This window comes from Leptidea sinapis, chromosome 31 (genome assembly GCF_905404315.1).
Source record: "Leptidea sinapis chromosome 31, ilLepSina1.1, whole genome shotgun sequence".
NCBI classification, from domain to species: domain Eukaryota; kingdom Metazoa; phylum Arthropoda; class Insecta; order Lepidoptera; family Pieridae; genus Leptidea; species Leptidea sinapis.
Genome location: NC_066295.1, coordinates 5,260,163 through 5,517,488, shown reverse-complemented (window position 1 = coordinate 5,517,488; position 257,326 = coordinate 5,260,163). Strand labels below are relative to the sequence as shown.

Below are 257,326 nucleotides of genomic sequence, written 5' to 3'. Positions count from 1 at the left end.
TGTCCGTAGTATCCTTGAATATTGCAGCACGGTATGGAATCTAGGGTATCAAGTTCATTCCGATAGAATAGAACGAATTCAAAAACGGTTTCTATACCATCTATCTTACAAAGACTTCAAATGTAATAAATTGTTTTCGTACGACTCTCGTCTCTCTTACTATAGTAATTCTATAGAATGAAATCACTTAAAGACCGCAGAAAGATTGCAGATGTTATTTTCTTGGCAAAGATAATGAAGGGACACATTGACTCGCCTGAATTACTTGAACGCTTAAAGTTCAAGTAATTCAGGCGAATTACTTCAAGTTCTTTGTTGTGCCTCGTGATTGTAGCCGCTTATTTATTTATTTATTTATTAGGAAGACCAACAGCTATTAGCTACCTTATATGTTAATTTACATAACTGTGAGCCAATTATAGGTCTCCGCCAGTAGCTACAGAATAATTAATTTCAACGATACTAATAAACACTAAAGTAAACTAATAAAATACAATGCACAATTTAAATCAATTAAATAATTAAAATAGTTAATACACAAGTAAAGATTCAGTGACATAACAGTACTACTTTTAACTACTATCTTAATACTTATTTAAGAAACACCGGCTTAACATGCTCCTCGCTGACATAAAGTTAGTCTGGAAAAGATCGATTGTATTATCCCTAGATAATTTATTAAAACTATTACTTGCTCGCCAAAGGAATGTATTTTGTCTATAGTTGGTACTAGTATGAGGAAGATATAAAAGTGGGTTGAACCTAAGCGGCCTAGACGGGATTCTGAGTCTAATTAAGGATAAAAGTTCGGGACAGTCAATAAAACCAGAGGCTATCTTCATGATAAATATTAAATCGGCGATTTCGCGTCTTTTTTCAAGAGGCAGTAGATGGTGCCTTTTGCAAATATTAATATATTCAGATGAGTCATAGGATTGACCAGTGCGGAAGCATAAATGCCGCACAAACCTTCTCTGAATCTTTTCTAAACGGCTAACATAAGTAGAGTACACTGGATTCCAAACCTCAGAGCCATATTCAACATGGCTGCGCACAAATGTGCAGTATAAGATTTTAAGTGTCTTAGAGCGTTTAAAATCTTTAGAATTACGCAATATAAATTCTAGTGCCTTTAGCGCCTTGGCTGTGATGATATCAATATGACTGTCGAATATTAATTTACTATCATGGTGCACTCCAAGATCTCGTATGACATTCTCTCTTTTTAGTAAATGACCTTTTAGCTTATAATTGAAGAGAATGGGGTTGCGCTTACGGCTAAAAGTTACCAAATTACATTTGGTAGGGTTAAGATCCAAACAATTTATATCACAATAGTTCTCCAAACAAGACAGATCATATTGTAGTGCTTGAGCATCTGATTCAAAAGATATAGTGGGAAAAATTTTCATGTCGTCAAATTTATATAATCGCAAGACTTTCTGTTTACCACAAAGCAGAACCAAACTTGGTGATCATAGTCCGCTATATAGAATGCAATTTTTTGCAAATTATTATAGAGATGTTATAGATATCTTCTGTGACAATATATTTATTAAGTTACTAGCTGACCCGGCAAACGTTGTTTTTTCATATAAAGTATAATTCACGCGATAGTTTTATAAGTAATAAAATATTGCCTATATTATAGCCTGTACATCATTTTGTTCTATTGTCAATAGTTTTTGCAGCGCACGCAAAAATAGGTTTTCGATTTTACACCTTGTGTTACAAAATAGCAATTTTATTACGGATCCCTAATTTTGAAAAAAAATGAATTCTTCTTCGATAAATGGACTACCCAACACTGAAAGAATCATTCAAATCGGACCAGTAGCACCTTAGATTAGCGCGTTCAAACAAACAAACACTGCAGCTTTATAATATTAGTATAGATAAGTGCAAAGATTTTCTCGTTCTTTAAGGGCAGTATAATTTTCTTTTTCTCCATTTTTATCCATTACGCTTAATTCAATTGTAGTTAAAATAGTAACACGTACGGAAAAACGTGGTAAAGAACTCAAACTGTTATTTTCATAGTTAAACTAGACTTAAACAAGGGCCGCTATGAGAATAACGTCAGAATGATCATTGTATGGGCAGATATATCAACGATATACAGGGTATAAATTAATCTTCTTCATAAGTAGACATTTTGCTTATGTCTAGTTAGCTTGGAGGTACAACGTTTCCCGCGTTTATTTGCAAGGCTGCCTGACATTAAGATAAGATAAGATAAGATAAACTTTATTTGCATTGAATAGGTTTCATTACAAGATGGTATAGTACAAATGTTTACAGTTTGCTATTCAGCTCTATACAAAGCGTGCAAATGTCAGTGATTTACAATTATTTATATAAATAAGAAATTTAAATATCCATGTGACAATTCAAGAATTCACTTACATTATAATATACTGATTTCAATAGAAATTTTTTAAGAGTTAATCTAAATTTATATTCGGGTAAATTTTGTACACATTCGGGTATTTTTTATTAAATAATTTAACACACATTCCGTATGATTTACGTTGAAGCAATGAAGTACGTTGTGGTCTATCCAAAACCAGTGTATGACCATTTCTGGTGCAGCGTGTATGAACCTGTCTAACAGTTTTAAACAAATTTTTATGTTTTTTAACGAACATGCATGCTTCTAATATATACATGCCAATTAGTGTTAATATATTCAGCTTACGAAATAGTGGCCTACAAGATTCGTACGGGGGGATACTTAATATAGCCCTAACACATTGTTTTTGTGCTACGAAAGCTCTTTGAAAATGAGTTGATGAGCCCCATAATAATAAACCATATTTAAGATTCGAGGCTACGTAACCATGATATGCTAAAAGAGCTACCTCCACAGATGCAGCTTGGTGTAATCTTGAAAGAACGTAACGGAATTTTATGAGTTTATTGCAAATCTTGTTTGTATGGTGAACCCAAGTTAAGTAGGTATCAATGGTTATACCTAAGAATGTGCTGCTTTGTACTTCTTTAATTGATTGTCCTCTGAAATTAATTCTTAAATCTACATCAGATTTGTTTTTTGTTTTAAATCTAATAAAGTTAGTTTTTGCTAAATTAATATTTAGGTTGTTACATGTCATCCAATTTATTACTAAATCAATTGTTTTATTTACGTCATATTCAAAATTAACAATGTCAGAACTATTTTTAGAATTAACAATAATAGAAATGTCATCAGCAAACATTATGCAACGATGTAATGTCACATTTGGGAGGTCATTAATATATAAGAGAAATAGCAAAGGTCCAAGCACACTTCCTTGTGGTACGCCATTATTTGTATTCTCGTAGGGTGATTTATATTTAACAATTTTATTTTTCTTATTTACTTTAGTAATTTCAACACACTGCAATCGATTTCTAAGATAGGACGACATCCATTGTAGTGCTAGTCCTCTTATTCCAGATTTCTCAAGTTTGTCTAATAAAATATTATGAGAAACAAAGTCAAAGGCTTTTGACATATCAAAAAATAGTACAATTACGTCATTATTAAATTCAATATTTGTTATAATTTCGTCAATTAGATTAAATCCAGCCAATGTCGTGGATTTATTTTTCTGAAATCCGTTTTGATCATTTTTAATTACATTATTCATGGACCAATATTTATTTATTCTTGTGTACATATATTTCTCAATTATTTTTGAAAGTATTGGTATCGGGGTGATTGGTCTGTAATTATCTATATTTGTTTTGTTGCCTTTTTTAAATAGTGGTTTGACTACCGACTTTTTTAATAACTCGGGAAAAGTACCTTGTTCAAAAGATAAGTTGACTAAGTGTAAAATCATTGGGCTAATGTCATCAACGCATTCTTTTAAAAATTTTGTAGAAATTTCATCATATCCAACAGCATTAGAATTGTTCAATAATTTAATTGTAGACTTAATTTCATTTTCTGTGCATGGCGTAAGAAATAATGAACGTTGGAAAGCACAATCGAGAATGTAAGTAAAATTATTTCGGCTTACCTCTTGGTTATTTTTACCTTTCGTAAGGTTAGTAAAGTGATAATTGAAAGTAGCGGCTATATCATCAGGGTTCCTTATAATTTTATCATCAAATTTAATAGCATCAATCTGACCTGTCGTTATAGTACCTGATTCACTTTTTATTATGTTCCATGGCTATGGCATGGCCATCCCAATGTGGCTTTTGCCACATTTTTGTGATTAGAAATATATTTTTTATTACAATTTATTTTTGCACACTGAATACATTTTTTCAGGACTCTTGTGTAGTTTTTGTATTTTATTTTGGGCTTTATACATTTTTTTTGTAGTAATTTATTCTTAACTTACTTTTAATATTACAGCTAAATTAAGACATAATAATTCGTGAAATATTTTAAATGCTTCATTAAAATTATCTTCTTTGTACATATCAGAGAATGAAAGGCATTTGAGATGTTTTTTAAACAAAGTTATATTTTCTTTACTCATATCTCTTTTAAAGATGAATAAAGTTTTGGGGGGGATTCTACTGATGTGTGTTGAATATTGAATCATTTGTCCCGTTTCGTGATCCGAAAGACCAAGAGGTAATACATAGGTAGAGCTTGCCCTTATATTACTTATGATGTGATCAATACACGAATTTTGTCGCGTCGGTGTGTTTATGTGCATAGTGAGGTTATAGCTAGTCAATAAATCTAGATAATGTGTTGTTTGCCTATTTGATTTTAATGTGTTTATATTGGTATCACCCATAATTAAAACCTTTTTATCGATATTTTTTTGTAAGCTTATGTAAAAGAATATCAAGTTTGTTTAAGAAGGATATCGGGTTAGAGCTAAGTGTTCTATAGATACATACAAGTAATAGGTAACATTCTAGTACTTCCACACCACAACATTCAAAATTGAAGGGTTCAGCTAATTGAGTAATAAATTTTATATTATTGAAATTAAATCTGTTTCTAAGTAATATGCATACTCCACCTCGCTTTGTAGTTCTAGAAACCATATTACAGTTATTTAGTTTTATTCTGTTTTCAAGCCCCTCTTTTATAAAAGTTTCTGTCAGACAAATAGCATCCGGTTGTTTTCCTTCGTCATTTAATTGTGAAATAGTAATATCCAAAAGGTCACGTTTAGATGATAAGCTAGCAATATTTTGGTGTAAAACTTTGAAATGCTTTTGCTTAATTTTATGATCGAAAAAACTGTTCGTCCAATTGTCTTGTAGGTGTACTCTGGTGTTGTTTATCATCGAGGTTTTTTATGTTTTCTTAAATAAAATGGGATTGTTCCTTTTTTCTCCGATGTGATGTTTTTTATCTCAAGTGATTTAGGTTTTCTTGTTTGCATTTTATGGAAACAGTATTCTATTGTTCCTTTTTTATAAATAACGGGCTGCTGCTTTGATAAACCACAAGCATTCTTTGCTTCAAGTTGATTCCTTAGATTTTGTCTATTTTTGATAAACATATCATTGTAATCACAACAATTAATATAATAATTCAACTTATTACACAAAAAGTTTTTGATATTGCGAAAATATTGTAAATAATTATTAAATTCAACAAATTTACAGTTTTGGAATTGTGAACAAATGAGTTTTAAATTATAATTTAGTTTAAAAGTATTCATATGAGGATTGTTCAGAACTTGAATTACAAATACGTTGTTACTCTTACTCAGTTTAAGCACGTTATACAATTCCGAGGTAACTTTTATTGGATTATTATCATTCTCACCAATAGAAAATACAATCTTGTCTTTAACACCTATCGTTATATTCCTATAGGTCCTTAAAATTTGTTCAGTAGTTCCATATGGTTTTATCTGAGAAAAAATAGTGTAGTTAGTTATTGCATTGCGTTGCCTTGACTGTAATAATTTTGATGCTAGGTCCATGCATTTTTCATCACCAAAAATCCAGATTTTTTCGGGTTCTTCCATGGTTCGCGGAATTCCGTCTGCTCCAGTCGGCTGCTGCCAGTATTGAGTGTTGTCAGCGATATCCCTTGATGAAAAACAATACAGACACACAGCTTCTCAAGAGAAATTTACATACATGCGTAGCCTAGCTACTAATTAATAAGGAATTACCTCGTAATGCGACAATAATCACTGCAGCAAAAGTTCGTAATTAAAACGTGATTAGATATCAAAACTTAACTTAAATTTCTTAACCAGCACGGTCACTAACCGTTGAAGAGTTCCGTGTTTTAAGAGATAATCCTGGCTGCAATGTCAGATTATGTATATCATAATTATTATTGCATTTTGTGAATGTGTGTACAACTATACCGCAGCCAGTGTCTTACCACATTCGCCTGTACTCGCCTCGCAGTTCGTGCCCAGTATATCACGACAAGTACCGAAGTACAAGTCTTATCGAAGCAATTTCTTCTTCCTTTTGTGAATGTGTGGACAGCAAGTGTCTCACCACATTCCCTGTACTCGCCCCGCAGTTCGAAGCAATTACTTCTTCGGGGTACCCCTCTCATGTATAGTAACACCGGCCATTCATCACACGAGGTTAGTCGCCGATGCTCATCTTCGTAACTGTAACATAAGTAAAACAAATTACTCAAATTCAAAGAAAGATGCACACGTCTCCGGGCACCATTCTCCCTTCCTGGGAACCATATATTGGGTACCGATACGGTCAACTGTTCACCAGGTTGAGGTGTCAGACGAAATATAAATTACTTACACCTTACGGTCGATTGCAACCACAACACAACTCCTTCCTAATTTCGGCTACTTCCTAATTTCATAAGAGCACTATGCTCCTCAATCGTAAAATTAAAATTTCTCACCATACACGTTGCTGTGACAAACCATCAGAACATGAAGGCATAAAGGCATAAAAGGCATTTATTTTCTCAAAATTGATTCCTTTAGAATTCTTTTTGATGTCATTTCTTATACTACTAGATACTACTACCGCTTCGGAAACAAATGGCGCTCTGAGAGAGAAGAAGCGGCGCAAGAAACTCTCCCAGCATTCTTTTTTTTGCGCTCTTTTCAATAAAAATATACAATATTGTACAGTCGCTATAAAATAATCATAATCTAGTCCCAGGCTGTCCGATCATTTAGATATTCAGCAGTGGAGTAATAGGATTTACGACAGAGCCATTTTTTTTATAAAACATTTAAATTTATTTATAGATAATGCCTGAACAGTGGCTGGGACTTTATTGTAGAAGTGTATACATTTACCCTTAAAGCTATTATGTATCTTATGAAGCCTACTAGAATTAGTTACAAGCAATCCCTTATTTCTAGTGTTATAATAATGAAAATTACTATTAAGGGCAAAAAGGTGACGATTTTTGTGAACATATATTAAATTTTCATAAATGTACTGACAATAAACAGCCACAGTGTAAAAATGGTATTGTAAGTACTAGGGATTCGCCGGTTCTGGCTCACAGTAGTGGGGATTCGCCGGTTCTGCCTCCCCGGTTCTGGCTCACTTGTTCGTGATGCCTACTAAAAAGAAAAAAAAAAAGTTTGGTGTCAAACTGGGGGTTTTGATGTATTTCCAAGCGATTGCGCTGATCCGTTTTTCGATATCTCTTATAGTTACAAAGTTAGCTTTTTAAGTTAAACAGATCCATACTCATTACTAATCAGTGGTAATTAACCTAATGATTGGTGAGCGACTCAATGTCGATTCTTTGAAAGTGATAGATGTAATTAGTAAATTACCTCTCACATTCGTTACTACGATTAAAACGACAGTTTTGTGCTGTGGTTATTATTAAGTTAACAGATGATATAAATAAAGTATATAAATAAACATCGTTGCAGATTGTACCATTTTTAAAATATTTGATGAAATCATTCAAACTCTTCTTATTAAACTTAAAGTATAGATACATTAAACAGTACTCGCAACACATGCTGCGTTAATAAATATATTATTTACTCTTGTAGTATTGTGGATATACATTCTGCAATTGCTTTGTAAAAACCTCAGCTGGAATCCCAGAGCTGGACGATCATATGAATTGAAGTATTGTCCAATACCCTGCTCACCAATGTGTATTGCAACCCAGTGAGAGCCTGGCTTATTTTCACTATCTACATTGCTGACAATATAACAGGGCGTTACAACGTATATCGACAATCGGTTTGCTGCGTAAACATTATTTTGAATACAGAGATCAATTTTCTTCAAATAATTCTGTATCTCGATTGTATTCATATCACCTTAGAATAATGTATTTAAAAGTTATTGGATTACAACTTACAATAAAACAAAACATCATTTTAAGTACATATTTAATTTCAATATTAAAAGGCAATATAGTAGTAAGTTTAACTAAAACTATTACACACCCTTACAAACGATCAAACATAAACATAACTGCGGTAATCTACTGAAATATTATGATTTTTATAAATTTTATTGTATAAGAGCTTATTCAAAACGAACTTTGATTTATGAAATATTTAACTTGAGTTAAGTGATAAAGCTCTTTGTCATTTTCTTAATGTAACAAATTTTGAGATAAATAAAATACACTTTAGTTTCTCTGGTTATTTCCTTTCGCGAATATATCAACAATTCGACCATCAGATTTCCTCATCGGGTCATTAATTATTTTTGTATTACTTTAAGATTTTTCTTCCGCCAAACATATTATAGAGTTCAGGTAGTTATATCTTGAAACTAATTGACATGGTTGAGATTGTATAAAGGTTGCATTTCATCAAAGCATCAGGTGATTTAGATACAATTTGTGTCACTGACATCATTCAAAAATATTATAAAATTATTTACGAAAACTGATTTTCCACACCCACACACTATGCACCCTCTACTACAAAAAGGTTTCATGTAATATAATGAGACGATTTATTGTTAAACTACCATTTATTGATTATATTTAAATAGAACACTTTATAAGTAAAACAATATACAGTACCTACATCATAACTTACTCCGCAAGTTATATATCTGAATAAAAGATGTATCTACTCTCATTCTTTTCAAAAAAAATAATTCAAACTTAAAACTTATATAACATTTATTTTATTTTATGATGAGTCCAAGCTAAGGTATCAATATTATTTGCTTAAATATACCGTTTGCTATGACAAACTAGATTTATTTATTCGAAGAGTGAAAATATTATGCTTTATTGACTTAAGTCTATGCATTGAACAATATTCGTTCTTATTTTTAAATAGGCACTATTCATTTTCATATACTTACTTAGTAACACTTATAAAATTTGGAGTTGCATTTTCCCGCAACATCTTACGAATATATTTTGATCGAAGTCCTAGGAATTCATTAAATATGTTAACTTTTAGATAGCAAAATATTTTTTTCTGCATTGTCAGATGTTTCAAAACGCAAATGAAAATCAGGTTTTATATCTCTTTAAAAATTTATATATTAAAGTATAAGTATCAGTGTACAATAATTTTAATATATTTCGAAACTTATTTAACATATAGTTATAGTAAAATTTATTGTATTAGAGTTTTAGAAATATCCAATATACCTGCAATATACCAAATAAATATGTTTATTGAGAAACAATTTAGTCTTTTGTAATTGAACTGCAACCAATTTTCATTTTAAAATAGATAAACTATGGAATTCTATCTTGGCAATTAAATCATACAGTGCAATTTTCCTTTTACTCTTTTTTCAATATTTTCCATTGTTATTTAAATATTTGAAGTATTAATTAATTTATAAAAATCTTTTAGAAATCAGATGTAGGTAGCTTGTTTATGCATGTTTGTATTTAAATCTATGAAATTTTGTAACCATGCGCTTTGTTTGAATTTTAAAATTCTATGATTTTTTTATAATGAGACGATTTATTGTTAAACTACAATTTATTGATTATATTTAAATATAAAAATTTATAAATAAAACAATATACAGTACCTACATCATAACTTACTCCACAAGTTATATATCTAATCTATTCTTTTCAAAAAAAATAATTCAACCTTAAAACATATAATATTTATTTTATTTTATGATGACTCCAAGATAAGGTATCAATATAATTTGCTTAGATATACCGTTTGGTATGACAAACTAGATTTATTTATTCGTTGAGTGAAAATTTTATGCTTTATTGACTTAAATCTATGCATTGAACAATATTCATTCCTTTTTTCAAATAGGCATATCTTATAATTTTCCATTTTCATATACTTACTTAGTAACACTTTTATTAAATTTTTATGTGTATTTTCCCACAACATCTAATACATTCATTAAATATGTTAACTTTGCTTTCATCTTTACAATTATCGTACCGTACCTCTTTTTATTGACTTTTGGGTAGCAAATAATTTTTTTCTGCAGTCAGAGGTTTTGAAACGCAAATGTAAATCAGGTTTTATATCCGTGTAAAATTTTTATATATCAAACTATCAGTATCAGTGTACAATAATTTTAATTTATTTCGAAACATATTTAACTAGTGAAAGTCATCGCATTACAGTTTTAGAAATTTTCAATATATAAAATCCCAACTAAATAGGTTTATTGAAGAACAATTTAGTGTTTCGTAATTGAACTGCAACCAAATTTTCATTTTAAAATAGATAAACTATGGAATTCTATCTTGGCAATTAAATCTTGTACAATTTTACATTTACTCTTTTTTCAATATTGTTCATTGTTCTTTATACATTGAGTAATTCATTAATTTATAAAAATCTTTTCGAAATCAGATGTAGGTAGCTTGTTTATGCATGTTTGTATTTAAATCTATGTAATATTTTAACCATGAGCTTTGTTTGAATTTTAAAATTCTATGAATATTTTGTTTTTTCTGTCTGTGTGTGTGTGAGACATTGCTTTAAAATTCTGAAATAAATGACATTTGTATTTTTATTACGAAGGTTTGGAATAAATTTTATGCTTTTTGTATCACCAATACTTACATTTTATATTCTCGGGGCATAAGGATAGGTCAGAATGTAAATAATGCAGTTCAATTGAATATTCTTGGTTTACTTCCAAAATAAAACCAAATTCAAAATCATCCGGAACATCAAAATTTGTAGGAACATCTACGCATTCAAAACCTTCTGTATCATCAAAATAAGTTATAAACGACTTTCGTTTTTCTTTGTCCTGTTCTCGCATAGTCAAAGTCAAAGTTCTTTATTTGCAAGAAATATTCACAAGTAAAGTTGTTACAAATTTAAGAGTAGGCACATGTTTCGTCTTGAGAGACTTGCAAATATTTCAGTGGTTTCGTTTTATAATATTGTAACCTATACTTATTTGTTTAAATTCGCTTTTTCATAACGATTCCTACATTGAGATACACAGTCTCAAATACCCGATCCAATAAAAGCTATTTGTTCAAAGCCCTAAAGTAATTCTAATTTAATTTTTGTGCATTTTAACATAGCACCCCAACTTAACCCAGGCGCTGTATAATAATGTGCTGGATCTAGACCATATTATGTCTGTAAACATAGAGCTCGGAAATTTTTAAATACATATTTTGTTTAAAGTGAAACATTGATTTTAAGATATAAATCTGAATTATCTAACTTATAATCTTCATCGAAAATATGTGTGCCGGTAAATGTATTGTAAAATCTATTATGATCATGGAGTGTTGAAAGTTTTAAGGAATCGTGTGATGTTATAAATTCATATGGATAAATTCTTTTTTTCTAAGACGTAAAAAATTATTATTATTTGGAAAATTTAGTCTTAAATTTTGAAATTGTGCTTCCTTCTTTCTGTCAGTTGAATTTTACGATTATTTAATTTTATAGTTTTTGTGATTGCCTTGTATTTTTCTTACGTTTGTGGAATAATATCAATAACTTTTTCAATAGAATTTAATGCATGAACAACGGTAAAGATATTATTCACATCATCTTACAAATAACCTCTATTAAAATAACGTAATGCAATTATATATTACTTTAAAAAACGTCACTAATTGCATTACTCAATTTTACTCAATATTTAAAATTCAAACAAAGCTCATGGTTAAAATATTACATAGATTTAAATACAAACATGCATAAACAAGCTACCTACATCTGATTTCGAAAAGATTTTTATAAATTAATGAATTACTCAATGTATAAAGAACAATGAACAATATTGAAAAAAGAGTAAATGTAAAATTGTACAAGATTTAATTGCCAAGATAGAATTCCATAGTTTATCTATTTTAAAATGAAAATTTGGTTGCAGTTCAATTACGAAACACTAAATTGTTCTTCAATAAACCTATTTAGTTGGGATTTTATATATTGAAAATTTCTAAAACTGTAATGCGATGACTTTCACTAGTTAAATGTTTCGAAATAAATTAAAATTATTGTACACTGATACTGATAGTTTGATATATAAAAATTTTACACGGATATAAAACCTGATTTACATTTGCGTTTCAAAACCTCTGACTGCAGAAAAAAATTATTTGCTACCCAAAAGTCAATAAAAAGAAGTACGGTACGATAATTGTAAAGATGAAAGCAAAGTTAACATATTTAATGAATGTATTAGATGTTGTGGGAAAATACACATAAAAATTTAATAAAAGTGTTCCTAAGTAAGTATATGAAAATGGAAAATTATAAGATATGCCTATTTGAAAAAAGGAATGAATATTGTTCAATGCATAGATTTAAGTCAATAAAGCATAATATTTTCACTCAACGAATAAATAAATCTAGTTTGTCATACCAAACGGTATATCTAAGCAAATTATATTGATACCTTAGCTTGGAGTCATCATAAAATAAAATAAATATTATATGTTTTAAGGTTGCATTATATTTTTTGAAAAGAATAGATTAGATATATAACTTGTGGAGTAAGTTATGATGTAGGTACTATATATTGTTTTATTTATAAATTTTTATATTTAAATATAATCAATAAATTGTAGTTTAACAATAAATCGTCTCATTATAAAAAAATCATAGAATTTTAAAATTCAAACAAAGCGCATGGTTACAAAATTTCATAGATTTAAATACAAACATGCATAAACAAGCTACCTACATCTGATTTCTAAAAGATTTATATAAATTAATGAATACCTCAAATATTTAAATAACAATGGAAAATATTGAAAAAAGAGTAAATGGAAAATTGCACTGTATGATTTAATTGCCAAGATAGAATTCCATAGTTTATCTATTTTAAAATGAAAATTGGTTGCAGTTCAATTACAAAAGACTAAATTGTTTCTCAATAAACATATTTATTTGGTATATTGCAGGTATATTGGATATTTCTAAAACTCTAATACAATAAATTTTACTATAACTATATGTTAAATAAGTTTCGAAATGTATTAAAATTATTGTACACTGATACTTATACTTTAATATATAAATTTTTAAAGAGATATAAAACCTGATTTTCATTTGCGTTTTGAAACATCTGACAATGCAGAAAAAAATATTTTGCTATCTAAAAGTTAACATATTTAATGAATTCCTAGGACTTCGATCAAAATATATTCGTAAGATGTTGCGGGAAAATGCAACTCCAAATTTTATAAGTGTTACTAAGTAAGTATATGAAAATGAATAGTGCCTATTTAAAAATAAGAACGAATATTGTTCAATGCATAGACTTAAGTCAATAAAGCATAATATTTTCACTCTACGAATAAATAAATCTAGTTTGTCATAGCAAACGGTATATTTAAGCAAATAATATTGATACCTTAGCTTGGACTCATCATAAAATAAAATAAATGTTACATAAGTTTTAAGTTTGAATTATTTTTTTTGAAAAGAATGAGAGTAGATACATCTTTTATTCAGATATATAACTTGCGGAGTAAGTTATGATGTAGGTACTGTATATTGTTTTACTTATAAAGTGTTCTATTTAAATATAATCAATAAATGGTAGTTTAACAATAAATCGTCTCATTATATTACATGAAACCTTTTTGTAGTAGAGGGTGCATAGTGTGTAGGTGTGGAAAATCAGTTTTCGTAAATAATTTTATAATATTTTTGAATGATGTCAGTGACACAAATTGTATCTAAATCACCTGATGCTTTGATGAAATGCAACCTTTATACAATCTCAACCATGTCAATTAGTTTCAAGATATAACTACCTGAACTCTTTAATATGTTTGGCGGAAGAAAAATCTTAAAGTAATACTAAAAATAATTAATGACCCGATGAGGAAATCTGATGGTCGAATTGTTGATATATTCGCGAAAGGAAATAATCAGAGAAACTAAAGTGTATTTTATTTATCTCAAAATTTGTTACATTAAGAAAATGACAAAGAGCTTTATCACTTAACTCAAGTTAAATATTTCATAAATCAAAGTTCGTTTTGAATAAGCTCTTATACAATAAAATTTATAAAAATCATAATATTTCAGTAGATTACCGCAGTTATGTTTATGTTTGATCGTTTGTAAGGGTGTGTAATAGTTTTAGTTAAACTTACTACTATATTGCCTTTTAATATTGAAATTAAATATGTACTTAAAATGATGTTTTGTTTTATTGTAAGTTGTAATCCAATAACTTTTAAATACATTATTCTAAGGTGATATGAATACAATCGAGATACAGAATTATTTGAAGAAAATTGATCTCTGTATTCAAAATAATGTTTACGCAGCAAACCGATTGTCGATATACGTTGTAACGCCCTGTTATATTGTCAGCAATGTAGATAGTGAAAATAAGCCAGGCTCTCACTGGGTTGCAATGCACATTGGTGAGCAGGGTATTGGACAATACTTCAATTCATATGATCGTCCAGCTCAGGGATTCCAGCTGAGGTTTTTACAAAGCAATTGCAGAATGTATATCCACAATACTATAAGAGTAAAGAATATATTTACTAACGCAGCATGTGTTGCGAGTACTGTTTAATGTATCTATACTTTAAGTTTAATAAGAAGAGTTTGAATGATTTCATCAAATATTTTAAAAATGATACAATCTGCAACGATGTTTTATTATATACTTTATTTATATCATCTGTTAACTTAATAATAACCACAGCACAAAACTGTCGTTTTAATCGTAGTAACGAATGTGAGAGGTAATTTACTAATTACATCTATCACTTTCAAAGAATCGACATTGAGTCGCTCACCAATCATTAGGTTAATTACCACTGATTAGTAATGAGTATGGATCTGTTTAACTTAAAAAGCTAACTTTGTAACTATAAGAGATATCGAAAAACGGATCAGCGCAATCAAAAACCCCCAGTTTGACACCAAACTTTTTTTTTTTAGTAGGCATCACGAACAAGTGAGCCAGAACCGGGGAGGCAGAACCGGTGAATCCCCACTACTGTGAGCCAGAACCGGCGAATCCCTACTACTATTGTATTTACCAAATTATTTCTAAACCTCTCAAGACGGCTACCCGTAACTGGTATAATCGTTACCTTTTTTGGTCTGACATTGGTCGAACTGAAGATTATTAATTATGAGTTTACTAGTAATAGTAACATCTGAAAAAATATTATCTAAACAGGTTGCTGTTGTAGAAGTGATTCTAGTAGGTTCCCAAAATACATTGAACAAATTAAAACTTTGAAATAAATTTTTAAGGCTAGTACAATTGGCCGAAGGTTCAAGCAAGTTTATATTAAAATCTCCACACACTATAATTGACTTGCTAGTTTTGCTAAATTTTGATAGTACCTCCTCCATTCTATGTTGGAATTGTTCATATGATGCAGTGGGGGGGCGGTATGCACTTACAATAAATTGCTCTAGTTCTATACAAGCTATCTCAATTAGTTGTTCTATAGAGAGATTAACAATATCTCTTCTATTTTTACATTTTAATCTATTATTAATAATAATTAGGGAACCTCCATGTATTGCCCTACTTCTACAAAACGAACTGACTACTTTATGTTCTCTAAAACTAAACTGGAGCTGATGACTCTTACGCCAATGTTCTGTAATACATAATATATCTATATTACAGCAGCTCAAAAACTGTTCAATTTCTAATTCCTTACTTGAGATACCTTGTATATACTGGTGAACAATATTTATGAGCTGTATATTATGATTATCTATAGCAGTAACATTTATATTTGGTGAATGTTGCCTATTTTGTATGATATTGCAAGAGTTGTCCTCCAAAAATTTTCATTGTTAAGAAAAATCTTCATTGTTATCATCTTATCATCATTATCATCTATCATGAACAGAGTATGCTCGTCTATCAGCATACAAGGTATGTAAGTATGTAATAATAATAATGACAAACTTGATGTAGTAGAAACGACAACATTCCTAGGCATTACATTAGACTTTAAGCTACAATGGGGTTGTAGCTGTACCTACAACCAATAATATCAATTAATACAAATGTCTAATATCTAACATATAACGTAGCATTATAGATCGTTGAAATAGTAATCGTGCGTAATAACTGTAATAAGCGTATGCCGAAAGATTCGTTCTGAAAAGAACATTTTATTTTATATAACGTAATATTAGCTCTGATAAGAACCATTTCATAATGCTGTACATCAACTCATAGAATCATACAGATCACCAGTAATAATCTCATCAATATACGAGCATCGTCACGTTCTCTCGACGATCGCAGATATACTCTCGTGATCAGTCATATGCTCCGCGTTACACAACCGCACAGCAAGGCCGAGCGGACTCGACTGACGAGTGAAGCGTCGGGACTCGGGCGTCGATCGCTATTCATGCAATTTTAATCAATGAGCAACAGCGTAGGTGCTGCATGCTCATTGAAATCGTATGATCGAGGTTCGACGCGAGTTTACACAAACTGCGATAACATTAGTTTTAGAGCGAGTTAGAACACATAATATTATTCTCAATTCTTATTGAATGAAACGTTTTACTATTGGTTAAAATGTACGCTTTAGTTTTGGTGTGTATTTTCTGAACTGAAACTTTCTGAAATGTGTTATATTTTATAATAAACTCCCAAATGAAATTAACGGCTCCTAACGGGCTCCGAACGACGCGGCGGCGGTCCAAACCTAGAATCGATCTCTTAACTGCGATACCCCATGCCTACTAGAGGAGACCAATCTCCACATATAGACCGACAGTGGCGAATATGTTTTTGATATGAGTATACGAGTCACGATCGCGTGACTCGTAAAACATCCAACCGCCCCGGCCCAGGCGAAGCCCTTGAAAAATCTTCTTTTGCTTTAAGACGAGAAAACATCAACCGCATTTCGAGCCGCAAAAACAAACCCTCGTCAGGCCACTGCTTACGACGTCCGCCTCGACCACCACAACCAGGACCAAAACCACAACAACTATTCACACTATGATCACGCTGACGACATCGACAAAAGCAACAATGATCCAACAAAACGCAAACTAGTCAAAAATTTGTCTCCCTACGTAAAAAAAAGAGAACACCACTTAACAACGACAGAATAATTACTTACCACCGAATTACTGCAAAACACACAATAAAAGTGAGCGAAAGAAGTATCCCACTTCTAATTTTAGGAAATAAGATCAAAAGGGTTTTTTTATAACAATTGACAAATTTTAAACCACCTACTAAGAATTCACGAACAAGCCAACATCTAATTAATTAACTTTTAAATGAAATACATCAAGTTGTTAAGCTTCTAAGAATAATTTTCAAATATCACAGTGACTTATATTGAAACAGAAATTGGGCAGAGTAACGACTTTACTAGTCAACGGTTGCAGCGGAAATGTTATTTTTATTTTATTTATTTATCACACACATAGCATTCACACACTCTCATTACAGGTATTACCTAAGGCGACAGTTACAAACAAATACAGCAAACAACAAACAAATCAAACTAAAACTAATCATACAATCAAACATAACATTACTAATAATATTTCACACCAGAAAATAGAAAAAACTTGAACATACTACTACACTGGCCTTCAAAAGTAAGTATCACACTTTTAAAATTGGGATAACGTTTTAAGTTCACAAGATATACTTTCGAAATAAAAAGGACTCCAAAAAGAATTTAATTTTGTACATAAAAACTTTATAGTCGGTAACCTTCTTTTAAGAATTGGCTGAAAAAAAAACTTCAAAAACAAAACCATTCCTTTTTCAAAGTGGACGTTTCCGAATTACAATTTTACCATTCACATTTTTCTTTCTGTTTTAATTTTTTTTTCAAGATCGATGGGTCTTGTTTTAAAAATGTATGCTAAAAAGCACATAACATTTATTTATCATGCCTCTTTCAGTTGAAGAATGTGCTAGGATCATGGCTTTGCTGGAACGAGGCATCAGTATGCGTCACACTGCAAGAATCGTGGGTGTGACGGTACGAACGGTCCAGAAGGTAATAAGGTACGAAGAGACTGGACACCATCTGAGGAGACCTTGTAATGTCAGACCCAGGTGTACCAGTGCCCGAGAAGATCGTTATATTATTTCCACTGTGTTAAGAAATCGCCACCAAAATGCAGTCTAAGTCCAGCAACAGCTACTTCAGACCCGGAGGGACTACATTAGTGACAGTGCAGTGAGAAGAAGACTTGCTGAAGCAAATTTGAAACCCCGAAGACCAGCAAGTGGCCCAAAACTCGAGAGACAGCATCGAGTAGCGAGACTGCGATACGCCCGTGAACACATGCAGTGGGATGAAGAAGAATGGTCAAGAATTTTGTTTGCAGATGAGTCTCGATTCTCCCTTTACACTTCTGATGGAAGGCGAAGTGTTTACATGCGACCTAGTGAGCGATACCTTCAAGCTTGCATCTCAGAAAGTGTCCAATACGGTGGAGGCAGTGTACATGTATGGGCTGGCATATCTTCAGAAGGTCGCACAGAGCTAGTAGCCATAGAAAATGGCACCCTCACTGGGCAAAGATATGCTCAAGAGATTCTCAATGAGTATGCAGGGCCGTATTTAGCAAATATGGGTGATGGATCGATGCTGATGCATGATAATGCCCGGCCACACACGGCTCATATCGTACAAGAGTATATTCAAGAAGTCGGTATCAGCGTGATGGCTTGGCCATCAAGAACTCCTGATCTCAACCCGATTGAACACGCCTGGGATGAGCTTGGGAGGCTAGTCAGAAATCGCAGACCACCACCTACTACCCTCAGGGCACTAAAGCAGGCCCTGGTAGAAGAATGGGAGAATATTCCCCAACATCGGCTCCGAAACCTAGTGTTCAGTATGCCAAACTGGCTGGAAGCTGTAATTAGAGCTCGAGGAGGCAATACCAGTTATTAAAAATTAAATAACATGCAATACATTTTAGTTGAATTTTTTTACACTAAACTAAAAATGTCTATTTTCATTGTTTTATCTTTTTTAAGTTAAAAATGTTACTAATGTATAATTTTAGTTTCTAAGAATAAAAGCCTTTAAAATTTGCAACAAAACGTTTTTAATCTTAAATCTCTATCTTCTATAGTTAAGAAAAAAATTTAATTTGAAAAGTGTGATACTTACTACATATAACAATACCCTTGCGAGTTCACTCCACGTACACTCAAAAATATCCACTGTGATGTGGAGTTCATTTATATGGCGAAGGGCTCTAGTTAAAGGCGACTTTGCCGACACATTTGTTCTCGCCATCGGAATGGATAGTAGTGGCGGATGGAGGCGCCTGCACACGTACCGGTCCGGCACACGGAGAATCAAGCAGCACAGAACTCCTGGGTTATGCTCATTCCCGCGCAACAACTTCACCACATACGCTGCTAAAAAAAAAACCCTAAAGACTCTCAACTCAGTATACCCAACCATACCCAGCACGAACAGTGTCGGATACGTAAGTGGGTTAAATGGGTATACTCCATATCTGGGTACCTGTCAAACGAATTTGTTTTGGAGACGCTCTAACATCAACCTTTGTTGTACTCCAGACGACTCCTTACCAGTGCATTATAAAGTACCTTGATGGTTGTGATATTAGTGAACTCTTTAGAGTGTCTCAAAACAAACCCTAAATTCCTATAGGCCTTTTTGCAGGTTTTAATTATTTGCTCTCTAAAAATCAAGTTCGATGTAAACAAAACACCCAGATCCTGTATCTGCTTCACGCGCTGCACTGTATCAGTGCCTATCTTGTAGTTATACGATATAGGCTTACTGGCTCGGGTAAAACTTAAGACACAACACTTAGCAGGATTGAAGTAAAATTTAATCTCCCTGCTCCAGTCTATCAATTTTGAGATGTCGTCTTGTAGGTGGTCGCAATCAGATTTTTCTCGTATTTGGAGCAACGTTACGTTAACTTTACGTCATCTGCAAAAAGGAGACATTTGCTGTGCCTTAGGACCTCCTGCAGATCGTTTACCGTTATGATAAATTCGAGAGGTCCAAGGTTACTGCCTTGACTTACTCCAGATCTCGTATAGTAGGGCTCCGATTCATATCCATTAAAGTCTACATACTGCTGTCTGTCTCTCATGTAAGAAGCCCAGAACTGTAATGTTTTTGGCGAGCAACCTACATCCGCTAATTTCCTCAGCAATACGTCATTGTCGACAGTGTTGAATGCTTTTCGGAAATCAAGGTAAACCACATCTACCTGTGTTCTAGAGTCCATTGCTGGGACCAAATATGTCATCAGATTTAGTAGATTAGTGGCAGTGCTTCGGGCTGGACGAAACCCGTGTTGGGAGTCGCAAAATTGCGCTGACACTTGGGCGTACAGCTTGCGATGTTGTTGACTAATACTCTGCCAGCATTGATAGGACTGCCACTGGTCTATACCCACTGACTTCGGGACTGGAATAACTCTCGTGGTTTTCCATAATTCAGGGAAGGTACTATATTTCACGCATGTGTTAAAAATGTATTGAAGAGGATCAGCTAGTAACCTACAACAATCCTTAAACAAGAATGCTGGTATGCCATCCGGGCCTGCGGGACGCTTTGGTTTGAGGCGCACCAGAGCTTCACTCACTTCCGCCACAGTAAGCTCTTCTAAGTGGACGCGCGCGCTGCTACCCCCGTAGCATGCCGCCGATCCTGCGTCCAAAAGTGGCTTTTCGTAACTGTAAACACTTTCAAAGAACTGAGCAAATGGCAAAGCACTTTCTTCATTCGTGTGAAGTTTGCCATATTTCAAAATTAATTGCTTATTCGATGACCCCTTCTTGCTTTTACACATCCTAAAAGGATTTCGGATCTGACTGAAATTTTTCCTTGTGTTGTTCATATGCCGCTTCAACTTCTTGTTTTACGGACTTTCTGTATAAAGCGAATTTATTGTAATCACTGAGTAATTTCGTCTTCTCATACCGCTTGTGTAGCATCGCCTTAGTTTTAATATTTTTTATTAGGTCACTCGTGTACCATTCCGGATATCGATAATTTTCACTACTTTTCCTTTTTTTATTTATTTTAGGTACACATTCATCCAAAATATTACAACTTAGCATTTCATCTAAATTACTAATTTTATATAATTCAGACCAATCAAACATAGTTAATCTGGAATACAGCAATTGATAATCGACCTTATAAAAGTTCCATTTGCATCGCAAATCGCGTGTACCTGAGTGTAAATGTTGAGCACTGGGGCGCGGGGCGGCCCGCGGTCTCTATTGCGGCAGGGTCAAGCGGCGCACGAGCCGCAGTGCGCAAGCACACCTCGAGCGGCGGCCGTCGGGTGATGCTCATCGACCGGTACTAGCGCCTCGTCCGCCGCGGACACTATAGACCATTCGTGTTAAGAAAATAGTGAGTCATCAGTGCAACTACAGGGTAAGGGTGTATTCACAGTGAAGTAAAATTCAAACATATTTTTTTCAAATAAAATTAAGTTTAATGGAAAATTAATAAAAGAAATAATAATAAAATATCATTCATTTTGGACATTACAGATTATCCAAATTATGTTAGTGAGTGTTAGTAACAATGTAAACTTAAAAGCTATTTAGTAGAGTTAGACAGATTTTGAGTTAATTTAATTAATTTAATAGAAAAATGTCTTAAAATTACTTAAATCACTAATCAGTATCGCTAGATTTTCTCGTTACATTTATTATAAAAGCATTTTGTTCTGCGAATTCCATGACGAATTATATATATATATATATATTATATATCCAAATTCCACATGACATTTTCTTCGCGTACCACGTGGTCGCAGCACTTCTTCCAGCGATTTGCGTCTATTAACGCTATTGCGTCATGAAATAATTTTTTAACGTCACTCATTTTGAATGTCGAGTTATTGGCAGCAACATAATTTTTTATTTGGGCCCACACCAATTCAATGGGATTTAGTTTGCAATGATAAGGCGGTAGGCGAAGAATTGTAATGCCGTTAATTTTGGCAGTCTCATCCACTAAATATTTATTATATTGTGGGGCGATTTCGGTAACTTTCACTAACAATTCCTTTTTTAAATAACCCAAGTCCATGGAATATGACTTTGCTTTGAAGCCAATCTATTATTTGTTGCTTGTTCCAGCTGGTTGTTGGTATCTTTTCGGCTTTTACCGAATGATAGGGAGCGTTATCCATGACAACCACACTTCCTGGTTCTAGCTAGCCTGATCACCAACCAGCGGCCTCGGTCTCCTATAAAAATAGGGGGCGGGCACTTGGTCGGAGGCGGTACGCGGGCTTTAGCGGGCGCGGGTGCGGGAGTGGAGATATTCATGGCCGCGGCTTTCTTGGCGGGCGTGCCATCGACAGAAGGTGATTCGCGACCGCGCTTCTTTTTACGGCTCACGGTGGTGAAGCCGTCCGTGTCCGACGCGACACTCTCCGCTCTCGACGGTAGAGCGGTTTCCGGCTGGGCCGGTGAAGCACTGGAAGCCTGAGAGGCTTCCGTGCGGTCAGGAGTGACCGCGGGGACCTTAGGGGTCGCCTGCGCGTCAAAGTAAGCCTGAAGGACAGGCGGGCGGGCTGATCGGGTGATCACTTTTTTCGGTTTGACCGAGGCCACGGAACTAACATCGGAGATGTTGCCTAATTCCATTTCGGATTCCCCGTCGGAACCCGAAACGTCAGACGACGAGTTATAGTTTTTGGATTTCGCTTTAATAGCGGCATCCACTGTCTCGTTGATTGTTTCTTTCATTATCGGAGCGATCTTCTCCGTGAATAACCTATCTAGTAGGGCGCTTAGAAGGCCCTCGTCGGCAACCATTGGTGAAGCCATGGCTGTCATATTTATTAACTAGGTTGAGCGGGCAACAACCCCCGCTGCCCGAGTAAGGCAGAGGGGGAATATAATAATTAAGTGGACAACTATAGTTAAGTTAAGTTATAGTTAAGTACATTAATAAATAATATTAATAATAATAAAATATGCAAAAACTAAAAGAAATTAATTATAATAATTCAGCCTAAGACTTAGCTTTGCTGGATGTAGACTGGCTGGCCCGGAACCCCGATGCACGCTGTGCAGGCCCCCGCGGAGAAGACACACACGGCACGAACTGCAACTCACAAACACACGCGATTAGCGTGCAGAATCGCGAAACACAGCACAGGTGCTAACTAACACGATCGTAAAACCAGGTAATTAACACTGATAATAACTAAGCTACGTTCCGCGAAGGAACGTAACAGGTGCGAGACTCAAAGAGTCCCGAACAATAGCGCGCGATAACAATAGCTAGCCCAGGTGGCCTGAGCAGATAGTGCGATAACGCAGGTAATAAAAATATTCGAAGGAGGACAGATAGCGCGGCACGTGTGCTCGCGTTGCCTGCCTGAATCCAATATTATTGCTAATTCAGGTGCAATAATGTCAAGTATGTATTTAATAATATTAGTCGAATGGCCCCATAGGTCTTTTGTATTTTTTAGGTTAATTAATTTAAAGATTTTTATTATATCGCTACCTTTAACATACTTAAATTTCAAATCAGTGGAAGATACTGGTACGTGTAATTTAAGCATATCATGTGCTGCTTTTGGGGAAGAGTTAAGGTTTTTTGGTCGTGACAATCGGGATTTCGGAGACGTATTTATTAAATTCATTTGCACTTTCTATTTCCGAATTTATAACGCGATTATTAATATTTAAACAGATAGAGGTGTTACGGTAATTCGTTCTACCAGTTTCATTGTTAATTACACTCCAAGTCGTTTTTACTTTATTATTACTGTTTTTAATTTTATCTGCAATGAAACGTGTTTTCGCTTCTTGACAAACTACTTTAAAGAGCTTGGAGTATTTTTTTACATATATTTTAAATTCTTCACTATTATTGTAATGTTTCTCATAATAAAGGTCAAATAAGCGTTTATGACTTTTGTGGATACCCATTGTTGCCCAATCATTAAAACAATGTATGTTGTTTACTGTCACCGTTACTGGAGTAAAAATCCTGTCAAATTCCTCACAGAAGGAATTGAAGACTAAGTTATAGTGAAAATTAGCAGTTTCACCGCAGGGTAATAATGGTATCGTATTTATCAAATTATTTCTAAACCTTTCAAGACCCGTAACTGGTATAATCGTCACCTTTTTTGGTCTGACATTGTCCAATCTTGTATTTACTGTTAATAGTTCATGTTTTAATGGAGCCGAGTTCAAACAGCCGTATACCACGCAATACGCTGGCATTTTTAAAAAGATCTCGGAAACAAATAACAACATGTCACTCGTCTTGACGCGACACTCGCTGCTGCAAGACCGCGAAAACCGCTTAGGGTCCTCGTCGTTTGTATGTGGTTTCCATACTGTTACACTTAGAATAATAACGCTTAGAATGTGAGTCAAATGAAGCCCAAACGAAATGAAGCAGTTTCAATGTGATCTTTTATGACCACTGTGTGATGTGATTTTTTATGATTATTATATACAAATGCATTCTTGTAAATTAATGAACAAAAATCAATTTGGTTTCACTAGAGGCTTATCAACAATTAATGCGGGTACTAGACTCATTGAGCACATCTTTGACGCCTGGGAAGAGTCACAGGATGCATTGGGCATTTTTTGTGATTTGTCCAAAGCATTTGACTGCGTTCACCATGAAGTTTACTCCTAAAACTAAAGCATTATGGAGCCCTAAATCTGTTAAAATCATATTTAAGCGAAAGAGTTCAGATAGTCAATGTAAATGGCAAACGGTCTTCGGATAAACCTGTGGGAATAGGTGTTCCACAGGGTTCTATTCTCGGTCCTTTCTTGTTTCTTATATATAACGGCGGAAGAGGGTCACCGTCCTTAGCAGGGTCCATAGTCCTAGACTCCTAGCAGTGGGCGTCGATGGGTAAAGTCAGTGCACGGAACAAACTTATTCACACAATCAAATTATAATGTAGAATCACCTTAAATAAATACACTATGGGATATATGGAACGCGTGATGGTTCAAGTTCGACCGCTCTGGCCGACCGCTGCACAAGAAGTGAAGTGCGCTCCTCTCGGCCGGGGGAACGTTGACTCCATCGAACGCCAACAGATGGCGCTGGCGTTCCGTGTAACGACACGACAGATGGCGCTGGCGTTTCGTGTTACGACACGGCCATCCTTCTAGCACACGTCCCAATGTGTTGGTTAACCTGCAACCAAATGAAACACCCACGAGAATACCTGTTCACTCGGTCATTCCTGACTACAATTTACAGTTTACGGGCAAAGTAAAAAAAGTCAACTATTTTAACATGTTGACCAAACCCCACAGAAGATACAAAATTCACTATACAACAGACAGAGCCACATACCACAGTCGTTTGTCAAACCTCATATTTACTCAGTTTAACCATGCACGGCTTACTGAAATTACGATTAGATCATATAAGACTCCCGAGGAAGACATCTAACGCCACGGCTCTCCAGCCGAACAGCAATCATATTGCTCATACACAACCAGCGCGTGGTTCCAAATCAGTTCGCATATCCATCAAGTGGATCGCCCGTGTGTCACCCAGTGACCACACGATACGGTCTCTGCAGACCACGACCTCCGCCAGAACCAAACGCGCACCGCGCACCCACGGACTACCTGAGTTGCCTCAAGAGATACCGATTTCTACCGGGCTACGACTGCGAAATGGCTTCTGGTACGGTCGAACACAATACGGCGTTAGACGTTACTTACTCGAGTTTCCGCCACAGCTTAAGCTTGATCTTCATTTTCATCAACATGATCAACATTATTAACATCAACCTCGACTGGTATGTGACCTGCTGGCATTTTTCTTAGTCTGTCGTGTGCGTATTTGTAAGTACGCTTTGAATTTAAGGATTTCAACGTATAAACGGTCACCATTCAATACTTCAACTACTTTAAACGGCCCTTTAAACTTCGGATCTAATTTCGTTTGATTACGCTCTTCATTCGCTAACAACACAAAGTCACCAACCGAAAAATTTATAATTTTAGCCTTTGTTTTGTCAAAACTAGACTTATCATAAGCCGGACACGCTTTGACATTTTCAGACGCGCTTTCGCGAATCTCTTCAATGTCATCGATGTTAGTTTCTACGTCACTGCACATGATCGACAAAGGCCTTGCCACTTTACCTATCAAAAGCTCTAGAGGAGAAGCTTTTATTACTCGGTCCATAGTACAATTTATCGCTAATTGAACGTCGTCTAAAGAGTCTTGCCACGATTTACTATCACTAGTCTCAACTGCAGTTAACATCGATTTTAAGACGGACATAACGCGCTCTACCTGCCCGTATGTTCTTACTCACACAAAAATCTTGAAATTCTTTACTGGCAAAACAACGACATTGATCAGCTATTATCCGAGTAGGGGTTCCAAAAAGAGCTACGCTTTTAGTCACCGCGTGAATACTACTTTTGGAGTCAATGTTCATCGTATGAAACAGAAGAACGTATTTTGTAAACGCGTCAATCAAAACAAAAACGTATTTTTTTTCTTGCCCGTCGCGTCTATGTGAACCGTTAGGTATTGGATGCAACTCGGCCTGAACATTTCTGGAGTGAGATTTCGCTACTTTACATGTAACGCAAGTATCTACGAACTTTCTTACGTATTATGATATTCCCGGGAACCAGTAAAAATAGCTTTTCAGTTGTCTTGTCAGCTCCGAGGTGAACGATAGAATCGTGAAAATTATTCACTACTGACCATCTGATAGCGCGTGGTAAATAAGGTAAACATTTAGACCTCCCATTACGTTGAATTTTACTATACAGAATACTCGATCGTAGTACATAGGTTTTAGCAACGTTGTCGTCTAATTTATCATTCTCTAAGTCATTGATAATTTTAGAGATTTCTACATCTCGTTGTTGTTCTGCTTGAAGCCAGTTGGGGGAAAGCTCAGTAACGTCAATTCGTTTGGACTCTACACGCGGCTCTATTGATTTTGAAACTGACGGTATCGGGTTTCGTGAAAAGAAATCTACGTGCGACATACGCTTTCCCTCTCTGTAAACGATGTCGAAGTCAAACGACTGTAAAAAAAACCCACCATCTATGCGCTCGGGGAGTCAGCTCTTTTTTTTGTTTATGATGATTTCAAAGAATTACAATCTGTTACCACAGTAAAATTCCGACCATAGAGATATTTTCGAAAATGTTTAATAGAGTTCACCACCGCAAGGGTTTCCAGCTCGTAAGAGTGGTATTTGCTCTCTGCCGGCGATGTCCTCTTACTGAAGTAAACTACCACACTTAGCTTGCCCTCAGCTGTCACTTGAAATAAAATTGCCCCGTAACCTACACTACTTGCATCCGTGTGGAGCTCTACCGCGAGCTCTAGGTCATAGATTTTCAACACAGGGTCGTTTGTCAAAATCCAGATGATTCTCCGACTAATGTCTTCATGCTCAAGCTTCCAGTTTAGATCGCCTTTCAAAGAGGTCAGTCGATACAAAGGTGCCATTATTTTAGAAAAATCGCACACGAATTGTCGAAAATACGAAGCCAGTCCGATGAATTGCCTTAACTGCGTCACAGTTTCAGGAGGTGGTAGAGACGTGAGAGCTACTATTTTTCTTTGGTTAGGTCTGATCTGACCGGACTCTACCTCGAACCCTAAGAACTCTACCTTCGTCTTAAGGAAGGAGCATTTCTTTAGGTTCAAAGAGAAACCAGCTTTCGTCAGAGCTTCCAACACAGCTTTAAGTCGCTCTAGGCCTGATTCTACATCGGGAGAGACTATTAAAATGTCATCAACGTACCCTATAACGTAATCATGGGCAAGATCACCTAGTGCTTTCATGATAGCCCGTTGAAAAACTGATATCGCATTCCTAAGGCCAAAAGGCATGGTCAGAAACTCATATTGACCTTCGTTAGTTATGAAAGCAGTACACTCTATGGACTCCTCATTGACCGGAATTAAATGAAAGCCACTTGCGCAGTCTAATTTGGAGAAGTATTTAGCACCGTGAAGCCGTGAAATTTGATCGGAGATCAAAGGAAGTGGATAACGATCAGGAACAGTGTTACTGTTAAGCTCGCGGTAATCAATACACATACGGTCTGAACCATCGTGCTTTTTGACAAGTAAAGCTGGGCTTGCAAAAGGGGAGCAGCCAGGTCTGATAATATTCGCATCTAAAAGTTCTTTTACGCGGTCACGAATAACACTACGTTCGTCAGCCGACATCCTATAAGGTCGACGCTGTACCGTGCGAGTGCTATCTATCAACCTAATTTTAAGCTTGCCTGTATTTACACGAGTCGTAGGCAGACCTGTGATAAAAAAATCAGAGAACCGATCTAACGTTTGCAAAAGTCTCGACTTGTCACTACCTACTACATCCGTCTCAATAGCGGTCAAATCTGGTTTACGCGCGTGAAGTGGATATTTATCATCTATTGTAATATCATTGAGCCTTCGGTAATCAATTACCATCCTCCATTTACGTTCTCCTAAAGAATCCATCTTTTTTGGTACGAGGTGTACTGGGGCACTCCAAGGTGAGTATGACTCTTGTATAATATTATCTTTTAACATTTTTGCAACTTGATTATTTATTTCTTTAGTTTGAACGGGAGGCAACCTATGAGCTTTTATATTGATAGGATCTTCATTAATTGTTCTAATTTTATGTTTCACTTGATTAGTGAAAGATAATGGAATATCTTCACAATAAAATATATCCTTATATTCCCTACAAATCTTTTCTATGCTGATTCTTTCTTCCTTATTCATATGCTCTAAACGATTTTTATTTAAATTATTATTTAAAAGTTTTTCATATTTTTCATTATTTCCAGTGAAATTTACTGTATCTATTCTATACTTTTTCTCGTTATATGGTTCTACATAAAACGGTGATGTTACTAGTAAGGTTTGTTCTAGATCAGTACAATTTTGAATTACTGTAGAAGCAAAACCATTACTGCAACTCACTAATGCCGTTGGCATCCTAAAACCTTCCGTAAATTCCTTAAATTCTAAAACGGCATCACCTTCAAGTAAATTGACGGGGAGTTTGACCCGCAACTCACAGCGAGGTGGTAATATAAACTTTTCCCTAGCTGGAGGTGAATAAATTATGGGTATACTAGCATAATTCGTAAAAAGTGTTTGTGACTTCATATTTATTGTCGCACCTAATTGTTTTAATAAATCACTACCTATCAGACCATCGAATCGATCATCGACACTATATATATAAAACTTATGACTTTCGTCGCAATTAAAAATACCCGGTAATCTAATATGAACCACTTCATTATGCTTGCTTGAAGAATGTGTTATTCAACGATTTGACAGAAACAACTTTGGACAAACGAAGATTCGTAGCCGTCATGTTCATAGCAAACCCCTGATTTAAAATCTCGCGCCCTATCATGACGTCACTCTGTACGTAATTATCGGGCAAAACGTGCTACAAAACTTCGAGATGGTGATCGTTAATTTCTACACAAGACAAAATCTGTTCTGTACTGAACACTCGCGCTTGACCAATACCAGTCATAGCAACAATATTAGTAAAACGCTTGCCACTAAATTTGGCTGCAAAACTTTCTTTGACTAACGAGCATTCAGCACCCGAATCATAAGTAAAGCAAATCAGTGCACCTTTATGTTGTAACGTGCCCGACAGTGGTTGCACGACGCAGACATCTACGCGTCGCTCGCCTCGTGACGCGTCGGCGCCGCCGTCGCTCGGCCCGCCCGCGCCGCCGCCGCCGGTACACCGAAGGGCGATGTGGTCCGTTTTGCCACATTTGAAGCACACCAAAGGCCTTGGTGTAGGCTGCTGCATCACTGGGCTTGACGTTTTCGATGTTATAATAGTTTGTCCTTTTATGTCGATCGTCTTGCTTCTACATTCTGCTCGCTTATGGCCGGTTTTTCCACAATTGAAGCACTTCAGAGTGGTCAGCTTCGCTCGTTTAAAATCGAGTGCATTTGATGAGTCGCCGCTGGTATTTATCTTGCGTTTCAATTGCGAGAATGCGTTTAGTTCTTGTTGTAATTTTTCTCGCGAAACAATGTTAGCAGTAAACGACAAACGTTGTAGTCTCGGGTCAAATTGCGATATATGAGCCAGTACAGTAGCTACCGCGATTTCTTCTTTGTTAACATCCTTCCAACGATTCGTCAAAGAGGCAATTAATCGACTTGCATACGCTGGTAGCGATTCTTTTTCACTTGGTTTTTGTTCATTTAATTTAATGAGGGTACCTGCAAATGTTTCCGTCGAAATAAATCTGGCGGTGAAAAGTACCTTGAATTCGGTCCACGTCATTCTTTCGTATGCAATTTGAGACAGCCACGTGGATGCTTCACCTTTGAGCGCCCTGCTGACGGCTAGCACGAGTTGACCGCCACTTGGTGGATTTTCCGAGAAACACAATTCAGCTGTTGCGCACCACGATCTTGCATCCGTATCTTGCTTGTCAGGGTCGAATGTGGGTAGATTGTCACGGAAGACAGGTTTCGGCGCTATCAGGGCTTCGATCAGCGCTCGCATGTTTTGGTTTTGTAGTTCGAACATGGCACGCCGAATATAGCTTCGTTATTTTTCTCATTTTGCACCAACATTGATCCCACCTCTGATAACGGCGGAAGAGGGTCACCGTCCTTAGCAGGGTCCATAGTCCTAGACTCCTAGCAGTGGGCATCGATGGGTAAAGTCAGTGCACGGAACAAACTTATTCACACAATCAAATTATAATGTAGAATCACTTTAAATAAATACACTATGGGATATATGGAACGCGTGATGGTTCAAGTTCGACTGCTCTGGCCGACCGCTGCACAAGAAGTGAAGTGCGCACCTCTCGGCCGGGGGAACGTTGACTCCATCGAACGCCAACAGATGGCGCTGGCGTTCCGTGTAACGACACGACAGATGGCGCTGGCGTTCCGTGTTACGACATATATATTAACGATCTACCGTTTGTGGTAGATGATAGCCATGAGATTGTTTGCTGATGATACTTCACTTATTTTTAAAGTGAAGCGACGTGCAGATATTGATGACGAGGTAAACAATGCACTCTCAAAGATAGTGCATTGGTTTGAGACGAATAATCTGCACTTAAACAGTAAAAAACAAAGTGTTTACGGTTCGTTACACCAAACATAGCGGAGGTACAAACCAACGTACTTATAAATAATCAGAGATTGGAACTTGTGGCCACTACGGTTTTCTTGGGTATCACGTTAGATAAAAAGCTTCAGTGGGGTCCACATATTGACCATCTAGCAGGTAGACTCAACTCTGCTGCATATGCAGTTAGAAAGATTAGAGAGTACACGAATGTTGCGACCGCTAGATTAGTGTACTTCAGTTATTTTCACAGCATCATGACGTACGGTATTTTACTATGGGGTCATGCTGCTGACATTGATATAGTGTTTGCTCTGCAAAAGAGAGCTGTTCGTGCTATATATCAGCTTGGTTATAGACAGTCTCTCAAAAAAAATTTAAAGAAATAAATATTATGACTGTTCATTCTCAGTACATTTATGAAAATTTAATATACATTCACAAAAATCGTCACCTTTTTGCTCTTAATAATGATTATCATTATTGTAACACTAGAAATAATGGATTGCTTGTAACTAATTCTAGTAGGCTTCATAAGATACATAATAGCTTTAAGGGTAAATGTATACACTTCTATAATAAAGTCCCAGCCACTGTTCAGGCATTATCTGTAAATAAATTTAAATGTTTTATAAAAAAAATGGCTCTGTCGTAAATCCTATTACTCCATTGCTGAATATCTAAATGATCGGACAGCCTGGGACTAGATTGTGATTATTTTATAGCGATAGAAATGATTGTACAATATTGTATATTTTTATTGGAAAGAGCGCAAAAAAAGAATGGTGAATGGGAGAGTTTCTTGCGCCGCTTCTTCTCTCTCAGAGCGCCGTTTGTTTCTGAAGCGTTAGTAGTATGTAGTAGTTATTAGAAATGACATAAAAAAGAATTCTAAAGGAATCAATTTTGAGAAAATAAATGCCTTTCATGCCTTTTTATGCCTTTATCGTTTTTTAAACTATAAATTAGTATAGTATATTAAGAATGACTTATTGTTATAAATATTATTATTATAATTAGTGGGTATTCGAATTATAAGTCCGTGAAATCGATTATAATAAATTCGTGAACATAATTTACAATGTTAAACTAAGTTTGCGGCTGCAATATTTATTATCAAGTTTTATATGAGTGTGGTTTAATGGGTTTCCATGATGTTTTTTTAAATTTATATGCCTTTATCTTATATATCATAGTTTTCGTGGGTGCTGAAACCAATACCAGCTAGTGTTATCAAAATGAAAATTCACGATGGTGGCTGCATGAAATTGACAATTTTTGCGTCATGGGTGTAGTTTCTAAATAGATGTCATTTTTGTAATTGGCACTTCCGAAAACCTAGAAACTGATACCCATTTTGTTGTTATTGAAAAAGTCATATCCTCCATCTTGTATCTCTATATGTAAATAGATGTTAATTGTTCTTAATTGAATCTCAAGAAAACGATAACTGCCCTGTCTTGCCCCGACTGTGGTAGAAGTGTACAAAGTTTAAATCAAATATTTCAAAGTTTCCCGTGAATATTTCAACCAAAAAATTTAAACGATATATTTGGAAGCAAAACATGAAATAAAATGTTGTTTAAAAACATAACTATATATTTAATGCTTTTTACTTTTTCACGCCCATAAGGAACTTCGTTCCAAAAATACAGTTGAATACTTCAAAAACCTTTTTTAAAGTCTTTTAGAAAAATAACATGACAACCCTATTGCTTCAATGGAGTGTAGGCACGTATAGGTAAGTATTTTATCAACAAGGCATAGTTTCCATACTGGTAGATATGTTTACTGTACACCTATACCTGTACCACAAATGACTCTTATTAAGTTTCATTTCAAAAAAGTTCTAGGATTGATACAGGTAAAAAAATTCAGTGATTATGTTGTACCTTTTGTATTTATATTATTCTACATGACAATGAGCATAAAATATCATTCTTGCGGCTATTGTAATAAATTGAATCGTGGATTTGGAACTCATTGCACTGTTTTTGTCTAGGGCCGGTTTTGGCGAGTCAGGCGGCGGTGCTCTGCGAGCGACAATAGCGGGTCCCGGAGGGGTGAGAGCCGCGCGCGGGGAGGGCGGCGCCGCGGGGCTGCCCGCCGGTGCCTCCTCGGCCGCGTACTCGGCCGCGTTGTCGCCATACTCGCCAGCCTGCCGAGCACATACGACCACGTGGCTTATAACGACCTATGTACAACTTGAACCTAGGTCTAGGAAGGCTTATATTATACGCTCTAAGGATCATAATCCGACAACTGCGTGCGCCACCGACCCACGGGGTGACAGACGGTGGCGGGGACGACGTACTCAGTACTGAGACGTCAGCGGGTAACGGGCGGTGTTGCGGGGGGGGGGGGGGGGGGGGGGGGGGGGGGGGGCAACGCGTCATACTTGTCGTTGTCGGACTATATATAGTAGCCAACATTGGAACATTTTACTGCAAACTAGAGAAGCTATTATAAACAAAATATTGAATGCAAGTTGATGATAAAGTATATGACAGAGATAGAGAGAGCACAGCTAAAAGAATACATTCAAGGTGTTATTTCCGATAGGACATACAGGCTGATACCACACTATAAGCAATAATAATAAGCCCATGCCCCAAGTGAGCAACAAGCAAGCAAGCTCTTTTGTTGACAGCTGCTGCCACGGGGACTTCCGTCGCTGCAAATGTAGTGATAAATAGTCAGCTATTGATGGATCTACTGCTGCAGTCAGGGGCGTAGCTACCACCGTATCTGCCGTATCAATTAAACGGTGCCCCGGGGGTCCCAGGGCACATTAATAAAAACTAGCTGCTTCCCCAAGAAAAAGGCAAGGAGAGTGTCAATTTCAATTGATATTATTTGTATTTTTTTTTTGAAAAATTGACAGATAATTATGATTAGTAAAATATTTCTTTTAATTTATGTAAAAATTTTTTCTTTTGTGAGAAATCTTTACCCTTTATAAGCAAATTTTTATACGGGGCCCCGCCAAGGCACGCTACGCCACTGGCTCGAGCACTAATTACTCTTTTTGAACAGTGCTTATGAGAAAATACTACGTCATCATATTTATATTCACTTTCTAAAAGAAGTCGATTTACAGACTCATATTAATAGATAAATCCATTGTCGATGTTTGTTTCCAGTGAACTCCTAAATTAATGAACGGATTTTAATAGATATTTCATGTAGTGCAGTTAAACAACATGAGAGATATAAGATAGTTTTTTATTTCGATTTGGGACCCATAATTATTTTTATTTCCAACTAGCTGACCCGGCAGACTTCGCACTGCCTCAATCGATAAATAAAAGACCTTAACTTTTGTATAAAATAAACTTAAAACAAACAAAAGGAATCATTTTTTTAAGTGTTACCCGTGTTTTAAGGAAGTTTAATTTTTACCTCCTCAGAAAGTTAGAAAGATTTAAAAATTCTTATTAGTTATTTATGAAATATTATTGACAAATTCATAATAAAACAGAATTTTATTTATTACAGAACGTCTGTCGGTCGTCTGTTGACTCATCACTATATCTCTGGAACCATAAGGCATAGACTTGATCATAGTCCTAGGTTAAAATAAAAATGTATAAAGTCGCCAAATCCTTGTCAAAGTTAAACAAAGAACTCTCCGAATATTAAAGCAGTGATGTAGATACAATTAATGGTAATCTACGAAGTCAACTTACATACTGTAGGTAACAAAGTTAGTAAAGTAAATAAGCAAAAATATTACTTAAGACTGCTGCTTATTGAAGAAAAGAAAATTATTATTTCAAATTTTTTTTTACAAAAAAAACATTAAATTAATAACAGCACTTGGTAAGAAAATCAAAGAAAGTATCAAATATGATATTAAAATTAAAGAAACTTCAAACCTTAGATAAACACATCATAAAAGCAAGTAAAAGGAAAAACCACAGTAGAAAACAAATCTTAATTAGAGATGAAACGGATATCCGGTAACTATCCGGTATCCGGCCTATCCGGCGGCCTTAATACTATCCGGCCGAATACCGGATAACTACCTACTGTTCGGCCGGATGGACATCAGGCCGAATTAAAAAAAAAACTGTATAAAAAATATATTTTTAAGTAATTATTTGCTTTATTTAGTTAGTTTTAGTATCACTAAAGAAACATAATTAGTTTGAGTTGTAAATTTTTAGTCAGACCATAGTAAATGAAAGTAATAGAAAAAAAATAATTAATAATTTTTCTGCATTGAGAGGTAGCAAGCGGTTTCGCTTCTCTCAACCGAATCTAACCGAGTTTATTCGATCGTTCGCGCGCCGCCTAGGCAAGTCTGTGTTTGTGTGTGCGATACACCAAACGGCTAAGTTCCGCCAGACATCCGGCGGCCATATATTCGGCTATTCGGCCACATGGTTGGCCGAATATCCGGTATCCGGTATCCGGCCAAACTGCTATCCGTTTCATCTCTAGTCTTAATAGTAACTCTAAGATAAATCAATATTATGTTCTTTAAAGATGTTACCTTTAAGCATCATAATTAGTCGAATAAGTTCACTAAACTACAGGTATTGACAATTTTGAAATTACTTTAAAATCGGCCCGATAAGGTTCGAAATGTCTCAAGACGTAGGTGTGTGCCGCGGTGGTAGCGGTGGCAGCGGTGGTAGCGGCCGCAGTGCGGGTCAAGTTTGTTTGTAGCGCGCTGCGGGAGCGCCAGTGATCGTGCGGCGCGGTCGTGCGCGACGGTAATGCTCGGGAGCCGCTCTCGGAGCTGGCGTCGCGGGGGCCCGATCGCGCCACATCCACCTGAAGATCTTCGCACAACGAACAGAAAACTATAGTGTCAATAGCGTCAACTCGTTTACAGGTGCTGCTCGTGGAGCCAGCTCGAACTGTTATAGTTAATAAATCATTGTATTTGTTGGATGCGATGACCAACTATGACAGTAATGACGACTATCGTGTTCATGAAGCATCCTAACACAAACAATGAATTCAAGGTCTAAAGTTGACGCATCCAATGTAATATGATAATTTTTATTTATACAATGTTTTCTTAATTACGTTTATTGAAATATTTGATGTTTAAAACGCTTTTAACTTAGAACAAGATACATATTATATTGTATGCAGCACCTTACACACTAAATTGTTATGTATATTACAGCCAGTGTAAAATACTCTGTTGATTGAAAAGAGTGGCCGTTGAGATTCTTGCATGTTCTTCTCACGAGCTCTTCTTTTTCCGAACATTATATGATGGATTCAGTAATTTGAAAGAAATATTTATAGGGACGATTTAAAAGCGCTTAGTTTAAGTCTAAGTGAATAAAGTGTGTTTGACAATATTATATTGACAAACAGTATCGACTCGCATGGCTCTGCACAAAGTTCTCACGTACGATTTGCAGTAGGTACTTATCGGATGGCCGCCCTCATCTACCGATGCAGTTGTGAGGATGGAAAAATGAAAATGGCCCACCCCGTATCCAGAGCTGATCTTTACTTATTTCCTCTTTATGCACGTCGTCTCTTCCCTCCTTTTATTAAATATCTTTTATTTATTCCTTTGTATCGGAATCCAAAAACTCCACATGTCAATTAATCGGCAGTAAAAAAACAAAGCTACAACTTCTTCGACTTCCCTAAACTTATTTTACTTTATACCTCACACACATCTACCGCGTTCTAACGGTTTCGTGACAATGACTTTACATTTCAGAGCTAAATGATGTCCAGTTTTTATTAACCGACTTCCAAAAGAAGGAGGGTATCAATTCGATCGGTATTTTTTTATGTAGGTACACCGATTACTCTGAGATTTATGATCCGATTTACGTAATTTTGTGACTTTGAGCGGGATAGCTTCGTCTAGAACAATACAACTCAAGCGGACAGACACGCATGGCCAGACAACCTTAATAATTACAATAAGTAAGCTGTTTATAATACTAAGTTTTATTTTGTTTAGGGTTTGCCACCGACTTAAAACCTATCAATAGGTAGCACATATAAATAATAGCATTTTATTAATATAATATAAAGGTAAAGGTGTATTAATTTAAATTTTTAGTATTTGATACTTTTCAGTTTTTGAAGTCGGTTTTTTTAAACGAAGTTTTTTTGATAAATAATATCCTGACGGTGTCTCATTATCCCAAGTCAGAGTCAGCGACTTGGATATTTGTGAGCATTTGGGAAATAGCAAGTGATTTAATAAGATCCGGCACATTATATTATGACAAACGAGGACAGATTTTATTATTGGTTACAATATTATAATTATTTAACTATTATGCAACTACTTAACAATTTAACCAAAATATTTCATCAAATTTCAAATTGAGCAAGGAAGGTCATTAACTAAGCTGTTTTAATATGTATGAACTACCACGGATCAGAAAAAACTAGTGGAAGTGGCATGTGGGCGTTACCCTGTCGCGAGGCTCAAGAGACCAGTCATTTGATGTGAATTGAAGCATAATAATTATGTTTTAAAAAGATACAAATATGCGTTGTTGTGCCATTTTTGACTGTAGAAATCATAGCCGCGATAAAAATATGTCCGACGAAGGGATTTCCTATCATCGGTAAACATAATATTCCGATTTAAATACAATTAATATTTTTTATGTGTTGTGCAAACTATACAATTAAAAATGAACCATAGTATCGTACCTTGAGAAGAACAAAAGCATAAGTGTAAAAAGTATGTTTTACAGGAGAGCGAAAAAACTATTTAAATTGGTATATCTTTTTATTTAGTAATCTGTCGAATCTAATTTTTTTAATGAAAAATTGTGTCAAATAAAATCTTCTATTCACTTTACAAGCTGTCAGTAAAAGTTAATACTTAATTAGAAATTTTCTATTTTATAAATTACGCGACTCTTCATTAGACAGTTTTATAAAGATAAGTGCATGAATAGATTCCTACGTCAATGTTCTTTGAAAAAATTATCGTGAATACATCGCCATGCAATGGCATCAGACTAAATCGGATGTTATATTACGCTTTCTTTTTTTTTTTTTTTTTTTTATAGAATAGGAGGACAAACGAGCGTACGGGTCACCTGGTGTTAAGTGATCACCGCCGCCCACACTCTCCTGCAACACAAGAGCGTTGCCGGCCTTTACGGAAGGTGTACGCGCTTTTCTTGAAGGTACCCATGTCGTATCGTCCCGGAAACACCGCACAAGGAAGCTCATTCCACAGCTTCGTGGTACGAGGAAGAAAGCTCCTTGAAAACCGCACTGTGGAGGACCGCCACACATCCAGATGGTGGGGATGATATCGTAACTTTTGACTATTTTTTGTATAATTTGAGATTTTTTTTATTGAATTATAAAAGTTTGTGCGATTAATCGATTGAAGTAAAACTTAATGATCATTAACTTTAGGAATAATTAACAGACGCATTAAGACGCTATAGTTCTAAAAAGTAACATTTATGAAAATCTGTTCGTTTAAATTACCAACCCCATTCTACAATTTATTATAATAATAATAATAATAATAATAATAATAATAATAATAATAATAATAATAATAATAATAATAATAATAATAATAATAATAATAATAATAATAATAATAATAATAATAATAATAATAATAATAATAATAATAATAATAATAATAATAATAATAATAATAATAATAATAATAATAATAATAATAATAATAATAATAATAATAATAATAATAATAATAATAATAATAATAATAATAATAATAATAATAATAATAATAATAATAATAATAATAATAATAATAATAATAATAATAATAATAATAATAATAATAATAATAATAATAATAATAATAATAATAATAATAATAATAATAATAATAATAATAATAATAATAATAATAATAATAATAATAATAATAATAATAATAATAATAATAATAATAATAATAATAATAATAATAATAATAATAATAATAATAATAATAATAATAATAATAATAATAATAATAATAATAATAATAATAATAATAATAATAATAATAATAATAATAATAATAATAATAATAATAATAATAATAATAATAATAATAATAATAATAATAATAATAATAATAATAATAATAATAATAATAATAATAATAATAATAATAATAATAATAATAATAATAATAATAATAATAATAATAATAATAATAATAATAATAATAATAATAATAATAATAATAATAATAATAATAATAATAATAATAATAATAATAATAATAATAATAATAATAATAATAATAATAATAATAATAATAATAATAATAATAATAATAATAATAATAATAATAATAATAATAATAATAATAATAATAATAATAATAATAATAATAATAATAATAATAATAATAATAATAATAATAATAATAATAATAATAATAATAATAATAATAATAATAATAATAATAATAATAATAATAATAATAATAATAATAATAATAATAATAATAATAATAATAATAATAATAATAATAATAATAATAATAATAATAATAATAATAATAATAATAATAATAATAATAATAATAATAATAATAATAATAATAATAATAATAATAATAATAATAATAATAATAATAATAATAATAATAATAATAATAATAATAATAATAATAATAATAATAATAATAATAATAATAATAATAATAATAATAATAATAATAATAATAATAATAATAATAATAATAATAATAATAATAATAATAATAATAATAATAATAATAATAATAATAATAATAATAATAATAATAATAATAATAATAATAATAATAATAATAATAATAATAATAATAATAATAATAATAACCTTGTTTTTCAGATAAAAAATGACTACCTATCTACGTATTACGCATTATAATATAAGACAATTGGTAATTAGATATAATATAATATACCTAAAGTAAAAGATTGTTTTATTTGTTCAAATAAGAATAATATATACTAAGTAGCTCATACATGAACTGTAAAACAGACTGCTAGAGACAACTTTCCTTGGAATTCAATTGGATAGGTAGTTAACAAGCCGGTAACTCAACGAATACTACAAAAAACGAAGTGAGAATGACGAAGAAATAAAATGATCTGTCAGACTGTCATTGTCAAAGTGTAGTTAGCGTTATATATATATTAACGAAATTATATTATAGAATATATTTTATTCATAACAATATGGTCATGCAAACATAAAGTATGCACCTAACCAATATTATTTAAATAAAATAACTGGATCTTAATGTTACGTTAATTTACACAACGCGCTCCTCGCAAAACTTCCATCATTTGGGCTTCCCGAGAGCTTATATACAAGTGGACCTCCAGCTTCCTCACTGGGCGCAGCATACAGGTCGTTGTCGACGGTTATTGCTCGAATCCCAAGCCCGTGAACGCTGGAGTGCCCCAAGGCTGTGTGCTATCTCCCACGCTGTTTCTTCTGCATATCAATGATATGTTGGACCTGTCCATTGCTATGCAGACGACAGCACTGGTGATGCCGTATACACGGGCCATGCAGGTCTCTCTCGGGAAAACGTCGACCAGTGCCGGGAGAAACTTGTGTCTTCTATCGAGTCCTCTCTCGAGAAGGTCGCGGAATGGGGTAAGTTGAACCTTGTCCAATTTAACCCCCAGAAGACTCAAGCTCACTCACTCAAAAAACCCCATTTGCCGTATCACTGCTCTTCGAGAACACTTCCCTTAAAGCCTCGCCTAGTATCGGAATACTGGGTCTCGAAATCTCGAGCGACTGTCAATTCCGTGGCCATCTGGAGGGCGAAGCCAAATTGGCTTCGAAGAAACTGGGCGTCATAAATAGAGCACGGTGATACTTCAAGCCGGCCCACGTTATAGCGCTCTACAAAGCGCAGTCCGGCCTCACATGGAGTATTGCTGTCATCTCTGGTCTGGCGCACCCCAGTATCAGCTCGTTCCATTTGACCGCGTGCAACGCAGAGCAGCTCGAATTGTCGGGGACCTAGCGCTCTGTGAACGGCTGGATCACTTGGCGTTGCGTAGAGACGTCATTGTGTGTCTTCCACCGCATTTATCACGGGGAGTGTTCCGAAGAGCTGTTCAACCTGATTCCTGCCGCCGAATTTCACTTTCGCACGACACGCCACAAGTTACGATATCATCCCTACCATCTGGATGTGGTGCGGTCCTCCACAGTGCGGTTTTCAAGGAGCTTTCTTCCTCGTACTAAGAAGCTGTGGAATGAGCTTCCTTGTGCGGTGTTTCCGGGACGATACGACATGGGTACCTTCAAGAAAAGCGCGTACACCTTCCTTAAAGGCAGGCAACGCTCTCGTTGCCGGTGAAGGTGAAAGGTCTCCTGTAACACCAGAGGAATCAACTCTTGTGATTCCTCTGGTGTTGCAGGAGTGTGGAGTGGAGTGGAGTGTGGGCGGCGGTGATCACTTAACACCAGGTGACCCGTACGCTCGTTTGTCCTCCTATACCATAAAAAAAAATCGATTAAATATTAATTCGATTACATTTAAATCGATTTTCTTTATATGTTTTTTCAGTTTGTAGATTGCAAAATGAGCTAGTTTTTTGTATTTTACATCAGAAAAATATACCCTTTTCATAAATATATTTCAACTTGATAACATAACCCTAAAGTCCCATTCTCCTTTCAGTGTATAAGTAAAAAGTTTTAATTTTTTTAGTTATAATAATATTATGGTCACGATTATGATTAACTTGGGCTCGAATCACTGATGTAGCCATATCTGATGACACCTGGCGGACGACGGCGCTCGGTGAGGTTGACAATACTGATATTTACTTTGTACAGTTTTAAGTGCTTTTACCTGCTGTACTCATGGAGTTGAGTGCGCGAGGTGGAGTGGAGATTGTTGGAGACTCGGAGCTTGGTGGCGAAGGAAGGAGAAGCAGATCGTACTCCGTGCACTGCGATGTACACTCGCCTCTGTAAAGCGGATGGCAACTTTATTATTAAATCCTCGACTGCAATTACTGGTGATATATTTTTTGTAATTATTATCACATGATCAATTTATTATTTTTAGAGTGATATCCCTAATTTCTGGGATTAATTATACAAATAAAACCCTCGGGTTCCGTCCGAGCGCTCTTACCAACTGAGCATTCATAAATTATGGTTACAAATTTAATTTGGAGTATCACATGATATCAAATTATTAAAAATATATAACATTGAAGCAGTATCCATTAGTGATCACAGATAGCAGACACATAGATATATTATAGATAGTAGACACATAGATACATCACAGATAGTAGACACATAGATCTATCACAGATAGTAAATACCTACATAGATATTTTATTCCACACTTTGCTGTTTTGATCGATATTTCTTCAATTTGGACGGAGTGCGTTAATATGAGTAATGGAGAGTTTAAAATGTAATATTGTAATGTTATGTTATCATGTATAAATTATAATGAATAGAGATTAAGTCATTAACGGATGAGCATACTCATGTTCACTTGATGGTAGGTGATCAACGCTAGTGTAATTATTGCGTTACGTGTTTGACACCGTCCCATCCCCGTCTGCCACCCCGTGGGACGGTCGCACACGCAGTTGTCAGACTTTATTGGCCGCTAACCTCCCGCAGTGTCCCGACGTGTGCGCGCAGTGCAGGAACCGCCTCCACCGCGAGAGCACGTGTGCCGCGTGCGCCTCCCCGCAGCCTTCATCCGCACGGGCCTCCGCCGGCACAGTGGCGCTGAGCACGCCATACAGCATACCCTGGCACACCACGCCCACACCCTGGTCACGCTGCCAAAAATTACCGCAGTCTCGTTGAATCAATTGTCACTGTTGTTAAAGGCCACTGTGACCACGTTAGTAAATATTAGGAAGGACCATGAAGGAGGCCGGAGGGGGTGAAGGGAAATGGAATTTTGGTTCTACACAAATAATAAACCAACACAGGTTCGCTTCGCAGTTTCGAAATGTGAGATTAGCAGTGAATTGTACTCCTAGATCTTTTAATATGAATGGACGCTCTATCAAATCGAATTTATAGTAACAAAATTATATATTTCCCAAATATTGGGTAAAACTTCGAAAAAAAAAACATTTTTCTGCGTACTTCACTATCACGTCGGCGGCCGATAAAGACTGAAGTCCACGCATCCCTTTTCCGTTTTATGTAAACATCCCATTGTCTTTGTTTTAATTTTTTACAGAATTTGAATTGAATTTCCATGAACTGGTTGGAGCAAATGTCAAACATTACTGGATGAAAACATTAATCTCTCTTCTAGATCATTTTCTTCAATAGAAGAAATTGACTATGCTATTGATCATCTGCACAAAACCATTCTTCATGCTAGAGACACAGCTGTCCCCATGGGCACTTTAACAAATGATAGCGTTACCAAATTGCCTCGATATGTACAGCAAATAATTCAAATACAAAAACTAATTGCGGTTGTGACAATAATCTATCTAAAGGGGCTTTGAAAAGATCTGTTTGCAGTCTAATAAATCGCCTCTGTGGCTTGATTAGTTTCGCTGCGCAAAAATCTGCAGACAACAAATGGAAGAAAACGCTTGTAAAAATTGACAATCCTAGGAGTAGTAGGGATTCGCCGGTTCTGGCTCACAGTAGTAGGGATTCGCCGGTTCTGGCTCCTCGATTCTGGCTCACTTGCTCGTGATGCCTACTAAAAAAAAAAAAAAAGAAGTTTGGTGTCAAACTGGGGGTTTTGATGTATTTCCGAGCGATTGCGCTGATCCGTTTTTCGATATCTCTTATAGTTTCAAAGTTAGCTTTTTAAATTAAACAGATCCATAATCATTAATAATCACTGGTCATTTAGCTAATGATTGGTGAGCGACTCAATGTCTAAATTTCCATGAACGTGATACAGGTAATTTACTAATTACCTCTATCACATTCGTTACTACGATTAAAAAGACAGTTTCTGTATTTATTATTTATTTTTAAAACATGATTTAAATAAAGTATATAATAAAACATCATTGCAGATTGTATCATTTTCAAAATATTTGATGAAATCATTCAAACTCTTCTTATTAAACTTAAAGTATAGATACATTATGCAGTACTCGCCACACACTGCGGTATATTCATTCTGTACTCTTGCAGTATTGTAGTTATACATTCTGCAATTCCTTTGTAAAAACATCAGCTGGAATCCCTGAGGTGGACGACCATATGAATCGAAGTATTGTCCAATACCCTGCTCATCAATGTGTATTGCAACCCAGTGAGTGCCTGGCTTATTATCACTATCTAAATTGCTGACAATATAACAGGGCGTTACAACATATATCGGCAATCGGTTTGCCGCGTAAACATTATTTTTAATACTGGGATCGATTTTGTTCAAATAATTCTGTATCTCGATTGTATTCATATTAGTTGAGAACAGGGTCTTGTCAGTTGCGATGATTGAATAGTTATGTGGATCATAATAACATAAGCACTCAATAAATAAGGCTTTAATGTATCTTATTCATGTATTTAAAACTTATATGGTTACAATAAAACAAAATATCATTACAAGCGATTCAAATATAAATCTATGAACATTTGATGAAATTATATTTTCATCAATTTTATTATAATATAAAAGCTGATTGAAAACGAACTTTGTACCTACATACTTACGTAGTCATTAGTACAATCTGGAAATGTTGACTCCATTAAACTATCAATAATTGAACTTATCATTTAAGTGCCATTATGTTTCATCACAATATTTAAAAACCAGTACTAATCATAAACAAATTTACTTTTACGATATTTTAGTATAAAATGCTAGAACTGTTCAGAAAAATAATCATTGAAGTGGCGTATTCAGTCAAATTATTATATATTTTGTGTCTTGTGTAATTGCTGAGTGATTTGCTGCAATGGAGGTAAGTTTTATCTATTATTCACTTTGAAATTAAAAAGTTATATCATTTGTTATATTAAGATATGTATGTATAATACTATTCTAAAGCAGTCTTATTGTTGTTGTAGAATGCATTCAACCCAACAATGGAAGAAAATACATATAAAACATTTTACTATCCCTTGTCTGAAGATAGTCAGGATTCATTAAAAGTTCCTCAACTTAAATCCTTGAAGAGGGCCAGCTCAAATGAAAATATAGATGCATTATTCGAAGTGAAAAAAACAAAACAAAAGAAAATATCATCATCAATATCCAGAGCACAGGAGAATGGAAGTATTTACATTACAACTAATGCAGATGACGGAAGAAATGCATCACATTTGGTTAAAATAGAAATCTATGATCTCAATAAAATAAAAAACACGCCTGCACAAGAACAATGGAAATACGCTGATTATAGATTAAAATATTATACAATCGACAATAATGAAAGTTATAAGGACATTAAAAAGATTTTATACAATGTTACGAAGAAAATTTTAGAAACAGAAAATTATAAGAAATATAATTTTAACAATAAGTAGGTAGCTATGAAGAAATACATAAATATTAGTTCAGTTTAGTTATTAGTTTATTTATTCTCTTATACAAATAATATTATTATATTCTCATCATTTGGAAAATTAAACATAACGATATGGAACTCTGCTTTGTATGTAATGAGGTTGAAAAAATGATCAAGTGAGTTATTTTCTTTGTAAATTATTTAGTATTATATTATTGATGAAATGTGGCTAATATCATTCACTTATGTTGTAGTCAACCTGTTCTACAAAGTGGAGGAGGTTTTAAGAGAAGAAGTGCAGTATTACAAGACAGTGAAGACAATGATACAAGTACAAAGAGAGGAAGACAAGGGGAACCATCCACATCATCGGGGCTCACCAGTGTGAACGATGAAATGGTGAACTGTTCTTTATGTCAAATCTTAATACGGAAAAGATATTATGCAAATCATCTTAGAAGTAACCTCCATAAGAATAACGTAATGCAATTACATAGTACTTTAAAAAATGTCACAGTACACGAATCGGCTTTTGGTAATAGAATAATCTCATATAAAATAAAGAGTAAATCCAACCAATTACAAACATTCGAAACACCAGAAATGTTTTTGAATTCTATTAAAAATGAAATTATTTCACTATTTGAGGAATCTGTTCGATTGCTTACAATTTTTAAAGTTAATTTTATTCTGCACGCTAATTTTGTTCAAGAAACAAAAAATATTTCTAATGAATTTGAATTTCAAACATGTAGTTATACTATAATGCAGGGTGAGGATTTAAATTTTTTCTTTTCGTCCTTATGTGATATGTTGATGACTAAAATTAGCACATTTGAGAAAAAAGATAGTGGTTGGAGTCTTAAGAAAATAAATGCATTAGACATGAATATAAACAAATTCAATCCATTACGTGGAAAATCATACATTGAATTACCTAAAGAAATCAAATTAAAAAAAAGTGTTATAAATGTACAAAACTCGGATGATTTATGCTTTAAATGGGCTTTGCTTTCTGCATTATATCCAGTTACTAAGAACTCTCAGAGAGTTTCATCTTACAGTAAATATTCAAATAAATTAAATTTTGACGGAGTTACGTTTCCTGTTAAAATGACAGATATACAAAAAGTAGAAAGGTTAAATAATTTAAGTGTAAATGTTTTTGGTCTTGAATACAATTGTAAAAAGAAAGTACATGAATTAGTTGGTCCATTGTATTTAACAAAATCACGGAAAATTGTTCATATCAATTTATTATTTATTTCGCACGGAACAATTAATCATTTTTGTTACATTAAAAACCTATCGCGTTTAGTAAGTGGTCAAATTTCAAACCATGAACATGCAATCTACATCTGTGACGGTTGTCTTTTACACTTCTCAACAAATGATAAGTTATCAGCCCATCAATTGAATGATTGTTGTCATATTAAAGTGGAATTGCCTAGTACAGAAAAAACTTTAAAAGATTGGTTTGGACAACCAATTTCAAACAATGTCTTAAAATTTGATAAATTTAATAAGATGTTACAAATACCATTTGTTATATACGCGGATTTTGAAGCTTTCCTTAATCCAATTCAGACATGCTTTAACGATCCATCAAAACCTTATACAACTAATGTTCACAAACACGAAGTTTATAGTTTTGGGTACTATATCAAATGTTCATATGATGATAGTTTATCAAAATATGAAACATATAGTGGTCCTCATTGTACTCATGTCTTTATGAATCAGTTGTATAAAGATTTAGAAGTGATTTGCACAAAGAATTCTTTTGTCATAAGTCCAAAGCCTTTGACTTCCAATGATAATGAAATTATTTCGCAATGTAAAGACTGCTTTATATGTCAATTTAATTTAAATGGTGAATGTGCATTATACTTTGACTCGCATACAGGACATTTTAGAGGAGTTGCACACGAAGTATGTAAGACAAAGTTTAGAATCCCCTATCACATCCCAGTTTTTTTACACAATCTTAGTCAATATGACTCTCATTTTATTGTTCATGCATTAAATTCTATTGAAGGGGAAATTGATATTATTCCACAAACGAAAGAAAAGTACATTTCTTTCACAAAAACGATAAAATTTAATAATCATAAAATTCAATTGAGATTCGTTGATTCGTTTAAATTTTTGCCTTGTAGTTTAGACAAACTTGTTCAAAATTTGATGGAGGAACAATTTCAAACATTAAAATATAATTTTCCAAATAATAATGATTTTTTACGTCTTAGAAAAAAAGGAATTTATCCATATGAATTTATGTCATCACATGATTCCTTAAAACTTTCAGCACTCCCTAGTCGCGATAAATTTTACAATACATTAACCGACACACATATTTCCGATGAAGATTATGAACATGCCAAGGATGTTTGGCAACACTTTCATTGTCAAAATATGTCAGATTATTCTGATTTATATCTTAAAACCGATGTTTTACTTTTAACAGATGTGTTTGAAAATTTCCGAGCCTTATGTTTGCAAACATATGGTCTAGATCCAGCTCATTATTATACAGCACCTGGGTTAAGTTGGGATGCTATGTTAAAATGCACAAAAATTAAATTAGAATTACTTCAAGACTTTGAACAAATAGCTTTTATTAGATCGGGCATTCGAGGAGGTGTATCTCAATGTAGCAATCGTTATGCCAAAGCAAATAACAAATATATGCGAGAATATGATAAAGACACACCAAACTCATTTTTAACTTATCTTGATGCTAATAACCTTTACGGATGGGCCATGTCTCAATTCCTTCCTACAGGAGGTTTTGAGTGGGTAGATGTCACAACTAATTTTGATGTCCCTGATGATTATGAATATGGTTTTATTTTGGAAGTAGATCTAGAATATCCTATTGAACTGCATGATTTACATTCTGACCTACCCTTATGTCCCGAGAATATATGTATTGGTAATACAAAAGACATAAAATTAGTTCCAAACCTTCGTAATAAAATTAAATATGTGATTCACTACAGAAATTTAAAGCAATGTCTGACAATGGGTTTAAAATTACAAAAAATTCATAGAATTTTAAAATTCAAACAATGCGCATGGTTACAATATTATATAGATTTAAATACAAACATGCGTAAACTAGCCACATCTGATTTCGAAAAAGATTTTTATAAATTAATGAATAACTCAGTGTTTGGAAAAACAATGGAAAATATCGAAAAAAGAGTAAATGTAAAATTATTGAGTCATTGGGAAAATCAGGGTAAAATTCTAGGCGCACAAGATTTAATTGCTAAGCCAGAATTCCATAGTTCATCTATTTTTAATGAAAATTTGGTTGCAGTTCAATTACGAAAGACGAAATTGTTCCATAATAAACCTATTTATTTGGGATTTTGTATATTGGATATTTCTAAAACTCTAATGTACGACTTTCACTATAACTATATGTTTAAAAAGTTTCAAAACAAATTAAAATTATTGTACACAGATACTGATAGTTTAATATATCAAATTTTTACAGATGATTTTTACAGAGATATAAAACCTGATTTACATTTGCGTTTCGATACCTCTGACTATACAGAAAAAAATATATTTGGCTATCCAAAACTCAATAAAAAGAAGTTAGGCTACTTTAAAGATGAAAACAATGGTAATATATTTAATGAATTTGTAGGACTTAGATCTAAAATGTATGCATTAGATGTTGAGGGAAAATTCACAGCTAAAGCTAAGGGGGTTAATAAAAGTGTTACTAAGAATATGAAAATGGAAAATTATAAGACTTGCTTATTTGAAAATAAGAACGAATATTGTTCAATGCTTAGATTTAAGTCAATAAAGCATAATATTTTTACTCAAAGAATAAATAAATCTAGTCTGTCATTTAATGATACCAAACGGTACATTTTACCGAATAATATTGATACATTAGCTTGGGGTCATCATAAAATAGAATAAATATTATATTAAATTTTAAGAATAAATTATTATAGTTTTAAAAAACCAAATGAGAGATTATTGTATTTAGATGTATAAGTTGCGGAGTAAAACATGATGTACTGTATATTGTTTCAATTATCGATTTTTCTGTTTAAATAAATGGTGGTTTAATAACAGATTGTTTCATTACTATACTAAACCTTAACACACATAGACGTAGTAGATAATGCATCATTTCAATCATCCATTCACTGCAATAGTTGCTGGTCCAAGTGGATGTGGAAAATCAGTTTTCGTAAATAATTTTATAAAATTTTTGAATGATATCTGTGATACAAATTTTACCCAAATCACCTGGTGCTTTGATGAAATGCAGCCTTTATATAATCTCAACCACATTAATTATCTTCAAGGTTTACCTGATTTATCTATGTTTGACGGAAAAAATCCTCAACTTGTAATAATTGATGACCTGATGAGGGAATCAGATGGTCGTATTGTTGATATATTCACGAAAGGAAGTCATCATAGAAACTTAAGTGTGTTTTATTTATCTCAAAATTTGTTTCATCAAGGTAAAGGACAAAGAGATATATCACTCAACTCAAGTTATATAATATATTTCAAAAATCCTCGAGATAAAACCCAAATTCGATACTTATCTCGTCAAGTATTCCCTGAAAATCCGAAATATTTGGAAGATTCTTACAGAGATGCTACCAATGAAGCTCATGGTTATTTAATGATTGATTTGAAACAAGAAACAAATGAATTGTGTCGCGTTAAGACAAAGATATTTCCATCCGATGGATATTGCACTGTTTATGTACCCACAAAAGGGTTTAAATATGGTAAGAATCAAGAAATTTCGATCATTTATAAATGATGCATAGACGTTTAAAGACGCATAAAGATTTGTTAATTGCTCTACATAAACTGAAGCCAAAATATCAAAAAGCTTTATTAAAATCATGTAACAAAACAGAAATAAATAACATTTGTGAATGTATTCATAACGTACTGCGGGGTAACGTTGAATTGGCCGAGAAAGAAAAATCTAAATTAAAGAAATATAAAAATATTCTTCGAAAATTGGTAAGAAAAGGTACGAATAAAATTAGAAAAAATATAATTGTACAAAAAGGAGGTTCATTTCTACCGATAATATTGGGTTCTATTCTAAGTGGGTTGATTAATTCATTTATTTAAGAAAATGGATAATGCTAAAAAAATGTTACTTATTGAACCATCATTATTGGAGAAGTTAAAACAACCCAAAGAAAATGATACGCCAAGATCTCGATTAGATACTGATATGCAAAATATCTTAAGCAGTGACATAGAAGATCGAAAGAAATGTATTTTATATTTGCAAACCCTTCAAAGATATCTAAACTTCGTCAAAGAGGATCGACAACCATACCACATACCACTTATAAATGATAATGATTCATATATTGGTTTTAATCAAAGTCATAATGAAATCGATACTGATTATATAAATCATGATGTGAATAAAATAAATGTAGTTCCTTCTCAAACATCAGTGGAGGTTAACAAAAATATTGGAGAAATATACACGAGCTCTGAAATACTGAAACTAATACCGAAAACATATGCTAAAAAAGGTGAACTTTTACTAAATTTGATTTCCTTGAATAAAAATAAAATAAGCTGGGATGAATCTGGTACCGTGATTATAGATAATGAAAAAATACCTGGGAGTAATATTGTGGACTTGGTGAGTGATTCCTTGAGAGCTCTTCAGAAAAGTGAACCTATAGGTTGGGAAAAATTCGCAACAACTTTAAAGGAAATAAAAGTACCACTCACTTATATCGGGAACCCAAAGCGATTGGATTTTATAAACCATTTGCAATTAAAAGAGGTTGAAGCTAAATCAGTACCTGACGAAGAATTTTCTACACCAACAAGTAATAAGTACACAGGGAAACTAAAAAAAAGATCGGACTGGGAAAAATGGACCCCCATATTAGAAATAAATAAAATTTATTATGATGCATCACATCCTGCTGGCTACAGCACTATTGATAAATTGTCAAAAGCAATGAAGGGTAAAATGGACAGAAATAGTGTCTTAAAGTGGTTACAATCACAAGAAACATATACATTACATAAACCTGTTCAAAGAAAATTTCCTCGTAACAGATATATTTTGTCTAATATTAATGAGTTATGGCAGGCCGATTTAAGTGATATGAGATCTTATTCTGAATATAATGATGGTTTCAAATACATACTTTGTGTTATTGATGTCTTTAGTAAATATGCGTATGTTCGAGCAATGAAAAAGAAAAACTCTGAAACAGTTAAGGAATGCTTTGAAAGTATTTTTGCTGAAGCTAATACTACACCTACACATATACAGTCTGACAAAGGAACTGAATTTGTTTCCAAATATGTACAAAAATATTTTAAATTAAAAAACATAAATTATTATACAACCAATAATCCAGATATTAAAGCAAGTATTGTCGAAAGATTTCAGAGAACTCTTAAAATGAAAATGTGGCGCTATTTTACACACAAAAATACTCATAAATACATTGATGTTTTACAAGATCTAGTGCATTCATATAATCATAGTTTTCATTCTAGTATAAAAATGTGTCCATGTGATGTTAATAATACAAATATAATGAGTGTATGGCGAAATTTATATGATAGAGAAAGTAAGATAAAAACATCAATTAGTATGGTGAATCCAAGAATTCACGTTGGAGATTATGTTAGAATAACAAAACATAAACATATTTTCCAAAAAGGATATGAATCAAATTGGAGTGACGAAATATTCATCGTATCTACTATAATACACCGATCTCCGTTTGTAGTATTTACTTTAAAGGATTTAGAAGGTGAAGAGATAGTTGGTACTTTTTATGAAAAAGAGTTACAAAAAATCATATTCAACCCCACTACTAAATACAAAATAGATAAAATAATACGCTCTCGATATACCGGTAACAGAAAAGAATTGTTGGTGAAGTGGAGAGGTTATCCAAATAAATTTAATAGCTGGATATTAGCTTCTACTTTGAAAAAAATATGAATAAAGATAGTTTTTATTTAACTTTACTAAGCAATAGTTCTATGGATTATTTTCCTGATAATACAACAACATTATTTTCTACGAAACTGCCAAAACCAACAATACTAGAAGGTGAATGGAGGGTTGGAGTAGTAGAATTTCAGTACCCATGCACTATGTTCACCGTTCAAGAACATGAAAACATTATTTATATAACAAAGTTGATGCAAGTACCCAATGAAAGTAAACCGTCATATGTTTATTACAAGACACATATTCCAGCCACAAATTACGATAACATAAATCATATTTTGATGGCACTGAATAACACTCGAGAAAAAATTAAATTTAAGTGCGATGAGGTTTCAAGGATTGTAGTTGCTACAATAACGGATGAATCCATAAAATCTGTAACTCTATCACCTAAATTATGTCTTCAACTAGGGTTCGAACCAAACAGGAACCTCGTTGAAAAAAATTTTGGAAAGTGTCCAGCTAATTTGCATTTGGGTTTACCGTCTCAATTATTTGTTTATTGTGACATAGTGGAGCCTCAAATCGTTGGAGATGTTATGACACCCCTTTTACGAATAATACCATTGGATCCCTCAAAATACATATATGGAGCGTACAAAATGCACGTTTTCTCTCCTCCCCATTACCTACCTGTGATGCGTAGAGAATTTGATACAATCGAAATAGATATAAGAACAAGCACCGGTCAAAAGATACCATTCCAATTTGGAACAGTGTGCATTAAACTCCACTTTCAAAAATTATAATGTACGGCAAACGTGATAATATTTCATGTCCATATGAACACTATTATACTCACCAGGCCGGATCGGGTATCGGAGTTATTTATAAAGGAGCACCGTATCAAAGAGGTCATGGAATCGGAAGTTTTCTTGGGGGGCTGTTTAGATCTACTTTACCACTACTGTCTAGTGGTGTTCGAACTATTGGTAAAGAAGCATTAAGTACAGGTGTAGGTATATTATCAGATATGGTTAATGCACGCCCCATGGAAGATTCAATAAAAACTCGTCTAAAAGAAGTCAGCTCAAATTTGAAACGAAAAGCCGATGCTAAAATAGATAATATCAACATGTTTGGATCTGGGTATATAACAAAACGAAAACGTCGTTCTGCGATCATTCCATCATTGACTGCGAAAGCGAAAGCTATTAAGAAATTAAAATTGAATCAAAAACAAATCAAAGATATATTTACTGATTAAATATGTCATTTTTACATAGTCAGTCTTGTGAATGCATTAAGTCCGAATTGGATTTATTTGCATTACCATCAACTCAAACTAGCATTGAAAGTGGACTATGGATTCATTATAAGCCCATTTCATCACTTGCTGATGATGGACCAATAGAATTTCAAGTACCTGGGGCAGGTGATGACTATGTGGATTTATCCCATACTTTACTCCATATAAAAGCTAAAGTTTTGAATCAAGATTATACAAAACTGACAGTACCGACAGTTGTGGCCCCAGTTAATAATTGGTTACATACACTTTTCAGTCAACTTGATGTATATTTAAATCAAAAACTTGTATCGCCACCGAATAATACATATGCATATCGAGCTTATATTGAAACTCTATTGAATTATGCACCTGCTGCAAAAGAATCTCATCTCACTTGTGGTCTATGGTATGAAGATACAGCTGGAAAAATGGATGCAACTGATGAACAAAATAAAGGATTTATTAAAAGACAAGAATTGGCTAGTGAAAGCAAAGAAATAGAAATGATAGGACATTTACATGGAGATTTATTCAACCAAGAAAAATTTTTGATTAATGGCGTTGACATGTGCGTAAAGTTAGTTCGTTCTAGAGAAAATTTCAATCTCATGGCTTCATCAACTGACCATAAATTTAAAGTGTCTATTACAGATGCAACTCTTATTATTCGAAGAGCACGAATCAACCCAACTGTGCTACTTGCACATCAAAAAGTTTTATCATCTACCACAGCAAAATATCCAATCACGCGAGCAGAAGTCAAAGTTTTAACTATACCATCAGGCATTCAGGGGAAAACCCTTGATAACATATTCCTTGGCCAAATACCCAAAAGGTGTATAGTCGGTTTTGTGAATAATGCATCCTTTAATGGTAGTCTCACAAAAAACCCATTCAATTTCGAAAATTATGATATTAATACATTTTGTTTATACATAGATGGACAACAGATACCTTCAAAAGCCTTACAGCCATCGTTTGACAATAATATTTTTACTACGGTCTATCATACGTTATTCTCAGGAACAGGTATACATTTCCTAAATGAAGGCAATGGAGTATCAAGAGAGCAATATGCCAAAGGGTTTTGCTTGCTAGCCTTCGACTTAACACCCGATTTATCAGCAAATTCTTCAAGTCATTGGAATCTTATAAAACATGGTAGTGTAAGATTAGAAGTTCGTTTTGAATCAGCTCTTACACAAACAATTAACTGTATTGTTTATGCGGAATTCGATAATGTTATTGAAATTGATAAAAATCGTAATATTTCTGTAGATTACAGCAGTTAGAATATAATAATTAATGTTTGAATCGTTTGTATCCTTGTGTATTTTTTATGTTGATTAAATACTAGATTACCTTATAAATTTATATAATAATAATATGTATATAAAATGATATTTTGTTTTATTATGGTGAAACATAATGGCACTTAAATGATAAGTTCAATTATTGATAGTTTAATTGAGTCAACATTTCCAGATTGTACTAATGACTACGTAAGTATGTAGGTACAAAGTTCGTTTTCAATCAGCTTTTATATTATAATAAAATTGATGAAAATATAATTTCATCAAATGTTCATAGATTTATATTTGAATCGCTTGTAATGATATTTTGTTTTATTGTAACCATATAAGTTTTAAATACATGAATAAGATACATTAAAGCCTTATTTATTGAGTGCTTATGTTATTATGATCCACATAACTATTCAATCCTCGCAACTGACAAGACCCTGTTCTCAACTAATATGAATACAATCGAGATACAGAATTATTTGAACAAAATCGATCCCAGTATTAAAAATAATGTTTATGCGGCAAACCGATTGCCGATATATGTTGTAACGCCCTGTTATATTGTCAGCAATTTAGATAGTGATAATAAGCCAGGCACTCACTGGGTTGCAATACACATTGATGAGCAGGGTATTGGACAATACTTCGATTCATATGGTCGTCCACCTCAGGGATTCCAGCTGATGTTTTTACAAAGGAATTGCAGAATGTATAACTACAATACTGCAAGAGTACAGAATGAATATACCGCAGTGTGTGGCGAGTACTGCATAATGTATCTATACTTTAAGTTTAATAAGAAGAGTTTGAATGATTTCATCAAATATTTTGAAAATGATACAATCTGCAATGATGTTTTATTATATACTTTATTTAAATCACGTTTTAAAAATAAATAATAAATACAGAAACTGTCTTTTTAATCGTAGTAACGAATGTGATAGAGGTAATTAGTAAATTACCTGTATCACGTTCATGGAAATTTAGACATTGAGTCGCTCACCAATCATTAGCTAAATGACCAGTGATTATTAATGATTATGGATCTGTTTAATTTAAAATGCTAACTTTGAAACTATAAGAGATATCGAAAAACGGATCAGCGCAATCGCTCGGAAATACATCAAAACCCCCAGTTTGACACCAAACTTCTTTTTTTTTTTTTTTAGTAGGCATCACGAGCAAGTGAGCCAGAATCGAGGAGCCAGAACCGGCGAATCCCTACTACTGTGAGCCAGAACCGGCGAATCCCTACTACTCCTAGGGCTGATGTTTGGCGTGTAGCTTGATCCTTAAAACCAAAATGTATATTGATACCTCCACTAAAACTTACTGATAGAACTATGTCAACTAGTGTAGTTGAACAGTGCGATGTTCTTGCTACTGCCTATCGTACAGACTTAGATCTAGCAATTCAAAACTGTACGGACACTTCGACATTATACATAATTAAAGAATTACCAATTCAACTGAAGCTGTTTAGAAATTCGTAAGGTATTAACTAACTTAAAAAATCACAAAGCTCCTGGCAATGATGATGTGGTTAATGCATTACTCAAAAACTTTTCTCAAAAGGCTATTGTTTTAGTGACAAAAATCTTTAATGGTTGCTTGTAAATGGAATATTTGCCTTCTGCTTGGAAAACTGTCAAAGTAATTGCACTAAAAAAGCAGGTAACGATTAGGTAAGTTTACTTCCCTCATTAGGGAAGTTGTTTGAAAAGGGTATCTTTTCTCGTTAACGAGCAGCTTCTGAGTATTTGCTTATTAATGAGCAATTTGTATTTCATCAGCTACATTCAACAGCTAATCAACTGGCTAGAGTTTGCGAACATGTCACCTACAATCTCAATTTTCACCAATCTACTGGAATGTTCCGTTTAGATGTAGAAAAAACATTCGACAGTGTCTGGCATCAGGGCCTACTTCATAAACTGGTAATAATGGGTATCCCCCCGGCAATAATTAAACTCATCAAGGCATATCTTGAGAATCAGAAGTTCACAGTTCAAATTGTTAAAGCTAAGTCTGCCTGCCAGACAGTGCCAGCTGGCGTACCAGTGCGAGTATTTTGGGCCCATACCTGTTTTTATGTACCTAAACGACACACCAATACAGCCTAGAACAGTTTAGCCCGCTTTGTAGACCATATCACGTCTTTCACATCATCTGACGACATTGATTTGATATACAATTATCTATTGATTTACCTCACAATTTCTTCACTAAGTGGAAGCTGAAGCTGAATGAGGGTAAGACTGAAGCCATCTTATTCACGGCATCGCCGAAATCTTGAGATCGCAGGATACAGTGTGGAATGTAAGCGCTCCGTGCGCTATCTTGGTGTCACTATGGACACTAAATTAAATTGGTCTAAGCACGTTGCTTATCTTCGTGTTAAGGGCGCTCAAGCTGGTGCTCTTAGCCCAATCTTAAATCGTAAGAGTAAAGTTAGCCCTAAAACCAAACTGAACTTTTATAGTGCAGTCGTTAGACCGACCTTATCATATGCATCGCGGAAGGTAGAGACAGCTGCCAACGTCGAAGCCCTCGCCGTGGACATCACGGGGAGTATCCAGCGGCCGCTGGCCACCGAAACAAAAGAGATCGGGTCCAGGAAGATAGCGGTAACTCAACCTCGAGATAACGAGTTTTACGCCGCAGATGGCAGTGGACCAGATGCCCAACACTCAAGACTCGTCTCAACAGGCAGGGCAGCCTAGTCAAGAAGAAGCTAGAAGAGGATGCCGCCGATAGCTGGAAGGAAACGATTGGCGAGGCCGCGGACGTTGTTTCAGTTCTACATCGTCTGTGCCGCTAAATCACAAACTCGTCGCCGTCAGCTCGCCCGTGCGTCACCCCGACGGAGCCTTCGGAGACTTTGACCGCTAGTTCCAGCCGATTCCAACTGACGACGTATCGCACGTGACAGCAGGCGAGAGGTAGGTGGCGTCCATTAGTGACCGATTCCGACACCATTTTAAAATCTATCAATAGGTGGCACATATCAATAATAGTATTTTTATTAATATTTAAAGGTATCAAGTTTGCAGAAGAGGTTTATTAAATTCAATATTTATTAAGTAATTCGATACTTTCTAGTTGTTGAAGTCGGTCTTTTTAAACATAGTTTTGGTTATCAAGATAGCCGTATTAATTAGAATGTAGATAGATAGTGGAACATTTATTGAACTGGCCGGATACATAGAACTCACAACATCTGGATCTAGATCGTTCATAATACTCAATACAATCCGAACCTCACACAGTACGGCTCCCTCCAGACACACCAGGTCGTCGCGCGCGGCCGGCCAGTACGGCAGGCGCGCGCACGCGGCCCCCCTCGCCCGCGTCAGGCGCACCACGCGCAGGCGCGGCCGCCCGGCCGACGGCAGCAGGCGCGCCGCGTGGCAGGCGGCCCCCGCGGCCACCGCGGCCCCCGCGGCCCCCGCGGCCCCCGCGCGCCCCGCCGTCGCCATGAGGATGGGGCGGGCGGCGGCGCGCTCCCCGAACGGCTGCTCCAGCTCCAGCGCGGCCAGGCCGGGCGCGGGGCCGGCCGCCCCCGCCGCCCCCGCCAGCGCCGCACGCGCCACGCGCCGCGCGCCCCCCGCCCCCGCGCCCGCCCCCGCCAGCGCCCACAGGTCCGCGCCCCGCGGCCGGCCGCAGCGCGCGCTCGTCAGCACCACTCGCAGCGACACCAGGGAGCCGGAGCACCGCCAGCCGTCACCGTGCTCTATCACCACCTGCCGACAGTTTTCTTTGTACTCTTCGTTCATGTGCTACGTATACATATATGTCGTAGTCGAGAGCGTCGAGCCGAGAAGCGAGTCCGAAGATGGTTTGGTACTCGTCTTGGCTTGGGTGTGATCGGTGTGCGGTGCGGGTGCGGGCGAGAACGGGCAGTGTGGGAAAAACTATCGAGCGAGGCGGTCGTGTCGCCCGCGCATACCGGCAACACCGCGTTCATATTACATAATCAAAAGGCTTTGTGAAATGTTCCTACCATTAAAATTATAACGATTGTTGCTCATAATGATACCATGTATTAGACGGACTGTGTTTTGCTTGCTGCTGTGATCGTACCAATCGAAATAGGAAAACGATCGTTTTACGTTGTTCCTTTCTTTTAAAATACTATGCTACTTAAGAAGAGTTATTAGTTTTTAGCCATTCTTTCGATTAAAGTAGTAGTAGTTTTTTTTTACATTTCAGTCGGTTCGATTCCCAGACCAGGCAGGTTCGATTCCCAGGTAATTTTTAGAAAATCTTTGAATGCAGAACTACTAACTTTTAAAAATAACATAAAGTCTTCTTTCAGTAAAATATCCTATATTCGATATTTAAGGTACTTTCCCTTCATGTCCCATAACTTTGGGACACCCTGTATACTTTTACAGTTCCACCTTCGCACGACTCGCCACAAGTTAAAATATCATCCCCACCATCTGGATGTGTGGCGGTCCTCCACTGTGCGGTTTTCAAGGAGCTTTCTTCCGCGTACTACAATGCTGTGAAATGAACTTCCTTGTGCGGTGTTTCCGGGACGATACGACATGGGTACCTTCAAAAAAAGCGCGTACACCTTCCTTAAAGGCCGGCAACGCTCTTGTGATTCCTCTGGTGTTGCAAGAGAATGTGGGCGGCGGTGATCGCTTAACACCAGGTGACCCGTACGCTCGTTTGTCCTCCTATTCCATAAAAAAAAACTTTTAGAGCGTGTTAATTTAAGACATAAATATAAAAAGTCGGTGTCAGCCAAGGTTTGTAACTACATACATAGCTGTTATAGGTGAGATGTAATGAGTCGAGAGGTGAGAGCGAGGCCGGGGCGGGAGGACACCGATTTCAAAAATAACAATAATCGTAACTAGAATTATATATATGTTCTATTGCAAAGTCTATGCATATCAGACAGATAATTAAAAATGCACCAAATAAAATAAAGATGACTTGGAATGTGATTAACTGGGAATCTGTAAGAGTGAAAGACCGCAAAATCGCATACAATTTATCAATAAACAATACTATAATTCAATCTCAGCAGGAAGTTGCTTCTGTTTTTGAAAATTGCAATAGTCTTTAAATAATTGTATTAATCGTAGCGTGTTTCCTGACCTTCTGAAACATTGTAAAATTACACCAATATTTAAGTCGGGATGCTCTTCTGGCCCAAATAACTATGGTCATGTGTCGGTTTTGCCGACCCTTAGTAAATTTTTTGAAAAATTAATTTTAAGCCAAATGCTTACTTACTTTAACTTTCATAAGTTACTTCATTTGAAACAATTTGGCTTTACTAGAAGACGTTCAACAACGGATGCAGGTGTCTGATCAAGAATTTTTTTGATGCCTGGGAGGAATCGCAGAATGCACTTGGCATCTTCTGTGATTTATCTAAGACTTTTGATTGTGTTCAACATTCAACGCTGGTCAGGAAGCTATACCACTTCTGATTGATGATCTTCTGACTTCATATCTAAACAATATAATTCAGAGGGTCGACGTGAATGGCAGGAGATCTCCTGGGACTCCTCTCAGTATGGGGGTCTATTTGTGGTCTTCTTGGACCGTTCCTCTTACTTATCTATATAAATGATCTTATAGAGAAAAAACATAAGGTAGTATCGTTTGCGGAGGACACTTCACTGATTTTCAAAGTGAAAAGAAACCAAGTTATGTACGACGAAGTTAACGATATTTTATCTGGCATCGTGTACTGGTTTAGCGCTAATAACCTATAAACTAATAACTAAAAACATTAAATTTACCGTACCAAATGTTAAAAATGTAAATACAAATGTTTTGTTAAACGGAGAGGTGATAGAACCGGTGGAATCTGCTATATTTCTTGGCATAACTCTAGATTCCAAATTACAATGGGGCCCCCATATTGAAGGATTGCCGAACAGACTTAGTTCTGCAGCATACGCGGTTAAAAAGATTAAACAATTAACTGACATAGATACTGCGCGACTAGTATACTTTAGTTATTTCCATAGTATTATGTCCTATGGGGCAACGCTGCGGATATTAATACAATATTTGTGCTGCAGAAGAGGGCTATTCGCGCTATTTATAACCTAGGTCCTAAAGAATCATTGAGAGCAAAATTCGAAGAAATTAACATCTTGACTGTTGCTTCTCAATTATATTCTTGATATTGTAATGTATGTTCATAGGCACATAAGTGAATTTGCCAGAAACTGTCATAACCATAGTGTTAACACCAGGAACAGACATAAACTTATGATGCCTACTACTCGGCTAAGTCGAGTTAGTAAGTCTTTTGTGGGGCGCTGGTGCTTTTACAACAAGATCCCAGAAAATGTTCAAAACAAAAGTATTACGTTATTCAAAAGAATTGTTAAAAAACGTTTGTGCGGTAAAGGTTACTATAACATAAATGACTTTCTTAATGATACCACAGATTGGGAATGGAGTGACCGCCCTCTGGCTATTAAATAATAAGTTTAATTGTAAAATATTACTTTGTAAACATATTTATTCGATGAAGGAAAAAAAAGCCCACTGAGTTTGTTGCGCCCATTCTTCTCAGGTCTGAGGCATTCATTTTGGAATGGGTGGTAGTTTTTGCCTTTAAATAAGTGATACCACATCCTATTTTGAATAAAAATATTTGAATTTGAATTATTAATTAATTTGATTGTATAAAAATACGCAATTATTTTTATGCTTTTTAGTGCATATTATATCTATTGTTTTGAAATGGTGTTTTTGAAGTCGGTTGTGTTTTGTTAAATTCTTTGATTTTTAGTGAATTTGAAGTACACTAACTAAAAATTTGTCTAAATATGTGTATAAAGGCCTTCATCAGGACTGGCCACGGCGAATCACTTGGGCGTGTAGGTAGGTAGGCGTGTAGTGTCAACAAGATGAAAGTCCGATATCAGTTATAAAATCACTTTACTTTACGATCAATAGTCCACATTACACTTTAGTCCAAAAATCAATCCCGTATAATTTAAATAGTCACTTTCACTTCCGAAATCAATAACAATTATTATTTCAAGATTACGTGGAACAAGAGGAACCCGCCGAAACCGTGATGCACTCACCATGGCGGTTAGACAATGAATGCCGCACACTTGGCTGCGCAGACCATCAACACGCCGTTCCGCGAGAAATGACAGATGTCAAATATAGTTCCGGCGTTTTCTGACAGTGACATTTTGAATGCGCAGTTATATAGATATATTAAATTTTTCATTGCAGCACTGAACGTAAGCGCTTTACAATTTGATTACTGTCTGTAAGTTATAAATTCTGTCACAGATCGCATCCTTACAGTTTCATTGATCATCATATTCGACTACGACGATTACTTGACCATAACTACGTTACGGTAGATCACTTAAATATCCTAATAGCATAAAAACGATTCTTCACCTTTGTCGTACGAACACTACGTGGACGGTCATATATTTTTCTGTCACAAACAGAGGAGGCCTCATTGTACCTATTAATACCCCGGTAGGTACCTACACAAATATTTTAGTAATAGCAAGCGTATGGAGAGTTTTAAAAATGCATTTAGCTCCATTCGGTTCGGATTCGATTGTCTTTATCATCCCACTCCATTTTTAATATCGCAAAATATTGTAGAATGTATTGGCGCCAAAATGACAAAACTCAATCATATAAAATGACAGATTCCGAATTCAAATGTAATATTTTGTTCATTTTCAATTATAAAAGTATTTATGGCCAGACTAAGAATCACACATGTAAATTACATTACATCTTATGTAAAGGCGACCAGTAGGGAACAGACTAGTTTGAGTTGAGATGTCAAAACATCAATTGGCAATTTGAAGCGGCCATTGGACAGATTACTTGCTATTTGATTTAAGGAGGTAATAGTTTTACTGTGCCCGCTACAGTGACCGTGATATACGTAATGGCAGGGCCCCCCACTTGCACAATTTTTATTACACAAGTTTGGAATGAGACTGAGGTTCGAAAAGTTCGTTTACCTAGAAGTTTATAACTAATTATTGTAATACGGACCCATAATATATATAAAACTTCGACATACCGTGTGTTTCATTATAAGATAGTAGCGTGACATATATTTAAATCTTCTACCTATAAAGGCACCATAACGGCTCTCTCTGGGGTCGGTGCCTCATGTCTGAGGATCGTGGTGAGATGATCTGCATCCACCGGATTCTGTCACGCGTCTCTTACAACTGTGGAGAATTTGGATGAAGAGTGTTTAATTTGGTCAGTCCATCTTGTTGCAGAACGACCTTTTGCCTTCGGTATTTCCGACCTCACTATTTTTTTCCGAACTTCGTCGCCTCTGCGCATCATAAAGGCTAATGGACATTATAAGTACATCTTTGAATCACTCACCATGTAGTCCACGGAGTCACTGACCTCCTCCAAGTCGCTATCCTGGTCCGTAGTATCGTTCTCATTGATACCTGCATTCACAGTCAAATGATAAAACGCAATATTATTATTGCGTGTGATGGTCAAATCAATATTTTAAGGAAATTTGAATTACTTATTACAAACTGCAATAATAATAGTTATAATTTGCAAAAGCATAAAAATAATATCTATAGTTTTGTAAAATTACGTTGCTCCAAGCATAAGAAAAGAAGAACAATTTATGACATTGCAAGCCTGAATCTATATAATGCCTTCCGGAATGCTGGCTGTTTGATCTAAATTACTATAAGTAAGTAATGAAGTAGGTATTTGGTAGCAACTGTCCGAGACAAGTTTCCACGCACACTACACACTAATTTGCTTAAGTTATGAGGACATAACACGGCTCTTTACTTAAATAATTAAGTGAAGAGCCGTGGCCTTTAAAGTGAGTTCCCAATAACCATTTATCAAAGTATCAAATTTACGGTACGGGTTAATACTATGGCGAAACTCCACTAATATTTCAAATGTTTTTCTGGCACAAAAAAGTTTATAAGAGCTTTATACAATGTCAGTCCTCTAGCATTATTCAGAAAACACCGTCTGTTAACACTTACTGGTCTATATATATTAGTTGTATGTATATTCGCTTACGCTCTACCGCGAGCAGACGTAACTTTCGAGGCTCCGTACATTAAATTAGTTTTGTTTAGTATTTTGTTTAGTTATTAGTTAACGTTAAATAAGTATAGTTCACTAAGTGATAGTATATGACACCCAATTAGTGCGATCACAAATTATGAACAAAGAGCTATATTGTTAAATAAAGCCATTTTTACATAAAACAAGTGAAGTAACTCGTAAACAGTGCTGTGCTGAATCACCCATCATGAAGGTGCTGGGATTGGTGGAATCATACAGTTTACAACATTACCATAAAAGGCAATTACGCAAGCATTATAACTGATACTTAGCCCAGTCCTTTAATAGTTGTGCAATTTCAAAAACTTGTGTTACGTCACTTTGGCGTAACGGATAGAATCTGTTAAGTAGAATAGAAGACGATAATTTTTTTGTTCTTATTTGATATTTATTATTTGTAAAATTAAATTTCGAACGTTTCTATAAATATTTTACTCAAAGTAAAATTAATAACAAAATATGGAAATAGTTCTTAAGAAATGAAACGCCTGTTTGAAAGGATAAGCAAACATCCTTCAATAGATTGCTTTCGTTGTAAAGCCCAATACCATCACTCGTGCGTGAACTATTCTCTGCTGGAATATAATACCTTGTCTGTTGAGTCTAAGTCTAAATGGATCTGCGTGCAAATCTTAGTCGAGTCTTAGTCGAGAACGCAAACGGGGCGACAATTCTAATACACCGGTTCGTGGAAATAATGGCAACGGACAAGAATCAACTCAGTTGGAATTTGTGACACAGCGCACAAAGGTACGTACTGGTAGCAATTATTCCTACATATCGGCTACTAGCAAGCGGGATATCATCAGAGAAGAACTGCAAACATTATTTACGCATAAAATTCATCCATGTTCAAGAGTGGCGACGCAAATGAGGTAAATCAATTTAAACACATGGTCGCACCTGAACAGCACGGTTTCGTTAAATCATGCTCCACTTCAACCAACTCGATTTCCTTTGTCGGGGACATTTCTGACGGAGTTGATCGTGGGCAATCATTCGATGCAATATATACCGACTTTAGTAAGGCTTTCGATAGGGTAAATCTTGGAATGTTGATATATAAACTGTCCTGTATTTGAATAGCCAGCGTGTGTTTGAATTGGTGCAGGTCTTACCTGTCGGACCGAGAATCATTTGCTGTGGTTGGAGGATATAAATCCAAAGCATTCACTGCTACATCTGGAGTTCCTAAAGGATCACATTAGGGACCATTATTCTTTAATATTTTTATTAATGACATCGGGAAATGTTTTCAGGAGTCAAATTCTTTAATGTTCGCTGATGACTTAAAATTTTGTAAAACTGTTAACTCAAGCAAAGATGCGCAGTCTCTGCAAAGTGACCTTGACAATCTGATTATGTGGTGCAATGAGTTTAAATCCAGAAAAATGTCACATAATTCGATTTAGTAGGAAAAACACACACCAAAGAGACTTTATCAGATTAATCAGGTAACCCTGAATGAAGTCAACCACACCAGACACTTGGGAGTCATTCTAGACAGCAAATTGCATTTTAACCTGCATATCGACGATATTACCAACAAGGGATTTAGAATGTTGGGCTTCGTTCTTCGCAAACTGTAAAGAATTTAAGAGGCCCAGGACTAAAGTAGTAGTAAATTAGTAGTATACCTGTCTCGTACGTAGTACTAGAATATTCCAGTTCTGTGTGGAATACGCACTACGAGATATATGTAAAGCGGTTAGAAACTGTACAAAAGCGGTTTTTATGGCACTTGTCTTACAGTTGCAACTTGTCTAGGCACCTTTCAAGTTATAAAGATCGTCTGCTACATTTTCGTCTCAAATCACTTCGACATCGTAGAGAAATGCTTGACACCATGTTTCTGTACAAACTTATTAATGGAATTATAGATAGCTCCGATCTTTTATCTAAAATAAATACTAATATTCCTAGGACAGTACAAAGTTTAAAGAAATCTCCTTTCAATATAAACGGAACTAAATCGAATTTGGGTCAAAACGCTCCACTATACCGATGCATGAAAAGTTATAATTCGATTCATAACATAGTCCCTGTTGGTATAGCGACCAAGAAAGGCAGAACTAAGGAAAGCTTAGAGATAGACATTTTCTCAAATTCTATAACACAATTTCACAGTTCGATTCAGGCAGGCAACGCGAGCGCACGTGCCGCGTTATCTGTCCTCCTTCGAATATTTTTATTACCTGCGTTATCGCACTATCTGCTCAGGCCACCTGGGCTAGCTATTGTTATCGCGCGCTATTGTTCGGGACTCTTTGAGTCTCGCACCTGTTACGTTCCTTCGCGGAACGTAGCTTAGTTATTATCTGTGTTAATTACCCGGTTTTACGATCGTGTTAGTTAGCACCTGTGCTGTGTGTCGCGATTCTGCACGCTAATCGTGTGTATTGTGAGTGTTGCAGATCGTGCCGTGTGTGTGTTCTCCGTGGGAGCCTGCACAGCGTGCATCGGGGTTCCGGCCCAGCCAGTCTACATCCAGCAAAGCTAAGTCTTAGGCTTAATTAGTAATATTATTAATTTTGCATACTTTATTATTATTAATAGTATTTTATTAATGTGCAAGTGTACAACTAAACTATAGTTGTGCACATTATTATTATATTCCCCCTCTGCCTGACTCGGGCAGCGGGGGTTGCCACCCGCTTAACCTAATTAATAAGAACCATGGCTTCACCAATTGTTGCCGACAAGGGCCTTCCACGCGCCCTGCTAGATGGATTAAGGAATCTATAGATGAGACAGTGGATGCCGCTATTAAAGCGAAATCCAAAAAATATAAATCGTCATCTGACGTTTCGAGTTCCGACGGGGAATCCGAAATGGAGATAGGTAATGCGTCCGACGCAAGTTCCGTGGCCTCGGTCAAACCGAGAAAAGTGATCACCCGATCAGCCCGTCCGCCTGTCCTTCAGGCGTACTTTGACCCGCAGGCGACCCCTAAGGTCCCCGCGGTCAGTCCTGACCGCACGGAAGCCCCTCAGGCTTCCAGTGCTTCACCGGCCCAGCCGGAAACTGCTCTACCGTCGAGAGCGGAGAGTGTCGCGTCGGATGTTGACGGTTTCATCACCGTCAGTCGCAAGAAGAAGCGCGGTCGTGAATCGCCTTCTCTTGATGGCACACCCGCGAAGAAAGCCGCGGCCACGACTGGCTCCGCTCCCGCGTCCGCGCCCGCGCCCGCTAAAGCCCGCGTACCGCCTCCGACCAAGCGCCCGCCTCCTATTTTTATAGGGGACCGAGGCCGATGGTTAGTCATCAAAAATAGGATCCCGAAGACGCTCTCCTTCCAGGCGAGGGCGTACCAATCTCTCATCAAATTAGAGACCAGAGAGGTAGCGGACCACCGCGCCCTGACATCTCTTCTTAGAGAGCTGAGTGTGGGTTTCCACACGTACGCCCTGCCTGAGGAGAAGCGTCTGAGGGTCGTTATTAGGAACGTCCCCAAAGAGTTAGACGAGGCCGACATTCTGTCGGACCTCAAAGAGCAGGGTTACCCTGCACACGAGGTGCACCGTATGCGCGGAACCACCAACAAACAACCATTTAACATGGTTCTCGTCGTCCTCGACCTCACGCAAGAGGGAAAGGAAATTTTCAATATTAAATCGGTTTGTTCCCTTCATGGCATCCGTACCGAAGCTCCTCGCAACCGCGGGGGGCCCGGTCAGTGTCACAGATGCCAATTATACGGGCACTCGGCACGCAATTGCGAACACACCCCGAGGTGTGTGAAGTGCCTCGGGAAACACGGCACGCCAGAGTGCCCTCGACCAGCGCAATGCGCGGAGCCCCCGGCCTGCGTCTTGTGCGGGGAGAAGGGGCACCCCGCGAGCTATCGCGGGTGTCCCAAGGCACCCAAACACAAGCGTCACCCAGGGCGCCGCAAGGCAGAGCAGAGAAGGTGGAGTTCACTCCAACCTTCAAACCTGCGCCGCCTCCGAAGGTAAACGCCTGGGCGAGGTCTCCTCCGGCTGCCAACGCTGCCACAGAGGCCACTCTCGCGGCCCCCGCGCCCCTCCGGCCTCCGCTAGCGTCCCGCCCGGCGGCGTCGGTCCCGCGACCGAGGCCACCGGCGCCCGCGTCCGCGGCAACAGGTAACAAAGGCGGCAGCACCTTTGCCTTCATGTTCGAACTGTCAGAGATGTTCGACATTGATGAAATCACAGCCCTGGCCAGCAGGCTCGATGCTGTCCGGGAAGACCCGCCGTCGCTCCTGCAAGTTATGGCAGACAACTGCAAAATATTCCGTGCCCTCACCGATATAGGGCTAAAGTATAAAAATAACATTCGCGATGCCTAATTACGTAAGCGGACGGGTTAAACCACATACGCTCCGTATAGCGTATTTTAACGCCCAAGGCCTTAAGCCTCAACTAGACTTGGTGAAGGAGTTCGCTCACGAACATCAATTAGACCTATTCTTAGTGCAAGAGACATTTCTAAAACCACGTATACGCGATCCGCGTATTGCTTATTATAACTTAGTCAGGAATGATCGCACCCTCATTTACTTTAAAAGGTCTCTACACTGTATACCTATAGATCCTCCGGTCCTCACTAACATCGAGGCCTCTGCCATCCGGGTCAGTATGGCGAATCACCAGCCGATCACTGTTATTTCAGCTTATCTTCCGCCCAACAAAAAAGTATTATACACAGATATAGAAGCATTAATCGGCCACGGGGCTGCAGTCATAGTGGGTGGCGATCTTAATGCCAAACACTCCAGCTGGAACAGTAGAGCCACAAATAGAAACGGAATCTTATTAGATTCGCTGACAGACACGCTGAACTTTTCAGTAATAGCACCCGATGAACCAACACATTATCCGGATAACGTCGCGCACCGACCCGACATTCTAGACGTTGCGTTACTTAAGAACGTAACGCTCAATGTAAATTCAATCGAGGTTTTTCACGAATTAGAGTCAGACCACCGGCCCGTCGTCCTAAATCTAGGCCCACCGGTTAACTTTCAACCACCGACGAAAACAGTGATCGACTGGCAACGGCTGGAAAAGGATCTCGAGTCTATCAAGTCCGACGACCTTGACCTTATACCGGACGTCATCGACTCGGTCGACACGGCTCACAGTGCTATCTCTCATGTGACGTCACATATACAGAATAGGATCAAGGCCTGCTCCAGGCAGGTTCCGACGATGCAACCGCATCGCCTAAATCTACCTCCAGAGGTCAGGAACTTACTCACACAGAAGCACAGAGCCACTAGACTTTACGACAGGTATCCGTCGGTCGAGAATAGGCGCCACCTCCGCTACCTACAGCGGGTGGTACGGGAACGTATCGCGGCACTCCGCGGCGAACGTTGGGACCGCTTGCTCGGCAACCTTAAGCCATCACATGTGGCTTTCTGGAAGCTGCCTCGCGCGTTCAAACAGGAGCCGCCCACTGTCATGCCTCCTTTGGACAGACCGGGACTGCAGCCGGCGCTAGATGACGATGAGAAGGCTGAATGCCTCGCCGATAGTCTCGAGAGTCAGTGCTCTCCAAATGCAGCAGCCGACCCGACACACGTTGACGAAGTTGATCGTGAAGTTGAACGTCGCTCCGCTCTGAGCCCTTCAGGCGATGTAATAAAACCCACCTCTTACGAAGAGGTGAAGCTGATCATTAAGGAGCTTCACTCCAAGAAGGCCTCGGGGCCCGACACTATAAACAATAGGGTTCTTAAAATCCTACCCTCGACTCTTATTACTTTATTGGTTACCATTTTTAATATTCTATTGTCTAATAGCGCGTTCCCCGAACAATGGAAAGATTCCATTGTTATCGGTATCCCAAAACCCAATAAACCTAAAGCTAATCCGAGTAGCTATAGGCCTATTAGCTTAATTAACTCGATCGGGAAACTTTACGAAAGATTAATTCTCGCGCGTCTTAATCATTACATCGCGGAGCTCAACCTGATACCCGACATACAGTTCGGATTCAGAACCGCTCACTCGTGTCCCCAGCAGGCTCACCGACTCACCGAGTACATTCTCGTATGGCGTCAACTTCACGCTACCACGGCAGCCGTGTTTTTCGATGTCGCGAAGGCATTCGACAAGGTATGGCACAACGGCTTAGTATTCAAGCTGTATCAACTGGGAGTGCCAGACAGGCTCGTGCGCATCATACGAGCCTACCTTACTGATCGCTCCTTCCGATATCGAGTAGAGGGCACCCTATCCTCACCCAGACCCATCAGGTCTGGCGTGCCACAGGGTTCAGTCCTCTCTCCCACTCATTTCTCGCTCTTCACGAGCGACATTCCCAAGTTTCCGAATGTCCAGCTCGCTCAGTACGCTGACGATACGGCACTCTACTTTGGCTCCGCTCTATTGAACCGCTCAACCTTGAGCAGGAACATTAAAGTGCTTCAAGCCGCCGTCGATGAACTAGGCAACTGGTTCAGAAAATGGTGGATTGAAGTGAACCCCACCAAGAGTGCAGCGGTACTCTTCGGTAACGCGAATAGCATCCGCGCTAAAAAACGACCGACCGACGTCATTAAATTGTATGAAACACCCATACCGTGGGTGAAGGATTACAAATACTTAGGAGTCACGTTCAACAGCAATATGAACTTCAAGAAACATATTGGTACGGTATGCAATAGAGCCCGATTTGTCCTCAGTCGCCTTTATCCACTTGTGTGTGGGCGAAGCAAACTTCCGCTCAAACACAAAGTGACGCTGTACAAAACCATCGTACGGCCCATACTGTCATACGCAAGCGTCGTTTTCGCGCACACCCGACCGAGCTACTTACGTCGTTTGCAAGTAGTTCAAAATAAATTCACGCGCATGGCAACCGGAGCCCCGTGGTTCATCCGAAACGTTGACCTTCACCGCGACCTAGAGCTTCCGACGATAGCTCAACACTTTAAAGAGATCTCGCGACGCTTCTTTGACAAGGCGCCTAACCATCCCAACATCTTGGTTAGGAAGGCATGCGGCTACACCCCCCTTCACCATAGTCTCAACTCAATAAGACGTCCCAGACACGTAACGGTAGACCCGGATGACGACATCACCATCGCGAACGCGACACCCACACAAACACCGACACAGACACGCACACACCGCCTTCGCAGGCGTAGGCGCGGTCAACCACCGCAAACCACTGGCACTCGTCACTCTGACGATGGCCAGCGGCCCGCACCCTAGATACACCACACATTGTTTTGATACCCGACGAGACGTTAGTCCTCGTCCTGTAATCGTTTCACTACACTCACTAACACACGGACTGACTGACGGACTGACATACACCACTTACACAACCACAAACACACTCCACAAACAGACACAAACACAAACATACATGCACACTAACATTTACACTACTTACACACATACAAACATACATACATACAATCATAAACACATACATACACACTTACATACATTACACTAAACATCACCACACTCGCCGGCGAGTGTGTTCTTCTCATCTTTTCATCTTCATTTTCATTTTCCATTCTCTCTCCTTCCCACAAGCACACAGCCGGTCTGAGGTTCGAGTCTCCTTAGGAGACGCCCCGCGACTGTTGTTGCGTAGTCTTTGCGGCCTCCACGGCCCACATCCTACTTCGCTGTGAAAGCCAGGGCTGCTAACAGCACAGAGGAGGTTTTAGTCGGTATGGGGTGTCCGCTTACGCGGACACTCGAGTCCGACATATTACGCCCCGTTCCGGGGCTTAAATACGTAACAGTATTTCCTCCTCTCAAAAAAAAAAAAAAAACACAATTTAAGAAACTGGCGGATGAGGCTATAAAAAATCATCTTAGTTAGTAGGTAGTTAATTGAAGTAATGTAAAATATGAATTTAATAGAATTATTTAATTATTAATAATTATTTATTATTGTTTGTTGTATTAATTTGCTGTAATTAATGTAATGAGCTTAATTTTATTTATTCCATTGTTAGTAAATTGTTATAAGTTTTTTAACCTGTTATAAGTAAAAACTGTAGATTCATTTAATTATTATATTATTACTATAAAATTAATAATTTAATTATGTTTGTATGGTAATTTAATTTAATTGTGATTTAATTTTTAATCTATGACATAATCGTGATTATTTTTTAAAAAATAGACATTTTTACTTTTTAATTTATTGCTTTTTATATAAGACTGTTATTTGCGCCTATAATTGAGGTAGCACTCAACTTGTATTTTTGTCTATATTTAATAAATATTTTTTTTTACATGAATTAGTGTATACTTCGTTGGTGCAATTTATAAATAAACACTTCTTCCCGGAAAAAGCCATGTTGCTCTTGTGATATTTGTTGGGAGATCAACGCCGACAACTCGTTTGTTACAATTTTTTCCAATATTTTATCTAATATACATAATTTGGAGATGGGCCTATACTATCGTATATCGCGCTTATAACCTCCTTTATTGATGGGAGTAATAAGAGCCTTTTTCCAAATTGAAGGAAAACATCCTTCTGATAATGGTTATTTTTTAAATAATAAATATAGGTGTTGATAATTCTTTCAAAAGTTTAGATATAGAGAGGATGTATTCCTGTTTTAGGTGTTTTTGGATGGATTCCAACGTAATGTAGATATCAGACACATTTACGGGAGAGTCTACGTGATAACCAACATTCGATGGGATAGTTGCACTAAAGGAGTTATTCACTGGTAGAAAACGGAGTGAAAATATTCATTAAAATAATTGCAAATGGTTTCACCGTCAGTGGATACATTACCATCGTATAACATGTAGTTCGGCACGTCATTCGAAGAAAATTTTTATTATATAAAGCTCCAAAAGAATTTTGGGGCTACTTTCATATTATCTTCAGAATATTTTATATATTTATTATAACATTCAGTTTGTAATCTACTGACTCGCTTACGCAATAGTTTAAGCTCCTGGAAATCGCGAGGGTTGTTATTTTTTTCCATCTTGAATGGGCCCTTAATTTTTCTCTAATAACTTTCATTAATATTCGAGAGTACCAGAGTGGAAAATTATTGTCCTTATAAACCTTTTTTTGAGGTACGTAGTCTTTAAATAGACGTTGCAAGATATTATACAAATAACCAGCTGCCTCATCCGTATTCACTCCGTGCATTATATTCTAGTCTACCTCTACCTACCCTACCTTAACTCTTTACTTATGGTGTCGAAATTCGCTCCATGAAAAATGAACTTCGATTGAATATTTGCCTTCAAATATATTGTGCGACGAAGAGGGAATACTATTTCGATTGCCTTGTGGTGTGGATCTTCCGGGGTAAGAGGAATCGCACAGCATGATATTTGACATTCAGTTCAGTTCCGAGTGCGCTCGGTAACGTACATGCTCACTGAACTTACGAATATTATTTATATTCACGATCTGCGCGGCAACCGCCGCTGCACGCTATTGTAACTATGAGTTCCGAAAAACTCATAGCCAATGAATTGCTGCCATTCCTTCAGCACGAAATTGCTACTATGGACGAGATGAGTATCATTCAGATATGTGCATCAAATTTCAAGAGGGAGGAGATCACCAACGCCAAGATGCTCCTGTACGAGGTTCTGATGAAAATAGACCAGATGCCGTCCCGCAGCAGGGATGAAAGGGGAGAGAGAAGTCTTCAAGATATGGTAAATCTTTTGAAAGTGACTGATCCAGACGACGCGACGTGCCGTCTTTCGTGGCAAGGAACTTGAACAAGTTACCACCCCTCATCTTCGACCATGTCGACGTCACCAGGTTGCTGAAGGACATCACAAACCTCAAGGCAGGCCTGGCAGAAGTAGTGTTGAAATTAGAGGCATCTCAAAACACCATTAGGGACCTGCAAGCTGAAGTAGCGACGTTGCGCAACAATACTGTTGTAAGTAGGTCAATAGAGGCCAATAACATCAACACACGACGTGGGGCATGCATTGCTTCGCCAGCGAGTTTTGAATCAGCGAAATCCGACTCGTCACCGGCCGCTGTCCCCACATGTGTAAGCGGTAATGTACTTGTCACCCGTCCCTCCCCTCCTCCCCTCTCGGAGGTGTCGCCTGCTGTCGTCACGTCAACACCTCAACGTGACTCCAGCTTCAAGAAACTTAACAAGGAATCGATGAATAACTATAGACCCATAGCACTTGTCCCCATTCTTTCTAAAGTATTTGAAAAGGTTATCTATAAGTCTTTGAATAGTTATTTTGAAAAAAAAAATTGTTTGCAGAGGAACAATTTGGCTTTCGAAAGAATAAAAATATAAACAAGAATAAAAATATAAACATAATTCTGTCATGCGTAAAATGATAGAGTTCCAGTCTTTGCTTTTTTTATGGATTTAACCAAGGCCTTTGATTTTGTTGACCATGAAATATGATAAAGAAACTTTATGCCTACGGTGTATGAGGTAACGTATTAGACCTTCTTAATTCATACTTAACACATAGAAAACAAATAACACAGATTACTAAGGTCAACCTAAAATATAAAAAGCTTGTTAATAACCATTCACAGTCGAAAGTAATTCAACGCGGCGTTCCTCAAGGAAGTATCTTAGGGCCACTATTATTTAATATATATATCAATGATCTACCAAAATATGTAACTCACCATGACATGGTCTTATTTGCTGATGATAGTACAGTTATATTTGCAAACAAAACCTTAAATGACCTTATTATTAATGTTAAGAATACACTAGATATAATAATAAACTGGCTTAATCGTAATAAACTCATAATAAACTTAGATAAAACGAACTTAATGATTTTTAAGCTCAGAGAAAAAACATCGTATGCTTTGAATGTAAATTATGAAGGTAAAACTATCAACGAAGAAAATGTAACAAAATTCTTAGGTCTGAATATTAATTCTACTTTAAATTGGAAGGAACATTTAGATCATATTTGTACTAAGTTAAGGCAATTCTCCTTTGCACTTTATATGTTTGGTAAAACTGTAAACGTGTCGGTGCTACTGACGGTTTACCATGGATATGTGGCATCGCTATTAAGATATTGTATTATATTCTGGGGTAATTCTAGTGAAAAAGAAGCTGTGTTTAAGGCACAAAAGAGATGTTTAAGGGCCATTTTTAAATTAAAAATGACAGATAGCTGCAAGCCGTATTTTAAAGAATATAAAATTCTCACAATGCCATGTCTGTATATTTATGAAATTATTGTATTTGTAAAAAGTAATTTAAATTTATTTCATAACCGCAAGAGCAAAAGACATGCCATTGAGCTCCAACAGCCACCCAGTAATTGTGCCCATTTTACAAAAAGCCTCTTCTGCGCTGGGCCTCGTTTATATAATCACTTACCCAGGGTTATTATAGAAACGGAGGAGATCCCGAATTTAAAAAAAAAGTTAAAAATGTTCCTAATAGATAAGACATATTATACAATCAGTGATTACCTTACGGACAATTTTTAACTATTATAAATATTGTTTTTGACATCTATTTAGTTTTTTGACATTTAGATTTTCGACATTTAGATGATAATATGAAGAACATTATATAATAGTATAGTAATATGTCTTTTTAAAAGTTGCATGCTGTAACTAAGCAGAGTTTGGCTGCTCGTGTATTTTTGTTTATATTCAACACCTATATATCACCCAAATTCGCAAATAAAGAAAATTGAATTGACTATGCTGCTGCCATCCACCAGCAACCCAGAAAGCGGACAGTCGAAGGGTCATATCGACAAGGATGGCGTCATTAAGGTGGAGCGGAAGAAGAGGAGGCCTCCTAGTCATAATCAATGTGGCACAGCACCGATAGGACAGAACCAGCTCCTGCGTCCCGTAGTCCCAGCGACATATGTCTTCGTCTCTCGCTTTCACCACACCACCAAGGCCTCCGACATTGTTCAGTACTTGGTGGAGAAGACAAGGTTTCGGCTGGGGGTCGAAAAGTTGGTAACGCGTCACGCAGTCTACTGAGAGATTTTAACTCTTTTGTTGTTCGCGTCCCGACAGAACATATATCGACCTTCCTGGACGAGAAGCTGTGGCGAAGGGGGTCGTGTTCCGCAAGTATCGCGGATGTCGCCGACCGCCGGAAGTTACCGAACCCGCGCCTCACATCGCCGCGAAAATGTGACGTAGATTTAAGTTATATAAATATGTATGTTAGATTATAAGGTATTTATTTTATGGGCCTTATAGCCTGAAATAAAATAATTTGTTTATTTATCTATTATTGTTACTCAAGGCTAGATCTAGTATTCGGCCATTTGTGTTAAAGCATCTATTATATTGTTCCATATTTGATAAGCTTAAGAAATCTAATAAATAAGCAGCATTTGAATCATTATTTGTATTTAATGATAAATGTTGCAAAAGTCTTAAAATTTAATTAATACCTTTTGTTAACTCGGTGGTGAAACAAAATTTATCGCTTGCTGATGACTGCTGGAATATACCAAGTGAAGTGGACGCAATATTAGGTGCTCAATTTTTTTCAAGGTTATTATCTCGGGGACGTTCATTATCGTTATTTAAGTAATTCAAATTCAACTGCACCAATATACTTATAATTATACAACGGAATCTCTTCACCCCAATGAATAGTTTTATTTTTGGCCTCAGATTGTTTCTAGTGATTGTGTAGAGTTGGATCACTTGTCTCATACCGCTAATTTAGATAATATCACGACGATTTAATATGGCAATGCATAATAATACCGCGACATCTTTACATAATGCAATGCATGTTAATAAAGCAACTCTTGATACCGTTAATACCTTTGATACTACTGATAATTTTAATACCGCTCATAATTTGAATACCGCTGATAACTTTGATACTGCTAATAGTTTTAATACCGCTGATAATTTTATTTCTGCTGATACTTTTGATACCGGAAATATTTAGAATACCGCATAGGGTTTAAGTAAACAGTGTGTTCCGCTTAAATTAATGGGACACCACTCTGCCCGTACCGCATGTTCTTACAGCGCTAATTTTTCTTTTCCGGTTTTTGAAACTTCGCCTGGATACGTCGTCAAGCGGTAGATACCAGTAAGCCCCACTCCGGCAGACATCGCCTTATGTAATGAAGAATTAAACAACAATTTAAGTAATTTTAGGAATTACCAGTGGGAGGCTCCTTTGCACAGGATGCCGGCTAGATGTGAAGCAGTTATGTGTAAACATTATTGTGTTTCGGTCTCTAGTAGCTAGTGAAATTACTGGGCCAATGAGACTTAACATATTGTCTCATGGTGACAAGCGCATTTTTGTGCTGTTCAGAATATTTCGGTTTTTCAAGAATCCTGAGTAGCACTGCATTGTAATGGGCAAGGCGTATCAGTTACTATCAACTGAACGTCCTGCTCGTCTCGTCCATTATTTTCAAAAAATTAAAAAATATCGGAAGAATTATTATTTTAAAAAATACTCACCATTTTAATATTAAATGCTCTAAAGGATTATATTTTTTAAAGTTAATTATTATAATTTAAGTAAAGTGTGATCTGTGATTATCGCTATCTATTGAAAACCGATATCTCCTAGTAATATAATCAATAGAATGAGTGCTTGATTTGGAAATACTAAATAGTTTATGAGAGTGACTTCTATTGTGCACTCGATGACGTATAATTCAGATTCAAAATTCAAATTCAAATATTTTAATTCAAAATAAGATGTGACATCACTTATTGAAAGTCAAAAACTACCACCCATTCCAAAATGAATGCCTCAGACCTGAGAAGAACGAGCGCAACAAACTCAGCGGGCTTTTTTTTCATCGAAAAAATATGTTTCCAAAGTAATATTGTACAATTAAACTTATTATTTAATAGCCTGAGGGCTACCACTCCATTCCCAACCTGTGGTATCATTAAGAAAGTCATTAATTTTATAGTTACCTTTACTACACAAACGTTTTCTAACAATTCTTTTTAATAACGTAATACTTTTGTTTTGAACATTTTCTGGGATCTTGTAAAAGCATAATATACATCGCCCCACAAAAGACTTACTGTCTCGTCTAAACCGAGTAGTAGGCATTATAAGTTTATGTCTGTTCCTGGTGTTAACATTATGGTTGTGACAGTTTCTAGCAAATTCACTTATGTGCCTATGAACATACATTACATTATCAAAAATGTTAATTTCTTTGAAACAGTCAAAATGTTAATTTCTTTGAATTTTGCTCTCAATGATTCTAGACGCAGCACAAATATTGTATTAATATCGGCAGCGTTTCCCCATAGCAATATACCATAGGACAGGCCCGGATGGCATACCAGCGTTCTTGTTTAAGGATTGTAGTAGGGTGCTGAGCCTCTTTAATACATTTTTAACACATGCGTGATAGTGTATTTTCCTTGAATTATGGAAAAACACGAGAGTTATTCCAGTCCCGAAGGGTAAAGCGGGACCAGATGTCAGTGGGTATAGACCGGTGGCAGTCCTATCAATGCCGGCAAAAGTGTTCGAGTTACACTTGCGCGTACAGCTTGCGATGTATAGCTGATACATCGCAAGCTGTACGCGCAAGTGTTAGCGCAATTTTGCGACTCTCAACACGGGTTTCGTCCAGCCCGAAGCACTGCCATTAATCTACTAAATCTGATGACATATTTGGTTCCAGCAATGGACTCTGGAATACAGGTAGATGTGGTTTACCTTGATTTCCGAAAAACATTCGACAGTGTCGACAATGACGTATTGCTGAGGAAATTAGCGGGTGTAGGTTGCACACCAAAAATATTACAGTTCTGGGCTTCTTACATGAGAGACAGACAGCAGTATGTAGACTATAATGGATACGAATCGGAGCCCTACTTTATGAGATCGGGAGTAAGTTAAGGCGTATGTAAGTAACCTTGGACCTCTCGAATTTATCATAACGATAAACGATCTGCCGGAGTTCCTAAGGCACAGCAAATGTCTCCTTTTTGCAGATGACGTAAAGTTAATGCTCCAAATAAAAGAAAAATCGGATTGCGACCTATGAAGACATCTCAAAACTTATAGACTGGAGCAGGGAGAACAAATTGGACTTCAATCCTGCTGTGTTGTGTCTTAAGTTTTACCCGAGCCAGTAACCTGTATAATTACAACATAGGCACGGATACAGTGCAGCGCTTGAAGCAGATACGGAGAGCATATTCTTAAAACCTTCAAAAAGGCTTATAGGAATTTAGGGCTTGTTTTGAGACACTCTAAAGAGTTCACTTATATTACAACCGTCAAGGTACTTTATAATGCACTAGTAAGGAGTCGTTTGGAGTACAACTCGGTGATATGGGCCCCTTATGAGGATAAGTACAGGTTGATGTTAGAGCGTGTCCAAAACGAATTCGTCAGCCACTTATACTTCAAGTTATATGGAGTATACCCATATTACCCACTTATGTACCCGACAATGTTCGTGCTGGGTATGGTAGGGTATACTGAGTTGAGCATCCGTAGGAATTTTTTTCTAGCAGCGTATGTTATGCTCGGGAAGGAGCACAATCCGGGAGTTCTGTGCTGCTTGAGTCGCCACTAATATACATTGTGATGGCGAGAACAAATGTGACGGCAAAGTCGCCTTTAACAAGAGCCCTTCGCCGTATAAATGAACTCCACCATAAAGTGGACCGTTTTGGGTGTACGTGGGGTGAACTCGCAAGGGTATTGTTATATGTAGTATGTTATGAAAAATAGTTGTATGTTCAAGATTTTTGTATTTTCTGGTGTGATGTATTTTTGCTAATGTATGATTAGTTTTAGATTGATTTGCTTGTTGTTTGTATATATGTTATTCTTGTTGTTTGTAACTGTCGCATTAGGTAATATAATCTGTAATGATAGTTGCTGTGTATGGTAAATAAATAAATAAATATATATAATACTATGGATATAACTAAAGCATACTAGTCGCACCGTATCTATGTCAGTTACTTGTCTAATCTTTTTAACCGCGTATGCTGTAGAAATAAGTCTGTTCGCCAATCCTTCAATATGGGGGCCCCATTGTAATTTGAAATCTAGAGTTATGCCAAGAAATATAGATGATTCCACTGGTTCTATCACCCCTCCGTTTAACAAAACACTTGCATCTACATTTTTGACATTTGGTACGATAAATTTAATATATTTCGTTTTCTTGCTATTTAACAATAGGTTATTAGCGCTAAATCAGTACACGATGTCAGATAGAATATCATTCACTTCGTCATACATAGCCTGGTTTTTTTTCACTTTGAAACTCAGTGAAGTGTCGTCCGCAAACAATACTACCTTATGTTTTTTCTCTATAAGATAAGAAGATCATTTATATTTATTTATTTAAAACATCACAAAATCCACAGAACTTAAATTAGGTTATAATAATACTATTTTGTAGGACTTTCATCTAATAACGGATTTACAATATTTATAATAAGACATGATATTTGTGCGTGTGTGGTTTGGTGAGTGTGTGTGTTTCTGAATTACTCTAAATTTAACCTTCCGTTAGATTTTTATTAACACTCCTTTTAAAGCAGCCTTTACTGTTATTGAAAAGTTCAGTACTGTTGAATTGCTTATTATAGTTGCATAGATTGCGACAGATTACCGAATAATAATAGATATATAGACAAGGAAGAGGAACGGTCCAAGAATAGACCCTTGTGGTACCTATACTGAGAGGAGTCCCAGGAGATCTCCTACCATTCACGTCGACCTTCCGAATTCTATAATAATAATAATAATAATAATATCTATTTATTTTCTCCTCACAAAGATCTTAAAGGTAAAACAGTACAGTAGTGTTACATTTTTTTTAACAGATAGTATTTTGTGAGGAGCTGGTGTCTGAAGTAGGTTGACCCTGTATTACAGATCACCAGGACCTCACCCCCAGATATAAGGATCACAATGATTAAAATAGTACACATCCGTACTAGTAGCTAGAAGAGCAACAATAGATCATAACAATAAATGACTTTAAATTTGTAAATTACTAGTAATAAAATGTGTGTGTGTGTGTGTATGTGTGTGTGTGTGTGTGTGTGTGTGTGTGTGTGTGTGTGTGTGGGCGTACTCTACTCTCAGTTACTATTAGTGTAGAAGGTTTTCAGTTGAGGTATAGTCCAATTTCTGTAACCACTCTGTCAAGATACGCTTGCATTTAGTTCTGTTGAGGTGGTAAATTGACAGCTCTTTGTTTACCTTATTGTAAAGGTTATTACCTTGAACACAGAAGAATCTTTGGGAGAATCTAGTATTAAACAATAATTTTTCACAGATTCTATCTTTTCGCCGTTGCGCTTTATTTTTTTCCGGATCGTAACTGGTAAGGCTATGTTTTTTTAAAACTGTATGCAGGATATAAAGCTGACGCACAGTTAGAACCTTTGATAGTTTATAGAGTTCTGTAGTGGGGTGGTAGATTGGTAATGAGTTACTTACTTTCAATATAGCTCTTTGGGCCCTTTCTATTTTGAGGAAGTGTGATTTTGTAGCGCCGCCCCAAGAAGTGATGCAATATGTTAATATCGACTGACACAAAGCTTGATATATGTTTTTCATCAAGTCCTTTTCAGCTACATTTCTCAAATTTTTAAAAATGACTATTAATTTTCGCACTCGTTTTGCTAGTTGTCCTATGTGGCATTGAAAATTTAACTTGTTATCTACCATAATACCAAGATACTTGATGGTCTCTGATTTCTGTACTTTGGCACAGGGACAATATAAGTCTTCAGAATTACCACATGAGTGGCACATTATATTATGATTGGTTGTAAATTCTGTATTTCTTAGAGAAAAGGTAATATAACTGGTTTTAACTATATTTAATGTCAGGATATTAAAGCCCTTTTGTGCACTCAAATACACTTCTTCCCAAGTATCTCCTCTAAACAATAAAGCTGTGTCATCAGCAAAGGTAACTATTTTAGCATTTGGGAGCTGTAGTTCACATAGGTCGTTTATATATACTAAAAATAATGTAGGGCCAAGAATACTTCCCTGAGGGACGCCAAAATACACTGCGGCTTCATTTCTTATCAGATTACCTATTTGGACGCATTGTGTTCTATCACTGAGGTAGCTTTCAAACAGTTTTAGTTGTATACCCCTAATCCCGAGACGATCAAGCTTTTCTAAAAGGATAGAGACAGAGACTGTGTCGAAAGCTTTGGCCAAATCCAGAAAAATGGCGATGGTTTTTTTTTGTTATCTATATTTTTAACCAAAAAGTTTGTAAGTTCATGTACGGCGTCTGTTGACCTTCCAGATCTAAAACCGAATTGAGCTGTTGATAGTAGACTGTTTTTCTCCAAATAGCTGATGAGTCTTTTATTAATTATACGTTCTAGGATTTTTGACAATGTGGGGAGTATCGAAATAGGTCTATAGTTATTGACACAATCTCTGTCCCCACTCTTATGAATCGGGTGAATCCTTGATTTCTTGAAAGCAGTAGGAAATTCACCAGTGGACATTGCTAAATTGCAAATAAATGCTATTGGCTCAGATAAGGTATCCACATTGGTTTTTAGTATTTCTGGTGGAATGCCATCAAGGCCAGCGGCGGTATTAAGTTTGAGGTTATTAATAATTGTTGACACTTCATGAACATTGGTTGGGAATAAAACAAATGAGTGGGGATGAGACTTTAAGGCAATTTTGTTGAGTGTCAATGTTTGAGTGTTAATATTTTTGGTTATTTTCTCAGCTAATGTTTTACCAACGCACGCGAAGAATTGGTTTATATTATTTATTTTTTGTTGTGGATTGGGTGTAGATATAAGTTCTAAGTTAGATTGATGAGGTTTGTTAGAATACGTAGTCTCTTTGATAGTCTTCCATGATTTTTTATTACTGTTTTTGGCACCTTGTAACTGCAATTTTTCATAATCAATTTTTGATTTTTTAAGTAAACTTGAACAGTAGTTTCTATATCTTTTGTATGTTGTATTAAGAATTGTATTATTGGGGTGTTTTTTTAGTTTTTTATACAGGTTGTCGCGATTTCTAATACATTTCAAAACACCTGGTGTTACCCATGGCTTAAGAATTTTTTTACGCCTTGAAATTATTACACTTCTTGAATTGGACGCAATTAATGTTTGAAGCGTATGTATGAAAAAATCAATAGCATTATTAACATTTTGAGACAGATAAAGGGGGTTAAAATTTGAATTTTTTAAATCGCAAGATAGGGATACACTGTCGATACATTTTTTTGTCCTGGGCGTACTTGTTTGTTGCCAAGAGGCTAAATATAGCACGACGCTGTCATGGTCAGTAAGGGAAGTTTGCAGGACTAGACAGTGAGCATTTTTTTTCGTCTTTAACAATACATGGTCGAGACACGTTTTGCTATGAGTGGGGAAAGTGTGAGCAGGTAGAATGCCATGGAAAGCAAGCATATCCAAAAAAGTAAAGTTACTAACGTCCTTACAATTTTCACCAATATCTATGTTCATATCTCCTAATACTATGATATTTTGTATAGAAGAGTATTTTAGTAATACGTTATGCAATGATTGAATAAAATTATCAATATTTTTATACCCGGGAGGACGATATATAGTTAGAATTATTGTGTTGTTGCTCGGTTTTACTAGTAGGCAATTTGCATCTAGAATTTCGGGCTCTTCAATTGTAGCAATTAGATCTTGTCTATAATATACGACAACACCTTCATTTTGAGTTAAATTTTTTATTGTTGCTGAGAAATTATAGCCTGCTATGGTAGGGATATAGGGAGTGGAGGGAAGCCAGCACTCTGTCAATACTATATAATCCCAGTCAACATTACTTTTGATGAGTATTGGTAACAACCCATCAATGTTGCGCTTTATGCTTCTTATATTTTGTTGAAATATTTTTAAGCTTTTGGTTTTAGGTAGGAAGGTTTGACACTCCTCTATACTACAGATTGAAGATTCGGATACTTTAAACAAGTCAATTTCGTTTTGAATTTTATCAATATCGTTGAATTTTTTAAACAATTTGCAACGTCTGTATTGGTTTATAATATTGGGATTTGATTTGGATTGCTTAAAATGAGATAAGCATTCTTCATTCTCAATATCTTTTACTAAGTCTGATAGATGAAAATTATCCAGTATCGTTAAAAAATTATTAACATTCGCGAATTCTTATTAAATATAAAACAATGGAAATAATCGAAGGAATATGACTTTTTATAATAATACTATCGATACAAATTATCATAATTGGATGCAGTAATAACCTACACAACTTCCCAAAAAAGAACACTACGGTCTCTAGAGACTTAATTGTTAAACAGCTGTATGTAATACATTTAGATTTTACGCTTTCATAATGGCACAAAAAATGTATTTGTATCGAGTGACCGCTACTTAACAGGATGCACTTCAAGCGACAATTCAGTGTTAATTTGGATGTCTTGCATAGATGTTCTTTGTAATGGCTAGTGAATAAAGTTGTGGAATGAGTCGTGTACTGACCAATATGTGTCATAAAAAAGTGATTTATGTTCCTCTTGATTCTATTACAATCAATATTATAGACAAACAGAGACAACTTTGTTTTTTCGTAAACCAGTTCACAAATATTTACTAGAAACCTGACTAATACTATCGGTAATGTGTCGAGTCGTTGTTCAGTGCTACGATTGATGCAATGGGTAACCAATTCATAGTCAATGTATACATAATATCGTAACATAAACACATAATGTAAGTATTCAAAAGAGTTAATTAATATGAGTACATTTAGGTATAAATTAAAGTGGTGGTTTATTCGTATTTCATAACAATTTTCTGTGAAGTACGCTTTACCAAGTAGAATATGTAAATAATAAATATATAGGTGCTTTGTGTTTGCTATTGTTTAGATATGAAGTCAGAAGATCGAGCGCAGTTCCTTTTATGCCATAGTGGTATAGCTTCCTGACAGACTGAGCATTGAACATAATCAAAAATAAATAAATGGATAATAAATAAATAATTATAATAAATTTGCCTAAGATAAATCACAAAAGATGCCAAGTGCATTCTGCTATACCTCCCAGGCATCAAAAATATTCTTGATTAGCTCAATACCTGTATCCGTTGTTGAACGTCCCCTAGTAAAGCCAAATTGTTTCAAATGAAGTAACTTATGAGAGTTAAAGTTAGTAAGCATTTGGCCTAAAATTATTTTTTCAAAAATTTTACTAAGAGTCATAGTTATTCGGGTCAGAAGAGCATCCCGACTTAAATATTGGTGTAATTTTACTATCTTTCAGAATTTAAATAATTCAATTATTAAAGACTATTGCAAGATATGCTGCTATGACATAAATTATTGAACTTATTATTTTAAAAGAAATGTCCCATATATCAGCAGGTTTTTTCATGCCTAGACTTAAAAGTAGTAATTATTTCTCCAGGGCTAACAAAACTAAAATTTAAAATTTGTTGACATCCTCTAATATTTTCCAGAAGAAGTTACTCAGCAACACTGGTGGAGGAGACAAGAGTGCTTGTGATAGAAACTCTATTACTATTTATTTTAAACTAGTTGACCCGGCAAACGTTGTTTTGCCATATAAATCGTATTGATCTTTTCCTTCCTAGTTGATAAGAGATGGCGCTAGTTGTATTCATTAGTAACAATCACACTTCTTTTATAATTCACAATCTAGTTATATAAATTATAGCCTATTTGTTATTCTGGTGTGTAAGCTTTATTATTGTAAAGTTTCGTCAAAATCTATACAGTAGATTTTTGTGTTAAAGAAGTTCAAACATACATCCAGACATACAAACTTTCACATTTATAATATTAGTAGGATGGAGCTTTCAAATTCAAATATTTTTATTCAAAATAGGATTTAAAATCACTTATTGAACGTCAGAAACTACCACCCATTCAAAAGAGACTGCCTCAGACCTGAGAAGAATGGGCGCAAGAAACTCAGCGGGCTTTTTTTTTAAATAAAAAATGGATTACAATGTGATATCGTACAATAAACATTTATAATTAAAGAGCCTGAGGGTGTTCGCTTTATTCCCAGTCCGTGGTGTTATTAAGAAAATCGTTTATGCTATAATAACCTTTCCCACACAAACGTTTTTTAACAATTCTTTTAAATTTCTTAATCTTTATTTTGTACATTTTCTTGGATCATATTGTAGAAGCATATACATCGCCCAACAAAAGACTTACTAACTCGACCCAACCGAGTAGTAGGCATAACAAGTTTATGTTTGTTCCTCGTGTTAACATTATGAATGTCACAGTTTCTAGAGAATTCCTCAATGTGCTTATGAACATACAGAACATTATCAAAAATGTATTGAGAAGCAACCGTCAAAATGTTTATTTCTTTAAATTTTTCTCTTAATCATTCTCTAGGACCTAGGTGATAAATCGCGCGAATAGCTCTCTTCTGCAGCACAAAGATGGTATTAATATCGGCCGCACTGCCCCATAACAATATACCATAGGACATAATACTATGAGAATAACTAAAGTATACTAATCTCGCCGTATCTATGTCAGTTAACCGTCTAATTTTCTTAACCGCATATGCTGCAGAACTAAGCCTATTCGCCTTTCCTTCAATATGGGGGCCCCACTGCAATTTGGAATCAAGAGTAATGCCAAGAAATACAGCAGATTCCACTGGTTTTACCACCTCTCCATTTAATAAAATATTTGCATCTACATTTTTGACATTTGGCGCGGTGAATTTAATATATTTGGTTTTATGACTATTTAACAATAAATTATTGGCGTTAAACCAGTACACGCTGTCAGACAGAGCATTATTTACTTCGTCATATAAAATTTGGCTTCGTTTCACTTTGAATATAAGTGAAGTGTCATCCGCAAACAATACCACCTTGTGTTTTTTTTTCTACAAGGTTAGGTAGATAATTTATATAAATTAGGAAGAGGAAGGGTCCAAGAATAGACCCTTGTGGTACCCCCACACCGAGAGGAGTCCCAAGAGATCTCCTGCCATTCACCTCGACCCTCTGAATCCTAATATTTTAATATGAGATCAGAAGATCGAGTGCAGATCCTCTTATACCATAGTGACATAGCTTCCTGACCAGCGTTGAATGTTGAACACAATCAAAAGCCTAAGATAAATCACAGAAGATACTAAGTGCATTCTGTGATTTCTCCCAGGCCTCAAAAATATTTCTGATGAGTTCAACACCTGCATCCGTAGTCGAGCGTCCCCTAGTAAAGCTAAATTGTTTTATATGAAGTAACTTATAAGTGTTAAAGTGAGTAAGCATTGGGCTTAAAATAATTTTTCCAAAATTTTTACTAATAACTTAATATTTAAACCGATAGTTATTCGGGTCAGAAGTGAGTCCCAATTTAAATATTGGTGTAATTTTACTATACTTCAGATGGTCAGGAAACACGCCATGTTCAATACAGCTATTAAAAACTAGTGCTAGATATGGTGCTATGACTTCAATAACAGAACTTATTATTTTTACAGATATGCCCCATATATCAGCAGTTTTTTTCATTTCTAAGGATCTGAAGGTTTTAATTATTTCTGCTGGGCTTACAACACTGAATTTGAAATTTTGTTTACATTCCTTAACATTTTCCAAAAGAAGTGACTCGGCAACACTGGTGGAGGAGACAAGGGTGCTTGAGATGGAAACTGGAATGTCAGAAAAAAAAATCTCAAAAGCAGAAGCTACTTCCTGCTCAGAGTGGATTTTTGTATTGTTTATTATTAGATTATATTCAAACTTGCAGTCTTTCGCTCTTCCAGATTCCCAGTTAATAACTTTCCAAGTCATTTTTATTTTATTTGAAGCATTTTTAATTATTTCTCTAATATGCATTGACTAAGCAATAGTACATACTTTCTTAAATAATTTTGACTATTTTTTCACATATAGAAGAAAAGATACATCATGATTACATGATGATCTCTCACTATATAGTTCATATAACCGTTGTCTGCTCCTATGAATACCAGCTGTTGCCCAGTTGTTAAATGACAAGAGACCACCCGAGTTGACTGTCTTTGAAGTAAATATAGAGGCAAACTTTGTTTTAATTATGTTAAATAACTTACCATACATCTCATTTGGAGTACTATTATAATTCAAGTACAAGTTTGAGAGTTTTTCCGAAACATTGCCTCTATATTTCTCCATTCGCCTATTGTTTACCGGAACAAACAAACTTTTTAGTTGAAGTACATTTGTTTACTTCAATATTAAAAGAGGCTAATTGAACAAAGTGGTCTGAGCTCAGTTTACTAATTATTGACTTAGAAATAGGTTTATAATTAGTAAAAATATTATCAATACAGCTTTTAGAGGTGCTGGTTACTCTAGTAGGTTCTAAGAAAATAATTGATAAATTATATGATTTAAACAAAGATTTTAATCAAATACTTGTGGAGGATTTTTCTAATAAGTTAATATTAAAGTCACCACAAATCATAATATATTTCTTAGAATCTGATAATTTTGATAGAACCTCCTCTAATACACTTTCAAATAACTCATATAATGCATCGGGGGGTCTGTATATACTTACAACAATGGCACACTCAAGCTCTGCACAGGCTATTTCAATGGTAGATACGTTCAACAGAGAGGCCCACAATATCTTTACGGTTTTTGAATTTAAATGATTTACTTATAAGTATAAGAGAGCCGCCACGTGTTGCCTTTTCTCTGCTAAACACACTTGCCACCAGATGACCACTGGAGTTAAAAATGAGCTCATATTTTCTAAGCCAGTGTTTAGTAAGACATAAGATATCAATATTTTCATGGTTCATTAGTAACTCCAGTTCCAGTTCTTTACCTAACAATCCTTGCATATTTTGGTGCATCAGGTTTATGACTTTACAATTATTATGTTTACTATTACTTGTACATTGTGTATTTATATTGGTAGAGGAGTCCCCTATTGTCTTATTGACTAATTTAAATAATTTTGAACATATTCCAAGCCAGAAACTAAACTATAAGACTGCTCAATAGAAGCAGTGTTAATCAAATAATTACATTGCTCAATAGGAGCCGAGTCCAACAAGCTATTACACTGCTCGATACAAGCAGTGCTAATCGACTTACTATCCTGCTCAATAGAAGCAGGGGACCGGGTTGCCAACTAATTGGATGTGTTATAAAATAAATAAAAAGATAGTTGATTTTTAATACCAGGAGTAGTGAGAGCCCAGACAGATGATTTTTGGCGGGATGATTTATGGTTTAACGCCGTCTGCTAATTTAGTACACTAACGTTCTCACTAAGTACTAATTACCCACAACATTTATTATTGCTAAATAAAATAACTAGCGAAAGTAACGCTAGGTGGCTGACAGGAACATACAGTACAATATCTTGTCTTATTTGTTAGTTGATAAAGTCTGCTTATTTAAATAAAATGAAATTGGTTATTAAACCAGAGAAAAATAGATGTTTGGACATATGGAGTAAATCTATCCGGATATTTGAGTCACCTACCGTAACGTCGTTATGGTCAAGTAATTGTGATAGTTAAATATGATGCTCAATGGAACTCCTTAACGACTTACGGTAAGGGCGCGTTCTGTGGTAGAATTTCTAACTGTCTGTAGTAAAATCACAATGCGCTTACGTTCATTGCTGCATTGCAAAATTTAGTAGATCCTACATATATTTAGACAAATTATTAGTTAGTGTAATTAAGATTCACTAAAAATCTAAAAATAAAAAATATTTTAACAAAAAAACAACCAACTTCAAAAACACTATTCCAAAACAGTAGATATAATATTAACACACTTTTTACACAAATTATCTTGCCCCAAATTAGGCATATATAACCTGTGTTATGGGTTGCAAGACAACGATATATTTAATATAATATACTTACTTAAACATATATAAATACATATAAACATACATAAATGCATATAAACATCCATGACTCGGAAACAAACATCCATATTCATCATATAAATGCTTGCACCTACCGGAATTCGAACCCGGGACCTCTAGCTTAATAGGTAGGTTCGCTAACCACTCGGCTATACAGGTCGTATATATACTCGTAAATATCCGGACGACCGAGCCTTGCTCGGATTTTTAAGAATGTACAAAACTTGAACAAAAAAACAACTGATAGGACATCTGGATTCGAACCGGGGTCTTCTGCTTTCCGGATCACCCAATGTCCCATCTGAGCTATAATAGTCTTGTATATAGTGGCGAAATTTACCTTTGTATTCTAATGTTATTGTAGCTGTTTTTCATTCAAACATGGATAAAACCTTTTTTTTAAATTGAAACCTAGCTAGATCGATTTATCACCCCCGAAATCCCCTGCATACTTAATTTTATAAAAATCGTTAGAGCCGTTTCCGAGATTCAGATTATATATATATATATATATATACAAGAATTGCTCGTTTAAAGATATAAGATATGCATAATATGCACTAAAATCTTTAGAAGGTAGTTTCAAAAAAAGGGTTTCATAGTACTATTTACTTCGTTCTCTGCCCTCGAGAACCTCGGATACGATATCCATATCGTTGAAATCATAATTTTGCACGGTGGCTATCTTAAAAAACCAAAATGGCGCGTAACCGAATATCGTGACGATTTGCTATAAAATTTCTCTCATACGTCGATAAAGAAGTTTCACTTCAAAAACATACCGACGTATTGAGAACCTTCTCCTTTTTTATAGTCGGTTAAAAAGAGTGGCCGTTAATGCTCTCACGAGCTCAAATTTTCCGAACACATGGTAAATTCAGTTATTTAAAAGAAATATTTATAGTGACTGTTCAAAGCGCTGAGTTTAAGCCTAATTGAATTGACTATTTGACTTTGAATACTTATAACATCATGTGTGTCGTAGCGAACGGTCGATTTTTCAGTCTCTAAATAATTTGTGATTAATAAAAATGTCGTGTTCAATTTGTGGTGATGTGCTAATCGACTTTGTAAAATGTAATGGATGTAGTCGTATGCTCCAGGGTGGGACTCACTCCTATGGGTGTGCTGGAGTGACAGAAGCTAGCTACAAGAAGATGAACATCGATAGGATGGAGGGTGAACTGGCGCTGCGTCCAATGCCGTTCTGGCATCGCCACAGGCGGTGGAGGATCTTCCAGCTCTAATATGCAAAACGTTCTATCAGAGATAAGAGCTTTACGGGATGATTTTAGTACCGTAAAGTACGAGTTGAAGGATGCCATCACGGGAATTCAGGCTCTCAATATTAGACTAAGCGAAATGGATGCCAAATTCACGAGCATTGAGGACCGTCTTCTGTTAGTTGAGGATAGGATGGCGGCGGTTTCCCAATTTCAAACTGAGTTTATATCGGCAAAAGACACAATAAATAGCTTACAGGAATCGATTAGTGCCAAAGTAGGTCATAAACTCAACCTTAAGGACATCGATCACAAACACCGTGTGCGTCGTTTTGATACGAAATCAGATAAAAACGGTCAGGCTCCCGTCCCCGCGATAGTGGTGAAGTTCACGAGGCGCATTTGCAAAGACCAGTTCCTGTCGGCGGTACGTGCGCGGCGTGGCCTCACCACCGTGGACCTGGGAGTAGCCGGTCCTGCCACTAGCATCAACGTCGGGGATCACCTTACACCCGAGAATAAACTATTATTGTGAACTTAAATTGCAATTTAAGTATGATTACCTGTGGGTGAGGGACTGTAAGATTCTGATGCGTAAGTGTGAAAAGTCTAAAGTCTGAAATATCTGTAAGCCATCCGATTTAAATAAACTCAAATGACTACGTACATGAAATCATTTAAATGGCTATGTTATTCATATAATGAAACAGGTTATTACTATTTTTCTACATATAATATACGAGAGAACATTGCTCATAACTGCATATTATTTGCAAATAGGTTCATTGTTACGATTCTTAAGTATTATTAATTTAAACTTTGTGACGTTTTCTCATCATGTGTTGTTAAAATTGTTGTGTATTTCTTGTTTATTGTTACATTATTGCGGGTAGATTCATATTTTGATTTATACAGCAATAGTAATTATAGTTCCACAGATAACTTGCTGTTTGTCGATTTGTCACTAGTAGTATTAATAGTTATCATAAAGTATAAGTATAATACACTTACGTAATTTTTTAAAAATGGATAAAATAAATTGCATTGATATTATCAAAACACGAGAGGCCTTCGTGGTTGATCACATGAATTTTTGGCGCGACTGTCCTTATCTAATTATGATTTTGTTTGTTTGACCGAGAATTGGCTTACTCCAGACTTTTACGATAGAGAATATTTTAATAATAACTACGTAGTGTTGCGTGCGGACCGATCATTTGAGGCAAATGGCGCGGCGCGGGGGGGCGGGGTTGCGGCAGCGTTGCGGGGGGACTATCACCCTGTGCGCCGACTTGGCCTGTTCCGTCTCCAGCGCATTGTGAAGCTGTTTGGGTGGCTGTACCTCTTCGAGATAGTAAGTACAATAATGTTGTGCCTACATACCTCATGGGCAAGGCCATCGAGACACCCTGCTATCAATTTTTGACTTAGTTGCGCAACTTATTATTGATAATCCGGCGGATTTAATTTTACTGTATAGTGACACAATTCTATTCTAAACCCTAATAATCGTTTGCTCGATTTAATTTTTAGTAATTTAAACTGTAATATAGTAAGATGTGATTGTCCACTTACCACCTGCGAGGATGGACACCACCCCACTTTGATCATTGATTGTAGCATAAACAGTAAGTTAGCTTTAAAACCGGCTAATAAGAGTGTTTTAAATTTTTATGGTGCAAACTATGCACAGATTAACTTAGAGCTCTCGCAGATTAAGTGGAGTGACCTTTTCAGAAATTTGGATATGGAAAAGTGTATCAACATATTTTATTATAATATTAATCAATTAATTTACAAATATACTCCTTTGCGTACTGTTCGATCATCTTGTTCTTTTCCGATTTGGTATACCCGCCCGTTGATAAAAGTTTTAAAAGAAAAACGGAAATATGGCAATAGGGATTATGATAGTTTTACTTTATTAAGAAAAAGAGTAATTAAACTAGAGAAAGAATGTTACAACAATATTATATTAAATTTGCTGAATCGAAGATCAATTCCTGTCCTTATTGAATCTATAACTGCAAACAGTGATATCCCCCAAAATATGACGTATAAGAATAGAAGTATTTCTGATGGTAAAGACATCTGTGATGCATTTAATGATCATTTTCCATTCTGTTTTTGAACTTCCAAAATCTGATCATAATAGTAGTAACTTTTTAGATAATTTTGAATTACCTGCCTGTGCCTTGTCAGATATAAATTCGGTAGAAATTACACAATATGATTTAGTATTTAAATATTTAAAATCTATTGAGGTGAATAAGGGTGCAGGGCCGGATGGTATTCATCCTATTTTCATTCGTTCATGTGCTTCAAGTCTTGCTTTGCTAATAACGTTACTTTATCAGAGTTCTATCCAAGCAGGTGTATTCCCTTCGTTGTGGAAACGTACCTGGATCACACCTATACCAAAAGGAACAGTTAGTGATGACATTTGTAAGTACAGACCTATCTCCAAGCTGTGCCATTTTGGTAAGTTGTTGGAGAAGATTGTTACTGCGCAACTCTCCGCTTCTGTACACAGAATAATATCTCCATGTCAACATGGTTTTTACACAGGACTAAGGTTCTAACTTGCTTACATTCACCGAAATTATACTTAATGCAATGAATGAAGGTTGTCAGGTGGACGCAGTGTACAGCAATTTTGCCAAAGCTTTTGACAAAATTTGCCATAAAACTTTAATTTTAAAGCTCTGGCGTCTTGGAGTACATGGTGATCTTCTGCGCTGGATAAAATCATACATAGATAATAGGAGTCAGGCTGTTGCTCTCGCTGGTTATACTTCTAACTACAGAAATATTAGCTCGGGTATACCGCAGGGTTCTCATTTAGGCCCGTTACTTTTTGTATTTTATGTTAATGACATTTCTAGTATTGTGAATGAATCTAATATGCTAATATACGCAGATGACACAAAGATCTTTAAAATTATGCGGAGTGTACACGATTGCTACTCATTACAAGCAGATCTCACTTCTTTCGAGGGATATTGCAAGGGTAATAGCCAATTCTTGAACCCTGATAAGTGTCATGTGATCACTTATACACGCAAGATAAACCCGATCATATCCGCTTATACTATTTCTGGTAAGCCATTAAAAAGAGTTACTGAAGTGCGAGATCTGGGTATTATCCTTGATTCAAAGCTTACTTTTGTACCACACATTGATAACATTCTTAAAAAAGCGTACAAATAATTAGGATTTATATTGAGAATAGGAAAGCCATTTAAAAACACACAAACTCATAAAATTTTGTTTAATAGTTTTGTAAGAAGTAAGTTAGAATTTGCATCCTTTGTTTGGAACCCGTTTTTCAAAATTCATGTTGATCGAATTGAAAGAATCCAAAAGAAATTTACGAAGACCTTACATTATAAAACCGGTAATATATACACTGATTATGACATACCGGCAAACAGACATAGAATTGAAGATCTTGAAAAACGACGTCATTTTATTGATACTGTTATTTTGTACAAAATAATTAATAATATTATGGATTATCCCTCGTTGTTGAAATGTATAAACATAAAAATACCTCGCCCTCAAAAACGCACATGTCATTCAAACGAAATACTTCATGTAAATTCTTGTTCTAGCAGTTATGTAGAAAATAATTTTGTTCGTCGTGCGAGTAAATTTTACAATAATAATTTACATCATGATTATAGTGTAGACATAGCTTCCTGTTCCAGTTTATCAAAATTTAAAAAACAAATAAAAATAATTTTATTTAAATTCTCATAGGATTTATATGATCTTTTAAAGTATGTTTGTATAATTATAATAGACTGTTCGCTATTAAACCAGTTAATTAAGGAAACTCTAGGTCTAGTATCTGTTATTTAATTTAGTAAATCATTTGTAAGACCGTCTGTTTCTGAATAAATAAATAAATAAATAAATAAATAAATAAATAAATAAAAAATAAATCATGTGGCGTCGTACATTATAGCCTCCTATCAATATCTACCAATAAACACAAAAACTATCCCAGCGGAGGAACTCGGGGTAGGTATATAGTACATTCATAGCTGGCAACATATTTGTTTAGTGGCGTCTGTTTTGTTTACAAAATATTTTGCTGTTTTGACGAATGTATTACCTTAAATTAAAAGTTATGAAATAGTATTTAGGTGTGAAATGTGATTTTCTTATCATTATTTTTATTATAAGACGCTTTGAGACACCCTTTCACTACACAGTAAGTCATTTTTCAATTAAATTTCGCGCACTCATTGTCCTGGAAGTTGACAGAATGACACTGACGCGGCGGGAAACGTATGTGGTCATAAAAGATCACATTCAAACTGCTTCATTTCGCTTGGGCCTACTCACGTTCTAAGCATTATTATTCTAAGCTTGGAATAATATGAAATTTGAACAAGAAAGTTGTTGACAATTAAACCAAATATTGTCTTATCTCTTCTGTTAAGTCAAAATTCGGTGAAATGCATGTCAAAATGCAAGGATCAGCAACAGCGCAACCAAAGAGAAGACACAAAAAATCTATCATTGCTGCTCTGTGTATATGTAAGTTTGACGTATTGATACTTCACTTTTCGAATTCGTTCTATAAGACAGGCCGCACACCAAAGTAATTTGCTACACGCAAGCAATGTTTTTATATATATTTACATACAGAATGTCCCAAAGTTATGGGACATGAATGGAAAGTACCTTAAATGTCGTAGATAGGGTATTTTACTGAAAGAAGACTTTGTTATTTTTAAGAGTTAGTAATTCTGCATTCAAAGATTTTCTAAAAATAACTTGCGTCGTATGGGAATCGAACCGACTCAAATGTAAAAAAAACACCCCTACTTTTATGATATGTAGATAAGAGAAAGTAGTCAATTAAGTGGGTATTTTTTGGTAAATTAATTAATTAAATGCCCAAAATGTGATCCCTCCTGTCTTACGCAAATCGCCAATCTTTTAATGAGTCTGACTCGCCCACGTTCTCGTATCGCTTTTAAACTAAAAAAAGCTATGCTATAAAATATTTTAATTATGAAGTAGGTACTTATTTACGAATAAACAAGGCTATCTATGGAATGATAATAACTTTTCGGACGTCGTCGTCGGCAATAAATAACTTTCTTCAAATTTGACTCAAACATTTTACGTTGCTCCTTTCTTTTAAAATACTATGTTACTTAAGAACAGTTATTGGTTTTTGGCCATTCTTTGGATTGACATCATAAAAGTAGGGGTGTTTTTTTACATTTAAGTCGGTCCGGGTCCCAGACGAGGCAAGTAATTTTTAGCAAATCTGTAAATGCAGAATTACTAACTTTTTAAAATAATATAAAGTCTTCTTTCAGTAAAATACCCTATCTACAATATTTAAGGTACTTTCCCTTCATGTCCCATAACTTTGGGACGACCTGTATAGATAGCTTTCATGTAAAACAGTGGTATTGTGTAATCCACTTATTCGAAATCATCGTCAGACGATATAGATACGATTTCAAAATTTAAAAAAAAAATTTAAGTTTTTGCGTGAAATTCAATATGATCTTTAATTATGTAACCCATGGGCGTAAAAATAGTGATATTGTCGCCCTACCACAAACTGCTCTCCGATACATCTGTGTATCTGTTATGCCTGTTTGCATTTAAATACTATATACATTAGCAGGGAAAAAAGCAGCATTTAGGTAGTACTCGACGGTTCTTGTTCAATCCTTAAGCTCGTCAAAGTCAGCTTAACTCGAAAAGTATTTCTTCTACATATTAATGTTGGATCCATACAATATGCATTATAATGACGATAGTAACATGTTCTTATAATTATTAATCAGTGATTTATAAAAATATTTGAATTTGAAAAACACGTAGCTACTACGTAAGACCAACAGATATGTTTGAAGCGTTTAAGCAAAAAGCAATCATATATCGTGAACTATAATGTCAAATAATGTCGAGGACTGCTAAATGTGGCTCGCCTTAAATTTGGTGCCATAATATTTAGCTTAACACAAGTTTATGTCTGGTGTGCGGCCCTGCTTATACATTTTGTAAGAATCAATTGTATACCTACACAATTTATTACTATAATTTGTATAATTTATCTAGATCGGTTACATAATATTTGTCTATTCTTTGTTGTTAAGAAGTTTTTATTTTTTATCAAACATTAAAAGAATGACAGGTGACGTTTGTTTTCTACAAACGTCACCTGTAAGCCTTGAAATGTTTAAAAACTGGTTGTCTACTGATTGTCGAACCGTGCACACGAGCACCAATAAATCTGTTATTATCGAAGACATCCTCGTTTTATTTGTGGAAATTCGAAGTGATATTACATTTCAGAAGTGGGATCAATAAAATCTACTTGTAATTTCCGCGCCAAAGCCATTCTGTGGTGATAAAATATTAAATTGAAGATCTTTTAGTGGCGAAAATATGAATAGTGATTCCGATCGTATGACACCTACTCGTGAACAACGCCGTAGAAGAAAATCTAAGGTTACGAAGTCTAGAAGTCGGAGCAGTAGTCATTCAACGAGACTGAGGCGTGATCGCAGATGTCGAAGTACGACGCGTGGCAACGGACACGTACAGTCCGTTCACCGCATGACGAACATGGTGGCAGTTCACGCGATGAATATTCTGGACGACGTGCGAGGTCATCGAGGGGCCATGGTACACCGAGTATCGGCGCGAGCAGACGGCGATCCAGAAGCATTTCACCGAGACGTACACACGTGAGTCGTTCCGATTTTAATGATAGTACTACGGAGTTATTATTGACAAAATTGATTGAATCTATTTCTAATAACCGTCCGGAAGGAAATAAATTCCCCATGTTAGGAAATGTTATTCCAGAGTTTGGTCCCATGATCAAAGGCCAAACTATTAATTCTTGGCTTAGCAAAGTGGAGGAATGTGCACGATTATATAAGTGGGGTGAAGATCAGATAATTCACTATGCACTTCCTAAACTGAGTAGCGTAGCAAAATCATGGTATCAAACACTGCCGTCAATGTCGTTTTCATGGCCTGAGTGGAAAGTTAAACTGTTAAAATCCTTTCCGCATAGTGATGATTACGCTGAATTGTTGACTGAGATGTTATCCCGAAAAGCTAAATATAATGATTCTTTGGAACTATATTATTATGATAAAATAAACCTTTTGAACCGTTGCGAGATAAAAGGAAAACGTGCAGTGGACTGCTTACTATACGGCATAGAAGATCGATCATTGAGGTTAGGAGCTAAAGCTGCGAAATGTACAGAGCCAGAACAAGTATTGGAAAATTTTCAATCGATCAAACAACAACCACGAGATTCGGAAATCAGGTTAAAGACCTCTAATGACAAGAAACCTACCGTTACAAATGTTAATTTGAATCAAACGACACATTCGAAAGTTAGCCGTCTGCGCGAAAATACAGGACCCGTAGTTTGTTACAACTGTAATGAAACTGGCCATTATAGTTTCAGATGTACTAAGAAAATACTCAAATGTAATATTTGTAATAAATTAGACATTTATCAACTAATTGTTCGAAATTACCAGCTAATGATAATAATAAGTCAGATTCCTCCAAAGAACAATGAACAAGGTTTTATCAAAACTCGACTACACTCTTATTTACATGGATGATGTTCTCATACCAGCGCGAACATTCGAGGAGGGTTTGACTAGGTTGGGAGAGGTCTTAAACGCGATTCGTGACGTAGGGCTTACTCTTAAACTAAGTAAATGTTTCTTCTTTTACGAACAAATTGATTTCTTGGGTTTTGAAGTCAGTGGATCAGGTATACGACCAGGGTCGCGAAAATCGAATGCCGTTGCAAATTTTCCGACACCAAAAAAACGTCCATGAGGTCAGCCGATTTTTAGGTCTCGCCAGTTTTTTTCCGAAGGTTTGTGAAAATCTTTTCCTTAATCGCACGACCTTTAACCGACTTATTAAAAAAACATTTCGACTGGAAGTGGACTGAAGAACATACGAACGCGTTGTAACCCTTAAGAAAATGTTAATGGACAGACCGATTCTTGCGTTGTACGACTCGAAACTGGAGACAGAGTTGCACACCGACGCCTCAAAATATGGCATTGCAGGCATTTTAATGCAGCGTGGTAGTGACGGGCTTTTAAGGCCCGTGGCGTATTATAGTCGGAAAACTACTAGCGATGAACAAAAAAATGTACTCCTATGATTTAGAAACGTTAGCAGTGGTATCATCATTGAATAGATTTCGCGTGTATCTGTTGGGTTTAAAATTTAAAATTATAACTGACTGTAATGCGCTACGGACAGCTATGACTAAACGAGACTTAGTACCGAGAATAGGGCGTTGGTGGATTCAACTCCAGGAATTTGATTGTGAAATCGAGTATAGATCCGGTTTAAAAATGACGCACTTGGACGCCCTCAGTCGCGCTCCGGTAACTGAGCCTGAAGTTACTGCTAGACCTCATGTCATTGATGTGCTTGCTATCGAAGAAAAAGATTGGATCGCGACAGTGCAAAGTACTGATGAATACGTTATGAGAATTAAAGAAATTTTATCAAATAAAGAAACACAGTCTATTGCGGACGTCCACAAAAATTACCAATTAAAAGGCGATCACGTATACAAAATAGTGGACAATGGTGTTAAGTGGCTAGTTCCAAAGTCCGTTTGGTGGCAACTGCTACGAATGAACCACGATGACGTAGGTCACTTCGGCTATGAGAAAACATTAAAAAGACTAAAAAGTTCATTTTGGTTTCCTAAAATGCGTCGATTTACTAAGAAATATGTTGCCGCATGTCTAGAATGCGCTTACCATAAGACACCCGGTGGAGCTAAAGAGAGAATGCTGCATCCCATTCCCAAACCTGATATCCCCTTCCATACCCTGCATGTCGATCACTTCACCTCTCCGCGAACGGGTCGTTCGTTCGCGGAGAGGAAATACATACCTGTTAGTAGTAATCGACTCTTTTACAAAGTTTATAACTATTAAACCGGTCAGAGACACAACGACAACCACGGCTATACGTATATTTAAAGAACATTTCAGTTATTTTGGGGTACCTTCGCGACTAATTACCGACCGCGGAACGTGCTTTACGAGCGCAAAGTTCAAAAGTTTTACATCTCACATGGGTATAAAGCATATTTTAAATGCGGTGGCGACTCCGTGAGCGAACGGTCAGGTGGAGAGGTTCAATCGGACGATATCGGATGCCCTAAGTACCAAATGTCACGGCAAAAATGACAACACTTGGGACGAATATGTCGGCGACGTTCAACTGGGGCTAAATACTATCTAATATAATATACTGAATTGTTATTCGGCTATAAAGTAACGAACGCGTCAGAAAATATATTAAGCGATGTCATTAATGAGACAGTTGAGCGAGTTAGTGGAGATGATATGATAGAGTTAAGAAATAAGACTATGGATAAAATTGAGAAAGAACAGAACATAGACAAAAATCGTTTCGATAAAAGAAGAAAATTACCTAGAAAATATAACATGGGTGACCTTATTAGGATAGAAAGGACGTTGTTCGATAAGGATAGATTAGGGAAATCCAAGAAATTAATACAAAAATTCCATGGGCCCTATAGGATTATCAAAATTTTACCCAATGATCGATTTTCAGTAGAAGACACCCCTCTTACTAAAAAGGGAAGAAAAGATATGAAAACGTAGTCTCAATCGATAAGATACACCCATGGTTAAATTTTAAAGGAGTAGATAGCGAAAACGACAGTGACGAGGATGATTGTAATAATACTTTAAATAATGATGTAAATAAAGATGATGTACATAGACCGAACAGTGATTCTAATTAAGAACTCAACTAAAATTTATTGATTAGTTTATAAATAGATTGAGATAGATTATACATGTTTATTTTATGATGGTATGGGTCACGAGTGAACAGTGCATAACGTAACGATCACAGATCGCGACAGACTATACTAGAATCTGATTATCGCGGCTATTAACAACGAAAAATTAAAAACAAAAATGAAAGAGAGCGATAGTTTTCATTATACATGTGTAATCACTGAAAGCATAGGTTGTGAGCAGTTAGTGCTTCACGCATAGATAACTGCAGATCACGACAGACTGTGCGCGATTGCGAAAAGGGATTATGACCGTGATTGAGATATGTTCTGAGCGGACAGTGCCTCTTAATTGCACAGATGTTCGCAGATCAGAACTATAGAATAATAAGTAGAAAGTGAATGAATTGATAAAAGTGAATGAATTGATTTAACAAAAATGAAAGAGAGCGATAGTTTTCATTATACATGTGTAATCACTGAAAGCATAGGTTGTGAGCAGTTAGTGCTTCACGCATAGATAACTGCAGATCACGACAGACTGTGCGCGATTGCGAAAAGGGATTGTGACCGTGATTGAGATATGTTCTGAGCGGACAGTGCCTCTTAATTGCACAGATGTTCGCAGATCAGAACTATAGAATAATAAGTAGAAAGTGAATGAATTGATAAAAGTGAATGAATTGATTTAACAAAAATGAAAGAGAGCGATAGTTTTCATTATACATGTGTAATCACTGAAAGCATAGGTTGTGAGCAGTTAGTGCTTCACGCATAGATAACTGCAGATCACGACAGACTGTGCGCGATTGCGAAAAGGGATTGTGACCGTGATTGAGATATGTTCTGAGCGGACAGTGCCTCTTAATTGCACAGATGTTCGCAGATCAGAACTATAGAATAATAAGTAGAAAGGGAATGAATTAATATATGAATATGAAGTGTTATACTATTTGATTGTAACTATTAGGATACTGAATAAATTAATTAATGTAAGTTAATATATTTAATTATTATGTTATATAGTGTAATTTCAAATAAAATAATATCAAAATATGTTGTAAACCATATGCGAGTATTTATATATATATTAAGTTTCAAATCAAAGTAGAAAGTATGAGAACGAAACTCTAAAAGTGCGAGGACTCACTTTAATAGGATGGCCGATTGTAAGAATCAATTGTATACCTACACAATTTATTACTATAATTTGTATAATTTATCTAGATCGGTTACATAATATTTGTCTATTCTTTGTTGTTAAGAAGTTTTTATTTTTTATCAAACATTAAAAGAATGACAGGTGACGTTTGTTTTCTACAAACGTCACCTGTAAGCCTTGAAATGTTTAAAAACTGGTTGTCAACTGATTGTCGAACCGTGCACACGAGCACCAATAAATCTGTTATTATCGAAGACATCCTCGTTTTATTTGTGGAAATTCGAAGTGATATTACAATTTGTTCCACAATTATACAAAGTATAGTTATATTCTGTATAGATTGAGAATAAAATAGGAATATTTCATGAAAAATAAACGCAGTATTACTCTGATAATATAACAATTCTTCTGTTTTTGTCAAGATATTCGGTTTGGCAACATGACGTATCGTTGAATTTTTTTTTAGATTCTCTAAAAAGTATTTTATGCTATTTTTATATAAATAAAACTTATTACACATTTGTAAAAAACAGAATTATTAAACAGTATTATGATAGCCAGACACAAATTCTGCATTTAATAATTATTTCTGACTGTATGTATGTCCTATATTATGCTAGTGAAAATAAATATAAGTGTGTTCGTAAAAGCGCAAATTATTGGCTTCAATATAATTAATATTAAATTTTTTGCTGTAACTTTGTGATTTACCAATGTATACTTATTAACTGAAATAGGCATCTTCTATATATTAATAATAATAAATAATTGTGTATTGGTATGCATATTCGTTATATTTTCGTATTAATAGCATAATACAAGTAATATTATAATTAGATTTAATATATCTCACCATGTAAATAAAATAAACAACACTGTTTAGACACACACCGAAAATGCCGAACATTGTGCAGATCTGAATTTTTGTTTAAAGATGCTGTTTTAGTAATAAAAATAAATTTTAATTGATTAAATAGAGACAAGAAACTGCAATCAGTGAAAGCTCATAATATTTTTTGGAGATATCAAAATTATTATGAAGTGTTTAGTCATATTTAGAGACTTTTTAGTCTTTTGAGGTTCAATTCAGATTACTATTCCACAAAAGGATTCTGCGAGGTAAATGTATCTAGTGACACATGCAGGGAGTGGAATTTCGCATTTTTGTGTAATTTCTAGTGGTATCTGCTATTGGTATTAACTTTAACAACTCCTCTAAGTACTCCCAGTGATACATGAGTTGATGTGAGGCCAAAATTTTGCCATATATAAATAATTGCGTAGTTTGTGAAGTGAGGTAATATGTTTTTTTTTATGGAATAGTAGGACAAACGAGCGTACGGATCACCTTTTGTTAAGTGATCCGCCGCCCACATTCTCCCCGTGATAAATGCGGTAGTAGACACAAAATGAAGTGACGTCTCTACGCAACGACAAGTGATCCAGCCGTTCACAGAGCACTGGGTCCCCGACAATTCAAGCTGCCCTGCGTTGCACGCGTCAAATGGATCGAGCTGATACTGGGACCAGAGATGACAGCAATACTCCATATGTGGCTTTTTTATGAAAATAAGGGACGAGACGAGCAGGACGTTCAGCTGATGGTTATTGATACGCCCTGCCCATTACAATGCAGTGCCGTTTAGAAAGCATGAATAAACCCAAAAATTCTGAGCGGTACTAATACTGCGCTCGTCACCTTGAGACATAAGATGTTAGGTCTCATTTGCCCAGTAATTTCACTAGCTACGGCGCCCTTCAGACTGAAACACAGTAATGCTTACACATTTCTTCTTCATGGGAGAAATAGGTGCCGAAATCTAGCCGGCATCCTGTGCAAAGGAGCCTCCCACTGAGGAGGAGAATGTGGGCCAAATTGAATTCCTATTGCCATGCTCTATTTATGACACTCAGCTTCTTTGAAGCCAATTTGGCTTTGCCCTCCAGATGACCACGGAATTGATTGCCAATTCCGCGCTAGAGATTTCCACACCTAGTATTCCGATACTAGGCGAGCCTTTAAGGGAAGTGTTGTCGAAGAGCGGTGATACGACAAATCGTTTACTTTTAGTGGTATACTCGCAAACTTTAGTTTTCTGGGGATTAAATTGGACAAGGTTCATTTAACCCCATTCCGCGACCTTCTCAAGAGAGAACTCGATAGAAGGCATAAGTTTCTCCTGGCTCTGGTCGACGATTTCCCGAGAGACCTGCATGGCCCGTGAACATGGCATCAGTGCTATCTCGCCTCATTGAGCACAGCAGACATTTTTTAAAACTTCTCTTCCAAATGACCACGAAACTGAACGACACTCGAACGACGCCTAGTAGGTATGACAATATGGCTGTGGTAATTAGGTGCTACTAGTACCCAAAACTATTCTGTAATCGAGGAGATACGATTCTGTATGTAATACGTGTGAACATACCAACCTGACTAATAAATCATTGATACCTACAGCAAATCACGAACATAAAATCGATTTATTTCGTTATAAGTACAAAGATTTTTCTCGTTTTTTAAGGGCATTGAATTTTTCTTTTTCTCCATTTCTATCGATAACGCTTAATTCAATTGTAGTTAAAATAGTACGAGGGCGGCACTGAAAATTTCGGGAATCAAGGAAGTGACACAACATTACTATTTAAAAATGTATTTATTGCTTTTCGAAGTATACTCCGCGAAATTTGACACATTTTTGCTTACGATGGAACTAATCATTAAAGCAACCATTCCATTCGGAATTTGGGGTCTCCAAAATGGCCGTTTTGTAGGCGTCCACAGCTTCTTCAGGTGATGAAAATCTCTGACCACGCAATTTATTCTTTATTTTAGGGAAAGTATAGAAATCATTACGGCTTAGGTCGGGACTGTACGGCGGATGGTCTAATAATTCTGTTTTCTTGCTCTAAAAACTCTTTTGTTCTGTGCGCGGTGTGAGAACTCGCATTGTCGTGATGGAGGATGATGCGGCGGTTGTAGTTCTCTTTAGGGAGTTCAGAAACGACCTGTGGCAAACAAATGCTAATACCATTCTGCACTAACCGTACTTTGTCCCTCAAGAGGAATAGTCGCAACATGGCCGACTTTGGAGACAAACGTGGCCACCATTTTTTTTGCAACACTCCGTGAACGAACAATTTTTGTTGGCTTTAACTCATTTTCGAACACCCAAACTCGTGACTGGTTTTATGTTTCGGGTTCGTACGCATATATCCAGGATTCTTCACCTGATACGATGTTGTAAACAGTATTTGAGGATCCTGCGTGGAATCTTTCGAGAGTTCTGACGCACCAAGCAACGCGAGCCGCTTTTTGCTCTTCATAGAGCAAATGCGGTATCCATCGGGCAAACAACTTTTTTACACCTAATTGTTCATGCAAGATTATTTGTATTTGACTCATACCATTGTCTAAAGTTGCCTGAATTCCGCGGTGTGTCACATGTCGATCTTCCTCAATTAGCTTACGCACAGCATCAACGTTTTCTTTGGTGACTGCAGTTTTTGGACGACCTTGACGGGGATCATCACTGAGCTTGACACATCCACGTTGAAATTCGGGAAACTAGTGATAAATTGTGGTTTTGGATGGGGCTGTATCACCAAATGCAGAAATAATCCGGTCAATACACTGTTTTTGTGTTAAACCACTTCGAAAGTCATAATAAATCATCGCTCTAGAATTTTCTCGACGACTTAACAAGTTTGAAAAGACCTTGTGACAAGACCGAGAATCTTTTTCGAAATAAATAAATGGTATTCGCTTTTTGAAACCAAGGAGTTTTTAATTAAAAAGAAATTAATATGACAGGAACAGTGGAAATATTCCATTCCTGATACTTTTAGTGCAGCCTATGTAACACGTATGAAAATACATGTAAACGAACTCAAACTGTTATTTTCATAGTTATACTAGACTTAAACAAGGGTCGCTATGAGAATAACATCAGAATGATCATTGTAGATATACAGTCTACCATATACGAGGTATAATTTATTCTTATTTTATTAGTAGACATTTTGCTTATGTCTAGTTTGTTTGGAGGAACAACGTTTCCCGCGTTTATTTGCAAGGCTGCATGACATTCGGAAAACTTCACAATAATTATTGTATTGACACTGTTGTCAGCGATATCCATTGATGAAAAACAATACAGAGACAAAGCTTCTTAAGAGAAATTTACATACATGGGTAACATCCTAGCTAGTAATTAATAAGGAGTTATCTCGTAAGGTGACAATCATCACTGTAGTAACAGGTCGTAATAAAAACGTGATTCGATAACAACACTAAACTTAATACAAAATTTCGTGACCGTGCTACTAACCGTTGAAAAGTTCCCTATTGAAGAGATAATCCTGGCTGCAAGGTCAGATTATTTATAATATCATATTATTGCATTCTCACCGAAGTTATGTAGGGGTACAAAAGTTTAGCTCAATTAGATATCGGGAATTGTTATAAACGAGAGTTTGAATTAAAACACATATTTACATAAAGGGATAGTCACCATAATATGATGTATTTTTATTTTTCTCGTATTATATTTTATACATACAATACATTAATCAACCATATTAATGATATTATCATATGACTTTCTATGTTAAAATGTTCAAGCTTGCAATAAATAGTGTATGGCGTTAATTCTTATGGTTCTTCGGTTACGCCGCGTATGCTACAAGAACAAGCGACCAGTGGACACTCACACATGCCCCGGATCATTGTAGAAGTACAACCGTTTATCGTGGTTGTAAGAAGCTTAGTCTCTGGACCTTTTTTTACTCATGTGGCGATATAGTCAGTATAATACTATTTTCAGTTTATTTGTAAGCATTTTGCATAGTCTTGTTTTATACTCAAGAATAACTTTATACCACGTTTATTGGTAAGGCTGTAAAAATAAATTATATGGCAAAGCAACGTTTGCCGGGTGAGCTGGTATTATCATATTTAGGTCTTAGGATATAGTTTATTATTTTACCTACACGTTGTAGCTAGGTAGAGATTTGGCTAAAGGACCCACCTTCCACTAATCGATGCATAAACACGAAAAAAACCTATTGATAACATAGATAAAATGTTGTGCTTATCTTAATTACTTTTAGTTTTCGGTGGTCGGCGGTGGGTGGTCGGTGGGGGCAGCTACTTACAATGGGCCGGCTCAGGCGAGAGAGTGGACAGCAGGAGCAACGTCGAACTCCACGCCACTCTGCCAAACATTTTGTTTCTTCCTTATTCACTTATTCTTTACATACACATCGATTTTACATCAATGTAGCTATAAAACACATCAAAATAAACTCTTGCTTTAGTGTCATCGCATCACTCACTAACGCCATGTAGATTGTCATGTTTTATAAATACGTGGAAATCTTATTATTCTTCTGGCAAATAAATGAGTTAAGTATTTAATTCGCGGTTGTCGGTTGTACACTTACAATATTCTAGAAACATTTTCAATATTCTAAGGTTGTGCATCTTTTTCTGAATTACAGAGAACTTGAACGCAATGAGATTCAGCTAGTTTCATCCTCGCTAATGCTTGTTCAATACAATAAGAATAGCATAATAAAAGAAAGGATGAACTGGCCATTTAACGGCGACAATAGATGTGAATATTCAAGAAATAGTAGTAATTGTTGGTGCTTGGACCTACTTATCTCGATATGTAGTTATGCTTCACTGAATGAAAGATTTGCAGGTAGTATACATATAGAATATATTACGTAATATATATAATAATATAGGTATATGTAATTAGTATCCATCCGTGCATTTTTATACAGTCTAATTCTAGTTACGATCATTGTTATTCTTGGAATCGGTGTCATTCCGCCGCGACTCGCTCTTGCCTCTCTCCTCCTTACAACTCAAGCACATCTCACCTATTAGTTACAAACCTATCTTGGATGACACCGACTCCAAAAATGACAATAATCGTAACTAGAATTAGATTAATTAATTGGATTGTATAAAAATACGCAAAAAATTATTTTTATACTTTTTGGTGCATATCTATGGATGCATGGTTTTGGAATAGTGTTTTTGAAGTCGGTTGTGTTTTTGTTAATTTTTTTTTTCAATGAATTTGTGAAGTTCCTTTCCAATAAAAAAAGAATCATCGAAATCGATTTTCGCGATATTGAGTTATTCGTAAATTTATCATCCACTTTGCTATACCTATGTATAGCAAATTTAAGACTTTTATAGTTTTCTTATGGATTCTACTGTCAGATCTAGACCAAAATACAATGGGACCACACGGGAAGCACCAGCTTTCAAATAAAAAAAGAATTATCAAAATCGGTTCATCCAGTCGAAAGTTTTGTGGTAACAGACATAAAAAAAACATACCGACGAATTGAGAACCTCCTCCTTTTTTGAAGTCGGTTAAAAAAGACTAAATTTAGTTAAAAATTGTATGAAAATAAATAACAAGTTGATGTCCAACAATTAACATTATTTTATTTTACGGAATAACTTAAAAAAATACAGTTGACATGTCCGGGTTTTAAGCTCCCAAATCCGGGGTTTTCACGCTTCTTCTGGTTGCCAAATATCAGAGATGGCAACCCTACTCGAGCACAACACTGTCACAGTGACTGACAGCTTCATCGACTCATCGGTTACTGACGCGGAGCTCGAGAGACAGAGCCACGCCGGCGCCGTGTGAACGAGTGCTAACGACGAAAACTATTTCACTCGGTTTTGCAAAATAAGTTTTTAAATAGTTTTAAGCGTAATGTTATAATTGTGGGTGATCTTATTTTAAAATGCGCGCCAACCATTTAAAAGTTACTTTTGTTATTTTCTATCTTTTTTTTTAAGTTTTCGAAAAAAATGCTCACTCAAAGACGTAAACAAAATAGCAAATTATTGTCACGGTGGAATGTTAGATGTTATTTTGATGCGGGAGGGCTATTGTGAACGGTAAATACCAGGGTGACAGTTTTACGGGAGCTGCAGACTGTGGCACTTGCCAGGTAAGTGTGTATTCTACCGATATTCCCCAATTAAATACAGCAAAAGCCAATCATGAACACACTTCTCATAATAGCAACTATGTAAACATATTTAAATTCACATCTCAGGATATTCTCTATAGAGTATTAATAAATTAAAATCTTCCGTCTTCTTCAGAGTACCACCCTTTGTCTTTAAGGACATAACTCTTCATTAAAGACATGCATTGGTTCCCCTTTATGTCATATATTTAACTTATCTTTGAGAACAACTTGCTAATGGAATACAACGCGTGTAATGCCTATACCACAGTAGACATATGTATCAGTATGGAAACTAAGCCTTGTTGATAAAATACTTACCTACATGTGCGTACACTCTATTGAAGCAATAGGGTTGTCAGGTTTTTTTCTAACCGACTTTAAAAAGGGAGTTTTCGGAATAGTTCCTTATGGGGCGTTGCGGAGCGTAAAAAAGTAAAAAGCGTAAGATTTTTATGTATAGTGTATGTATGATAGCTATACAGTGTATAATGCAATATTAAAGTCAACATGATGACTGTTATGCAATATTTTAAACAACATTTTATTCAATGTTTTTCTTGGAAATATTTTTTTGAAATATTGACGGCAAACTTTGATATATTTGTTTTTAAATTTTGTCCGTTGAAGTTTCAATTCTACCATAGTCTTAAGAAACTCTTCCCTGCAGTCATCCCACGAACATTTCTAGACGGGGCAATCATTGTTTTCGTGAGTGTCAATTAAGAACAACTAACATCTATTTCGAGATAGAAGATGGTGGATATGACGTTTTAAATAAAATCCATATAGGTATCATTTTCAAGCTTTTCGGGAGTGTCAATAACGAATATGACATCTATTTTGAAATCCAAGATGTGACATCTTCAATAAAATCAATATGGGTATCATTTTTGAGATTTTCGGGAGTGTGGGTGAACACAATATTATTTTAAAAGTCGAGCATTATCGGCATCAACACCCTGGAGAATCATGAAAGCAACACTCATGATAAAAACGTTGATAATTTCATGTAGCTGCAACTTGGATTTACATTCTGACAGGACTATAAGTTTGAGCACCCTCAAAAACCATGAAAACGACACCCATGATGCTAAAATTGTCAATTTCATGCAGCCACCATCTTGGATTTACAGTCTGACACCACCATCTATTTCAGCACTCTCAAAAACCATGAAAACGACACGCGTGATGAAAAAGTTGATAATTTTTTGCAGCTGCCTGGTTCATTTTGACAGCACTAGCTGGTATTGGTTTCAACACCCACGAAAACCATGACAAAACACATGTAGGTAAAAAATTTTGTCCAAAATTAGTAAACATAAAAAAAACACCCTAGAAAACTTGATAATAAATATTGCAGCCGCCATCTTAGTGTACATTGTGAATAGTTATGTTCACGAATTTATTATAATCGATCTCACGGACCTATAATTCGAATAAATAGTAATAATATTAATTATAAAATTTAACAAAAAAACAACCGACTTCAAAAGCACTATTCCAAAACAATAAATATAATATGCACTAAAAGTATAAAAATAATTGCGTATTTTTATACAACCTAATTCTAGATACGATTATTGTAATTTTTGGAATCGGTGTCCTTCCGCCGCGACCCGCTCTCGCCTCTCACCTCCTCACGACTTCAAATTGCCGAGTTCAAATAGCCGTTTACCACGCAATACGCCAGCATTTTTAAAAATATCGCGGAAACAAATAACAACGTGACACTCGACTCGTATTGACCGCGAAAACCGCTTAGGGGCCTCGTCGATGCGCATGTTTGTGTGAGTGTGTCATTTCGAACGTTTGTAGGTAGTTTCCGTACTGGTACATGTGTCTACTGTGCCTATACCGAAGAGTTCTGATAAATCCGATGTTGAAAGTTATTGAGCCATAGAAATTCTATCTTCACCAGCTAAAATATTTCAAAATTTTCTCCACAGACTAATTTATTTACAGGTAGATAAACTTCTTAATAATGCTTAGCATTTCAGTTTAAGGTTCCGAAGGTCAACACAAATAGGTACTTAATTTTAGAAATGTAGAAGAGGTGCTTTACTTTGATTTCCGTAGAGCCTTCGAGAGGGTAAATAACGACATCCTGCTTGCTTAACTTTGTGCTAAAGGATTCTGTCCAAAGCTTCTTAATCTCTTGTCTGACTATCTCCGTGATCGGCAGCAGTTCGTTAGACGTGGAATTTATGAATTGAACTCTTACTATACCCGCTCTGGGTTGAATCCTAGGGCCTTTATTTAAAAAATAATGGTAAATGACTTACCTGAGATTCCCAAATATGCGCAGTGTCTCCTTTACGCGGATGACCTAAAATTGTATGCGAGCATCCAAAACGAGGCGCAATGTGAGGTTATTCAGGCTGACATACACACATCAAAAAAGTCTAAGCAACATGCACAAATTTAAATTTTAGGATGGTGTTTCACATTATAACGTTGTATTTTATTTTTAAAATAATATTTTTAGGGTCCTATGATGTAAAAATAACAGCTGTTGTCTTTATAAGTTCTTTTAATAACAGGAATTAACAATATTAGAATATACTGCAGAAACTAATGTCCATCTGCAACTAAAAATTTTTTTAACAAAATGAAATTTCTTAAGAAAATGAATTTATTGTGAAAGAATAGGATAGTTTAATACAAAGTATGGCCTCTGCTATTCAGAACTTGTCGGCAACGATTATTCATTGAATTAATGAGACTGTTTATGTCATCTTGCTCCTTCGCATCTTGTATTCGCTCCCAATGGAATTGTAGCAAATCCTTTAGCTGTTGGATTGTTGTCACTCCGTCCAAGTCCTTCAAAACACGTCTCTGGAGCATGTCCCATTTGTGCTTGATCGCGACTCATCGAAAAAAATAATTTTATCCCATTGTTCCTGGGTCCATGTTCTGCGTTCTCAAGACCATTAATTTCGTCGAGCGCGATTCCGGCGTATCGGTGGGCACCTAATTGGGCGTCGAGCTCGTAGGCCGTATTCATGCAGTCGATTTCGCACAGTTTGGGGACTTACATCAACACCACTTGAATTTTGTAGCCTCAAACATATCTCTCGAGCGGTTAGCATCGGCTGGCGTCTTGCAGTCAGTTGTATGTACCGGTCTTGCCGAGTGGTTGTACTCCTTTTACGGCCTGAATGCTGTTCAGCGGGTTCCCTTGTATTATTGTAGCGCTGCCAAACACGACAAATAACACTTCTATGAATGCCAAAATGCCGATATATCTGAGATTGTTTACTTCCCGTTTGCAACATCCCTACAACTCTTTGCACTTCATTTGCCGTCAAATGACGTCGCTCCATGACGTAAAGAATATCTAATAATTCAATTTTGTCGCTGACTTTATTTAAATTGTTGGTAAAATTATAAAATCAAGACTAAACGTAGCAATAAAATTACGCACTTAAATTCAAACAAATTTTCTTTCATTTAATTTTATGAAAAAAACAAAACATAATCGAAATGTTTTTTACAACCAGTCAGTAAGTCATCAATAAAAAAAAAGTTTACATACCTATGCACTTTGAGCGTATAAAGACTTAGAAATTAATTAATATAAATGGTAAATTTGTAATATCATGCATGTTGCTTAGACTTTTTTGATGTGTGTAGACGCTGTTTATCAATGGGGTGTGCATAATAAAATAGAATTTAATTCAACTAAATGCTATAAAGTCACTTTTTGTCGAATGCTACAACTATACTATATACTAATACTACAATAAGTAGACAAATGCCAATGAAAGATCTGGGTGTGACATTTAACCAAAAGCTTACCTTCCTCGACCATATTATAACAGTCACTCTATAGTCATTTATGAGACTATGGTTCAAAAAGCATTTTTGCGTTACCTGTATAAGCGGAAACTGGGTTACTACCCGTACTTGTATCCCCGGCGGCGCATCTCATAGGTTGCTTCGGATACAACACTCTAGAAACCAGAGAGGCTCTCGACCAAGCAACTACCTTACTTAAAGTTAGTCGGGGCTTAATAGATGATATTTATTATAAGCTGGTTCCATTGTATATATCTGACAATTAACTATTATATATTTGTGTTAAATATAAGTGCCCAATAGAAATGATTCTCATGTATGTTGTATGCACGTATAAGTGACTCATACGTTGGAACTATTTTCGTACAATATTATGTATCTGTTGTTGGAGCACCTTTAAATAGATAAATCCCTGTTTTAAAGGACTGCAGTAGCTCTGCTAGCCAGTCTAAGCGATGTTGTCGCGACGTTTTGTCAAATCGCTGCTATAAAGTAAAAAATAAATAAAAATATATTTATTAACATTATTTAAAACAAACATTAACATAATTTGTCCTAGCGTACTCCGTTAATCAATTAATGCTTGTATAGAAAGACACCGCTATTCCTCCATAATTATTGTTAATGTTAGATACACTGCTACACAACATTGATACAATACAATTCCACGACACGCCACAAGTTATCATCCTCACCATCTGGATGTGTGGCGGTCCTCCAAAGTGCGGTATTCAAGGAGCTTTCTTCCACGTACTACAAAGCTGTGGAATGAACTTCCTTGTGCGGTGTTTCCGGGACGATACGACATGGGTACCTTCAAAAAAAGCGCGTACACCTTCCTTAAAGGCCGGCAACGCTCCTGTGATTCCTCTGGTGTTGCAATAGATTGTGGGCGTCGGTGATCACTTAACAACAGGTGACCCGTACGCTCGTTTGTCCTCCTATTCCATAAAAAAAATACATAAGTTGATGACAAGCTGTTAATGTAATTTGAACTCTACATAATTAAGCTCAATAACTTATTTATCAAATCTTTATGGTGATCTCATTTCTCAATCGTCTTTAGGAGGACGAATTTTTATTTTTGTATTTAATTTAGATTCAGGATTGATTTATGAGTTTTTCAAATAAAATCCGGATATTCTTTAATTACCGTTCGAATATTGAGAGCGGCCGTTAGTTCGTTCAGTGCATTAAAGTAACTAAGATGTAAGTCAAAAGAAACGCACCGATATATATATAATACAAAATGATTTGATTTAACAATTGTTTGTTACAATTACAATTGACTGGTATGCTAGCACTAGGTGGGGCGGGTCGGGTCTCGCAGCTCGTCGGGTAACGCGTGTGTCCGCAGCCCGCGCTCCAACAGAGCATCTGCCATGGCGCCCGCGTCGCCACACCACGCCGCGCCACGCACGTGCAGCCACTGCGAACCATACCACACCTCATATACGTCATATACATTATACTACATTACTTAATCAAACTACATTACATTACAAATAATATATCACACCACAAATAAGAAGAATTTATGTATGTTTAAGTAAGTATATTGTATTAAATATATCATTGTCTTGTAACCCATAAAACACAGACTATATATGCTTAACTTGGGGCAAGATAATTTGTGTAAAAAGTGTGTCAATATTATTATTATTATAAAAAAATAGAAAAAACTTAAACATACTACTATTTACCATAACAAACTACATATAACAATACCCTTGTGAAATTCTTCTTAGAGAAGAGGTCAAAACTATGATTAAAAGTGAGATTAATCTGGTCTTGCCCATACTAATGGAAGAGTTGCTAGATACACTTAAGAATGAATTTACTGAATCGACAGACTTCTTGAACCACCAACAATGTGATCTCAAGAAAATCATTTCCGACAAAAATGAAATCATTAAGGACTAAGAACCTGAACAAAGCCGTTTAATGTCTGAGTGTAATGAGATACAAAATCGCTTAATTACTTTCGAGAAAATTTCTCGTGATAATAACCTGGAAGTGCAAAATGTCCCTGAAAAGAAAAACGAAAATCTCCAAGCTATCTTCTTGACATTATGTAAGGAATTGCAAATAAATTTGGATGACAATGATATTCGAGCGTGTCGTCGCGTTGCCAAAATTAACGCTACATCCAATCGACCACGCAATATTCTTATAACACTGTCTTAGCCAGGTCAAAGGGTCACAGTATTGTCTGCTGTGCATCGCTTCAATAAAAGTCACACACAAAATAAGCTGAACACTACTCAAATGGGAATCCCTGGTAAGTGCTATGTATATGTCTCTGAACATATCACCTAAAATAAAGTTATTACACTCGGCGGCTAGAAAATTTCGTATAGGAAAAGGTAATAAATAGTTTTGGGTAAACCATGGCTATATCTATTTCCGGAAAAAAGATGACTCACATGCCATTAGAGTAAAAAAATTTGATTTTCTTAAAAATTTAGAGTGATTGAGCGCAACGTGCTTTAATTAAAATTATGTTTTTCAAGGAAGGCCGCAACCCACGCATAGCATCTATTCTGACAGTAACTTAATGACAGTTAGAAAGTTGTATATAATACATAAAACTATTCCTTATAATAGTACATTACTAAATAAGAGAATTAAACACTGTTGCTCATGTACCTCACACCAAAACAACGTTTGCAAGTACACAGTATGAAAAACATGCGGCCTTACTGTATAACAAAATAAAATAAACAATATATATGAAAAATCATACTATTTTTAATATGTTATTATTGTTAGTAGATTTCTTTCCTTTAGTTAATTAATTATATTTATGGTAAGGTAAGGTTAAGGTCAACTTATTTATTATTACACCTTATTATTATGTTTTTGCTATGGAAGAGCGGGGCCTCCTACTTACAGGCAACTCTTTGCTTAAAAGGCGACCCCAACACTGATTGTATTTTGTTGTAATAAATAAATATTTGTATTTGATTACGATTTTATCTCTTCTTTTTTGTATAAACTCAATGATTTTTTGTCTACATACTTGGATGATAATAATATAAAGATTTAAAAATGGTACTAATATACAAGACGTTGATAGAATAAGAACTAAAATTTCAGAATTTTACTTAAATATTCTTAATGCCAGCTTTGTATGTCTTACAGAAACAAATCTTAATAATAGCGTTTTCGACGGTGAGCTGTTGGACGAGAGGTATGGATGTATTTCGCTGTGATCGTAACAGCACTATTCCATCCATAAAAATTAAGGGGGAGATGTTCTCAATGGCGTCAAAAAGTTATTAAATGCGGAAAGACTCCACCTTGAAAGTAAGTTTGAGGATATTTGGATTAAAGTATATTTGAAAGACCTGAAGTGGCCTTGTGTGTGTTACCTACCACCGTTTTTAAATTCGCAACATATCTCTAGTTTTCATTCAAGTTTACAAAAGATATTACTGGAGTCACCCACTGAAGACTTCTTGTTAGCGACACAGTCGCTGTGTTAAGGGGCCGAATTAAGACGGTCGCGCGGACAGACCGATTTTGGATACGATACGGTCGCGTAGCAGAGAGCCGTCACTTTTGATACGAACGGACTGTCGTGTTAACGTAATATTACCTTTGTAAATTTAACTTCACGAATTAAATATATTAATTACAGTCTACTTTTAAATTGGACGCTAAGATCCCCCTATCATTCAAGACCAGGGCACTGGGCGCCTACCATTTCTTGATCATCGGGGACTTTAACACTCCGGGTGTTACTTGGATGTACTCTAGCTCACTATCCGTACTACGACCACCTAAACTACAAAATTCTAGAGCAGACCAATTAATTGATACAATGAACCTTTGTAACCTTAAGCAGTTTAATAATATCCCTAACAAAAATAATAGATACTTGGATTTAGTTCTCTCTTCTAATGAAACAATACAAGTTTCAGGAGGTGACCCCTTGACCAGACCGGATTTGCATCACCCTATATTGGCTATAAAGACTGGAAATAAATGTGTGAAGCCTCTACAGGATAAAGGAAAACCATGCCTTAATTTCCATAAATGCGATTTTGTCTGCATTGTTTATGCTGTTTAATATAATAAAAGAACACACTCCTTTTGTTATATTTAAAAGCCAGGCATTTCCAGTTTGGTACAATCCAGCCATAAACCGTTGAGTAAAAGAAAAACTTAAATATCACACTCGGTACAAAAAATATGACAATCCGAGGGACTATGATACTTTTTCATTTCAGAGCAAAATATGGCATATTCTAACCAAAGATTGTTATAATAAATACATCACTTCCATTACAAATTCCAAGAAAACAGTGTTAAACCGTTCTGGGTCTTCACTAAGAACAAAAAGGGCAGACCTGCTATTCCCCAAAATATAACTTATGGCAATCATACCTCAGTCGATGGTACGGGGATGTGCAATTTATTCTCCTCGTATTTTGGATCTCTTTATTCGACCCCTTCAGGATCTACTGAGATACACTTTGATTTTACCAATAGTGATACTTTGGCTAATGTTGTGATTACTGAGGGATAAGTGCGAGAAAAAATTAAAAACCTAAATAAGGATAAGTCAGCTGGACCCGACGGTATTCACCCCATGTTTCTAATTCACTGTGTGGATGAGATTAGCAATGCATTGGCAATCTTATTTAATAAATCTTTAACTACTGGAATCTTCCCAGATGAATGGAAGAAAGCATACATCCCAATCTTTAAAAGCGGCGATAGAGCTTGCTCTGAAAATTATACACCGATCAGTATCTTGTCCGCTATGGCCAAGGTTTTTGAATCTCTTATATACAAATATATTTACGATCACTTTCGACCATTCATCTCTGAACAGCAGCATGGATTATAAAAACTACTTATGTAACGCCATTTCAAATGGAGGACAAGTTGATTCTATTTACACAGATTTTTGTAAGGCCTTCGACAAGGTTGACTATGGAATCTTGTTACACATGCTAGAAGCCTACGGAATTCATGGTAATTTACTTAGATGGATCTCTTCATATTTGATAAATCGTAGCCAATTAGTAGCTGCCAAGGGCTTTGTATCGAGTCCAATTAAATTCACTCCTGGAGTTCCTCAAGGATCACACTTAGGTCCTTTATTTTTTGTCATTTTCATCAATGATCTAATCATGAAGATTAAATGTCCATGCTTACTCTATTCTGTTGATTTGAAAATTTATTATAATATTGTTAATACCAAAGATTGCACGAATTTATAAAAGGATTTGACTGAGTTAGCAAATTGGTGTAACATAAATAAAATGTCATTTAATATTTCCAAATGTAGTGTTGTGTCTTTTTCAAGAAAAATTCACAGAATATTTTTTTTATTGCACACTGTCAGGTCAAACACTTAATCGTTAATCAATCGTAAAGGATCTAGGTGTACTTTTTGACGATGAATTAACATTTCGATCTCACTATGAGAATATTATAGACAAAAGTAATTAGCTTCTCGGATTCATTTGTCGAGTTTCAATGGAATTTCACAACAATTTTTGCATATTATATTTATTTAATACAATTATCAAAAGTACTATAGAATACTGTTGTTGTATATGGTCTCCGTTTTACATTGTTCACATTGATAGGCTGGAAAGTGTTCAAAATAAGTGTTTGAAAATATTATCATACAGAGAAGGTACAGGAAGGGTTTTTCATAACTATCGAGAGAGGCTGGCTAAATACAAAACTTTATCTTTGGAGGACAGAAGAAGATATCATGACTTATTGGACTATTAACAAAATAATAAATTCCAATATTGACTTGCCCTATCTCGTTCAATCGCTTAATATTCACACTTTTCATAATTCCAGATAACAAAGGACTTTTTCTCTGTTTGTGTACAAAAATAATACCTCGTGTTATAATCCCCTTGTACGCACAATGAGTAATAATCATTTTAATGGTTTATGTATAGTTTAATATTTTTCGTTTTTATGCTATATTCAAATTGTTACCTTTGTAAAAAGCATGCTGTGCACGCTATTAGTGAACTACAATACAGATATGTAAATATAAAGGGTGGACCAAAAGTCTGTTTATAATTGGAATGATGATTTAAAAAAAAACAATTACAGTAGATCAAAACTGTTTATTGTTTTCGATAGTAAACAAAAGGGGAATTTATTTCTTAAAAATCACATCATCCATGTGCAATCCTACATTATTCTGGCATTGCTGCAATCTAGAGCGGAAATTTTCGATAACAGCTTTACATGTTTCTGTTTAGATGTTTTGGATTTCTGTGCGAATACGATCCTTTCATTCGTCAAGAGTTACTGGGTTGGTTGGCTGGAATGCAGGGGTTTTTGATCACCATGACATAGTGTCACTTCAATAACGACAATTTTGTCTATTAACATGCCCATTTAGGTGGAAGTGTGCCTCGTTGAAAAAAAAATGTTTGTAAAACGGATGAATCGCTCTATCATTTCGGTCGCAAACTGCAATCTAGTGGCATGGTCCTGAGGCCTGAATTCCTGCACCATTTGGATTTTATAGGAATGTAGACTTAAATCTTTCTTGAGAATGCGGTTTCATACATCATTTATCTTGGCACGTTAAGGACAGCAGACCGCTCTCGAGTTGAAAGTCCAGGTTGGTCACGAACAGACGATTTTACTCGCTCCACGTTTTCGGGGTCCCTCGACGTTCTAGGCCGGCCAGATCGAGGTAAATCCATTGTTGAATCCCGTCTTCTCAAACTTGAGCACCCATTTTTTAATTAACACATCTGATGGAGCTTGATTTTTGTGTCGTATCTTGTAATGATTGCAAAACTTTCGTTGAGCTAAGGTCACAGAATCGTTGTTTCGATAGTACTCGCGTACACAAAACGCACTTTGACTACCGCTAAACGACGCCATGGTACTAAATTCCCATTGGCCGCTCTTGCAATGCGTAACCCTTCCACCCCCCTCCACCACCACTGCTAGACGTGGCAACCGATTCAAATGTTAACAGACTTTCGGACCACCCTGTATATATGTGTTTGTCATATTAGGATTGAAAGCCTGTCGCTTTGTGCAAGTTTACTTCTAAGAGCGCTTCACCTATGGTGGGGTGTAGGATTGAAAGGCTGTCGCTTTGTCCAAGTTTACTTTTAAGAGCGCTACACCTATGGTGGGGTGTAGGATTGAAAGCCTGTCGCTTTGTCCAAGTTTACTTCTAATAGCGCTACACTTATGGTGGGGTGAAGGATTGAAAGCCTGTCGCTTTGTCCACGTTTACTTTTAAGAGCGCCACTCTTGTGGTGGTGTGGATTAGAATTTTTAGTATAATCCCGGAGATGGGTTATGCTGAAAGCCTTGACGCTTTGCTAGATTCCGTTAAACAGATGATGCTGAAAGCTTCTACGCTTTGTCATATTAAAGTGGATTGAAAGCCTTATCGCTTTGTCCTGATGTCCTGCTGAAAGCCATCACGCTTTGCAGTAAGGTTGGGCTCATCTGTCTTGACCCAAGGTTGATGCTGAAAGCTGCAACGCTTTGCAGCGTGTTTTAAGTGCTGCCTCTGAACAATGCTGAAAGCCCCAACGCTTTGCTATACGCCAGAGCTGTGACGTGCTGAAAGCTTTTACGCTTTGCTTTGTGGAAGGTTGAAAGCTGTTTGTAAACGCTTTACTTGTGTGCTATGCGCTGTGGCGTCTAGGCTGGACTTGACGTCCGACGCGAGAGCGCGTTGAATTGCAGAATGGCCGTGTCGGAGAATTAGAATATAAAAGTAAGATGGCCTGTATGATTATATTCTACTCTGTGTATTGGGCTGAACTGATGGAGAACGTCATCTTTCAAAGTGTGTTTGAAGTTGTCACTGTGTACGTCACTGTCGGTGACGTGATTGAAGTTAGTCATTATTGTCCATCAGTAGAGTGCTCATTTAGAAGTCGCATTCGTCTTCAGGCTAGCGCCCGCGCCGGTTGTGCGCACTGATCGACTTAAAACAACATGGAGGATACCAACACCGTGACGCCCGATTTTTGATCCAAATAAATCTCCGAAATATATATGCACGTAAACATAGGAACTTACATAAATATAACATCTTAACAATATACAGGTTGTTCCAAAGTTATGGGACATGAAGGGAAGGTACCCTAAATATATTGAAGAAAGGCTATTTTACTGAAAGAAGACTTTATGTTATTTTTAAAAGTTAGTAATACTGCATTCATTTTCTAAAAATTACTTGCCTCGTCTGGGAATCGAACCGACTTAAATGTAAAAAAAAACACCCCTACTCTTATGATGCCAATCGTAAGAATGGCCAAAACCTATTAACTTTTCTTAAGTAAAATATTATTTTAAAACACATACATAGGAGCAAATTTTGTGAACGGGCTGTAAATCTTTTATTTTCATGTTTTATAATAATACAACTTTTTTTTTAAATAATATCTTATAGTTAGAAACCGTTTACAAATTTTTAATCTAATTAATTTTCAAGTATTTTTTCCGTATCTTCATAGTTGAGTGTTTTTAGCAATTTAATAACATTAATTTTACATTCCCTAAATGTAAGTAAATAAATATTAAGGGATCTGTTAATTTTATTATACATATTGGTGGATTGTGCGACAAATTGCTTTGAGGCAAATTCTGTTCTTACGATTTTGTGTTTTAGGACCTGTATAGGGTTTTTTTTTCAAAGTAACGGAAGAGTCAATGATTCTATGTTTCTGAATTTTTAATATATATACTGTATACTATATTATTTAATTCAAAATTTATTGTAGTTTGTTTGTGTGCCTATATGAATAAATATCACACACACTCACCTTACAGTCGGGCGCGGCTCTCGGTTCGCGGCCCGCTCGCGCCGCACTCTATCTATCACACACACTCACCTTACAGTCGGGCGCGGCGGACAGCGCTGCATACAGCGCGGCTCTCGGTTCGCGGCCCGCTCGCGCCACACTCTCTATCTATCACACACACTCACCTAACAGTCGGGCGCGGCGGACAGCGCTGCATACAGCGCGGCTCTCGGTTCGCGGCCCGCTCGCGCCACATTCTCTATCTATCACACACACTCACCTTACAGTCGGGCGCGGCGGACAGCGCTGCATACAGCGCGGCTCTCGGTTCGCGGCCCGCTCGCGCCACACTCTCTATCTATCACACACACTCACCTAACAGTCGGGCGCGGCGGACAGCGCTGCATACAGCGCGGCTCTCGGTTCGCGGCCCGCTCGCGCCACACACTCACCTTACAGTCGGGCGCGGCGGACAGCGCTGCATACAGCGCGGCCCTCGGTTCGCGGCCCGCTCGCGCCACACTCTCTATCCGCGCGCTCCAAACTAGCGCTCCGCTGTTCACTCCTCCCGCTGCACTAGTCGCACGCTCGCACGCGCGCGCTGCACGTTCACTGGCTATAAAACAAATGAATAAACAACTAATGATTTTCAATAAGTCTTTACTATGTGGAACTTTCCCTTCAAGATTGAAGGTTGCCCACATCGGTCCACTTCACAAGAAGGGTGATCCTGGAGATATTACTAACTAACGGCCCATCTCAATTTTGTCTGCTATCGGTAAACTATTTGAATTACTGGTTCGGAAAAAAAAATCACCTTAAACCCTTGCTCATACAGCATGGATTTCTACCTGGTAGATCAACTACATCGAATCTTGTGGATTTTGTTAGTGACATTACTCAAGCTTTTACAGATGGCTACGAGTTGCATGTTATTTAGCCTGATTTATCGAAGGCCTTCCATGTGGTTGACCACGAACTACTCATACAAAAACTTGGTCACGCAGGAATATGTGGCTCTCAAATGCGGTGGTGGAAAAGAACCGTGCCACCAGGGGTTCCACAGGGCTCTCATTTAGGGCCCCTTTTTTTCTTGGTCTTTATGAACGATCTAGCCAAATTTCAAATGTTTGCAGATGACTTAAAACAAATATTTAGTTAGAAGATACGATCATATTACAAAGTGATCTTGATTCAATCTGCGAGTGGTGTGTTAATAATAGGATGGTCTTAAATTCCTCAAAATGGTTTTACTTAAACTTTTCTCGAAAACGAAATTCTTCAATACTTACCTACCTTACCTTACCTAAAAAAAGCATAAGATTAACTATCCCGTTTTTTTTGGATTTTTTTTAATATCATATCACACACATCAGAAACCCAACTCACACATATATTACTCCGAGAGATTTTCATCTATTACAACCACCATTTCATTTATCATACAATATATGACACGGTACGACAACAAATGAAGTTATTTTCTCCAGGAATTCAATGATAAAATGGTTTCGTCTATTTGAGGAAAACTTCTCTAAAAGAATGTTCAGGATGTAAAATATATATATGAAATGAATATTATTACTGACATGGCTCGAAACAGATACTTAGTTCTACGCAATTTAGTGGGACGGGATAATCCAAAATTATGGAGAGCATAATTAACCTCGAGCTCTTGGTATACCTAGAAGGTCACCAGTTGATCAACGACCGCCAGTACGAGTTTCGCCACGGTCGGTCGACAGGCGATCTTCAGGTATACCTAACACATAGATGGGCAGCGGCTATTGAAAGCAAGGGGGAAGGCCTGGCAGTTAGCCTGGATATAGCGAAGGCAAGGATAGTGTATGACACAAGGCGCTCCTCTCAATATATTTTGCATTATAATATTCGCATCGAAAGGTGGTAGTTTCATGTCGATACGATTAGTGGTTTAGGCGTGAAAGAGCCTCAAACAAAGACCATTTTCATTATATATATATATATATATATATATATAGTTCAGTATATACCACACTGTAAATAAAACTCGCGGTAAGGTTACTACTTTACTCCTTCCATACCTTATACAAATCTTAATTGATATACTAAATTAAATCCTTACATATTAATAGCGCGTTACAATACAACATGCATTTAAATAACGACATCTAGCGGTGGATAGAATAAACACAATAATATTTCAATGAGTTTATATTAATACTAAACAAATAGTGTGACAGACTGCTTCGCGATAATCAATACAAATATAAATAGTTCAATATGGAGAAGTGTCGCGGGTGTGGAAAATTCCTGTCACCGCTAGGTGCCGCCCAATGTGCGTGTTCACGATTTATCATAAGGCGTGCGTTGCAATTCCGAAAACAAACACACTCCATCAGGTTGGATATGCCCAGAATGTAAATGTAAACGTCCAAAAACAGACATTACGGCAACCCCAGTGAAAGGAACTGAAACGAATACTTCAGTTTCCTTAGATAAAACCACTACGGAAAATGCTGCTAGCCAATGTACCGAGCCTTTGATCTCCGCGAGTCCAGAGATTCACAGTCTCAATGACACGGCACAAGATATCACCCAACCATTTAGGGTGGACCTAGGACTGGAAATTCGTTTGTTTCGGGATGAACTACGCCAAGTAGGCAGGAATTTAAAGAGTTTCGTCAAGAAATTTCCGATTTGCGTAGTATACTGTCCGCATCGTACGAACGGCTGGACAGCTTAGTGAAAAGAATGAATGCGCTTGAAACCCAAAAGGAAACGAACGATTCTGCTTTAAAAGTGAGTGCTTTGGAGCAGACTATGGTCCAACTTAGGCTAGATATCAATGACTGAGAGCAGGACATATTACAGTCTGCTATTGAGATATCCAATCTGCCTGAGGTAGCAGGTGAAAATCCAACCCAAACGTTCATGGTTTTGGCGACAAAGCTAGGTGTGTCACTTAAACATGAAGAAGTTGTGTTTGCTGAAAGGATTGGCAAAATGGTCGAAAAAAACAAAGGTGAGATTAAAAGAAGTCGGCGTTTAGTGGTGCGGCTGTCGAGGAGCCAGTTGCGGGACGAACTTATCCAGAGCGCTAGAGTGAGGCGCGGGGCTACATCGGCAGACCTCGGTATTGACCTTCCGCCACGACGATTTTACGTCAATGAACGACTCACTCCGGTTAACAGGAAAGTTTTTTATACCGCACGCGAAGCAGCTAGAAATCAACAGTGGAAGTTTACGTGGACAAAGAGAGGCAGAATTTATATCAGACAAGGAGAAGGAAAACCGGTCCATATCATCCGTTCTGATGACGATCTGGCACGTGTTTTTGGCTTTGGTTCCGTTGGAAGTGCTAGCGAGGGCTAACAGCCGCACGTCACAAAGGCGCCGTTGGTACTATTTTATTTTATTTATTTTATTTTATTAGGAAAACAAACAGTATTACATGACATAATTAGGTTAAAAAAGTATACATCTATTAACCATTTACAGTTTTCGTATATAAGAGACTATAAGCGTGTTACAAATAATGAACACAAAAACAAAAAAGATCAAGAAGTAATATAATAAAAGTATATAGATATAAATACACGAAGACAAACTGAATGGATATTATAGTATTCAGGCATTTAGCAATCAAGAGAACACACACTCATCCAACACCTCGTCAATGTACCTCTTAACGCGTTTGGTGACGTATTGAATATATCGAAATCAGGCAAGTCTACTGATATCTGATTTATTGCTTGTGTCCACAAGCCTCACACCACACCTTATAAAATATGAATGTTGCCTGTAATTAGTACTGCAATGAGGAACGTATATAGTACATTTTGTCCTGGTGTAGTTATTGGGCGCTTTGATACCAATTTGTGATGTTAATTTAAAAGAATCTATCTTAGAGTGAAGTAACTTAAAGTAAAAAACAGTATCAGCTACTTGACGTCTTATTTGTAATGGAAGTATGTGATGCCTTTTACATCTTATTATATAATCTGCATCATATGTATTACACTTATATTGTAAATATCTTAAAAAACTTGTTTGAATTTTTTCAAGTCTATTAATGTGAACTTCATATTGAGGGTTCCAAACCTGAGAACAATATTCAAGTGTGCTTCGAACATATGAACAGTATAGTATTTTAATGAGTTTTATGCTAGAAAATTGAGAACATATCCGTTTGATGAAACCAGAAGATTTCTTGGCCTTTTTAACTATATTATCGATGTGTTTTTCATATGTAAGTTTACTGTCATGTGTAACACCGAGGTCTCTAATTTCATTAACAGAATTAAGAACAACGCCCTTTATTTTATATTTGTATTCTATTATATTATACTTACGAGAAAAAGTAATGGAATGATATTTTAACGCCTTCAGGTCTAGTTTTTTAAGAAGACAGAATGCCTCAAATTTTTCTAGATCCGCTTGAAGAAGCTGACAATCTGAATCTCTGGTGATATTTGAGAATATTTTCATATCATCAGCATACAGCAAAAAATTGGATGTTTCAAAGCAACCGCCTACATCATTAATAAATATATTAAATAATAGAGGGCCTAGTAATGAGCCTTGTGGCACTCCAGAACACACAGTAATCCAAGAAGAGGCATAGCCTACAACAACTTGTTGAGACCTATTTTCAATGTAAGAGGTGAACCATCTGAATAGATTTCCATGTATTCCAGCAAATTGAAGTTTCTGTAACAGTATGCAGTGATCAATTCGGTCAAATGCTTTACAAAAATCAGTGAAAATAGCATCTAATTGTCCACCTCCATCCATACCTGCAGTCGTGTAATCAATAAATGATAACAGATTAGTGGTGGTCGACCGATTCTGCATGAAACCATGTTGTTCAGGAGATTTTAGAGAGCTGTAAACCTGAGTGTAAATAATACGTTCAAAGATTTTGGCAAATATACATAGCTTGGAGATAGGCCTGTAATTTTTAATGTCATTTTTATTTCCATTTTTGTATACAGGAGTAACGAAAGCGGATTTCCAAATTTTAGGTTCCTTCATTAATTGATCTGATAAAGAGTATTGTCAATGGTTTAACAAGGCTATTGGAACAAGAGGATATAAATAATGGGTCGATATGATCTGGTCCCGATCCTTTTGTAAGATCAACTGACTTAAGGTATTTCATAACTATAGAATCATCAATATGTACGGTGCTGATAGTGCTTCTATAAACAGAAGGACAACGATTAACTGTATGTGAGCTTTGATGAGGCTGTGACGTGGGAATGAGGACATTAGACTGAAAGTATTGAGAAAAGAGATTACATATTTTATCACCTGTATCAGCTACATGACCCTCTAATGTTAATGTGGATGGTAGGGAATTGGAGCCTTTACTATGGTTCGTTTTATTTCATTATAATGTGTGTATTACTAAGAAAGGTATATATTTTTTTAGTTGATCACCAACGAAAAGTGTTGTTCTTAATTTTAACAAAAATAATTATTGTCTCACTATATTCGTTATGGATTAGAAATATTTTTGTTAAGACTAATCATTTGCGTGTATGTCATGTTATGCTTTATCATTGTTTATGTTTATATTTAACACTTGTTCAGGCGTGAACATCGCGCCTTTGTCACTGACGTGAAGACGGCAGCGAGACAGCTCAATACGGACACCTATCGTGCACAACTTCGGCCCATTACTTCAGAACTCTGGCGCAAGGCGCACGTACCTTTGTTTAAAATATAACCTTATGTAAATATATCAAGTATTTGTAAAACCACTGAAATTATATATTTATAAACAATTTGTGGACGTTTTACTCATTCGCCCACAAAAGTGGCGACCGTGACGACTGCAATCTTCGGATTACGAAACAATTAAACACGAGACAACGTGGCATCGCGGCTTGTACTTTGCAGCTATTCCAACAAGATTGCGTACTATCGAGCAACTTCAACTGACCCGTGCGAGAGCAGCCTGCATATTATAATCTTTATTGCAATTTTGAAAGTCATCGCATCAGCTGATTCAATTGAAGGGAAGTAACGCTCATATATCCTATCTTTCCTTTCCGAATATTCATCTATTTGTGTAAAGACTGCTAGTTACTAAATCTAAATCAGTTACTATTTGTACTGCATTCATAATATCATTAAACTGTTTATACTACATTAATTTAAATAGGTACGCGCTTTGTTGCTTTTTTATTAAGATTGGACACAATATTACACTGCTATTCTTGCATTTTATTTTCGATTTCACATTAAAGGCTCTAAAATACCTACTATATATACACTTCATAAAAGCAAGTTGAATTTTTTTTTTCTGCTTTGAATCCCCATTATCAAATATCAGGTTTCCATAATTATTAGCTTAGCTTCACATAGATTTGCCGAATGCTTCCAGGTGGTACATCGAGTTGATGACTGCTTGTCGCTGTATTAATTACCCACGGAATGCGCTCAGAATCGCCTGCCGATCAGCTGATGTATTGAAGTCTACGAGTGACTCAGAGTTGGATCATTGACGAGTGGAGCGTAGTACAAAGGTCTTGGGTTCGATGCACAGATTATTATCTGGTTCATTTGTATGCACCAACACAATTAAAGGTCAGCTAGTTTGATTACTATTTTTTTTTTTTGCATTTGTCATCTTAAAGCTAATTGTCAGCATTTATTACTATGTCTGAGAAAGCAAAGGCTGCATTAGCACAATTAATTAGAAATCGGGGAAATGTAAAGGGTCGTTTAACAACAACAAAACAATATGTAAGTTCTTTAATGCAAGTGGATATTAAAACTTTAACGACAACTAAGATATTGGAGTTAGAAATCCGATTAGAAAAATGTCAAAGGTTGTCCAATGATTTTGATAATGTACAAACTCAAATTGAATCTATGCTTGAGGCAGAATCAGACATTGCCGAACAATTATCACTGAGAGCTGAGATTGAAGATAATTTTATCCAGGTCTTAGCTAGTTTGAAAAGTGTGATTGGTAAATGGAATAAATTAAATACTTATAATGACGACTTTTCTCACTCAGATAAAAACGATTCTATAAAATTGCCGACTATAAAGTTACCGGTTTTCGACGGAACTTATTTGAAATGGCTTGAGTATAGAGACACTTTTCAATCATTAATCCACTGTCGAGCTTCGATACCCGACATCAATAAGTTTCACTATCTCCGATCCTCACTAGAGGGCGGAGCAGTTGAAGTTATAAAATCATTGGAGTTTACCTCAGAAAACTATTCTATTGCTTGGCAATTATTATGCGATAGATATGATAATAAGAAGATGCTTATAAGTAATCACCTTAAAACGTTATTTAGTATTGAACCACTTATTAAAGAATCTTATATATCATTACGCAACCTAATAGACCATGTGTCAAAAAATTTGAGAACTCAGATAAATGGGATACTCTTATCGTATTTATGATTACGGCGAAGTTAGATTCCGTTACGAATATAAAATGGGAAGAACACCGAAATAATTTGTCCGATATTCCGACTTTAGAAGAATTTTATAAGTTTATTCGTGATAGGGCAAATATTTTAGAGACTACTGCAGCGACTAATGATAAAGGAACTCGTAATTATTTTAAAGGAAATTGGAATAAAAATCAGAACAATTTATCCCAAAATTATTGCAATTCAAATAAAAAGGAGAATTTTAACAAAACAAGTTCTTTTGTCGCTTCTACAGCGAATTTGTGTGATATCTTGTGTTTGATTTGCAATCAACAAGGGCATCGTATATATGACTGTACAAAATTCAAGAAATTAGATGTTCCTGATAGGATTAAGGAAGTTGCAAAGCATAAACTATGTACTAATTGTTTGCGTGAAGGTCATAATGCCAAAAATTGTCGTTTAAAGGCTTCGTGTAGGCAATGTAAATATGCTCACAATACTCTACTGCATTTAAGTAAGTCAAAGGAATATAACTCACAACCATATACAAGCACAACAAATCCACAGTCATCAGTCGCGCTGTCAGCAGCCACCTCTAATCAGGTGTTGCTGTGCACTGCTTTAGTCAAAATAATTAATAAAGAAACAAATCAAACTCACTTTGCTCGGGCTTTGTTAGATACCGGCAGTCAATCATCATTTTTAACCTTTACCCTGAAAAACAAATTATATCTATCCTCGCAAACTTCTGAACCGCTCCGTATTTCGGGCATTAATAATTTGTCTTTCAGTATTAAAGAACGATGCAACATAACTTTGCAATCACGTGATAACTTATTTAAGAAAGAAATAAAATGTCTTGTTGTACCTAAAATAACAAGCGTTTTGCCGAGTACTCCTGTGAACATAATTAATTTGAACTTGCCTCACAATATTGAACTTGCAGATCCTGAATTTCATCGCCCTTCAGAGATTGACCTGCTATTAAGTGCTGACATATTTTGGGATTTGATAGGATCCAAGCGCATTGAATTAAGTGTAGGTAAACTGGTTTTACAAGAATCTCACTTTGGCTGTCTTATTAGTGGTCCTTTGGACAACTGTGCCCCACCTAACAATCATGTGATTTGTAATTTTACAAGAGAATTTGATAATAATTTATTACAAAGGTTCTGGGAAGTTGAAGAAGTTAGTCAAAGTTCTAATAATATAACATTTACTCCCGAGGAAAGGTTGTGCGAGTCACACTTTATAAAAAATACAAAACGATTATCAAATGGTAGATTTTCAGTTCAAATACCACTGAAAGAAAACCCTGAAGAAGCACTAGGTGACTCGTACTACTTAGCTAAAAAGGTAAGGTATCTTAACTTAGAGAAAAAATTTGATAAAAATCCCATATTAAGACAACGTTATACAGAATTTATTGAGGAATACCGCAGCTTAGGACATTTAAGTGAAATTAAAAAACCTAAGTTCGGTCATTACTTGCCACATCATGTGCTCAAAGAAAAAAGCGAGACTACTAAAGTCAGAGTAGTTTTTGACGCTTCCGCAAAAACTACTTCTGGAAAATCACTGAATGATATTCAGTGTGTAGGGCCAGTCATTCAAGATGATTTGTTGTCTATTTTGTTGCGCTTCAGGTGTTTCCGATATGTTCTTACCGGAGACATTCAAAAAATGTACCGACGGGTTGAAATAGATCCTTGTCAGCGTCACCTGCAGCTCATTTTGTGGAGAGACAGTGAACCTTCCTTGGAAGTTCAATCACCAGAATATAATCGTTTACAATCGAAAATAAAACCGATTCATAATAAAAATAGGTCTTATCAGCCACTCAAGATATTGCAGCTGAATACTGTTACGTACGGGACAGCTTCGGCGCCGTATTTAAGTACACGCTGTTTGCTTCAGTTGGCTCGAGAATGTACCGACCCTGTTGTTTCTACTGCGATAGAGCACGATACCTATATCGATGATTTAACCACTGGTACTCAATCTAAGGAGACCTTAAAGAGGATATATGACGGTGTCAGACAAGTTCTCAATTCTGCACATTTTCCCCTTCATAAAATAAGAAGTAATTGTCCTGATATACTTCACGGATCGACTACATCTCAAGATCTAGAATTAAATAAACAATTTTCTGTGTTAGGTCTTAATTGGTCACCGCATTCAGATTTTCTGCATTTTGTAGTAAACTTAGAATCTGAGAAGAAAATTACAAAGCGCTCTATCATTTCTATGACATGCAAAATATTTGATCCGTTAGGACTCTTATGTGCATGTATAATCAAAGCAAAAATCATTTTACAGCAACTATGGAGCGAGAAGTTGGATTGGGATGAACCAGTTCCGCCAGCTATAGCTAAAAGGTGGTCAGAGCTTGCTAGTAATTTATCAACATTATCTGATATTAACATTCAACGAAATGTTTTGTGTGATTCTTTCATTGATATAGAATTGCATTGTTTTGTTGATGCGTCACACCAAGCTTATGGTGCATGTGTCTATTTACGATCCACTGATTCAAACAATAAAGTTTCAGTATATTTGTTATGTGCTAAATCACGGGTTGCACCCCTAAAGGCCATGACTACCCCTCGTTTGGAGTTATGTGGAGCGTTACTTGGTGCACGGCTGGTCACAAAGGTAATACAGTCAATTCGTTGCTGTGTTACTAAGAAGGTTTTATGGACTGACTCAACAGTTGTACTAGGCTGGATTAAAGCTCAGTCAAAGCTCTTGAAAACCTTTGCAGCAAATCGTGTTGCAGAAATTCATGAGCTTACTAAAGGGTGCACCTGGAGGCATGTGCCTACTGACCAAAATCCCGCTGATCTGGCCTCACGGGGCTTGGATCCTCGGAAACTACGTTCTGCTTCCTTGTGGTGGGAAGGACCTTCCTTCTTGAAGGAAGGATCTGCTGCCTGGCCTGAGCATCCTCATACTTTTACGCACTTACCTGAACTTAAAGCTTTCGTGCAAGTAGAACAAACCCATATTTCAAACTCTGTTATTAATTTTTCGAACTATTCAAGTTTTCCAAAACTTAAACGTATTTTTTCGTATGTGCTAAGGTTTATAAATAACATTAAAAATAAAAATAATAGATTGACAGGTACTTTGCAAACTGAAGAAATGCACACTTCATTACAAACTCTTATCAAGCTGTGTCAAAAGGAAAGCTTTTCAAATGAAATATCGTCTATAATGTCAAATCGTGAACGTGAAAGTTAAATAAGAAATCTAAACTTCTACCTTTAAATCCGTTTCTTGACGAACATGGATTACTCAGAATCGGTGGTCGTATAGGAAACTCCTCATACTCTTACAATAAAAGGTATCCAATCATTTTGGATGGAAAGCACAATTTTACGAGTTTAATTATGCAATATGAGCACCGCCGCTTGTTTCATGCAGGCCCCCAGCAGTTATTATCTTCTGTTCGTGAAGTATTTTGGCCTATAGGAGGAAGATATCTGGCACGAAGGGTGGCAAAGAATTGCGTTATATGTGCACGTTATCGTGGTAGATGTGTTCAACCAATAATGGGTAATTTGCCGTCAGCTAGGACAAACGCTACCTTCCCATTTTATACAAGCGGTATTGACTTCGCCGGTCCGTTTATGGTTTCTAGTAAGAAAGGACGAGGCAATCGAATTACTAAATGTTACTTATGTCTTTTTGTGTGTTTGAATACTAGAGCTGTACACTTAGAGGTGATGAGTGATCTCAGTACTGAAGCATTTTTACTATGCCTGCGCAGGTTCGTATCTCGTAGAGGTAAACCCCATGTTATCTTTTGTGACAACGGGACTAATTTTGTGGGTGCAAATAATGAACTAGGTAAAATCTTACGCTCTAGTCGAGACTCTGTCATTGACTTCTCTAGTAGTGAAGGAATTAAATTCAAATTTAGCCCTGCTTATTCACCTCATTTTGGAGGCCTCTGGGAGGCGGGTGTAAAGGCAGCAAAATATCATTTAAAAAGAATTGTTGGAAACGTGTCTTTAACATTCGAAGAATTGACAACAGTATTTACACAAATAGAATCCATTTTAAACTCTCGTCCTTTATCTCCTTTGTCCTCTGACCCATTTGACCTGAATCCGTTAACCCCTGGGCACTTTCTCATCGGGCGTCCATTGATGTCGATGCCTTCTCTACCAGCAGAAGACGGACGACCAAAGTACAAACTCATCGAGAAACTACGTCGTGAGTTTTGGGATCGCTGGAGAAAAGAATTTCTTGCAGAGTTGCAACAGCGAACAAAATGGAAAGTCCATTCAATTAATCCCAAGGTAGGAGATATGGTTATAATAAAGGAGGAGAATCTGCCACCTCAGCGTTGGCGTCTGGGACGAATATCACATTTGCATTTGGGAGCTGGCAACGTCTGCAGAGTTGTAGACATCTACACAACCAGAGGCACGATACGGCGAGCCATTTACAATATTGTCCGGCTTCCTATTGAAGGAAATGTTGAAAGTGAACTCTTTCAAGAGGCGGAAGATGTTCAGGCGTGAACATCGCGCCTTTGTCACTGACGTGAAGACGGCAGGGAGACAGCTCAATACGGACACCTATCGTGCACAACTTCGGCCCATTACTTCAGAACTCTGGCGCAAGGCGCACGTACCTTTGTTTAAAATATAACCTTATGTAAATATATCAAGTATTTGTAAAACCACTGAAATTATATATTTATAAACAATTTGTGGACGTTTTACTCATTCGCCCACACACTAATACAACAAATGTTATATTTTTTTCGCTATTTATTTATTTTTCAGGGTATTAATACTTTTTGTTTCCAGCCATTCTGTTTTGTAACATTATGTTACGTTCCAGCAGATTCAGCCTGCTTAAGTTATAAGAATAATCATAATTTGTTGAACTCTATGATAGAAAAGACTATAATATACAAGCATATGCAAAAATAAAATTGTTTAAAGTTGGACTTTTCAATGCTGGATCTCTAGGAACACGACACGATGAGTTTGTGGTGGCTCTGGATAGCTTAAGTATTGATATTTTAGCGATAAATGAAACATGGATTCTTTTTTTTTATAAATGCACCTGCCATCACAGGGTGTTATTGCTTTACCCCTAACACAATCAGGGACGTTTCTTTCTTTATTTTAATTTTTATACTCTATACAATTTAATTATTTTACAGATTTCTAAATACTACAACACAACTAGCTCTTATTTTTATTTATAACAATTTGTCCAATACGTGCCATGTATTCTAAAAATAGATTACTTGATTTCATATCGCTAATTAGTGTACTAAAGTTATCTTTACATATTTCTATTCCTATTCTATACTCTATATCATACCATTCCTTACACAATACTGGGCATTCTGTCAAGATGTGTGGAACAGTCTGAGTCTTTGTCGGGTCACAGATACATGATGGACTCTCCTTACACTTAAACGAGTATACGTTAATGATCACTTAACCATTGAAAATAAAGTGTTATTAAACAGAGTTAAAACATTAGCAAAAGAGAAGAATTCTGCTTATACACGGGTAAAAGGTTGCAAGATTTTTTTAAGAAAAAATCCATCATCTCCAACACTCACCGTAAGGTCAGAATCAGATTAAAGAAAACTTTAACTTTACACTGTAAACACGTTAAACTTTATTTATACATAATCGTTTTCATATGCTATATCATAAAAGTAATTTTACTGATACGTCCGCACACTGCTATATTATATATTCCTATTCACTTTACTCAATTACCATTCATTCATTGTACAAACAATAGTAGCTGTGCTTTATTGTCCTACTTAGCTAAAACTAATCTCAATACTTTCTGTCCAACAAATGCATCGAGTAATAATAACACTGCTGCTCATCGTATAAGAAACCTGTTCTGGTCTTACCGACGTCACACGATTGAATTGCTCGCATTGCCTATAGTCGCTTATTGTTTACTTCACTTAGCAACCCGCCGACAACCGTATTCTAAATTAAATTATTATCAAATGTACTTTAAAAAGTGTCATACAAGGTTCAATTACTACTTACCGCAAAGTTATCAAACACTTACTCCTGATTATGCTTTTAAAGTTTTATCTATCATTGTTAACTTGCTATATTATAAATACAAATACTATTATTTCAAATTAAATGGTCAATTACTATTACTAGCATTATTACGCACACAACACTATTACAAACAACATGCTTCGCTTATTTTAAATTTTAAAACTATTAACAAATTATTTATAAAGTTTATTAAATTAATATTTTTAAAATGGCAGGGTTAAAAATATTTTATCAAAATGTTCGTGGATTGCGAACTAAAACCTTACAATTTTTGAGAAATATAAGTCTGTGCGACTATGATGTTATTTGTATTACTGAGACTTGGTTAAACGACAGCATCCATAGTAACGAATTATTTAATGATAACTACCTTGTTTGGAGGCGAGATCGCGACTACCGAGCGACGGAACAAACACTAGGAGGCGGAGTTCTAATTGCAGTGCGTCGGGAGCTTGCTACTGAAATAAAGGATGACTGGAATTCTTCTGCTGAAGATCTATGGGTAACTATATGTCTACAGCATCGTAAGCCGCGGGTGACCTATAAAATGCACATATTGTAGTTTATATGTGTAATCAAAATTTAGGAAACTCTTTCACAGTACAGACGTCGACATTCGCATCAAATCTAACAAATATTGTAATGAATCATCCTTCCGACAAATTTATTGTATTAGGGGACTTTAATTTACCTAACTTAGAATGGAAAATATCTGAGGACGGTTGTTCATATCAAGCATGTAATATACAAGGTACCTCTCAATTTGAATTAAGTGACAACTTTTCGATTTGCAATATTTTACAGTATAACTCAATTTTGAACATAAATAATAAAATATTAGATCTTGTACTATCGAATAATGAGGTTTCCGTCTCTCAGTCAACCAGCCCTCTAGTGCCTGAGGATGCCCACCATAAAGCATTAACAATTTATGCTGAATTTGTTGAACTACATTCATTAGAAAGTATTCCACATTTAAAGTACCAGTATAACCTAGGAGATTACGATAATATTAAACAGAAACTTGATGAGGTTGATTGGATATACCATATTAATGATAAAACTTTTGAGGAAGCTGTAAGTTTTGTTTATGATACATTATACAAATTAAGAGACGAGTATATACCATCTAAACAAATTTACAATAACCGCAAATATCCCCAGTGGTATAAATTGCCTCTTATCAAAATCTTAAAGGAAAAATACAAATTTCGCAAAAAATTCAAAAAATATGGCAATCTTTCCGATTTTAATTCATACGTCACTTTAAGAGATCGTGCTGTTAGAATGGAGCGTGAAATGTTTGATGAATATATTAAAAAAATTGAGACGAATATAACCAAAAATCCTAGGTCATTCTGGTCGTACGTGAAGTCGAAGAGGGGTTCAAACAACTACCCCGCTGTATTTACACACTTGGGCCGATACTCAAGTAATGGTAAGGAGATTTGTAATATGTTCGGAGATTTTTTTCATTCAAACTTTCTCAACAACACAGTTTCCGTCAATAATAAAGAAAATATAGTCATCCATGACTCGCTCAGTGATATTTCCCATATAGAAATAAGTGAAGAAGAAGTTCTTAAACTATTCAAAGGCTTGGATCCATACAAGTCTGCTGGTCCCGATAACATTCCACCCTTACTGATCATCAGGTGCGCCGATAATCTCTGTACTCCCATGACACTTCTTTATAGACGTTCCATAAATGAATGCATTTTAGCTGATATCTCGAAGAAAGCCTTTATCACACCAATTTATAAAAGTGGCCCTAAAGACCGAGTGGAAAACTATAGACCAATTTCTAAACTATGTGTTTTTGCCAAAGTTCTAGAAAAAATAGTGCACAAGCAAATTCAATTTGCCCTAAAACACATATTTAGTGAAAATCAACATGGCTTGATTCATGGAAGATCAACCACATCGAATTTGCTTCTTTGCACTGAAACACTGTCAAAGTATATGTCGGAACCTTGCCAAGTAGATGTCATATACACTGACTTTAAGAAAGCATTTGATAGAATTGACCATTCTATTCTTCTTGACAAATTACTACATATAGGGATTCGAGGCAACTTATATCGCCAATAGATGTCAAGTCGTTGTTCTAAATGGTTTTAAATCTGCTACTATGTGTATTCCTTCAGGAGTCCCACAAGGATCCATTCTTATTTAATATTTTCGTAAATGACATATCCTCTAATTTTAAACATTCCAAAATAATACTATACGCAGACGATATGAAAATACTTTGCCCGGTTAATTGTGTTAGAGACGCTGAACTTTTACAAACTGATCTAGATAAATTTGTTAGTTATTCTGCAGAACATAAATTAGATCTCAATATTTCAAAATGCTTTATTTGCACATATACTAGAAAACAGAATGTCATACATGAAAATTACTCAATATCTGGAACATCAATAACAAGAGTATCATCCATTAAAGATCTCGGAGTCATCTTTGATTCAAAACTTCTATTTGATCTACACATAAACAATATAATCATTAAGGCTAATAAAACATTAGGGTTTATCATAAGGATGTGATCGGAACTAAAATCAATTAAACTGATGAAAATATTATACTGTGCTTACGTTCGTAGCCATCTAGAATACGCATCTCAAGTATGGAATCCAGTTTATAATGTGTACATTAACCGCATTGAATCAATACAGAAAAGATTCATACGTTACTTACAATTCCGTACAAAATACTATGACCATAATTACATGTCACGCTGTCAAAAATTTAATTTTTTGCCTCTCCAAGAAAGACGACGTGTTGCAGACATTACTTATATACTAAATATAGCAAACGGTAGAGTTAACTGTGCAGAACTGCTAGAGCAGATTGGCTTACGAACCACTGTCAGCTCCCAAAGGCAACCTACTAGAAATACAATCAGCAAAATGTAATTATAGAAAGAACAGTTTGCTTATAAGAGCATGCAAACTTTATAATGAAGTTAATAGTGAATACGATCTTGACTTATTCAAGACGACACCATTTCAATTTAGAAGTCAAGTAAATAAAAACTTTTTTTTATATAAAGCAAGGTAGGCTATATAATATTATATTTAATGTAGGTAAACGACTATACACAATAAATTGTTATTATTTGTGAAAACTTGTAAATAGCTATTTGCTGTATAATAGATTAACTTTTAATATGTATCTAGCTGTAAGTTAGTTATTAACCTTAACCATAAAAAAAAAACTGTGCAGGTACTCTGAGAATCCACCATGTCCGGTCAGAATTTGAGTAAGGGTACTGTTCAGTGTAATCTTCCTCAATGCAGAGTGTGCCATGATTGCATCTGGGATTCCAGCGATACCGCACGGATTTGTCTCCTGATGAATGAGACCGGGCATTTATCATAGTCAGGCAGTTTTTTACTTTTAAGTGCAGCTTCTTTCGCTAAATAGTCCGACAGCTCATTACCTTGCAGCCCTGCATGTGCCTTGATCCAGAACAAAGACACAGTTTTGTTGCGGATCACAGATGCTTTGATATTCGCTCGCGTCGCTACTGCAAGTGGATGAGTGGAGCGGTTATGTATTGCAGTTTGAAGTGCCGACTTTCAGTGACTTTAAATGCCAATGCTGTTGTGGGCACTTTTGAGTGTCCATTTCGTTGCTTCGCATATAGCCAACAGTTCAGCTTGGTAAACCGAACAGTATGGCAACAACGATAATTTAAGTGTTTTGATCTCAGTGTCGCCACTCCAGAATGAAAGTGCTGCTCCGACTTTTCCTTCTATTTTACTGCCATCAGTAAAGATGCGTATGGTGTAGTCACTGTTGGCATCCACTTGTGATTGGTCATCCAGTTCTATAAACTGCAGGCTCATATGTTGTGCGGGATGATCGGTTTTAGACGGGTGTACCATTCGTTCTACCTCCATATCCTTCAAAAATTCCAATGGCACGCCTCTCCTGGCTCTATACAAGGTAGCAGCTTCCCGTACCCTAAGGTCCAGAGGTAGTATGCCAGCAAGAACCAGCGCTGAATTTAGGGACACCGTGCGGTACGCCTTACACATTTTCTGTGCAAATCCCCTCTGTACTATATTTAGCTGTTTCCTCACGCCCAACTATGTCACTGCCGGTGCCCAAGCGCTTGCTGCGTACATTATGACAGGTTCAACAACCGCGGTATATATTGTGCGAATTACCTCTGTATGGAGGCCCCAGCTTACTTTAGCTGCCCGGGACAACTGCCAGTAGACACTTAATGCCCGCTTGATCACATTTGTGACGTGTGTGTTGAATGTTAATCCGCTGTCTATAGTCAGCCCTAGTATTTTAATCTCTTGCGACATGCCAATGCTGACCCCGCCCATGCTCAGTCGTGGTGTGTCGTACTTAGTCTTCCTCGTAATAAGCATTGCTTTGGTTTTCAGTGGTGCAAATTTAAGTTTATTTCGGACACCCCATTCTCGGATATAGGTGAGAGCAGCATTCGCACGGCATTCGATTTCCAGCGCGGAATCAGCGTCAAAAACACGTCATCTGCAAATGCTTGGCAGTATTCTCCTAGCTTCTCCAATTCCTTAAGCAGCGGGTCCAAAAGGATGTTCCATAACAAAGGTCCGCTTATGGATCCTTGTACGTAGCCTTTATTTGTTGCCTTGGCGAATTCATATCCTGCGTATCTCACCTTCACCTTTCTGTCGTTAAGATAGCTGTCCATGACTCTGCGTAGGTTTACCGGACACCCTTCCTCGGCTAATCTTAGTCTAATTGCCGGCCACCAGGCACTATCAAACGCAGGGTGCGTTTGATAGTGCCTGGTGGCAATGTCAAGGGACACCAATGTAACTATCTTTTTTTCCGATAGCTTGCCGCGGATAGTGTGAATTAGTTCAAAAAAGGCGTCTTCTGTGCTCCTTTACTGCATAAAGCCATACTGGTGGTTGCTAATCCTAGAGTGCAGATGCCATCGGAGTCTACTTACGATCATCTTCTCAAAAATCTTTCCCAATACCGGTAGAAGTCCTATTGGCCTGTAAGACTTTGGGCTGGTGTAGTCTTCTTGCCCTGGCTTTCAAAGTACCACTACTGTGGCTTCTTTCCAGATAATTGGGAAATATCCCAACTCCACGCATTTGTTTATGAACGCCAGGAAAAGCTGCGGATTAATTTCTATAGCTTTTGAACAGATATCGGCTGTTAGCCCGTCTGAACCAGGGGCTTTCTTGGGATTGAAGCTGGCCACAGCCGCCTTCAACTCTTCCATCGTAAGCGGTGGATCATGCTCCTCAACATGCACCCAATCATTTAACTTGGAAGCTGCTTCACGTATGGCGATATGGCTGGCATTTTCCCCTTCAATTTGGTCCTCTGGAAAGAATGTCTCCGTCAGAAGCCGGACTGACTCCTCTGCATCCAAGCCCTTCCCGTCTTTTATAAGTGGGATGTCCGCTTTCCTTTTAGTTGTCCTTCCTATGACTCTATAGATACCCTTCCACATTCCTTCTCTATCCTGTTTCTCACAGAATCGCACCCAGCTCTCGGTTTGAGCCTTTTTCGCCATCTGCTCATACCGATCCTTCCAGGTGAGGTAATCCTGTACTACGGCGACTCTCTGTACCTGCGCCGCACAACGGAAACATGGATTCGGAAAGGGCAAGATGAGCGGGCCCCTATCGTACCAGGTTACAGATTAAGGCATATCCCCCGACCTGTTAGTATACGTGGTGGTAGAGGCGATGGGGTGGGCTTTTATATAAGACAGGGACTTAACGTGCGAACTTATCAGCATCCTGTCTCAAACAATGTTGAACAGATGTGGCTTGGGACACATGTCAATAAACACCGTTTAATTATTGGTACGGCTTGATGTGAATGATTGTTTTGATGCAATCACACAATCAGTATCTTCGTTTGGTAATGCAGACTATGTTATACTATTAGGAGACTTTAACATTAATTTATTGAAAGGAGAGGATAGTAAAGCAAAACTATTTTGGGAGTTTTTACACTATACCAATTTAAAGCGACTAGTTACGGAACCAACGCATTTTACAGATCAAAGCAGTACATTTATAGACGTGATTTGTACAGATTCACACACGTACAGGAGGTTAAAGTAACTCACATTCCAGAACTTAGTAATCACGCGATAGTTTCAGCCACCATAAATCTAAAAAAAGACAAATCCTTGCCAAACTGGATCAATGTAAGACCCTTAAAAAACATTAATATCGTAAGTTTTAATAGGGACCTGAACAATACCCCGTGGAATTCTCTTAATAGTTTAAATAATGTAAATGAAATTGTGCATGAATTTAATAGAATAGTTGAAGAATTATTCAACTTACATGCGCCGTTACAAAAAGTTATGTTAAAAGAGCGCCATCCATGGATAACTGATGTTGTGAAACTTATGATTAAACTTAGAAATGAAAGTCTTGAACGGTCAATAGTAACTCGGCTTGAGACTCATAAAAAACAGTATAAACATGAAAGCTTTGTCACACACGCATTGGAATCGGAAAAAAATCTTTTCATGAAACCTATATTAATGCCTATATTAATTCCCCAACTATATTATGGCGAAATCTAAAGAAATCAGCTCTTGTAATAGACAAGAAAAAATCTAATGAACACCCAGCTATGTTAAATGATCCCAATATAATAAATAAAAAATTTCTTGATATACCAGGCGATGGGATAGTATCATTATCGGATTTAATTTATTTTGAGTTTCACCGGCATGGAATTTCACAGTTTGTGCTGCAGCCAGTTGATGAAATCATAGTTTCCAAGATTATTCAGAATTTGAAGTCTAATTCTCAAGATGTGTATAAAATATCTCTTCAGATGCTGTTACTGACATTGCCTCAAACTTAACATATTATCAGTTCTATAATCAATAAGTCTATAACAACATCTACATTCCCTGATGCATGGAAAGTAGCTAAAATCATGCCTCTGCCTAAAAGCAATAACCCCCTTAGTTTTAAAGATCTGCGTCCAGTCAGTCTCCTGCCCTGCATATCGAAAATTCTAGAAAAGGTTGTGGCTTATCAGGGAACAAAATACATCGAAGAAAATAAAATTTTACCACCTTTCCAGTCAGGATTTAGGAAAGGACATAGCACAACAACTGTAACATCAACTGTAGTAGATGATATCCTGACAGCACAGAATCAGGGCAAGGGTACCTTGCTGGTTCTTCTGGATTTTTCTAGGGCGTTTGACTGTATAAACACGGATTTTCTGCTTTCTAAAATGTCATATTACGGGTTCAATATTTCAACTGTTAAATGGTTTGATAGCTACCTAAGCAATAGAGCACAGTTCGTTGAAGTCAGAAACAACGATGGCACACTCTCAACCTCCGATCTAACCCCTGTAACTAGAGGCGTTCCCTAGGGATCGATTCTTGGCCCTTTGCTGTTTGCAATTTATACAGCCGATATTATGAATTGCATCAAATATTGCTTATATCATCTTTATGCTGATTATACGCAACTCTATATTTCCTTCAACCCTGTAGACACAGTGGCAGCCACACTTAAGCTTAATTCTGACTTAGAGCAAATACGTTTATGGGCAAAAAGGAATTGCTTAGTGCTAAATCCCATTACGTCTCAGTGTATGTTGCTTGGCTCTAAAAGTGTTGTTAATAAAATAAACATGCTTAATCCCATAATAAAAATTAATAATAGTATCATTGAACACGTCAAGGGGGCTCGTAATTTGGGAGTTATTTTTGACACCGCACTGCGCTTCGAAACCCACGTCCTTAATTCTGTCCGTAATAGCCTATATCGCTTAAAGTTGCTTTATAAACTGAGGCCCTATATTAGTGTAAAGTTAAGAATACGTCTATGCGAATCGCTTGTATTATCAAGACTGAATTATGCTGACGCTGTTTATGGACCTGGACTCTTAAGCAGGACTGCAAAGATTATTCAGCGAGTCCAAAATGCCTGCGCCAGGTTTTGCTTCAACATCCCTGCTCGCTCACATGTCACTCCTTACATTAATGAAGCAAACATTTTAAAAATGGAATCACGCAGGAGACTACATCTCGCCACTCTACTCTTTGGGTTGTTTAAGAGCGGTATCCCAAAATACTTGCGTGAGAAACTTATGTGGTTGACTGATAGGTCAGCAGGCATTAAGCGAGATTTTTACCTGACTTTATTGGCTATTCCGAGGCATAGAACAGTCGCATTTAAGGGAAGTTTTATGTTTGCCGCAACTAAGTGCTGGAATGACTTGCCACCACCAGAAAGATCACTAAAATCATCAAAATCATCATTTAAAAATAAATTAAAAACTTATCTTTTAACAACACAAAAAAATTAAATTAATCATTCCAGTACTTAGACCGTACGCCCTTGGTGCCTACAGGCAGCGGTTGTGTTTTTGTAATACTGCTTTTGATTTGTTGTCTTACTCTTTTCCTGTTTATTTTTATTTGTATTTCGTTTATTTTATTTAGCGTTTTTTTTGTGTTTCTCATCATATTTTAATTTTAATTAGTTAGTAAATTGATTGATAACTTGACCAAGCTGTATCCGTGATAACACCCAAGTAAGGCTCCTACTGAAAACCAGCGCTGCAGCTTGCTGCAGCACAATGCTGAGTGAGAGACCTGTATTTGATCACATACCACAATTATGGTTGATTTTATTTTAGATTTAGTATTGTTTTATTGTATATATATTTTGTCAATTTTATTTTAATGTTTTAAGATGTGTGATCAAATAAAATAATTATCTTTCTTTACGCGTTTTAACATTTTCATGGATCTGCCGGTACGCCATTTAACGGAGAATGCACAGGTGGTGGCAATAACGCATTAACATACCGCCCACCAAGGACTTTCCAAGTCCTTTACAATTAACAATACAATCGAAAAGGAAAACAAATTAGAAATAATAACAAATTTTACATAGAAAACAACAATCACTTAGCAGTAGGCAAAATACACAATTTTGACACGGGTCTCTTAATTTTGCCATTTTTGCATCGTAAGGTGTGTCACGGCATCAGGACCAGGGTGTTTTTGCTCAATAATACCCATTAACCATTTGGATGGAGGGAGATCATCTTCTTTCACTAATACAACGTCCCCACACATAGGTTCCGGAGTGACTCTAGTCCACTTATATCGGTGACATAATGTAGTTAAATATTCTTGTGACCATTTACGCCAAAAATGCTGTACCAGCTTTTGTGTGAATTGCCATCTACGTAAGCTACCAACTTTGTTTTGTTCATACATAATTATAATCTGGTAGAGTCGCTAAGGCCTCACCGATCAAAAAATGGCCGGGTGTTGATGGCATATGTTCGCCATGACTAGACGGAATTTGATACATGGGTCTAGAATTCAGACATGCCTCGATTTGAGACAAAACTGTCGAAAGTTCTTCATAATTAAGAGTCGTCCCATCAAGCACGCGACGCAAATGAAACTTCGTGGACTTCACTCCCGCTTCCCACAGTCCTCCAAAATTCGGAGAGTGAGGAGGGATGAACGGCCACGTTGTACCCTTACTTGCCAAACATTCCGCTATTTCACCAATAGTGTTTGAATTTTCAACACGAAATAGCCTTTGTAATTCCCTTGAAGCTCATACAAAGTTGGTCCCATTATCGCTAAAAACTTCAAAACTATGACCTCGACGAGGTACAAAACGCTTAAATACTGATAGAAAGCCTTCAACCGTCATATCACTTACGGCCTCCAAATGAAATGCTCGGGTAGCCTTGCATATAAATAGGCAAATGTACCCTTTGTAGGACCGATTACCCCTACCTTTAGATAGCCTTATATTGATAGGGCCTGCGTAATCGATACCACATCGAGAAAATGGCCGACTAACAGTAACTCTAGCCTTGGGTAAATTTCCCATGTAAGGCTGGCAAGTAGTGCCACGATACCTAGCACATTTCGCGCACCTTCTAATATGATATTTAATCATGTTCTTGACCCTAATTATGCAATAATTCGACTGAACATAATTTAGCATTAGCTGAAACCCACAATGTAAAGTTCTCTCATGGGCTTCTGCTATTATAAAAGTAGAAATATGATGTCCTGATGGCAAAATAATTGGATGTTTGACATCATATTCTTGATCGCTATGCTGAATACGTCCTTTAACACGCAGAATACCATCTGAATCTAAGAAGGGAATTAAAGCATGTTAAGTACTTCGTTTACATACTGCCTTGGCGTTCCTAAGAGCATCAATATCCGTCAGGAATGCTGATCGTTGGCACTGTCTTACGCATAACTTTAGCGAGTTTTCTAACTCATTAACCGCTGAGTAATTTGGAAAATCCTCAAATTTTTGTCTAATTTTAAGAAAAATTCGCCTACACCAAGCAATGACTCGTACTAATTTCTGCGACGAATATTTCGTCCAAATCGCGAGGCTTGTTGACAAATCCGAACCTTTTTCTAAAACTGTGTGAACCTTTATTACTCGTTCCGCCATAGTGGTCTGCGGAGCTATAATCTGCGGTGTTGGAGTATAAATATCACGCAGCCAGTGAGGTCCATGTAACCATAGATTATGATCAATAAATCACTAGGATTTAATCCACGAGATGCGCAATCGGCCGGATTGTGGGCTAATTCTACATGAGACCATTGCTCATTGTCTAATACTTCAAGAATCTTTGTCACCCTATTCGCGACGAAGGTCTTCCAGCGGTTTGGTTCACCTTTTAACCAAGCCAAGACTATGGTAGAATCAGTCCAAGCCCGAAGTTGCGATCTAGAGAAACCCATCACAACAGCTATTTCTGATAACAATCGCGCAAGAAGCTCAGCTCCACACATCTCTAATTTTGGAACAGAAATTTGTTTTAACGGTGCAACCTTTGTTCTTGCTGCCAGTAAATTAATGTGGATATTATTAATTGAATCGACCGTTCTAACATACACAACAGCTGAATATGCATTATTAGATGCGTCGCAAAACCCGTGTAAAGATACGTCAATTACGTCTGATCTGATATGTATCCAACGAGATATAATAAGTTCATTTAGCGAAGGTAAGTCTTCTCTGAAAGTATTCCATTCGTGAGGTAATTCTCCACTTACCTCTTGATACCAAGAAACTCCAGCAAGCCTAAGTTTTTGCATATAGATTTACTATAAATGGTGCAATCCATCCCATAGGGTCAAAAAGACGAGCAATCTCCGATAAAATGATCTTCTTTGTAATACACTGTTTAGTTTCAGACAAATTAACTTTATATCTGAAAGCATCCAGTCGAACATCCCAACACAACCCAAGAATCTTCACTATATCATTTATTTTCATTTCAAACATCTTATGCTGACTCTCATCTTGAAACATTTCCATCAATATTTTGCTGTTGCTTGCCCACTTCTGTAAAGTAAAACCGCCTTTTTTCAATAATTCATTCATTTCTTTGTATATTTCCAAAGCATCCTCCTCGTTCTCGCACCCTGACATAAAATCGTCCACGAAGAAGTCATTCAAGACTCTTCCTGCGTATTTGAAATTCTTCCCTTCATCATTTACCACCTGATGAAGGGTTTTAACTGCTAAATATAGCGCCGAAGAAACACCAAATGTGACTCTCGACATCATGAACTCCTTTGTTTCCTCACATTCGGGTAATCGCCAAAATAGGCGCTGATATTTTACTGCATCTTCTCCGCCCACCTTGACTGCTCTATACATTTGGACAATATCAGCAACCAAGCATACAGGATGCGCACGTCATCTCATTAAAATATGACGTAGCTCGGGTTGTAACCTTGGTCCAAGTAACAAGACCTCATTCAGAGACTTGTTATTTGTACCTTTACATTTATTTATTTATTTAGGTTCACCAACAGATTATACACTATTACTAGCTTATAAAAATAACAAAATAAGTATAAATTATGGTGTAAATCCAATTACAGGCAAACCAGCATGCATTTTTGAGTTGCACAAGTGCGGGGTTGCAAGTTTACAATGAAAGAATATTGTATTGTACTATTATAGTACTATAATGTAGAAGTAACAAGTGAAAAAAAAAATACTAAAAATTAAATTTTGGATATAAATCAAAACAAAGCATACGTTATGTGGTTTCTGCACTCATAAATTGCTGCAATAATTTTTTGTAATGCGGAGGGGAGGAGGAGTGGATGTCAACACGAGTAGTTTTGAAAAGATTATTGTGCTCCCGGCAGATCCTTTCTAAAACACTATTAGCACCGAGTTCAGTTCTATATAAATTTTCAATAAAAGGTTTGAAATTTGTGAAACGTGCACTTTCGCGTGGCACTGAAAATTTAATTTTGGCTAGGATATTGGGACAGTCTAATTTGTGATTTAAAATTTTGTATAGAAACATTTGATCATTCACCCAGCGACGATTTTCTAGTGACGTTATATTAAAGAAATGCAATCTATCATTATAAGAGGTTAACTCGAACTGTTTTTTTTTCATGTACTGACAATAAAAAAAGAAAACGTTTCTGGATTCTTTCGATTCTTTTGATAGGATCCTTATAGAATGGATTCCAAACGGTGGAGCCGTATTCTAATAAACAACGAATTAGAGCAAAATAAACCATTTTAAGAGCTAAACATGATTTAAACGTTTTGCAATTACGCCAAACAAAGCCTAATAATTTGTAACATTAATTGATTGTTACATCTATGTGTGTATTGAAGGATACATGACGCATCAAATACAATACGAACCTTAGTCGTAGTTTTGTCCTCACGAATAACAGCGTGATGCGGCAGATAAACACAGTTAGCACGAGCTAATTCATTTGAGTCCACAATCATCTCCATGTGACCCTGATTTAAATAATCATTCTTTAAATAACTCTCCTGATAGATTTTTAATAACTCCATTTGTTATAATCTGCGTATATACATCAGCACCAAGTAAAAGATCTATCATGTTTGGTGTACTGAATCCAGAATCAGCGAATGTCAAATCCGACAATTTTGACTAATTATTAATGTCTAATCTCTTTACTGGCAGATTTGATCACAAATGATTCATCACATAAGCTTGTACATCATATTCAAACACTGAACTAGTGGACTGTAGTGTAAAGTGAACCGCGAATTTAATGTTGTGTGATTTCGCTCCACCCAAGCCCGTGACAATTCCCTTAACTGACGTTTTACGAAGGCCTAACAATTCTGCACAATGCTCCGTAATGAATGAGGCTTGGGACCCCTGGTCTAATAAAGCTCTTAACAAATGACATTCATTCTTACTACTAAATACTCTAACGACAGCAGTTGCTAATACTACATGACTAGGTGAATAACAATGATTCGAAACCATGTTACCTACATCTAAAGAAGACCGTTGGGTTCCCGTTGGATCAAAAACTACATTAAGCGGTGAACCCACATCTTCTGAATGCAACAAAGAATGATGACGTCGACCACACCGATTACATTTAGTTACTCTTTTGCATCGAAATACAGAATGACTTTCTCCGAAACTATTAAAACACAATCGTTGTTTACGCACAAATTCATAACGATTCGTATAAGTCTCTTTACAAAATTTCTAACATTGGTACAATGAATGATCTTGAGAACAAAACGGACAAACAACGGACGTGACATTAAAAACCTTTTGTTTCTCAACTGTCTCTTTTGGCTTAATATTCTTTCTTGACGGTTCTAAATATTCTAACGCTCTTAATCTAGATTCCAAAAAGGTTTTAAATTCCTTTAAAGTTGGAAATTTGTCGGTGTAATCACTTCTTCTCTGTTACCACTGCTTTCTTGTTTCTGCGTCAAATTTTAATGATACAAGATGTATAATTAAAATATCCCATGTAGAAACATCAATTACAAGGCTACTCAATGCATTAAGACAATCGTTGGTGGTATCTACAATTTGTTTTAAGCCGTTTGAAGATTCGATTGTGAGCGATCTTTGACCAACCAACCGTCTTAAAATCAATTGGCAATATGCCATTTGTTGCTGTATCTGTTCTTGAGCATTGACCAATATGTGTCATAATTGGCTTCCGATACTGGGATATGTCGCAGAACCTGCTCTGCTTTGGACGATAGGTGGCATTTCAAATAATGTAATTTTTGTACGTAATTTAACAGCAGGATCCACCCCTTTACCATCTGTATTTGCAGATATCTGTACTGTGGCTTTGTTAAATTCTTCGAGAGATTCTTTCAACTAAACTTTGTAAGAAATATAACATTCTTCTACTAAATCATATGTGTTTTGTTTCAGGTAATAAATATTTTCTGTAATAGGATCAGATAAATTTATGATCTTATAATGATTGCTCTCAAATTGCGACCATTGATTCTGTATTTGTTCCATTCTTGTCTCAATATATGCCTTTGAAATGCGAGATTTAGGCGACTTTTTGAAGTTAGAAAATCCGTTGTCTATTTTTTGTTTGAGCTGTTTGCAATTTAATTATTGCATCCATTATTCTGTACTTCAATTAAAAGAACTAATTTTTAAAGTGTAATGTGAGTGAGCAAAACTTGTTTCTAATAATAGCAATCCAGAAATATTTTAAGTCCAAAATCAAATCACAAAACTTCTACAAGTCCATGAAAAATTCTTAAATTTTTAGTCTTCTTTTTTAAGAACACTTTACTTAAACTGACATGGATTCCCCGTACAATCACTTTTTATCTAAATTATTGTAAGTTGATAATGCTACTTTAAATTTATACAAGTGATAGAATCCATGCAAGTTACACATTAAGTCCTGATATAATTGTTCAATACTCACAGTTTTATGTCCATTAGTACTTACTACCAACAATGTTCACTTCACTCACTAAGGTCACTAGTCACTCACAATAACTTCACTTCACTACTGTTACACTTCTTATCCGGCTCGAAGGACCATGTAAATAAAACTCGCGGTACGGTTACTACTTTATTCCTTCCTTAAAATTTTTGTTTGATTTATCTAAACTTTTTGTGCCAACCCTACCAAAGTCTATCTAAGGTTTTATATAGTCAATTGACAGCTGAAATTATGCTGAGCTGAAGCTATGACAGCCCAATGTAAAATTCAATTTCGCACACTCAGCTAAGTTTTACGTAAGTAAAGTGTAAGTACGCTGTATATCTCAAGGTGGCGTACCTTCGGGCGTCCAGTCCAGTTCGGCTGCTCGCAGTAGAGCGGGAAACGCGCTGGCGAGTGCGGCCACGGGCGAGCGGGGCCCTCCCGCCCCGGGCCCCGGCGCTGCCGTCCGCCGGGCCCACGGCGCCGTGCTCGCTCGCGCTGCGGACACCACGTAGGTACACATTAGAACGTGACAGTCATAGCACAACACAAGCATCTCGAGGTTGTGTTCATAGATGACAACTGAACTCCCATCAACTTTGAATTAGCGATTTAATTGTTAACATCTGACGAACGCTTGACCATAAGACAGACGATTACCGTTCGTAGTTGGTGTAGTATATATTATAACATTTTTATCAATTATAAACTCATTTCTCAGGCAATAATTAACAAACTGAGTTCAGACCACTTTGGTCAGTTAGCCTCTTTTAATATTGAGGTCAATAAATATACTAAAATTAAAAAGATTACGTTTGTTCCTGTGAATAATAGGCGAATGGAGAAATATAGAGGCAATTTGTCAGTTAAACTCTCAAATTTGGGAAAATTTATTGAATTAGGCGTTACTTTGCAGAAATCCATAATTATACAAATGATTTAAGTTTTTCTTACACGAGACTGACTTTCAGTCTCGTGCCAGATTTTGGCGAGACAACACGTCCTGAGGAGTCGTGTAGAGGCGAAACACGTGTTGAAGTGTTTTAAAAACAAATATTGGCGGAATTAACACTAAATCAAATTTGGATTATTCAAAGGATTTATTCAAATATAATATTAATCCCAATGAAATGTATGATATGTTATTTAAAATAATTAAAACAGAGTTTGCTTCTATATTTACTTCTAAGACAGTCAAATCAGGTGGTCTCCTGTCATTTAATGATTGGGCAACAGCTGGCATTCATAGGAGCAGACAAAGACTAGGTATATGAACTATATAGTGAGAGATCGTTGTATAATCATGATGCATCTTATCCACCAGTGTTGCTGAGTCACTTCTTCTGGAAAATGTTATAGCATGTCAACAAGGTTTCAATTTTAGTTTTGTTAGCCCTAGAGAAATAATTAAAACTTTTAAATCTCTAGACTTGAAAAAAACTGCTGATATATGGGGCATTTCTGTTAATATAATAAGTTCAATAATTGATGTCATAGCACCATATCTTGCAATAGTCTTTAACAATGGTATTAATCATGGCGTGTTTCCTGACCTTCTGAAACATAGTAAAATTACACCAATATTTAAGTCGGGATGCTCTTCTGACCCGAATAACTATCGTCCTGTGTCGGTTTTGCCGACCCATAGTAAGTATTTTTTTTAAATCATTTTAAGCCAAATGCCTTCTTACTTTACCTCTCATAAGTTACTTCATTTGAAACAATTTGGCTTTACTAGGGGAGGTTCAACAACGGATGCAGGTGATGAGCTTCTCAAGAATATTTTTGATGCCTGGGAGGAATCGCAGAATGCACTTGGCATCTTCTGTGATTTATCTAAGGCTTTTGATTGTGTTCAACATTCAACGCTGGCCAGGAAGCTATGTCACTTTGGGATAAAGGGAACTGCGCTCGATCTTCTGATTTCATATCTAAACAATAGAATTCAGAAGGTCGACGTGAATAGCAGGAGATCTCCTGGGACTCCTCTCAGTATGGGGGTACCACAAGGGCCTATTCTCGGATCGTTCCACTTCTTTATATATATATATGATCTTTCTTAATCTTATAGAGAAAAAACTTAAGGTTGTATTGTTTGCGGACGACACTTCATTGATTTTCAAAGTGAAAACAAACCAAGTTATGTATGATGAAGTGAACGATCTTCTATCTGACATCGTGTACTGGGTTAGCGCTAATAACCTAATGTTAAATAGCAAGAAAACGAAATATATAAAATTTACCGTACCAAATGTCAAAAATTTTGATAAAAGTGTTTTGTTAAACGGTGAGGTGACAAAACCGGTGGAATCTGCTAAATTTATTGGCATTATTCTGGATTCCAAATTACAATGGGGGCCCCATATTGAAGGATTGGCGAACAAATTTAGTTCTGCAGCATACGCGGTTAAAAAGATTAGACAATTAACTGACATAGATACGGCGTCACTTGTATACTTTAGTTATTTCCATAGTATTATGTCCTATGGTATATTGCTGTGGGGCGCTACCGATATTAATACAATATTTGTGCTGCAGAAGAGGTCTATTCACACTATTTATAACCTAGGCCCTAAGGAATCATTGAGAGCAAAATTCAAAGAAATTAACATCTTGACTGTTGCTTCTCAATATATTCTTGATAATGTAATGTATGTTCATACAATGTACGGTGGTTTGGTTCCGTACAGAGTAAAACACAAGTTAGGCTCAAATGGTATATTGAAACCTTAACTTATGCTATATGGTAAAATGGTAAAATGTTGGTATGGTAATGAGCACGCGAATCGATCGGCGGCTTGTCGCGAACTGGTTACAATATTACTTAGGAAATAACGCGAGGCGACGTAAACGCTGATACGCGAAACGTGATGTACAGTCGACATGCTGTTGACCGTACATGCTGCCACCGCGAGAGAAGAAAGAGTGGTGGTGAAGATGGTACAAAAAAGAAATGGTTATGGTTAGCGAGTGACGTGAGACAAGGTGATAAACAAATTTGCATTATCTAATGGTAACCTTAATGTCTCTAGCCACAGTAATCACTAAAATTATGCCTATGCACTACAGGAGAAGTGGATTGGTCTTTCACTTCATCACTACACTTATCACTATTTTTACTAGCACTAGATTGCCCGTGGTTAACTACACTTACACACTGGTCACTAACACTATACACAAACGCTGCGTTCGTCAGACCCCGCGGCTCAGGGCGCGGCGGGTGCGACGCGGCTGGCCCTGCGCCAGCGGCTGCCGGCGCGGGCGGCGCGCTGGAGTCCTGGCGTCGGCTGCGGCGCGGGCACCACCGCCGCACGGCGTACGCGGCGGCCCCGGCCACCAGCACACCCGCCACCACGTATATCGCGACGTAGTGGTGAACGTCGTGATAAGATATACCACCCTTTAGACCACTCTCTGAATTCATTTGTTTTATTTTTGCGCCTATATCATCTAGCTCCTGATCGTAACCACCCATCACTGATGCTGGCTCCGAAATCAGCGACACGAACGTCTTATTCTGGTTAAAGATGTGGTTGATGGGGTGAATGTCTATAGCTGGTATATCCGTCTGTATGGTTAATGTATTGTTCTGAAGCCTCCGAGCATAAATGGTAATGTCTTGTCCTTTCAGAACACAATCTGGACCCAACCTAATAATGCCGCTATTATTAAGATGATTGGAAAACATTTGCTCTCCACAGATGATACGTACTGGATACGAGTCGCAGCAAAAGAAAAAGTATGTATTGACCTCGCTTAGCTGAGACCACCAATCTAGACATTTGGCAGTTTTGGTTCTGCACTGCTTCGTCTCCTGGTCTTTGGAGCACATGACGTCATCATGACTCATATGAGAAATTGGTTTTTCCAAAGGACAAAGTTGTGTCTCAGTATCTAAATGAAGACAATTATTTAATTCTAAGTGTGATATGGTCATAAATGAGTCTCTTCGTAAGTTGATCGCAATGTAATCCGAAACTGGAACTAGGGTGACCATGGTTTTGCCGTTCCGTCTTGGTACAGGATAAATTTTATATACTTGGTAATGGTCTCTACTCACTAATGGTATTCTAATTTCAAAAATAAAATAGTCATTTAGCATTTTCGCTCTGACCTTGAGTAAATGGTACATTTTGGTTAATTCTGTATGCGTGTTCTCTATTGGTAAACTTAAATCGTTGGACAATCTTCCGGAAATAATATTTAATTCTTCTAGAAGCTGGTCGGGTTTCAAAAGATGTATGTTGAACTTCCCAAAGTACACCTCCGAAACAGTATCTAAAAGAACATCCTGCACATTCTTCAAATTCGACTCCAAGCTGTTAGCTGCCATAGCGCATAATAAAAATTCATTATTGTTTTCCACGTCTTTCAATTGACTCTTGACATCATTGGTAGCGTTCTTTAACTGGTTAAGGTAATGAGTAAATATTTTATATTGTTTGTCAATTGAGCCTTGCATCCTCTTCAATACATTATATTCTGCTTCTATTACGGAAGTCTGGTTTTTCCATAGAGCAGCAAGATGGTTTTGGTTTTCCCTAATTAAATCGATGTCCTGAATATACTGCTTAGCGAATTGGTCATCGAGTACACCGAACAGCGCGTGTGCAACATTACCCACAGCGTTGATAAGGCCGCGCCTGCGCCGCGCGTGCCCGCGTGGGAACTGCTGCGTCGACAGAATGTTATTGTAATGCGATAACTCTGTATAACTGTGCTGTAATTGTATTAAAATAGATTCACAATGGTTTCTGACTGACGATTCCTTGCAAATATATTCCATATGATCAATATATTTGGATAACAATTTACTGCCTTGCCAATATGGTTTTAAATCGTAGTATACAACTAGTTTCCATTCGTCCTGAACTAGTCGCATGGTTGATATTTTATCTAAATATAAACTTTGACTGTCGTTGAAGTTTATAGCGTTGTATGCACACGTGGCTGGTGAAAATAAAAAGGTAAACAACATAAGTGCCATGGTAAATAAATTAACAATTCCTCTTCTAGCTCGTCGCTTTGGTTTTGGTAAATCGTCGTTCGACTGGTGTTTCGGCTGGTTATGGTCAGTGGTTTCATGAATTTGGTTACTGTCTTCGTCGTTGGAGTGGTTAATAGGTAAAAGAGATAGTTTGACTACTGGTCGCTTCATAATGCCATTTTTGGTTTTAACAGAGACTACTCGAACTAGCCCATCTTGCCCCGGATGTAGCTGCACGATTCGACCGAGAGCCCATTTACCCGGTGGCAGGTTAGCATCGTGTATAATTACAATGCCGCCAACATTTAAATTTGGTTGTGAACGTCGCCACTTGGACCTAGCGTTCAACTGTGTGAGGTACTCCGCTCTCCATCTCTTCCACACATCTTGGTAAATCTTCTGCACTAACTGCCATCTGGTTCGTAAGTCGTGTTCTGACTCAACAATGGTCAATGTTGGTCCACTGGACAGAAAATGAGAAGGGGTCAAACAATCTAAGTCTTCGACGTCTTCACTCAGCGGGCACAGAGGTCTGGAGTTAAGGCATCCTTCTAGCTGAGCTAGAAGAGTAGAGAACTCCTCGTAGGTGAGTTTTTGTTCTCCTATTACTCGCTTCAGGTGGTATTTCAAGCTCTTCACTGCAGCCTCCCAGAGACCGCCTGCGCTTGGCCAAGATGGTGCGTTGAAGTGCCATTCTATCGACATTTCAGCTATTTCTGCATAAAACTGGGCATTCAATATGGTTTTCAAGTTAACAATCTCCTCTTGCAAAACTCTATTTGCTTTTATAAAGTTCGTCCCGTTGTCACTGTAAATGTGACCGGGCGATCCTCTCCTGGCCGCAAGTCTTCTGAGGGCTGCCAAAAATGCTGAGGCGGTGAGATCAGAGACCAACTCCAAATGTACAGCCTTGGTCGCCATACACACGAAGACGGCGACATATCCTTTGGTACATCTCACTGATCTACCCTTCGCAGACTTGACGTCAACAAAACCAGTAAAATCAACCCCCAAATGGTAAAAGGGGCGGGTCCTGTTGATTCTTGCAGGTGGTAAGTCTCCCATCAACTGGTCGTGTTTCAGGGGGTCGTGCCTTCTACATAGCACACATCTCCGTAGCCTCTTCTTTACAGCATTGTTTCCTCCCAGGATCCAATATTCTTGACGCAGCCAAGCAAGGGTTAACCGGGGACCCCCATGAAAGGTCATCTTATGCGCGTGGTCAATAATCATGTCAGTAAGCAAATGGTTATGTGGTAAAATACACGGATGTTTCATACTATCTTCTATTTTGGCGTTGGTCAATCGCCCCCCAACCCTCAAGAGCCCCTGGTTATCAATAAATGGTTTCAATTTTAATAATTTACTCTTAGGGTTAGGTTGGTTATGGTTTTTAATATATTGTATATCTTCTAAAAATTCTACTTGTTGTATATGCCTTATAATTAAGTTTTTAGCTTTTCTTATTTCTAATATAGTTAAGTAGTTTGTTTTATTAGTATTAAATGACTTAGGTGTAAAACGTAACACCCACGCAAGCACTCTTGAAGCTCGCGTAAAATCGCTGTATCTGCTAATTATACTATCTATAACCTTGTTTTGATATTTAATTGTGTTTACATTTATATTTAATAATGGTTTTTTAAGCTCTTCGCAGGTTGTATATAATTTATTGGTTAATTTGGACTCTTCAAACGATCTTAGCCAGTGGGGACCTATCCACCACATGGAATGGTTAATCAGCTGTTCTGTGGTAATGCCTCTACTTGCGCAGTCAGCTGGGTTGTCCTTTGTTGACACATAATGCCAGCTACTCGATGGTATAATGTCAATGACCTGCTTCACCCTATTCGCGACGAATGGTTTCCATTTACATGGGTCGCCGTTGAGCCAGCCTAACACAGCTGTCGAATCAGACCAACCGTAGATTTTGATGTTGTAATCTGATAGGCATTTACAGGTGATCTTCATGACCTTGGTAAGTAGAACCGCTGCACATAACTCTAATCTAGGTAACGATACATTTTTCTTTACAGGTACGAGACGAGACTTCGAAGCTACTAATACTACAGAAGACTGGTTGCTGGTAATATTGTTGACTCTGCAGTATACAACACAAGCGTAGGCATTTTGTGATGAATCACAAAACCCATGTAATTCAATGGTGTCGTTCTTAGAAGACTGCAACCACCTTGGTATGGTAATATGGCTAATTTTCGTGATGTCAGCCTCTATGGTTTTCCATTTTGTGTTGATGTCAGCTGGTAATTCGTCGTCCCACAGAAGATTTAAGAGCCATACTTCCTGGAAGAGTAGTTTCAACTTGGTGGTAACTGGTGAAAGCCATCCAAGCGGATCAAATATCTTCGATATATTCGAGAGTAAACTTCTTTTGGTGAGTTTACTGACTGGTTCGGAATTCAATTGAAAAGTGAAATAATCTTCGTCGGGATGCCACTTAAGTCCTAATGCCTTGGTTGATTCCTGGTATTTAAAAACATATGCTTGGTCTTCGCATGGTAACTGGTTATCTGGTAGTACATCTGGTTGATTTGACGACCACTTCCTTAGATTGAATCCACCTAACTTAAGGAGATTTATGAGGTCGGAAATCAGCCTCCTTGCAGACTGGAGGTCATGATGTCCATGGAGGAGGTCATCCATGTAGAGCCTGGTAGCCAGAACTTCTGCTGCTTCTGGGTAACGGTGACCTTCATCCTTAGCCAGACGTTTCAATGTCATCATGGCTAGGAATGGTGCGGCCTTGGTGCCGTATGTGACAGTGGTAAGTTGGTATTCTTCTAATGGTTGCTTTTCAGAGTCCCTCCACACGATCTTCTGGAGCGGCTGGTCATCATCATGGACATCTATAAATCTGAACATCTTCTCTATATCGGCTGTGAAGGCTATTTGGTACTGCCTCCACTTTAATATGAGAGTAAACAAATCCTCTTGTAAATTTGGTCCAGAGTACATAAGGTCATTCAACGAAAGTCCAGTCGAAGTTTTCGCTGAGGCATTAAAAACAACTCGCGTGGCAGTCGTCGTGGAATCCGTTCTGATTACACAATGGTGAGGTAAATAGCACTGAAGTATCGGATTACTATTACATTTCTTCATATGGTTTAAATTAATATATTCATGGATAAATTGTTTGTAGTTCTGTTCGATAATTTTATTTTTACAAAATCTGCGTTCTAATTGCCGAAATTGGGCTACGGCTTTGGTTTTAGACTCACCCAATTTTTCGGTAATCTCTGGTTTTAATGGTAACCGTACAACATAACGTCCGTCTGGTTTGCGCGTAGTATGCTGTTGATAATGATGAAGGCAATGGTTATCTTCATCCGTAATATTTACAGAGTTGTCTGAGATATCTTCAATCTCCCAGAACCGCTGTATATCCTGCAAGTCGACCATGACGACGTTGCAATATGTTTGGTTTGGTTTTATGGTACCACTAAGAATCCAACCGAGCTTGGTATTTTGCGCGATTGGTAGTGATGTGCCATTACGAATTAAACCTGGTAAAATAATTAATTCGTAAACTTCAACGCTTAAAATTAAATCTATTGGTCTACTTTTATAAAACTCTGGATCTGCGAGTGGTAACTTTTGTAAATACGGCCAAGCTGGTTTTTCTAATGTTTCGTGTGGTAAATTCCCGACGACATGCTTCATCACATAGGCTTCCGTTTTAAATGTGAAATTATTATGAAGAGATGACACTGAAAGCTGTGCGACTCCCTTACTATTGTTGGCTTTTGCGCCTACTCCGACCACCACACAGTGGCGCTTAATCCTGGGTAGGCCTAAAAGTTGAGCGGCATTCTCTGTAATGAGAGATGACTCCGCGCACGGGTCTATGAGGGCTCGCATGGTATGGTGACAGCCATCCATAGACATAATATTAACTTTAGCTGTTGCTAATAATTTGGGCATGGTTTCTTGTGGGGCATTGGTAACGCATATATTGGATCTTCTAGGAGAATTTTCGATCTCGGTATTTCTAGAAGTAGATGGTGCAAAAGTGACAAGAGCATTATGCAGAAGAGTATTATGCTGCTGGTTACAAAAACGGCAAGTTTTTTCCAAAGAACATTCCTTGTCATAATGGTTAATTAAACAGTTTTTACATAATTTGTTGGATTCAATGACCTTAAGTCGATTCAGCGGTGCGGATTCTAGAAATTGTTTGCATTTAAACAATTCATGGCAACACGTTTTACAGAGTATGCATTTCCGTTGTGGCGCAATATGTACTGGTTTCGTATTGACGTGGTTTATTACAGCTGGTCTTGGTTTAAAATTTCTGTTCATAAAATTATGTAAATGGTTATTGGTATGCTTTTCAGCCCATGGTTTTTGGTATTGGTTTTGGTGTACCTGGGATGAATTTGATTTGTTGAAGTCCTGCTTACGACGAGAGCTTTCTAACGAAGTAAATTTAATTTCTAAAAATTTCAAAAAATCTAACAAAGTAGGCAATTCTTTTGGATTCTTAAGCGACACAATGTAATCATTATGGGTTTCAGTATCTAACTTTTGGCACAAAATATAGACGATCAATGGGTCCCAGTTGGAAATGTCGATGCCCATTGCTTTTATAGAGTTAAGACACTCGTTGGTGGTGTCATGTAACCTTTTGATGACCGCTGCAGATTGATGTTGAATCGTAGGCATGGTTAGTAACAATTGTATGTGAGAATTAAATATTAACCTAGTATTATGGTAACGTTGGTTTAATATGTCCCAGCATACTTCGTAGTTTTCAGAATTGATGCGTAAATGGTGAACTAATTTTTCAGCCTCGCCACGGAGCTTACTTTTCAAGAATTGCATTTTCTGCGCATTTGGTAAAGATTTATTATGGTGAATTGTTTCGGAGAATAAATCTTTAAAACATATCCAATCTTGGTAGTTTCCGCTGAAGGTGGGAATGTCCATTTGTGGGGTTGAACGTTCCCTGTAAGATGACGACCACATCTGTCTGTTCACTGCCTTCTTCATGGTGTTGTATTTCTTCTCCATCTCAGCGAATGCTGTCTCATACTCTTCGTTGTCGAGCAGCCCTTCGCTGTCGATGTCCCAGTGAAGAGAATCGATGACCGACCATCTTGATTGGATAGTTCGTAAAATATCTTCGAACTCCCAGCGGTCGGAGCAGCTTTCAAGGTCGACAGCCTCTATGGTACGGGATAGCGCCTTGAAGTTGCTCTTCTGCTTTCGCAGCATTTCTTCGACCCTACTGGAGTTGCCCTGGTTCGATAGCTTTGGTGCAGGGAAGCTAAAAGAGGGACCCTCCTGAGCGGGAGAGAAAATATCGCGCCTATCTGAGCCCTGCGATAATGGTGTAGCAGGTCTCAGTAATGGTTTGCTGGGATCGCTGGTTACGTAATTAGAAATCATATTCCTAACTTCCTGGTAAAAATCTTTCGTCCGCTGGTAATGGTTTTCCGCGAAGTAGCGATGGTTAGGGTCTTCAAACTCAGCACAAAGCCTAGTATGGTTGGTCTGGAATTCACTCCAGTACGAGTCTAAAGCGTTGAGACGTTTTTCAATATAGGCGGGTGTCTTTCGTTCTGGCCCGTCCTTCTTGAAATTAACACACTGCGTGTTAATCGCGGACATAATCTGGTTTTGGGTGGTTAATAGAGCCTCCATGGTTACGGGTCAAAAGAGAGTGGTAAAGAGTGGTGAGTGATAAAAAGGAAAGATCTTACTTGAAGACTGGTACGTGGTGACCTGGTGTGTCCTCAGCAGTCTCCCCGTTGGTAGTCGCTGGTAGTATCGCCGATCTGGTGAACTGGTTACACTCCACACACAAGCACTTTGGTCAACACTAATTTGGTTCACTACACACGCGACGAATTTTGGTTAAAATGGTTAACTAATGGTACTGGTTAATAGAACGATGGATCACAATGTTTTTGTGTCCTCGAAATGGTTAAAAAAATTCTGGTCACTGGTTAACAAAAGGCCGAAGGACCACAATGTCCTTGGAATGGTTAAAAAAAAAAAAATTTGTCACTGGTTAACAAAAGGCCGAAGGACCACAATGTCCTTGGAATGGTTAAAAAAAAAAAATTTGTCACTGGTTAACAAAAGGCCGAAGGACCACAATGTCCTTGGAATGGTTAAAAAAAAAAAAATTTGTCACTGGTTAACAAAAGGCCGAAGGACCACAATGTCCTTGGAATGGTTAAAAAAAAAAAAATTTGTCACTGGTTAACAAAAGGCCGAAGGACCACAATGTACGGTGGTTTGGTTCCGTACAGAGTAAAACACAAGTTAGGCTCAAATGGTATATTGAAACCTTAACTTATGCTATATGGTAAAATGGTAAAATGTTGGTATGGTAATGAGCACGCGAATCGATCGGCGGCTTGTCGCGAACTGGTTACAATATTACTTAGGAAATAACGCGAGGCGACGTAAACGCTGATACGCGAAACGTGATGTACAGTCGACATGCTGTTGACCGTACAGGCACATAAGTGAATTTGCGAGAAACTGTCATAACCACAATGTTAACACCAGGAACAGACATAAGCTTATAATGCCTACTACTCAGCTAAGTCGAGTTAGCAAGTCTTTTGTGGGGCGATGTATATACTTAAACAACAGGATCCCAAAAAATGTTGAAAACAAAAGTATTACGTTATTCAAAAGAATTGTTAAAAAACGTTTGTGTGGTAAAGGTTACTATAACATAAATGACTTTCTTAATGATACCACAGATTGGGAATGGTGCGACCACCCTCAGGCTTTTAAATAATAAGTTTAATTGTACAATGTTTTTTGAAATGGGTGGTAGTTTTTTGACTTTCAATAAGTGATGTCACATACTATTTTCCTCAACTTTATCCATTCCGCCTATCTTGGGCAACTCTATTCCTTTTTTTTTACCGCCGCCCACACTCTCTTGCAACACCAGTGGAATCACAAGAGCGTTGCCGGCCTTTAAGGAAGGTGTACGCGCCTTTCTTGAAGGTACCCATGTCGTATCGTCCCGGAAACACCGCACAAGGAAGCTTATTCCACAGTTTCGTAGAACGAGGAAGAAAGCTCCGTGAAAACCGCACTGTGGAGGACCGCTACACATCCAGATGGTAGGGATGATATCGTAACTTTTGGCGTGTCGTGCGAAGGTGAAATTCGGCGGCAAGAATCAGGTTGAACAGCTCTTCGGAACACTCCCCGTGATAAATGCGGTAGAAGACACACAATGAAGCGACGTCTCTACGCAACGCCAAGTGATCCAGCCATTCACAGAGCGCTAGGTCCCCGCCAAATCGAGCTGCTCTGCGTTGCACGCGGTCAAATGGATCGAGCTGATACTGGGGTGCGCCAGACCAGAGATGACAGCAATACTCCATGTGATGCCGGACCTGCGCTTTGTAGAGCGCTAGAATGTGGGCCGGCTTGAAGTATTGCCGTGCTCTATTTATGACGCCCAGTTTCTTCGTAGCCAATTTGGCTTTGCCCTCCAGATGGCCACGTAATTGACAATCGCTCGAGATTTCGAGACCCAGTATTCCGATACTAGGCGAGGCTTTAAGGGAAGTGTTCTCGAAGAGCGGTGATACGGCAAATGGGGTTTTTTTAGTGGTAAACGCGCAAACTTGAGTCTTCTGGGGGTTACATTGGACAAGGTTCAACTTACCCCATTCCGCGACCTTCTCGAGAGAGGACTCGATAGAAGACACAAGTTTCTCCCGGCACTGGTCGACGATTTCTCGAGAGAGACTGGCATGGCCCGTGTATACGGCATCACCAGTGCTGTCGTCTGCATAGCAATGTATGTTGGCGGTGTCCAACATACCATTGATATGCAGAAGAAACAGCGTGGGAGATAGCACACAGCCTTGGGGCACTCCAGCGTTCAAGGGCTTGGGATTCGAGCAATAATCGTCGGCAACGACCTGTATGCTGCGCCCAGTGAGGAAGCTGGAGGTCCACATGCATAAGTCCATCTATGTGTTAGGTATACCAGAAGATCGCCAGTCGACCGACCATGGCGAAAGGCGTACTGCCGGTCGTTTACCAACTGGTGACCCTCAAGTTATACCAAGAGCTGGCGGTTAATTATGCTCTCCATGATTTTGGAGAGTAGGGAGGTAATAGCAATAGGCCTGTAGTTTGCCGGATCCGAACTGTCTCCTTTTTTTGGGATCGGATGGACAAGGGCTGACTTCCATGAATTAGGGACTACGCCTTTTGAATAAGAGTGCCGGAATAAACGCGTTAGCACCGGCGTCAACTCAGGGGCACACGTTCTAAGCACGATTGGAGAAATGCCATCCGGCCCGCTCGACTTCCTGACGTCCAACGAAAACAGAGCTCGCAGACAGTTTTCTGTCTGAATTGTACTTCAGGCATGGAGCTCTGACACCGCGGGATGGTCGGCTGTGTTTTTCCGTTGTCGTCAAGAGTCGAGTTGCAGGCAAAAAGAGTGCACAGGATATCGGCTTTCTCTTTTTCCATATGGGCCAGGGTGTCATTCCTCATGTGCAACGGCGGCATGGACGGCTGGTTGAAGTTACCAAGAGCAGCTTTCGACAACGACCAGAACTTGCGTGTTCCGGTCGCGTAACTGCTCGCCAATTTTGATGACGTGCTTCGATATTACATGGGCGATTTGCCGCTTAAAAAATCTGGAGGCACGGTTATATTTCCTCTTCAGAATTTTGCAGTTCGGATCCTTTGAGCCCAGCGCCGCAACCTAAGTTCGATATGGCTGTTTTTTGCAGTCAGGTGCTGCTTTAACTGACGCATCGAACCAGGGCTGTGATCTACCACCGATCGGTACTACAGAGCTTGGTATAAGAATATCCATGCCCTGCAGTATCACATCGGCTACTGCAACGGCGTTGGCACTAGGATGATCCGAAGAAAAACAAACCCTGCCCCAAGGGTAGGATGCAAAAAAGGATCGCATCCTATCCCAATCTGCTGACTTGTAGTGCCAAACGCGGCGGTTCGCTGGTGGTCTGCGACGGTGGCGTCGGATAGGCCTACCTAGTCTATCCACATCCGGGAGCCGGGTTGGCGACTCAACCAATTGGAACAGACCATACGCCAATGCAAAATTATGCACAGATCGCCCTGCGTAGTCTGTGGTACGTGATCCAAGCCATTCGGTATTGTGCCCGTTGAAATCACCCAAGACTACGATTTCAGCGGAGGGGATCTGAGCAAGCACGTTATCAAATGCCGCTTGAACGCAGCCCATGAGTTGATCCGTTTCTGCGTTACCACTATGGGGCCTGTAGACGCACGCATAGATGCGGACGCGGTCCTCTAAATCTATGCGGAGCCAGAGAGTAGACAGGTCCCTACCCTCAAAATTGCCGAGACGGCGACAGCAGATATCCTCCCTAACGTACCCACATAACCCGGCATGAGGCATAAGATTATGCTCAATTTTGTACCCGGGGTACGTTAAATATGACGTATCGCCAAGTCGAGATATCTGCGTCTCCGTAAGGAAACACAAGGCCGGCTGCGCCGTCTGAAGGTGGTGGACGGCGTTTAAATTGGAGTGAATTCCCCTGATATTACAGAAGTCCACATTAAGCGTGGAGCGGGGTGCCGTGGTGTTGCTGCCCTGTTTGTCCTTAGATATACGCGTTACTGTGCCCTCCTCAGAATACGAGGGGCAGCCCGAGCGAGAATGCTCGGGGAGGGATTCTCCGACTCTGGTAGAGCCGGTACCCTCCTGGGGTAATATCTTTTTAAGACCACTCTCATATTTTTGTTGGGGGGTGATGGTGAGGGGGAGGGGGGGAGGGATGGCCTCCAGTCCTCGACACTAACCTATGCGAAACATAGCGGCACTAGGCCGCTACTTCACGCCGGTATTCTGTGCTCCATGTAACTCCTGCTACTTGTCTAATATCATCATTCCACCCTTTCTGTGATTTGCCTCTTTTCTTTTTCCTTTCTCTAGGGTACCATCGTGTCACAATATTACTCCATTTCTCTTGACTTCTTATCATGTGTCCTGCCCATTTCCATTTCAGTCTATTGATTTTGGATGTTATGTCTATGACCTTCGTCTTTTTTCTGATCACATGGTTTTTTATTCTGTCGGATCTTTTCACATTCAGCATTCTTCTTTCCATTGCATATTGGCAGGTTTCCAGTTTTCTCGTCGTATTTTGTGTTAAAGGCCATGTTTGGCTGCCATACATTAAGACAGGTAGTACGCAGGTGTTAAATAGTTTTTTCTTTACATTAATGTGAAGAGTTTTGTCTTTTATGGCCTCTCTCAGGCTCAAGTACCTCCTCCAGCCAGATCATCTTTTTTTTTATTTATTTATTAAGGACAATCAACGGGTTACAATTAATCATTATTAAACTAAACAAAATGAGGTACTTACATATTAATTGTTAAATTGTAGACCCACTTAGAGATTGCCACAGCTTGCAAAAGAGATACTAGTTAGAAGCAGAAGAAACGAAAAAGAAGAGGGACAAGATATTATAAGATCCAACAAGCTGTAACAGTCAACTAGCTGGTTCTAGTACAGTGAACAAATAACACACAATTGGAGCTAACATAAAAATAAAATCAAAAAAACCCTAAAAATAAAATTTTCTAAATCTAGTACAATGAATAAATAACACAAATTAGAGCTAAGATAAAAATAAAATCAAAAAAACCTAATAATAAAATTTTCAAAATCCAGTACAATGAACAAAAAATACATAATTAGAGCTAACTTAAAAATAAAATCAAAGAAACCTAATAATAAAATTTTCAGAAACCCAAATACGAATAAAATGAAATAATACGAAATACTCAAAAGATACTAAACCATTTCGGCATTATATTGTGAATGAAAGTGGTCCGTTATCTTTTTTTTAAATTTAGGAAAACTATCACCTACTATATCAATGTCGAGAACTTTATTTATGCTATTATATAAAGTTAACATCCTATTGATAGGTGCTGAGAGCCCTAGGTTTGTTTTTGAGAAGCCAGCTTTGAAAGGCATATAGTTTATAACACGACTATACGGTCGTGGAATTCTTACAGATATTTTATAAAGTAAGTCAGACGCATCTAAGCCTTCATTGAGAAGTCTATGTAAAAAGCATAGGTCTAATAGTTTTCTACGGTCTGACAGAGTCAATAAGTTATAGTGTCGGAGTCTGGAATAGTAGCTAGAATTTATATTACATAATTTATCGCCATATTACATAGTGCAGAAAGCGCTTTTGGATTCGTTCAATTCTCATAGAATGTGTATTATAGTGAGGATTCCAGGCAACTGAAGCATACTCAAGAATACTCCTGGTAAGAGCGTTAAAGAACAATAATTTAGTGTTCGAATTCCGGAAGCCTTTGGAGCTACGCTTAATGAACCCAGTGATCTCTGATCGCACTAAACGCTTTCAAGTCATCGGTGTAAAGCAAAATTTCTGAGTTGACAAAGCAGTTTACAATGTCATTGATAAATATGTTAAAAAGCACCGGACCAAGAATGGATCCCTGGGGCACTCCGGAGCGCGCCGTGTAAGAAATAGAAGATTCAAAACCACCCAAAACTACTGTCATATGTCTGTCTCTTAGGTAAGAGGCAAACCAGTTAACAATATTTCCGACGAAACCGTAGTACTTTAGCTTGTCAATAAGAATGTTATGGTCGACTAGGTCGAACGCTTTAGAGAAATCCGTATACAGCCCATCTACTTGTATATTTCTATCAACTTGAGATGATAAATTGTAATGCCTGAAATAAATGATTATTATTATTATTATAAATTTTCAACATAAGTGACTAGATTCGACGAAGTGGATCTTTTTTTATAGAAGCCATGCTGCATCATGGTTAAAATAGACTTCATATGCCAGTTAATATGAGGGCAAACAAGTGACTCGAATATTTTAGCCAGTATAGGCAGCTTAGAAATTGGTCGATATTTTGTGACATCCTTTCTATCACAATCTTTAAAAACAGGTACGATAAGACCAATTTTCCATATCATAGGGAAAACCCCCTCAAATAGCGATCTATTAAATATGATAGTAAGGGGAAACGCTAGACTCTTAGCACAGTTTTTGATAAAAAATTGGTGGAACTTGATCTGCTCCGGCACCTTTATTTATATCAATATTTAAGAGCTTTTTTTTTAACATCTTCGACAGAGAAAGTTAAATTATCCACAACAGCAATATTATTAAAATTATGCATGCTGTCTGATATCTGGTTAGAAGAGGATGAAACATCTGAAATAGACATGTTATATACACTGGAGAAATGATTCACAAATTGATCGCATATACTAACACCATCCGTAAAAGTTTGATTATTGTAAACCATAGATGCAGGAAATTCACACTTATTATTACGTCGTTGCTTCAGGTAGGTCCAGAAATATTTAGTGTTTGACTTTATACTAGCTTCTACTCTGTCGGTATAACTTTTATAGCAAGAATTTATAAGTATTTCACACCTAAATCTCAGCAACTTGAACTCGATTTCATCAAGCGGATTACCAAATTTTTTAAATCGAATTCTGTATTTCTCTTTTTCCTTGACTCGTTTGATTAGCTTTCTAGTGTACCAATGTGGATATTGATTACTTTTGATAGGTTTTAATGGTATACGTGTTTTAATAATATCCTTAACTACAGAATAGAAACATCACACCATGCCATTAACGCCTAAACTGTTGGAGAGTACTTCGGTCCAAGTAATCTTTTCAAGGTCACTATTGACCTGATCGTAATCGGCTGTAAAGAAATCTGGCCTCTTGCACCTCTTTGAGGTGACCAACTCCTCGACACCCAAGTCTACGGAGATTTCTAATGGGGGATGGTATTTGTCCAACGTACTTAAACAAATCATCTTATGTTATTAGCAGTCCCAGTATTGCCGAGCTTCAGTACGCCTCGTCACGTTTGAAGTAGGACATTGTACGTACTGGCCTCGTGCTTGTCACTAGAGGCTACTCTTACAAACTCTTCTTCAAGTCGTGTCCGACCAACAATAATTATTGTTGGTCGAACTGGCGTTCTCGTTGCGCTGCACATTCTTCGTAAAGCACTCAATCTCATTGTCGATGTCTTGACAGCGACAATCATTGCTAACACATAATTCACTAGATTAGATGTCGAGAAATTACTTCCTTTTTATTAAAAGTAAGTAGGTGCATGTAATCAGTTCAGCTTAACAATGGAAAATAATCAATAATAATATCATAGAGCATTTCAAAATGAAGTATGTCGACATAAACACATCAATTACGAAAATCATAAGCAGTAGGAAAATGTAAATGAACAACTATCACTAACACTAACTAACTCACCTAGCGCCAGCTCCACGTTGCCGGGGAAGGCGGCGGCCAGCGCGGTCACTGCCGGCTTGTCGCCCGCGCGGGCCGCACGCCGCAGCAGAGCGCACGCCGCCGCCTCGTAGTAGCGCACGCCGGCCTCCGAGCGGAGCGCGTGCAGCTGGGGACACGCCGGACGATCAGAGCGGCGCTCATAATAATAAGCCTTTAATTAATACCAACAACTTGTAATATAATCTTAACACTACGCGTATAATATAAAATATAAATGTTATTGGAACCCCACTGTGGGTATAGGCCTCCTCCAGCTTACTCCATGTATCCCTCTTCTGTGCCGTTCCTCTCCATTCTTTTCTCGCTATTTTTATTATGTCATCTACCCATCTGTTTCTTGGGCGGCCTCTTTTTCTTTTGCCAGATGGTCCTTCCCAAATTGTCGTTTCTACAGTCCATCTTTTGTCCATGAATCTCGCCACATGACCTGCCCAGCGCCACTTTTCTGTAACAGCGTACTCAAGAGCATCTACCAAATTTGTCCTTTTCCTAATGCTGTCACTTCTAAACTTTTGAATTTTTCTGATTTTCAACATACTCCTTTCCATCGCTTTCTGGCAGGTCGCTAGTTTTGTTTTTATTTCAAATCAAATCAAAATATTTTATTGCAAGTCACATTTTACAGTAGGATGGTTGGTACATTAATGGGTAGACAATATGTGACACCCTTCAAGGGCACAGCAACGTTATACGTAAAATAAATAAGTCTTATACATATTATTATTGTCTTATTTTTGTATTGTATGTCCATGTTTGACAGCCGTATGTGAGAGTCGGTTGAATGCAGGTGTCCATAACAATCATTTAGAGATGCAGAAAGGAATGACCCTTTTAAAATTTCTTTTAAGCTCCAGAATTTTTTCCAGCTCATATTCACCCTTTGTTCAATTTCTTCCTCCTCGCTGTTATCTCTAAATGACAATAATTTTCCTAGATAAATGTAGCTATTTTCGTATTCCAAAGGTTTTCCGAGCATACTGGTTTTATTGGTTTTGCTGTTTGTCATTACCTTGGATTTATCATTTTTTCAACATAGTCACTTGCTTCAGCAATCAAGACGATATCCCATCGGATCCTGGGCTTTTATCTTGCTTTAACTTTTGAATGTGTTTTATAATTTCTTTACCATCTATTGGTGTTATGTCGTAAACCGGAATGGTAACCGTAGGCTAGTGATTTTTTCTAGAATGAAAAATGGTTGAGTTCGGGGAGGTGTAAATTTTTCTATCGTAATATAATGTTCTGTAGAATTCTATATCGCAATTTATTATATAACTTCTACTTTTGGTCTCATTTATGTTGGTTTTTAGGTTTTGGATCGAGTTTTTGTGTGTTATCAGTTGCTTTTTGGCTCTTTTCGAACTTCTGTATTTTTATAGGTAGTCATTTTTAATCGTTTTGCTTGTTCTTTTGTATAAGTCACTTAGAACCATTTTCATTTTTTTAGTTTTATGCTTTGTTTTCACTAATTCTGTTCGTTTTAATGTTGCAAGTCCACTGTTTCTTTTCTTGGAATTTTCATAACAGTGTCTATTTTAGCTCCTTTAGTTTTGATGTCATACTCTTATTGATTATGTTTTCTAATATATTATAAAACTTTTGAACGTCTTACTCGCCATCTCGTGTATTCAATTCCTTTATGTTTTGTTCTAAGTTCTTCAAATAAGAATTGATATCTTCTGTAGTTTTTAATGTCTTTGCTTGTGATTTAAATGATTTTCTACTTTTCTTTTCTTTTTCTAACATGTATGTGGCTCTAACAAGGCGATGGTCTGATCTGAATCTTAATCCATGGAGAACTTCTATTTTTCCTATATTTTTCGGTTTATTCGAAAGGATAAAATCTGACTCATTTTTAGTTTTTTCGTCTGGAGATAATCAGGTCCATTTTCGATTTTTCCTCGCTTTGAAAAAGGTATGCATGATGGAAAGTTTATTTTCTACGGCATACTGCACAAGCTTTTCTACTCCTTCACTCCGCTTTCCGTTTCCATATTTTCCAAGCACTAAGTTGTCAGTAAGTTTTCCTGCTTGGCTATGCGCTGTTTCTAAGATATCTAAGACAATATCTTATTCTGGTGCTCTTTCTATAGGAGAGAATCTTGTTTTTATGTTGTTTCTTAATTAAGAAGCCCACTCCATGCAAACCTGGTGTTGATAATGTAATCTTCATGTTATTTTATGTTGCATACATATCTCCTGACTTGTGCCATGCCTAGTATGTCTATTTTTATTCTTTGTAACGAGTATATCTATTCTAAGTATCTTTCTTTAGTACCAATTTTGAGAAATTCTTTTTCTTTAAGCTTGGCTGGAGGGTTGCGGTCATTTTCCTCCACGGAGACAAGCCGGCTTGGGAATGGTTTTTGTTGCTGTTATATTTTGTGTGTTATTTTTGTTTTTATTAATCCGGTTATAGGTATTTATTGATTGCTAGATATTATTTTTTTACTTGTGAATTACTTCTGGGGCGGGACATAATATCAAAAGCGTTCTTGGGTTCGCACATAGTATCAAAATATAACGTATGTCACCTGCAGCCCGCGTCCTCGACACCAGCTCGGCCCTCACGTACTATATAACGTATGTCACCTGCGGCGCCCGCGACACCAGCCCCCGCAGCAGGTGCGCAGCCCGCGTCCTCGACACCAGCTCGGCCCTCACGTACTATATAACGTATGTCACCTGCGGCGCCCGCGACACCAGCCCCCGCAGCAGGTGCGCAGCCCGCGTCCTCGACACCAGCTCGGCCCTCACGTACTATATAACGTATGTCACCTGCGGCGCCCGCGACACCAGCCCCCGCAGCAGGTGCGCAGCCCGCGTCCTCGACACCAGCTCGGCCCTCACGTACTATATAACGTATGTCACCTGCGGCGCCCGCGACACCAGCCCCCGCAGCAGGTGCGCAGCCCGCGTCCTCGACACCAGCTCGGCCCTCACGTACTATATAACGTATGTCACCTGCGGCGCCCGCGACACCAGCCCCCGCAGCAGGTGCGCAGCCCGCGTCCTCGACACCAGCTCGGCCCTCACGTACTATATAACGTATGTCACCTGCGGCGCCCGCGACACCAGCCCCCGCAGCAGGTGCGCAGCCCGCGTCCTCGACACCAGCTCGGCCCTCACGTACTATATAACGTATGTCACCTGCGGCGCCCGCGACACCAGCCCCCGCAGCAGGTGCGCAGCCCGCGTCCTCGACACCAGCTCGGCCCTCACGTACTATATAACGTATGTCACCTGCGGCGCCCGCGACACCAGCCCCCGCAGCAGGTGCGCAGCCCGCGTCCTCGACACCAGCTCGGCCCTCACGTACTATATAACGTATGTCACCTGCGGCGCCCGCGACACCAGCCCCCGCAGCAGGTGCGCAGCCCGCGTCCTCGACACCAGCTCGGCCCTCACGTACTATATAACGTATGTCACCTGCGGCGCCCGCGACACCAGCCCCCGCAGCAGGTGCGCAGCCCGCGTCCTCGACACCAGCTCGGCCCTCACGTACTATATAACGTATGTCACCTGCGGCGCCCGCGACACCAGCCCCCGCAGCAGGTGCGCAGCCCGCGTCCTCGACACCAGCTCGGCCCTCACGTACTATATAACGTATGTCACCTGCGGCGCCCGCGACACCAGCCCCCGCAGCAGGTGCGCAGCCCGCGTCCTCGACACCAGCTCGGCCCTCACGTACTATATAACGTATGTCACCTGCGGCGCCCGCGACACCAGCCCCCGCAGCAGGTGCGCAGCCCGCGTCCTCGACACCAGCTCGGCCCTCACGTACTATATAACGTATGTCACCTGCAGCCCGCGTCCTCGACACCAGCTCGGCCCTCACGTACTATATAACGTATGTCACCTGCGGCGCCCGCGACACCAGCCCCCGCAGCAGGTGCGCAGCCCGCGTCCTCGACACCAGCTCGGCCCTCACGTACTATATAACGTATGTCACCTGCGGCGCCCGCGACACCAGCCCCCGCAGCAGGTGCGCAGCCCGCGTCCTCGACACCAGCTCGGCCCTCACGTACTATATAACGTATGTCACCTGCGGCGCCCGCGACACCAGCCCCCGCAGCAGGTGCGCAGCCCGCGTCCTCGACACCAGCTCGGCCCTCACGTACTATATAACGTATGTCACCTGCGGCGCCCGCGACACCAGCCCCCGCAGCAGGTGCGCAGCCCGCGTCCTCGACACCAGCTCGGCCCTCACGTACTATATAACGTATGTCACCTGCGGCGCCCGCGACACCAGCCCCCGCAGCAGGTGCGCAGCCCGCGTCCTCGACACCAGCTCGGCCCTCACGTACTATATAACGTATGTCACCTGCGGCGCCCGCGACACCAGCCCCCGCAGCAGGTGCGCAGCCCGCGTCCTCGACACCAGCTCGGCCCTCACGTACTATATAACGTATGTCACCTGCGGCGCCCGCGACACCAGCCCCCGCAGCAGGTGCGCAGCCCGCGTCCTCGACACCAGCTCGGCCCTCACGTACTATATAACGTATGTCACCTGCGGCGCCCGCGACACCAGCCCCCGCAGCAGGTGCGCAGCCCGCGTCCTCGACACCAGCTCGGCCCTCACGTACTATATAACGTATGTCACCTGCGGCGCCCGCGACACCAGCCCCCGCAGCAGGTGCGCAGCCCGCGTCCTCGACACCAGCTCGGCCCTCACGTACTATATAACGTATGTCACCTGCAGCCCGCGTCCTCGACACCAGCTCGGCCCTCACGTACTATATAACGTATGTCACCTGCGGCGCCCGCGACACCAGCCCCCGCAGCAGGTGCGCAGCCCGCGTCCTCGACACCAGCTCGGCCCTCACGTACTATATAACGTATGTCACCTGCGGCGCCCGCGACACCAGCCCCCGCAGCAGGTGCGCAGCCCGCGTCCTCGACACCAGCTCGGCCCTCACGTACTATATAACGTATGTCACCTGCGGCGCCCGCGACACCAGCCCCCGCAGCAGGTGCGCAGCCCGCGTCCTCGACACCAGCTCGGCCCTCACGTACTATATAACGTATGTCACCTGCGGCGCCCGCGACACCAGCCCCCGCAGCAGGTGCGCAGCCCGCGTCCTCGACACCAGCTCGGCCCTCACGTACTATATAACGTATGTCACCTGCGGCGCCCGCGACACCAGCCCCCGCAGCAGGTGCGCAGCCCGCGTCCTCGACACCAGCTCGGCCCTCACGCACGCCCACTGCTCGGCGCCCGGCAACAGCGCGCGCACCGCCGCCTCGTGCCCGCCCTCCGCCACGCCCTCGGCCGCCTCCGCCGCCTCGATCTCTCGCTCAATGAGCTCGCACTCCGCCTCGCACTGTGACACCACGTATTACTCACACGGACGTTTTTTGTTTGTCAATAGTATCAACTTCACCGAGACAGAAGTATACATATCGTTCGAACAAAAAAATATTACAAAAGTAATATCGTAGAAAACTATTAGACCTATGTTTTTTACATAGACTTTCCAATGAAGCCTTAGATGCGTCTGACTTACTTTATAAAATATCTGTAAGAAATCCACGGCCGTATAGTGGTGAAAAAAACTATATGCCCTTCAAAGCTGGCATCTCAAAAACAAATCTAGGGCTCTCAGCACCTAACAATAGGATGTTAAGTTTATTTAATAGTATAAATAAAGTTCTCGACATTGATATACGAAGGCTGCACTTAAAATACCGGGAATGGAATATTTCCACTGTTCCAGTCATATTAAAATCCTTATAATTGAAAACTCCTTGGTTTTAAAAATCGAATATCACTTATTTATTTAAAAAAAGATTCTCGGTCTTGTCAAACTTGTTTAGTCGTTGAGAAAATGTAATTGACTCAAGATTATTCTAGAGCGATGATTTATTATGACTTTCGAAATGGTTTAACACAAAAACAGTGTGTTGATCGGATGATTTCTGCATTTGGTGATGAAGCCCCATCCAAAACCACAATTTATCGCTGGTTTGCTGAATTTCAACGTGGACGTGTCAAGCTCAGTGATGATCCCCGTCAAGGTCGTCCAAAAACTGCAGTCACCAAAGAAAACGTTGATGCTGTGCGTAAGCTGATTGAGGAAGATCGACATGTGACATACCGCGAAATTCAGGCAACTTTAGACATTGGCATGAGTCAAATACAAATAATCTTGCATGAACAATTAGGTGTAAAAAATTTGTTTTCTCGATGGATACCGCGTATGCTCTGTGAAGAGCAAAAAGCGGCTCGCGTTACTTGGTGCGTCAGAACTCTTGAAAGATTCCACGCAGGATCCTCAAATGCTGTATACATCATCGTATCAGGTGACAAATCCTGGATATACGCGTACGAACCCGAAAAAAAAAAACCAGTCACGAATTTGGGTGTTCGAAAATGAGTTCAAGCTAACAAAAATTGTCCATTCACGGAGTGGTGCAAAAAAAAATGGTGGCCACGTTTGTCTCCAAAACAGGCCATGTTGCGACTATTCCTCTTGAGGGACAAAGAACGGTTAATCCAGAATGGTATGCTAGCATTTGTTTGCCACTTAAATCTTAAGATTTATAAGGGACATGTAATCGGTAGCATAAGAATTTTAAAAAATTCATTTGAATTCGTGCTATTCTGTATATATATTTACCATAACGTGGATTCTATATGTGTGATGCATATTCTAAGATGCTGCGTACTGTTATGAACAATTGTCATACGAGGTGAATTGCCGAGTTAACATATTAGTTTTATATAAAAGCGATAGCCGCCACGCGGTGCAGAGAGTTGGCTACACTCGGTCTTGTGAGTAAGTTCTGTATAAAATTATGTGTGGAAATTAAAGTAATTCGGGAGTCAAAAAGTGTTTTTTTAAAAAGGCCACCAGCGCGTCCATCCTAACAAAATTGGTGTCAGAAGTGTGATTTCGGGAAGGCCTATAGTTTGGGAAGACCCGGAATCAAGGATAAAGAGCTACGCCTGGATCCTGTAAGAGATAGCTATTAAGTCTTAGCCTTGTAGTTGCAAGCCAGCATCTCTTAAACACCTCCATACAGTTGATCGACGATAAGCCTCCGCTATCAAGCGTGAGCCCGCATCACCTGCCTAGTTCCACCACATCAGACCTCCAACCAGTGACCAGAGGGTCACCTGGAGCCATCCTCCCCGTGACCGTCCCACGGAGAACATCAGGTCATTGGACGAGTATGAAGATTTTATTAATTCTGTGAGTTATTTCTAATCTTTACTAAGAGTCCTAAAGTGAATAAATCACTCGGTGAATTTCAAAGTGAATGGTGAATTTCTATTTTATTTCTCAAGATTTATTTTTAAGATTTAGAACTTTATTTATAATTTGATTTTATAATTTTAAATGTGATTTTGAAAGTAAAAAGATCTTACATTTTACAATTGTTACTATTTTATACAGCTTATATTTTAAATTTTATTGTGTTTATAATTTTGTCTGTGTGTTCTGATGCTCTGTACGCTTTTGTAATTTTAATAATAACTAATGCCTAAAATAATTAAACCGGAACAGTCTTAAGAAGTCGATTCAAATAGCGACTCAGACAGTTCTCTCTCAGAAACGACACCCCAAAAGCCAAAAATTAAAATGAGTGAAAAACTCACTCTCATTTTTGTCAAAGTTCATCAAACCATACAATGGGGATCGCGAATCACTTCCTGCATTTTTAACGAATTGTGAAAATGCAATTTCTTTAGCAAGTACAGAACAACAGAACGTTCTTTTTAAATATATCGTGTCACAACTTGAGGGGAAAGCTCAATTAGCTTGTTGTCTAAAGAAATTTGGAAGTTGGCCCGAAATTAAACAGTTTTTAAAATCAACTTTCGGAGAAAAGAAGCACTCAACTCATTTATTAATTGATCTGCAGAACTGCAAACAACTTCCCAATGAAGATGTGACGCAATATTCATTGAGGATTGAATCCTGTCTCACACGGCTTCAATCTGATATACATTATAGCTGTGAGAATGAAAAAGAACTCATCGGTAGAATTGCTGCAATGGAAGACTTAGCTCTCAACACATTTTTATTAGGCATGAATTCAAACTTTTCACACATTGTGCGCTGTAGAAACCCCAAAACTCTCTCCGACGCGATTACTCACGCGATAGAAGAGGAGAAGTTATTTAACTTAAATAAATTATCACAGAAATCTTCTAAATATTGTACTATATGTAATAAAAATGGTCATTCAATATCTGAGTGCTATAAAAATAAGAATAGACATACAAAGTCTCATAAAGTTAATAATTATAATTCGCATCCATCTAATTATAATCAAAGTTATAATAACTTTTCAAACAATAATTCTTACAACGGTAACAAAGTATGCGTTTATTGTAAGAAGCGCGGTCACTTGATCGGTGAGTGTCACACGCTCAAGCATAAGAATGCCCAGCGAAATTCGAAACTTTCCCATGCACCGAATCGGACCGCATTCGCACCGAAAGGTAATAATTCCCATGTGAATATTATTGATGTAGATGGATGTAATGATAATCAAGACCATTTAAACTAAAAAGGGCTTCGGTTCCGTGTCTATCGAAGACTTGTCATATTAAAAATGACACGAAAAAAAATTATGTTTCTAATGGTTCTACTTTTCCCCGTGTTCCTAAATTTTATAAATCACGGTCAACATTAAATAATGGCAAAAGTCATAATAAAAGGTTTAATTGTAATACTGAGCGTTCTGATTTTGAAGGACATTTGCCCTGTGGTCAATCCATAGTTGCACAGAGTAATGTTCCTCACAGAGTAAATAATAATCGGAACTTATTTTATAAAACTCAGTCTTCTAATAGGTTTAAACAATCTGAATCTTCTGATTCTCAAGGACACCTGCCCTGTGGTCAATTCACGGTTGCACAGAGTAGTGTATCACAAAGAAATAAATATAATCAGAATAAATTAAATAAGATTAAACCTTCTCCCTGTGTCTCTGAGCCGTTCTTATTAGCACAGGTTAATAAAAAGGATAAACCTAATGGAAAGAAAAATTATAATAAAAATAATAATTCCAAACAATTAATAAATACGGATCAGTTTGTGGTTAATAGAATCGATAAAATATCATTGCCACATGTTTATTTTAAAGTTAATAATAGCGAGAGACCTCTCAGCTTTTTAATCGACACTGGTGCTTCAATTTCGATTATTAAATATTCGAGTTTATCAAATCAACCAGTGCTTAATTCACATACTGTGAAAATTCAAGGTCTCAATGATAGTAATTCATACTGTGAATCACTTGCCTCTATTTTATTAAACCTTGAATATAAGTTTTCAACAAAATGTAAGATGCGTATTAATTATACTTTTCACTCCATCAACGACACAACAAATTTAGAATTCGATGGAATTATAGGAAGTGACTTTATTCAACACTTCAATATTGATGTTCAATATTCTACGAACTCTCTTTTAGTGCAAAGTTATTCTATACCAATAAGTTTTACAAAAAGTTCTTATGTGATACCGGCACGTTCAGAAAGCGTGATCGAGTGTAAAATTGCAAATTTAGATGAAGTGCATCATTTAAAAGAAGCTTTGGTTTTAGACCAAACCATTAGAGAAGGAGTTTATCTTGCAAACTGCATAGTCCGAATAAAGGAAAATAAAAGAGCGAATGTTACTATTTTGAATAGTACTGATTCTCAAATTGAGATTAATGATTTTATGGTGACTGTTACACCTTTTGAATTTTTGAATTTGAAAAAAGAGATACCCTCCTCTTTAAATGCACAGCCTGTTGAATTAATAAATCATATTAATAATTTTAAAAAGGATAGGATCAATCAGGTTCTTGAACAAATATGCTGTTCACATTTAAATCCTCAAGAGAAGAAAAAGTTATTAAATTGCATATCAAATTATACTGATATATTTCATCTTGAAGGCGAACCTTTATCGTGTACAGATGTAATTCAGCACTCTATCAATACCGGTGATTCGGCACCGATCCATGTAAAATCCTATCGCTTTCCCGAAGTTCACAAAGATGAGGTTGAAAAACAAGTAAAGAAAATGCTTGAACAAAAAATCATCCAACCATCTACTTCACCGTGGAATGCCCCTGTCTGGGTAGTTCCCAAAAAAATAGATGCCTCTGGTAAGCAAAAATGGCGTATTGTTATTGATTACCGTCGGTTAAACGATGTGACTGTTTCCGAGGTATATCCTCTACCCCTAATAACCGACATATTAGACCAATTAGGTCATTCCAAATACTTTTCAACTCTTGATTTGGCATCTGGCTTCCATCAATTAAAATTAAATCCCAGTGACGTTGCCAAAACTGGCTTCAGTGTATCAACAAATGGTATTACTGGACACTTTGAATTTACCAGAATGCCATTTGGTTTAAAAAATGCTCCATCAACGTTTCAACGTTTGATGAATATTGTCCTCACTGGTGTTCAAGGTCTTCATTGCTATATATACCTTGATGATTGTATTATCTATTCCCACGACCTTGAATCACACATAAATAAGTTAGAACTTGTATTTTCTAAGCTTAGAGAAGCCAATTTAAAACTACAGCCGGATAAGTGTGAATTCCTTCGACGTGAAGTCGCTTATCTTGGTCATGTCATTACTGACAACGGTGTTTCAAATCCTGAAAAAGTTAAAGCAATTTCCAATTTTCCAGTGCCCAAAAATCCACGAGATATTAAATCCTTTCTTGGTTTAACTGGTTATTATCGCCGTTTTATTGAAAATTATTCACATATTACAAAACCTCTTACATCTCTATTAAAAAAGGATGTTATTTTCAGTTGGTCTTTTGAACAAGAACAAGCGTTTAATATACTGAAACAAAAACTTATAAGTGCACCATTACTTCAATACCCTGATTTCTCTAAAACTTTTATAGTAACCACTGACGCATCAAACTACGCAGTTGGCGCAGTTTTATCACAAGGTGAAGTTGGTATGGACAAACCAATCGCTTATGCGTCTCGCACTTTAAATAAAGCAGAAGGTAATTATTCAACCACAGAAAAAGAACTTCTAGCAATTCTATTTGGTGTGAATACATCGTCCATATATTTATGGTTACAAATTTAAAATTGTCACTGACCATCGTCCTTTAGTGTGGTTATTTAATGCTAAAGATCCTGGTAGTCGATTATTAAGATGGCGGTTAAAGTTAGAAGAATACGACTACGAGATTATTTATAAGCCCGGTCGAATAAATTCAAACGCTGACGCTCTGTCTCGTAACCCGGTTAACGCTGTTGTTCATTCAAATTTAAACTATTCTACTTATGAACAATACTTTAAAGATCAATTTACTAAATCTTTTTCAAGTGATACTAAAATTGAAGAACTAAATGAAAGTCTTCATTTAACTAAACATTAAATAATAATTTGTCCGATATCTTTAGATTTTGATTACTCTATGCCACATTGTGAGCAATTGTTATCTATGTTGAGTAGTCCCGCTGATTTCTTAGAATTAGAACGTGAATCCGAGACTGTACAGTCAGTCGATACAAGTGATAGAACCATTTACTTTTTATACACTAAGGTTCATTATTATGAGGAAACGAATTATAGAACTATATACAATTTATTATTAAAATTAAGAGATTTAATTATTAGCAAAAATGCTAACGAGAGTGATATAGCTATTTCTGATTTTTCAGACCCTTTTACAAAATTAAACTATACCAAAATTTACAATATTATTTCTTATATTTTTCACGGTACTAATATAAATGTACATATTTATAAAAATAAAATATATTATCCGACACCTGCGGAAGTCCCAAATATACTTAAAGAAAATCATGGAACTACAATAGCTGGACACCCAGGTATTAAACGGATGTACAGTAGGATAAAACAATCCTTCTATTGGAAGAGTATGCGTTCAGACATAGAACGATTTGTTAAAGAATGTAAAATGTGTCAAATTAATAAACCCTTACGAGCATCAAATAAAGCTCCCATGGTTATCACTTCATGAAGTACTAAGCCCTTTGAAAGATTGGCTCTAGATATTGTTGGAATTTTACCTGAAGCAGGTTTTCAGAAATTTAAATATATTTTGACACTTCAAGATGACCTTACAAAGTTTTCATGTGCATACCCTATGGTGACGAGCACTACTGATGAGGTTGCTAGAAGCCTTATACATTTTATATTTTTGTTCGGGTTTCCTAAAATGATCCTTACGGATCAAGGCACATGTTTTACTTCAGAGTTATTTAAGCAATTAACCAACATTCTTAAAATTAAAAATTTGTATTCTTCTCCTTATCATCCCCAAACTAACGGTGCCCTTGAACGTTCTCATGCAACATTAAAGGAATACTTAAAATCGTTTGTTAACGAAAATCAAAATGATTGGCATTGCTATCTACCGACGGCAATATTATCTTATAATACAACGCCGCACTCTACAACTCTTTATACACCATTTGAACTTTTATACGGTTATAAGCCGACTATACCTAGTAGTGTTTACGAAACAAACGACAATAATACTTATGATGAGTATATACGAGCTCTTCAATATCGTATGCGATTTAGTAGAGAAAGAGCACTTGAAAATATAAATAAAAGCAAAGAAACATCAAAACGTTATTATGACTCTTCTTCTTCCTCAAAGTCGTATAAAGTAGGTGACATGGTTTATTTAAAACAGCACCATAGATTAAGAAAAGCGCTCTCCCCAGTGTGGAAAGGACCTTATAAAATAATAAAGGTTAACGGAAAAAATAATGTTACCCTTTTAATAAATCGCAAACACATTAAACATCATATTGATGAAATAAAACCAGTATAAATTATTGTTGTTTCAGATTATTCTTCAATTCATGTTCTACGGAACCAATTCAACCAATTTCAAATAGCCCAGGAATTTATTTTGACCCCACTTCAGAAGCTTACTTTTATAATGACTTCTGGAACGTCGTTACTCATATTGATATTTTAAGTTTACGACCATATTTATTGAAAATTGAAAGGTCTATAATCAATTTAAATAATTTTTGTGAAAAGGTTCAAAACCTAGCGGTCATTAGTATAGACTGTAAGGATTCTATTAATCCCCTAGAAATTTTAATAAATGCTAGTTTTCTTAAATATGACTCTTTATCACATCTTATTTCTGAGAACCCCGAAAATCGAACAAAAAGAGCCCTCGAGTTCGGTGGTGAAGTTTTAAAATTCTTTTTCGGTACTCTAGACGCCGACGATGCGAGAAAATACGACGAAGCTATTTCAATATGTCAAGAAAGTGAGAAAGAAATCTACACTTTAATGAAAAATAACATTCACATAATGAAATCAACTATAGGAAATTTTAATGAGTCTATTATAAAATTAAATAATAACGAGATAGAATTAAATAACCGCATCGAGAAATTAAATTTTATATTTCAAGATCAAAGTAAGATAAATTCTAAGATTATTAATATAGAAAAGATTAATTCAATTTTGAATATTATTGAAGGTTCCTTATTATCTGTAACGAATATTTTAGATGCAATTTTAAACTCTATTTTGTTTGCAAAAGCGAACATTTTGCATCCTTATGTTTTATCGCCTAGCAAGCTTTATGATGAACTTTCAAACAGTAAATTTTCTTTAAAAAGAAATGTTGAATTTCCATTAATTTTAACTTTACAAAATATACATACTCTTATTGATTTGTCTGAGTTAAATTCATATTTTTATAATAATAGGTTGATATTTGTACTTAAGATACCATTGATCAGTTTGACTAAGTTTGATATTTATAAAAGCCTTCCATTGCCTACACCTCATGAAATTGAGCATTACCAAACTTATGTTCTTATTCAACCTTCTAAGTCTTACATTGCTGTAACTGATGATAGATTGTATTATGCATTATTTGATGATTTAGGTAAGTGTAAAAATGTTAATTTTGAATACATGATTTGTCCTCAGCCTGCAATCTTGTCTACTATAAATAATCCATCTTGTGAATCTAAGCTATTAAGCGAGGTGACTTTGTCGCTACCTGATATTTGTGTTTCTAAGGTAATTTATGGCAATATTAACTTATGGCAAAAGTTAAATAATGGACAATATATTTATGTACAGTCTAAGCCTAATAAATTAACTATTAAATGTAATAATAATATTAAAGATTATACTTTACAAGGTACAGGAATCCTGAAACTTGAAGAGAATTGTGTTGCATATTTTCAGACTTTAACTTTTTATTCTAGCATCAACTTAAAAACCAATTATTTTACCAAGCCAGTTATCACTGGACTTTAACATTATTGAAGATGATTGTTGTAAGCCCAATATTTACAATGAAAGTTTAAAATTATTGTCTCCAATTACCTTAACGAATATTGATTTAGAATCTTTAAAATTTGCCTCTCATAAGTTAGATCATTTGGAGAATGATATTAATAAAGCTGAAAATCAGCCTCACATAATAAAGTATGGAAATTACTATTCCATATTTACATATTTTATAATTACTTTTATTTTATTATATTTAGCTTTCAAATTATATAAGAAATGGTTGAAATGTAACAATAACTCGTCTGCTTGTTGCATTCAAATATATTATCAATGCAATAATAAGAAAGTCCAAAGGACAATAACGTCAAGTTCCACTGCGATTGAATTGACAGACATTTCAGATGAATGTTACAAGGATTCGATTAAAAGCCTTCCTGAAATAGAAATTAAAAAGCATAAAGTTCATTTTAGATCACATAGAAACTTAGATAGTTTCTAATTCAGTTGATTTTTATTTTCATTCTATTTTAAATTTATGATAACATTTTATTTCTATTTCTAGGCTTAACCAAACATACAACTATAAGTTTGTATTAGAAGTAACTTAGTTTATAAATTTATTTTTGAGGTTTGGGTAGATTTTAATAATTCGATTACTTTGATATAGATTGTAATTATTTGTAATTTTACTTTTGATATTTAAATAAGTTAATTTACTCAAACTTAAGACTCCATGAGCTTTGATCAAAGATTAAGTTTTGTTCAACATTGATTTTGTTAAATGAATTTTATTTTGTTTCATGGAGACTTCGATTATCTCTTAGATATATCTCCGTCTTTTAGGGGGGAGATGTTATGAACAATTGTCATACGAGGTAAATTGCTGAGTTAACATATTAGTTTTATATAAAAGCGATAGCCGCCACGCGGTGCAGAGAGTTGGCTACACTCGGTCTTGTGAGTAAGTTCTGTATAAAATTGTGTGTGGAAATTAAAGTAATTCGGGAGTCAAAAAGTGTTTTTTAAAAAGGCCACCAGCGCGTCCATCCTAACAGTACGTAAGCACAAAATAAAATTTTAAACGTTTTTGCCTTTTTAAAATCAGGAAATTCTCATTATAAAGCCTAGAGCTTTAGAAGCCTTAGATAGAATAAAATCAATATGTTTATCAAACATAAGTTTATGATCATGTATCACTCCTAAACCTCTTATGACAGGACTCCTTTCAAGGTCTTGGTTTTTGAAGTGGTAGTTATTATAATTTAGTGGTTGTTTTTAGTCGTAAAAATGATGAGACAACTGTACATTTAATCGGATTTAAATCTAATTTAATTTGAATACAATACGAGTCTAAGTTATTAAGGTCATCTTGAAGCATAGCAGCGTCAGCATAAATATCTTTATGTCATCGGTAAAGCAGAGGAGATTAGAATATCTGATGCAACCTGGGATATTATTTATAAATATGCAAAACAGCAGAGGACCTAAAAGGGAGCCCTGTGGGACTCCACTTGGTATTACAACCCAACTGGATATATAGTTGCTTATAACAACCGCTTGAGATCGATTGTCTATATACGAAGAAAACCATCTTAGTAAATTTCCTCTAACGCCCATTTTATATAATTTTTGCAAGAGAATCTTGTGGTCTATTCGGTCAAAACATTTACTGTAATCAGTGTATATCACGCCTACCTGATGTCCTGACTCCATAGCATGTGTGACATAATCATTCAGAAGCACCAAGTTAGTCGCCGTCGATCGACCTTTCAAGAAACCATGCTGACTGCTCATAAAGGAGTTTTTAAATGCAGCGTAAACTTGATCGTATACTAATCTTTCGAGGACCTTCACATTGACGGGAATTCGATACAACTTAGTGATTTTATAAACAATTAGGCTAGTGGAATGACAATTGATTCGGAACATTTAATAAGGAGCAGTGGACTGATTCCATCAGGACCAGCAGGCTTTGAGGGATCTAGTTGAGATAATATCTTGGTTATCATTTTTAAAACAATATTTAATAAATAAAGGTCAAAATTTGAATCAAAATTACTTAATTCCAGTTCAGATACATAATTGAATAAGTTCTCTTCAGTTTTATCTAGAAATGTAGTATAAAATATTCTGAAAATGCATTACAAATGTTGTCGCCAGATGAGAGTATTTTTTTATTAAATTTAACATTGCTAGGTAAACCATTCGATTTTGATCTAGATTTTAAAAAAGACCAGAAGTATTTCGTATTCTGTTCAATGGAGTTTTCTACAGACTCGCTATATTTTTGGTAACACTCGTTTTCTACAGTCTTGACACGATCTTTTAATAGTGCATATGATTCTAGACTACTAAGGTTTCTGTTAATTTTGTATTTTCGGAAATATTTAAAATTTTCTTTTATAACCTTTTTTAAAGCCGGTGTTTACCATTTAGGAAATTTATTGTAACATACTGTTTTACTTGTGATGTATGTGTGTATTAGATTATTGATAACAGAATAAAAATAATTCACGTTTTCATCGATGGAACGATTCCTATCAAACTCTTGTGGCCAATTTATTTTAAGTAGTTCTGCATTTATTGAGTCGTAATCCCCTTTATTAAATAATATTTTTTCCGAGTATTTCATTTTAAGTACGATATGTGAACAAGTTAAACATCTATAATGAGCGCTTTGTGATGAGGATCAATTGGTTAGAGTGGATATAGACATTCGGTCACAGCAACACGTTCGTTCGATAACACTAGGTCGAGGATTCGGTTGTTAAAATTATATATAAAGTTTTACTGTTGCAATCCATGAGTGTATAATTCGTCAATAAAAAGGCATTCATCAGCATTCGAGTAGTTCGAGGGAAGTAGAAGACCATCAGACAAATTTGTCCAAGAGATACTACTCATGTTAAAGTAGCCCACAATAATTATTCTATCCGAGGGATGATTAAGAATTATATTATTCAATGCAAATAAAAAATTATGTAATTGTTCAGAAACGTACGTTGTAATTGATCTAGAAGACCTTGACAAGAACTGGAGCAAGGATGCAATGAGGAGAGCTCAGGAAAATGACAAGGATCTTCAATTACTTTTACATTGGCTAGCAAGTGGATCACTTAAACCAAAATGGTCTGATGTAGCTAGACACAGTATGGCTATCAGAGTATCTGGGCACAGTGGGACAGTTTGGTGATGCATGACGGGTTGCTCTGCTGGAAATGGGAAAGCCCGCAAGGGAAGTATTGCCATCTGCAACTGGTCGTTCTCAGGGAGAAGGTCAACGAGATCTTGAGACCCGAGAATCTGTCACGAGGAAGTGTCATTTTGGTCTAAGTGAATATATTATAATTTTTTCTTAAAGAAGACAATATAAGTGCAGTCAGTGGGACTGAGCGATAATTTCACTTACCGTTTCTATACAGTCGCTCCGAGCGTTCACACTCCTCATGACAGCGCTCTTCAACGCACTTTCCCCACTCACCTCGGCCTCCTCGCTTGTAATAAGCGAGCTTCTTTCGGTCACCTCCTTTACAATCCTGTCGAAAAGAATCCGTACTCAATGTATCGTATTCGTAAGGCTGCATGTAGCGCTAGACCGACGGTGAGCGCAGACGTCGGTTAATTTGTTTATTTATTTATTTCATAATTATAAACTGGATCATGAGCAAATTACCTATCATAGCCATAAATATTGATAATAGTAAAAAGATGTATCTATTGCAAATAACATTTTTTATTTATACAGTGTGTTCCAGTGGACTCCAAATCATCATCGCGTTTAGAGCAAGCCGTTCTCAAACTGACCATAAATTATAATCCGGCGGATTAAGATCTAGCCTCGCTAGACAACGGCCAGTTCTCAGTTCTGTTGAAGTCCGAAACTTTTGTTTAAACCAAGACAAACGCAAGACTAATGGTATCTTGATACACTTGTGCTGATGTTTTGGTACCTTGGCACTTTACCGGTAGATACTGGGAGTATGGTGTGTGATACCTGGCCAGGTAGAGCACGTGCGCGAGCGGCGTGCACGGGTCGGCGAGCGCGGCGTGCGTGGCCACGGAGCGCGGGTCTGTTGTAGTAGATACTGGGAGTATGGTGTGTGATACCTGGCCAGGTAGAGCACGTGCGCGAGCGGCGTGCACGGGTCGGCGAGCGCGGCGTGCGTGGCCACGGAGCGCGGGTCTGTTGTAGTAGATACTGGGAGTATGGTGTGTGATACCTGGCCAGGTAGAGCACGTGCGCGAGCGGCGTGCACGGGTCTGCGAGCGCGGCGCGCGGGGCCACGGAGCGCGGGTCTGTTGTAGTAGATACTGGGAGTATGGTGTGTGATACCTGGCCAGGTAGAGCACGTGCGCGAGCGGCGTGCACGGGTCGGCGAGCGCGGCGTGCGTGGCCACGGAGCGCGGGTCTGTTGTAGTAGATACTGGGAGTATGGTGTGTGATACCTGGCCAGGTAGAGCACGTGCGCGAGCGGCGTGCACGGGTCTGCGAGCGCGGCGCGCAGGGCGTGCGTGGCCACGGAGCGCGGGTCTGTTGTAGTAGATACTGGGAGTATGGTGTGTGATACCTGGCCAGGTAGAGCACGTGCGCGAGCGGCGTGCACGGGTCGGCGAGCGCGGCGTGCGTGGCCACGGAGCGCGGGTCTGTTGTAGTAGATACTGGGAGTATGATGTGTGATACCTGGCCAGGTAGAGCACGTGCGCGAGCGGCGTGCACGGGTCTGCGAGCGCGGCGTGCGTGGCCACGGAGCGCGGGTCTGTTGTAGTAGATACTGGGAGTATGGTGTGTGATACCTGGCCAGGTAGAGCACGTGCGCGAGCGGCGTGCACGGGTCGGCGAGCGCGGCGTGCGTGGCCACGGAGCGCGGGTCTGTTGTAGTAGATACTGGGAGTATGGTGTGTGATACCTGGCCAGGTAGAGCACGTGCGCGAGCGGCGTGCACGGGTCGGCGAGCGCGGCGTGCGTGGCCACGGAGCGCGGGTCTGTTGTAGTAGATACTGGGAGTATGGTGTGTGATACCTGGCCAGGTAGAGCACGTGCGCGAGCGGCGTGCACGGGTCGGCGAGCGCGGCGTGCGTGGCCACGGAGCGCGGGTCTGTTGTAGTAGATACTGGGAGTATGGTGTGTGATACCTGGCCAGGTAGAGCACGTGCGCGAGCGGCGTGCACGGGTCGGCGAGCGCGGCGTGCGTGGCCACGGAGCGCGCGGCGTGCGTGGCCACGGAGCGCGGGTCTGTTGTAGTAGATACTGGGAGTATGGTGTGTGATACCTGGCCAGGTAGAGCACGTGCGCGAGCGGCGTGCACAGGTCTGCGAGCGCGGCGTGCGTGGCCACGGAGCGCGGGTCTGTTGTAGTAGATACTGGGAGTATGGTGTGTGATACCTGGCCAGGTAGAGCACGTGCGCGAGCGGCGTGCACGGGTGTGCGAGCGCGGCGCGCAGGGCGTGCGTGGCCACGGAGCGCGGGTCTGTTGTAGTAGATACTGGGAGTATGATGTGTGATACCTGGCCAGGTAGAGCACGTGCGCGAGCGGCGTGCACGGGTCTGCGAGCGCGGCGCGCAGGGCGTGCGTGGCCACGGAGCGCGGGTCTGTTGTAGTAGATACTGGGAGTATGATGTGTGATACCTGGCCAGGTAGAGCACGTGCGCGAGCGGCGTGCACGGGTCTGCGAGCGCGGCGCGCAGGGCGTGCGTGGCCACGGAGCGCGGGTCTGTTGTAGTAGATACTGGGAGTATGATGTGTGATACCTGGCCAGGTAGAGCACGTGCGCGAGCGGCGTGCACGGGTCTGCGAGCGCGGCGCGCAGGGCGTGCGTGGCCACGGAGCGCGGGTCTGTTGTAGTAGATACTGGGAGTATGATGTGTGATACCTGGCCAGGTAGAGCACGTGCGCGAGCGGCGTGCACGGGTCTGCGAGCGCGGCGTGCGTGGCCACGGAGCGCGGGTCTGTTGTAGTAGATACTGGGAGTATGGTGTGTGATACCTGGCCAGGTAGAGCACGTGCGCGAGCGGCGTGCACGGGTCTGCGAGCGCGGCGCGCAGGGCGTGCGTGGCCACGGAGCGCGGGTCTGTTGTAGTAGATACTGGGAGTATGGTGTGTGATACCTGGCCAGGTAGAGCACGTGCGCGAGCGGCGTGCACGGGTCTGCGAGCGCGGCGTGCGTGTCCACGGAGCGCGGGTCTGTTGTAGTAGATACTGGGAGTATGATGTGTGATACCTGGCCAGGTAGAGCACGTGCGCGAGCGGCGTGCACGGGTCTGCGAGCGCGGCGTGCGTGGCCACGGAGCGCGGGTCTGTTGTAGTAGATACTGGGAGTATGGTGTGTGATACCTGGCCAGGTAGAGCACGTGCGCGAGCGGCGTGCACGGGTCTGCGAGCGCGGCGCGCAGGGCATGCGTGGCCACGGAGCGCGGGTCTGTTGTAGTAGATACTGGGAGTATGGTGTGTGATACCTGGCCAGGTAGAGCACGTGCGCGAGCGGCGTGCACGGGTCTGCGAGCGCGGCGTGCGTGGCCACGGAGCGCGGGTCTGTTGTAGTAGATACTGGGAGTATGATGTGTGATACCTGGCCAGGTAGAGCACGTGCGCGAGCGGCGTGCACGGGTCTGCGAGCGCGGCGCGCAGGGCGTGCGTGGCCACGGAGCGCGGGGCTGTTGTAGTAGATACTGGGAGTATGGTGTGTGATACCTGGCCAGGTAGAGCACGTGCGCGAGCGGCGTGCACGGGTCTGCGAGCGCGGCGTGCGTGGCCACGGAGCGCGGGTCTGTTGTAGTAGATACTGGGAGTATGGTGTGTGATACCTGGCCAGGTAGAGCACGTGCGCGAGCGGCGTGCACGGGTCTGCGAGCGCGGCGCGCAGGGCGTGCGTGGCCACGGAGCGCGGGTCTGTTGTAGTAGATACTGGGAGTATGGTGTGTGATACCTGGCCAGGTAGAGCACGTGCGCGAGCGGCGTGCACGGGTCTGCGAGCGCGGCGCGCAGGGCGTGCGTGGCTACGGAGCGCGGGTCTGTTGTAGTAGATACTGGGAGTATGGTGTGTGATACCTGGCCAGGTAGAGCACGTGCGCGAGCGGCGTGCACGGGTCTGCGAGCGCGGCGTGCGTGGCCACGGAGCGCGGGTCTGTTGTAGTAGATACTGGGAGTATGATGTGTGATACCTGGCCAGGTAGAGCACGTGCGCGAGCGGCGTGCACGGGTCTGCGAGCGCGGCGCGCAGGGCGTGCGTGGCCACGGAGCGCGGGTCTGTTGTAGTAGATACTGGGAGTATGGTGTGTGATACCTGGCCAGGTAGAGCACGTGCGCGAGCGGCGTGCACGGGTCTGCGAGCGCGGCGTGCGTGGCCACGGAGCGCGGGTCTGTTGTAGTAGATACTGGGAGTATGATGTGTGATACCTGGCCAGGTAGAGCACGTGCGCGAGCGGCGTGCAAGGGTCTGCGAGCGCGGCGCGCAGGGCGTGCGTGGCCACGGAGCGCGGGTCTGTTGTAGTAGATACTGGGAGTATGATGTGTGATACCTGGCCAGGTAGAGCACGTGCGCGAGCGGCGTGCAAGGGTCTGCGAGCGCGGCGCGCAGGGCGTGCGTGGCCACGGAGCGCGGGTCTGTTGTAGTAGATACTGGGAGTATGGTGTGTGATACCTGGCCAGGTAGAGTACGTGCGCGAGCGGCGTGCACGGGTCTGCGAGCGCGGCGTGCGTGGCCACGGAGCGCGGGTCTGTTGTAGTAGATACTGGGAGTATGATGTGTGATACCTGGCCAGGTAGAGCACGTGCGCGAGCGGCGTGCACGGGTCTGCGAGCGCGGCGTGCGTGGCCACGGAGCGCGGGTCTGTTGTAGTAGATACTGGGAGTATGGTGTGTGATACCTGGCCAGGTAGAGAACGTGCGCGAGCGGCGTGCACGGGTCTGCGAGCGCGGCGTGCGTGGCCACGGAGCGCGGGTCTGTTGTAGTAGATACTGGGAGTATGATGTGTGATACCTGGCCAGGTAGAGCACGTGCGCGAGCGGCGTGCACAGGTCTGCGAGCGCGGCGTGCGTGGCCACGGAGCGCGGGTCTGTTGTAGTAGATACTGGGAGTATGGTGTGTGATACCTGGCCAGGTAGAGCACGTGCGCGAGCGGCGTGCACGGGTGTGCGAGCGCGGCGCGCAGGGCGTGCGTGGCCACGGAGCGCGGGCCTGTTGTAGTAGATACTGGGAGTATGGTGTGTGATACCTGGCCAGGTAGAGCACGTGCGCGAGCGGCGTGCACGGGGCTGCGAGCGCGGCGCGCAGGGCGTGCGTGGCCACGGAGCGCGGGTCTGTTGTAGTAGATACTGGGAGTATGGTGTGTGATACCTGGCCAGGTAGAGCACGTGCGCGAGCGGCGTGCACGGGTCTGCGAGCGCGGCGTGCGTGGCCACGGAGCGCGGGTCTGTTGTAGTAGATACTGGGAGTATGATGTGTGATACCTGGCCAGGTAGAGCACGTGCGCGAGCGGCGTGCACGGGTCTGCGAGCGCGGCGCGCAGGGCGTGCGTGGCCACGGAGCGCGGGTCTGTTGTAGTAGATACTGGGAGTATGGTGTGTGATACCTGGCCAGGTAGAGCACGTGCGCGAGCGGCGTGCACGGGTCTGCGAGCGCGGCGTGCGTGGCCACGGAGCGCGGGTCTGTTGTAGTAGATACTGGGAGTATGATGTGTGATACCTGGCCAGGCAGAGCACGTGCGCGAGCGGCGTGCACGGGTCTGCGAGCGCGGCGCGCAGGGCGTGCGTGGCCACGGAGCGCGGGTCTGTTGTAGTAGATACTGGGAGTATGGTGTGTGATACCTGGCCAGGTAGAGTACGTGCGCGAGCGGCGTGCACGGGTCTGCGAGCGCGGCGTGCGTGGCCACGGAGCGCGGGTCTGTTGTAGTAGATACTGGGAGTATGATGTGTGATACCTGGCCAGGTAGAGCACGTGCGCGAGCGGCGTGCACGGGTCTGCGAGCGCGGCGTGCGTGGCCACGGAGCGCGGGTCTGTTGTAGTAGATACTGGGAGTATGGTGTGTGATACCTGGCCAGGTAGAGCACGTGCGCGAGCGGCGTGCACGGGTCTGCGAGCGCGGCGCGCAGGGCGTGCGTGGCCACGGAGCGCGGGTCTGTTGTAGTAGATACTGGGAGTATGGTGTGTGATACCTGGCCAGGTAGAGCACGTGCGCGAGCGGCGTGCACGGGTCTGCGAGCGCGGCGTGCGTGGCCACGGAGCGCGGGTCTGTTGTAGTAGATACTGGGAGTATGATGTGTGATACCTGGCCAGGTAGAGCACGTGCGCGAGCGGCGTGCACGGGTCTGCGAGCGCGGCGCGCAGGGCGTGCGTGGCCACGGAGCGCGGGTCTGTTGTAGTAGATACTGGGAGTATGATGTGTGATAGCTGGCCAGGTAGAGCACGTGCGCGAGCGGCGTGCACGGGTCTGCGAGCGCGGCGTGCGTGGCCACGGAGCGCGGGTCTGTTGTAGTAGATACTGGGAGTATGGTGTGTGATACCTGGCCAGGTAGAGCACGTGCGCGAGCGGCGTGCACGGGTCTGCGAGCGCGGCGCGCAGGGCGTGCGTGGCCACGGAGCGCGGGTCTGTTGTAGTAGATACTGGGAGTATGGTGTGTGATACCTGGCCAGGTAGAGCACGTGCGCGAGCGGCGTGCACGGGTCTGCGAGCGCGGCGTGCGTGGCCACGGAGCGCGGGTCTGTTGTAGTAGATACTGGGAGTATGATGTGTGATACCTGGCCAGGTAGAGCACGTGCGCGAGCGGCGTGCACGGGTCTGCGAGCGCGGCGCGCAGGGCGTGCGTGGCCACGGAGCGCGGGTCTGTTGTAGTAGATACTGGGAGTATGGTGTGTGATACCTGGCCAGGTAGAGCACGTGCGCGAGCGGCGTGCACGGGTGTGCGAGCGCGGCGCGCAGGGCGTGCGTGGCCACGGAGCGCGGGTCTGTTGTAGTAGATACTGGGAGTATGATGTGTGATACCTGGCCAGGTAGAGCACGTGCGCGAGCGGCGTGCACGGGTCTGCGAGCGCGGCGCGCAGGGCGTGCGTGGCCACGGAGCGCGGGTCTGTTGTAGTAGATACTGGGAGTATGGTGTGTGATACCTGGCCAGGTAGAGCACGTGCGCGAGCGGCGTGCACGGGTCTGCGAGCGCGGCGTGCGTGGCCACGGAGCGCGGGTCTGTTGTAGTAGATACTGGGAGTATGATGTGTGATACCTGGCCAGGTAGAGCACGTGCGCGAGCGGCGTGCAAGGGTCTGCGAGCGCGGCGCGCAGGGCGTGCGTGGCCACGGAGCGCGGGTCTGTTGTAGTAGATACTGGGAGTATGATGTGTGATACCTGGCCAGGTAGAGCACGTGCGCGAGCGGCGTGCAAGGGTCTGCGAGCGCGGCGCGCAGGGCGTGCGTGGCCACGGAGCGCGGGTCTGTTGTAGTAGATACTGGGAGTATGGTGTGTGATACCTGGCCAGGTAGAGTACGTGCGCGAGCGGCGTGCACGGGTCTGCGAGCGCGGCGTGCGTGGCCACGGAGCGCGGGTCTGTTGTAGTAGATACTGGGAGTATGATGTGTGATACCTGGCCAGGTAGAGCACGTGCGCGAGCGGCGTGCACGGGTCTGCGAGCGCGGCGTGCGTGGCCACGGAGCGCGGGTCTGTTGTAGTAGATACTGGGAGTATGGTGTGTGATACCTGGCCAGGTAGAGAACGTGCGCGAGCGGCGTGCACGGGTCTGCGAGCGCGGCGTGCGTGGCCACGGAGCGCGGGTCTGTTGTAGTAGATACTGGGAGTATGATGTGTGATACCTGGCCAGGTAGAGCACGTGCGCGAGCGGCGTGCACAGGTCTGCGAGCGCGGCGTGCGTGGCCACGGAGCGCGGGTCTGTTGTAGTAGATACTGGGAGTATGGTGTGTGATACCTGGCCAGGTAGAGCACGTGCGCGAGCGGCGTGCACGGGTGTGCGAGCGCGGCGCGCAGGGCGTGCGTGGCCACGGAGCGCGGGCCTGTTGTAGTAGATACTGGGAGTATGATGTGTGATACCTGGCCAGGTAGAGCACGTGCGCGAGCGGCGTGCACGGGTGTGCGAGCGCGGCGCGCAGGGCGTGCGTGGCCACGGAGCGCGGGTCTGTTGTAGTAGATACTGGGAGTATGATGTGTGATACCTGGCCAGGTAGAGCACGTGCGCGAGCGGCGTGCACGGGTCTGCGAGCGCGGCGCGCAGGGCGTGCGTGGCCACGGAGCGCGGGTCTGTTGTAGTAGATACTGGGAGTATGGTGTGTGATACCTGGCCAGGTAGAGCACGTGCGCGAGCGGCGTGCACGGGGCTGCGAGCGCGGCGCGCAGGGCGTGCGTGGCCACGGAGCGCGGGTCTGTTGTAGTAGATACTGGGAGTATGGTGTGTGATACCTGGCCAGGTAGAGCACGTGCGCGAGCGGCGTGCACGGGTCTGCGAGCGCGGCGTGCGTGGCCACGGAGCGCGGGTCTGTTGTAGTAGATACTGGGAGTATGATGTGTGATACCTGGCCAGGTAGAGCACGTGCGCGAGCGGCGTGCACGGGTCTGCGAGCGCGGCGCGCAGGGCGTGCGTGGCCACGGAGCGCGGGTCTGTTGTAGTAGATACTGGGAGTATGGTGTGTGATACCTGGCCAGGTAGAGCACGTGCGCGAGCGGCGTGCACGGGTCTGCGAGCGCGGCGTGCGTGGCCACGGAGCGCGGGTCTGTTGTAGTAGATACTGGGAGTATGATGTGTGATACCTGGCCAGGTAGAGCACGTGCGCGAGCGGCGTGCACGGGTCTGCGAGCGCGGCGTGCGTGGCCACGGAGCGCGGGTCTGTTGTAGTAGATACTGGGAGTATGGTGTGTGATACCTGGCCAGGTAGAGCACGTGCGCGAGCGGCGTGCACGGGTCTGCGAGCGCGGCGCGCAGGGCGTGCGTGGCCACGGAGCGCGGGTCTGTTGTAGTAGATACTGGGAGTATGGTGTGTGATACCTGGCCAGGTAGAGCACGTGCGCGAGCGGCGTGCACGGGTCTGCGAGCGCGGCGTGCGTGGCCACGGAGCGCGGGTCTGTTGTAGTAGATACTGGGAGTATGATGTGTGATACCTGGCCAGGTAGAGCACGTGCGCGAGCGGCGTGCACGGGTCTGCGAGCGCGGCGCGCAGGGCGTGCGTGGCCACGGAGCGCGGGTCTGTTGTAGTAGATACTGGGAGTATGATGTGTGATAGCTGGCCAGGTAGAGCACGTGCGCGAGCGGCGTGCACGGGTCTGCGAGCGCGGCGTGCGTGGCCACGGAGCGCGGGTCTGTTGTAGTAGATACTGGGAGTATGGTGTGTGATACCTGGCCAGGTAGAGCACGTGCGCGAGCGGCGTGCACGGGTCTGCGAGCGCGGCGCGCAGGGCGTGCGTGGCCACGGAGCGCGGGTCTGTTGTAGTAGATACTGGGAGTATGGTGTGTGATACCTGGCCAGGTAGAGCACGTGCGCGAGCGGCGTGCACGGGTCTGCGAGCGCGGCGTGCGTGGCCACGGAGCGCGGGTCTGTTGTAGTAGATACTGGGAGTATGATGTGTGATACCTGGCCAGGTAGAGCACGTGCGCGAGCGGCGTGCACGGGTCTGCGAGCGCGGCGCGCAGGGCGTGCGTGGCCACGGAGCGCGGGTCTGTTGTAGTAGATACTGGGAGTATGGTGTGTGATACCTGGCCAGGTAGAGCACGTGCGCGAGCGGCGTGCACGGGTGTGCGAGCGCGGCGCGCAGGGCGTGCGTGGCCACGGAGCGCGGGTCTGTTGTAGTAGATACTGGGAGTATGATGTGTGATACCTGGCCAGGTAGAGCACGTGCGCGAGCGGCGTGCACGGGTCTGCGAGCGCGGCGCGCAGGGCGTGCGTGGCCACGGAGCGCGGGTCTGTTGTAGTAGATACTGGGAGTATGGTGTGTGATACCTGGCCAGGTAGAGCACGTGCGCGAGCGGCGTGCACGGGTCTGCGAGCGCGGCGCGCAGGGCGTGCGTGGCCACGGAGCGCGGGTCTGTTGTAGTAGATACTGGGAGTATGGTGTGTGATACCTGGCCAGGTAGAGCACGTGCGCGAGCGGCGTGCACGGGTCTGCGAGCGCGGCGTGCGTGGCCACGGAGCGCGGGTCTGTTGTAGTAGATACTGGGAGTATGATGTGTGATACCTGGCCAGGTAGAGCACGTGCGCGAGCGGCGTGCACGGGTCTGCGAGCGCGGCGCGCAGGGCGTGCGTGGCCACGGAGCGCGGGTCTGTTGTAGTAGATACTGGGAGTATGGTGTGTGATACCTGGCCAGGTAGAGCACGTGCGCGAGCGGCGTGCACGGGTCTGCGAGCGCGGCGTGCGTGGCCACGGAGCGCGGGTCTGTTGTAGTAGATACTGGGAGTATGATGTGTGATACCTGGCCAGGCAGAGCACGTGCGCGAGCGGCGTGCACAGGTCTGCGAGCGCGGCGTGCGTGGCCACGGAGCGCGGGTCTGTTGTAGTAGATACTGGGAGTATGGTGTGTGATACCTGGCCAGGTAGAGCACGTGCGCGAGCGGCGTGCACGGGTGTGCGAGCGCGGCGCGCAGGGCGTGCGTGGCCACGGAGCGCGGGTCTGTTGTAGTAGATACTGGGAGTATGATGTGTGATACCTGGCCAGGTAGAGCACGTGCGCGAGCGGCGTGCACGGGTCTGCGAGCGCGGCGCGCAGGGCGTGCGTGGCCACGGAGCGCGGGTCTGTTGTAGTAGATACTGGGAGTATGATGTGTGATACCTGGCCAGGTAGAGCACGTGCGCGAGCGGCGTGCACGGGTCTGCGAGCGCGGCGCGCAATGCGTGCGTGGCCACGGAGCGCGGGTCTGTTGTAGTAGATACTGGGAGTATGGTGTGTGATACCTGGCCAGGTAGAGCACGTGCGCGAGCGGCGTGCACGGGTCTGCGAGCGCGGCGCGCAGGGCGTGCGTGGCCACGGAGCGCGGGTCTGTTGTAGTAGATACTGGGAGTATGGTGTGTGATACCTGGCCAGGTAGAGTACGTGCGCGAGCGGCGTGCACGGGTCTGCGAGCGCGGCGTGCGTGGCCACGGAGCGCGGGTCTGTTGTAGTAGATACTGGGAGTATGGTGTGTGATACCTGGCCAGGTAGAGCACGTGCGCGAGCGGCGTGCACGGGTCTGCGAGCGCGGCGTGCGTGGCCACGGAGCGCGGGTCTGTTGTAGTAGATACTGGGAGTATGGTGTGTGATACCTGGCCAGGTAGAGCACGTGCGCGAGCGGCGTGCACGGGTCTGCGAGCGCGGCGCGCAGGGCGTGCGTGGCCACGGAGCGCGGGTCTGTTGTAGTAGATACTGGGAGTATGGTGTGTGATACCTGGCCAGGTAGAGCACGTGCGCGAGCGGCGTGCACGGGTCTGCGAGCGCGGCGTGCGTGGCCACGGAGCGCGGGTCTGTTGTAGTAGATACTGGGAGTATGATGTGTGATACCTGGCCAGGTAGAGCACGTGCGCGAGCGGCGTGCACGGGTCTGCGAGCGCGGCGCGCAGGGCGTGCGTGGCCACGGAGCGCGGGTCTGTTGTAGTAGATACTGGGAGTATGATGTGTGATACCTGGCCAGGTAGAGCACGTGCGCGAGCGGCGTGCACGGGTCTGCGAGCGCGGCGTGCGTGGCCACGGAGCGCGGGTCTGTTGTAGTAGATACTGGGAGTATGGTGTGTGATACCTGGCCAGGTAGAGCACGTGCGCGAGCGGCGTGCACGGGTCTGCGAGCGCGGCGCGCAGGGCGTGCGTGGCCACGGAGCGCGGGTCTGTTGTAGTAGATACTGGGAGTATGGTGTGTGATACCTGGCCAGGTAAAGCACGTGCGCGAGCGGCGTGCACGGGTCTGCGAGCGCGGCGTGCGTGGCCACGGAGCGCGGGTCTGTTGTAGTAGATACTGGGAGTATGATGTGTGATACCTGGCCAGGTAGAGCACGTGCGCGAGCGGCGTGCACGGGTCTGCGAGCGCGGCGCGCAATGCGTGCGTGGCCACGGAGCGCGGGTCTGTTGTAGTAGATACTGGGAGTATGGTGTGTGATACCTGGCCAGGTAGAGCACGTGCGCGAGCGGCGTGCACGGGTCTGCGAGCGCGGCGTGCGTGGCCACGGAGCGCGGGTCTGTTGTAGTAGATACTGGGAGTATGATGTGTGATACCTGGCCAGGTAGAGCACGTGCGCGAGCGGCGTGCACGGGTCTGCGAGCGCGGCGCGCAGGGCGTGCGTGGCCACGGAGCGCGGGTCTGTTGTAGTAGATACTGGGAGTATGGTGTGTGATACCTGGCCAGGTAGAGTACGTGCGCGAGCGGCGTGCACGGGTCTGCGAGCGCGGCGTGCGTGGCCACGGAGCGCGGGTCTGTTGTAGTAGATACTGGGAGTATGATGTGTGATACCTGGCCAGGTAGAGCACGTGCGCGAGCGGCGTGCACGGGTCTGCGAGCGCGGCGTGCGTGGCCACGGAGCGCGGGTCTGTTGTAGTAGATACTGGGAGTATGGTGTGTGATACCTGGCCAGGTAGAGCACGTGCGCGAGCGGCGTGCACGGGTCTGCGAGCGCGGCGCGCAGGGCGTGCGTGGCCACGGAGCGCGGGTCTGTTGTAGTAGATACTGGGAGTATGGTGTGTGATACCTGGCCAGGTAGAGCACGTGCGCGAGCGGCGTGCACGGGTCTGCGAGCGCGGCGCGCAGGGCGTGCGTGGCCACGGAGCGCGGGTCTGTTGTAGTAGATACTGGGAGTATGGTGTGTGATACCTGGCCAGGTAGAGCACGTGCGCGAGCGGCGTGCACGGGTCTGCGAGCGCGGCGCGCAGGGCGTGCGTGGCCACGGAGCGCGGGTCTGTTGTAGTAGATACTGGGAGTATGGTGTGTGATACCTGGCCAGGTAGAGCACGTGCGCGAGCGGCGTGCACGGGTCTGCGAGCGCGGCGTGCGTGGCCACGGAGCGCGGGTCTGTTGTAGTAGATACTGGGAGTATGATGTGTGATACCTGGCCAGGTAGAGCACGTGCGCGAGCGGCGTGCACAGGTCTGCGAGCGCGGCGTGCGTGGCCACGGAGCGCGGGTCTGTTGTAGTAGATACTGGGAGTATGGTGTGTGATACCTGGCCAGGTAGAGCACGTGCGCGAGCGGCGTGCACGGGTGTGCGAGCGCGGCGCGCAGGGCGTGCGTGGCCACGGAGCGCGGGTCTGTTGTAGTAGATACTGGGAGTATGATGTGTGATACCTGGCCAGGTAGAGCACGTGCGCGAGCGGCGTGCACGGGTCTGCGAGCGCGGCGCGCAGGGCGTGCGTGGCCACGGAGCGCGGGTCTGTTGTAGTAGATACTGGGAGTATGGTGTGTGATACCTGGCCAGGTAGAGCACGTGCGCGAGCGGCGTGCACGGGTCTGCGAGCGCGGCGCGCAGGGCGTGCGTGGCCACGGAGCGCGGGTCTGTTGTAGTAGATACTGGGAGTATGGTGTGTGATACCTGGCCAGGTAGAGCACGTGCGCGAGCGGCGTGCACGGGTCTGCGAGCGCGGCGTGCGTGGCCACGGAGCGCGGGTCTGTTGTAGTAGATACTGGGAGTATGATGTGTGATACCTGGCCAGGTAGAGCACGTGCGCGAGCGGCGTGCACGGGTCTGCGAGCGCGGCGCGCAGGGCGTGCGTGGCCACGGAGCGCGGGTCTGTTGTAGTAGATACTGGGAGTATGGTGTGTGATACCTGGCCAGGTAGAGCACGTGCGCGAGCGGCGTGCACGGGTCTGCGAGCGCGGCGTGCGTGGCCACGGAGCGCGGGTCTGTTGTAGTAGATACTGGGATTATGATGTGTGATACCTGGCCAGGTAGAGCACGTGCGCGAGCGGCGTGCACGGGTCTGCGAGCGCGGCGCGCAGGGCGTGCGTGGCCACGGAGCGCGGGTCTGTTGTAGTAAAAAACTGGGAGTATGGTGTGTGATACCTGGCCAGGTAGAGCACGTGCGCGAGCGGCGTGCACGGGTCTGCGAGCGCGGCGCGCAGGGCGTGCGTGGCCACGGAGCGCGGGTCTGTTGTAGTAGATACTGGGAGTATGGTGTGTGATACCTGGCCAGGTAGAGCACGTGCGCGAGCGGCGTGCACGGGTCTGCGAGCGCGGCGCGCAGGGCGTGCGTGGCCACGGAGCGCGGGTCTGTTGTAGTAGATACTGGGAGTATGGTGTGTGATACCTGGCCAGGTAGAGCACGTGCGCGAGCGGCGTGCACGGGTCTGCGAGCGCGGCGCGCAGGGCGTGCGTGGCCACGGAGCGCGGGTCTGTTGTAGTAGATACTGGGAGTATGGTGTGTGATACCTGGCCAGGTAGAGCACGTGCGCGAGCGGCGTGCACGGGTCTGCGAGCGCGGCGTGCGTGGCCACGGAGCGCGGGTCTGTTGTAGTAGATACTGGGATTATGATGTGTGATACCTGGCCAGGTAGAGCACGTGCGCGAGCGGCGTGCACGGGTCTGCGAGCGCGGCGCGCAGGGCGTGCGTGGCCACGGAGCGCGGGTCTGTTGTAGTAAAAAACTGGGAGTATGGTGTGTGATACCTGGCCAGGTAGAGCACGTGCGCGAGCGGCGTGCACGGGTCTGCGAGCGCGGCGCGCAGGGCGTGCGTGGCCACGGAGCGCGGGTCTGTTGTAGTAGATACTGGGAGTATGGTGTGTGATACCTGGCCAGGTAGAGCACGTGCGCGAGCGGCGTGCACGGGTCTGCGAGCGCGGCGCGCAGGGCGTGCGTGGCCACGGAGCGCGGGTCTGTTGTAGTAGATACTGGGAGTAAGGTGTGTGATACCTGGCCAGGTAGAGCACGTGCGCGAGCGGCGTGCACGGGTCTGCGAGCGCGGCGCGCAGGGCGTGCGTGGCCACGGAGCGCGGGTCTGTTGTAGTAGATACTGGGAGTATGGTGTGTGATACCTGGCCAGGTAGAGCACGTGCGCGAGCGGCGTGCACGGGTCTGCGAGCGCGGCGCGCAGGGCGTGCGTGGCCACGGAGCGCGGGTCTGTTGTAGTAGATACTGGGAGTATGGTGTGTGATACCTGGCCAGGTAGAGCACGTGCGCGAGCGGCGTGCACGGGTCTGCGAGCGCGGCGCGCAGGGCGTGCGTGGCCACGGAGCGCGGGTCTGTTGTAGTAGATACTGGGAGTATGGTGTGTGATACCTGGCCAGGTAGAGCACGTGCGCGAGCGGCGTGCACGGGTCTGCGAGCGCGGCGCGCAGGGCGTGCGTGGCCACGGAGCGCGGGTCTGTTGTAGTAGATACTGGGAGTATGGTGTGTGATACCTGGCCAGGTAGAGCACGTGCGCGAGCGGCGTGCACGGGTCTGCGAGCGCGGCGCGCAGGGCGTGCGTGGCCACGGAGCGCGGGTCTGTTGTAGTAGATACTGGGAGTATGGTGTGTGATACCTGGCCAGGTAGAGCACGTGCGCGAGCGGCGTGCACGGGTCTGCGAGCGCGGCGTGCGTGGCCACGGAGCGCGGGTCTGTTGTAGTAGATACTGGGAGTATGATGTGTGATACCTGGCCAGGTAGAGCACGTGCGCGAGCGGCGTGCACAGGTCTGCGAGCGCGGCGTGCGTGGCCACGGAGCGCGGGTCTGTTGTAGTAGATACTGGGAGTATGGTGTGTGATACCTGGCCAGGTAGAGCACGTGCGCGAGCGGCGTGCACGGGTGTGCGAGCGCGGCGCGCAGGGCGTGCGTGGCCACGGAGCGCGGGTCTGTTGTAGTAGATACTGGGAGTATGATGTGTGATACCTGGCCAGGTAGAGCACGTGCGCGAGCGGCGTGCACGGGTCTGCGAGCGCGGCGCGCAGGGCGTGCGTGGCCACGGAGCGCGGGTCTGTTGTAGTAGATACTGGGAGTATGGTGTGTGATACCTGGCCAGGTAGAGCACGTGCGCGAGCGGCGTGCACGGGTCTGCGAGCGCGGCGCGCAGGGCGTGCGTGGCCACGGAGCGCGGGTCTGTTGTAGTAGATACTGGGAGTATGGTGTGTGATACCTGGCCAGGTAGAGCACGTGCGCGAGCGGCGTGCACGGGTCTGCGAGCGCGGCGTGCGTGGCCACGGAGCGCGGGTCTGTTGTAGTAGATACTGGGAGTATGATGTGTGATACCTGGCCAGGTAGAGCACGTGCGCGAGCGGCGTGCACGGGTCTGCGAGCGCGGCGCGCAGGGCGTGCGTGGCCACGGAGCGCGGGTCTGTTGTAGTAGATACTGGGAGTATGGTGTGTGATACCTGGCCAGGTAGAGCACGTGCGCGAGCGGCGTGCACGGGTCTGCGAGCGCGGCGTGCGTGGCCACGGAGCGCGGGTCTGTTGTAGTAGATACTGGGATTATGATGTGTGATACCTGGCCAGGTAGAGCACGTGCGCGAGCGGCGTGCACGGGTCTGCGAGCGCGGCGCGCAGGGCGTGCGTGGCCACGGAGCGCGGGTCTGTTGTAGTAAAAAACTGGGAGTATGGTGTGTGATACCTGGCCAGGTAGAGCACGTGCGCGAGCGGCGTGCACGGGTCTGCGAGCGCGGCGCGCAGGGCGTGCGTGGCCACGGAGCGCGGGTCTGTTGTAGTAGATACTGGGAGTATGGTGTGTGATACCTGGCCAGGTAGAGCACGTGCGCGAGCGGCGTGCACGGGTCTGCGAGCGCGGCGCGCAGGGCGTGCGTGGCCACGGAGCGCGGGTCTGTTGTAGTAGATACTGGGAGTATGGTGTGTGATACCTGGCCAGGTAGAGCACGTGCGCGAGCGGCGTGCACGGGTCTGCGAGCGCGGCGCGCAGGGCGTGCGTGGCCACGGAGCGCGGGTCTGTTGTAGTAGATACTGGGAGTATGGTGTGTGATACCTGGCCAGGTAGAGCACGTGCGCGAGCGGCGTGCACGGGTCTGCGAGCGCGGCGTGCGTGGCCACGGAGCGCGGGTCTGTTGTAGTAGATACTGGGATTATGATGTGTGATACCTGGCCAGGTAGAGCACGTGCGCGAGCGGCGTGCACGGGTCTGCGAGCGCGGCGCGCAGGGCGTGCGTGGCCACGGAGCGCGGGTCTGTTGTAGTAAAAAACTGGGAGTATGGTGTGTGATACCTGGCCAGGTAGAGCACGTGCGCGAGCGGCGTGCACGGGTCTGCGAGCGCGGCGCGCAGGGCGTGCGTGGCCACGGAGCGCGGGTCTGTTGTAGTAGATACTGGGAGTATGGTGTGTGATACCTGGCCAGGTAGAGCACGTGCGCGAGCGGCGTGCACGGGTCTGCGAGCGCGGCGCGCAGGGCGTGCGTGGCCACGGAGCGCGGGTCTGTTGTAGTAGATACTGGGAGTAAGGTGTGTGATACCTGGCCAGGTAGAGCACGTGCGCGAGCGGCGTGCACGGGTCTGCGAGCGCGGCGCGCAGGGCGTGCGTGGCCACGGAGCGCGGGTCTGTTGTAGTAGATACTGGGAGTATGGTGTGTGATACCTGGCCAGGTAGAGCACGTGCGCGAGCGGCGTGCACGGGTCTGCGAGCGCGGCGCGCAGGGCGTGCGTGGCCACGGAGCGCGGGTCTGTTGTAGTAGATACTGGGAGTATGGTGTGTGATACCTGGCCAGGTAGAGCACGTGCGCGAGCGGCGTGCACGGGTCTGCGAGCGCGGCGCGCAGGGCGTGCGTGGCCACGGAGCGCGGGTCTGTTGTAGTAGATACTGGGAGTATGGTGTGTGATACCTGGCCAGGTAGAGCACGTGCGCGAGCGGCGTGCACGGGTCTGCGAGCGCGGCACGCAGGGCGTGCGTGGCCACGGAGCGCGGGTCTGTTGTAGTAGATACTGGGAGTATGGTGTGTGATACCTGGCCAGGTAGAGCACGTGCGCGAGCGGCGTGCACGGGTCTGCGAGCGCGGCCCGCAGGGCGTGCGTGGCCACGGAGCGCGAGTCTGTTGTAGTATATACTGGGAGTATGGTGTGTGATACCTGGCCAGGTAGAGCACGTGCGCGAGCGGCGTGCACGGGTCTGCGAGCGCGGCGCGCAGGGCGTGCGTGGCCACGGAGCGCGGGTCTGTTGTAGTAGATACTGGGAGTATGGTGTGTGATACCTGGCCAGGTAGAGCACGTGCGCGAGCGGCGTGCACGGGTCTGCGAGCGCGGCGCGCAGGGCGTGCGTGGCCACGGAGCGCGGGTCTGTTGTAGTAGATACTGGGAGTATGGTGTGTGATACCTGGCCAGGTAGAGCACGTGCGCGAGCGGCGTGCACGGGTCTGCGAGCGCGGCGTGCGTGGCCACGGAGCGCGGGTCTGTTGTAGTAGATACTGGGAGTATGATGTGTGATACCTGGCCAGGTAGAGCACGTGCGCGAGCGGCGTGCACGGGTCTGCGAGCGCGGCGTGCGTGGCCACGGAGCGCGGGTCTGTTGTAGTAGATACTGGGAGTATGATGTGTGATACCTGGCCAGGTAGAGCACGTGCGCGAGCGGCGTGCACGGGTCTGCGAGCGCGGCGCGCAGGGCGTGCGTGGCCACGGAGCGCGGGTCTGTTGTAGTAGATTCTGGGAGTATGGTGTGTGATACCTGGCCAGGTAGAGCACGTGCGCGAGCGGCGTGCACGGGTCTGCGAGCGCGGCCCGCAGGGCGTGCGTGGCCACGGAGCGCGAGTCTGTTGTAGTATATACTGGGAGTATGGTGTGTGATACCTGGCCAGGTAGAGCACGTGCGCGAGCGGCGTGCACGGGTCTGCAAGCGCGGCGCGCAGGGCGTGCGTGGCCACGGAGCGCGGGTCTGTTGTAGTAGATACTGGGAGTATGGTGTGTGATACCTGGCCAGGTAGAGCACGTGCGCGAGCGGCGTGCACGGGTCTGCGAGCGCGGCGCGCAGGGCGTGCGTGGCCACGGAGCGCGGGTCTGTTGTAGTAGATACTGGGAGTATGGTGTGTGATACCTGGCCAGGTAGAGCACGTGCGCGAGCGGCGTGCACGGGTCTGCGAGCGCGGCGCGCAAGGCGTGCGTGGCCACGGAGCGCGGGTCTGTTGTAGTAGATACTGGGAGTATGGTGTGTGATACCTGGCCAGGTAGAGCACGTGCGCGAGCGGCGTGCACGGGTCTGCGAGCGCGGCGCGCAGGGCGTGCGTGGCCACGGAGCGCGAGTCTGTTGTAGTATATACTGGGAGTATGGTGTGTGATACCTGGCCAGGTAGAGCACGTGCGCGAGCGGCGTGCACGGGTCTGCGAGCGCGGCGCGCAGGGCGTGCGTGGCCACGGAGCGCGGGTCTGTTGTAGTAGATACTGGGAGTATGGTGTGTGATACCTGGCCAGGTAGAGCACGTGCGCGAGCGGCGTGCACGGGTCTGCGAGCGCGGCGCGCAGGGCGTGCGTGGCCACGGAGCGCGGGTCTGTTGTAGTAGATACTGGGAGTATGGTGTGTGATACCTGGCCAGGTAGAGCACGTGCGCGAGCGGCGTGCACGGGTCTGCGAGCGCGGCGCGCAAGGCGTGCGTGGCCACGGAGCGCGGGTCTGTTGTAGTAGATACTGGGAGTATGGTGTGTGATACCTGGCCAGGTAGAGCACGTGCGCGAGCGGCGTGCACGGGTCTGCGAGCGCGGCGCGCAGGGCGTGCGTGGCCACGGAGCGCGAGTCTGTTGTAGTATATACTGGGAGTATGGTGTGTGATACCTGGCCAGGTAGAGCACGTGCGCGAGCGGCGTGCACGGGTCTGCGAGCGCGGCGCGCAGGGCGTGCGTGGCCACGGAGCGCGGGTCTGTTGTAGTAGATACTGGGAGTATGGTGTGTGATACCTGGCCAGGTAGAGCACGTGCGCGAGCGGCGTGCACGGGTCTGCGAGCGCGGCGCGCAGGGCGTGCGTGGCCACGGAGCGCGAGTCTGTTGTAGTATATACTGGGAGTATGGTGTGTGATACCTGGCCAGGTAGAGCACGTGCGCGAGCGGCGTGCACGGGTCTGCGAGCGCGGCGCGCAGGGCGTGCGTGGCCACGGAGCGCGGGTCTGTTGTAGTAGATACTGGGAGTATGGTGTGTGATACCTGGCCAGGTAGAGCACGTGCGCGAGCGGCGTGCACGGGTCTGCGAGCGCGGCGCGCAGGGCGTGCGTGGCCACGGAGCGCGGGTCTGTTGTAGTAGATACTGGGAGTATGGTGTGTGATACCTGGCCAGGTAGAGCACGTGCGCGAGCGGCGTGCACGGGTCTGCGAGCGCGGCGCGCAAGGCGTGCGTGGCCACGGAGCGCGGGTCTGTTGTAGAAGATACTGGGGGGATGGTGTGTGATACCTGGCCAGGTAGAGCACGTGCGCGAGCGGCGTGCCCGGGTCTGCGAGCGCGGCGTGCAGGGCGGGCGTGGCCACGGAGCGCGAGTCTGTTGTAGTATATACTGGGAGTATGGTGTGTGATACCTGGCCAGGTAGAGCACGTGCGCGAGCGGCGTGCACGGGTCTGCGAGCGCGGCGCGCAGGGCGTGCGTGGCCACGGAGCGCGGGTCTGTTGTAGTAGATACTGGGAGTATGGTGTGTGATACCTGGCCAGGTAGAGCACGTGCGCGAGCGGCGTGCACGGGTCTGCGAGCGCGGCGCGCAGGGCGTGCGTGGCCACGGAGCGCGGGTCTGTTGTAGTAGATACTGGGAGTATGGTGTGTGATACCTGGCCAGGTAGAGCACGTGCGCGAGCGGCGTGCACGGGTCTGCGAGCGCGGCGTGCGTGGCCACGGAGCGCGGGTCTGTTGTAGTAGATACTGGGAGTATGATGTGTGATACCTGGCCAGGTAGAGCACGTGCGCGAGCGGCGTGCACGGGTCTGCGAGCGCGGCGCGCAGGGCGTGCGTGGCCACGGAGCGCGGGTCTGTTGTAGTAGATACTGGGAGTATGGTGTGTGATACCTGGCCAGGTAGAGCACGTGCGCGAGCGGCGTGCATGGGTCTGCGAGCGCGGCGCGCAGGTTGTGCGTGGCCACGGAGCGCGGGTCTGTTGTAGTAGATACTGGGAGTATGGTGTGTGATACCTGGCCAGGTAGAGCACGTGCGCGAGCGGCGTGCACGGGTCTGCGAGCGCGGCGCGCAGGGCGTGCGTGACCACGGAGCGCGGGTCTGTTGTAGTAGATACTGGGAGTATGGTGTGTGATACCTGGCCAGGTAGAGCACGTGCGCGAGCGGCGTGCACGGGTCTGCGAGCGCGGCGCGCAGGGCGTGCGTGGCCACGGAGCGCGGGTCTGTTGTAGTAGATACTGGGAGTATGGTGTGTGATACCTGGCCAGGTAGAGCACGTGCGCGAGCGGCGTGCACGGGTCTGCGAGCGCGGCGCGCAGGGCGTGCGTGGCCACGGAGCGCGAGTCTGTTGTAGTATATACTGGGAGTATGGTGTGTGATACCTGGCCAGGTAGAGCACGTGCGCGAGCGGCGTGCACGGGTCTGCGAGCGCGGCGCGCAGGGCGTGCGTGGCCACGGAGCGCGGGGCTGTTGTAGTAGATACTGGGAGTATGGTGTGTGATACCTGGCCAGGTAGAGCACGTGCGCGAGCGGCGTGCACGGGTCTGCGAGCGCGGCGCGCAGGGCGTGCGTGGCCACGGAGCGCGGGTCTGTTGTAGTAGATACTGGGAGTATGGTGTGTGATACCTGGCCAGGTAGAGCACGTGCGCGAGCGGCGTGCACGGGTCTGCGAGCGCGGCGCGCAGGGCGTGCGTGGCCACGGAGCGCGGGTCTGTTGTAGTAGATACTGGGAGTATGGTGTGTGATACCTGGCCAGGTAGAGCACGTGCGCGAGCGGCGTGCACGGGTCTGCGAGCGCGGCACGCAGGGCGTGCGTGGCCACGGAGCGCGGGTCTGTTGTAGTAGATACTGGGAGTATGGTGTGTGATACCTGGCCAGGTAGAGCACGTGCGCGAGCGGCGTGCACGGGTCTGCGAGCGCGGCCCGCAGGGCGTGCGTGGCCACGGAGCGCGAGTCTGTTGTAGTATATACTGGGAGTATGGTGTGTGATACCTGGCCAGGTAGAGCACGTGCGCGAGCGGCGTGCACGGGTCTGCGAGCGCGGCGCGCAGGGCGTGCGTGGCCACGGAGCGCGGGTCTGTTGTAGTAGATACTGGGAGTATGGTGTGTGATACCTGGCCAGGTAGAGCACGTGCGCGAGCGGCGTGCACGGGTCTGCGAGCGCGGCGCGCAGGGCGTGCGTGGCCACGGAGCGCGGGTCTGTTGTAGTAGATACTGGGAGTATGGTGTGTGATACCTGGCCAGGTAGAGCACGTGCGCGAGCGGCGTGCACGGGTCTGCGAGCGCGGCGTGCGTGGCCACGGAGCGCGGGTCTGTTGTAGTAGATACTGGGAGTATGATGTGTGATACCTGGCCAGGTAGAGCACGTGCGCGAGCGGCGTGCACGGGTCTGCGAGCGCGGCGTGCGTGGCCACGGAGCGCGGGTCTGTTGTAGTAGATACTGGGAGTATGATGTGTGATACCTGGCCAGGTAGAGCACGTGCGCGAGCGGCGTGCACGGGTCTGCGAGCGCGGCGCGCAGGGCGTGCGTGGCAACGGAGCGCGGGTCTGTTGTAGTAGATTCTGGGAGTATGGTGTGTGATACCTGGCCAGGTAGAGCACGTGCGCGAGCGGCGTGCACGGGTCTGCGAGCGCGGCCCGCAGGGCGTGCGTGGCCACGGAGCGCGAGTCTGTTGTAGTATATACTGGGAGTATGGTGTGTGATACCTGGCCAGGTAGAGCACGTGCGCGAGCGGCGTGCACGGGTCTGCGAGCGCGGCGCGCGGGGCGTGCGTGGCCACGGAGCGCGGGTCTGTTGTAGTAGATACTGGGAGTATGGTGTGTGATACCTGGCCAGGTAGAGCACGTGCGCGAGCGGCGTGCACGGGTCTGCGAGCGCGGCGTGCGTGGCCACGGAGCGCGGGTCTGTTGTAGTAGATACTGGGAGTATGGTGTGTGATACCTGGCCAGGTAGCGCACGTGCGCGAGCGGCGTGCACGGGTCTGCGAGCGCGGCGCGCAGGGCGTGCGTGGCCACGGAGCGCGGGTCTGTTGTAGTAGATACTGGGAGTATGGTGTGTGATACCTGGCCAGGTAGAGCACGTGCGCGAGCGGCGTGCACGGGTCTGCGAGCGCGGCGCGCAGGGCGTGCGTGGCCACGGAGCGCGGGTCTGTTGTAGTAGATACTGGGAGTATGGTGTGTGATACCTGGCCAGGTAGAGCACGTGCGCGAGCGGCGTGCACGGGTCTGCGAGCGCGGCGCGCAGGGCGTGCGTGGCCACGGAGCGCGGGTCTGTTGTAGTAGATACTGGGAGTATGGTGTGTGATACCTGGCCAGGAAGAGCACGTGCGCGAGCGGCGTGCACGGGTCTGCGAGCGCGGCGCGCAGGGCGTGCGTGGCCACGGAGCGCGGGTCTGTTGTAGTAGATACTGGGAGTATGGTGTGTGATACCTGGCCAGGTAGAGCACGTGCGCGAGCGGCGTGCACGGGTCTGCGAGCGCGGCGCGCAGGGCGTGCGTGGCCACGGAGCGCGGGTCTGTTGTAGTAGATACTGGGAGTATGGTGTGTGATACCTGGCCAGGTAGAGCACGTGCGCGAGCGGCGTGCACGGGTCTGCGAGCGCGGCGCGCAGGGCGTGCGTGGCCACGGAGCGCGGGTCTGTTGTAGTAGATACTGGGAGTATGGTGTGTGATACCTGGCCAGGTAGAGCACGTGCGCGAGCGGCGTGCACGGGTCTGCGAGCGCGGCGCGCAGGGCGTGCGTGACCACGGAGCGCGGGTCTGTTGTAGTAGATACTGGGAGTATGGTGTGTGATACCTGGCCAGGTAGAGCACGTGCGCGAGCGGCGTGCACGGGTCTGCGAGCGCGGCGCGCAGGGCGTGCGTGGCCACGGAGCGCGGGTCTGTTGTAGTAGATACTGGGAGTATGGTGTGTGATACCTGGCCAGGTAGAGCACGTGCGCGAGCGGCGTGCACGGGTCTGCGAGCGCGGCGTGCGTGGCCACGGAGCGCGGGTCTGTTGTAGTAGATACTGGGAGTATGGTGTGTGATACCTGGCCAGGTAGAGCACGTGCGCGAGCGGCGTGCACGGGTCTGCGAGCGCGGCGCGCAGGGCGTGCGTGGCCACGGAGCGCGGGTCTGTTGTAGTAGATACTGGGAGTATGGTGTGTGATACCTGGCCAGGTAGAGCACGTGCGCGAGCGGCGTGCACGGGTCTGCGAGCGCGGCGCGCAGGGCGTGCGTGGCCACGGAGCGCGGGTCTGTTGTAGTAGATACTGGGAGTATGGTGTGTGATACCTGGCCAGGTAGAGCACGTGCGCGAGCGGCGTGCACGGGTCTGCGAGCGCGGCGCGCAGGGCGTGCGTGGCCACGGAGCGCGGGTCTGTTGTAGTAGATACTGGGAGTATGGTGTGTGATACCTGGCCAGGTAGAGCACGTGCGCGAGCGGCGTGCACGGGTCTGCGAGCGCGGCGCGCAGGGCGTGCGTGGCCACGGAGCGCGGGTCTGTTGTAGTAGATACTGGGAGTATGATGTGTGATACCTGGCCAGGTAGAGCACGTGCGCGAGCGGCGTGCACGGGTCTGCGAGCGCGGCGCGCAGGGCGTGCGTGGCCACGGAGCGCGGGTCTGTTGTAGTAGATACTGGGAGTATGGTGTGTGATACCTGGCCAGGTAGAGCACGTGCGCGAGCGGCGTGCACGGGTCTGCGAGCGCGGCGCGCAGGGCGTGCGTGGCCACGGAGCGCGGGTCTGTTGTAGTAGATACTGGGAGTATGGTGTGTGATACCTGGCCAGGTAGAGCACGTGCGCGAGCGGCGTGCACGGGTCTGCGAGCGCGGCGCGCAGGGCGTGCGTGGCCACGGAGCGCGGGTCTGTTGTAGTAGATACTGGGAGTATGATGTGTGATACCTGGCCAGGTAGAGCACGTGCGCGAGCGGCGTGCACGGGTCTGCGAGCGCGGCGCGCAGGGCGTGCGTGGCCACGGAGCGCGGGTCTGTTGTAGTAGATACTGGGAGTATGGTGTGTGATACCTGGCCAGGTAGAGCACGTGCGCGAGCGGCGTGCACGGGTCTGCGAGCGCGGCGCGCAGGGCGTGCGTGGCCACGGAGCGCGGGTCTGTTGTAGTAGATACTGGGAGTATGATGTGTGATACCTGGCCAGGTAGAGCACGTGCGCGAGCGGCGTGCACGGGTCTGCGAGCGCGGCGCGCAGGGCGTGCGTGGCCACGGAGCGCGGGTCTGTTGTAGTAGATACTGGGAGTATGGTGTGTGATACCTGGCCAGGTAGAGCACGTGCGCGAGCGGCGTGCACGGGTCTGCGAGCGCGGCGCGCAGGGCGTGCGTGGCCACGGAGCGCGGGTCTGTTGTAGTAGATACTGGGAGTATGATGTGTGATACCTGGCCAGGTAGAGCACGTGCGCGAGCGGCGTGCACGGGTCTGCGAGCGCGGCGCGCAGGGCGTGCGTGGCCACGGAGCGCGGGTCTGTTGTAGTAGATACTGGGAGTATGGTGTGTGATACCTGGCCAGGTAGAGCACGTGCGCGAGCGGCGTGCACGGGTCTGCGAGCGCGGCGCGCAGGGCGTGCGTGGCCACGGAGCGCGGGTCTGTTGTAGTAGATACTGGGAGTATGGTGTGTGATACCTGGCCAGGTAGAGCACGTGCGCGAGCGGCGTGCACGGGTCTGCGAGCGCGGCGCGCAGGGCGTGCGTGGCCACGGAGCGCGGGTCTGTTGTAGTAGATACTGGGAGTATGGTGTGTGATACCTGGCCAGGTAGAGCACGTGCGCGAGCGGCGTGCACGGGTCTGCGAGCGCGGCGCGCAGGGCGTGCGTGGCCACGGAGCGCGGGTCTGTTGTAGTAGATACTGGGAGTATGGTGTGTGATACCTGGCCAGGTAGAGCACGTGCGCGAGCGGCGTGCACGGGTCTGCGAGCGCGGCGCGCAGGGCGTGCGTGGCCACGGAGCGCGGGTCTGTTGTAGTAGATACTGGGAGTATGGTGTGTGATACCTGGCCAGGTAGAGCACGTGCGCGAGCGGCGTGCACGGGTCTGCGAGCGCGGCGCGCAGGGCGTGCGTGGCCACGGAGCGCGGGTCTGTTGTAGTAGATACTGGGAGTATGGTGTGTGATACCTGGCCAGGTAGAGCACGTGCGCGAGCGGCGTGCACGGGTCTGCGAGCGCGGCGCGCAGGGCGTGCGTGGCCACGGAGCGCGGGTCTGTTGTAGTAGATACTGGGAGTATGGTGTGTGATACCTGGCCAGGTAGAGCACGTGCGCGAGCGGCGTGCACGGGTCTGCGAGCGCGGCGCGCAGGGCGTGCGTGGCCACGGAGCGCGGGTCTGTTGTAGTAGATACTGGGAGTATGGTGTGTGATACCTGGCCAGGTAGAGCACGTGCGCGAGCGGCGTGCACGGGTCTGCGAGCGCGGCGCGCAGGGCGTGCGTGGCCACGGAGCGCGGGTCTGTTGTAGTAGATACTGGGAGTATGGTGTGTGATACCTGGCCAGGTAGAGCACGTGCGCGAGCGGCGTGCACGGGTCTGCGAGCGCGGCGCGCAGGGCGTGCGTGGCCACGGAGCGCGGGTCTGTTGTAGTAGATACTGGGAGTATGGTGTGTGATACCTGGCCAGGTAGAGCACGTGCGCGAGCGGCGTGCACGGGTCTGCGAGCGCGGCGCGCAGGGCGTGCGTGGCCACGGAGCGCGGGTCTGTTGTAGTAGATACTGGGAGTATGGTGTGTGATACCTGGCCAGGTAGAGCACGTGCGCGAGCGGCGTGCACGGGTCTGCGAGCGCGGCGCGCAGGGCGTGCGTGGCCACGGAGCGCGGGTCTGTTGTAGTAGATACTGGGAGTATGGTGTGTGATACCTGGCCAGGTAGAGCACGTGCGCGAGCGGCGTGCACGGGTCTGCGAGCGCGGCGCGCAGGGCGTGCGTGGCCACGGAGCGCGGGTCTGTTGTAGTAGATACTGGGAGTATGGTGTGTGATACCTGGCCAGGTAGAGCACGTGCGCGAGCGGCGTGCACGGGTCTGCGAGCGCGGCGCGCAGGGCGTGCGTGGCCACGGAGCGCGGGTCTGTTGTAGTAGATACTGGGAGTATGGTGTGTGATACCTGGCCAGGAAGAGCACGTGCGCGAGCGGCGTGCACGGGTCTGCGAGCGCGGCGCGCAGGGCGTGCGTGGCCACGGAGCGCGGGTCTGTTGTAGTAGATACTGGGAGTATGGTGTGTGATACCTGGCCAGGTAGAGCACGTGCGCGAGCGGCGTGCACGGGTCTGCGAGCGCGGCGCGCAGGGCGTGCGTGGCCACGGAGCGCGGGTCTGTTGTAGTAGATACTGGGAGTATGGTGTGTGATACCTGGCCAGGTAGAGCACGTGCGCGAGCGGCGTGCACGGGTCTGCGAGCGCGGCGCGCAGGGCGTGCGTGGCCACGGAGCGCGGGTCTGTTGTAGTAGATACTGGGAGTATGGTGTGTGATACCTGGCCAGGTAGAGCACGTGCGCGAGCGGCGTGCACGGGTCTGCGAGCGCGGCGCGCAGGGCGTGCGTGACCACGGAGCGCGGGTCTGTTGTAGTAGATACTGGGAGTATGGTGTGTGATACCTGGCCAGGTAGAGCACGTGCGCGAGCGGCGTGCACGGGTCTGCGAGCGCGGCGCGCAGGGCGTGCGTGGCCACGGAGCGCGGGTCTGTTGTAGTAGATACTGGGAGTATGGTGTGTGATACCTGGCCAGGTAGAGCACGTGCGCGAGCGGCGTGCACGGGTCTGCGAGCGCGGCGTGCGTGGCCACGGAGCGCGGGTCTGTTGTAGTAGATACTGGGAGTATGGTGTGTGATACCTGGCCAGGTAGAGCACGTGCGCGAGCGGCGTGCACGGGTCTGCGAGCGCGGCGCGCAGGGCGTGCGTGGCCACGGAGCGCGGGTCTGTTGTAGTAGATACTGGGAGTATGGTGTGTGATACCTGGCCAGGTAGAGCACGTGCGCGAGCGGCGTGCACGGGTCTGCGAGCGCGGCGCGCAGGGCGTGCGTGGCCACGGAGCGCGGGTCTGTTGTAGTAGATACTGGGAGTATGGTGTGTGATACCTGGCCAGGTAGAGCACGTGCGCGAGCGGCGTGCACGGGTCTGCGAGCGCGGCGCGCAGGGCGTGCGTGGCCACGGAGCGCGGGTCTGTTGTAGTAGATACTGGGAGTATGGTGTGTGATACCTGGCCAGGTAGAGCACGTGCGCGAGCGGCGTGCACGGGTCTGCGAGCGCGGCGCGCAGGGCGTGCGTGGCCACGGAGCGCGGGTCTGTTGTAGTAGATACTGGGAGTATGATGTGTGATACCTGGCCAGGTAGAGCACGTGCGCGAGCGGCGTGCACGGGTCTGCGAGCGCGGCGCGCAGGGCGTGCGTGGCCACGGAGCGCGGGTCTGTTGTAGTAGATACTGGGAGTATGGTGTGTGATACCTGGCCAGGTAGAGCACGTGCGCGAGCGGCGTGCACGGGTCTGCGAGCGCGGCGCGCAGGGCGTGCGTGGCCACGGAGCGCGGGTCTGTTGTAGTAGATACTGGGAGTATGGTGTGTGATACCTGGCCAGGTAGAGCACGTGCGCGAGCGGCGTGCACGGGTCTGCGAGCGCGGCGCGCAGGGCGTGCGTGGCCACGGAGCGCGGGTCTGTTGTAGTAGATACTGGGAGTATGATGTGTGATACCTGGCCAGGTAGAGCACGTGCGCGAGCGGCGTGCACGGGTCTGCGAGCGCGGCGCGCAGGGCGTGCGTGGCCACGGAGCGCGGGTCTGTTGTAGTAGATACTGGGAGTATGGTGTGTGATACCTGGCCAGGTAGAGCACGTGCGCGAGCGGCGTGCACGGGTCTGCGAGCGCGGCGCGCAGGGCGTGCGTGGCCACGGAGCGCGGGTCTGTTGTAGTAGATACTGGGAGTATGATGTGTGATACCTGGCCAGGTAGAGCACGTGCGCGAGCGGCGTGCACGGGTCTGCGAGCGCGGCGCGCAGGGCGTGCGTGGCCACGGAGCGCGGGTCTGTTGTAGTAGATACTGGGAGTATGGTGTGTGATACCTGGCCAGGTAGAGCACGTGCGCGAGCGGCGTGCACGGGTCTGCGAGCGCGGCGCGCAGGGCGTGCGTGGCCACGGAGCGCGGGTCTGTTGTAGTAGATACTGGGAGTATGGTGTGTGATACCTGGCCAGGTAGAGCACGTGCGCGAGCGGCGTGCACGGGTCTGCGAGCGCGGCGCGCAGGGCGTGCGTGGCCACGGAGCGCGGGTCTGTTGTAGTAGATACTGGGAGTATGGTGTGTGATACCTGGCCAGGTAGAGCACGTGCGCGAGCGGCGTGCACGGGTCTGCGAGCGCGGCGCGCAGGGCGTGCGTGGCCACGGAGCGCGGGTCTGTTGTAGTAGATACTGGGAGTATGGTGTGTGATACCTGGCCAGGTAGAGCACGTGCGCGAGCGGCGTGCACGGGTCTGCGAGCGCGGCGCGCAGGGCGTGCGTGGCCACGGAGCGCGGGTCTGTTGTAGTAGATACTGGGAGTATGGTGTGTGATACCTGGCCAGGTAGAGCACGTGCGCGAGCGGCGTGCACGGGTCTGCGAGCGCGGCGCGCAGGGCGTGCGTGGCCACGGAGCGCGCCCGCTCGGGCCCGCTGGCCGCCAGCTCGTTGCGAGCCAGTTCTCCGTACACGAGCGGTGAGGTGGCTCCGAACTGCTTCACCACGCGCCGGGTCTCCGCTCGCACTGGAACGGAAAATTATCAATAGTTTAAAATAAATAACCCCAACCTATTTTATTAGTAACAAGCCCTAGGACCAATAGGCATAAAATATCAAATAATTGTTCTGGTTTCTTCACACCGTATGGAATTAGTTTTTGTAAGTTTTTCAATAGATGGCAGCACAGACTACTTAAACACGCAGTATAGATAACAAACAGTTATTTGCATTAGGAATGCATAATTTTTGTTCCTTGATCAGCATTAGTAAATTTGCGAATAGCCAGGTTTACCCAGTTTCTTTGATTTTCCCCCACAAACCTTATGTGTTCGTTTTTAAGCATAATAAAGTAGAGGTGTGTCATTGAAGGTCTTCTGTTTTGAATTAAGCTGTTTTAGCGAGGCATTCAATTTCTTCATTTATTGCGAGTTACGGGCGAAGACGTTGATTGAATTTATTAGCTTATTATGTTCAACAGGTTTTTTCGTTGAAGAAAAACAGTTAATTCGTTAACGAATATAAAACTGTTAATAAAAACAGTTGATTCATTTAACGACCACCTCTATTATAAAGTTTTATGACTCAACACGTAGATAGGGTGGTAGAAATAAGTTTTCGGATACCTACATATATAAGGCTTAATTGTAAATTCCTATAATAAGTAGATTATTAGTAATTTTGTATATATTTTACGATCAAGAACAGAAATTTGGGATTTGAATTTTTTTTAATAAATTTGTAAGTTTCATTAGTTGAAATAAAAAATTGGACTTTACACTAGTTGTAAAATTTTAAATAGTTAATCTGGGACTTGTAAAATTGCGATGAGTAATCTCATGGACTTAGAAAAATTCTGTAGATTTGGGACTTAAAAAATTTTCAGAATTTTTTAACTTAGAAAAATTTCACACTGGTTTTGGACTTGTAATTTTTTAAGAACTTTTTAAACATCATATACAAAAGTTTAATAGCTCACCAAGAGGAATTTCTAAACACAAGGAATTTTTAAAAACAATTGCATAAAGCAAGACAAAATTATTCTAAGTCCCCAAACCCAAGAATTACAACTTCATATATTGAGACGAGAACTGAAGTTTTGGAATCATTATGAGCTAAGTTTAATGATAGTCATACGAATTTTATTGAAGCCATAAATACTGATGAATTATTTAGAAGGTATTTTACAGAACATTTTTATGAAAAGGTTGAAGAAGTTTGATTAATGATTTGAAGGAATATTTGAGTTCGATGTCTTCGAGTGTATTGCCTACATCTGCGACAACAGCGCCTATTGCACCTAGTTGTCAAGTACGATTGCCACAGATAAATTTGCCTAAATTTTATGGTGGTTATGAAGAGTGGCATTCTTTGCATGACATGTTTCTGTCTTTAATCCATAATACCTAGGTAACACTGAAAATGTTTAGAAAATGAAAAACGGCTTAATGTAGAAATTTGCCAATACTTAGGTATATTGTTTTTCGAAGTAATCTCCGTTCCTCTCTACACATCGTCGAATTCGATGGATCCACTGAGAAAAGCAGTGGGCCCATTCTTTCTTATGGATCTCTTTTATGGCATTTTCGTACGCTATCACCGCATCTTCATGGCGTGTAAAGCGAATACCTCGAATTTTATCTTTAGGGAATAAATAAAAGCGCCAGGTTAGGACTGTATGGCGGATGACTCATTATCTCGACACCTGCCATAGTCAAATATTCAACAGCCCGTTTTGTGGAGGGCCTGTAGCATTGTCGTGGTGAAGGAGGATCCTGCTTCGAGGGCGCTACTGTCGAATTTTTTCCAAGACAACAGGCAAACAGCGATTGACATACCAGTCTGCAGTAACTGTCCTTCCATCTTCCAGCACAACGAAATGATCTTTCCGACCAAGTGTTTTTTAATTTTAATTTTATTTACAATATAAGTGTAATTAATATGATACAGATTATATAATAAGATGTAAAAGGCGTCACATACTATCATTACAAATAAGACGTCAAATAGCTGATACAGTGTTTTACTCTAATTTACTTCACATTTAGATAGATTCTTCTAAATTACTATCACAAATTGGTATTGAAGCACCAGGACAAAATGTACAATAAACGTTTGTTGATGGTATGCATATATCATACTCAGTATTTTATGATAATATATATTTAGATATATAAAAAAATTACATTCGTCCAACTTGATATAACATGGGTAACTATTAAGCTACGCAATATTGAGTTGTAGTATTTACTCATAATGTTACTTGATGGCGCTGCTTGCTTGTGCAACTCGCCATCAGTGTTTCTGTGTAATTTGTAACAATACTTAAAATAAATTAATAAATAAAAATAGCCTTCATTGCAGCAGCTATATTACATTTAAATATATTGCATAACTTAAATACTAAAAAACTTTTCTTGCTGCGTGTCCCTCGACATAGGCCTCCTCTCAACTTTTTCCAAGTCGTTCTAACTCTGGCTAGACGAGTCTACATGCTTCCGAACAAATTTCGGATGTCGTCCTCCCATCTTTTGGATTGCCTGCCTCTTTTTCTTTTTCCGTTTCTGGGGTACCACTCCGCCATTTTTTTCGTCCATTTTCCAGAATTGTCTCTGATTATATAGCCTGTCCATCGCCATTTTTGCTGTTTAATAATTCTGCATACATTTTTAAATTTTGTTTTTTCTTTTATGTCCTGCAGCTTCATTCTGTCTCTCAATCTAACACCAAGAACGATTCTTTCCGTAGAATTTTGGCAAGTTCTTAATGTTGTGAGATTTTTCTCAGTTAGAGCCCATGTTTGTGATCCCTAAGTAAAACATGGTAGTATTCAAGCATTAAAAACCTTTCTTTTGTCCTTAATGAGAATATGCTTGTTCTTCATCACTTCGCTGAGCGACCAATATATTTCCCAGGAGATCGTGACCCTTCTATCGATTTCTTTTGTCATACAGTATTTGATTGACAATAAATGCCCCAGGTAAACGTATTCGTCTACATATTCAATTGTTTTACCGTCTACTTTAATTTCTTTTCTATCAGAGTTTATCATTATTTTAGTTTTGTTGACGTTCATTGTGAGGCCTACTTAAGCACTTTCCTCTGAAAATTGTTGTAGCTCTATGCTCTAGTTTCTTTGAAGACTAAGAGAAAATAGTACTAGGTCGTCCGCAAATCGTAGATGGTTTAGTTTTTCCCCATTTATATTAAGTCCCTCACTTTCCCATTCAAGATTTCTGAATATCATTTCTAATACCGCTGATAATAGTTTTGGTGTAACAATACTTACTTTATATTAAATCAGTACTCAACCAATACTGAAGTTTTCTTATGAGTGTACATTTGGTCCTTCGAGCCGGATATATTAAAGTGAAGTAAGCGAATAGTGATATGATTTGTGAAGTGAAGTGGTGACTATAGTACAAAGTGATAATCTGTGGTGACTATAGGGATGGATTTGGTAAACCGTAAGTGATATAAACTATAAAGTTAACTTTAAAAAGACTTAAAGAAAATTTTCTGTTAGATTAGTGTCATAGTGTGTAAATAAGACTTAGTAAAATTATTAGATTCCAAACACTTTGAATAATTTTGATTGAAACATTCTAAACACTATTTAGACTTGCAATTTCTTAGTGTCAAATAAAAAACACTTCGATTTTAATATTATCTAACATTATACAGTGAAGAACTTATGAACAAATTTGAAGTGATTATTATGTGTTGATTTTATAAAATTTTAATTGAACTTTAACATTTCTCGATACTTATCAAATTATAAAAAGTCTTAATCAAAAATTACAAAAGCAAATGTAGACACAAGATTAGAGTTGCTAGATTCAGAGTTCAATGCCTTTAAAAGTAACTATAATTAAATAAAATTAATAACATCTTTTTTTTTATGGAATAGGAGGACAAACGAGAAAAAGGACTATGAATATGCTAAAGGAGAGTTTTCTGGAATTAAAAACATTAATGAAATAATTCTTAAATGAACATAGCCAACAATCTTATCAAGTTGCAGAGCAGAAAGTAGTAGTGGCACAAGCTATCACAACTCCGCTAATGACTAAATTGCCAGCAATTGAGATCCGAACTTTCCCTGGTGATTATCATGAGTGGACAAGCTTTTACGACTTATTCAAGTATCATATTCATAATACTTATAAAAACTTAAGCAAAATTCAGAAATTTCACTATCTCAAAAGTAATTTGCGAGGAGAAGCAGAAAATTTATCAAGACAATTTCCATTTATTGAGGCCAACTATGACAAAGCGCTAGAAGTGTTAAGTGCAAAATATAATAACAACAGATTAATCGTAACAAGTCTATTCTATTCTTTCTAGTGGCTTCTGTGGAAGGGGCACCACAACTCGCCAATGTCACGTTTCAGTAGACCAACAAGCTTAGAGTGTATCATTTGATCGGTGTAAACGAATTTACAAGTGATTATAGTAATGACCAGTGCCCAGAATCAAAACAGATTTATTTCCTTATTATACCTGAAACAAATATACATGCTGTTAGATTATAATGGACAAACACTGATAATATTACCTATATAAAACATTTATTGTGTTATAACTTAATATTATTTGGTTTAATATATTTACATAAAGTATTTACAAAAGGAGTGAAAATAAAGGTGAGGAGGCATTTCATGGAGGTGGGGCGGGGGATTTCAGGAGGTATAAAGTTGTACAAGGAAGACTTCGTTAAAGGGCAATTAAAGAATAAATTGTCTACATTTCCCTCATTAAGTCCACAGTCACATAGAGAATGGTCTCTAATTCTTAGTTTGGCTAGGAATACTGGAGTGCAAGAGTGGTTTAAGCATAACCGGGAAACTGTTGATATTATTGATTTATTGGGGAGTCTAAATTTCGAGAACCACGGCTAAATGGATTTGAGAGGATGGATTGAAGGCAGCTTTTGGAGTCCGATAATATAATAGAATTGTTTAGGTTATGGGACTTAATAAATAAAATAGCTTCAAGTATAGCAATTGCTTCCCCTGTGAATACCGAAGTGACAGTTGGGCAGCTATAACTTAATACAATTCTTGTGGAGGGAATCCATACTGCAACACCAACTGGGCTCATGTGTGTTTTAGAAGCATCAGTGAAAATCTTATGCCAATTTTGGAAATCTGAATGCATAACATGAGAAAATGTTTTGTTAGCTTCTATGGTGAACTTATTAATGCCCAGATCTAAACTTATTAAGGGTTGGAAGGTGAGTGCATTGAAAGGCATTGAGAATAGGGGTAATTTCGAATGTTGAAAAAAGGAGGAACTGTCGACTAAGCGAGAGGGGAGGTTCTACACACTCGACCTGCATAGCATTAATAGGACTAGATTTCATAGCTCCTAATATAATGGGCAAACATTTTGCCTGTAATTTGTCTAACTAATCTAAACCTGCCTTATTGCTTGGAATCAAAAGTAACGTGCCATAATCCATGTGGCTACGAATTATGGCATTATAAAGCAATCTTTGGGTGAAGGGGTGAGCCCCCCACCAAATGCCAGATAGTGAGCGAAGGATATTAATATTTTTTTCACACTTTTGGGAGATGTAGTTAAAGTGCTTTACACCTGTCAATTTTTGTTCCAACCATACACCCAAGAACTTAACATTATTGACAAAAGGAACTTCAATATTGTAAATTTTGACTTTGATTACAGGGAGACGTCTTTTGTTGGTGTATAGAACTACCCTACTTTTGGAAGGTGATAGTGTTAGCCCATGTTGCAAGAGGTTTGATGAGAGATATTCTAGAGCATGACTTCAACGATTAGAAGAATCCTGTATAGACTTATCAGAAGTATATAGAACAATATCATCTGCATATTGCAAGATTTGGCACAAGGGGGTTAACTGTGCTAGAAATATCAGAGGTATACAGGTTGTATAGTAAAGGACTGAGAACAGAACCTTGAAGTAAACCTTTCCAAACTGATTTTGGAGGTAGGTATGTGGATGGGCCTTTAATGGTAATTGTTATCGTAACAAGTCATATCACAAGATCATTAAACCAAAGGAAACTTAAGACAGAATCTGCCAAAGGGATACGGGAAATGTTAGAGACAACCAACGAATGTTTAAGCGCACTTTCAAATATTGGAGTGTCTACCGAGAACTGGGATCCACTAGTAACTTATCTGATAGTCAATAAATTTGTCAGTGAAACTCATAAATTATGGGAGCAAAATTAGGAGGAAGTCGTGAGATACCTACTATTATAGAGCTTACAGAATTCATGGAGATGATATTTAGATCTTTAGAGGCGCTTAGTCTGAATGTCACTAATGTCAAGGAGAATGCAGTACGTTCTAGTGCACAAGTGAAATCATTCAAGGCGAGTACAGAATTCGCATGTATGCATTGAGGCCAAGATCATTATATACATCACTGTAAGGACTTTGGAAAACTCTCTATTGAGCAAAGAAGAGAAGTAGCAAAAGATAAGCAACTTTGCTTCAATTGCCTGATTCCAAAGCATAGTGTAGACTACAAACCTCGTGCCATATTTGCAAGAGACGCCATCACACTCTGCTTCATGTAGCCAACTCTCCACAAGCGAAAACTTCGAATTCACATGTCACACAATTTGAAAAGACTACAGAAGAAGCAACGTATGAACGGCAGTACACAAAGCAGATGTAAATGGAAACCAAGTCCTGTTAGCTACAGCGATTGTAAAAATTAAAGCTAAGGATGGAACCAAACATTCATTGGACAAGGGTCTCAAGCATCATTTATTACTGCAGCAGCGGCACAGCGCTTGGGATTACAAAGGACAAGTGCAGTTATTAATATCACAGGAATTAATTCTAGTATGTCAACGGATTCCAAAGCAAAGATAGAATTCAACATGTATTCAATTCACAACAACACATTCATGATACTCTTATCATGAATGCACACATTTTAAAATCACTGACTTCAATTCTGCCACGAAAGAAGGTAAAAATTGAACTTGGGTCTAAATTCAAAGCGTTACCACTAGCAGACCCTAGTTTTTATAAACCAAACAGTGTAGACTTATTATTGGGCGCTGAATTCTATGCACAAATACTGTTAGAGGGATTACAAAGAATTGATTCAGTTATCGCTCAAAATTCGGAGCTCGGTGCTTGGAGCTTGGTTTATATCAGGAAATATTGATGGTAATCACACAAACAGCTATACTATTGCTGTCATGCACAGCCAACTTGAGACCAATGATCTATTACAACGGCTCTGGGAATCTGAAGAGTTATTCACAGATACACGTACCCAAACTGCAAAAGAAGTACTACGTGAGATGATTTTTAGTGATACATATTCTCGCAATTCTGACGGGCGTTACATTGTGGCACTACCATTTTGTTCTGAGGTTGATATACCGCTCGGAGAATCAAGGCAGCTTGCAGTTAAGTGGTTATTTCAACTGGAAAGATTTTAACGAGATACAGTCCTTAAACAGCGCTATTCAGACTATATGGAAGAATGCGAGAATTTAAATCACATGGAGAAAATTCCAAGAGAGGAGGTACACAAAGAGGGTTCCTGACGAAGTTGCGTGTTGTGTTCGATGGGTCAGCGACAAAAAGTACAGGTATTTCTCTTAATCAAAAGATATTAATTGGTCCATCTCTTCAACATGATATTCGCGAAATTTTCTTGCGTTGGCGTGGTTACAAAATTTGTTTAGTAGGAGATATTCAACGTATGTATAGACAAATTCTTGGAAGAATAATTGTGTATTTTTATATAATCTAATTAATTAATCTAATTCTAGTTACGATTATTGTTATTTTTGGAGTCGGTGTCCTTCCGCCGCGACCCGCTCTAGCCTCTCGCCTCACGTCTCGTCACGACTCAAGCACATCTCACCTATAACTATCTATGTTGTTACAAACCGATCTTGGATCACACCGACTCCAAAAATGACAATAATCGTAGCTAGAATTAGATTAATTAATTAAATTGTATAAACATACGCAATAATTTTTATACTTTTTAGTGCATATTATATCTATTGTTCTGGAATAGTGTTTTTAGAGTCGGTTGTTTTGTTATTTTTTTTATTTTATGATTTTTAGTGAATTTGAAGTACACTAACTAACCTAACCTGACCAAACTCTCACCAAACTATCTTTGAAGTATATCCTTTCTGATAAAAAAATACTCATCGAAATTGGTTGGCCCGATATTGAGTTATTCGTAAATTTTTTTCATGTTTTTCATTTTCTCATGGATGCCACAGTCAGATCTGGACCAAATTACAATGGGACCCGACACGGTAAGCACCAGCATTCAAATAAAAAATAATTATCAACATCGGCTCACCCAGTCAAAAGCTTTGAGGTAAAAACTTACCGACGAATTGAGAACCTCCTCCTTTTTCGAAGTCGGTTAACTAGAAGATAGAGATGTACAGAGGATTGCCTGGAGAATGAAAGCAGATGATCCAATCAAAGATTACACAGGTCAACAAAAAAAATTTTTTTGGAAAATTAAATAATTTAAAAAATTAATATTTTCCAATTGTCTACAACTAAAAGTAACCACAGGCTCCATTCATAACAAATAAAGTTTGCTTTTGAACATTTTACAATGAAAAATAAATTTTTAAGATTTTGACAGAAGGTTTGGGGAACAACCATTTTTACACGCAAGAGCCGGGGTTGCGGGGGGATTAAGGGCGTGAAGGGCCACGAAACACAAGCGTGGCTCAGCCTTAAAGCAGTGATCCATTGCTTTCTTGACAATAAAAAAGTTACAAATTATAAAGAGTTCATTTCTAACATGCTTGATAATTTCAAACTCATGGGTTGCAGAATGTCCCTAAGAGCGCATATGCTACATGCTCACTTAGACCAGTTTAAAGATAACTTGGGCGCATATTCAGAAGAGCAAGGGGGACGCTTTCACCAAGACGTGATGAACTTTGAACAGCGTTATCAAGGACAATACAAAGAGAACATGATGGGTGACTACATTTGGAGTTTAATAGAGAAAGTTCTAACTCATACAAAAGAGAAACAAAAAAAACTACGTTTAAAAAAACCGACTTCAAAAACTGAAAAGTATAAAATAACTAAAAATTTTATTTAATACACCTCTTATGCAAACTCTTAATATTAATAAAATACTATTATTTGTATGTGGTACCTATTGCAAGGTTTTAAGCAAACTTTATTAGATAAAAGTATTTTTTCCTTCTTTAGTTAGACATAATTAATCAAAATCAGCACCACAGAACTCAGACTCAAAAATCGTGTTTACTTGTGTTATCGATTAAATACTCTCTTTCTCCGAAACGAAACTTCGTAAATGAACGAAATTTAATCGAAGTTTCGATAGTGGCCCTACTCTATATTGTGTTCGGACACGTCGACGAAGTTCGGAACCATAGACAATATTCATGAACGAATGGTGAACGATTGGAATGAACATTATTATAATCCAACTAATTTGAATAGTTCTATTTCATGCCAATGTTGGGTAGTAACTAATGACAACCAAAAATATCTGTATTACAGACGCAATGTAAACATGTCAAATTAGTACTTCAGTAGGTCTACTCTAATTCAACGAAAAACGATGTTTCCTACTACGGTTCCAATCGTTTAGAAGTTTCGTCCCGAACGGCAACCTACGCTAAATCATTTACGTTCCGAACGAAAATATGAAGATGACAGCTGCTTGTTCGGAATTTTAACGTCAATTTGACGAAACCAAAGATGTTACCTTTTGATTTTCGTTTGTGTATTTTGTTGCAAATTGGCTTGCTCTACGTGAAGAGCATTAAGAAAATAGAAGAAACCGACGCTGCTTATGCAATCAATTTAATATTATTGAAATTCCCGACTCAGAGTTTGTAGGAAATTAAAGAATAAAATAAATTATAGCAGGCTATGTTTTACATAACTTATGTATCATGGGTGGTATTAATATTCCCGAGTTCACCGAGGATGAATACCAATGTGAATGAAGCAGGCGGCTTACCTATGAATCAGCTCCGTCTTCACCTCAAGCTCGAAGGGCATGAACTGCAACTAAAGGTAGAACTTTATCTTACTTATTCCTTCCTAACAGTAGTGGTATACCTATCTTTAAAATAAATTACATTTTTGTTATTAATCAAACTACAAAATTTATTTTTTTATTTTATTTTAATATTACAGGAAAACTTACTAACAACTAACAAAGAGTACCTACTCAGACATATAAAATAAAAAGTATAGCTTCATCATCATATGTGCAGCAGCAAAAGATAGTAATGAAAGGAAAAGGATGGTAATATGTAGCCCTCTACATATTACCATTCTACAAATTCTTTTAGTGAAAAACAAACAAATAAATATATAACTGATATTTACTTAAAACTTTCTGATACGGTACATTTCAGTACGTAGGTACCGCGATTGCGATGTAACACACCTCGTACTTACGTGCCCTACCACCTACTACTTATCACAGCACTATAAAAGATCATTTATTAGCCCCATAATTGAGAACTCTTTTTAGAAAACTCTATAAAGAATTCTAACAAAAAACCATAATAAAGTACTAATTTGACATGTTTACATTGCGTCTGTAATACAGACATTTTTGGTTGTCATAAATTACTACCCAACGTTGGAATGAAATAGAACTTTTCAAATTAGTTGGATTAATATAATGTTCATTTCAATCGTTCACCATTCGTTCACGAATATTGTCTATGGTTCCGAACTTCGTCAATGTGTCCGAAAACAAAATAGAGTAGGGTCACTCCCGAAGCTTCGTTTAAATTTCGTTCGTTTACGAAGTTTCGATTCGGACAAAGAGAGTAGATCCCAGATTTTTGGTTTGAATTCTTTAAAAAGGTTTCTAAAAAGAGTTTTTTACTATCGTGCTAATAAATGATCTTTTAAAGTGCTTTTTAACAAACCTTGCAATCGCGATACCTACTCATTATATCAGGAAGTTTCAAGTAAATACTGACATTTACTTGTATATACCTACTTGTTTTTTTCACAAAAATATTGCTTCTACATATAGCTATCCTTTTAAATATAACACTTTTCAAATGGGTGGACATGCGATGATGTAGCTATACCTTGTAATTTATATGCCTGAGTACCTACTCTGAATTAGCAGTACTTAAGTTAGTTTTCCTTTTATAATAAAATAGAAAATAAATTTTGTTCTTTTATTAATAACAAAAATAAAACTTATTTTAAAATATCACTAAAGATAGGAATACCACTATGTTAGAAAGGAATAAGTAAGATAAAGTTCTACCTTTATCCTTTCTAACAGTTGTAATAATGTAGTTCATGGCCTTCGACCTGCCTGTAGAGCTTGACGTGAAGATAGAGCTGATTAAAAGGGAACCTGCCTGCTTCTATCACATTGGAGTTCATCCTCTGTGAACTCGGGAATATTAATACCACTCCTGATACATAACTTATGTAACATTAATTTTATTCTGTAATTTCCTACAAACTCTTAAGTAGGAAATTTCACTAATATTAAATAGATTGCATAAGCTGCGTCGGTTTCTTCTATGTTCTTAATGTTCTTCCTTTCAAGCCAATTTGCAACAAAATACACACAAACGAAAATCGTTCTTGAAAAACATCTTTGGTTTCGTCTAATTGACGTTAAAATTCCGAACAAACAGCTGTCATCTTCATATTCGTTCGGAACATAAATCAAGTACAGTAGGCTTATAAATTCAATGACGTTCGGGACGAAACTTCGAAACGAATGGAACCGTAGTAAGAAACATCCGAAACTTCAATCGTTTTTCGTTGAATTAGAGTAGACCTCCAGTTACGTATGGTACATCGTGTCATATATAGTGTCCGGTGTAACATCGTAAACATTGCGTGTTATCACTCTGTCATAAATAATTTTCAAAAACTGTTTTACTTAAGAAATATACTGTGAAGTTACTGTTACATCAAGTTCAAACACTCACGCAAGCATTCAATATATAATAATCAAGAATTATCAGGAAAAAAGTAAGTCCTTTATAAAATAACAATTTAGAGGGTATTATAAAGAAAAATATGCGCCAACTGTCAACTTAACTTATCAACAGACGTTTCACATTTGTCAGCGGCAGTTAGCTGTCAGTGTCAATACGTGTTACCGAACATTGATAACTGATACGATCAGTGTTGCCATAAGTAGCTACCAATATTACCACGTTAATTTACAACAAATCTCCCCTTAGTCATGGAAACCCAAATGGCATTGCTACTTAGTAAAATAAAAGAGCAAATGGATCAACAGACTGAGGATATTACAAAGTCAGAAACAGAACTTGTTTTAAAAAGCCTAGAAGAAAAGTTTACAGTAATTTTGGAAGAAAACAAAAACCTTAAGGATAAAATGGAAAATATGGAAAAGAAAATTGAGTATTTGGAAAACGTATCAACTGGACAATCATTGGGCTTAGCGAGGTTCGACGATATGGGGAATCTATCGAGGAATACGACGATTTCATATTTTACTATAAAGGTGAAACACCAGGCCTATATGGCGTTCGATTTTTGATACACAAAAAGTTGAAAAAAATATTGAAGAAATAATTGGCATATCGGAACGGATTGCAGTACTAAATATATCAATAAATAGAGAAATGTGGTCAATAGTTCAGATTTATTCACCGACAGAGCAATCAAGTAGAGGGGAAATTGATTCCTTTTATACAAAACTAAATAAAACCCTAAAGGAACATGCACATAAAAATATAATTGTCATGGGCGATTTCAACGCACAAGTAGGAGAGAGGAGGCTCGGTGAGGAAATAATTCTAGGACCCTACTGCTATGGAAAGCGCACAAGAAATGGTGTAAAACTAATTGAATTAGCTTACGAGAATAACTTAAAAGTACTAAACACAATGTATAAAAACAGGAAAACGAATAGATGGACATGGGTCTCTCCAGGAGGCAATTATCAGAATGCAATCGACTACATTCTAACTAATATGAGTAGTTTATTCAAAGATTGTAGAGTCGTGAACAACATAAATTTTAACAGTAACCATAGAATGATTCGAGCAAACCTAGTAAATTCACAAAATCATAGAAGACCATTTAAAGTGAAAAACAATACCACACATAACAACATTGATTGTGAAATATTGAAAGTAAAACCAAAACCGAAAGTAAACCAACCCCGCGAACAAGCTGGATTTAGAAGCGGTTATTCAACAGTAGATCACATACATGTAGTGAGACAAATAATGGAAAAAAGCAAAGAATATGATATGCCGTTCTACTGTTGTTTTATAGATTACAGAAAAGCCTTTGATACAATTGAACATGACAGTATATGGCAGGCGCTCAAAAACCACGGAGTTCACAACAAATATATCAAAGTTATAAGAAATATGTATTTATAAAAACAGTAAAGCTAAAGTTAAGCTAGACAGAGAAGGAAAAGAAATAAATATAGAGCGTGCTGTACGCCAAGGTGACCCCCTATCACCAAAACTTTTTGCCGCAGTTCTAGAAGATATCTTCCGAAATCTTAAGTGGATGGAAAAGGGCCTTAATATTAATGGTATTAAATTAAGCAATCTAAGATTCGCGGATGCCTTAATAGTTTTTGCCTCCTCTTATTTGGAAATAGTGGTAATGATACATGACCTCGAAAAAGAAAGTCGCCTATTGGGTCTGACTATGAATATTGCCAAAACTAAAGCAATGACAAACAGGTCAGAACAACCAATTGTAGTAAGCAATAACAATATCGAATATGTACATCAATACATTGACCTAGGACAAGTTATATCACAAAAAGATCAAGACAAAGAAATTGATACAAGAATAGGACATGCTTGGAAAAAATACTGGGGACTCAAAGAAGTAATGAAAAGCCATGGATAGGAGTATGCTGAATATTAATAAAACACATAAAGTTCGAAACACAGACTTAGACAGAAAACAAAAATCACTAATGTCACTAATGCTATAAGAAAATTTAAATGGCGCTGGACGGGACACACCCTTTGGGGTATAGACAAATGGAGCAAATGTATCACAGAGTGGTATCCCAGAAATTTAAAAAGGAAACCGGGGGGACAATACAGGAGATGGTCAGACGAACTTAGGACGATAGCAGGCAAGACATGGTATAGGTTAGCTAAAGATAGAAAAGAGTAGAAGTTGGAAGAGGCCTTTGTCAATAGACAATCAGATAGTGATAGATACTTAGTTAAGGAGAGTTTGTAAGTATATATGTAAATAATACTATCTGAATAAAGGCTTATATTATTATTATTATGGTACACCGTGTGCACCATACCTAGCAATTAAAACTCTTAGACAGTTAGCACATGATGAACGAGATACTTATCCGAGAGCAGCACATGTGTTAGAGAGTGATTTCTTCACAGACGATTTGATATCAGGATGTGAGACGGAAAATGAAGTCATTTCATTAACCAAGGAACTCTCGCAACTACAGGTTGGACCAAAAGTCCGTTTATAATTGGAATGATGATTAAAAAAAACTAATTACAGTAGATCAAAATTGTTTATTGTTTTCGATAGTAAACAAAAGAAGAATTTATTTCTTAAAAATCACATCATCCATATGCAATCCTACATTATTCTGGCATTGCTGCAATCTAGAGCGGAAATTATCGATAACAGCTTTACATGTTTCTGTTGAGACGTTTTGGATTTCTGTGCGAATACGATCCTTTAATTCGTCAAGAGTTACTGGGTTGGTGTCGTAAACTTTAGCCATAAGGTATCCCCAAAGAAAAAATCCATTGATGATAGATCCGGGCTACGAGGCGGCCAGTTAATGTCCCCTCTTTTCGATATCACTTATGGGCCAAAAATTTCTCGAGCTGCCCTTAACGAGTCATTACATGTATGACAAGTGGCGCCATCTTGCTGAAACCATGAGCGTTGATTAAAACCAACAAATTCCTGCAGCGCGGGAGCGAAAAAGTTTTGTAACATGGTGATATACCGCTCGGAATTCACTGTAACCGCACGTCCTCTTGAGTCTTCAAAAAAGTATGGACCAATAATGCCTCTTGCTGATAAAGCAACCCATACTGTGACTTTGGGTGAATGCAGGGGTTATTAATGCTTTAAATTCGGATTTGTGTCACTCCAACAACGACAATTTTGTCTATTAACATGCCCATTTAGGTGGAAGTGTGCCGTCTGAGAAAAAAATGTTTGTAAAACTGGTGTATCTAGTGGCATGGTCCTGAGGCCTTAATTCCTGCACCATTTGGATTTTATAGGGATGTAGACTTAAATCTTTCTTGAGAATGCGGTTTAATGATGTTCTTCGCACGTTAAGGACAGCAGACCGCTTTCGAGTTGAAAGTCCAGGTTGGTCACGAACAGACGATTTTACTCGCTCCACGTTTTCGGGGTCCCTCGACGTTCTAGGCCGGCCAGATCGAGGTAAATCCATTGTTAAACCCGTCTTCTCAAACTTGAGCACCCATTTTTTAATTAACACACCTGATGGAGCTTGATTTTTGTGTCGTATCTTGTAATGATTGCAAAACTTTCGATGAGCTAAGGTCGCAGAATCGTTGTTTCGATAGTACTCGCGTACACAAAACGCACGTTGACTACCGCTGAACGACGCCATGGTACTAAATTCCCATTGGCCGCTCTTGAAATGCCTTTCCCCTCCACCCCCCTCCGCCGCCGCTGCTAGACGCGGCAACCGATTCAAATGTTAACGGAATTTTTGGTCCAGCCTGTATTATTATTATTATTTGAAGAGGGTGCTATTTCCTAGTCCTAAAGATTCCTAGTAACACCGCGTCCAAAATTGAACTATTGTGTTCGCCACTCATACTAAAGCTCGTCGTCAAGCCCTGCCGCCTTTACGAACCGCAGTAACTCCTTGACGCGAGTGTTGCAAACACTATCTGGTGGCACGAAGTAGTCGCCAAAGATTGTGCATTAGTGGGCCGCAGTCGCAGAGTAGATGAATAGGCGTTTCATCATCCTCAAGGCAGAATTTTCAAGTTTTGTCGTTTTTGATGCCAACCACACTGAGATGCTTGTTAAGGCGACAGTGCCCGGTTAGCATCCTAGTGAGTATGCATAGATTTTTCCTGTTCAAAGATAGGGCTTCATTCGCATAGCTGCTGTTGAATGCCCTTATCAATGCTTTAGAGTGGTTTAAACCTGAAGAGTTGTTTCAACGTTTAAGTGCTTCTTGTTTACATTACGCTCTTACGCTCTCCACAAATGCGTTCCGGACCATATTGGACTGCTTGAGCCCCAGCTCTTGCGAGCTCATCGGCCATTTCATTGCCTATGATTCCGGCATGCCCTGGGACCCATCTGAGAATCACTCTGTTTTTCATGCCGAATGAATTCAAGCATTCAACGCAATTATTGACTAACTTAGACGCCGTCAAGTCAGCGTCTAAAGCCAACAATGCTGCCTGACTATCAGAGTGAATGTATATGTTATGATTGAAGTAGCCATTTTGGATATTGGTTTCCGCGCATTCCAAGATGGCGTACACCTCTGCTTGAAATATGGAGGTAAAGCTCCCCAAGTTTGTGCTGGATTTAAACCTGGGGCGTTCTCCATAGACCCCACAGCCAACTTCATTTTCCATTTTTGACCCATCGGTGAACCACATGAGGCTCCCGTCCTTCCACGAGACCTTGTTGTTCATCCAGTCGTCCCTGGAAGGTAGTTCCACGATATAGTGTTTAACAGAGATTTTTTTTATATGAGAGGGGGCAAACTGGCAAGAGGCTCACGGGATGGGGAGAGGTGAGGCAACCGCCCATGGACATCCGCAACAACAGGTGTGTCAAGAAATGCGTTGCCGGCCTTTAAGGTGGGAGTATGCTTTTTTCTTGAAGGTCCCTAAGTCGTATCTGTTCGAGAAGACCGCTGCCGGTAGTTGATTCCACAAAGTGGCTGTGCGAGGCAAGAAATTTCGAACACAACGCGCGGTTGTGGAATGCCAGACGTCTACGTGATGCGGATGGTACTTTGCACGTAATGTCCGATGGTGGAATTCGGCCGCTGGAATCAACCCGAACAGCTCCTCTGAGCACTCCCCGTGATAAATGCGGTAGAAGATGCAGAGAGAACCCACATCTCTACGCAATGCTAGAGAATCAAGCCGATCGGAGATGACTTGATCGTCGATGATTCGAGCCGCTCTTCATTGTATGCGGTCAAATGGAAGAAGCTGGTACTGGGGAGCACCCGCCCAGAGGTGAGAACAGTACTCCATGTGCGGTCGAATTTGCGCCTTATAAAGTTGCAGGCGGTGGCTTTTAGTGAAATACTGTCTCGCCTTACTGAGTACACCAAGCTTTTTAGAGGCCAGTTTGGCCTTCTCTTCCAAGTGACCACGGAACTGAACGTCGCTCGATATATCGACGCCAAGTATGCCAATACAGGCTGTGGCAGTTAGAGGAGTGATCTCGAATCGAGGGGATACGACAAAGGGAGACTTTTTAGTGGTGAACGCACAAACTTGTGTCTTCTTGGGGTTGAATTGGACTGAATTATGTCGGCCCCGTTCCGAGACTTTGCAAAGCATAGTCTCGATTTCAGACACAAGTTTGTTCCGGTTCTCGTCGACGCTATCCCGGGACATGTTGGCACGGCCGGTGTAGGAAGCATACCCCGTGCATGAATGCAATGAATATTGCTGATTTGCAGCATATCATTGATATGCAGTGGAAACAGCGTAGGGGATAGCACGCAGCCTTGCGGGACACCAGCGTTTATGGGTTTTAAGTCGGAGCATGCACCGTTGATAACACCTTGATGCTCCGATCAGCCAAAAAGCTAGTGACCCATTTGCACAACTTTTCGGGAAGCCCATAGGATGGCAGTTTCGCTATAAGCGCTTTATGCCACACCCGATCTAAGGCCTTCGCTATGTCCAAACTCACCGCCAACGTCTCTCCCTTCGACTCAACCGCTTGCGCCCATTTATGGGTGAGGTATGCAAGAAGATCACCAGCTGAGCGACCCTGACGGAAACCGTACTGGCAGTCGCTGATCAGCTGGTGCCCCTCTAGGTATCCCAAGAGCTGGCGGTTGATGATCGACTCCATTACTTTGGAGAAAATGGAGGTAATGGCAATGGGGCGGTATTGGGTACACTAAAGCCGCCTTCCATAATTTCGGGACTACGCCTGATGAGTAGGAGAGCCGGAAAAGACGGGTAAGGACCGGCGCCAGTTCCGGATCACATGTCCGCAGCACTATCGGGGGAATGCCATCGGGCCCACTCGATTTGTGAATGCCCAAGGTGAGAAGCGCCTTAAGCACGGCACTATGCCGGATTTTTACCTCCGGCATATATGAATCGCACCGCGGAATATGCGGTGGTGGTGCACCTTGGTCATCCAGAGTCGAGTTGGACGCAAAGAGGGTGCCCAGGAGATCAGCTTTCTCTTTCGCGTCATGGGCCAGTGAGTCATCATCCCTGTGCAGTGGCGGAATGGCTGGCTGGCAGAAGTTTCCTTGGACAGCCTTGGCGAGCGACCAGAACGCACGAGTTCCCGAGGGAAGGCGTGCAAGTCTCTCGCCAATTCTGAAAATGTGCTTCGACTTCGCGTCAGCAATAAGTCTTTTGAAGGACCTGGAGGCATGATTGAAGTGTTTTTTAAGTTCGCTGGAATTCACATCCTTAGATACCACCGCATTGACCCAAGCCGAATAGCACTCCTGCTTTCGGCGAGAGGCCATTTTGCAGGAGCGGTCAAACCATGGTTGGGACCTGCCACCGATAGGCACAGAGGAGGATGGAATGAAGAGTTCCATACCTTGCAGTACCACATCAGCAACAGCGTCAGCAGCGGCATCTGGATCTCCCAGCGAAAAACAGATCTGCCTCCACGGGTAGGATGCAAAAAAGCACCGCATCTCGTCCCACTCTGCTGACCTATTGTGCCACACGCGGCGACAGCCTAAGAAGCGGGGCCGTGTTAGGCGCGTGATCGGCACGGTGCTCCAGATCAGGCAGTGGTCCGACGTTTCCAGAGGAGGGTCAACGGAAACTAGGTAGCCGTCCGGATGTGAGGTCAACAGAAGGTCCAACAGTGAAGGTGTATGATCTTGCACATCTGGGATTCGCGTTGGCGCAATAACCAGTTGAGTCAGATCATATGCTAAGGCGAAGTCGTGAACAGATCTCCCTGCATGATCGGTGGTACGTGAGCCTAGCCATACGGCATGGTGGGCGTTAAAATCGCCAAGAAACACGATCTCTGCAGTGGGGATCTGCTCCAACACGGAATCTGTAGCCATTTGGATGTGTTCGAGGAGCCGGTCAGCCTCTGCGTTACCGCTATGGGACCTACACAGGCATGCGTAGATTCGCGGATGGTCATCGCAGTCTACACGCAGCCAGATGATGGATAGGTCCTGTCCTTCAAGAAAACTCAGGCGTCGAGAACAGACATCCTCCCTGACGTAAACGCACACGCCAGCCCGTGGTATAAAGGAGTGTTCCAAATTATACCCCGGGTAGGAAAGGAAAGATGGATCAGCCAGGGAGGCTATCTGTGTCTCGGTTAAAAAGAGCAGGGCCGGCTTCGCCGTCTCCAGATGAAAGTGGACGGCATTTAAATTTGATCGAAGCCCCCTAATGTTGCAAAAGTCCACAGCGAGTGTGGAGGAGGGTGGTTTGAGCCTCCTGCTCAGTTTGCCCCGAGTCAGCGCAGATTTGCCACCTCCAGAATACGCGGGGCAGCCTGGGCAACCACTGTTAGGTACAGGCCCTAATTGTGGACGCCCAGGGATGGATTCTCCAGGGCTGCATTGCCTGGTAACGTCCTGGAGTGGTCTCTTTTTAGTCTGTGCTGCCATTTGTATTTGGAAGGGGGGGTGTAGGCCTCCGGATACCCCACTCACCGGACGAAACACAACGGCATAGCCGCTTTTTCACGCCGGTTTCGAGTGGGGGAGTGGTATTTCTCCGGGCATGCCGGCCCAATTCGTTTGTATCCGTGAGGACCCAACATGACACTACCACTTCTATAATTAGTTATATTAATAGATTAATTGTGGAATCATCTGATCAGGTAACATGCCTAATATGTGGTCTCGCAGAACTGAGTCTTCCAAAGTCCTAAGCGTTGCGACATCCAGTTACATGAAACCCCTGGGCGATTGCCCTCAGCATGCTCGCCTTCGCCTCTTGCTGTATGAACAGTGGAAGAGGCGGTAGGTTTAGAATTGCTTCAATGGCCGCACCAGGAGTAGACGTCATGGCCCCGGTTACCAACATACAGGCAAGTCTCTGCAGGCTATTTAGTCTGTCTGCAGTTGTTTTCTGGCTGGCTTTGTTCCACCACACAATGGAGGCGTATGTGATTGTTTTTCTCACAATTGCTGTGAATAGCCATAGGAGGATCTTTGGGCGCATTCCCCAATGTCTCCCTACCAGATGTCGACATACACCCAAGGTTGTTTTGGCCGTTTCAACGGCTTTGTCGATGTGAGAATTCCATGTGAGTTTCTGGTCGAATGTGACTCTCAGATACTAAACCTCAGCTGAGAATTCTAAAGTAGAGCCGTTCAAGACTTCAGTTTGTTAAGTGTTCGCTTCCTCGTGAATGGCACAATAACAGTCTTTCCTGCGTTGACTGACAGTTTGTTGGCTGTACACAACTGTGAGATGGTGTTTAGTGCCTTTTACAATATAGAGCTTAGTAGGCTTTGGCAGAAACCTCTGACGATAATAACTAGGTCATCTGCGTACCCTAGTGCATCAATCTTAAGTTCTGCCAGCTTACCGAGTAGTTCGTCTACTGCTAGTAGAGTACATCTAGCTGCAGCTAGAAGTGGCGAAGGAACGCCACCTTGTGAGCAATCTCGAGTAGTATATAGCTCCAGTGATGTCACATGGAGAGAGATTAGAGCTTTGCGATTTGAGAACATTGACCTTACCCATTTGACAGTGGTGGAGTCTACGTTTTTGTTAATTAGTCCCTTTACTAGCGTGTCTATCGGGGTATTGTCAAAGGCGCCCTCAATGTCTAGAAACGCACAGAGTGCCATTTGTTTGTCTTGTAATGCCTTCTCGACTCTATCCACAAGTTGTAGAAGGGCCAAGGAAGGAAATTTGGCAGGAATATTCCTTTTGTCGAGTAGCGGTCAGCTAAGAACGGATTTTACGAAATTCAATCGGCGAGTTTTTTTTAACAGAACAACGTCTGTTGGGTCCGCTAGTAATTAATAAAAGCAAGAATCTCCAACATTTCAACAATTTTTAACTCTATACATCAACTTAGCATTTAAGACAGCTCCACAGAGCTCTAATTTAGGAATGGACATCTGTTTTACTGGTCTTGGCTGTTACCATTTTAACTATAATTTAAATATCCTGACATAAACAACAGCGGAATAAGCTACTTGAGACGCATCACTAAACCAATGAATTTCTACTTTGTTATTATTTTTAGAAAGTCCTTACCATCTCGGCAAATAAATTGCGCTCATTGCATTCGCGTCGCGTTGAAATGATAACCACTAATTAGTTATATTTTCGGGTACATTTGGAGCTTAAGGAACTCACTACGGCTGCTTTCTTAATTCGCGTCCCATTTCCGCAATGAGCGGTTCTCCCGATGAATCAAGTGAATCGACTTAATCGTTGGCAGCATGTGGAAATTGAAATTGAAAAAAAAAAACATTGAAATCATAATTTTGCGCGGCGGCCATCTTGGATTTCAAAAATGATCCCAAAATCGTTCTCTGCACCCTTTAGAACATCGGATACGATACCCATATTGTTGAAATCATAATTTTGTGCGGCGGCCATCTTGGATATCAAAAATGATCCCAAATTTTTTCTCTGCACCCTCGAGAACCTCGGATAGGATACCCATATTGTTGAAATAATATTTTTTTCGCGGCGGCCATCTTGGATTTAAAAAGTGATCCCAAATTCTCTGCAGCCTCGAGAACCTCGAATACGATATCCATTATGTTAAAATCATAATTTTGCGCGTAATAGAACATTTCTCTCATACGTCGATAAAGAAGTTTCACTACAAAAATGCATAAAAAAATCACAGTATTTCGTACTCTTGCATATCTGTAAGTTTTATAAAATATTACGCGGTCCTTCCGGAGTGAGGGTCGTTGACCCGCATCGCTCGGTTCGTGTCTCAGCCATGCCCGTGTCGATGCGTACCTATCGAATCTTAAAGATATACGTTCGAGCGATTTTTGCGTAAAGTGTTGGGAATACCTCGTCTTAAATACATCTAGCGACACTGACAAAATGTGGACAGACGAAGGGCTTAGGTCGATTTGTCAGCATGAGTTGTTAATGTGAATTAGCAATCGGAAAAGAAAAGCTTCTCGGAAAGATTCAATTTCGGCATGTGCAAGGGTGTCTGAAGAATATAATAATAAGATCCTCAGACTCTACACAAGATTTGAAGAAAAAGTAAAAATTGTGAAAGCGGTGAAATTCCTGTTATAGTCCCAAATGATAGTACGTTTGCCCTCTAGAGCTCCCATAATCCGATAAGTCAGTACGTACGTCGCGCGCGCTCCGGGTCGCGCGGCGCCGCCAGCAGCATGCGCGCCCGCAGCCAGCGCAGGCGCCAGCACGTCAGAGCAGCGCGCGCCTCGCCGGCCAGCGCCGCCGCGCCGCTCCACGCGTCCCACAGCCAGCGCAGCCAGCTCTCGTGGCCCGTGTCGTCCGCCAGGTACAGCGGCGGCTCGGCCAGCAGGCGCAGCAGCGCGGCGGCGGGGGCGGCCTCGCCCCGCGCCCGCGCCGCCACCAGCGGCAGCAGCGCCTCGCCGCAGTCGGCCTCGTGCTCGCCCACGCAGCGCGCGCCCCACTCCGTGCCCGGCAGCAGCGGCACCTGCGACCGATACGCGTGAGATGATGACGCGGGCATCCGGTAGCCCGGTGCCGATGAAGGCTGCGACACAAACCACCATAGTCCATTGTTCCCGTAACGCTGAAGATCGCGGCAGGTGGAGGCGCATTGCGAGGGCTGCATCATCCACCACAGATACGTCTTGTGTGTACCTACAGTCTCATCATGCAACCGCGACCACTCTGTCAAGAGTGAACGACTAAGGAGGAGGATGTTCCATAGCCCATAACACTAATATATTACTTTATGCGGATGATACTAATATCTTTAGAATAATTCAAGATCCTCAAGATTGCGAATTACTACAAAATGTTCTAAAAGCAGTTAAAATGTATTGTGCCGATAGTAAAATATTTCTAAATCTGGATATATGTAACGTAATTATTTATAGCAGAAAACGCAACATAATTAACAACAGTTATACTTTAGGTGTTAAGGTTTTATCACGTATAACACAGATTCAGGATTTGGGTGTCATTATGGACTCTCAAGTGGCATTTGTCCCACACATAGATCACATTTTAACAAAAGCGTATAAACAACTGGGATTTGTGTTGCGAGTGACAAAGCCTTTCAAGTCTCCATTGACCTATAAAATATTATACAACAGTTTTGTACGGAGTCATCTTGAGTTCGCTTGTTACGCATAGCTAACCCTAGCGAACCGCCGCATAAGCGTTGCACATGGCACTTGAGGCACGAGGCGCAAGCGCATCAGAAACGTGACTTAGGTGACATCATTGACAGCGTTTACCCGATCGTGGAAAAATATAATTGTATTCAGTACTTGATCTAGCATCGATCAGTAGACATTAGGATAATTAATTGTAATTAGTTATAACTTTCTTTTAATAAATAAGTTTAAGTAAAATTGCATTTTTTTGCATCTCCTGGCTGCAACCAACGTAATACGCTTGTACAGTCTGGCATCCTGTATATAGTAAACATATCGATAGAATAGAAAGTGTTCAAAAAAAGTTTGTAAGATGTCTGGATTATAGGTTTGGTCACGAATATGTGGACTATGAGACTTCAATCAAAAAATTCAAAATTATGTATTTACAAATTCGTTGTAATTATTTTGATTCTATATTTTTTTTCAAAATTCTCAATAACGTGATTGACGTTCCAGCTCGGTTGCATCACATTACATTTAGAGTACTCTGTAGATGTGAGCGTAAATGTGTTAATAAAAAGTTATTAAGCATTCCGCATAGCAGGACCGTTTATGTTAAAAATTGTTTTATCAGAAGAGTGTGTAATTATATGAATACCGAACTTTGCCACTTAGACCTTTTCATGTTTAAGTCATTAGCTTCATTTAAAAATGCTGTAACCATACATTTAAAAACTTGTAACCAAATTTAGAAAAACATTGTTAGTTGTTCCTTAATAATTTTCATATCTGTATTGGCTGTTTTAAAAATTAGGGAACTTTAGTTCTAGATTTAATATCCTGTTTACGTAATCAATTTATGAATGTGACTGTTTGTTTCTATTGAATAAATAAATAACAGACGCAATAATACACTACATTAAATAAAGCCTGGTTACCAACTAAGCACTAACGTATTACTGAAGAGCGAGGAGCATTGTAAGAAGTTTTTCTATTTTTTTTCCTTCGAAAAGCAGACGATATAGCTTTATCTTTTGAGCAAAGTTATTATTTTCTCTACCTAAAATAAAAAAATACCTTTATCAATATTTAATATAGTTAATATTATTTTAACAAATGAGATTTTATATATTTTTACAAAGAATGATATAATGTTATATTTTGATATAATTATTCATTTTATAGGTTAGGTCATTATCAGGTTCTTGATTTTCTCTATTTATATTATTTATTGATTCTGCTATTTTATTTTCATTATATTATATTGTATTTATAATTCGGTTCATTGTCCATTCGCACATTTTTAATTTTCACTCATGAATAAAATAATTAGTAATAAGAAATTTATTTATTTATTTATTTATTGGAACACCAACAATAGGTATACATGACATTTGTTTACACAATATTAAGATTCTATATAGTCTAGTATATCTATTACTTAAAGGCATTCAGAGCATTTCATAATAGATATTTACAATTGGCAAAAACAAGACATAAAAATTAAAACAAAATGCTAGTAAATTAAATTAAACTTATTACAAAATATGATAGAAACTAACAATTTATCAATATACACAAGAAAATCTTATGACAATATTAAGCAATTGCAAGTAATTTTCGTTTGAGATCCGCTAAATTGTCGTTGAAGAGATCTCAATCAGCATTATTTAAAATTATAGAGTTATATGTGGAACAAATCCTATAGATAGGTGCATTCCGTCCAATATTAGTTCTCGTAACCGGTAAATAGAAAAAAATTGTTTTATTTCGAGTATTACGTTGAGGTACTTGAAATGTTATACAATTTAATATGTCCACAGAATCTATTTTATTGTTTACAATTTTGTACAGATATGTAATGTCAAGCATACGCCGACGGGCTGCTAATTTTTGTAAATTGAAGAATTGTAACCTGCTATAATAATCACTTCTATTGCTTATGTTTTTATTGTTTTTACACAGATGTCGAGTAAACGTACGATTAATCCTCTCGATTCGGTCACTATGTACCGAATAGTATGGATTCCATATTATTCTGCCAAATTCGAGAATGCTCCGCACGAGTGCATCACATAAAATAATTTTAGGTTTGGTGCTCTTAAAATCTTTTGTCATTCGCCATATAAAGCCGTATATCTGAGCAGCTTTAGAAATTATTTTATTGTAATGTGGAATGAAGTTCAATTTACAATCTAAAATTACACCCAAATCTCTAACCTCTTCTACTTTTCTTAAATTTACATTATTTAAACTAAAAGTTGTTTGAAGTGAGGACCGTTATCTGGTAAATAATATGTGATGGCACTTGGAAACATTTATAATCATTTTATTTCTATCACACCATACTTGAATTCGGTCTAAGTCTTGTTGAAGTAACATAGCATCGTCCTCTGTTTGGATTATTCTATATAGTTTCATATCATCGGCGTATAGTGAATACTCTGAGTGTTTAATGCATGAACTTATATCATTTATAAATAATGCAAAAAGCAGAGGTCCGAGGTTAGATCCCTGAGGTACTCCAGAATAAGCAATTATATTTAATATAATTTGGACGAAGACTCGTCGTTAATAGAAACAAATTGATACCTATTAGTAAGATATGATTCTAACCATTTCAATAAGTTTACTCCAATGCCATATTGTTTATCAAGTTTGGAGAGAAGGATTTTATGGTTCACTTAGTCGAAAGCACTGGAAAAGTCTGTGTATATGCTATCAATTTGTCGTTCATTGTCCATGGCTTGTGCGATGTTAATGATAAAGATGAGAAAGTTGATAATATAATGAAACAGATTAGATTCTACAGATCTACCACATCTAAAACCATGCTGCTTATAATTGAGGTATTGTTTGCAGTGTGACATTAATACTGGGCAAATTAGAGATTCTAATAATTTTGAAAATGTACTTAAAATTGAAATTGGTCTATAATTTTCGACATTGTTAATCTCACCCTTTTTATAAATGGGTACAATGCGAGTTTTTTTCCATTCTTCCGGGAATGTGCTTGTTTCGAGAGATTTATTAAAAATTATCGTTAGTGGATATGAAAGACCGATAGCACATCTTTTGATAAATACTGGTGGAATGTTATCAGGCCCAGATCCTTTATTAAAATTCAAGCCTTTCAGTTTTTTTAGGACCTCTCTTTCTGTAAAGTTGATGGTATTAAGTGACATATTGTTATATTCATGGGTCGGTATATTGGTACAATGTGAAAAAGAAACAGTGGAGTCTGAGTAAACTGAGCTAAAATGTGTGTTGAAAAGGTTTGCTACGTCTAGATTACCAATGGCATTTACATCACCTCTATACATTTCATGCGGTAAATTACTTTTTGTAGCTTTTTTATCATTAACATACTTCCAAAACGATTTGACATTATTACATATATTATTTTCTGTTAATTTTAAGTATTCTGAATAATTATTGCGAATTATTTTATTACATCGTTTTTTGAGCAAATCATATCCATACTTATTTCTTGGATTCCTAAATTTACGCCATTTTTTTCTAACCTTTTCTTTTTCTTTGGGAAAGAAGAAATTGAAGGTTAGCAGCACATATAAATATGACGTTGTTATTGAATATTAACAAATATGGGCTCGAACCCTTTATCTATCCTAATAATGGAAACTAAAAACAAAAACCCAAGAACAAATTAACGAATGTCAGAAAATTTCTGAAAACTTAAACATTATTTATTGCAATAGTAGTAATAAATAAGCAATAAAAACACTTGCAGATTTTTTAAAAATATTACTGAGCAATTTGAAATATTTTTTTTTAAAACCATTAAATCATAACGGCTTAAAAATTATTTCAATCGACTTTTGTACTGCTCGTTACTTCCGTCAGAAAAATTCCGAGTTACCCCCAAGTCGCGCATATAAAAGTTTTACTTGCAAAAAATATTCGCTAGAATCGATACAAAATGCCTTCACAGAGTTTGTTTACTTCAGATCCCCGGAGTTGTACTGCAAAGGCATAAATGAATGCAGAAGGGATGTTCACCCTTCCCTCGAGCTGTGCTTACCTTGGCGAGCAGCAGCGTGGTGAGCGCGAGCGCGGCCAGCTGCTGCGGCGCCACCACCGGCAGCAGCAGATCGGCCACGTCGTGCGGCAGCGGCGCGCGCTGCGGGTCGGACAGCGCCGACGACAGAGGGGCGCGGTCAGGCCGCCAGTGAGCCGCGCCCCGCGCCCGCTCCACGCGCGCCCACACCGCGCTCAGCGGCAGCCCGCTGCGGATCGTCTGCGATCATTGACATAAAGCAGCGTTATGGAGGGAGCAGCCCTTGTTGCACTTTCTATGGTTCCGTACCTCTTGTCGAACATGTTACAAATAACCGGCTGCAAACTTAATAATAGACGAAAAAACAAGCATAAAATTTAAATCATATCATCTAGTCTTCCATTATTGTATCGGTTACTTTTGATAATTTTTACTGTTTTATTTCGAAATTATAACCTACATAGATGAGGAAAAAAGAAAAATTTTATAATTTTCAACACATAAATAAATATTTCTCTCACATATTAATTTAAACTTATAAATTTAGTCACAAAATATGTAAATTAATTAATTCCAGAAGTGAGGTATATCACTTTAAAAAAAACTACGTTTTAAAAACCGGCTTCAAAAACTGCAAAGTATCAAATAACTACAAATTTAATTTAATACACCTTTACCTTTAATATTTTAACATCAAACTGATTGTCTTAATATGATGACCATAAGTTCCACTCTAGTATCGAATTCATAAATAGTTTGCTGATATAACAAAAAGTAAAGTTAGATATAGATAGGATGTTACCGAAGTACTTAAGTACAATACTTAAATAGCCGCAAAATTATATTTGTGACTAATTATCAGCACTTTATACGCAGTTAATATACCAGCGACAAAAAAAAGAATAACCCTCGTGCAGTGTTCACTCTCTGTTTGTTTAATGTTACCTAGGCTTAAGAAGTATTATGATTGTAAAACTGAACATAATACATGTGTAATTATCTATAGGGATAACATTTACAAGTTGATTTAGTGAAGCAGATATAGAGCAAGCAACTGTAAAGTAGATCCTAAAGATGAAAGCACAACGGCAGAGTTGGAAAAACCTACCAAGACATTATCTTATAACCATGCGTCATCAGACGGTAGTCTTCGCCGTAACACCCAGTGGTTTGCGAAATGTCCAGAAGTTCAAGTTGAAAAATATTTATTCAAAATAGGATATAATATCACTTATTGAAAGTCAAAAACCGACCCATTCAAAAAGTATGCCTCAGAACTGGGAACGGGCGCAAGAAACTCGGTGAACTTCTTTTTTTTTAGAAAATATTGTAACAATGTGATAACGTACAATAAAACTTATTATTTAATAGCCTGAGGTCGCTCCATTCCCAACCTGGGGTATCATTAAAAAAGTCATTTATATTATAGGAACCTTTAACAGATAAACGTTTTAATAGCAATTCTTTTGAATTTCGTAATACATTTTGTTTTTTAAGATTTTCTGGGATCTTGTTGTAAAAGCTTATGGAGACTTAACTCTTTTTTTTATGAAAATAAGGGACGCGAAAAACAGGACGTTCAGTTGACCGTAATTGATACGCCCTGCCCAATACAATGCAGTGCCGCTCACGGACTGCTCATATTCTTTTAAACCCCAAAAATTCTGAGCGGCATTACTATTGCGCTCGTCACCTTGAAACATAAGATGCTGAGTCTAATTTCCCCATTCATTTCACATACTACGGCGCAGTCACAGAGTACATTATATAATATAGAGTTGTCAGTCAATTTCAAGGCGAAAGCGACATCGCGTAGGAAGTTGACGAAACTTTCCTCGGTTATACCAAAATATACGTATAACATAAATACCTGTATTATGGTTGATTTAATTGTAAAATTAATTTTACACAGGAATTCCGCCATAAATTTAATAGCAGAATTACTAAAATGTAGATATTAGGAACTTAAGTTACAATAAAAAAAACATATTATTTCCTTCTTCTTTTATTGTAATACTGTATAGCGAATGTTTGCATAGTATCCTCCTCATCATGCGTCGAAATTGCTCCTCGAAGTATTTTATTGATGGACTGCACCAATTACATAGGTATATATTATATCATAGTAGATAATATCTACTATATATATACTACTATATTATAGTAAATATCTTGTCAGTCAATTCGGAACTATGCTCTTTGCATTTTAAGGAAATAAACGTAAATCAGTATACTCGTATACTCAACACGCAACGAACACTTGAATTATAACAAGTCGAATCCCGAAAATAAACTTAATACGGCAGATCTAGGAATTGGAGGGAACAAGCAGCAAATTTACGTCGTAGAACACCTGTCCCCTAACAATCGCAATTTACAAGCTCAAGCACGTAAGTTTAAAAGGGACCATCTGTACAAATATCTATGGGTTCGAAATGGTCGGGTATTGCTAAGAAAGGACGACGCTACTCCGGCTATTTGGGTCAAAAACAGTGAAACATTGTCTACACTTAAGGATTGAGCTTCTTCTAATATATTATTCTCTTTATAAACATTAGATTTAAGATTTTTATATCTTTATAATGCCAAACTTAAAGATTTATTATCAGAACTGTAGAAGCATTCGCGGTAAATTGTCAGACCTTCACTTAATACATTTACACAATCAGAATTATCCAATTTGGTATACGAGGCAACTTGTACTGTTACTTAAAGAAAAAGAGAAATATCGTTTAAGATTTAAAAAATATAAGAATCCGCTGGATGAATACGAGTTTCATATCGCCAGAGCGAGATGTCACATTCAGATTAATGCATGTTACAATAAATATCTTCGGGCAATAGAAGAATCAGTTCTTAATAACAATTTAAAGTCATTTTGGTCTTTTATCGCATCAAAACGAAAAAATAAAACAAATTTACCCCAGGAAATGCATTTACATACGGCAAAATTCTCTACACCACAGGGTATTTGTAACGCATTCGCTACTCATTTCTCTTCTGTGTATTCGGATAGCACTCAGGTGTCTGTGTCGGATCTGGCTACCTTGAAGGGAGAAACTAATGATACGTTAAATCATATAGTAGTAACAGAAAAACATATTTCAGTTGCAATTAAAAAATTAAACAAAAATCAGGGCGCAGGCCCTGATCTGATACCTGGAATTTTTATTATTAACTGTGCAAATAATCTATCTTATCCTCTTAGTATTATATTCAACGCATCACTTAATCTTGGGGTATTCCCTGCAGCTTGGAAATCAGCCAATGTTGTACCAATTCTAAAAAATACTAGTAATAGTAGTGATATATGTTCATATAGACCAATTTCTATTCTCTCATTGTTTGGAAAGTTATTTGAATCTGTTGTTTGTTCCGTTCTAACAGCTCACGTAAAACCAATTTAGATTAATCATCAGCACGGGTTTAGATCTAAAATGTCTACCGTTACCAATCTTGTTTGTCATATAACAGATGTATCTGAGGCAATAGACATGGGGCTACAAGTTGACACAGTATATACAGATATAAGTAAAGCTTTTGATAGAGTCGACCACGGATTAATTATATCAAAACTCGTAAAATGTGGCCTGTATGGCAAACTTTTGTCTTGGTTTTCCTGTTACTTGTCTGTCCGATCCCAAACAGTGGTAGCGTGTGGGCACCAGTCGGATGCTTTTCAAGTAACATCAGGAGTTCCTCAAGGCTCACACCTAGGTCCTATACTTTTTTAATTTTTATAAACGATTTAGGTAAGATAATCAAAAATTCCAAGTTTTATTTTTTCGCCGATGATTTAAAAATTTCGAGAGTAATTAAGGACGCAAATGATTCCCACCTTTTGCAAGAGGACTTAACAAGAATTTCTCATTGGTCATCTGCAAATAAGTTACCATTAAACATCGATAAATGTAAGCATATAAAATTTACGAGGAAAAAGTCACCATTAGATACTAAATATAGTATAAACGGAGTTGACCTCGAAGAAGTATGGCTTATTAGAGATCTGGGCGTGATATTAGATAGACAACTAAATTTTAAAGCTCATCTTGAACTAATAGTAAATAAATCGGTTAGAATGATTGGCTTCATTTGGAGAAATGCTAAGAAATTCAAAAATACTCTTGCTTTAAAAACACTATATGTGTCTCTGGTACGTAGCCATTTAGAATATTGTTCAACTGTATGGAGTCCTCACTACAAGTGTGATATGCAAAGACTTGAGAAGATTCAAAAAAGGTTCATGTTTTTTATGTGTGTCCATCAAAACAAGCTACATCAATTACAATCATACAATGAGCGCTGTTTCTTTTTTGAATTGACAACTCTCTCGCGTAGACGTTGGAATTCAGATCAGGTTTTTCTTTTTAAAATAGTTAATAATTTGATTGAATGTCCTCAATTACTGGAAAAAATTAACTTCAAGGTTCCTCGTGCTAATGCTAGAGTGAATAACTTTCAGCCTTTTGCAATAGATACTTACCGAACAAATGTAGGGTTCCACAGTCCTTTACCTCGGATATGCCGTCAACATAACGCATGGTTCAACGACATAGATGTTGATCTACATAATATATCTTTAAACAATTTTAGAAGAGCGTGTTTGGAATACGAGATGGAACACTAATATTTAAATATTTGTTGTGTCTGTAAATTTTAATAGAATATATTTATAGATATTCCTTTTTCTTGCAATATCCTTAAGCAATAGCGAAGGAAATATTATATAATGTGTATATTATAATATATGGATAATATCCATAACATGTTCTTCTCTACCTCTGTTTACAACTAGATAACTAATTTGCTGTGTTTACCCATAATTGGATGTTCACTATAGATTTTAAGTTGTGTATATGTATTGTAAATAAGCTTATGTGTACTATCTGTCGGTAAACCTTATTAAATAAATAAATAAATAAATAAACACCAAACAACAACAATAATGAATAAGCAAAGCGATGGCGGCAAATAAATTAATAAACAACATGGCGATTGGCAGCTACCTACTGTGTAGGCGGGCGAAGCGAGTCTGTGTATCAATCAGTGCCCTCTATAGACAAGTTGACAAATTAATTTTAATGTGATGGTATTGTATGAATCAAGAAATGTTCTAAGTGCAAACGCCGTGGGCGCACTTAAGACCGAAACACAGTAATGTTGACACATTACTGCTTCACGGCAGAAATAAGCACCGTTGTGGTACCCATAATCTAGCCGACATCCTGTGCAAAGGGAGACACCATACAAAAGACCACCAAAGCAACACAACACGTCGTGGAGGGCAGGCTGAACGTGTCCCTGCCGTCGTCCTCACCTGGTCCTCTAGCTGGTCCAGCTTGTGCTGCACGCGGCTCAGGTCGAGGGCTGGCGCGGCGCCCGCCCCCGCACAGTTCATAGCCAGCAGCAGCTCCAGCAGCAGCACCAGCTTCTCGGCGAGCCCGGCGGCGCGCAGGTGCGCCCCTGTACACACCGACGTTGAACACATTCACTCAACCCTCCTATACTTTAATACCGTTATAATGAATATAGCTTAGATAATTTATACGGCTAGATAAAGTCTCTTGCTGTTAGACAACCGATAAAAATAGGCCAGGTTTAATAGTTTAGTGTGCGTGAAAAGCTACGTCGTACACTCGCGATTTGTATGTCACTTTGTGTTAGTGTACGTGAATTGCTCAAATTAGAGGTTATTTCTAAATTAATTTCAACGTTTTCACAATTGTCATTATCTATCTAGATGTATAAATGATCTAATAGTTGAACGTATTAAAAGACATAAAAGGCATTTATATTTTCTCAAAGTTGATTCCGTTAGAATTATTTTTGATGTCATTTCTAACACTGCTGTTGTGTGTAGTTTCTGGCCCCTCATTAGCCGGGTCCCCATGTGATGGATAGGGGAACGCCCCCCCGGATATGAGAGATACCGCGGAAATCAAATACCCGGCGTGAACCAAAACCAGCAGGCTTGGGCGGGCCTTCTGTCTGGTAGAACGCAACCCTAATGGACCCAACCCTAACAGAAAGGACAAAGCTGTGGATCAGCCAAAATTATGAATGGCGGAGTATAAATATGATTTACCCCAGGAGATAACGCGCAACGCGGAGAATCCCTCCCTGAACCCTGTTCTTCAGAACAGGGCGAATCTCGCTGTCACATGAAATCTACGAAACTTAACCAAACCTACTCTACAACAAGTCTTCCATAAAGGACTATTAATAAATAAGCCCATTTCAAAAACACTTTTAGTGAATCTGAAAACAGTCATAATCTAGTCAAAGCCAACACTTCTATTGACCCCACGGAATCCACAAGCCAAAAACCTAGCTGGACAGAGTCAACGAATAGAAAAAGACTACGAAACAGTCCCGACGCGCAAACTCGTACTCTAAAGCAAACTCAACTAAATTACTGGCTCGCTGCTCCAGTCCCAACATCAAATTCGATTTCCTCGACGACGAAAGTCAAATCACCGCGAATCCAGCACCTAACCCTATGAGACCACCAAACTTATTTGTGGACAAGGTTAGCAATATTCAATCCCTATCAAATATGTTACAAGAAGTGGCGAGTAATGAAAGTAAAATTCTAGGTTGAACGAGTTAAAATTTAATCAAACTCATCCCTTATTTATATGGAACTAGGCCCAAACAAAACACTCTGAAACACTTACTTATTTTACTATACTAACTCTGAAACAACCCATTCAGTGATTCGTTGCCAAGGTTTCGCAAAAATGTATATATATATATATATATATGTATTGTCAATAAAGAATTAATAAGTATTCTTGATTTGTTTAATACGTTTAACTTGACTTGTTTGGTAGATTTTGTTAATTTCTTTATATCATAGAATGGTTATTTTATAACTCATACTTATTTTATATAACTATTTCACACATAATTTAGCATGCGGTATTCACCTTAAACGGTAATGTATTTAGTAATAAGACCCATGTAAATAAGCATAATTATAAATGTAATATTGTAATTACCACTGGTGAATCTAAATAAATAAAAAATGCTTCTCCAATGCCAGGTTATATTTGAAGCCCCAAGACCAATCAAATTTAACAAAAGAACAACCGACTTCACAAATACTAATCCAAAACAATAGATATAATATGCACTAAAAAGTAAGAAATAATTGCGTATGTTTATACAATCTAATTAATAAATCTAATTCTAGTAATGATTATTGTTATTTTTGGAATCGGTGTCTCCCGCCGCAGCCCCGCTCTCGCCTCTTGCCTCCTCATGTCGCACGTGCGACTCAAGCACATCTCACCTATAACTATGTATGTATGTAGTTACAAACCTACATTGGCTGACTCCGACTCCAAAAATAGCAATTATCGTTACTAGAATTACATTAATTAATTAGATTGTATAAACATACGCAATAATTTTTATACTTTTTAGTGCATATTATATCTATTGGTTTGGAATAGTATTTTTGAAGTCGCTTGTTTTTTTGTAATATTTATTTTTTATTTTTAGATTTTTTAGTGAATATGAACTACACTAACTAAAAATTTGTCTAAATATGTGTAGATCAAATAGTAATCATTGCAATTTAGAAATTCTGCCACAGATCGCACCCTTACTGAACGTCGTTAAGGAGTTCCATTGAACATCATATTTTACTACGACATACTACACATTGACCATAACGACATTACGGTAGGTGACTCAAATATCCGAATAGCATACAAAGGTAAAATACATACTTGCACATACTTGCATATAGCACCTTAATTAGCAATAATATTTAACGAATGCTTAGATGAGGGTGTGTTCCCTGACCTCATGAAATACAGCAAAGTTATACCTTTGTTTCAATCGGGCAGTTCTTTTGACCCTGCTAATTTCAGGCCTATTTCAGTGCTGCCTGTTTTTAGTAAAAATTTTGAAAAACTTCAGCAGCATTTTTTGTGATTTGTCCAAAGCATTTGACTGCGTCCACCATGAAACTTTACTCCTAATAACAGATGACGATACAATTGATGAATATCAGATCTCGAGTTTATCATTAAATATGCTAGAGACAAATCAAAGAATTAAACAACTCCAAGATAAAGTACACAGGTTGAATTAGAAAACTCGATTTTAGAAAACAACGACTTGAAAAAGCAAATTAGTAAATTAACCATGGAAGTTCACTTCCATAAAAACTTAAGTCACCCTTATCTGTTAAAAAACAATACAGTGAGTAGTCCATCGTTAAATAATAAGCGGGCATCAAAAAATTATCATAGACATAATGTTACATTTACCCCACCCAGCCACGCTCGTCAGAATAATGTAAATACTGACCATTTCATTGATGCTACTGCCAAAATAATGCAACTAGAAAAAAATATCATTGACCTTAAGCTGAATCTTGAAACTGCAAATAAGGAAATTGAAGGTTTAAATAAACAGCTGAGTATATTAGATAATCAGGTCACCCAGACAGCTCCATTATCAAAACTGTGTTCTTCCACTAGTGTTAGAACACAAAAAGAAACCACAAATCTTAGAACCCACATTCCAAAAATTGTCATACATGGAACGCAGAAATGCTCTGGACTTTCTTCAGCATTATTGTACTCAAGGAGCACAACAAAGTGCACCAGTTATCAAGTGACATCTCTTATAAAACCTTACGCATCTGCGGAAGAAATAGTCAAGGATTGCGAAAAATCAAATTTAGCAACAACTGACAAACTTGTTTTATGCCTCGGTGAAAATGACAATAATCCGACAAAAATCTTAAAACAGCTGCTACTTTTGTTAGACAGACTGAATCATATAACTGTTAGTGTTCTAAATGTACCCAATAATAAACATTTGAATACCATCCTTTTGAACAAAAGCATCGAAATTATTTGTAGGGAATATAAAAACTGTCACTTTATTAAATCTAATGTACCATACTATGATATAAATGATATATGTAAATCCATTAACTTTGTTATCGATTGTAACGACTACGAGCGTATGTACCTTGACCCTAAAGAGCTTAAAAAACTTATTGTACGTGATAAGCCTAATACCAATGGTTACATACGTCATAAAAAAGGCACAATTCCTTATTATTTTGCCAAAAATGCTATTAAGAAAAACGTTAATGAAGAGGCAAAGGTTGAAAATAATATTTCGAATGCTTAAAAGGGGACTATACCCTTCTATTTTTCAATTCAACAAAAGGATAAGTTTTTTCGAGTCTAATGACATTTTGATTTTTCGAATATTGCACCAAAACATCGCCAGCCTTTTATTCAAAAAAGAGTTATTAGATCTAACCATCCAAGAGTTAAAATCAAAAGATAAAGAGCCGGACGTCTTATGTTTTACAGAGACCTTCTTGGAAAAAGGAAGTGTAGACTTTGTTAAACTTCATAATTATGAAATGGCTGCAAACTACTGTAGGTCAAAAAATAGTAAAATAGCAAAACAAAGAGGTGGCTCTTGTATACTCGTCAAAATAGGATTAGCATGCAACAGACTAACTTTTTTGGATAATCATGCGATGAAACAAGCCTTTGAATGCTGTGGTATAGAAATCCCTTCAAATAAACTCCTAATTATATGTGTCTATAGAACTCCCAAATCAAACCCAACTGAGTTCCTGATTAAACTTGATCGTCTATTACACGATATATCCATAAAATATAGAGTTAAAAGAAATATTATCATCGCTGGAGATTTCAACATAAATACTTTAAAACTTAATAAAATTACCGATCATTTACGGGATTTAGCGCAAAGTCATAATCTAACAATTCACATCCAAGAACCTTCGAGGGAATCTTGTATTGACCACATACTGAGCAACAATAAAAATTCATCGTGTGAAGTATTGCCCCTTTACCTGTATGACCACAATACAGCACAAATGTTAAAATTTCCCATAAAAAATAAAATCACATAATATAAATTTTACTACATTTATAAAAGAGATTATAGTAACGAAAATATCTCGAGATTTATAAGCTATTTAGGTTCCTTATCATGATTTGAAGTCTACAAAGCAACTGATGTTAATGTTGGTTTTACCGAATTTCACGTGAAATCAAACATCAATGGAGGTGCGGAGGTTCATAACTTGTTATTTTTACGAAAACACCTAAGCAAACATGTAATTTGTAATTCAATTAACTATATTTATTTATTTTACTATTATTTATTAAGTACAAAAAAGGGCTTAATGGTTTATAATTTGACGCCATAAAGCGCAATTTTAAAATGTATTTTTAGTATTTTCTACGCAAAAAAACCGCTTAACTCATATCATTTTAGGTTTCGAAACGCAACGCATATGGTTCGAGTAAGAGAGACAAACTTATGCAACGACTGTAGAGCGTCATCTCTTTCTCACACCGCGGAACACAGACAAATTTATTTTTCAGTTTAGGTACCTAAACTGAACTGCATCGGAATCGCATCGCTTATTAAAAGTTGATGGTAGGTCCTCTGATTCCATCTACAGGGTGGACCAAAAGTCCGTTTACATTTGAATCGGTTGCCGCGTCTAGCAGCGGCAGCGGAGGGGGGTGGAAGGATTACGCATTGCAAGAGCGGCCAATGGGAATTTAGTACCATGGCGTCGTTTAGCGGTAGTCAACGTGCATTTTGTGTACGCGATTACTATCGAAACAACGATTCTGCGACCTTAGCTCAACGAAAGTTTTGCAATCATTACAAGATACGACACAAAAATCAAGCTCCATCAGGTGTGTTAATTAAAAAATGGGTGCTCAAGTTTGAGAAGACGGATTCAACAATGGATTTACGTCGATCTGGCCGGCCTAGAACGTCGAGGGACCCCGAAAACGTGGAGCGAGTAAAATCGTCTGTTCGTGACCAACCTGGACTATCAACTCGAAAGCGGTCTGCTGTCCTTAACGTGCCAAGATAATGATGTATTAAACCGCATTCTCAAGAAAGATTTAAGTCTACATTCCTATAAAATCCAAATGGTGCAGGAATTAAGACCTCAGGACCTTGCCACTAGGTTGCAGTTTGCGAACGAAATGGTAGAGCGATTCACCAGTTTTACAAACATTTTTTTCTCAACAAGGCACACTTCCACCTAAATGGGCATGTTAATAGACAAAATTGTCGTTATTGGAGTGACACTATGTCATGGTGATCAAAAACCCCTGCATTCCAGCCAACCAACCCAGTAACTCTTGACGAATTAAAGGATCGTATTCGCACAGAAATCCAAAACATTTCAACAGAAACATGTAAAGCTGTCATCGAAAATTTCCGCTCTAGATTGCAGCAATGCCAGAATAATGAAGGATTGCATATGGATGATGTGATTTTTAAGAAATAAATTCCCCTTTTGTTTACTATCGAAAACAATAAACAATTTTGATCTACTGTAATTAGTTTTTTTTTAACATCATTCCAATTATAAACGGACTTTTGGTCCACCCTGTATAAAGGCATTCATTGAAAAAAAAAATATTTAAGTAGGCGTTACTTTGCGGAAATCCATAATTATACAAATGATTTAAGTTTTCTTTAGTGTTAATTCCGCCAATATTTGTTTTTAAACAATTCGACACGTGTTTCGTGACGTTTTGCGAGACAACACGTCCTGAGGATGCCTCGTGTAGAGGTGAAACACGTGTCGAATTGAAAACAAATATTGGCGGAATTAACACTAAAGAAAACTTAAATAATTTGTATCATTCATTGAAGACAGACACTTTCTCGTACAAAGTGGCGAAGCTCTATCAAACTTACATACCATTGAAGCCGGTGTCCCGCAGGGCAGTGTGCTCGGTCCTACACCCTACTTGCTGTATTCTTCAGATTTACTACTCCTGAATATGTCACAACAGGCACTTTCGCCGATGATACCGCCATTATGGTTTCACAAAATGAACCAACAGTTGCATCCTACTATCTGCAAAGTGGTCTGAATGATATATCGTCCTGGCTCAGAGATGTGAGAATCAAGGCTAAAGAATCGAAATCAGTGAAGCGGAACATTTGCGTTATCTTGCCCTACACCTAGACAAACGTCTCACATGGCAAAAACACATCTTCACTAAAAGGAAACAAATAGGCATCAAACTAAGCAAACTGTATTGGCTTATTGGACGTAAATCAAAATTTTTACTTCAAAACAAGGTTCTGCTTTATAAGGCAATCTTACACCTATCTGGACATACGGTATACAGCTACGGGGTACCGCAGAACACTCAAACATTGAAATAATTCAACAATTTCAGAATAAAACACTAAGCACAATAGCTATGCTTCATGGTTGGTACCAAATGAACTATAACACCATGACCTCGGAATACCAACAGTCAAAGATGAGATAACGAAATTCGCTAAGGCACACAAAACTAGAACAGATAATCATCGTTACATACGAGTAAAAGCCCTAATGAACAAAAGAACGAAAGTATCAAGAAGACTGAAACGCAAAATACCTCAAGATTTCCTAACTAGCCAATCAGATGATGATCGGGTAACAGCTGTTATATTTCTGAATGTTGGCCAAGAAGTGCTTAGTATCATATAGAAAGAAAGAAATATAAAATTTAATTAGTTATTTATTTTAAATTGTTCTTTCGAATTTTATTTCTAAACGACGGGGGCACATCAAAGGAAAAACAAAATTATTGTTTATATTATTTTTTTTCCGAGAATTTTCTTATTTATTCAATTTTAAACATTCCCTGGACTTCGACAAATAATTCAACACCAAAATAAGCCAAATCGGTCCAGCCGTTCTCGAGTTTTAGCGAGTCTAACGAACAGCAATTCTTTTTTATATATATAAATACAAAATTGTGCTGTCATTGTTATTGCTATAATATAATCATAATGTAATCCCGGGCTGATCGCGAGGGCGATCACTTAGATATTCAGTTTTGGAGTAGTAGGATTTACGACAGAGCCATTTTTTAATAAGCCATTTAATTTTTACTATAGATAATTTATACTGGGATTATATAGTTATACTGGATTAATATAGACTGGGATTTTACTATTAAAGTGTATACATTTACCCTTAAACCTATTTTGTATTCACTCAACTCTGCTATACATGAAGAAGAGGGCAACGTCGGAAATCTTAAATTTAAAGTAGGTACTATCATGTTTTCGTGTGTAATACTCGAGGTGATTGTATACTACGACCACTATCGCAGCGGTCCACGTACCGTACGCGTGCAGCACGGCGGGGTAGGCGGCCCCGGCGGGCCCCGCGCCCCGCCACTCGAGGTGATTGTATACTACGACCACTATCGCAGCGGTCCACGTACCGTACGCGTGCAGCACGGCGGGGTAGGCGGCCCCGGCGGGCCCCGCGCCCCGCCACTCGAGGTGATTGTATACTACGACCACTATCGCAGCGGTCCACGTACCGTACGCGTGCAGCACGGCGGGGTAGGCGGCCCCGGCGGGCCCCGCGCCCCGCCACTCGAGGTGATTGTATACTACGACCACTATCGCAGCGGTCCACGTACCGTACGCGTGCAGCACGGCGGGGTAGGCGGCCCCGGCGGGCCCCGCGCCCCGCCACTCGAGGTGATTGTATACTACGACCACTATCGCAGCGGTCCACGTACCGTACGCGTGCAGCACGGCGGGGTAGGCGGCCCCGGCGGGCCCCGCGCCCCGCCACTCGAGGTGATTGTATACTACGACCACTATCGCAGCGGTCCACGTACCGTACGCGTGCAGCACGGCGGGGTAGGCGGCCCCGGCGGGCCCCGCGCCCCGCCACTCGAGGTGATTGTATACTACGACCACTATCGCAGCGGTCCACGTACCGTACGCGTGCAGCACGGCGGGGTAGGCGGCCCCGGCGGGCCCCGCGCCCCGCCACTCGAGGTGATTGTATACTACGACCACTATCGCAGCGGTCCACGTACCGTACGCGTGCAGCACGGCGGGGTAGGCGGCCCCGGCGGGCCCCGCGCCCCGCCACTCGAGGTGATTGTATACTACGACCACTATCGCAGCGGTCCACGTACCGTACGCGTGCAGCACGGCGGGGTAGGCGGCCCCGGCGGGCCCCGCGCCCCGCCACTCGAGGTGATTGTATACTACGACCACTATCGCAGCGGTCCACGTACCGTACGCGTGCAGCACGGCGGGGTAGGCGGCCCCGGCGGGCCCCGCGCCCCGCCACTCGAGGTGATTGTATACTACGACCACTATCGCAGCGGTCCACGTACCGTACGCGTGCAGCACGGCGGGGTAGGCGGCCCCGGCGGGCCCCGCGCCCCGCCACTCGAGGTGATTGTATACTACGACCACTATCGCAGCGGTCCACGTACCGTACGCGTGCAGCACGGCG

At 40.4% G+C, this 257,326-nt stretch overlaps 4 protein-coding genes across 5 annotated transcripts; 2 read left to right on the top strand and 2 right to left on the bottom strand.

Annotated features, from left to right (window-relative positions):
• Nucleotides 1–33,325: 33,325 nt before the first annotated feature.
• LOC126973980 (uncharacterized) lies at nucleotides 33,326–107,844 on the bottom strand. Its single transcript, XM_050821328.1, has 7 exons — nucleotides 107,679–107,844; nucleotides 63,766–63,836; nucleotides 58,650–59,132; nucleotides 43,009–43,181; nucleotides 42,224–42,342; nucleotides 35,983–36,209; nucleotides 33,326–33,577 (listed from the first exon to the last, which is right to left on the bottom strand). The coding sequence occupies exons 1-7, from the start codon at nucleotides 107,746–107,748 to the stop codon at nucleotides 33,326–33,328; spliced, it is 1,395 nt and encodes a 464-aa protein (XP_050677285.1). The 5' UTR covers nucleotides 107,749–107,844.
• LOC126974058 (uncharacterized) lies at nucleotides 45,363–50,204 on the top strand. Of its 2 annotated transcripts, none has more exons than XM_050821442.1 (2): nucleotides 45,363–45,857; nucleotides 46,097–50,204. In XM_050821442.1, the coding sequence occupies exons 1-2, from the start codon at nucleotides 45,421–45,423 to the stop codon at nucleotides 49,785–49,787; spliced, it is 4,128 nt and encodes a 1,375-aa protein (XP_050677399.1). In that variant the 5' UTR covers nucleotides 45,363–45,420; the 3' UTR covers nucleotides 49,788–50,204. The 2 variants fall into 2 exon arrangements, with proteins under 2 accessions (XP_050677399.1, XP_050677400.1); XM_050821443.1 differs by lacking the exon at nucleotides 45,363–45,857 and adding an exon at nucleotides 45,877–46,018.
• Nucleotides 97,579–100,424, top strand: LOC126974117 (uncharacterized). Its single transcript, XM_050821539.1, has one exon. The coding sequence runs from the start codon at nucleotides 98,088–98,090 to the stop codon at nucleotides 99,168–99,170; it is 1,083 nt and encodes a 360-aa protein (XP_050677496.1). The 5' UTR covers nucleotides 97,579–98,087; the 3' UTR covers nucleotides 99,171–100,424.
• Nucleotides 107,845–114,565: 6,721 nt separating the features above from the next.
• On the bottom strand, nucleotides 114,566–256,211 carry LOC126973993 (uncharacterized). The gene is made up of 12 exons (XM_050821342.1): nucleotides 256,185–256,211; nucleotides 248,321–248,466; nucleotides 243,028–243,243; nucleotides 238,024–238,351; nucleotides 215,339–215,525; nucleotides 186,311–186,437; nucleotides 173,791–173,988; nucleotides 168,626–168,770; nucleotides 150,676–150,816; nucleotides 122,560–122,723; nucleotides 122,388–122,465; nucleotides 114,566–114,762 (listed from the first exon to the last, which is right to left on the bottom strand). Exons 2-12 carry the CDS (start codon nucleotides 248,399–248,401, stop codon nucleotides 114,637–114,639), a joined length of 1,791 nt encoding a protein of 596 aa, XP_050677299.1. The 5' UTR covers nucleotides 248,402–248,466; nucleotides 256,185–256,211; the 3' UTR covers nucleotides 114,566–114,636.
• Between the last annotated feature and the right edge of the window lie 1,115 nt (nucleotides 256,212–257,326).

Excerpts from the sequence above, each read along its gene's own strand:
- LOC126974058 (XM_050821442.1), top strand. The coding sequence starts at position 45,421 with ATGGAAGAAAATACATATAAAACATTTTACTATCCCTTGTCTGAAGAT. Across the intron at positions 45,858-46,096 it reads AAATATAATTTTAACAATAA|TCAACCTGTTCTACAAAGTG; the intron begins GTAGGTAGCTAT and ends CTTATGTTGTAG.
- LOC126973980 (XM_050821328.1), bottom strand. The coding sequence starts at position 107,748 with ATGTTTGGCAGAGTGGCGTGGAGTTCGACGTTGCTCCTGCTGTCCACT. Across the intron at positions 59,133-63,765 it reads GTGACTCCGTGGACTACATG|GTGGTGATAGAGCACGGTGA; the intron begins GTGAGTGATTCA and ends AACTGTCGGCAG. Across the intron at positions 33,578-35,982 it reads CTTATCGGGCCGATTTTAAA|GCTGGCGAGTATGGCGACAA; the intron begins GTAATTTCAAAA and ends TGTGCTCGGCAG.
- LOC126973993 (XM_050821342.1), bottom strand. The coding sequence starts at position 248,401 with ATGAACTGTGCGGGGGCGGGCGCCGCGCCAGCCCTCGACCTGAGCCGC. Across the intron at positions 150,817-168,625 it reads CAACGTGGAGCTGGCGCTAG|CGCGAGCGAGCACGGCGCCG; the intron begins GTGAGTTAGTTA and ends TGGTGTCCGCAG. Across the intron at positions 122,466-122,559 it reads CCGCCGCGCCCGACTGTAAG|ATAGAGAGTGTGGCGCGAGC; the intron begins GTGAGTGTGTGG and ends TGTGTGTGATAG.
- LOC126974117 (XM_050821539.1), top strand. The coding sequence starts at position 98,088 with ATGTCGAAGTACGACGCGTGGCAACGGACACGTACAGTCCGTTCACCG.